Here is a 223,963-nt window from a genome sequence, read left to right as displayed (position 1 = left end):
GTGGTGCCTCTCCTGGGCGGGCTGTGCCTTTTTTCCCACCACGCTCTTCTTATGGGGTGCACTCTGTGCATGTGGGGCGCCTGAGTAGTGTGGGGCACCCTACCTGGGGGCGCCCCTGTGTGGCATGGCACTCCTTGTGTGTGGCAATACTGTGCATGCGCCAGCTTACCACACAGGTGAGGAGGCCCTGGGGATCAAACCCTGGACCCTCCATATGGTAGATGGATGCTCTATCAGTTGAGCCATGTCCGCTTTCCCCTAAATGCCTTTTTTAAAAAAAAAATTTACTTCTCTCCCCTCCCCCCCAGTTGTCTCTGTGTCTATTTGCTGCGTGTTCTTCTTTGTTCGCTTCTGTTGTTGTCAGCGGCACGGGAATCTGTTTCTTTTTTTGTTGTGTCATCTTGCTGCGTCAACTCTCCGTGTGTGTGGAGCCATTCCTGGGCAGGTTGCACTTCCTTTCACGCTGGGTGGCTCTCCTTACGGGGCGCACTCCTTGCGCGTGGGGCTCCCCTATGTGGGGGACACCCCTGTGTGGCACGGTACTCCTTGCACACAACAGCGCTGTGCATGGGCCAGCTCCACACGGGTCAAGGAGGCCCGGGGTTTGAACCGCGGACCTCCCATGTGGTAGACAGATGCCCTAACCACTGTGCCAAGTCTGCTTCCCCCTAAATGCCTTTTAAAGCCTTAAGTTATAAATACCATATTTCACTGTTTTCTTTGTCCTAGAAGTGGATTTTCCAAGTGCTCTTTTTCTCTGATCCCTCTTTTACAATGAAAGTAAGATCCCAACAGGAAAGTATCTTAAAAATGAATTACTGAAGGGATCCTCTGAGCTTAATTTTGTAGGAAAAATAGGACAAATGGGAGAGACATTCCTTATGGAGGGAATAAAATATACAAAGGGATCAAAGTGGGAAGCAAGGTAGTGTCTTGGGGGAAACCTGCAGTTGAAAGCAGCGTAGTCTAGTGGTTAAAGTACATTCTTTGGAGGAAGGTATAACTTTGGGTGTTGACTCTGCTGCTTACCAATTTGTGACTTTGGGCAAATCATTTAAATTCTTCAAGCTTCCGTCCTTACTAACTGCCAGTTATTACTGTTATAATGATTGTTCTCCTTGTTACTCTTAGAAGACAAAATGAGTAAAAGAGAGTGGTGAAAGACCAAACTGGCAAAGAAGGCAAGGACCAGTTCATGAAGGCCTTATATTTTGTCTTTGGGATAAAAAGATATAGGGCTTAAAAATACCACTCTGTGTTAGTATTTATGTGTATCAGAAGTGTGCACTCAATGTTTAGTATGCTTTATTTACAGTGAACTTTTCTCCAAAGATTTCCTTTTCAAAATGACCCCCTCCTTAATTTTTATACTCATTACTGTTCTACTGAATATTAAGTGTTCTTTGACAATTTTGGTACTCACGTGCTTTGGGGGACAAAAATAAAATGAATCTGTCATTATGTCAGAAACTTTGTTTAAAACTTGCAGATCAAATGTGTCTTATGAATTTTTTTTTCATTTAGAATTCAAATAATGATAGGATTGCCATTTTAATATCCATCACTGGAAATCTGCTTATTTTTAAGTAGCCTACTGCTCATTTGGAAAAATAAACTACTGAATTAAAAAAAAAAAAAGATCACTCTGGCAGCTGTAGGAGCAAAAGATCAGAGAGGAGGTAATATGAGACAGGGAGACCAGAACTTGGACTATGGCAATAGCAGTTGTGGGATTTCATATGATAGAGATTAAAATGGCTCTGATTTACTGGGATGGTTGAGGAGTTGAGCTAATTGAGTGGATAGTGTTACTACTAAGCAATATAGGGAATGTAGGAGGAAAAGACAGTTTGGATAAGTTGATGGGGAGATTTGTTCAGTTTGGGACAATGTCGAGTTTGATGTGGCTATGTGACATTTGGGAGAAGTTGGCTAGTAAGTATCAGATTTTATACTAAAATTTTATAGTACTTATTAGGTGTCATGTATTGTTCTCAGTGCTTTACACTGTTTTTAATTAACTTACTACTGTTCTCCTCATTTTATAGATTAGGAAATTGAGGCACAGGGGTCTTAAATAACTTACCCAATGTCATACAGTAGTAAGTGGTAGAGATGGAATATAAGTTTGGGGCTTGGAGCACAAATCCAGGAAAAGTGCTGACTATGTGCTAGGCATTTGGGTAGAACTCTGAACAAAACAGAACCAGGCTTTGTCTTGGTGGAGTTTCTAGCCTAGTGAGCCGGGGAAATTTTGGTGGGTAGTAAAGAATAATTAAGAGGGGGAGAATGAGAAGATAAGAGAGGCAAGGATGAAATCCTGAGGGATACCAACATTTAAGGGGTAAAGAGAAAAACAAGTCTCAGGAAGGTATAGTTAAATACAAGTAGGAAAGTCAGGAGAGGACAAAGTCATGGAACACATTGGAGGAGGGAGTTTTGTGTAGAGAATGTTAATTGTCTGAGAGTTTCAGTAAGATAAGGAGTAAAGGTTTTCAGTGGCATTAATAACAAAAAGATCTTTGATGGCCCCAGCAAGAGGAGGTCTTGGGCATGATGGGAGTGGAAGCAAATTGCAGCAAATTAAGTTGAAGTTTGAAAGACAGGACCAGAAAGACAGACTGGAGTAAGGGAGATGAGTTAGGTGTTCTATAGTCTAAGAGAAAATAATGTTGTGGACCAGAGTGACAGTAGTGGGAAGGGAAGGATTAAACACATGAAAAAGAAAACTTTCAGGAAGAATCAACATGACATGGTAAGTGGTTATGGGTAGACAATGAAAGAAGGGTTTCAAATGACTCCACTCTTGATCCTGGTTTACTGAAAGAATGGTGGTGTCTCTATTAGTGATAAGGAAGTTAAATAAATTGAATTTAGCATGATAGTGAAACATCCAATAGGCATTTTAGCAGAAATTGGGATTTTAAGATATAATTGTTGAAATATTTACCAGGATTGACTTTAAGTCTGTGCAATAAACATTTTCCTCTACAATTGCTTGTCTAATATACCATATATAGCCATAGGCCCACCAGCTGAATTTCTCATTAAAATTTGCAAATAATTTTTATTATACTAGCAGCATCAAAGTTGTATATTGTTGCTAAGGAAATGATACTCAGAATAATTACTGCTTCCAATGGCTCATAGGATGTTCATGGAAGGGTTATTGTATTAGTCAGCCAAAGGAGTGCTGATGCAAAATACCAGAAATTGGTTGGTTTTTATAAAGGGTATTTATTTGGGGTAGGAGCTTACAGATACCAGGCCATAAAGTGTAAGTTACTTCCCTCACCAAAGTCTATTTTCACGTGTTGGAGCAAGATGGCTGCTCACGTATGCGAGAGTTCAGGTTTCCTGGGTTCCTCTCTTCCAGGGTCTTGCTTCTCTCTGGGTTCAGTCCTCTCTTCCCAGGACTTGCTTCTTCCTGGGCTCAGTGTTCCTTTATTCCTGGGGCTTGCTTCTGTTTCCTCTGTGAGCTTACTTCCTGGGGCTCGAGCTTAAGGCTTCAGCATCAAACTCCAACATCAAAAAAAACCCTCCTCAACTCTCTCCTCTGTGGTGCCTTTCATCTGTGAGTCCCCTCCCACCAAGGGGTGGGGACTCAACGCCTTAATGACCTGGCCCAATCAAAGCCTTAATAATAATGCCCAAGTACAGACCAGATTACAAACATAATTCAATATCTATTTTTGGAATTCATAACCACATCAAACTGCTACAGTCATGATAATTTACTTACATATTTTTACTTAAGCACTTGTGTAGCAATTATTATCTGCCTTGGCATTGTTATAATGACTTTACAGGGAAGCAGATGTGGCTCAAGCAGTTGGGACATCTACCTACCACATGGGAAGTCCCAGGTTCAGTTCCCAGTGCCTCCTAAATAAGAAGAGCAAGACAGTGAGCTGATGCGATGGACCAGCATGCAAGCTGACACAATGAGTTGATGCAACGAGATGACACAACAAGCAGGGAGTGGATGTGACTCAAGCGATTAGGTGCCTCCCTTCCACATAGGAGGTCCTGGGTTCAGTTCCTGATGCCTCCTAAAAAGTAGAGGAGCAGACACAGAGCATACAACTAACAGACACAGCAAGTGCAAACCACAAGGGGGGGAGAAATAAAATAAATCTTAAAAAATTACTTCACAAATACTAATCATCAAAACAATACCATGATATATTTTATTATTTTCATTTTACAAAAAAAATCGAGGTTAGAAAGACGAAATAACTTGGTCAAAGTCACACAACTTGCAAGTGGTAGTGTTGGGCTTTGAATCCAGGCACTCTGTGATGGTAAAAATGTCATTTATTGACAGCATCACCAAATAGAATACTCAAAAGCATAGGTGATATGCGGTGCAAGTAACTGTTTCCTAAGATTGAATTTTTTTTTAAGGAGGTACTGGGAATTGACCCTGAGACCTCATACAAGGGAAGCAGATGCTCAACCACTGAATTACACCTGCTCCTGAGATTGGATCTTTTAAAAGAAAAAAAATCATTCATGAGATTCTGCCATCCAGGCATCTCATTATAAATGAATGGTATTAATGATGGCTTTGGAACTGCTTTTGAGCTTACTAATATTGGATCAAAACTGTAGTAATTCATTTCCCAAACTGAAATTTAAAGAAGCATATTCCTATTTTAAAGGGAGTAAAATTTATATAACATATAAGGTACGAAAGTACAGGAATTCCAATTTTAATATTATCAATAATATTAACAGTTATATCCTCTAACTCAGCCTACTCAAGGGGGAAGTTAAACAGGTGAACATTTAATTGAAAGCCATAAAAAGTTCTAGTTCATAAAACAGAGGTTTAAAGAAACAAAGCGAGTCACTGAGACACCAAATATGAGCTTCAGAGAGGTTGGTGTGAAGACGTGGGAAGTTTTGCATTAGGAAGGAGACAGCGAGAGTAAAAAAGAGGACATTTTCTGGAGATTTAAGACTCTAGTTCAAGCAGCATACTTTACACAAAGGCTAAGGCTTGGTCTGTGACACCAATTTGTAATGAATGAGTCCACAAAAATATGCCTAAGGCATGGTGTCTTTCCTTCCTGCTGCTTGAAGGTCTTTACAGTTAACGTTCTCATCACAGGTGTCTGTCGCCGCTATAATTACAGCCTGTCAGGAATTTGCTTTTGTTTACTTGGTAACTGTGGTGCACCATGAGTGACGGAAAAAGAAGAAACAAAAATCCCCATTCCTTGCGAAGTTAAGAAACGGAAAGTGGCCCCTCTTAACATCTTCACGCTCCCATTTTAGCCGAAAGGACCACACTCGGTAGCTTTAAGACCCAGCCGAGCAGAGTTACGGTGAAGGAGCGCTCCCGCCCGAGGGCGGGACCAGAGACAAAACCCCGCCTCCCAAACCCAATCCCAGCTCTCCGCCGGCGGACAGGAAGCGGCTGTGGCCCTCGCCGGCGGAGAACCGGCTCCAGTGCGCATGCGCGCGCCCCTGGGGCTCCTGGGGGAGGGGGAAGGGCGGGAGGAAGGGGTGCGGCCCCGCGTGCCTGTTGGGCGCTCGCGCGTCACGTGGCGAGGAAGGAGGCGGAGGTCCGGGACTCGGGGGAGGGGGTTAGAGAAGAGGGAAGGAACGAGCGGAGGAAAGCGGGGAAGGGAGGAAGGAAACGGGCGAGGGGGAGGGAGGTCCCTGTTTTGGAGGTACTGGGAGCGTTGCTGGCCCCAGAAGTGGAGCGAGAGGGAGGTGCTTCGCCGTTTCTTCTGCCGGGGGAGGTCCCGGCTTCCCGCGGAGGCTCCGGACCAAGCCCCTCAGCTTCTTCCTCCGGATCGATGTGCTGCTGTTAACCCGTGAGGAGGCGGTGGCAGCGGAAGATGGTGTTGCTGAGAGTGTTAATTCTGCTCCTCTCCTGGGCGGCGGGGCTGGGAGGTGAGGTCGGACCCCGTAAGCTTGGGGCGCCGTGACCACGGCGACCGCGCGGCGGGAGCGGCGGCCGGGCCGAATGGAACCCACACGCGCCGCGGGCGCGTCAGTCAGCCCGGCCGGCCGGCGGCGCCACTCGGGCGCGCCGCGCTCCCCGCTCCCCGCTCCCTATTGTCCCCCGCGCCCCGACCGCGTTCCCTTCCGTGGCGGGCCGAGGGGGCTATAAGCCTCCGGCGAGGCCTTCCCAGCCCCGACTGCTCCGGCGGCAGAGGAGGCAGGGGTCGACTCCCAGAGAAGGAAAGTCGGGACTTCTAGGTCGCCAGGCGAGAGCTGGGCAGCCCAGGCCGGTGGCGCGGTCTTTCCAGCCTGCTCCGCGGGCGCCGGGGTAGGCAGCCACCGCCAGGCTGACTGGCGGTCTTTGCCGCCCTCTTAGCAATCACCCTTCCGTTCCCAGCCCCCATCCCCTGCCCGGTGGCGGATTCCGGAGTCCGCTTCGCCACAGAGACCCTCGCGTAGAAGTTTCGATGTTTGTGCCTGGGTCTAAGTATTGTTCTTTACCGCGTTGCGATCTAGACGGACCCTGCTCTGCTTGTCTGAGAAGAGTGGCTTCGGTTCTCCGTAATGCCTTGCCTCTCTCTCTACCTGCGTGTTTCGAGAGAGATCGCGGGAAGGTGTGTTTGTGTTCAGTGAAAAGATTTGTGTCCAGGGGGAAGGATTTGGTGCGGAGAAAAGTAAGCCGTTTCTTTGATCTACTGGCAGAACTGAGTCTGTTAGAGTAGAGGGGCGGCCTCTGGGCGACCCAATTTGAAGAGTTTTCTTAAACTCTTTGGTGGAGTAGACAGTGTTGTTAGTGGATTGTCAAAACAGTGGCACACGCCCCACCACTTGCAAATTGGAGTTAAATTTTGCTTAAAGCATGCAACTTCTAGATGGCTCGGGATTTGAAGACTTCGATTTTTATTTTCAGTGTATCCTGGGACTAGCTGCATCATTTTGTTCGTGTGTAAGGTGCTTTATTTTAGGTAGCTTGACTTGCCCTCAAAGTGTATGTGAAAGCCTCAAAGTATGCTTAGAAGCCTTTGGAAAACTTTCAGAAATGCTTTGGACGAGTGTCTAAAACCAAATTTGATAATTTGGTACTGAATATTTGCGTATAGTATATTTTCTGTCCTTTTCTTTGTCATTTTGACTTACGACCGCAGGACCAAGCACACTTCTGTAGTCTACTTAGTTCCAGGATGATACTGTGTAGGTAAACTTCTGTTGTAGTTTGTATTGTTTATATGTTATTTATACATTTCTTATTCATTCATTTTAGATTTAGAGTTACAAGTGTTTAGTTTTAAAAAAAGAATCATGCACTAGACACCCTATAAAGGGCCTTTTCAAATCTAAACTTTGTATTTATGTTCTAAAAGTGGTTCCCAACAAACTACTTTTCTATATTTTCACTTTTTGTGATTATAGACAGGAGTCAGACACTACCTCTTTATGAGGTAATGAAAAGTAAGACAAACCCATGAGACACTTTAAACTACTAATTAGTAGCGGTATATAAAGTCTCCTTTGTTTTTTTAAGGATGAAATCAAAGAGGTACTAATAGAAATCTTTCATTTAAAAGTTAGAATCACGATTTTACCTTTGGGACACATGAAAGTATTTGTAATCTAAACTTTCATCATTTACTAATCTGAGATATTTATTGTCAAGTTTTAAGATTTTAATGCAATGATGATTTGTGAAATAGATTACATTCAAATTGAATGAATAATAGCATATGAGAATTGAATATGTTTGTGTAGGTTAGAAGTTGTAGTAGAAATACAGATTTAATTTTTAAAGTGTAAATTAGTTTCAGTTGCTTTCCCCTTTCCAGTTCAGTCACCATTCTGCAGTAACTTTCTTTTTACTCTTTATATGACTGGGGTGGGAAACTGGAAGGGAGGATCGAAGTGTTTGGAATCATAAAATTTAAATTTTCCTAATGCTGTCCTTTTCTTGCACGTGTCTTATGTTGTATTTATGGGAAGTACTGTAAGATTTTGAGTTTAGCAAGTGTTTGCATGTACTCATATATATATAAATGCTTGCTTTAATTATTTGTAATGACATTAGAAATTTGTTGAACTATTCTGATTAAGTGTAACCCAAAGATTTTTATGTTGTGAGTTTTACTTTTTATTTTTTTGGAGTTGCTTAAAGATACATGTTAACCTTTATTGAACCTCAGTTGTCCAATACTATAAGTTATGACTCCCTACGTAGACTTTTTTGGAAAAAAAAATCATGTTAACATATATAAAAAACGTTAAGTGTATGCTTCAGTGGTATGAATTACATCCACAATGTTGTGCTATAACATCATTACCATCCATTATGAATGTTAGTTTTTAACAGAGGTATAGGAGAGAGAGTTAATGTTATTTTTTTTTTTTTTAGAGAGGTGAGTTTGAAAAGTGAAAAGCTATTTTAGCTGTGGCAGTTAATTCAGTCCCATGATGTTTTGGTTTGATGAACTCATACATGTAATGAACTTCGGAGCATAACATGCTTTTTTATATTTAAAAATCTGGTGGAAATGCTTTGCTTGTACCATGTACACTATAGAACTAAGTTTTCCAATGATTTTTGACCAAAAGAATAAAGCTTAAACTTAAACTGGTTCTCTCACTTTTATCAGCCCAAAAAGGTCTAAGAAATTAATAAAAGACTTTTTGTCTTTAACAGCCTCTGACTTTTCATCCTTTTAACTTGCACTTGGCAGTCCAGTTAGCTCTATCATCTTAACACCCATTTCAAGCTATCTTGTACATAATATCTTCTCTGTAAATGTGTAGCACCTCTCTGAGTAGTGGTGGGTGAAGGGAATGGGTATGGCAGACCCGTTTTTTTCCTGTTGTCGTTGTTGTTGTTGATGTTTTTAGGGAAGAAAATGCTGAATTTTATTTTAGACATGTCGAATACAATTTAAACTATGATATATGCAAATGCTTGTATTTATCCAACAAGTTGGGCAGCAGTTTGTTTCGATTGTTAGTTACATATAATTCTTTATATCTTTTTCTTCCTTTGAACAATTTTTAAAATTTATTTTTTATATCAATGTTACAAATTACTCATTTAACACAACATAATAGCTACAATAACAATAAATCTACTTTAGTCAGTGGTTTCACTTTCCCCTTATTTTTGTTCATTCCTCAGTGTTGAGGAATTTAGAACCATGTACACTTTTACGGCTTCAGGCTGAGAAGGGACGATCCCTGTTTTTTTTTTTTTTTTTTTTAAAGACTTATTTTATTTATTCCCTCCTCCGTGTTTTTTGTTCTCGCTGTCTCCTTTCTGTGTCTGCTTATCTTTTTGTTTTTTTTTTTTAGGAGGCACCTGGAACTGAACCTGGGACCTCCCATGTAGGAGGGAGGTGCCTAGTCACTTGAGTCATGTCTTCTCCCTGCTTGTGCTCTTGTTGTGTTTTTCCTTGTTGCATCATCTTGTTGTGTCACCTTGCTGCACCACTTTGCTGTCTTGTTCGTTGTCTTTAGGAGGCACTGGGAACTGAACCCAGTACCTCCCACGTGGTAGGTGGGCACCCAACTTCTCCAGCCACATCTGCTTCCCAACCCCTGTTTTTTGATTTCTGTTTTTGTAACTTAAGACCATCAGGGATGTATATTATCCGATCTCTTTAAATTCTCCTAAAGACTTAGAATGATTGAATGGAGAGAGTAGGAAACATTTCTATGTGATGCCTATTGTATATCTGATATTGTTAGGAGTTTCACTGTCAGCTTTTCTGAGATGCACGATATATTGATGAAGAAATTGAGGCTTGAAGAAATAATTTGCCTACCATGATTTAACTGCTGAGTTGTGAAGTTGGCATTCAGACCCAAGTCAGTTTGACCTCAAAGCCTAAACTTTTTTCTCACTGACCCCTCATAATTTTCTTTTCTTTTTTTCCTGTTGTTTAGGAGGTACCAGGGATTGAACCCAAGACCTCATACATGGGAAGCAGAAACTCAACCATTGAGCTACATATGCTCCCCTCCTCATAATTAAAAAAAAAAAAGATTTATTTACTTTATTTTTCTTTTTTATTCCCTCCTCCCCCAGATGGTTCTTTTGTCTCTCTGCTGATTGTTTACTCGCCTTCTCCTGGAGGCACTGGGAATTGAACCCGGGACCTCCCACATGAGCGATAAGTACCCAGCAGCCTGAGCCATATCTGTTCCCTGTAGGCTGCGGTGTCTGCCAGCTTGTGGCATCTGCTTGTTGTGGTGGCAGGCCACGTCTAGCTTGTTGTAGCTGGAGGTGGCGTCTGCTCTTATTCTTTTAGGAGGCCCCAGGACCACAGGCTCCCATGTGGTAAGTGGGTGCCCAACTTGTTGAGCCACATTTGCTTCCCCTCATAATTTTTTGAACACGGTTTTTATGCAGTAGCTCAAAGGTCATTATCTGGTGGCCTCTGGATTGAACCAGGGTAGAAATGTGTTTTATTTGGTAGGCAGTATCTTTTAAGTTTCAGCTAGTGATCAACATTGAAAAATGGGAAATTTCTCAATAAAATTCATGAATTTCTGGATTTAATGGGATATATCAGATAATGGGAAGACTTTAGACATCCAGGACTATTGTGCTGTATTCCCATTGTGTGGAGCTAAATATTGGGGCCGTAGCTGCCCTCTTTAGACTGGACGTGTGTTTACCAGTCAAAGCTGTTTTATATGTATGTGGCCTATTTCATTTTTGTTACCTGCCTGGGCCTTATGGGTATGCTCACTTCTCTGCCTCAGCTTCTTTATCTTGCATAGATGGCTTCATCTTTTAAAAATGCTTTTTTGAACTAAATATAAAAGCCAAGACACTGAAACTAGTAGAAGAAAATGTAGGGGAACATCTTCAAGACCTTGTATTAATAGTAGGGGGTGGTTTCTTGGACTTAACACCCAAAGCACACGCAACAAAAGAAAAAATAGATAAATGGGACTTCTTCAAAATGAAATACTTTTGCTCCTCACAGGACTTTGTCAAAAGGGTGAAAAGGCAGCTGACTCAATGGGAGAATATATTTGCAAAATCACTTGTCTGGTAAAGGTTTAATATCCAGGATATATAAAGAGATGTTACAACTTGACGATGAAAAGACAAACAACCTGATTAAAAAATGGGCAAAGACCTGAATAGATATCTGTCTAAAGAAGAAATACAAATGGCAAAAAGCTCATGAAAAAATGCTTAACATCACTAATGATTAGGGAAATGCAAGTCAAAACCACATTGAGATATCATTTCACACCTATCAGATTGGTCACTATTAAAAAAGAGAACTACAAATGTGGAGAGAGAGGAACACTTAATCACTGTTGGTGGGAATGCAGAATGGTCCAGCCACTGAGGAAGGCTGTTTGGCAATTCCTAAAGAAGTTGAGTATAGACTTGCCACATGACCCTGCAATACCACTATTGGGTATAAACCCAGAAGAACCAAGAGCAGTGACACAAATAGACATCTGCACACCTATGTTCATAGCAGTATTATTAACGACAGCCAAAAGTTGGAAACAACCCAGGTGTCCATCAGTTGATGAATGGATAAACAAACTTATGTATTCACATGATGGAATATTATGCAGCTGTAAAAAGAAATGAAGTCATAAAGCTTATGACAACATGGATGAACCTGGAGGATGTTATGTTGAGTGAAGCAAGCCTGACACAGAAGGACAACTACTGTATGATTGCGTTACTATGAACCAAATATATTGTGTAACATATTGTATGATTCACATTTTTTATATGTATCCAGTATGTTTAATTGAGAAATTTGTTTTTATTTAAATGTATTTTCTTTTTCTTTTTTAATTGTTTGTATTTTGAATTAATAAATGTACAAAATAAAGTTAAAGGAAAAACATGCTTTTTTGACTTCAGCCTCTTATTCAAATTTTTAAATTTCTTTTTTACTTTATGGATAATCTTAAAATTTTCATTAATAAAAACTCTAGCATATATGATTCTTATTACCAGGATTAGGTTATTAGATAATTTAAAAATCCCTGGAGAGTAGATTTGGCTCAACGGATAGAGCGTCTTTTGGTTCAATGGATAAAGCATCCACCTACCACATGGGAGGTCCAGGGTTCAAACCCAGGGCCTCCTGACCTGTGTGATGAGCTGGCCCACACGCAGTGCTGATGTGTGCAAGGAGTGCCATGCCACCCAGGGGTGTCTCCCACATAGAGGAGCCCCACATGCAAGGAGTGCACCCTGTAAGGAGGGCTGCCCCGTGCGAAAAAAGTGCAGCCTGCCCAGGGGTGGCACTGCACACATGGAGAACTGATGCAGCAAGATGACGTAACAAAAAAGAGATGCAGTTTCCCAGTGCCGCTAACAAGAATACAAGTGGACACGGAAGAACACACAGCGAATGGACACAGACAGCAGACAACTGGTGGCGGAAAGGGAAGGGAAGAGAAATAAATAAAGTAAATCTTAAAAAAATTAAAATACAAGAGATGATGTGGAAGAAAACTGATAAACTTGAATGTTGAATGTGAAAAATTATTGAGGGCCCATTGTATTTTGAATGTGGTTTTATAAAACTTGGAGGACCTTAGTCTTTGAAATTGAAAATATCTAAAATTTTGAGTCTAGATAGAAGGTTGTAGGTTGGGATGGATGTCAGGATCTGGGATTTCATCCTACTTGCAAGGTATGTTCGTTGGGGACAGTTAAATCTTTGTACAGATCTTTAATCTATGGCTAGTCATTTGGGAAGCCCTGCTCCAGACAGTTGGGAGTTAGAAATTTGATGAACTTGGAGTGGAAGGGAGATGTAAGATTTAAAGATATACTAATTTTTAATTTTTTTAAAAGTCTCCTTAAAAGAATCCTGGTTTTCACTTCAGGAATGTGCTTGATATTCCTGTTTATATGTGAATTGTGAAAATCCTGTTTCAGAAACCGGTTGGGGAAAGCTCGCAATCTTTGTATTTCAGGCACCATATGTGAATATTTGATTTGTGTTGTAGAATTTTCTTTTTAATATCTCTGCTAGCAAAGGATACACACACATTCACACATATATACACACACACTTGAACTTTGAACTTTGCATTTAGCTTTTAATAGAATATAGATAGAATTCTATACTCTTAACGAAGTCAGTGGAAATTGATTTGCTAACTCTTTTCTTAAGAGTTGAATGGGATAATTTGTAAAAGTGCTGTAGATACTGTAATATATAAATATTAAAGTTCTTTGTTTCCAAGCCTATATTCATTTGGAATTTATTAGTTACAAAATTAAGATGGATAAAATATGTTTTTAGAAATTGAGAAATACTAGAACATCATTATTAAATATTAGAAAATAGAATTTTAAGAATCCATAATTTCTGCCCCATTACAATTACTATCACTTTTTAGTATGAATCATTCAGTTTTTAAAAATTCCTATTATTGCAAACTTATAGTATTTATGAAATCTTTTATCCTTTAAAAATTAACGTGTAGTTAAAAGGTATATGCAGAGCAGAGACTGAGGTATTTATTGGTAGGAAAAAAGGAAATATCATATAAAAGGAAACTTGTTATTCCTTATACTGTATTTTTTTCTGTCTTGCAGATATTGTTATTTTAAATTTCAAACTGCCTTATAGTTAATTTACTCATCTTTACTGGAATGGAAATGTCAGGAGGGTAGAAACTTCTTTTAGTCTGCACGTCTTAGGACCTAGCATAGTGCCAAGTTCACCTTAGGATGTGTAATAAACACCTAATACAGCTATTTTCATTCAACAGAAATACAGCTATTTTCATTCAACAGAAATTATGTTCTTGTGAAAGAAGAGTCTTCTTAATTCAGGCTGTCAGCTATATTATTAAAGTATCATTATATGAAGCTGAATGCCATAATGATTTTTGTTAAAGTTGGAATATTCCTATAATGAAATTAGTATAGTATATCACCAGGACCCCAAGTATAATAATAAAGGTTAAGTATGATAATCTGGCATAACAGAGAGGGCAATTTTATGTTGGGGGTTGCTGCCAGCTTGGGGATAAGTTCTCATTTACACTTATAAATTTATTAAGCAACCAGAACTTAATTTTGGTAGAAATGTTATGAAAAAATAGTTTTACTAGAAACTCATAAAATTCTGTTTTGTCCATATAGTAGTAGGAATCTCCTAGTAATTCTAGGGTTTCTGGGAACAGTAGACTATTTAGTAGAGGATGAACACTTTCTTTGGGTGCAGAGCAAACCCCAGAGCAGTAATTCTCAATCAAAGACAATTTTCTCCTATCAGGAGACATTTGGCAATGTCTAGAGACATTTTGATCATCATAACTGGAGGGGTGCTACTGGCATTTGATGCTGCTGCTTAAACATCCTACAATACATAGCACAGAACTCACAACAAAGAATTATCCAGTCCATAATGTCAAAGTATGGAGCTTGGGAAACCCTGCTGTAGAGAACATTTGAAGGTTTTATTTCCATTTTTTTATTAGAGAAGTTATAGGTTTACAGAAAAATTATACTTAAAATACAGAGTTATTGCCCTACACATTTTTGACACCTTGCATTAGTGTGGTACATTGACTGTAATTGATGATAAAACAGTTTTATAATTGTGTAAACTATAGTCCATGGTTTATTTTAGAGTTCACTGATTGCACAGTCCTATGGGTATAAATATTTAAAATTTTTATTGTATTAACATATATACAACCTAAAAAAAATTCACCTTTTAACCACATACAAATATGTAATTCAGTGCTGTGAATTACATTCAAAATGTTTTGCTGCCATCACCACCATCTTTTACCCAAACTTTCCAGTGATCCAAATAGAAAATCTGTACAATTTAAGCATCAACTCCCCATTCCCTACTCCCACCCTGCCCCTTGGTAATTTGTATTTTAGTTTCTGACTCTATGAATTTGCTTATTCTATTTATTTCATATCAGTGAGATCATACAATATTTATTCTTTTGTGTCTGGCTTATTTTGTTCAACATGATGCTTTCAAGGTTCATGAAAGTCACCATTAGAACTTTATTCCTTTTCATGGCTGAATAGTATTCCATAGTTTAAATATACTACATTTTGTTTATCCAGTCATCAGTTGATGGACACTTGGGTTCCTCTTACCTTTTGGCAGAATGATGTTGCTGTGAACATCTGTGCAAATATAGGTCAAGTCCTTGCTTTTGATTCTTTCGGGTATATCTCTAGAAGTGGGACACATGGTGTAGCAGTTTGATAGGGTTATGAATTCCAAAAATAGATATTAGGTTATGCTTGTAATCTGATCTGTATGTGGGCATGATTGAGTTATGATCAGGGCATTTTATCACAGATAAAAGGCATGGCAAACAACAGAGTTAAGGATTTCTTTTTTTTAAGATTTATTTATTTTTATTTATTTCTCTCCCTTCCCCCCCAGTTGTCTGCTCTCCGTGTCCATTCACTGTGTGTTCCTCTGTGACTGCTTCTATCCTTATCAGTGGCACTGGGAATCTGTGTTTCTTTTTGTTGCATCATCTTGTTGTGTCACCTCTCTGTGTGTGCGGCACCATTCTTGGGCAGGCTGCACCTTCCTTCGTGCTGGGTGGCTCTCCTTATGGGGCGCACTCCTTGTGTGTGGGACTCCCCTACGTGGGGGACACCCCTGTGTGGCACGGCACTCCTTGAGCGCATCAACACTGTGCATGGGCCAGCTCCACACAGGTCAAGGAGGTCTGGGGTTTGAACTGCGGACCTCCCATGTGGTAGGCAGACGCCCTATCTGTTGGGCCAAGTCTGCTTGCCTGAGTTGAGGATTTCTGATGTTGGTGTTTTGATGTTGGAGTTTGATGCTGAAGACTTAAGCTGGAGTCCCGGGAAGTAAGCTCACAGAGGAAAGAGAAGCCAGCCCTAGGAAGAAAGGAACCTTGAACTTGGAGAAAAGCAAGCCCCAGGAACGTAGGAACCCAGGAAGCCTGAACCCTTGCAGAGTTCGGCAGCCATCTTGCTCCAAATAGACTTTGGTGAGGGAAGTAACTTATGCTTTATGGCCTGGCATCTGTAAGCTCCTACCCCAAATAAATACCCTTTATAAAAACTAACCAATTTCTGGTATTTTGCATTAGCACCCTTTGGCTGACTAATACACCTGGATTGTTTCCAACTTTTGGCAATCGTGAATAATGCTGCTATGAACATCTGTGTGCAGGTGTCTGTTCAGGTCCCTGCTCTCAGTTCTTCTGGGTATATACCCAGTCGTGGTATTGCAGCGTTACATAGCACATCTATATTCAGCTTCTTTAGGAACTGCTAAATAGTCCTCCACAGTGGCTGCACCATTCTGAATTCCCATGAACAATGAGTAAGTGTTCCTGTCTCTCCACATCCTTTCCAACACTTGATAGGTGTGAAATTATATCTCAGTGTAGTTTTGATTTGCATTTCCCTAATCATTAGTGATGTTGAGCATTTCTTCATGTGTTTTTTTTTATTTTTTTGCCATTTGTATTTCTTCTTTGGACAAATTTCTATGCATGTCTTTTGCCCTTTTTTTTTAAATGGGGTTGGTTGTCTTTTTATTGTTGAGTTGTAATCATTATGGTTTAGATTTGCATTTCCCAGATGGCTAATGATGTTGAGCATCTTTTCAATTCAAATGACTTTATGGCCATTTGTATATCTTTGGTGAAATGTCTGTTCAAGCCTTTTTTTTTTTTTTTAAGATTTATTTATCCCCTTTCCCCCCCCTCCCCGTTGTCTGCTCTCTGTGTCCATTCACTGTGTGTTCATCTGTGTCTGCTTCCATTCTTGTCACGTGGCACTGGCAATCTGTGTCTCTTTGCGTCATCTTGCTGCATCAGCTCTCCATGTGTGTGGTGCCATTCCTGGGCAGGCTGCGGTTTTTTCGCACAGGGTAGCTCTCTTTGCGGGGTGCACTCCTTGCGCATGGGGCACCCCATATGGTATGTTACTCCTTGCGCATGGCAGCACTGCACGTGGGCCAGCTCATCACATCGTCCAGGAGACCCTGGGTTCTGAACCCTGGCCCTCCTACATGGTAGGCAAACGCCCTATCAGTTGAGCTACATCCGCTTCTCTATTCAAGTCTTTTGCCCGTATTTTAATTGGGCTGTCTTTTTCTTATTAAGTTGAAGGATTTCTTTGAATATTGAACCTTTATTGGAAAGGTGGCTTCCAAGTATTTTTTCCTTATTGTGTAGATTGTCATTTTACGTTCATGGTGAAGTCCTTGCACAAAAGTTTTTTATTTTGATGAGGTCTCAAGTATCTATTTTTTCTTTTTTTGGTCATGCTTTGGGTGTGAAGTCTCAGAAACCATTGCCTATCACAAGGTCCTGAAGATGCTTTTCTACATTTTCTTCTAGAAGTTTGATAGTTCTGGCTCATATAGCTAGGTTTTTGATCCATTTTGAGTTTCCACCATGCTGTTTGGTTACTGTGGCTTTGTAATAAGTTTTAAGATCAGGAAGCATGTGTTCTCCAACTTTTCCAAGATGGCTTGTCTATTTGGGGCCCCTTCCTCTTCCATTTATATTTGATGATTGACTTTTCCATTTCTGCAAAGAAAGTTTTTGGAATTTTGGTTGTGTTGACTCTGTAAATCAATTTTGGTAGAATTGCTATGTTAGTGATATTTAGACCTCAGGGAATGTCCTTTCATTTATATAGGCCATCGATTTCTTTTAGCAATGTTTTGTAGTTTTTTGCATACAAGTCCTTTAAATCCTTGTTTAAATTTATTGCTAGTTATTTGATTGTTTTAGTTATTGTAAATGGAATTTTTTTTCTTGATTTCTTCTTCTGATTGTTCATTGGTAGTATACAGAAACACTTGATTTTTGGGGTGTTGATCTTGTACCTTGGATTCATTTTTACTCTAGTAGTTTTGTTGTGGATTTTTCAAAATTTTCTGTATATAGGATCATGTTTTTTCCAAATAGGGCATGTTTTACTTCTTCCTTTTCTTTGGATGCCTTTTATTTTTCTTGCCTGATTCCTCTGGGTAGAACTTACGGTACAGCGGTACAGCACTGAATAACTGTGGTGATAGTGGGCATCCTTGTCTTTTTACTTATCTTAGAGGAAAGCTTTCAGTCTTTCACCATTAAGTAGGATATTGTGGCTCTTCATGGTGCCCTTTATCATGTTGCGGAAGTTTCCTTCTATTGTTAGTGTTCTAAATGTTTTTTTAAAAAAGATGGGATGCTTAGGGAAGTGGATTTGACTGAACTGATAGAGCGGCTGCCTACTACATGGGTGGTCCGGGGTTCAAACCAGGGCTTCCTGACCTGTGTGATGAGCTGGCCCACGTGCAGTGCTGATGCGTGCAAGGAGTGCTGTGCCATGCAGGGGTGTCCCCCTCGTAGGGAAGCCCCACACGTAAGGAGTGTGCCCCATAAGGAGAGCTGCCTAGTGTGAAAAAAGTGCAGCCTGGCCAGGAGTGGCGCTGCACACATGGAGAGCTGATGCAGCAAGATGACACAACAAAGAGAGCCACAGATTCCCATTGCCACTGACAAGAATATAAGCGGACACAGAAGAACACACAGTGACTGGACACAGAGAGCAGATAACTGGGGGGGGGGGTGGTGAGAAGGGGAGAGAAATAAAAAAAATGTATATTAAAAAAAAATAATGGATATTTAATTTTGTCAAATTCCTTTTCTGTATCAATTGACCTGGTCATTCCACCCCCCCCATTGGGTTAATGTAGTGTATTATAGTAATTGATTTTCTTATGTTGAACCACTTTTGCATAACTAGGATAAATTCCACTTCATCATGCTGTATAATTCTTTAAATGTGCTGTTACATTTGGATTGCTGGTATTTTGTTGAGGATTTTTGAATCTGTGTTCAGAATAGATATTGATCTATAATTTTTTTTTCTTTTTTTGTCGTGGCTTTATCTGGCTTTGGGATCAGGGTAGTTTTGATTACATAGTTAATTTTAGGAAGTGTTTCCTCTTCTTCAGTTTTTCCAGAAGAGTTTGCGCAGGATTTGTGTCAGTTCTTCTTGGAATGTTTGTTAAAACTCCTCTATGAAGCTATCTGGTCATGAGCTTTTCTTTGTTGACATTTTAGATTACCAATTCAGTCTCTTTACTAGTCATTGGTTTGTTGAGATGGTCTGTATTTCTTCTTGAGTCAGTGTAGGTAGTTTGTGTGCTCCTAGGAATTTGTATATTTCATCTAGGTTGTATAATTGGTTGGTCTACAGTCGTTTTTTGAAAGATTTTTATTTATTTATTTCTCCCCATCCCCTCTTTGTTTGCACTTCTATTTTTTTTTTTAGGAGGCACTGGGAACTGAACCTGGGGCCTCCCATGTGGGATAGTGTCACAGCTTCAGGCTGTGAGGGGACTTAGATATTAAGGGGCAGATGGAAGTAATTGTTTTGCTTGCAGTTATTGATATGCCTTGTTTTTTGGGATGGGACTTGTCTATCATCATTGTTTTGCCCAGGGCAAGCCAGAAGAACCTGGATAGTAGGAATTGGCCACAACTCTGCTGGGATTCAGGGCTCAGCATGCATTTGAGCAGTTTAAAGATTTAAGTCTCGGAGAGATATGTTTAATGAGTATATTTTAAATATAGATTCAAATAAAAGGAGTAGAAGAATCATGGGTAGGGAAATTATGAATGAGTATAACTATGTAATATTGGGGAAATAGATTATCATAAATCTTTTGATTTCTGATTTTAGTTGTGTTTTCATTCTTTATCAGTCTAGTTACAAGTTTGTCATTATTACCGACTTTTTCAAAGAATCAACTTTTGGTTTTCTTGTTTTCTCTTGATTTTTTTATTCTCTATCTCCACTCTAATATTTATTTCCTTTTTGCTTTACTTTGGTTTTAATTTTCTCTTCTTTTTTATAGATCCTCTTGTTTGAGGTTAGGTTTCTGATTCGAGATCTTTCTTCCTTTTTAATGTAAGTATTTTTGGTATAGATTTCCCTATCACCCCTGCCTTTCCTGTATCCCGTAAGTTTTGGTGTGTTGTATTTTCGTCTTCATTTGCCCCAGGATTTTTCCTGGGGAGCAGATGTACCTCAAGTGGTTGAGTGCCTGCTTCTCATGTATGAGTTCCTGGGTTTGATCTCTGGTACCTCCTAAAAACAAAACAGACAAATGAAAAAATATCTGTCCTTGGGGAGCAGATGTAGCTCAGTAGGTGAATGTTTATTTCCCATGTATGAGGTCCTGGGTTCAATCCCTGGTACCTTCTAAAAAAAAGATATTTTGTAATTTCCCTTGTGATTTCTTCTTTAACCCATTGGTTGTTTAAGAGTACGTTGTTTAATTTCCCCATATTTGTGAATTTCCCATGTTTCCCTCTCTCATTGGTTTCTAGCTTCATTCCATTGTGGTTGGAGAAGATAGAGTATTTCAGTATTTTTTAATATATTGAGACTTGTTTTGTGACATAAGATATGGTCTCTCCTGGCAAGTGATCCATATGCATTTGAGAAGAATGTTCTATTGCTATTTGGTGAAGTGTTCTAAAAATGTCTGTTAGGTGCACTTAGTTTGGGTTATTGTTCAAGGTTTCTGTTACCCTGTTGATCTTCTGTCTAGATGTTCTATCCGTTATTGAAAACGGCGATTAAAGTCTCATACTGTTAGTGTTGAACTGTCTATTTCTCCCTTCAAGTCTATCAATAATTGCTTCATATATTTTCAGGGCTCTGCTGTTGGGTGTATATATATTTATGATTGTTAAGCTCTAGTTTAATTGACCCCTTTATCAGCCAGCATTTAATGACCATCACTGTCTGTCCTAACAGGTTTTTTTTTTTTTTTCTTATTTGTCCTAACAGTTTTTGAGTTAAAGTCTTTTTTATCTGATATCAGTATAGATATCCCAGCTCTCTTTTGGTTTCTGCTTGCATGGTATATTTTTTCTACCCTTTCCCTTTCAACCTACTAATGTCTTTCAATTTAAGGGTCAGTCACTTATGAGCACTCTTATGGGTGGTGCTTTTTTAATCTATTCTGCCAATCTTTGCCTTTTGATTGGCAGTTTAATCCATTTACACTTAAAATTATAATGCTTCTGCCATTTTGCTCTTTAGTTTTTGTAAGACTTATACCTGCTTTTGACCCTCAATTCTTCCATTAATGCTTGCTTACTCCCATATTTATTTGATTTTTTTGTATTGTATCATTTTGAGTCCCTTCTCATTTCTTTCTAGATATATTTTTCGTATATTTTATTTGTGGTTACTGTATAGTTAAAACTTAACAGCCTAAATATATAACAAACATTTTTGATTTGATACTAATGAAACTTCTGTAGCATATACATACACTGTTCCTATAGCCCTCTGTCCTGCCATCTTTTATTTTTGTGCTTGTTACAGATTATATGTTTGTATATTGTATGTACACAATCTTTGATTTATCATTTCTTTTTTTTTTTAAGGTTTTATTTTTTATTTTATTCCTCTCCTCTCCCCCCCTACTTGTCTGTTCTCTGTGTCCATTCGCTGTGTGTTCTTCTGTGTCCACTTGCATTCTTGTCAGTGGCACTGGGAATCTGTTGTCTCTTTTTTGTTGCATCATCTTCCTGTATCAGCTCTGTGTGTATGTGACACCACTCCTGGACAAGCATCACTTTTTTGGCACGGGATGGCTCTCCTTGTGGGGCACACTCCTTGTCCATGGGGCTCCACTACACGGGGGACACCCCTGTGTGGCTTGGCCCTCCTTGCACGCATCAGCACTGTGCATGGGCCAGCTCACCACATGGACCAGGAGGCCTTGGGTTTGAACCCTGGACCTCCCATGTGGTAGGCGGATGCTCTATCAGTTGAGCCAAATCCGCTTTCCTATCATTCCTTTTTATGCATTTGCATTTTAGCATCCATAAAAAGTAAGAGGAGTTACATACCAAAAAATACAATATAATATTACTGTCATTTATAATGAACCAATTGGTTACCTTTATTGGAGGTCTTTATTTCTTTATGCTGATTTGATCCACTGTCTAGTGTCCTTTCCTTTCATTCTGAAGAACTCCCTTGAGCAAAGTTTGTAGGGCAGGTCTAGTGGTGGTGAACTTTCTCATCTTTTGTTTATCTGAGAATGTCTTAATCTCATTCTCATGTTTGAAATACAGTCTTGCTGGGTATAAAATTATTGGTTGATGTTCTAATTTGCTAGACTGCTGAAAGTAGGTACCATAAAATGTGTTGGATCTTAGCAGTGGGAGTTTATTAGCTTACAGTTTGAGGCTTTGAGAATGTCCAAATCAAGGCATCTTTAGCATGATGCTATTTTCCTGAAGACCAGCTGCTGGCGATCTTTACTCCTCTGCCATGTGGCAGTGTTTGCTGGTCTCTCCCTTCTCTTTCAGGTTTCTTTGTTTTCAGCTTCTTGCTTCTGTGGCTAGCTCTCTCTTTGTCTGAATTTCATTTTCTTATAAATAACCCCAGTAAGAGGAGTAAGACATTCTGGGACCTGCCTTAACTGAAGTAAGTTCATCAAAAGGTTCAGCTTATAGTAGGTTCACACCGATAGGAATGGATGAGCTTTAAAAACATGATTTTGTGGTGTACATACAGTTCCGACCACCACAGTTGAAAATTGTTTTCTCTTAACTCAGTGCTTCCTTGCCTTCATGGTTCCTGATGAAAATTCATAACATATTCTCTTGTAACTTTCATATCTCTTTGTTTCTTTGCAGTTGACATATGCCATATGTCTTGGCGTATTTATCGTGTTTGGTGTTTGATAGGTTTCTTGGATGTGCATATTCATGTCTTTTGCCAAGTTTGGGGAGTTTTCTGTCATTTTTTATTTGAATATTCTTTCAATTGCTTTCTTTCCTTCTCCCTCTGGGACTTCTATCATGCATGTATTGGTACACTTGATGGTGTCCCACAGTTCTCTTAAGGCTATTTTTGCTTTTTCTAATTCTTTTTTATTTCTGGTCCTTAGCCTTACTCATTTCATTTGTTTTGTCTTAGAGTTCTCTGATTCTTTTGTCTGCCAGTTCCAGTATGCTGTTGAAATTCTCCTGGGAATTTTTCATTTCAGTTATTGTGTTGTTTAATTCTAGTATTTCTATTTGGTTACTTTTTAAAATTTCCATACTGAGATTCTCATATTTTTCATTGATTGCTTTCCTGGTATCTTTTAGTCCTTTTTCTGATTTTTCCTTCATTTCCTTAAGCATGTTTAAAATTGTTTTTTAAATAGCCTTTTCACAATATGTCCGTAGTCTGGTAATCTTCATTTTTGTTTTCTAGATTTTAATCTTCCTTCAGATGGGCCATCATTTCCTGTTCCTTTGTTTTGTAATCTTTTGTTGCACATTGTACTTTTAATGTTTTAATGTATTAACTCTGGATTTGAGTTCTTGAGTTGTTTTTTGTGTTAGTATGGAGCCAGAGATATTACAGAGATTTCTTTAGTGTCAGGAGTTAACAAAACTTAACAAAACAGGGCAAAAACACCTTTCACAGTTTTTGCAAATTGGCTTTGTATTGGCTGGTGTTCTCCTTTAGTCTTCAGTTCTTCTGTCAAGGTCAGCCCTTACAATGTGCAGGGTCTCCCTTTGCCTTTTCTGGGCCTCTGTCTTGTCCTGGACTAGGGCTTGCTAGTCTCCTCAGTATTTCCCCTGTTTATAGGAATTTGAATACTCCTTCTCCTTCCCAGGAAACAGACCTTCCTCTCCCAGGTGCTCCACTGGAGGACTTATGAAGTAGGTAAGCCTTTGTCGGCTCAATTGTTCCTTTTGCTGTTTCAAGCTGCTTTTTGCCTGAGGAGCAAATTCTCTCTCTGTCTCTCTCTCTCTCTCCCCCTCCCTTCCTCTCCCCTTCCCTCCCCACCTCTGTGTGTGTTTGTGTTTGAGAGAGTGCGGGTGCATGTGAGGGAGCTGGAGAGGAATGTCCCAGCTGAATGAAGCCAGGGACCTGCAAAGGGAGTGCTGGCTGGTTCCACACTGCCTTGGAGAGGTGGTGAAGGTGTCAGTAAGGGTTCCGGGAATTTCACCTATGTCTCTTTGAAATTGTGTTTTTATGATTTGGTACTTGCCCAGTAAATGCAGCCCTTTGTTTTCCATAGTTTTGACGAAGGGTATTTAAGGCTCCTCTGCTGCTTTTGCATGGGGCGGGTTGGAACAAATGTTTCCCCCTAGAGCTAGGCGCCCTAGAAATAGCTAATCCAAAGCGCAGTGACAGGCCATTGGACTGCATGCTCCCAGATCTTAGGGAGTATGTTTTTATATCCTACCTTAGAAACAGCAAGCTGCAGCAGGGACCAGGATTGACTTTCTCACTCTTCCTTGCCTCAGTGGCAGGAGATAGGTAATGGTAACTATTGTCTGGAAATTGTAGTTCACTTATATTCACTGGATTTGCCAGCCACTTGCACTCTTCCATAGATGCTGTACATTGTACTCCTAGATTCCAGAGTTTGAAAATAGTTGATTCATACAGTTCTTGCCGGTTTAATAGTTTTTCTGGTGTAGGGACTGGTTCCTAAAACTTCCTGCTCAACCGTTTTCCCATGATCACCAAATATGAGTCCATTTACCTATTTTTTTGTTATCATTGCTTGCTATCTTAATTGGTTACCCAGGTTCCTCCTGCTAGTGTTCTGCATAAGCTTTCCATATTGCTGTCCTGCTCAAGCCTTTCCTGCCCACAAGTGCAGTTCTGAAAAAGTTTTACTCTATCATTTATCTTTCAGCCTTCTTTATTCCTCTCTTCAACTTCTTATTTGTTGTTGGGAGAAAAACAATCGACTCTTGTAATTTACAATAGTGATTGAATGAAGGCTAGCTCATGAGGATTATTTGAAAACCAAATAAAACCAGATGATTGTTAACCCAGAAGAGCCATGGATTAGTAGAATTTTAGCCTCTGTGGGGAAAGATGTTCTAAGGGACTGGACCATCAATTTGTTCTGCAAATATGACTTTAGGATTTGTTCTATTTAGGTTCAACTTTTCACAACTTTTCTTTTCTTCAAAAATTTAACTCCATAGGTCTTCAAAAACTTTCAAGTCTTTTCATAACTTCACCCCTTCCCCACTCCTCCTTTTCATTAACATCACTAACATCACCCATGTTAGAGTTGTTTTATTTGCATATCCACATTTCCTGGAAGGAGGGTAGAGGCAGATGGTTTTAGGTGTGATTAGGGAGAGGGGTGAGGTAACCAAAGTGGATGAAATTCAGGGTATGGGAGAAGATATATAGTAGTAGTATATGGCTAGTAGTGCCTAGAGTCATGTTTTATGTGTTTGTTTTAGGTAGGTTGAAAATCCGATTCTCTTACATGATGTACTGTCTGTGCTTGTGTCTGTACTTAAGTGAAAGTGTGTAAAAAGCATTTCAGATTAGCACTGAAGTCTACATTATGGGTATATTTCCATTTTTGGATTTCTAAATTATATTGTATAAGTTAGTGCTAGTAATTTGATACATTCAGTAGATTTTAATCATTGTTTTGTGCCCTATGTGATTGATTTAGTTTATAATTAAAAAAGCTACTTTCACTTCTGAGTTAGCTAGCTTTATTATTTTACTCCTTAGAGACTAGCTTATTTCAAAAAGTGGGTGTGTTGAAATATGCTTTTAATTTTGGACACTCCCTCTTATCTTCAACTTTCATTTGGAGCTGTTAGGTCTAGATATTTGCTTCTAGAAGGTGTTTTGTCTGTTTTATAGTGAAGAACTAAGTACTGTGACTTAAATTTGAGGTCACATTATAGAAATAGCTTTTCCTAGAGTGGAACAAGTGTACTTAGGTATATTGCCGAAATATAAGACGTGATAGTTTCTGGAAGCATACTGTTATACAGGAGAACAGTTTGATTAGTGAAATTTAGTACTAATTTTAAAATTACACAAGTGAAAGTTGGTTGAAAACAACTTGATTACAAGTAATTTTTCTGAGGAATGGAAATGTGCCAGCCCTAGCTTATTCTAACACATCCTCTCATTTATTGTAATTGAGTTTTTCTGTAAATAGGAAGATCTGTAATGTCAAAACTCTGCTTTAAGACTGTAGAATCAAATTTTTTTTGCTATAGATAGAAAAAAAATTGTTGTATTATTAATTGATATCCTGCACAAAGCACAAAGGTCATTATATTGATCACTACCAGTAAGATAGTCTCTGTTTTTTTTTCCCCCTGATGTTACTGAAATTTTCATTTTTGTGTTTTTGCCCTTTTCTTAATATTTGATTTAGATTGGAACAGAATATTATAGATTTTTGATTCTAGGATTAGGAAGGAAGCTTTTGCTTAGTTTAGCTCCTGGGAAGTAAGATGCTTCCTACCTATGGGATATGGGAAATAAACTTAATGGCTAACATTTAGGGAATACTACTATATGCCATGTACTGTTCTTAGTGCATTTTGTATATTGATTCAATCTTCACAATATCTTGATGAGATAGGTTCTGTTATTCTCATTTTATAAATGAGGAAACAGGTTCAGAGAGGGAAACTTACACAAGGTCAGAAAAGTCATGTAGTTATTGATGAGTGAAGGTCGGATTTGGATGGTGTGAGTCTGGCTCCAGAATCCATGCTCTTAAACACTATATACTACTACTGCCCTTAAGAAATATACCTTATGTGTTAAAATGTATTTTACAGTGTAGTCGTTCATTATTCTTAGATCTTACCTTTGTACAAAGATTGCTCCTTTACTATCAGAGCGTATTTTAGACTCCCATTTTTTTGTTTTGTTTTTTTGACATAAGAAAATGCTTACAATTTTAGGGGATAAAAAAGCAAATTATACTATGCCTTTTCAATTTTGTCCTAGATAAATTTATATATGCACTGATTTTAAAAAAGCATTAGGACAGATATGCATCTTTGGATAGTGAGATATGGCTTATAAATTTCTACAATAATCACTTTTGAAAACTGGAAAAAAATTTTTTAAGGTAAATTTCCTTTAGCAAATACTAATATCTTGGTGACTTTGAAAAAAGGTATAAGAAATAAAAATAATGTCTTTGGGAAGTGAATGTGGCTCAACCACTTGGATGCCATGCGAGGTCCCGATTTTGGGTCCCAGTGCCTCCTAAAAGAAGACAGCAGATGCAGCTACAGACCTAGATGCCGCCTCCCGGTACAAAAAACTAGACTCCGCCCCACCACAGTGAGATGGACTCCGCTCCTGCCTGCAACAAGCAGAGGCCACAGACCAGCAGACATAGCAGCCCATGGAGAGCGGATGCGTCTCAGTTCTTGGGGCACTCGCCTCTTGTGGGAGGTCCCAGGTTTGGTTGCCAGTGTCTCTTGGAGAAGGCAAGCAAACAATGAGCAGGCAGACAAGTGAATCACCTAGAGGAAAGGGAGGATAAATAAATATGAAAGTAAAATAAAAAATAAATCTTTAAGAAAAAAAGTGTTTTCAAGTTGTAAAAAGGGAGAGACCTCCTAAGTGCTCCAGTGGCAAGGAGCTAGTTGGAAGCTGGTTGGTAGAAACAAGCTATGTTTTTTTTCCTACTTTATAGAACTTTCTAGTCATATTTTTATCACTCTTCTATGTAGACAATTTAAAAAAAAATTTTGTTTAAATTTTTTTCTTTTTTTGGCTCCCTCGTCTGTTTGGTCATTGTCCCTCATTGTTTATGCTCTTTTTTTGTTGTTGCTTGTTGTGTGCTCTTTGTTTTTGCTCCTTGTCTGTTTTTTCTTTAGGAGGCACCGGGATCAGAATCTGGGACCTCCCATGTGGGAGGCGGGCCCTCAATTGCTTGAGCTACATCTGCTTCTGACAATTTTTTTATTACTTTATTTTTTCTCAGTTTTTAGTATTTTTCCATAGTTTTAATATGGAAAATTAAAGTTACATTTTTTTCTGTCATAGATTCATCCATTTATCTACCAATATTAAATATAGGAATTTGCTTGCTATATTGTTTTTTTTTCTTTTTATCTTGAAAATTTTTATATTTCCTTGAAGTTGTAAATGTGGTACCATTAACATTCTTAAACTTGTTACCTAGATTTTTTATTTTTATTTTTAGGAGATACCAGGAATTGAACTCAGGACCTTGTGTGTGGGAAGCAGGTACTCAACCACTTGAGCTAATCCACTCTCCTACCTAGATTTATTAATGGCTACTTTTTGCCATGTTTGTGTTATCTTTCTTTTTTTAAAGATTTATTTATTCCACCCTTCCCCCTCCTCCTGCCCTGCTGTGTTTTTTTTTTTTTTTGCTGTCTGTGTTGTCTTCTCTTCTCATTTTTCTCCTCCAGGATTCACCAGGATTTGATCCTGGAGACCTCTGATGGAGAGAGAGGTTCCCTGTCAATTGTGCCACCTCAGTTCCTGGTTTCTGCTGTACTTCACTTTGACTCTCCCCTTGTCTCTTTTGATGTGTCATCATCTTACTGTGTGACTCACTTGTGTGGGGCACTGGCTTATCATGTGGGCACTTGCGTAGGCACTGGCTCACCATGCAGGCACTCGTACTGGCACTGGCTTGCCATGCGGGCACGCCTTATCTTCTTTTTCACCAGGAGGCCCCAGGGATTGAACCCAGGTCCTACCATATGGTAGGTGGAAACTCTGTCACTTGAGTCACATCCGCTTCCCTGTTATCTCTCTTTTGATGTACATATACATACTTTATCTTTTAATATATATGTATTTATGTGTATGTAGTATGTAAAATACACTTTTTTTCCTGAACCATTTAAAATTAAGTGTACCTCTAAATACTTGAGTATCCCTCTTTTAAGAATAAGGACATTCTCCTACATAACCAAGAGGATTTTCCTTTTAAGTGTGGTATGTTCAGATTTCCCACAGGGTTTGTAAAATACTAGCAGCATGTGATTTTGGCATATGCTTTGTGAAGGCCGGATTTCAGGCAACTACAACTAAGGACTAGAAAATAAAATGTTCTTGATATGTTTTTCTGTGTAAGAGATGCTGTACCTCAGGTTAAATAATTTTAGGTAAAATAAAATAACAGACTGCTTTTTCCCATCCATAGTACTCCTGGGCCTGCAGGTCTGCCGAGCTGTGGATGTTCTTCCCTGTTCTGCAGGATGGGGTTTGCTAAAGTTGTCAAGAATAAGGTCTATTTCAAGAGATATCTAGTGAAATTTAGAAGATGATGAGAGAGTAAAACTGATTTCTATGCTTGGTAATCTGGGATAAAAATAAGTACAACATATCCAAATATAGGATGATAGTTCATGTAACCAACAGAGATATCATTTGTCAAATTGCTTATGCCCGCATAGAAGGGGATATGATAGTCTGCTCAGCTTATGCTCACTAACTCCCAAAGTATGGTGTGAAGATTGGCCTGACAAATTATGCTGCAGCTTATTATACTGGCCTGCTGCTGGCCTGCATGCTTCTCAACAGGTTTGGCATGGACAAGATCTATGAAGGACAAGTAACGAAGAAGTAATGAGGTGAATACAATGTGGAAAGTATTGATGGTTAACCTGGTGCCTTCACCTGCTCTTTGTTTGCAGACTTGCCAGAACTACCACTGGAAATAAAGTCTTTGCAGCTTTGAAGGGAGCTGTGGATGGAGGCTTATCTGTCTCTCACAGTACCAAACGATTCCCTGGTTTTCATTCAGGAAGCAAGGAATTCAATGCAGAAGTACATTGGAAGTACATCATGGGTCAGAGCACTGCAGATTATATGCATTACCTGGTAGAGGAAGATGCTCATAAGAAACAGTTCTTTCAATACATAAAGAACAGCATAACGGCAGACATGGAGGAGATGCAAGAAAGCCTGTGCTGTTATATGAGAGAATCCAGTCAATGAGAAAACCCTAAGAAAGAAGTTAAAAAGAAGAAGTAGAACTGTCCCAAAATGTCTCTTGCCCAAAAGAAAGATCAGTAGCTCAGAAGATGACAAGTTTCAGCAGAGCTCAGGAGCAGGCTGCTGAGAGCTAAACCAAACTGGAATTTCCTGTGAAGATTTTTCATAAAAAAACAATAACTTTATCAACTTGGTATTTCTGTGTTAAGCTTTTATTGTTATGAAAGTAGGAAATACTGTGAAAAGATTTTTCTGCATGTTTACTTGAACAAAGTTCACATCTACTTCTTGGGCCTCTTTTCTCCCTGACAGGAATTATGTACAGTGCTTCCTAAAAAATTTGGCAAGCAACGGACAACCATCACTAGTAAATAATCCTTCCATTCATTTATTTTAACCAGATGATTAATGGGAAGAAAAAATGTACCTTCAAGTATACAATCTTAAAAGTGGAAAAAAGGAGAACAGATTAGAAAGAATTACACTTACAAGGTGGAGCCATTTTATGCCTCCATTTGACCTCTTTACTTGTTTGTTTTTGTTATTAGTTGGCACTGGGAACTGAACCTGGGACCTCCCACATGGGAAGTAGGTGTTCAACCACTTGAGCCACAGATGCTCCCCCATTATGGCCTCTTATGATAAAAATTTTAATAAGGATCGGCCTTGCTCATGAAGATTTTAATGTAGGAAGAAATTAATAATGGTTCAAATGGAAAAATTTTTTGAACATGGTGAACTTTAGTTATCTAGAAACTTTCCTTAGTAGAAGCTGTCATTTTCCATTCATGTCAGATTAATAACATTTTACTCTATGAGATTAAATGTGTTTTATTTCTATCATTGTTGGATAAGAGAACTGTTTCTCCATTGTTAAGTTCTTTAAATGCAAACACTTTTAGTGAGTATTCTATTCTGTATTAGAAAGTGTGGCAGTTTGAGATTATGAATTCCAAAAAGAGATACTGGTTATGTTTGTAAACTGGTCTGTTTCTGGGCATGATACCCTTTGATTGATTTAAATCCAAATTCTTTACGTTTACCTAATTAAATCAAGATTAGGGCTTTGATTTCATCAGGTCATTAGGATGTGCAGGGTTGAGTCCCTGCCCCCTTGGGGGGCTGTATAAATGAATGCTCAGTCATGAACACAGAAGTAGAAACACAGAGAAGAATCATAGAGGAAGAGAGACAGCTCCATAGACACAGTAGAGGCCTCCAGAAAAGAGATGAGCTGGATAGTTTGCAGCTGAAGAGAAGAGAACAGCTGAGAAGTCCTGAGAGACTAGACTTATTCCAGCCTACAGCTGAGATTTGAAGAAGCTGGGACCATAGAGCCTTAAGAGGAGGAAGAAAAGCTGAATCCTCTCAGACATTGCCCTCTATCTTGCTTCAATACGTGGCACATGACTTTGGGTGAGAAAGTACCTATTATGGTATCTTGAGTTGGACTTTTTAGGGCCTTGTGACTGTAAACTTCTACCCTCAATAAATATCCTTTATAAAAACCAACAGATTTCTGGTACTTTGCATCAGCACCCCTTTTGGCTGATAAAGAAGGGATAAAAGCACCGCTTTTGACTAATGCAGAAGGGATAAAAGGAGTTATGGACTGTAGTCCTTTGACTCCTTCCTGCTGCCTTCCCTGTTGTTTATTTTATTTACTCTGTGTGGCTAATAAATAAAATAGTGATAAAAGATGTGTAGGCCTGTATTCAGGGACTATGGAATTACACTAGTGTTTTTATTTTTATTTTTAACAAACTACATCTATTTAAATTTTTACTTTTTGTTATTAGTAGATCTTATTACACTAGTGGTTTTTCTGTTTGTTTTTTTTTTTTTTGACTCTGACTTGTAGGGTGTTTCCTTCCACACAAACTTATTTGATATATATGAAAGATTTAAATTACAGAAAATAAATAGTTCTAGTATGGGTTGCAAATCACATGTTAATTTAAATGTCAACAAACCTTTGGAAGGCGTAGTTTCCATTCCTGTATGCCTACTTATTAGTTGCTTTAAATAACCCCTAATATGATGATGATCCCCACATTTATATCTCTAGCCCAGATCTCTTTCTTGAATTCCAGACTCTTGGTATTCCAAAAGCCTGTCTCCAGTTAGATAGATAGATAATGAACATCTCAGACTTAACATGTCCAAAACCAAACCTGTGATTTCCCTGACCCCTATCCTACTTCTCTGGTAGTCTTTTCCATCTCAGTAAATGGGAACTCCATTTCTGTTTGTCATTTGTTCAGGCCCCAAAAAAGTTGGATTGGCTTTAACAATGGGGATTTACCTGTTTATAAGCTTATAGTTTGGAGGGCAAGAAAAATGTCCAAATCAAGGCATCATCAAGGCAATGCTTTTTTCTTGAAGACCTGCCGCCCTTAATCCTTTACTCCTTTGTCATTCTCTTCCATGTTCCATTGCTTTCAGCTTCTTGTTTCCATGGCTTTCTCTCTTTCTATTCATCCTGTTTATAAAGTACTCCAGTAAGATGATTAAGCCCCACCCTGGGCCATTACTTAGTAACCTTAACCTCGCAAAAACTTACCATAGGTTTATACCCACAGCAGTGGATTAGCGTTAAGAACATGATTTTGCACGGTACATATAGTTCCAGACAACCACAGGTGACTTACCTTTATAATGAAGGTAATAGAAGTCTGGTCACAAAGTCATTGAAAGTTAAATCACTCCCTTAACACTGCCTGCTATTAGCTGTGTGACCTTGGGCTTTTTGCATACTCTTCAAATCTCAGTTTTCTCTAAAATGGGCTAATAATTCTTACTTTATAGGTCTGTTGACTAGATTAAATGAAATAATGTGAAACATTATAGAGCCTGGCAGAATTGCTGTGTTCACTAAATTTTAGTTATTACATCCAGCTCATAAAAGTTGTTTGTTTAAAGGAGGAGTTAGATCAGTATATTTTTCTGGACATGGTAACTGCTCAGGGTACATTAAAAAAAATTGGAATAAATTATTTAAATATAGACATGTACCTTTGGATTTTTAACTTTTCTATTATAGATATGAATTGTGCATTTTTTTTAAAAGAAATGCCTTTTAGTCTGATTTTCATGTGAATTTGAAAATACTGAATTTCTAAAATAGGAAAGGATGAAGCAGACTTAGCATGAAGGTATGAATATATTACATAATGAAAAACTAAAGAAATCCTCATTAGAGTCATTTACAAAATAAGAATTCCTTCTCACGCTGATATTCAAGATGATTTGGTAGTCCTAGTTAGTGTACTAAGTTAAAAAAATAAAATTATGACTAATTGAATAAAAGATTTAAATATGAGAAGCAGAACCAACAGAGTGCAAGGAATAAAGAATACTATTTTAAGAATTTTGCGTGCAAAATCGAGGGGTTTGTGAATCCCCTAGAAGCCTGTAGATCTTAGGAACTCCTGCCGTAGATGGGAAAAAAGTGGATTATAACCAGTCAACATCAATGAAACTTAAGTACTTAAGTGACTTCACACACACTTAGATTGTATTTAGTAATGTTTTCTAGTGCTCTGCCTATTTATCTGCTTTTGGAGAGTAAAAGCCACTATAGGGAGAGTGCGTGTAGCTCAAGTGGTTGAGCATTTGTCTCCCATGTTTGCGGTCTTGGGTTTGAGTTCCACTACCTCCTAAAAACAAATAAAATGATTAAACCAATTCTCCTTGAGAAGAGGATGTTGTTCATTGAATGAGTACGTGCTTCTCATGTACAAGGTTCTGGGTTCAATCTCTTGTACCTCCTAAAAAAAAGGCCACTATAGACAATACTCGAATAAATACTATGGACAATACTTGAATGAATGAGCATGCCTGTGTTGCAAAAACAGGTGGTAAACTAGAATTGACTTTTTTTTTTAAAAGATTTATTTATTTATTTAATCCCCCCCCCTCCCCTGGTTGTCTCTTCTTGGTGTCCATTTGCTGCGTCTTGTTTCTTTGTCCGCTTCTGTTGTCGTCAGCGGCACGGGAAGTGTGGGCGGCGCCATTCCTGGGCAGGCTGCACTTTCTTTTCACGCTGGGCGGCTTTCCTCACGGGCGCACTCCTTGCGCGTGGGGCTCCCCCACGCGGGGGACACCCTTGCGTGGGGCGGCACTCCTTGCGCGCATCAGCACTGCGCATGGCCAGCTCCACACGGGTCAAGGAGGTCCGGGGTTTGAACCGCGGACCTCCCATGTGGTAGATGGACGCCCTAACCACTGGGCCAAAGTCCGTTTCCCTAGAATTGACTGTTGATTGTAGTTTACTGACCACTGTTCTATATTATTTGGAAACTTTCTAATCTGTATATTACCTGAGGCATCAGTTAAAGTAATTCTTATTTAAATGGAAGCACTTGTACCTTGCCTAATTAACATACCATTAAATGCTTAGAATAAAAGCATGTAAAAACAAATGATATATAATAGCTGCTAGTAGAACTTAGGGAATTTCTGGATGCAGAAAAGTTGCAGTGCTTCTCAAACTTGAATGTACATATTGACTACTCTGGGGATCAGATAGAACTGGGATAGAGCCTAAGTCACTTGGGGGCTTACTAGATCTGGGGTAGAGCCTGAGATTCCGTAATTCTCAAAATTTCTCAGGAAGTACCCATGCGGCTAGCCCTGAACTGCATTTTGAATAGCATGGTTCTATGTGCAGAAAAATGTTAAATGCTGTACACAGAAAAATATTGGGTAAGGTCTGAAATGTCCACAGATACAAATTTCCAGGGTCAGTGCTAATAGTTAATGTATGAACTTGTTATTTGAGTAGTAGGTATCCAGATTTTAAATTTCTTTGCTCTACTACAAGGGACATATAATCTTTTAGCTTAAATATTGAATCAGACCTTTGATACTGGTAAGAAGTTCTTAAAAATGGGTAAGTTACCCCTTTCTCAATTGATATTTTTCCTTGTTTGATTTCCTGCTGTGTTCTTTTTCTATATGACCACTGGTTTTCTTTCTTCTTCTTCTTCTTTTTTTAATCTGCATGTTTTATTATTCAGTGCAAATCATATGTTTTTTTTCCCACATTTCACAATTAAGTGTATGGGAAACGTAATTTTTTTTTTGAATCATGCAGTATGCTACACAATATATTTGGTTCATGGTAATGCAATCATATAGTATTTGTCCTTTGGTGCCTGGCTCGCTTCACTCAACATAATGTCCTCTGGGTTCATCCATGTTGTCATATGCTTTATGACTTCATTTCTTCTTAACAACTGCATAATATTCCATTGTGAATACACCACAGTTTGTTTATCCATTCATTGGTTGATGGACATCTGGGTCGTTTCCACCTTTTGGCAATCGTGAATAATGCCGCTGTGAACATTGGTATGCAGATATCTATTTGTGTCACTGCTCTTACTTCTAGGTATATACCCAGTAGTGGTATTAGCCAGGTCATTTGACAAATCTATATTCATCTTCTTTAGGAACTGCCAAATAGTCCTACACAGTGACTGTACCATTCTGCATTCCCACCAACAGTAAATAAGGGTTCCTATCTCTCCACATCCTCTCCAACACTTGTAGGTGTCTTTTTTTTAATAGTGGCCATTCCAATAGGTATGAAATTATATCTCAATGTAGTTCAGATTTGCATTTCCCTAATCATTAGCGATGTTAAGCATTTTTTCATGTGTTTTTTGCCATTTGTATTTCTTCTTTGGAAAAATGCCTATTCAAGTCTTTTGCCCATTTTTAATCAGATCATTTGTCTTTTTTATTGTTCAGTTGTCACATCTCTTTATTTATCTTGGATGTTAAACCCCTTTATAGATGTGTGATTTCCAAATATTTTCTCCCATTGAGTCGGCTGCTTTTTCACCCTTTTGGTAAAGTCCTGTAAGGTGCAAAAGTGTTTAATATTTAGGGGGTCCCATTTATCTATTTTTTTCTTTTGTTGTGCATGCTTTGGGTAAAGGTCCAAGAAACTACCACCTACCACGAGGTCTTAAAGATATTTCCCTAGATTTTCTTCTGGTAGTTTTATGGTCCTGGTTTTTATATTTAGGTTTTTGATCTGTTTTGAGTTGATTCTTATATAGGGAGTGAGATAGGGGTCATCTTTCATTCTTTGGTATGGATATCCAGTTTTCCCAGCATCATCTGTTCAAGAGACTGTCTAGTCCCATTGGCATGGACTTGATAGATTTGTCAAAAACCAGTTGGCGGTATAGGTGAGGGTTTATTTCTGAACTCTCAGTTCTAGTCCACTGATAATTGTGTCTTTCTTTATGCCAGTACCATGCTGTTTTGACCACTGTAGCTTTGTAATATGTTTCAAGGTCAGGCAGTGAATTTCCTCCCATGTTGCTCTTCTTGTTTAGAATGCTTTTGGCTATTCGGGTGCACTTTCCTTTCCAAATGAATTCAGTAATTGCCTTTTCTATTTCTGTAAAGTAGGTTCTTAGACTTTTGATTGGTATTGCATTCAATCTGTAAATCAGTTTGCATGGGATTAACATCTTCATGATATTTAGTCTTCCAATCCATGAATACAGAATGTCTTCCCATTTGTTTAGGTCTTCATTGATTTATTTTGGCATTGTTTTGTGGTTTTCTGCATAGTGGTCCTGTACTGCTTTGGTTAAATTGATTCCTGAGTATTTGAGTCTTTTTGTTGCTATTTTAAATGGAATTTTTTTCCCTGATTTTTCTTCAGATTGTACAGAAACATTACTGATTTTTGTGTGTTGATCTTTTATCTTTCCACTTTGCTGAACTCATTTATGAACTCAAGTACAGAGGGCTTTCAGCCTTTCCCCATTGAGTATAATGTTGGCTGTGGGTTTCTCATATATGCCTTTTAGTTGCTTTTTACAGTTTTGTGGGTTTTTTTTTCCCCCTGCATGTTTGCCCTCTTGTTTCATTAAAAATTAGGGCAGAGAAATTATGTAATGAGCTCAAATTCTTTTTTTTAAAGATTTATTTTTTATTTCTTTCTTTCTCCTTCTAGACTTGCCCCCATTTGTCTGCTCTCTGTGTCCGTTTGCTGTGTGTTCTTCTGTGTCCGCTTGTGTTCTTGTCAGTGGCACTGAGAATCTTTGTCTCTTTTTGTTGTGTAATCTTGCTGCATCAGCTCTCCATATGTGTGGCCCTGCTCCTGGGCAGACTGCACTTTTTTTCACACGGGGCAGCTCTTCTTATGGGATGCATTCCTTTTGCATGGGGCTCTCCTATGCAGGGGCCACTCGTGCATGGCACGGCACTCCTTGTGCACATTAGCACTGCACGTGGGCCAACTCACCACACGGGTTAGGAGGCCTTGGGTTTGAACCCTGGACCTCCTATGTGGTAGGCGGATGCTCGATCTGTTGAGCCAAATCCACTTCCCTCAGTTCTTTATTGAGAGCATATCATAAATACATTTAGGCATAATTAACACAGGAATATTCTTAGGTTTTATGTTGAAAATGATAATGAAGTAGTCTTAGTAGCTATGTGTCCTTCCAGAGCATTTTTAACTTTCCCAGTTAAACCCTGTGAATAATTTTCTATCTGAATTATAAATCTAGTGGAATTCTTTTTTTAAAAGATTTATTTATTTCTCTCCCCTCCCCCCACCCCAGCTGTCTGTTCTCTATGTCTATTTCCTGCATGTTCTTTTGTTCGCTTCTGTTGTCAGCGACACAGGAATCTGTGTCTCTTTTTGTTGAGTCATCTTGTTGCATCACCTCTCCGTGGGTGCGGCGCCATTCCTGGGCAGGTTGCACTTTCTTTCGCGCTGGGCGGCTCTCCTTACGGGGCGCACTCTGTGCGCGTGGGACTCCCCTACAGCGGGGGACACCCCTGTGTGGCACGGCACTCCTTGCGCGCATCAGCACTGCACATGGGCCAGCTGCACACGGGTCAAGGAGGCCCAGGGTTTGAACTGTAGACCTCCCATGTGGTAGACGGATGCCCTAACCACTGGGCCGAAGTCTGCTTCCCTGAATTCTATCTTCAGTTAAAATACAACTCAGGTCTTTTCCAAGTTAAAGTGGACAATATGTTGCTTTATAAAATTCCTTTGTGTGTGGGGTAGATAAAAGCTGACTTTGTTCAGTAACTCTCCTAGTAGTGTTCTCACCATGTAAGTAGTTGAGCTTTTGTCATAAGTGCTTCACCAAAACAGCAGAAGTTACTGTTTTATGTTATTAGAATGGCAAAATACTTTATATGCCCTGTGATTTAAAAACTTGATTTTCTTTGGTATTGAAAAGAAGCAGAAACAGCAGCTTTGTAAAGCCAACTTTGTTCTCCCTATAAGAAACTCAGTCTCCCTATAAGAAATCCAATTTAATAATCCAATTGAATTCCTACATTTGACAATCAAAATGAAATTACTCAGAAGTTCTTATACTGCAATTTCCTCATTCTTGATTTCTTGATATTTTCTCCATGTGCAGTTATTTGTTTTTTAAGCCCAAGTATAAACTTTAAAATATTTTGAAATCTTCATCTATCTTTCCTTCCATCCATCTATTTTTTAAACATTTGAGAGTAGGTTGTATAGATTGCTCTTTGAACACTTCCTTAGGGAAATAGATGTGGCTCAAGCAATTGGGCTCCTGCCTACTACCTGGCAGGCTCCTGGTTTGGTTCCTGGTGCCTCCTAAAGAAGACAGTGAGCTGGCACGACAGGCAGGCGCAGCAAGCTGACGCAACAGGAGACACAAGAATAAAAACATAATGAGGGATACAACAAAGCAGGAAACGAAGGTGGCTCAAGCAATTAGGTGTCTCCTTCCCACATCGGAGGTACTGGGTTTGGTTCCCAGTGCCTCCTAAAGAAACAAGGAAGATGAACAGACATAGCAAATGCAAAACAAGGAGGGGTTGGGGGGAAAATAAATAAAAATAAATCTTTTTAAAAAATTCCTTAATATTTCCTAGGAACAAGGATATTTAATTATATATCCAACTTAAGTACAGTTATCAAGTTCAAGAAATTTAACATAGTTACAAAGCTGACACTCAATATTCCAGGATTTTTATGTGTCCCAATGTCCTTTTGGTCATTTTTATCCTCTGTTATTATATGGAGTTTAGAATCATTACATTTAATTGTCATTATCTCTTTACTCTCTCTTTTTAAAAAGTGTGGAACATATATATACAATGTGAAATTTCCCATCTCAGCTAATCCCACACATACATTTCAGTGGGATTAATCACACTTATAATTTTGTGCTATCCTTAATGTTTTTTTTCCAAAGATTTATTTATTTACTTTTTTTCTTTATCCCCCCCTTCCCCCAGTTGGTTCTTTCATCTTTCTGCTCATTGTTTGCTTGCTGTCTCCAGGAGGCACTGGGGACTGAACCCGGGACTTCCCACAAGAGAGGTGATTGCCTAGTGGCCTGAGCCACATCTGCTCCCTGTGGACTGCAGTATCTGTTAGCTTGTGGCATCTGCTTGTTGTGGCAGGGGCATTGTCTGCTTGTGTTCTTCTAGGAGGCACTGGGACCTCCCCTGTGGTAGGCAGGTGCCCAGGTGGCTGAGCCATATCTGCTTCCGTTAGGCACATCCACTTCCCCTGAATGGTTTTTAAGACACTGGTCATCAGACAGTGAAGGATAGTGATTCCTGACAAGGGAATCCAGTTTATTACCTTGAGAGAGTTTCTTGGCTGGGGGATCTGAGATAGAACCCAGGTGTTGGACAGTGAACTTCTTGAATTGAGGAGGTGAAGCTGAGAAGCAAGGGAGATGGTAGGGTGGCTAAAGTTTGTAGAATAGAGTATCAGAGTAGAGAGGACATAAAAGAGAATCCCTGAGCTCAGCAAGAATTTCTTGAGCATTCATCAGCGTATAGATGTGATAAAATTACCTGAGGCCAGGAAAATAATCATCCTAAAAGATTAGTGATAACACTGCCAGGTATTAGGGCTGGATATAGTGCCTACTCTCACCAAACTTCCTGACAAAACTCTCAATTAATGGATCATTGGGTAGAGTATTCAGATAGCTCTTGCCTTAGTATTATGGAATAGTTTGCCATAAATTGAGCACAGATTATACAAGCATGACTGAAAATGTTCAAACTCTTTAAAAGTACCTTCACTGCATCCCAGAATAAAGCTCAAGTATATTTATAGGAATATCTAACAAGGTAAAATTTACAATTTTTGGTATCTGTTCAATCAAAGATTACAAGGTGTGCAGTGAAGCTCTAAAACATGACCATGCTGAGAAGCATAATCAATCAATTGGAACCAACCCAGAACTGACACAGATACTAGAATTAGCCAACAAGAACATTTAAAAAGCCTTTTTTTTTTTGCTTTTTTAAGGAGGTACTAGGGATTGAACCTGGGACCTCTTATATGGGAAATAGATGCTCAACCACTTGAGCTACATCTGCTCCCCTAAAAGTGTTATTCATACTTTATTTCATGGGTGCAGAGGTGGCTCAAGTGATTGCACACCTTCCTCCCACATGGGAGGCCCTCAGTTTGGTTTTTGGTGCCTCCTAAAAAAGAAATGATCAGAGAGTGAGTGTAAACAACAAGGGGGGCAGAAATAAAAATAAATCTTAAAAAAAATAGTGTATTTCATATCTTCAAAAGTTAAGACAGAAGATATAAAACAGACCTAAATCTAACCCTTAGAGATTATGGCTACATTGTCTTAAATGAAAAATATAATAAATGGCTTTAAGGACAGATCAGACATTGCAGAAGATTAGTGAATTTGAAGATATGGCAATAGAAACTTATCCAATGTGCAACACAGGGAGAAAGGAATTGTAAAAAAGATGAAAAGACCACCAGTGGGTGGTGGAATAATTTCATTTGGCTTAATTATACTTGTAATTGGAGTTCTTGACAGAATGATCAGAAAAATAATTGAAGACATAATGATTGGGAAAAAAAGCCTCACAGATATGAAACCCAAACTTGAGAAATATGTGGACTATACAAGGAAAACTGCAAATCATTACTGAAAGAAATTACATAAATGGAAAGCTGGTCTGAGCTCATGATTTGGAAGACTTAATACTGTTAAGATTCAATGCTATTCAAAACTTATGAAAATGTTACAGTAGTCAAAATAGTGTGCTACTGGCACAGGAACAGACAAATCAATGGAATAGAAGATAGAAGTGAGAATGCAGAAATGAATCCACACATTTATGACCAGTTGATTTTTGACAAGGGTGCTAAGTCCACTGAAAGGGATAAGAATAATCTCTTCCACAGATATTGCTAGGAAAACTGGATATCCATATGCAAAAGAATGAAAGCACACTCCTGTCTCACATCACATAAAAAACTTAACTCAAAACAGATCAACAGCTAAATATGAGCTAATACTATTAACCTCGTACAAATAGGCAAATATCTTGAGAAGATTGTTTTAGACATTGGATTCTTAGAATATGTGCAAAGTCCAAGCAACAAAAGAAAAGATATATTGAACTTCATCTAAATTAAAAACTTTTTTGCATGAAATGACATTATCAACAGAATGGGAGAAAACATTAGGAAACCATGTATTTGATAAGGGTTTAATGTCCAAATATGTAAAGTACTACAACTCAACAGCAAGAAGTCATGGCCCAGGGAAGCAGATGTGGCTCAAGTGATTGGGCTTCCACCTACCTACCATATGGGAGGACCTGGGTTCAATCCTTGGGGCCTACTGGTAAAAAAAAAAATATGCCCATGTGGCAAACCAGTGCCTGTGTGAATGTCTGCTTGATGAGCTGAGTGTCTGTGTGGTGAGCCAAGTGCCCATGCAAGTGAGTCACAATGAAGGGGAGAGTCAAGGCGAGGCGCAACAGAAACCAGGAACTGAGGTGGCGGAAGTGACAGGGAATTTCTTTCCACTTCAGAGGTTCCCAGGATTGAATCCCAGTGAATCCTAGAGGAGAAAAATGAGAAGAGAAGACAAAAAGAGAAGTAGATACAGAAGATCACATAGGGAATAGACACAAACAGCAAAAAACAGTGGGGGTGAGGGGAGCAGAAGGGTAGAAAAAAGACATGACCCAATTAAAATATGAACAAAGGACTTGAATAGATGTTCTCCAAAGAAGATATGCCAGTGACCATTGAGCACTTAAAAAGATGCTCAATATCATTAGCCATTAGGGAAATGCAGGTTAAAACCAAGAGATACCACCTCATACCTACTAGAATGGCTCTTGTTTAAAAAGGTGGAAAATAACAAGTACTGACAAGGGTGCAGAGAAGGAAGCACTCTTGTACATTGTTGGTAGGAATGTAAAATGGTGCACTTGTTGTGGAAAACAGTTTTCTGTTTACTCAAAATGAGATCCAGCAATGCTACTTTTAGATATATACCCAGAAGAATTAAAAGCAGGGACTGGACAGATATTTGTATACCAGTATTCATGACAGCATTATTCAAAATAGCCAAAAGGGGGAAGCGGATGTGGCTTAAGCAGTTGAGCTGCCTACCAGCTGGGAGGTCCTGGGTTTGGTTCCCAGTGCCTCTGTGGAGAAGATAAGCAAGACAGTGAACTGACTGACAGGTTGATGCAGTGAGCTGATGCAACAAGATGATGCAACAAGAAGATACAAAGAGGAAACACGACGAGAGATAACAAAGCAGGGAGTGGCAATGGCTCAAGCAGTTGAACTCCTGTCTACCACATTGGAGGTCGTGTGTTCAATTCCCTGTGTCTCCTAAAGAGAAGACAAGCAGACACAGAGAGCATGCAGTGAATGGACACAGAAAGCAGAGAATGGGTGCAAATCGTGTGTGTGTGTGTGTGTGTGTGTGTGTGTGTGTGTAAATAAATAAATCTTTAAAAAAAAAATTACCAAATGGTGGGAGCAACCCAGAGGTCCATCAACCAGTGAGTGGATAAACAAAATGTGTGTGTGTGTATATACATAGGTACACACAATAGAATATTCTTTATCTGTTAAAAGGAATGAAGGTGTGATACATGCCCCAAATGGACTAACCTTGAAGACATTATGTTGAAATAAAATGGAAAGTATGTTAAACTGAACCAAAATGCAAACACCATGTGATAATTTGTAGGATGCTTCTAAAGCAGTACTTAGGGGAAAATTTAGAGCTCTGAAACACCCATATTAGAAAAGAAGATATCTTAAATTGAGGACTTGACTTTATGAAACTAGAAGAACTTACAGAAACCAGAGTAATCATTATAAAAGAAATATTAAAGATCAAAGTGAAAATCAGTGAAATAGCAGAAACAATGAAGAAAAATTTTAAAAAGTTCATTGAGAATATTAATAAAATTGATAAATCCTCTAGTCAGCCTGAACAGGAATAAAAGAAATATCAGAAATGAGAGTGATGACACTACTACGGATTCTACAGATATAAAAACAATGAGGTATTAGAAACAATTTTATATAAATTAAACGACATGGATGAAATGGACAAATTCCTTGAAAGACACAAACTGCCAAAATTTACTCAAGAAGAAATAAATAACCTGAATAGCTCTTCATATATTTATGAATTTGAAATTGTTAAAAAGTCTTTTCAGAAAGAAAATTATGCCAGAGAGGCATCATTGGTGAATCTCACAAATATTTAAGGAGGAAATAATATTAATTGTGCATAAAATCTTCCAAATAATTGAAAGAGATAATATTTCCCAGCTTATTTTTTTGAGGCCAGCATTACCCTGATACCAAAACCTGACAGAGATGGTAAAAGCAAAGAAAACTGCAGACCGATAGCTCTCATAAAGATAGACTGTTAGAATTGTTTAGAGTAAATATTTTAAACAAAAGGTTAGCAATTGAAATCCAACAATATATGAATGATATTATACCATGACTAAGTGGGGTTTATTCTAGGAACACAGGGTTGGTTTAACTTTCGAAAATCAGTCAATTTAATTTGTACTATTAATGAATTATAAAGAAAGACCAAAAACCTTGATAATGAATGCAGAAAGGGTAGTTGACACAAATTATTGTCTGTTCTTGATAGTTCTCATCAGCCACAAATCAATAGAATTTCCTCTACGTGGTAAAATCATGTAAGATAAATCCCGAGCTAATATCCAAACTTTTATGTATATTCTCATTATAAAAAGTTAAAAATATGTATATGAAAATAAAATAGTGGTTTAGATAAGTGTGTCATTTGTTCTCATAACTATGGAATCATCACAGAATCATGTTAGAACTGGGGCCTTCAAGAACATACTAATTCAAACTGTTTATTTTTTGTAGGTCAGTATGGAAATCCTTTAAATAAATACATTAGACATTATGAAGGATTGTCTTATGATGTGGATTCATTACACCAAAAACACCAGCGTGCCAAAAGGGCAGTCTCACATGAGGACCAGTTTTTACGTCTAGATTTCCATGCCCATGGAAGGTGAGTAAATTTATTGCTGCCGTGTTTCAAGTTCTCATATATTCAAATCTAATTAAAAGAAGACATTTATACCCTTAATTATCCTTCTAATGGAAAGGTCAGCATTTGGAAATGCATCTTTTACTGGAATTTGATATATACATTACAAAATATCTTCATTTAAAATAGCTTGTACTTTTTATATTGTTGAATTGTAAATTGAAATGTTTTAAAATTTAAACATTAGGTCCCCATTTGTTATATTATTAGAGGATATATATTTTCTTAACTTTTTATTTTGAAATTGCAAAAATTTTAGGCAATTCAGGGAACTCCGATATACCCTCTACCCAGATACCAGATTTTCCAATTTTCAACGTTTTGCCACTGTTGTTATATCCTTCTATATCTGTCTTTTACCTACCTGCCTATCTACCTACACATTGCAGATTATATTGCATGCATCATGCTCCTTTAAAACTTACTACTTAGACATGTATGTTTCCTAAGAACCAAGGATATTCACTTATGTAACTGCAATAAATACAGGTATCAAATTCAAGAAATTTAGCATTCATAAAAAGCATACAGTTATATTCCAGTTTTTTTTAGTTGTTCCAATAATGTCCTTTTGGGCATTTTTCTCCTCTGTTATTAGATCCCATCCAAATTCATGTATTATTACATTTATTTAAAAATTTTTTTTAATGATTTATTTTATTTATTTATACTTCCCCACTTGTTTGCACTCACAGTCTGTTCTCTGTGTCCATTCACTGTGTCTGCTCATCTTCCCTATAAGAGGCACCAGGAACTGAACCTGGGATGTCCCATATGGGAGAGAACACCTCAATTGCTTGAGCTACCTCCATTTCCTCCTTTGTTGTGTCTTTTACTATGTTTTCTCTTTGTGTCTCCTTGTTGCACCATCTTGTTGTGTCAGTTTACTGCACCAGTCTGTTGCACAGCTTGCTGTCTTGCTCGTCTTCTCCAGGAGGCACCGGGAACTGAACCCGGGACCTCCTATGTAGTAGGTGAGAGCTCAATTGCCTGAGCCACATCCGCTTCCCATGTATTACATTTATTTTATTTATTTATTTTTATTAAAGATTTATTTTTTATTTATTTCTCCCTCCTCCCTCCCGCCATTCCCCCCATTGTCTGTTCTCTGTGTCCATTCACTGTGTGTTTGTCTGTGTCTGCTTATATTCTCATTAGGTGGCTCCAGGAACTGATCCTGGGATCTTCTGGAGTGGGAGAGAGGTGATTACTCCCTGGTGCCACCTCATTTCCCCTGTTCTGCTATGTCTTCTTATTTTCTCTCCCCTGTGTCTCTTGTTGCATCATCTTGCTGTGCCAGCTCTCAGTGTTGGCTGGCACATCTGTCCAGGGTGGCTTTTTTCCACATGAGGTAGCATTCCCACACAGGGTGGCTCTCCTGCGTGGGGCTACATTCTCGCATGGGCTGGCACTCTGCATGGGCCAGCTTGTCTTCACCCGGTGGCCCTGGGCAACGACCCCTGGACCTCCTATATGGTAGACAGGAGCCCAATTTGTTGAGCCACATCCATTTCCCCCCATGCATTACATTTATTTATTTTTAAAAAAAGATTTATTTATTTATTTATTTCTCTCCCCTCCCCACCCCTGGTTGTCTGTTCTCTGTGTCTACTTGCGGCGTCTTCTTTGTCTGCTTCTGTTGTTGTCAGCAGGACCGGAATCTGTGTTTCTGTTTGTTGCGTCACCTTGTGTGTCAGCTCTCCATGTGTGCGGCGCCATTCCTGGGCAGGCTGCACTTTCTTTCACGCTGGGCAGCTCTCCTTACGGGGCGCGCTCCTTGTGTATGGGGCTCCCCTACGTGGGGGACACCCCTGCATGGCACAGCAGTCCTTGCGCACGTCAGCACTGCACATGGGCCAGCTCCACACAGGTCAAGGAGGCCCGGGGTTTGAACAGCGGACCTCCCATGTGGTAGACAGATGGACGCCCTAACCACTGGGCCAAGTCCTCTGCCTGTATTACATTTATTTTTTTTTTAAAGATTTATTTATTTATTTATTTAATTCCCCTCCCCTCCCCCGGTTGTCTGTTTTCTGTGTCTTTTTGCTGCGTCTTGTTTCTTTGTCCGCTTCTGTTGTCGTCAGCGCCATTCCTCAGCAGGCTGCTCCCTCCTTCGCGCTGGGCGGCTCTCCCTATGGGTGCACTCCTTGCGCGTGGGGCTCCCCTACGCGGGGGACACCCCTGTGTGGCAGGGCACTCCTTGTGCGCATCAGCACTGCACATGGGCCAGCTCCACACGGGTCAAGGAGGCCCGGGGCTTGAACCGCGGACCTCCCATGTGGTAGACCGACGCCCTAACCACTGGGCCAAAGTCGGTTTCCCTGTATTACATTTAAATGTCATTGCCTCTTTATGGTCTCTCTCTCTTAATTGTGGTGACATAATATACAACATAAAATGTCCCATATCAACCACTTCTCAGCATACTATTCAGTGGATTAATCATATTCACAGTGTTATTCTACCATTAACTTTATCCTTTAACAAATCTTTTCTGTCACTCTAAAGAAAAATCTTGTACTCATTTTGCATTAACTTCCTATTGCCTCTCCTTGCTGCCCCTCTAACTCGTACTCTACTTCTCTCTCTATGCCTAGTCTACTTAATTTCATTTGAATAAAATCACACATTATCTGCCTTTTTGTGTCTGACTTATTTCACTCACCATGATGTCTTCAGGGTTCATCCTTGTAGCATATGTCAGAAGTTCATTCCTTTTTATGACTGAATAATATTCCACTGTATGTACATACCACATTTTATTTATAGAGAGTCTATCTTTGAAGAATTATGTTTATGGTTTCCCACTACTTTTTAATGTTTTACTGTCAATAGATTTGTTTTCTTGTGTCAGTAGTTGTAGTAATTAAGTTGAATGTCATTGAATAAATCATTCAGTTTCTCATTAATTTTGTCTGCTTTAAAATGACAACTGATAGATATTTTATGTGATTTACTGCTTAATCTTCAGACACAATTTTAAGGGATAAAGGGGGGAGCCAAAGGACAGTGGTAAAAATCATATTTATTGTGTGCCTATTGTGTTCTTCCTAGGAGCATAGGTGTTTTATATGCGTTTTCTTATTTTATTGTAGCACCTAAACTATGTAAATATCTTTTTATATTTGAGGAAACTAAAATTGAGGGAATTTAAATAACTCCTTTAAAGGTAGACATAACAAATAGGACCAAGACCTTGCTGACTCAAAAATCTATCTTCTTTCTGTCTGTTAGGGGTGCTTGGATACAAAATCTTCATAATCTTAGTCAGGCCTTCTGTCGGACCAGCTGTAATAAGTAAACCTGTTCATCTTGTACTTTTTCTACTGATGTAACCCTGATTGAGACCTATATAATATTTCTCCTCCTAATAGGTTTTTCACCTTCTACTTTGTTCGTCATTGAAGTTATCCTTGTACTATTACAAGGTGACTCTTCCCAAGAGGCTTCCTTTTTTTACTAATTTATGGCTCAAAAGTGTTCAATTAGTGACTGATAGATTTCCTAATTTGGCTTTTGAGATTCTCTGTAAATTGATCCTATTCTATTATTTTAAACATATTTCATTTCACTTCCTAACATGAAGTATGTTTTTGAAGTGTAATCTGATTGTTTGCTGATGATACCAAATACATTTTGTTCTGTTATTTTAAATCCAAATAATCTTTTTAAAAAAATCCTAATGATCTTTTAATAGTTTAAGTCCTACCTCTTTGCAGAGAAAGTTTAATTCCTTTTTCTGAACTTTTACATTGCTTATCTTTGCCATTGGCATTTGATTTGTTCTTACTTAAATTTTCTTATTTACTTATTTAATGGTGTTTTTTGTTCCTCACAGGCAGGCACCCTGGCTGGCTACCATTGTCCATTGTATTGCACATATAGTATAGATGTTTAAGAAACATTTTAATGGATGAGAAATTTGGCAATCAGAAAATGCTCTGAACCTTAAGTATTTTGCACATGGAAATATACTAATTATATTAATTGTATTTTCCTTATTGCAGAAATAATGATCATTGTAGTTAAAAAGTACTGTTAACTTATAAATTCTTTTAATTTAATCTGGAGGAGGGAAAAGATTCATTAAAAGTTTGTTCTTGTAGATAAAAGTTTTTGCGATAGCAGTTCATAAAAATTTAATACTCTTAGTTTCAGGTGTTTTTGAATTATCCATTCTTTGTTAATACCATGAAATAATATGCAGTCATTAACCTTGCTATGTTTTTAGTGATTTTCTCAAAATAAATTTAATACTATATTCCAAATGATATGATTTGACAGTAAAAAGGAGATTCTAGCTGCCTTTGGTTTGGATACCATATTCCTGTTGAAGTATTAGAATTTTTGATTCATTTTTTAACAGATCATTTTTATTGATACATATTGATAAAGCATACAATCAGTGGTATTTGATATAATCACATAATTGTGCATTTATCGCTTCAGATATTATTAGAGCATTTTCATCATCAATAATAATGAAAAACAAACAAGGAAATTCCTCACCTCTGAACCTCTCTCTCTTTCCCCTGCTGTACATAGCTGCTATTTCTGGCTATTATTGCACAATTATTTATTTATTTACTAAGTTTTATTGCGATACATTTTTATTTTTATTAGATCTCTCATGCAATTCATATTTAGCTTGTGGTATAAACAAATCTCTAACTCTGGTATGTGCAAGATAGCTGTTATGCAATTGTTTAACAAATATTTACTAAGATTTTCAGTTAAAAGTTACCTTTTGGTCACAGAAACATAAATCAAATATAAATCTAATCTAATAGGAACAATAAGGTATGCATGTTATTTTATTTTTTAATAGGTTTTTTAAAATTTCATTTTTTTCCTTTCCCTTCCCCTCCCCCGCCCTGCTGTTTTTGCTGTCTGTGTCCATTCACTGTGTGATCTTCTGTATCTCTTTTTCTTTTTTGTCTTTTCATGTTTCTCCTTTAGGATTCACTGGGATTTGATCCTGGGGACCTCTGATGTGGAGAGAGGTTCCCTGTCAAATTGTGCCACCTCAGTTTCTGGTCTTTGCGGTGCTTCACCTTGACCTCTCTCCTTGTTTCTCTTTTGTTGCATCATCATCTCTCTGTGTGACTCACTTGCATGGGCACTGGCTCCCCGTGTGGGCACTTGGCTTGCTGCGTGGGCATGGCTTGCCACATGGGTACTGGCTCATCATGTGTGTATGGGCTCACCACGCTGGCACTCAGCACGCCGTGCAGGCATTCGCATGGGCACTCAGCTCGCCATATGGGCACTAATGTGGGCACTTGACTCACCATGCGGGTACTTGTGCAGGTACTTGGCTTGCCACATAAGCACTCGGCTCGTTGCACAGGCACTTGCGTGGGCACTTGGCTTGCCACACGGGCACTGGCTCACTGCGAGAAACATTTTCTTTTCTTTCTAATCAGGAGGGCTCAGAGATTGAACCCGGGTCCTCCCATATGGTAGGCAGGGATCTTATCATTTGAGCCACATCTGCTTCCATACATAATTTTTTTTTTTTTTTTAAAGATTTATTTATTTATTTAATTTCTCCCCCTCCCCTGGTTGTCTGTTCTCGGTGTCTATTTGCTGCGTCTTGTTTCTTTGTCCGCTTCTGTTGTCGTCAGCGGCATGGGAAGTGTGGGCGGCGCCATTCCTGGACAGGCTGCTCTTTCTTTTCACGCTGGGCGGCTTTCCTCACGGGCGCACTCCTTGCGCGTGGGGCTCCCGCACGCGGGGGACACCCTTGCGTGGCAAGGCACTCCTTTGCGCGCATCAGCACTGCGCATGGCCAGCTCCACACGGGTCAAGGAGGCCCGGGGTTTGAACCGCGGACCTCCCATATGGTAGACGGACGCCCTAACCACTGGGCCAAAGTCCGTTTCCCAACATCATGTAGTATTAACATACATTTGTTCAGTTTCAAAGAAACATAGATATGACCTTGAAGTAATCAAATTTATTTTACATCCTTTTAAGATGGAAAAGAGGGAATAACTTTTTAAGATGGAAAAGAGAGAATGGAAGTAAGAGGGTAAAAGTGTTTTTCTGACTGTTTTAAATTATTTGGGTAGATCTCCTAAAAGTTGATCTAAAATAGCTTGTATCTTAGAGTTTATTTAGTTATATAGCTTTTGATGTCAGAGTTTCTGGAGTTGAACTATATAATGAATGTCAAAAATTAGAAACATACCTAGTAGAAAAGCCAATTCAGCATTTTATTCAATTGTAAGTTATATTTCATAATAAAATGTTGCAAGTGTAGTTGGGTCTGTCGTGAGATAAACATCATAACTCAGATTTAATCCTGTGATAGCTGGCCTTTTTTGTTGTTTTGTTTTTTCAGTGTTTCTGCAGTATAAGTTGTTGTGCTATTTCTTGAAACTCTGTATCCATTTAGCAATAACTCGCCAGTCCCTGGTAACCTCTAATCTACTTTGTCTCTTATGAATCTGCCCTTTCTAGATATTTCATGTAATTGGAATCACGCAATATTTGTCTTTTTGAGTCTGGCTAACGTCACTAGCAAAACATTTTCAAGATTCATCCAAACTGTAGCATGTATCAGAACTTAATTCTAATTTTTAAGGCTGAATATTATTCATTGTATGTATATACTACATTATTATCCATTCATCTGTTGATGGATACATGGGTTGATTCAACCCTTTAGCTATTGTGAACAATGCTGCTATGAACACTGTTGTACAAATGCTTGTTTGAATCTGTTTTCAGTTCTTTTGGATATATACCTAGAAGTAGCATTGCTGGATCATTTAGTAATTCTAGGTTTAACTGTCTGGAACCGGGAAACTTTTTTCCACAACACCTGCACCATTTTATGTTCCCACCAGCAATGTATGAAGATTCCAATTTCTTTACATCCTTACCAACCCTTTTTTTTTTTTTTTTTTAAAGTTGTTTTTAATAGCCATCCTAGTGAGTGTGAAGCCATCATTGTGGTTTTGGTTTACATTTCCCTAATAGTGATTTGGAGTATCTTTTAATGTGCTTATTGGTCATTTGTATATCTTCTTTACATAAATGTCTATTTAACTCTTTTGCCCAATTTTAATTGGGTATTTTGTCTTTTTGCTGTTTAGTTGCAGGATTTCTTTGTATGTTCTGGGTATTAAGTCCTTATCAGGATATATGACTTACTGTAGCCCGTTTAGTTTTAATATGCTAGAATTTACTAATTCTACTTTTATGTTTTAGTTTATTTCAAGCATTTCATTGTTTTATATGTTATTTAAATAAACATCTAATTATTCTAGGTACTTTAGACAATAGGAATAGAGTTACTTCTTTTTTTTAAAGATTTATTTTATTTTATTTCTTCCCACTGCCTTGTTGTTTTCTACTTGCTGTCTGTTTGTCTTCCGTGTTGCTTTAGGAGGCACTGAGTGCCAAACCCAGGACCTCTGATGTGGGAGGTCGATGCCCAATCACTTGAGCCACCTCCTCTCCCTGCTTTGTTGTATCTCTCATTCTGTTCTTCCTCCCCAAATCTCTTGTTGCATCAGCCTGCTGTCTTCTTCAGGAGGCACTGGGAACCTCTACTCTCTATTTTTTGTTTTGTATCTTACTATGTTTTTTTTCTCTTGTGTCTCTTGTTGTGTCAGCTTGCTGCACCTTCCCGTTGCGCCAGCTTGCTGTCTTGTTTAGGAGGCACCGGGATTGGAACCAGCAACCTCCCATGTGGTAGTGGGAGCCCTGTTGCCTGAGCCACATCCGTTTCCCAGGAATATAGTTTCTGAATAAGACAGAAAGGTCTTTGTTGTGGAGTTTATGGACTTGTGGGAACAACAGGTATTGGACTAGGAACAACAGCTGTGGTAAATGTTGAGAAAGTGATGTTCAGATGATTGCAATGGAAGTACAGGGAAATGACATTGCTTCTGTGGGGCAGAGCGGGGACTTTTCAGAAGTCCTGAAGGATGACTAGAGGCGGAGCTGGGTTGGCAAAGAAGGGGAGGGGAAGAAGTGTGTTCTAGACAGAGGAAACAGCATGTACAAATAAAATTGAGACAGAAATGTCATGTTCATGGAATTGGATGAATTCCAATATGACCGGTGCTTAAAATGTAAGGGAGGGTGGTTTCATATGTGGTTGGAGAGATAAGCATGAGCAGATTCTTGAGAGTTTATGTAAAGTCATGGTGACACTTTTTCACTTAGCAGTGGGAAGTAACTAATTTTATGAGGTTTAAAAGGTACAGACTAGCTGCAAGTGAATAATAGTTTGGAAGTAAGCCTAGATGCAGTAGGGCTATTTAGCAGGCTCTTGCTCTAGTCCTTATTAGAGATGGAGACTTCAGTGTTCATCCAAGGTGGTGGGGGTGATAAAGGGAAGTGAACAGGTTTGTGAGCTATTTTGAAGATAGAGGCGATTGTACTTGGTTGCTAGATGGTGGAAGATAGTGAGGATGTGTCCAGGATAACTTTTTCTGACTTGAGCAACTTAGTGGCTACTGGAGCCATTTACTGAGAGAGGGAAAACTGGAGCAGCTACAAATTCAAGGAGACATTTTGGGTTTAGTTTTAAATATGTTATGTGAAGTTCATGAAGAGGGTCTAGGAGAGGGCCTGCCAAATGCCAACACGTTTAGGATTAGGTGGAGGAGAAGGGTACAAAGAATGAATAGTGATTTTCTTTATTCTCCCATCTCCAATCTGCTTTTTAACCCCTATAGAAAATTTTAAATTTCTGTTACTGTGGTCTTCAGCTCTGGTTCCTTTTCATAATTTCCATCTCTCTATTGATATTTTCTTTGTGTTCGTCTTTTGTTTTCCTGATTTCTTCTGGTTCTTTGTCCAGGTTTTCCTTTAGCTCTTTGAGCTTATTTAGGAGCATTTTTAAAAAGTATTTGTGTGGCATGTCCCAGGTATCGTTCTACTCAGTGATGGTTGTTAATACTTTAATTAATCTTTTTGCCGGGGCCATCCATTCCTGATTCTCTGTATGTTTTATAATCTTTTGTTGAAACCTAGACATTTGATGTTTAATGTGTTAACACTGGAATTTAGCCTCTAAGGCAGAGGTTCTTAACCTTTTTTCATTCCACGTACCCCTTTTCCAGTCAGGTGAGAACCATGGACCCCTTCTTAGAATGTACTGGCAGATAGTTTTATGACATGCAACGTTGGAGGTCAGAGAAAATAAATAAGTTGATTTCTTTTCATCTCAAGCCTACAGACATCCTGAAATCTTTCCACAGACCCTTTGGTGATTCATGGATCCCTGGTTAAGAACCCCTGCTCTAAGGCATCTGTTCCTTAAGCTTAGATCTAGGTAGTGTTGTGACAGAGCTTTCCTTGAATACCAGGAGCTAACAACAACAAAAAGGTGGAGGAAAAGAAAACACCTTGCCCACTCTTTCCAGATTGGTCTGTGGGATTGTTCACCTTTAGAGTTTTTGCATACAATGACTAGAGAATACTTCAGGCAGAAGCTTAGGTGCTTCCCTGATTGATCCATTCCCCACATTCATCTTGTCTTGGGCACACACATGCAACCTCAGGAATTCACCTGTTTACACAGAGACTAATGCCGTTTCTTCCATAGGAAACAATTTTGTCATGGTCCAGAGCACTGCACTGTATGTGATACAGCCAGCAGTCCTGTGCCCCAAGCAGCCTCGATTGACTAGAATCCTACAGCATTTTGTAGGAGAGCTCTATGAGCTGCCTTCCCCGTGCAGGGCAAGTTTACAGGATAGCAAGCCTCAGATAAGTGTCTGGTCAGTCCCTCTTGATACTGCCGGACATACATGCTCATAATATGTACCTGGGGGTTACTCTGTTCCCTTCAGAGCTGGGACTAGATACCACCTTGGGAGTGCAAGCTGGTTCTGTACTGAGCTGCTGGTAAGAGGATATTGGATGGGCCAGCCCAGGGCATCAGGAGATCCTACTGCTTTTAAATGGCCTTTTTCTTGATTTACTTCAGTCTTTTGTTTTTTGAAGTTTTGAGAAAGATGTTTTACCAGTTCTTGCTTGTAGTTCATAGCTTCTTTGGGGCACAGGGTGCTGAAACTGTTCATTTCTGCAATCTTTTAGTAGGACTGCATTTTTTTTTTAAAGATTTATTTTTATATATTTCTCTCCCCTTCCCCTTTCCTCCGCCCCATTTGTCTGTTCTCTGTGTCCATTCGCTGTGTGTTCTTCTGTGTCCACTTCTACTCTTGTCAGCGGCACCGGGAATCTGTGTCTTTTTCTGTTGCGTCATCTTGTTGTGTCAGCTCTCCATGTGTGCAGCGCCACTCCTGGGCAGGCTGAACTTCCTTTCACGCTGTGCGGCTCTCCTTACGGGGTGCACTCCTTGCTCGCGGGACTCCCCTACACGGGGGACACTCCTGCATGGCAGGGCACTCCTTGCGCGCATCAGCACTGCGCGTGGGCCAGCTCCACACGGGTCAAGGAGACCCTGGATTTGAACCGTGGACCTCCCATGTGGTAGGCGGACACTCTATCCGTTGAGCCAAGTATAGGTCTGCATTTTAACTTAACTAATTATACCTATAAGGTCGTATTCCCTAATAAGGTCACATTCTCAGGTTCGGATGCTCATGAATTTTGGAGCACTCTATTCAGTTCAGTACACCACCTTAAGTGTGAGTATTGATGGACTGTTACGGTTGACCTAGTCACAATTAGATAAAATGACAGAGTAAAGTAACTTTTCTGTCCTGCTGAGAGTATCCTTGAGAATTTTTTCCATGCCTAAGCTTATTGTCGACTTAGATTTCCTGGATCTATTTCTACGGATTCAATGGTTCTTGATTATGCCCCTTTTTTCATCTGTGTGAATCCTTTTTAATGCAGGTGCTTGTCAGAGAACTTCCTCTGAGTCCATGCTGATATATTTAGAAGATTGCTTTTTTAATTGGTGTTATTTAAAATTGCATAGTTAAGATTCCATTTTTTTAAACTCCCCTTTTCTGTGAGAACCTTGTTTCCTCTTGAAGTCCCCAAATGTTTTTTTTTTTTTAACCTATCCTTTCTATGAGCACTTTAAAATCTGCTTTATTAAAAACTTTGCTATTCTATGCTGGGTTTTTTCTCTTCTTGCTATACAAACTGCAAAGTGGATAGGATCAGATTACTTTGTCCCTAGGTTCTTGTCACTTCACCATCAACCAGATAGATATCTAGTTTATCAGAAGTTCCCATCATTGTGTTCTTTTTCTTCCATAAGTTAATGAGCAAGACGAATTGGAAGGCTCTCCACCTGTGGTTTAGCAGAACAGCAGTACCTGTTTTTCATCAGAAAGTACATCTTAAGTGGGAGAGAGACGGAGGATAAAAATTAAGTGGTCACTTATTCATGGGGAAGGAGACCTGAGCAACCTGTGTGGCCTCAGTTGCATGGGAGGAGCCTAGCAATGGAGCTTGGAGGAGAGGTTTGGATCTTCAGAGCTCCTTGGATGTGGCAAATAATAGGGGCAGGAGTGTGGATAATAATGCAGTAATGTGGAGCATAGGGAAGAGATGATAGGTTTCATTTCTGTAAAGGAGAGATCTGAGATGATGAGCATGTGTGGCAGATGACAGACCTTCCCTTCCCTACCAAGAGAAAAGAAAAGAAAAGAAAAGAAAAAGGGAATATTGTAGTTTATAGGGAAATATCAGAGAGATGTTTTAGAGAGCTTTTACCATTTATAGAATTACCTGCTTGTTGCCCAGACAGGTTGTCATAAATTTAACAAATGGTTTTTTGAGTTCCTTTTGTGTTCTGTATTCTGCTCTTTTACTGGTCTTCTCATCCTGCTTTTTCATGACACTGTAGCATCAATTCTTCCTTTTTCTCCAACACACAACACCTGCCTTTGCACTTGTAGTTTCTTCTCCCTGAAGCCCTTCTTCACCCCACTCTAAATACATGGCTCTTGTTTCTCCACTACCTGCAAGTCTGTGCTGAAATGCCTTCCCTACCACCCTTTGTAAAATTGTGGTATCCTTCTTCCCTTCTGCCATTCTTATGCTTGTATCCTGCCTTGTTTTTTTTCGTAGCATTTATCACTACAAGACTGACTTCCTCCTTCATTTCCTTCCCTTCTTCCTCCCTTCCTCTCTCTACACTAACCACGTGTAAACTAAAATGTATTTTGTGGATCACATTGTTCACTCCTGTATCCCTCAGCCTAAAACTGTACTTGACCTAGTAAATAATAAGTATTTGTGGAAGGAAGGAATACTGTGTAATCAAGGTCGTGGTTCTGATCATTCTCTTTGGATGTTCACTGCCAGTCTGCCAGTTTTACTTCTTTGATGTCCTTTTAGAGTCCCTTTTATTGATACATTCTTTTAGATATATTATTGATTATGCTTTGTAATTCAGATCTTTTTTGTCTTTCACCAGGGATATGTGCTGTGTTACACCATCTTGGAGCCACCTTATATATGCCTATGTATATCCTATAACAGGGAACTGGTGGAAATGTCATTGGTTGGCTAATTAAAGACCTTGGTTCAGATTCAAGTTCCCATTTAATTTGTATGATTTTAGTTGTCTTCCTTCTCTGATTTGTGAAATTCATAATTTTAGGTCATCTTTATCATTTTATACATTTGATTTACATTAGGTATTTGAATAATTAACATATCCCTCTACTCTTAAATCCTGTTATTGTTTTAGTTGTTTTCGTTGTTTAAGTACAGTAGTTTGCTTACCAGTTGTTTAGTTACATAGTTGCATGAAGTCAGAAAATATTTACAGAAACCTTTTTCTTCTTTCTACTGGGTAAGTTTTCTCACTTATGTATTCTGTAACTGTGCGGTTATGGCAGTTTTCCCACCTTCTCTCCTTTATGTGGGAAAGACTCACAGTGATGATCTCTATCTTCTTACATACCATAAAGTTACTTATTTTAGCTCATGTTTTATTTTCACTTTTATTTTTTTGGGAACTCTTTTAAGTCCTTATGTATGTATTTTTGTTTATTTGAGGTAATTTATGTACTTTGGGGCCATCAGTCAAGCTTGAACTGAGTTTTTCAAACTATAGAGCTCTAGAGTTTCTGTGAAGGGTGTCTCAGGTATTGCTCAGTGGGGTCCATATGGGCCGAATCTACCCTTTCTCCTTCTACCAACCTGTTTTATTTTATCTTTTTTTTTTTTTTAATAATGGGTTTCTATACAATAATTTGAAAAAAAGGGATTTTCTTTTTCAAAAAGTATACTGGTAGAAATACAGAAGATACTAGATTTGACTCATAGTAATATTTTATGTTAATATTGGCAACTTAAAAATCATTTGGATGAAGACTGTCAAGTATCTTTATTAAGAAGAAGGTGACCATTAAGAGTAATTGGATAATTTCAAGCTAAGTGCAGTTTTATTAGGAGAAATTGCTAATGCAGTTTGTGGAGCCTACCATTGGCCTGTTCCATTTAGACATGATTGACCTCTGTTCATGAACAGTTCTGGTCTCTGAACTCCTGGGTTACACTTACAGTATTCTGAAGTAGGTTTTTGCCTCAGGGTTCTTCTCTGTGTTGCCAAGGTAATTCATTGTTCAAATGATGTGCCCTTTATCTGTTGCTGTTTTCTACTGAGAGTCAGAGCCACACTATCTTTAGCCAAATAGCAATAATATGGGAAAAGGTAACTTCTTTCTACCCTGTTATCTTACTGTGCAACCTTTAGAAATGTACCTCATTTTATATATAGATGTAGAGGGTACAGGTACTTCCAGAAACTCATGGAATCATGTATTAGCATAATTTATTTTGTTCTGCTCTAAGGGTGGTTCTTATACCCCTATTATTTGTCTGGTTTAGATATGGAGTGCTTTGCTAAAACCAGAGAAAGGAAAACCAGCTTTATTACCACATGGTGCAAATGCGTCTTTAAAACTGAGACTTGGGAATTGGTAGCCTTGGCTACATTGTATCTTTGGTAAATTTTTCTTATTGCTACCATTTGATAACTGATTTTTGCCTTTCTATAACTTCCTTCCATTCTTTACAACTTCTGCAATATCACTAAGTAATGAAAAAAAAAAGAATTATAATACAGTTATTATAATCAAGATGAGAAACAGGGCGGTGGACTTGGCCCAGTGGTTAGGGCGTCCGCCTACCACATGGGAGGTCCGCGGTTCAAACCCTGGGCCTCCTTGACCCGTGTGGAGCCGGCCCACGCGCAGTGCTGATGCGTGCAAGGAGTGCCGTGCCACGCAGGGGTGTCCCCCGCGTAGGGGAACCCCACGTGCAAGGAGTGCACCCTGTAAGGAGAGCCGCCCAGCATGATACAAAAGTGCAGCCTGCCCAGGAATGGTGCCGCACACACGGAGAACTGACACAACAAGATGACGCAACGAAAAGAAACACAGATTCCCGTGCCGCTGACAACAATAGAAGCGGACAAAGAAGATGCAGCAAATAGACACAGAGAACAGACAACTGGGGTGGGGGGAGGGGAGATAAATAAATAAATCTTAAAAAAAAAGAAAGATGAGAAACAAAATACTCTTGATCCATAGAGTCAATAGAGTGGTTTAATATGAGGGTAGGAAAACATTCCAGTGCAAATAATGTTCTTTATATGGACATATACTTTCATTCTTGGAGCAGAATCACTGGATCATAGGATTTTTATGTGTAACATTTTAAGGAACTGCTAAACAGTTTTCCAAAGTGGTTATAAGATTTTGCACTCCCACCAGTAATGTGTGAGAGCACCATTTGTTCCACATCCTACTAACATTTGGAGGTGTTAGTCTAGAGGGGTATGTGGTGGTATCTTATTGTGGTTCTAATTTGCATTTTCCTGTTGATTAATGATGTTCAGCTGCTTTCCATGTGTGTATTTCTTTTGTGAAGGTTTGTTCAAATTGTTGGGCTTTTCCTTTTCTTTGGAAATGATTTTCTTCTTATTCTGGATATAAATCCTTTGTCAGATACATGCATTACCAATGTTTTCTCCCAGACTGTGGCTTGCCTTTCTGTTTTCTCCTCTTACCTAAAAGAATAGAAGTTTATAAATTTTATGAAGCCCATTTTATTCTTTTTTTTCTTTTATGTCTTATGTTTTTTTGTTTCAAATATCTGACTACCCCGTGGCTATGATGATTCTTTTTCTAGATGTTTATAGCTATAGCTTTTATATGTAGTCTGTGATCCACTTCAGTCTAGTTTTAGAGTATGATAAGGGGTAAGGATCAAGGATAATTTTTTTTCAGATGGATATCATTTTGTTCTAGCACCATTTGTTGAAAAGATTATCCATTCCCCATTAATTATCATAGTGGTTTTAGTTTTAATTTTCATAGGAAAATCTTGGTCAGTATATTTCCAAAATTGTCCAGTACTCTGTGATACGGTCTACATTTTTCATGCTTTAAAGTTATTTAAAATTTAATTTCAGTTTTTTCCCCCTCTTCCCATCCACTTTGCAGACATTTCAACCTACGAATGAAGAGGGACATTTCTCTTTTCAGTGATGAATTTAAATTAGAAACATCAAATAAAGTATTTGATTATGATACCTCTCATATTTACACTGGACATATTTATGGTAAGTTGAAATTATAAGAACCCGTTAATGAAGTTTTTTCCATATAAGGAAATATTTTAGAAAAAGTGGTATATCCTGAGGAAGTTGAATGTGTGGTGAAGGATAATGGTCTTTGGAGAGTGAGGTAATCCTTGGACCTATCGTTACATGTATGTTTAGTATTGAATTATGCAGTGTCTGGCTTTTGAAAGGTATAAATTTTTTACTTTCTCCTGGAGATACTTCCAAATTGTTAGATCTTTCAAAAACCTTTAATGACTTCTAAGATTTTCTCATCTTCCTGGTCTATAAGAAAGAAATGAACATTAATTTTGCTGCATTTTATAAGAAAAGAGGAAAAATTTAAAAGGAAAGTGTAATGATCATCTGAGCAACCAAAAATAATGATGACAAACTCATTCATCACCTCCAGGTTCTTCCTCTCAGAAACAATTTGCTTTTTTTTTAAAATTTCTTTTTCTTTTTTTTAAGTAGGGTTTAATTAACTTAAGTTTTTGGAGAAAATGAAGAAAACTGGTTATTTTTTAACCCCTCTCCCCAAATTATTTGCTTTTGTTCACAGTTCTAACAATTTTCTCTTTACTACACCAGAATAAAAAGTTATGGCAGAGAAGGGGATGCACCCTTAGCCCGATAGAAAGTTGTATTTGACAGCTTAATAGTGTGAGAGGAATAGAAGGCACAGAAAGGATGAAAAATCAAAATTGTCTGCGAGTATTACAGAGGAGCAAAGTATCAGTTACAACACTGAATGTTAATAAATACTGAAGACTATTGAAAAAGTTGACAGCTATTTGAAATTTCATTTCTAGTATTAGATTTCTAATTAAAATCACTATGAGAAAAAGAAGTACTTAAAGAAATACTTCTTTTTGATTATGCCAGATAAATGAGGCAGTTCTGTATTTAAATTTTCTTATGTGTGGAATAAATTTAATTAATGAATAAAAGGTTTTTGGACTTTCATAATTCTGTAACCAAAGAAAAGTGTTTTTCTGTTAGTCTAGGTGTTTGATGTCAAACTATAGTTTATTATTTTCTTGATCATTTATCTTGCTGGGCAAATAACTTAATAGTCTCTGCCCTTTTTTGCTAGGTGATGGCCAAGAAAAGTACAAGACAATAAATGAGTTTGCAGATAAAAATGATGTCATTTAAAATATCAGTTTCTGGGGCTCTTAGCTTCAGTCCTTGATAAATTCAAAGTCATCTCACTAATGCTATTCTACAACTTATTATAGAAACAGTGGAAACCCTGATTTTTAAAAAATTTTTAAAAATTAGACAGTTTTAGCAGGTAAGTCAAAAACTTTTAAGTATCCTCCCTTTAACTCCCACTCTCCATATCATTTGATGATTGGTGTTCAAAAGTATCCTTTTTCCCTGGTATTTTCTTTCATTAGAGAAGTATAATTGATGGGACAGATTTACAAATCTTTGGTCAATATCTCATAAAGGACTGTTAGTATACTTTTGTTCAGTAGCTTCTTATATATTTGACACTTTCCTATTAAAAAATGTATTTACAAAACCTAAAGTTGGCAAGGAAGCCAAAAAACTCATATATAATTTTTATCAGGTGACAGAGGAGCTTTTTTCTTATGTTAATTAAAGCAAAATTTTCAAAAGATACTTTTAATAGATTTATTCCAAAAATGTTTATTTTAGCAGTGGGTCTGTTTGCTTCTTTCTTAGTTTAAGTTAACAATTGTTTACTATTTATCAAATGCCTACTGTGCATATATTCTAGGCACCATGCTACTTGCTAAGAACATGATTGTTAAGAAGACATTCTTTTTTTATTGTTGTTGTTAGTAATTATGCATGTCTTAACAAAATACTAATTGCTATTCACATTTTAAATTGATATTAGTTTATGTGAAATAAAATTTCATTTGCAAATTTATATTCAGGATTAAACATATTTTTAATAATGGCTTTTTAAAGGAGAATGAATTTGATGTTTATGTGCAAATCAACTTTTCAAGTGTTTGTTGCTTTCATTAATAGGTGAAGAAGGAAGTTTTAGCCATGGGTCTGTTATTGATGGAAGATTTGAAGGATTCATTCAGACTCATGGTGGCACATTTTATGTTGAGCCAGCTGAGAGATATATTAAAGACCGAACTCTGCCATTTCATTCTGTCATTTATCATGAAGATGATATCAGTGAGTACTTAAAATTTTATCAAGTAGTTTTTAGCAAAAAGGCACATAAATACTTAAAACTATGTGGAGACAAATGAAGCCTGATCTCTTTTCTTTCCTAAGCTATTAATCAGACTAGAAAATAGTTTCACAAGCAAAGTCTCAATTTAATGAATTAATAGATCCATGTAATGAGGCTATTTCTTCATCAATCCATGCTAGGCTTGCTTTGTTGATATGATACCACAAATTTTATATGAACCACAATTCAACCAAATCTGGTTGAACCTAGAAACCCTGTATCGCGTATATCAACCAGTTTGTTTGATACTAATGTCTTTGTGTGTGTGGCCTACTGAAGGTGGAACAGAATTATTTATCTTCTTACCTAAACTACAGTGTGGATATTTGTTTGTTTATTTAGTCTTAAAGGAACATTTTAGGTATTTAAAATAATATCTGGATTTTTTAAAAAAAATTTGGAATAATAACCTGACCTCAGCTTGGTAAAACTCCCTGTTTATTATTATGGATTTTGTCCTGTACCATCTTTATGTGATGGTAATTTGTTGAGAGAGTTCCTTTTCTGTGTTTTAAGAATAGAAAATGTTTTTAGACCTCGCCTTTTAATTCTGCTATCATCTATATATTCATAATCATCAGTCACTAGAATGTATCATTGAAATATGCAGAAATACATTCCTCTTGGATATTTGTATTTTAATTTTTGAATATATTTAAATGAGCCTCTCAATTATTGCCTGTTTTCCTAAATTGACAGCTTTCTCCTGGCTTCGTTTTCCTTTTTTTCCCTCCTCATCTCTCAAGTTAGAGAACTTGGGAGTTTTCAGAACAATCATACGTAAAATACAGGAGTCCCATATACTACCCTATTACTAACACTTTGCATTTTGTGTGGAACAGTTGTTATAATGGATAAAAGCACATTTTTATAATTGTATTATTAACTATATTTCATGGTTTAACTTAGGGTTCACTGTGTAGTGTAGTTTCATGGATTTAAAAAAAATTTTTATTCTGTTACCAAAAATAAAATCTAACATTTCCTCTTTCATCACATTCAGATTAAAATTAGTGCTGCTAATTATTTTCACAGTGTTGTGCTATCATCACCATCATACATTACCAAAATGTTGCCATCATTCCAAATAGGAACCCTGTACATTTTTAAGGCTTAACTTCCCATTCCCTAAAAAAAAAAAACCAAAAAAAACCACAAAAAAACAAACAAAAACACCCTTCCCGTTCCCTATCCATACCCAATCCCCTGGTAAACTATATTCTAGATACTGATGCTGTGAGATTATTATAATTATTTCAAAACATTGAGATCCTACAATATATGTCCTTTTATGCCTGGCTTATTTCACTCATGTTTTCAAGGTTCATCCATGTTGTCACACATATCAGAATTTCATTCCTTTTTATAGATGAATAATATTCCATTTTATGTATATGCCACATTTTAATTATCCATTCATAGGTTGATGGACATTTGGGTTCCCGCCATCTTTTTGCAATTGTGAATAATGCTGCCGTGAACATCTGTGTGCAAATATGTTTGAGTCCCTGCTTTCAGTTCTTTTGGGTATATACCTCGTAGTGGGATTGCCAGGTCATATGGTAGTCTGTACTTAGCTTTCTGAGGTACCACCAAACTGTCTTCCACAGTGACTGTTCCATTTTTTATTGCCACCAGCAATGAATGAATATTCCTATTTCTCTGCCTCCTCTCTCACGTTTATTTTCCATTTTTTTGATAGCAGCCATTCTAGTGGGTATGACATGGTATCTCATTGTGGTTTTGATTTGCATTTCCTTTGTGGGCTAATGATGTTGAGCATCTTTTCATGTGCTTTCTGGCCATTGGAGAGATGTCTGTTCAAGTCTTCTGCCCATTTTTTAAGTAGGTTGTTTGCCATTTTATTGTTAAATTGAAGGATTTCTTTATATATTCTAGATATTAACCCTTTTTTGGGTATGTGATTCCAAATATTTTCTCCTATTGTGTAAGTTGTTGTTTTACTTTCATGATAAAAATTTGAGAGTTCCCTTTTATCTACTTTTTCTTTTGTTGCTTTCACTTTGAGTATAAAGTCTAAGAACCCATTGCCTAACTCAAGGTCCTGAAGATGCTTCCCTACCTTTTCTTTAAGGAGTTTGATAGTCCTAGCACTTATACTATGGTCTTTGATCCATTTGAGTTGATTTTTATATACAGCATGACAGGGTCCTTTTTTCTTTTTTCTTTTTTTTTCTCCTCAAACAGAGATCCAGTTTTCTCAGCACCATTTATTGAAGAGACTATTCTTTCCTAATTCAGTGGTCTTTGCCGCTTGTCAAAAATTAGTTGGCCATAAATATAAGAGTTGGTTTCTGAGCTCTTGATTCTATTGCATTGGTCTGTATGTCAATCCTTGTGCCAGTACATACTGTTTTGATTACTATGACTTCATAATACATTTTAAGATCATGCAGTGGGAGTTCCCCAACTTCATTATTCTTTTCAGAATAGCTTTAGTTATTCAGGGCACCTTACCCCTCCATATAAATTTGATGATTGGCTTTTTCCATTTCTGTAAAAAAAGTTGTTGGAATTTTGATTGGTATAGCATTGAATCTGTAAGTTGCTTTTGGTATTATTGACATCTTAGCAGTTTTTAGGCTTCTTCTCCCTGAACTTGGAATGTCCTTCCATTTATTTTAGGTCTTTAATTTCTTTTAGCAGCGTTTTGTAGTTTTCAGTATATCTTTAGTTAGATTTATTCTTAGATATTTGATTCTTTTAGTTGCTGTTGTGAAGGAATTTTTTTCTTGATTTCTTTTGTCATTGCTTGTGTACATAAACAGTACTGATTTTTGGGTGTTGATCTTGAACCCCACCACTTTGCTGAATTCATTTATTCATTCTAGGGCTTTGTTGTAGATTTTTCAGGATTTTCTGTACAGAGGATTATATCATCTGCAAATATAGAAAGCTTTATTTCTTCCTTTCCAATTTCGATACCTTATTTCTTTTTCTTGCCTGATTCCTCTGGGTAGAACTTAGAGTACTGTGTTGAAAAACAGTGGTACTCATTGGGTATCCTTTGTCTTGTTCCTGATCATAAAGGGAAAGCTTTCAGTCTTTCTTCATTAAGTAGGATGTTAGTGGGCTTTTTATATATGACCTTTATCATGTTGAGGAAGTTTCTTTCTATTCCTAGTGTTCTAAGTGTTTTTATTGAGAAGGAGTGCTGAATTTTGTCAAATGCCTTTCTTTTCTGCATCAGTTAAGATGATGTGGGGGTTTTTCCCCCTTCATTCTGTTAAGGGTGGTAATTACATTAATTGATTTTCTTACGTTGCAGATAAATACCTGCAGTTCATAAAAAAATGTCCCAACTATACTTATGTCAGCTGGGGCTTGGAAATCTGCTAATGCATATCCAGTTGTGGCAAACTAAGGCAGTACCTGGGCAATTGGAAAGGTTGGAGTGCTTTGATTATTTGATGTTTTAGGTGACAATTTTAAGGGCTTATAACTTCAGACCTCCCACAGTGTATATTGGTTAGTCTTTCCACTATGTGTTTATTGGTTAGTCTATTGTATATTGGTTAGTCTCTCCACTATATGTTTTAACTGACATATGCTTACTAAGCATTGATCATAAGTACAGAATTTATTTAAGTACACTGAAACTATTTGAAAGAAATATGAAAGTTCAGAGGTATGGTTGATTCAATCTTTGCCTATTTTCTGAGCTTATCTTTGAGAAAAAATAAAATTTCTCCAAACAACTCAGAGATACAAGAGCAGAAAAGTTGTGGAGGCCATGAGAAATGGTAGCTATTTTAAAAATAATATCATTAGAAATATAAGTTACTAAATGAGACTGATTTTTAAAAGTGACAGTTACTTAATTCTTTTTGGTAGTATTTGGAGAAAATATCCCCAGCATTTTCACATTATGAAGTCAGAAACTTTATTTCATTTATATAGTAATACTCAAGTTAAAAAATTTCAATTTGAGACTTTTTCTGATTGGTTACCATGTATATATATGTATACATAGCTGTAGATGTACATATATTTGATATTTTAAAATAAATATCTGAAATGATCATTTATTACAGCTATAAAACCTTTCATTTTATATAAAATATTTCTAATTGCAATGATGAATATTTCAGAAATATAAGATTATTTTAGCAATAACAAAGTTCTTATGTTGTAAAGTGGCTTTAGAATGTCTAGAAAAACAAAATTATATTTCATACTTTTGTTCTCTAACTTCTGAGAAATATTACTTCATGATTCTGTTGTTCAGTATTAGAAATGTTTTTACAAAGAGATTGAATAAGACATTTCATTCAGTATTTGAATCTGGCTATTGCATTCATGATACTATTTTAAATATAGTTGTGTAATATACTATCAAGTCAAATATTTGAGGATTTGCAAAAATGTTAGTTTCTTTGTAGAAATTTGTTAGTAAGAAGAGTGAGGGAAGCGGATTTGGCTCAACTGTTAGAGCATCCGCCTATCACATAGGAGGTCCAGGGTTCAAACCCAGGGCCTCCTGGTCCTTGTGAGCTGGCCCATGCACAGTGCTGATTCACGCAAGGAGTGCTGTGCCATGCAGGCGTGTCCCCTGCATAGGGGAGCCCCATGTGCAAGGAGTGCGTCCCACAAGGAGAGTCACCCACACAGAAAAAAGTGCAGCCTACCCAGGAGTGGTGCCGCACACACAGAGAGCTGACGCAGCAAGATGATGCAACAAAAAGAGACACAGTGCTGCTGACAGGAATGCAAATGGACACAAAAGAACACACAGCAAATGGACACAGAGAGCATACAGCGAGGGGGGAGAAATAAAAAATAAATCTTTAAAAAAAAAAAAGAATGAGTATGAAAGCTTTGAAATAAGACTTCACGATCAGGTGGCGGACTTGGCCCAGTGGTTAGGGCGTCCATCTACCACACGGGAGGTCCACGGTTCAAATCCCGGGCCACCTTGACCCATGTGGAGCTGGCCCATGCACAGTGCTGATGCGCGCAAGGAGTGCCATGCCACGCAGTGGTGTCCCCTGCGTAGGGGGGCCCCACGCACAAGGAGTGTGCCCCATAAGGAGAGCCGCCCAGTGTGAAAGAAAGTGCAGCCTGCCTAAGAATGGCGCCGCCCATGTGGAGAGCTGACACAACAAGATGACGCAACAAAAAGAAACACAGATTCCCGTGCCACAGACAACAGAAGTGGACAAAGAAGAAGATGCAGCAAACAGACAGAACAGACAACTGGGGTGGGGGGGAAGGGGAGAGAAATAAATAAATAAATCTTAAAAAAAAAAATTTGGTCAATAGTCCTTCAGATCTTATTTACATACCATTTTAAATTTCACTTTACAATATATCTTAGATCTGTTTCTTTGTCAGTAAATATAGCTCTACCTTATTCTTTAAATGGCTTTATAATATTCTATTGTTTCATTTATGAATTATGATAATTTTCCAACCCACTAATTAATGGGCATTTAAGTTTCCCCTTTTCTTTTACTGCTAAACATTGCGCAGTTAACCTTATTGTGTGTATTTTCCCCCTCAACATTTGTATGATTATTTGAGATTAATTCCTTGAAGTGTTTAGTCAGATATTTAAATTTGGATATAGATAGATAGATAGATAGCCAGGTGACTCTCTAAGAACGTTATAAAAATTTGTACACTTACACCTAGAGATTTAGTATTGATTCAGTAATATCTTTTTTTAACACTATTTTGTGCATTTAATAAAAAATATAAACAATTAAAAACTAAAAAGAAAACACAGTTGAATAAAAACGAAGTTTTCAATTAAATGTATTGGATACCTATAAATTTTTTCCCCTCCCTTTCCCCTCTCCCCCTCCTGCTGTTTTTACTGTCTTTGTCCATTCGCTGTGTGATCTTCTGTCTATATTTCTCTTTTTGTATTCTCTTCTCGTCTTTCTCCTCTAGGATTTAACTGAGATTCAATCCTGGGGACCTCTGAGGTAGAGAGAGGTTCCCTGTCAATTGTGCCACCTCAGTTCCTAGTCTCTGCTATGCTTCACCTTGACTTTCCCTTTCGTCTCTCTTTTGTTGTGTCATCACCTTGCTGTGTGACTCGCTTGCGCGGGCACTTGGCTTGCCACACAGGTATTCCTGTGGGCACTTGGCTTGCCATGTGAGCACTTGCTTGAGCACTTGGCTCACCATGCAGGCACTGGCTCACTACGCAGGCACTTGGCTTGCCACATATGCAGTCACATGGGCACTTGATTTGCCACGTGGGCACTCACATGGGCACTCAGCTCACCACATGGGCATGTGGCTTGCTGTGTGGGCACTCCACATGGGCACTTGGCTCGCCACACAGGCACTCAGCTCACCACATGGGCACTCAGCTCGCCACGTGGGCATTGGCTTGCCATACAGGCACGCTTTCTCTTCTTTTTCACCAGGAGGCCCCAGGGACCAAACTTGGATCCTCCCATATGGTAGGCGGAGGCCTTATCACTTGAGCCACATCTGCTACCCTATAAATTTTTTTTTGAATCATATAATATGTTACGCAGTATATTTGGTTCATAGTAATGCATTCTACACTATTTGTCCTTTTGTGTCTGGCTGGCTTTGTTCAATGTAATGTCCTCTAGGTTCATCCCTGTTGTCATATGCTTTATGACTTCATTACTTCTTACAGCTGCATAATGTTCAATCATTTGAATAGACCACAGTTTGTTTATCCATTCATCTGTTGATGGACACCTGGGTTGTTTCCAACTTTTGGCAATCGTGAATATCACTATGGACATCAGTGTGCAGATATCTGTTCATTTCACTGCTCTCAGTTCTTCTGAGTATATACCCAGTAGTGGTATTGCAGGGTTATGTGACAACTCTATATTCAGTTCTTTAGAAACTGCCAAACAGTCCTCCACAGTGGCTGCACTGTTGTGCATTCCCACCAACAGTGAGTAAGTGTTCCCATCTCTCCACATCCTCTCCAACATTTGTAGTTCTCTGTCTTTTTAATAGTGGCCATTCTGATAGGTGTGAAATGATATCTCATTGTAGTTTTGATTTACATTTCCCTAATCATTAGTGATGTTGAGCATTTCTTCATGTGTTTTTTTGTCATTTGCATTTCTTCTTAGACAAATGACTATTCAAGTCTCTAGCCCTTTTTTAAAAATTTCTCACCCCTTCCCCCCTCCCCCAGTTGTCTGCTCTCTGTGTCTATTCGCTGTGTGTTCTTCTGTGACCGCTTCTATCCTTATCAGCGGCACCAGGAATCTGTTTCTTTTTGTTGGGTCATCTTGTTGTGTCAGCTCTCCGTGTGTATGGTGCCATTCTTGGGCAGGCTGCACTTTCTTTTGTGCTGGGTGGCATTCCTTAAGGGGCTCACTCCTTGCGCATGGGGCTCCCCTATGCGGGGGACTCCCCAGTGTGGCAAGGCACTCCTTGCGCACAACTGCACTGTGCATGGGCCAGCTCCACATGAGTCAAGGAGGCCCAGGGTTTGAACTGTGGACCTCCCATGTGGTAGGCGGACGTCCTATCCATTGGGCCAAATCCACTTCCCTCCAGCCCATTTTTTAATTTGGTCATTTGTCTTTTTATTGTTGAGTTGTTATAACATCTCTTTATATATCCTGGATATTAAATCCTTAATGGATATTTGATTCCTCAATATTTTCTCCCATTGAGTTGACTCCCTTTTTACCCTTTTGACAAAGTCTTGAGGGGTGCGAATGTGTTTAATTTTGAGGAGGTCTCATTTATCTATTTTTCCTTTTGTTGCATGCGCTTTCAGTGTAAGGTCCAAGAAACCATCACTTACTACAAGGTCTTAAAGATGTTTCCCTACATTTTCTTCTAGTAGTTTTATGGTCCTGGCTTTTATATTTAGGTCTTTGATCCATTTTGAGTTGATTCTTGTATAGGGAGTGAGATAGGAGTCCTCTTTCATTCTTTCGATTATAGATATCCAGTTGTCCAGCACCAAATGTCCAGCATCCAAATGTTCAGCACCATTTGTTGAAGAGACTCTTTTGTCCTGTTAACGTTAACTTGGTGGATTTGTCAAAAACTAGTAGACTGTATAGTTGAGGGTTTATTTCTGGGTTCTCAGTTCTATTCCACTGATCAGTGTGTCTATCTTTATGCTAGTAATAAGCTGAAACAGATCTAAGATATCTAGTAAAGTGACCATTTTAGCTTTGTAATATGTTTCAAGGTCAGGCAGTAGAAATTCTTCCTACGTCTTTCTTCTTTTTTAGAATCCTTTTGGCTGTTTGGATGCATTTTCCTTTCCAAATTAATTTGGTAATTGCCTTTTCTAATTCTGTAAAGTAAACTGTTGGGATTTTGATTGGTATTATTACATTGAATCTATAAATAAGTTTGGATAAGATTGACATCTTCACTGTATTTATTCTTGCAATGCATGAACACAGAATGTCTTTCTATTATTTTACATCTTTTAAAATTTCTTTTAGCATTGTTTTGTAGTTTTCTGAATATAGGTCCTTAACTTCTTTGGAATTAATTCCTAGGTATTTCATTCTTTTTGTTGCTATTGAAAATGAAATTTTTCCCCTGATTTCCTCAGATTATTCAGTACTAGTATACAAAAACATTACTGATTTTTGCATGTTGATCTTGTATCCTGCCACTTTCCTGAACTCATTTTTTAGCTCAAGTAGCTTTGTCTTGGATACTTCAGGATTTTCTAAGTGCATGATCATGTCATCTGCAAACAGTGGGAGTTTTACTTGCTCTTTTCCTGTTTGGGTGTCTTTTATTTCATTTTATTTTCTTGTCTAATTGCTCTAGCTAGAACTTGTAATACAATATCGAATAACAGTAGTGACAGTGGGCATCCTTGTCTTGTTCCCATTCTTAGAGGGAATTTTTAAACCTTTCCTCATTGAATATGATGTTGGTTCTGGGTTTTTCATATGTGCCTTTTATCATATTGAGGAATTTTCCTTCTATTCTTATCTTTTGAAGAGTTTTTATAAAAAAAAAAGATACTGGATTTTATTGAATGCCTTTTCTGCATCAATTGAGATAATCATGTGTTTTTTTTCCTTCAATTTGTTAATGTGGTCTATTATGTTGATTGATTTTCTTTTGTTGAACCAGCCTCGCAGAACAGGAATAAATCCCACTTTGTCGTGATGTATAAGTTTTTTGATATGCTGTTGGATTCAGTTTGCAAATATTTGTTGAGAACTTTTGCACCTGTATTCATTAGATTGGTCTGTAATTTTCTTTTCTTGTAGTATCTTTACCTGGCTTTGGTATTAGGGTGATGTTTGCTTCGTAAAATGTGTTGGTAATTTTCCCTCCTTTTCAGTATTTTAGAAGAGTTTAAAAAGGATTGGTGTTAATTCTTTCTGAAATGCTTGGTAGAATTCACCTTTGAAGCCATCTTGTCCTGGACATTTCTTTGTTGGGAGGTTTTTGATTAGGGATTCAATCTCTTTCATTGTCATTGGTTTGATAAGTTCTTGTATTTCTTGTTGCATCAGTGTAGGTTGGTTGTGATTTTCTAGGAATTTATCCATTTCATCTAGGTTGTCTAGTTTGTTGACATACAGTTTCTCATAATATCCTTTTATGATTTTTTTACTTCTTTGGGGTCAGTTGTAACTTCCCCCCTTTCATTTCTGATTGTATTTATACACATCTTCTCTCTTTTTTTTTGTTAGTCTCGAGGGGTTGGTCAATTTTACTGATCTTCCTGAAGAACCAACTTTTAGTTTTGTTGATTTTCTCTATTTTTTTTTTCTCAATTTCATTTATTTCTGCTACAGTCTTTATTATTTCTTTCCTTCTACTTGCTTTGGGATTGGCTTACTGTTCTTTTTCTAGTAGTAATATCTTATTATACAGTCTATAGACATATTTCCCCAATTTCTCCAATAAGATGATCCATGTTTATATATTTTTTTAAAGATTTAGTTTATTTATTTCCTCCTACCCCCTTGTTGTTTGCATTTCCTGTGTTCCTGTGTCTGTCTGTTGTTTGCCTATCATCTTTTTTTTTAAGAGGCACCATGAACCATACCTGGGAACATCCTGTGTGGGAGGGAGGCTCCTAATTGCTTAAGTCCCTGCCACTCCCTGATTTGTTGTGTCTCTCATTATGTTTTCTTGCTTGTGGCTCTTGTTGCATCATCTTGTTGCATTTGCTTGCTGTCTTGCTTGTCTTCTTTAGGAGGCACTGGGAACCAAACCTGGGACCTCCCATGTGGTAGGCGGGAGCTCAATCGCTGGAACCACATCTGCTTGCCGATATTTTTTTTAATAAGGATTCAATCACGGTTTACACATTGCATTTGGTTGTCAAGTCTCTAGCTGGCATTATTTTTCTAACAGCTTTATTGTGGAAAAATTGCCATAATTTAATATGTTTGATAACTTTTGACATCTATATACATGTTTGAAACCATCACCACATTCAAGATACTGAACATAGCTATCACCCCTAAAAAGTTCCTTCTGCTTCATTGTATTCTTTCATTCCCCCCTTCATTAGGCAACCACTAATCTGCAGATTATTTTGAATTTCCTAGAATTTTATATAAATGCAATTATGCATTATATATTCTTTTAAATATATCTGGCTTCATTGACTCAGCATAATTATTTTGAGATTTATGCATGTTGTTGTGTGTATTTATAGTTCTTTCTTTTGCATCGAGTAATAGTCCATTGTATGATGACCCACAGTCTGTTTATGTACTTGCCTTGTTGGCTATTTGGGTTGTTTACAGTTTTGGGGTAATACAAACGAAGATATGAAGTTTTGGATGTTAACTCAATTCTTGATTGGTTAAAGAAAAGCTAAACTTTGAAAAGAGGCAATAAATAGTAAGGACTTTTAAGGTCTTGATTTGCTGTGTGTGCTGTAGAGAGGAGGCACTTTGGCAATTTTAGAGGAGTCTTGTGGAAGCAAGAAAGAAGAAGGAATGTTTATCTAGGCTAGTTGTATGTAGTCTTTCTCCTCCCCAAACTCTTGCTCATCCTTTAAGGTACAATTCAGGTATAATCTCCTAGAAGCCTTTCTTGACCCTTCAGTTTCTGGGTGCCTAATCTTTATTGCTGTTCATATATTGGTGAGCCTGCTGTATTTTTTTTTTTTTTTTTAATTTTCAGTATGCTAAATTTACATAACAAAATTAACCATTTAAAAATGAGTAACACAGTAGCATTTAGTTTTGTGCTCTTTGTGTTTAAATCCAGTAGTTTACAAAGCATTGGTTAATATGGTTGATCTTAGAGAAGGGAAACCAGCTAATAAACTCAACCAGTATTTACTAAACTAAATGATTTCAGAGAAAGCTTAACAAATTAATGCATGTGACACTTTTTTACATGTCTCACTCCCTAGCTAGACCATAAGCTCTTTGGATCCACTCTGTCAATTATTCTTGTATCCCTGGTGCTTGGGAAATGATAGTTTTTCCTTCCACTATTTGTTTGGTAAATGAATTAATGCAATTAAGAATAACTTTTAAAGAAATTAGGAAATTTATGAGACTATAGGCCCTAATTTTGAACCTGTCCTGTTTATAATCAGTCTGTAAGGTAATTAGGGATTTGGAACATGCTTCCCTATAGAAGCAACTTAAAATGGTAGTTCCTAGTTATTGCAGGTGGAATGAAGACTATAAGGACGTCATTGGAGCAGTTTACAAGTCTTTGGTTAATGGTTGACCTTTTGAAAGAGGCATGTAAACCAGCTGCTGGCTGAAAAATTAAACTTAGCAAATATTTATTATTTGTTAATATACAGAAAGGATTGCTTAAAAGAATTTTTTTTTCAGGGCAAGTCTCAGTAATATAGAGTCAGTAATGTGATAAATGCTGTAACAGAAATGTCATCATTGCACTGAGGGTGGTGCACATTTAGGGAGCTTTAGGGAAATTTGGGAAGACTTCCCAAGGGAGGTAACATTTAAACCTTGAATTTGAAGGGTAGACTGCTAGAGAAAAGAATCTGTGATGGTGGGAGAAAGTGTAGCTATTCCTTTGGCTGCAACAATATTAGTTTCAGTTGCTATAACTTGGGAACTTGTTCTTTATTATTGTTTACTTCCAGATTGAATATGTAAAAAATAATGGCCACTTTAAATCAATGTGTTATAATTTTTCATGTTAAATTCTAATTTTATTCTCGTTACTGAGTTTCATAGTGGAATAAAATCACAGTAATTGAGAAAAGCCAAAGAGTTGATTGTTGATAGCTGATGGTAAATATTATGAAACACCAGACAACTAAGAATTTGTCATTTCTGGAGAGCTGTGATTAATGATTGGCTGATTTATTAATTAATATTATTTGAATGTCTAATCTGAGCAAGGCATTTTTAGATACTGTGAAGTCAGTGATAAAAATTGGTAAAGTTTCCATCCTTGTGTATTTTATACTCTATCAATTCTGTCTATAATAGATCAGCATAACAAAGAAACATTTCTCTGTTGGTCTGACTCCCATGGTGCCCTTGGTTCCCAACAGTAACCCTTCCTGAAAACCAGGGTTTGGGAGGGACATGCCTGGCCCAGCTTTGCTGTATTGTCTATTCCCTGGGAGGTCAGTGTTGTGAGTGCTTGTGGAAAGGGAGCCATCTCAGTCCCCTCCCCTTCCCAGCGACAATCACACTATACCTCTTTTCTGTGTTGCCCCCATCTCAAACAGAAACTGCACATGGAGAATGAGAGATACTAGGGAAAAAGGTATTCCTATCCACTGGAATTAGAAGGGAGGAGGGACATTTGGGCTCTCCACTAACTATTCTTCCCTCCTTCCACACTCTTAATCTCTTCTTCCAAAAAGTATTTGAGCCTGCTCTTCCTTCTACTTACCTTTCAGTGAACCCTTATTGATTTTGGTAACCTTGGGGAAATAATGGCAATTTTTATGTGCAAGGATCCCTTCCCAAATATTAACAAAGCAACTTTTTTATGCATTATCTGTCTGTGGGCTTACTCTATTTTAAATTCATTTAAAATGGTCAAAGTTGGATTTTTTTCTTTTCTTAATTTAGTGATTTATAGAATGTTATTGGAGGGATTACACCCAGATTTTGACTCTTAGAGAGCCCTTCTTGGATCTTGCAGTCAGGTTACAAATCTGCCAGCCACATAGGGAAAGGGATGCCCTGTTGAGAATAGTGAGGATACAAGGTCTGTCTAGTTACTATGCAGTGAGAAATGTGTTTGGTTTTTTTTTGTATATATGTGTTCTGTCAGACAGAGAATCTGAACTGTAAATAGTCACTCTCTCAGGAGTGGATGATTGAGAGTTAACTAGAGCTATTTCCTGCTTGAAGCTGGTGTCACAATATATGTATTATTTATATTTGTACCTCCTACAGTAGAGCAAAATAAAAGCAAGAGGTTGGCATGCAAAGGAAGTGGAAGAAAGGCAGTAGATCTAAAGCTGATCTTTGTTTTAAATAGAATGAATATTCTACACCCATGACTCATTCTTTGTGAAAGAATATGTTGTTTGGCCTTTCAGGGAACTACAGCACATCCTATGATTTAGCATCTCAATGAGGGCTATTCATTATTTGAACAAAAGCTTTTTCTAGAAATGGGATTATATTGTCAGTAATTTTAGAGGGAAAATGTCATTGTCCGTTTTTACAGTTAATGTGGTGGCCATGGAAAATGGGCTCTTTTAGAAGTTTGAAAATAGACAGGAAAAATTTTGTGCCGATTCCTTTTTATCTGTCAGGGGAGGTTTGTGTTGACAGAAGTTGAATCATACATAAATACTGTTTGATTGCTTTGGAAACTTTTTTTTTTTTTTTTTTTGATATTTATTTGTAGCAATGCTTCAATATTTATTCATCAATTGTAACAAATATATCACACAATTGTAAAATGTTGGGGAAGATGTGGGATGGGAAGTACGTGGGATACGTGGAAATTCCTTATACTCTCCATATAACTTTTATATAATCTACAATCTCTTTAAAAATAAAGCTTATTTAAAAATAAAGAAAAATTTAAATAAACTGTAGACAATGAATTTAAAATTTAGTTTTGATTTGATTTTAGATTTTTTTGTCTTAAGAATTATAGCTTTGTACTCTTTTTTAATTTTTAAAAGATACTTTGATTATGTAAATGTTACAAAGACTATAAAGGGGATTCACATATGCCCCACTCCCCACACATCCCACATTTTCCCATCTTAACAACATCTTTCATTAATGTTGTACATTTTTTTCCCTTTTTAAAAAATTTTTAATAAATTAATAGATCACAAGGAATGTTACATTAAAAAACATAAAAAAAACAAAAAACATAAGAGGTTCCCATATAATCCACTCCCCGCTCCCCACCACATCATTTTTGTAAATTGTATTTTTTTGAAGATATATACATCACACAAAAAAAGTTACACTAAAAAATATAAGAGGTTCCTTTTACCCCCCACCCCCCCACCCCACTCCTCCCACTCCAACAACCTCCCTCATCATTGCAGCACCCTCATCACACTCAGTGAACACATTTTGGGGCACTGCTGCACTATACAGATAATAGTTTACCCTGTAGTTTGCACTTTCCCCCAGTACATTCGGTGGGTTATGGCAGGATGAAAACTTTTTTTTAACCCTAAACATCAAGCTTTCAAAAGAAATTTTTATCTTTAATTCTTTAATTTATGCTGTATAAACTCAATTTACAAAGAAGTAAAATACCCTGCACAGTCTAGTTCCTGAAGTTTCTAATGTTTTAAGTAAGCTACAGTGTACTAAGTAAAATTAGTTTTATTATTTTTTCATTCCCTAGACATATATAACTAATAGAGAGTTTTAATGTTTCGATAATTTTTAAAGGTCATGGAGCAATTGCTAATTTTCCCATGGATTGTTAAAATTGCTTTGCATGGTTTCAGCTTGCATGATTGTTTTTACAGGCTCACATTACTTTGCAAAGTGAGGGCTGCCTGTAGTCACCTAGATGAAATGGATTGAGAATGGTCTCTAGAAATATGATATAATTGCCAGGCAGCATTCAGGAACTGCATGAGGTTAGAGATTATGACTTTTAAGTGAAAATAGCATAAATTTTTTCTACCCCTGTACAGCTGAAGTAGTGTTGATAGGGAGTTGAATTTAAACAATGTTTGGTTGAGAGCTAAGTGGAGAGGGAGATAAAGGGAGTCGAAGACAAATGCAATAGAGTAATAATAATAGTAATAATTGACTGTGGAATTTAAGCTGGGTAAGGAGGGGAAAGAGTATGAAGGATGATGAATAGTGAACAAGGTGGTGGCATTAGTGGATTGAAGAGTCTTAGTGGGATTGAAGGATTTTTGAAATTTAGAGGGAATGTACTGAAAAGATAAGTAGTGGAAAGAAAATTGGATCCTGGAAGTTGAGATTCTGAAGGAGTTTCAGTTATCAGAGATGACAGGTTGAAAAGTATATGATCATGGAAATGAGAAGCTGAGGTGATACACTTAGATGTCCTTTTCTGTGATGATCTTGTATTTGGAAGTATTATCAGTATGAATGTGGAAATCAGGAAGAATTATGACAAGGTGGTACCAGAAAGGGTAACAGTAAGTCAGGAGCTAAAATTGTAAGGGGATAGAGAGAAGTAGTGACTTGGGGGTAATCAGTGGTCTTATAGTCCTGTAAGAGCTGGGCCACACATTGAGAATAGTTCCTGATGGTCCCAAGGCAGAGTAGGTTAGCTGTGAGTTTTGAGTGAAAAGAGGGCCAGAGGAGTATGTTCATAAGAGCTGAAAGACTTCTGGGTCTCCCCTGGACTCCTGATGGAGGTCTCCTGCTGCAGAATTCTCTTGACCCCTGCTGGATGATGGACTATAGGGGGTGATTTTATGGAACATAGGTACTCTCTTGATTCCAGTCAGCTGCAGCCTGTGGGGAGGGCAGGGCAGGGCAATCTTACTACTAACTCTAGGCCATCTTTTCACCCTGGCGAAGTGGTAGCTTGCTGTGTAGTGGTTCTATTTTAGTTTCTGTTGCCTTCCTCTCAATTCCTGCAGATAGTATTCAGGCAATGTGGTAGTACTCTGAGCACAGGCACTTTTTTTTACATATGACTTTGTGTGGTGGAGTTGTGGAAGGAAATTCAGTCCAATATCAGCTATATATACAATGTCACAAAATATATATGTGTATATATGTATGTGTGTATATTTGTATATGCATATTTATGCATGTAAATATATCAACTATATTGTATCAAATATATCAAGTAGATGAGATACCATTAGACAGTGCTTGTTTGGTCAAACTTAATGTTTAAAGGCTTAGCATTAGTGCAAATGCATCAGTGACAACAGCATCAATGTATTTAGTATTATTATTACTGGAAAGTATATGTTATTGGGATACTATATATGTTACATATAAATCAGATATGTATTAGTCTTCTTTGGCATCCCTTATTACATTAAAGAAAATGTGTTGTGATTGTTTATAATAGGGATAGTTTTGTTCTGTTTCTAAATTTTGTAAGATCCTCAGGTAAATGCCATGTACATGAAATTGTTCAGGTGTTTGTAAGCTGTAAAATTCTCTCTCCAAAAATACTTTGTAGAAGCTCTTTTGTGCCTGTATAGGAGCAGATTAAAAATATATTTCATAATATGCTTTGAATGAAGGTAAATCCTAATTTCTTCAATGGTCAGATTACTTTGCATGTTATTTCTCAAATTAAAATAAAATGGGACACAGCTGACATCTTTAATCTACTAGTTGATCTAAATCATATATGGAAGCAAAACATGGCATTTCTATGTATTCATTTTGTGGTGCACTTTAACTAGACTGCTGATGAGCCTCTTAGTTTATTCCTTTCTAAAACTGAACAAAATCTTGTGTTGTGTAAATTCCCTTTTGAAAGCAATTTGTAAAATGATAATGTTGCTTATTTCTCTAAGCATGCAAAATACTGAATCTGGTTTTGTGGAAGTCTACAAACTTATATCTTTAACAGATGGAATTATTACTGTGATGTGAATATATCCATCTTCAGTTTATCTATATGACTGATGATTTTTGACAAGTTTTATAGGAAACTAGTTATAAATTAAAACATTCAGAAAATAAAATAGTAAGTACTAACATTGTTAAAGACTTTCTATACGCTAGGCCAAGTTTATTTTGGTATATCATCTGATAGGAACAATTTGCCAAATGCCAAATTGGAGATCAGATGTAAATAAGTTCTGTTCTCCTTGACAGAGGTTCTTACCATATATTAAGGTAACACTAACTGCAGTACCAAACAGTCCTCAAATTTCAGTGTCAAAATATACTAAAAAGCTCCTGACTTCATATGTAACAAGTCCAGGGTGGGTATTCTTCATCAAGCAGCATTTCTTCAAGCAGTGATTCAGGATTCCAGCCTCCTTTATGTTGTGCTTATAGTATTCTGCTATTCCCAGGCTGTCTCCTGTCACCACTCAAAAGAGAAAAAGAGCATGAAGGGTCTGGGTTAGTGTACTTCCCTTCTGCTTACATTCCTTTGGCTAAAACTTTGTCACACCTAACTTGGAAGGGGAGCTGAAAAATTTAGTCTAAGTTTGTGCCCAGAAAAATGATAAGCCTCTTTGGTCGATGACTGACCAAGTAAAGTTGTTTGTTTTTTCAAATATAATTTTTGAACATTAATTTTTTTTTTTTTTTTTTTTACTAGTTAAATGATTGATAGGCTGGTATGAGAGGCTGTTGGAATGGTTGTATATTTTGGTAATCAGATTATTTCCCTTCTCACACACAAACTTTTTTGATTTTTTTTAAAGGTTTGATGGTGGGGGAGATGTGAAGGATAGGAAAAACAGGTATAGTGGACATTTTTGGAAAGTCATCTGCAGATTGTAATGATTTAATCATAGAGGTTTTCTTGAAAGTCTAAGTTAAACATTTCTTTATTTGTAGATGGTGGTTATCTGTGTCTGTGCTTATGTTCATATAAGAGCAATTTGAATTTGGGGGTTATTAAGTTTTAAGAAAATTTGTAATAAATTTGAACTGTAGTTAAAAATAGCTCTTGTGGAGGGGGAAATCGAAATTTTGTAAAATGCCCATTTGTTTCATAGAACTTAAATTAGCCTAAGGTAAATGTTAAAATATATTCATATTAACTATTGAGTCTATGCTAACAAATCAAAATTAAGGCACCACAAATTGTTTGTCTCATAAAAGGAAAATAAGACCATAACATACTAATTAAAATATGTTAGTTGATTATCACAGTGGAACAGAAATTAGAATAACCTTTTCAAATATATAAATTGGTCTCATCCTTTTTTTTTTCCAGTTTGAGGAATTGTCAGTTTACATAACTATCATGTATATAATATAGGATTCATGTATACTTCCCTACCACTAACATCTTGCATTGGTGGGGAATATTTGTTACTATTGATGATAGTGCTTTTAAAAATAATGGTACAATTTTTTGTTATAATAGTAGTTAACCTTTGTTAAATTGGTGAAAGAGTATTAAAATAGTCCTATCGTCCATTATTTATATTAGGTATATTTTTCCCCATATAATACTCTATCATTACCAATTTGTATTACCATTATACATTAGCTATAGTTCACGAAGAATATTCTTATACTTGTACTATTAACTATAGTCCATCGTTGTATAGTCCTATGTTTTATCTTTTATTTTTTTATTTTTATTTTTTTTTTATCTTTTAATTTAATTTAAATATTTTTCTTTTTTGGTTCCCTCATCTGTTTGCTCATTATTTGCTCAATGTCTGCTCATTGTTTTTGCTTGTTGCTGCTCGTTGTTTTTGCTCGGTGTCTGATTTTTCTTTAGGAGGCACTGGGACCCAAAACAAAAACCTCCCGTGTGAGGCAGGTGCTCAACTGCTCGAGCCACATCTACACCCATCTTTTAATTTTTATTCTAGTAATATATACATCCTAAAGTTTATTCTGTTAACAATATTCACCTATATAGTTCAGTGCTATTGACTACACTTAGAATAATGTGCTACAATCACTATCATTCATTTTCAAACCTTTATCATCAGCCTAAATAGAAATTCTGTACAAGTTAAGCATCAGATCCCCATTCTCTAATTCCAGTCTACCTCCTGATAACCTATATTCTCGATTCTAATTCTAAGAGTTTGTTTATTATAATTAGATCATAACAGTGAAATCATACAATATTTGCCCTTATGTGTCTTGCTTATTTCACTCAACATAAAGTCCTCAAGGTTCATGTATTGTCAGATGCATCAGGTCTTCATTCCTTTTTATAGCTGAATAATAATACATTGATATATATATACCACATTTTGTTTATCCATTCATTGGTTTTTGGACACTTGGGTTGTTTCTGTCTTTTGGCAATAGTAAATAAAGCTGCTGTGAACATCAGTGTATAAACATCTGTTTGAGTCCCTGCTTTCAGTTCTTTTGGGTATGTACCTAGTAGTGGGATGGCCGGATCATATGGTAACTCTATTCTTAGCTTCCTGAGGAATGCCAAACTATCTGCCATTGTGTCTGCACCATTTTACGTTCCCACCAGCAGTGAATGAATGGTCTTATTACTCCATATCCTCTGCAACACTTGTAGTTTTGTGTTTTTTTCATAGTGGCCATTCTAGTAGGTGTGAAATGATATCCTTTAAAAATTTTTATTTTCATTTTTTAAAAACAAATCAATTTTATTTATTTTAATTTCTCTCATTTCCCTATTTGTCTGCTTTCTGTGTCCATTCTGTGTGTTCTTCTGTGACCACTTCTATCCTTATCAGTGGCACCGGGAATCTGTGTTTCTTTTTGTTGCTTCATCTTGTTGTATCAGCTCTCCGTGTGTGCGGTGCCATTCTTGGGCAGGTTGCACTTTCTTTCGCGCTGGGCAGCTCTCCTTACGGGGAGCACTCCTTGCGCGTAGGGCTCTCCTAAGCGGGGGACACCCCTGTGTGGCACGGCACTCCTTGAGCGCATCAGCACTGTGCATAGGCCAGCTCCACAGGGGTCAAGGAGGCCCGGGATTTGAACCGCGGACCTCTCATGTGGTAGGCCCTATCCATTGGGCCAAGTCCGCTTCCCCATTTTTATTCATACATATTAATAAAGCATATGATTCATCCGAAATGTACAGTCAGTGGTATTTGGTATAATCACATTGTTCATTCATCACTTCAATCATTATTAGAGCATTTTTATTATCTCAATAATAATAATAATAAAAAACAAATATGAAAAGTCTTCACCTTTCAATCTCTCCATGCTTTGCTGCCATACATAGCTGCTATTTCTGGCTATTGCACATTTATTTATTTATTTTTAAGCAGTTTTATTGAGATATATCCACATGCAATATGATCTATCCAAAGTGTATAATCATGGCTTTTAGTGTAATCACAATGTTGTGCATTCATTGCCACAAAAGTTTTTTTGAGCAATTTCATTACTTCCAAAAGGAAAACTCCACACCCCTTAGCAGTCACCTTTCAATCCCTCTATCCTTCCCCAGCCTTATATAACCACTAATCTAATTTCGTCTTTATAAATTGATTTATACTTGCATTTTATATAAATGGAAACATGCAATGTGTAGTACTTTGTGTGTGGTTTCTTTTACCTAGCATAATATTTTTGTCTGATATTAATATCTTATAGTATTAACATATATTAGTTTAGTTTAGTTTAAAACAAAATCCTATATATTGAATTTTATTCCTATTCATATTTCATATACAGTATGACTATGCTATACATTCCCAAGTTACATTTTTTAGCATTCCTTTTAGTAATATACATGACCTTATACTTTCCCTTTAAACTACTGTCATACCCAATAATAGGACTGCTAGTTATAAACATTATGTTGTGCTTTAACCTTTTCTTTTTCCAAAGATTAAAAAACTTCCTTCTTACCAATTCTGTACAAGTTAATCCTCAGCTTTCTATTCTCTAACCTCATTCTATTTTCAGAGACCCATACTCTAGTTATTAACTTGAGATTACACAATATAGTTAGTTCATAATAGTACAATCATACATTATTGGTCCATTTGTGTCTGGCTTGCTTCATTCAATATAATGTCCTCTAGGTTCATCGATGTTGTCATATGCTTTACAACTTCATTTTTTCTTACAGCTGCATAATATTCCATTGTGTCTATACACAACAGTTTGTTTATCCTTTCTTCAGTTGATGGATACCTGGGTTGTTTACATGTTTTGGTAATCGTGAATAATGATGCTGTGAACATCTGTGGCAGATGTCTGTTCATGTCACTGCTCTCAGTTCTTCTGAGTATATACCCTGTAGTGGTATTGCAGGGTTGTGTGGCAAGTCTATATTAAGCTTCTTTAGGAACTGCCAGTCCTCCAAAGTGGCTCTGCCATTCTTCATTCGCACCAAACAGTGAATAATTGTTCCTGTCTCTCCTCATCCTCTCCAACGGTTGAAGTTCTTTGTCTTTTTAATAGTGACCATTCTAATAGGTGTGAAATGATATCTCATTGTAGCATTGATTTGCATTTCCTGAATCGTTGGTGATGTTGAACACTTTTTCATGTTTTTTTTTGTTTTTTTTCTGTTTGTATTTCTTTTTTGGAGAAATGCCTATTGAAGTCTTTTGCCCATTTTTTAATCAGGTCATTTGTCTTTTTTATTGTATTGTACCATCTCTTTATATATCCTGGATATTAGACCTTTATCAGATGTGATTTCCAAATACTTTCTCCTTTTTGACAAAGTCCTTGAGGTACAAAAGTGTTTAATTTTGAGGAGGTCCTATTTATCTATTTTTTCTTCTGTTGTGTGTGCTTTGGGTGTAAGGTCTAAGAAACCACCACCTATTACAAGGTCTTTTAAGATGTTTCCCTACATTAGCTTCTAGTAGTTTCATGATCCTGGCTTTTATATTTAGGTCTTTGATCCATTTTGAGTTGATTCTTGTATAGGATATGAGATAGGGGTCCTTTTTCATTCTTTTGGTTATGGATATCCAGTTCTCCCAGCACCTTGTTGAAGAGACTGTTTTTTCCCTTTAACATGGCTTTGGTAGGTTTGTTGAAACCAGTTGGCGGTAGAGGTGAGAGTTTATGTATGGAATCTCATTTCTGTTCCACTGGTAATTGTGTCTATCTTTATGCCAGTACCATGGTATTGATGTATCTTTGTAATATGTTTCAAGGTCAGTCAGGGAAATTCCTCCTATACTGCCCTTTTTTTTAGGATGCTTTTGGCTATTTGTGTGCACTTTCCTACAAAATGAATATGGTCATTGCCTTTTCTATTTTTGTAAAGTAGGCTGTTGGAATTTTGATTGGTACTGCATTGAATCTATAAATCAGTTTGGGTAGGATTAACATCTTCACAATATTTAGTCTTCCATTCTGTGAACATAGAATTTCTTTCCATTCATTTAGGTCTTCATTGATTTATTTTAGCATTGTTTTGTAGTTTTCTGCACACAAGTCCTGTACTTTTTGGTTAAATCGATTCCTTGGTATATGAGACTTTTTGTTGATATTGTAAATGGGATTTTACCCCTGAGCTCATTGATCCCTTGGTATATGAGGCTTTTTGTCCCTATTGTAAATGGGATTTTTTTTCCTAAGTTCATCCTCAGAGTTCAATACTAGTGTACAGAAACATTACTGATTTTTGCGTATTGATCTTGTATCCTGCCACTTTGTTGAACTCATTTATTAGCACATGTAGCTTTGTAATAGACATTTCAGAATATTCTAAATATAGGATCATGTCATAGGCAAATATTGAGAATTTTACTTACTCTTTTCCTATTTGTATGCCTATGATTTTATCTTTTGCTTTAGGTAGAACCTCTATGACAGTGTCGAATAATAGTGGTGAGAGTGGACATCCTTGTGTTGTTCCCCATCTTAGAGGGAAAGCTTTCCACCTTTCCCCATTGAATACAGTGTTGGCTATGGGTTTTCAACTATGCCCTTTATCATATTGAGGAACTTTCTTTATATTCCTATCTTTTAAAGTGTTTTTTATCAATAAACAATGCTGCATTTTGTTGGAACGCCTCTTCTGCATTAATTGAGATGATCTTGTGGATATTTTTTTTTCCTTCAACTTGTTAATGTGGTGTATATCACATTGATTGATTTTCTTATGTTGAACCACCCTTGCATACCAGGAATAAATCCCACCTGGTGGTGATGTATATGTCTTTTGATGGGCTGTTGGATTCTATTTGCAAGTATTTTGTTGAGAATTTTCACATCTATGTTCATTAGAGAGATTGGTGTGTAATTTTCTTCTTTGGCTAATCTTTTCTGGCTTTTGTATTAGGGTGATCTTGGCTTTATGAAATGTATTTGATACTTTCCTCTCCTCTTCAGTTTTTATACTGTCAAATTTCTTCTGTTGAATCACATGTCTCTTTTTTTTTTAATAAATTTTATTGGTACATAGTAATAAAGCTTACAATTTATCCAAAGTGTACAATCAGTGGTATTTGGTATAATCGCATATTTGTGCATTCATCATTTCAATCATTATTAGAGCATTTTCATTATTTCAGTAATAATGATAACAATAAATGAAAAATGGACAAGCAAACCAGTGTTTTCTTAATAGCCTGCATCTCCTTATCCTTATTTTCCTTCCTCTCCTTAAACTGATTTAGGAGAGTTGTTTGAACATCTTTCATTAGTTGTTCCAAATTTTGTGTCTTCTCTGAAGCTTTAATTTGTTGACTTGACTAGGCTATATCTCGTTTCTTAATATGGCCTTTAATTTTTTGCTCATGTCTAAGCATCTGATTATCTCGATGAATTTACTCTGAAGATTTGTTTCTCTCTTGCCTAGGGTTTTATTGTTGATTGGCTTTGTGTTAAGGCTCTTCTTTGATACTTGGTTCAGTTTATTTTAGACCTTTAGAATAGTCCATGTTTAATTGTTCATATATTTTCAGCTCTTCATCTCATTCTTGTCCTGAATTTATATGTGGTACAATTTTTAAGGTTGCATTTTTTTGGTGGAATTGTTTCACCTCCAGGAGAAAACTTCCTTTCCTCTAGTCCTTTTCTAGGAATATTGATCTTTTCTGCTTTTTTTTTTTAAGATTTATTTTATTTATTTATTCCGCCCCCATTGTTTGTGCTTGCTGTCTGCTTTCTGTGTCCATTCACTGTGTGCTGTGTCTACTTGTCTTCTGTAGGTGTATCTGCTCTCTGTGTCCATTTGCTGTGTGCTGTGTCTGCTTGGTTTCTCTTTAGAAGGTACCAAGAACCAAACCTGGGACTTCCCATGTAGGAGAGAGGCACTCAACTGCTTGAGCCACCTCCACTCCCTGCTTTGCTGTATCTCTTATTGTGTTTTGTGTCTCCTTGTTACGTCATCTTGTTTTGTTAGCTTGTAGCACCAGCTCATAGTCATGCTGGTGTTCTCCAGGAGGCACCAGGAACTGAATCCAGGACCTCCCATGTGGTAGGTGGGAGCTCAGTCTCTTGAGCCACATCAGCTTCACTCTACTTGTTTTTCTTTTGCTTGCATAAGTGTTTTTTTTGTTGTTGTTGTTTTGTTTTGTTCTGGCACTCATTTCTTTGTCTCTAGCTGCTTTTGCCTGGAGGGCAAATTCTGTGAGGCGGGTCAACTTGGAGAGGAATTTCCCAAGTCAGATTTCCCAGCCAAAAAAGGACCAGGCATCCACAAAGGGAGATGGTGCATACAGCTCCAGAGTGCCCTGGGGAGAGGATCAGAAACAACACCAAAAGCCTCTTTGATGGTTTCCTAGCATATGTCAACCTTCAACAGCATGTTCCAGCCACCCTGAGGAGGCTGTGTCTTTAAATCTCCACCACCCCTGCCCCTGTCCAGAGCAGGGTTGAAACAGTGTCTGCAACCACCTTTGTCTGGGGCAGGTTGAAATACTAGCTCAGCACCAGGACTCAACGATTAAAACTATCTAATCAAAGGCTGTGATCAGTGCTTGGCCATATCCACTCCTGTTCTTGGGGGAGAACATTTTTATGTTCCTTTTTTTTCAGTAGCAGCTAGCCAGGGACTGGACCCCAAGGCAGTCTTGTAAGAGTGTGGTATGGATGCTGGCAACTTCCTCGCAGAGAGAGCTACTGACTGTGTTTTACTATAGTTCATCAGTTCTTCTTCTTGCCCTTCCCTGGATGCTGTACAGTGTTCCTTTGATATCTGGGGCACCAGAATAGTTATTTCAGTTAGTTCCTATTTGTTTAATAGCTAGTTTAGTAGAAGGAGTGAGTCCTGGAGCTCCCTACTCTGCCATCTTCTGCGGAAATCCACCCCCATCCATTTTCTGTGGTAAAATATTTTGTGTATCCGTATTCTTAGAGCATTTTTAATTTATCTGGTGCATCAGTGCCAGTGTCAACAGCAGGATTCACTGTACACATTGTCTTCTTTAAGAAATAAAGAAAGGGAGTTGAGGTGGCTCAAAATTTGAGTAATCACCTCTCTCCCATTCCAGAAGGTTCCAGGATCGGTTCCCGGAGCCGTCTAATGAGAATAGAAGCAGACACAGAAGGACACACAGCAAATGGACACAGAGAGCAGGGACGGGGGGGATGGGGGAAGAAGGGGTAGGAGAAATTTTTAAAAAGCTATGTAAATAAATAAACAATTTTTAAATGATCTGTTTCAAGGGAAAACTATTCCAAAGAATCATACAACATTTGCCAGTTATTTTCTTGGACACTGAGTATTCCCAGTATTAAGGTGAAATAGTACAAAATGATGGATGTATTAATGCCCAATATAAAGTTATAAACTTTTCTTTAAACCAAGCCATAAAAAAAAAGTTCGATGGATTTAAAGTCTGTTAATTGAATAAAGGACCTCTGTCTGGTGAATTCACAAACTTGTCTATGAGCATGCCTTTTCTTGGGGTTTTGTGTTACTCTTTTAGAAATATTAATCTTTTGTTTTATATACAGCAAACTTTTATGAACATCTCTTTTCTGGGCACTATGTTAGGTATTGAAAAATAAATGAGATAAATTTGTTAGCAAAGAACTGAGACAAAATCCATGAGATGGTGGAATCAGTTGTGCAAATAAGCACACCCCTAAGTTCTTCTAATACTAGGCAAGGCTCAGGTACAATTGTGGAATATGAGCTTTTCTAACAGTAATATAATCACTTGGTATAGTCAATAAGTCAGTGTGTATCCTGTGTTGTTTACTACCTGTTTGAGTCATTTATAATGAAGAATGCAAGAAATTGTGATATAGTGACCCAAATTTGAAACAAAGCCTTTTCTCTAATTTCTTTCAAGTTTATGAATCAGTTTAATTAAAGAGAATTCATAGATTGCAAGGCAAGTTATCTTTTTTTTAAATGAAAATAAGCTTTATTACATCCAGTAATAAATACAAAGATGCAAACAGTTTCAGTCATTTTTTTTTTTCAGGCATTTTCATCAGCTTACAGGAAACACAAAACTGAAGTCTACACAGTCTCAGTATGAAAATTTTCGGGGGTCCTTGTTCTGTATGAGAGATCGCTCTTCTGTATTTATAACTTGTGCACTTTTTATTTGACTTCAAAGCACGAATAGTCATGGAAATTCTTAAGCAAAAAGTTATATTAAGCAGAGTCTACATTGTATTGCCAAACTGGGACTGGCTACTAAGAAAAGCATGCTGTCAGTATTTGCTAAAAAGAGAATCCTTAGAGTTGTATTAGCTTTTGAAAAGAAAATTTAGGTAACATAAATGTATTCAAGAGAGAAGATTAAAGTGAGATACTGGTATCTTGGAGGCAAACTATAGTTTGATGTAAGATAGGTAACTTTTCCATGTATTATTTTTTAATCAATGCTTAAAAATACCCGGGTACTTCCTAACTACTTAAAACACAAATCCTAATCAACTGCAAAATCTCTGCTCAATCTTAGTTGGTGGGTTCAGAGCCTAATGAACCATGAAAACAAACTGTTAACGTTTTGAAAACAAGAGTTACATCTGAACAGGGAGATGATCTGTAACTTCTCATCTTGTAAAAAGATAGAAAACTTTCAAAGCTAACAAGGCGATTAGGATCTGGCATTCCGTTCTCTTTTGGCCAAGCACTCCTGAACCAGTCTCTAGCGTGAATGATGCCTCGTTTCAGTCTCTCCATGGCGCTCTTGTTCCCTGCGTAGGTGGGTCTGATCTCTTTCCCCAGCGCTTCGATGATGGCCCTCAGCTCAGCCTGTTTGCTTTGGGGCATCCGGCTGTTCCCAGTTCCCTGGGTGTAGCCAAGAGATGGCGGCCGTAGTCACTCAGCAGCTGGAGGTACTGTGAGGATGTCGCCATGCTGGTCGAAGGAGAGTGGATACTTCCAGCCCGTTGAGGGAGGCGGCGGGCATGTGCGTGTTCAAGGTCGGTCTGTAAGACATCCCCACGGGCCGTGGGGCGCGGGGCGCACGGGGCCGGGCCTGCGGTGGCGGCGGCAGCGAGGCGGCGAGGGGGCGCGGCGCCCACGGCCCTGCGCCAGTCCGTGCGCCCGCCGGGCTCCCGCGCACTTTTGGTTGTCTGCTGCTCGGGTCGCGCGGGCAAATAGGCCGTCTCTCCGCCGCCTGCCGCAACGTTTCACCCATACACGGGGCGCGCGGTAGCAGGGGCGGCCGCCAGCGGGGCCGGCAGTGCCGGAAGGGAGAAGGCAAGTTATCCTTACAGTTATCTTTGAATCAGAATTTTCTCAATTTAGTACAATCCAAGCAAAAATTAAAAAAAAAAAAAAACTAAATCAAAACAGGATAAGGCAAAAGAATTATTTTGTAAAAAACATTACTCAGTAACTAGTTTCATATGAAATTGTAGCCAAAACAAGTTTACAGTATTATTTCTATAATCTTTTTTAATGTACATTTTTAATTTAGAGAAGTTGTTGGTTTATAGAAAACTCATGCAGAATACAGTTATCATATTTCCCCTTTAACACCTTTCATTAGTGAGTTACCTTTGTTAAAAATGATGAAAGACTATTATTATAAGGGTACTGTTAACTATAGTCAGCAGTTTCAATTCTCTTAAAGTTCACTAATTCTTCTGCCAACTCCATATGTTGTTGAACCCCCTCTAATTTCAGTTACTATAATTTTCAGCTCTCATATTGGTTTTTTTTTTTTTTTTTTAAGATACTGGGGGCTACGGATTGAACCTGGGACTTAATATATGGGAAGCTGGCTCTCAACCATTGAGCTACATTGGCTCCCCTGAGGTTTTTTTTTTTTTTTTTAATTTTGCTTTTTGTTTTTGTTTTTAGGAGGCTCTGGAACCGAACCTGGGACCTCCCATATGGGAAGCAGGCACTCAACTGCTTGAGCCACATTCTCTCCCAATAATTTCTATATTTTTATTGAAATTCTCATTTTGTTCATATATCATTTCCCTGATTCCCTTTAGTTTTTTTTTTGTGCTTTCCTTTTGTTCTTTGAACATATTAAAGTATGTCTATGTCTATTATATTCATTGTCTGATGTTCCACATTGATGGCTAGTGTCAAGTTATTTTGTTCCTTTAAATTGGCCATCGTTTTCTTATTCTTTGCATGCCTTGTGATTTTTTGTTGTTGTTGAAATCTGGACATTTCAATAGTTAATGTGTGACTTTGTAAATCAGATTCTTTCACTTCCCCAGGATTTGTTCTTTTTTCCCACCATTTCCTTTTGAAGGCTAGAATGGGCTATTTGTGTAGTGACGTTTCCAAAGTATTAATGCAAAACTATCCCTTGATGTATGTAGGTAGTGAAGTCTCTGTTCCTTAAGCTTATATTCAGCTAGTGTTATGTTAGAGATTTCCTTGAATGCCAGGAACCAGGAAAAAAAACCACCACCACCGAAGAAAATATCTTTTACAGTTGTTGCATATTAGCTGTATTTTGGTGCTTTCCTTCATTACTTAACCAGCCTTATAGTGAATGGAAAGAATAGCTAGATACGAAAGAATAAGTTTCTCTCAAATCTTTATTGTGCATGGGAGTATAGCCTTCCCTATTCCTAAGTATATGCTCTTTCCTCCCATTCCTGAGCACTGTAGTATGTCTTAGCCAGTAATCTTTTGCCCCAGGCAGCTGTGGCTTGATTATTTTCTTAAGGTGTTTTATTGACTCTGCAAGCTCTGGACTGATATGATGAGAGTTATGGAACAGTTCCTCAGGCTACTGCCCAACAGATTGGCACAAACATACATGTGTTCTTGATTCCTGATTCTAGGCTCATTTACTCTGATATTTAGGACCACTGCTTTTTACATTTTGAGGAACAGTGCTAAGTCTTAAGTCGTGTTTTTTACTGGCTCTCATTTTTCTGCCCTATGTCCAATCTTGTGGTTATTAAGGTTATTTCTCTTTCTTTTCAAGTTCTTACTTTTATCCATATGAAAGAACATATGATGAGCAAAGAGCATATTTTTTCATGCTAATTAGCAAACAGGCCACCAACTCAATTTCATTTATCCTGACCATAACCACTTATTTATAGCTTTCATTGAAACATTACCCTCTACAAGATCACCACCAGTGTAAATATATATGTCTTTTGAAGTTGTTCCTTTGCCAAATAAAAGACTTTCTTTCCAAAAAGTGAGGCATTCAGGACAAAGAGCAAGATGGTGGCAGAGTATGGAGCTGTTAGAGTCAGCTCCTGCTATAGGGCAGTTAGTAAACATTCAGAGCTATCTGGAGCTAGCTAAAGCACCTGTTTGGGGGCTCCTGGAGACCAGGAGAGCACCCTGCCACATTCTTGAAAGAATGGAAGGAGGGGACTGCCCATCTGCAGAGAAGATTTCTAAGTAGAGCGGAGAGTGCTCCTCACCATGGAGGCTGGTGCCCATCCTCTACTGGAGGCACAAGCCGTCTGAGGAGCTGTTCCACAACTGGAATTGAAAGCTCCACTTCCCAAAAATGGGGGAAAAAGTTGGGCACCAAGTTCAGCTCCTGATGAGTAAATACAGTGGGCTAAAGTATAATCCTGAGAACAGCTGAAGTTTGAGCCTGTCCAAATCAGAAAGAGGCCAGTAGCCACCATCTTAACTCCACGCCTGGTACAAGGGGAAGCAGGGCGGATTGAAAATCACAGTGCTGGTAGGGACTGGCTTCTTTCCATCCAGATCAGACTGCAGGTCTAGCCTAAGCCCCCGCCCCACCTCTGGGAGGGAGGAAGCTAGGGGTCCTGTCCTGTTCCAGCCTCTCCAGGAAATTACCAGCTAAGCCGTGGAGGCTAGTGATTGTCCTGCTTTGGCAGTACAAGTTGCCCCAGGAGCTAATCTGTGGCTGCAGTCAGAAGCTCCATTTCCCAAAAACGGGATGAGGACACGGTTGGCCACTGATATTGGCTACTGATTAATTGACTCGGCTGGCTAAGGTATAACTCTACCAGCTAGGGTGTGAATCTGTCCAAGTTGGAAAGAGGCCTGTAGCTGCCATTTTGACTCCTCCCCAGCCTGAGGGGAAGCCAGGATTGAAAATCACAGTGATGGTAGGAACCGTTTTTTTTTTCACCCAGATTGGCCTGCAGCCCTAGCCTAGGCTTCAGCCCCACCTGTGGCAGGAAGGAGGCTGGCGGGCCCTTCACCAGCCTATCTAGGTAACTGTAGATACCTTGGCTGGCACAGACTGAATAATCAGAAGTCTGCCGGGACAACTGCGGTCATCTTTGACCCGCACTTCATAGATTACTGCCCACACCTGTAGCTCCATCCCTGTCCCAGGCAAGGGAGAAAGGGGTGTGAAGCCTCATTAGCCTCTCTGGGCAACTACAGTCTAGGCCTGTACAATTTAGATGATTCCACATAGCTGTGACTCAGCCTACCCCTGGCAAAGGAGAAAGTTGGGAGAAGCTTCATCGGTCCATGGGCAATGAGGGTACTTGAGCCTCCAGAGCTTATAGCACCAACTACATCCTTGGCTCCTATAGTGCAGCAAGAGAGAAAGGCAGGAAGCCCTAAGCTAAAGAGAAAAACTGCACCCAGAATAAATATTCTAGTAAGCCGGATGCTAAGACAGCAACAAAAAATCACAATCCACACTAAGAAACAGGAAGCTATGGCCCAGTTAAAGAAACAAGATAAGCCTCCAGATAACATAAAGGAGTTGAAACTAATCATGGATGTTCAAACAAATCTCCTTAATAAATTCAGTGAGATGGCTAAAGAGATTCAGGATATTAGGAAGACACTGGATGAGCACAAAGAAGAATTTGAAAGCATACATAGAAAAATAGCAGATCTTATGAGAATGAAAGGCACAATAAATGAAATTTTTAAAACATTGGAATCATATAATAGCACATTTGATGAGGCAGAAGAAAGGATTGGTGAGCTTGAAGAAAAGGCCGCTGAAAGTGAACATACGAAAAAACAGGTGAAGAAAAGAATGGAAAAAATTGAACAAAGTCTCAGGGAACTTAAAGACAGCAAAAGATGTGCAAACATATATGTCATATATGTCATGGGTGTCCCAGAAGGAGAAGAGAAGGGAAAGGGGGCAGAAGGAATATTTGAAGAAATAATGATAGAAAATTTCCCAACCCTATTGAAGGACATAGATATCCATGTCCAAGAAGCACAACATATTCCCATCCAAAAAAATCCGAATAGATCAACTCGGAGACACATACTACTCAGAATGTCGAAAGCAATGCATAACATATAAGGGATACCTAATAAGATCAAGTGCTGATTTCTCATCAGAAACCATGGAGGCAAGAAGACAGTGGTATGATATATTTAAGATACTACAAGAGAAAAACTTCTAGCCAAGAATCTTATATCCAGCAAGACTGTCTTTCAAAAATGAGAGCGAGATTAGAATATTCACAGATAAACAGAAACTGAGAGAATTTCTAACCCAGAGGCCAGATTTTCAGGAAGTGCTAAAGTGTTTGCTAGAGCCTGAAAAGAAAAGACAGGAGAGAAAGGCCTGGAAGAGAGTCTAGAAATGAAGGCTTTATCAATTAAAGTAACCAAAGTGTCAAAACATTGGGAAAAACAAAATATGACAGATAAAACTCAAATAGGAATAAACTTAACCAACGATGTAAAGCACTTGTATTCAGAAAACTGCAACTCAATGTTAAATCAGAAAAGGCCTAAATAACTGGAAGAATACTCCATGCTCATGGATTTGAATACTAAATGTCATAAGACGTCAATTCTATTCAAAAAAAAATTTGAATTAATGCAATCCTGATAAATGTTCCACCAGCATTTTTTTTAAAAATTGAAAACACGATTATCAAATTTATTTGAAAGGGTAAGGAGTCCTTAAAAAGGAAAAACGAACTCTCATCTCCAGACTTTAAATTATATTACCTAGCTGTAGTGGTAAAAACAGTATGGCGCTGGCATAAAGACAGACACATAGACTAGTGGAACCAAATTTATGGTTCAGAAACAGAACCTCACATGTATGGTCAGTGATTTTTTTTTTTTTTTTTTTAAGATTTATTTTTATTTATTTAATTCCCCTCCCCTCCCCTGGTTGTCTGTTTTCTGTGTCTTTTTGCTGCGTCTTGTTTCTTTGTCCGCTTCTGTTGTCGTCAGTGGCACGGGAAGTGTGGGCGGCGCCATTCCTCGGCAGGCTGCTCCCTCCTTCGCGCTGGGCGGCTCTCCTTATGGGTGCACTCCTTGTGCGTGGGGCTCCCCTACGTGGGGGACACCCCTTGTGTGGCACGGCACTCCTTGCGCGAATCAGCACTGCGCGTGGGCCAGCTCCACACGGGTCTAGGAGGCCCGGGGCTTGAACCGCGGGCCTCCCATGTGGTAGACGGACGCCCTAACCACTGGGCCAAAGTCCGTTTCCCTGGTCAGTGATTTTTGACTAGCCTGTCAAACCCAAACAGCTCAGGCAGAACAGCCCATTCAACAAATGGTGCTGAAAGAACTGGATATCCATAGCCAAAAGAAGGAAAGAGGACCCCAACTCACTCCTTATCCAGAAATGAACTCAAAATGGATCAAAAACCTAAGTATAAAAGCAAGAACCATAAAGTTTGTAGAAGAAATTGTAGGAAAATATCTTTAAGCCCTGGTGGTAGAAGTGGATTCTTAAAGGAGATAAGAGGAGGACCAAGATGGACTACTGATGTTTAATGTACGTAGAAGTTTTAATTAGATTTAATGTAAAAGTGTGGAAATGTGTAGAGTGCTGGTAACAAATAGTGAGTAAATGCTGGTTTACAAATGGGGATGTGGCTGAAAATGGTAGTCTAGGGGTGTAAATGACAATTGACAGAATGCTAGAGAATAATCTTGGAACTGAACAGTACCATAAACCAAGAAGTGGATGAGAACTGTACTTGACGGTACATATGCAAGAGTGTCCTTTGTGAGCTAGAGCAAATGTACATCACTACTGCAGGGTGGTAGGAATGTGCAGAAGCATGGGAAAAATACCACTGGAGTGACCTATGGACTGTGGTTAGCAGTAATAATGTAATATGGTTGCATCTGTGCCAAAGATGTCCTGTGTTGATAATGGGGCAGTATGGACAGTGTGTGCCAAATGTACATTATGGAGGTGGTAACAATCAGAGGATATTACCTTATCTGTAACAAATGTTCCACCACAGTGTGGTGTGTTGATGGATGGATGTTGTTTGGGAATTCTGCACATGTGCATGGCTATTTTATAAGTTTACAACTTCTGTCATAAAAAATATATTTTAAAAAAATAATAGGGTGGGTTGGGGGAAAAATACACCCCATGTAAGAGAAGGACTATAAGTTAGTAGTAAGATTTTTTTTTAAAAGATTTATTTATTTATTTCTCTTCTCCCCCCCAACTGTCTGCTCTCTTTGTCCATTTGCTGTGCGTTCCTCTGTGACCGCTTCTATCCTTATCAGCAGCCCCGGGAATCTGTGTTTCCTTTTGTTGCGTCAATCTCTGTGTGTGTGGTGCCATTCTTGGGCAGGCTGCACTTTATTTCGCACTGGACGGCTCTCTTTACGGGGCGCACTCCTTGCGCATGGGGCTCCCCTACATGGGGTACACCACTGCGTGGCACGGCACTCCTTGTGCGCATCAGCACTACACATGGGCCAGTTCCACACGGGTCAAGGAGGTCCGGGAACTCCACGGACCTCCCGTGTGGTAGGTGGATACCCTATCCACTGGGCCAAGTCTGCTTCCCAAGTTGTAAGATTTTGACAATATTCTTTCATGATCTGTAACAAATGTCTCCCAGCAATGGACAGGTGTTGGTGGAGGGTTGATGTATGGGACCCTTGTATAATGTGATGTATGTTTTCTTTGTAAGTCCATGGCTTTTACTCTACATTTATTGTTTATATGTTCATATATAAATGATATGAGGAATAATTATAGGGTGGGTTGGGGGAAAATACTTGGGTTAGTAGTAATATTTTGACCATGCTCTTTAATCATTAGTTTAAATGTTTAACAACAATGCAAGGTATTGGTGGCAGAGTGAGTTATGAGAGTCCTGTATGATGCTATGTATGTTTGTTTTTTAAGTTCACAGCTATTACTGTACACTTATTGTTTTTTTTTTTTAAAGATTTATTTATTTATCCCCCCCCCCCGGTTGTCTGTTCTCTGTGTCTGTTTGCTCCTGCTTCTTTGTCCACTTCTGTTGTTGTGAGCGGCACAGGAATCTGTGTTTCTTTTTGTTGCTTCATCTTGTTGTGTCAGCTCTGTGTGTGCAGCGCCATTCCTGGGCAGGCTGAACTTTCTTTCGTGCTGGGCGGCTCTCCTTATGGGGTGCAATCCTTGCGCGTGGGGCTCTCCCACACGGGGACACCCTTGTGTGGCTGGGCACTCCTTGCGCACATCAGCACTGCGCATGGGCCAGCTGCACACGCGTCAAGGAGGCCCAGGGTTTGAACCGCGGACCTCCCATGTGGTAGACGGATGCCCTAACCACTGAGCCAAGTCTTCCGCCCCACTTAGTGTTTATGTATGTTTATTTGTGAGTGATATACTTCAGGAAATGAAAAAAAAAAGTGAGGCATTCAAAGAAACCAAAATGTAAACAAAATGAGGTCATCCATGGTGACCATGCCATTCCCATCTTACAAATGTTAACAGTTTTCCTTATTTGTTTCCAAAATTATTTAAGAAATAAAATGTTATATATAGAGTAAAATAGAAACCATCTTCAAACACTTTGTTCCCTACAAATGCCTAGCACAGGATTAAATGTTGGTAGGTCAGGCATCGTCATGATTGGCCTTGTTTCTGTTCCTTACCTCCTGCCACTCTCTTTTTTGTAACCTGAAATTTCAGCAATAATGACCTACTTCTTTTTTTCTGAAACACCGTATGTTTTCAAAGAAATTGTTGAAATGCCTTTGCTCAGTTTGTCTGAGATGTTTATGTGTATATTCTTCAAGATTAAACCTTCATTTGTCAAATTGCTTCCCTTTCCAGTGGCAAATTTAGACCTTTTTTTCCCTTAGATTTCAGTAAACTTTTTATATTATATATTTCTGATATGGCAGCGATCCTAGGATATTGTCTCTCTGAATATTATTAACTGTAAGCACCTCTTGTCGACTTGTAGTTTGTATCCTGAGCTCTGTGCCTGGCCTTCAGCAGGCATTCAGTAAATATTTGGATGAATGGATGAATAGTGTAAAGAAGGATAGAAGGATGAAGGAGGGGTAAATGAGACATGGGTCACAGATTGCATTTGACCAGATTTGAATTGACATGTATCTTAGTTGTCATAATCATGCCACTTCCCCATTATTCTCAATATCTGCCCTGAGTAATAAGGTAGCCACCAGCCACATGTAGCTATTGAAATTTAAATTACTTAAAGTGAAATAAAATTAAAATTAATTTCTTCTGTAGCATGTCACCTGTCACTTGGTTACTAGACACATGTGGCTGTGACTAATGTCTATAGTATTGATCAGTGCAGATATGGAACATTTCCTTCATTAGGCAGCACTGCAGAAAATGATATAATACCCTTTTTGAATAATTGGTGGCTGATATATGTCTATTCCCTTCACTTTTTTTCAAAAACATCGTTGTGATACATATACTAAATTTACTAGAAAGTGAGAATTTTAAAAACTTGGCATATTACTCTATCAAACTTTCCAGTCTGTGTGATAGATTCTTATTAAATATTTGTTGGATGATATCGTATTTGCCTTTTACCAAAGCCAACCTTTGGTAAATGGCAAATACATATTTCTCAGATTTTCTTCTTGCTTAGCATGTTTTCAGTTACTTTATTTTTCCACTTCAGAATCATTTGAACTTGTTTTTATTCCATAGATATTACAGACTTTTATTCCTAATTTTATTTTGAAAAATGTCAATCCTACAAAAAAGTTGAGAGAATTGTCCAGTGAACACTTAAATATCCTTTCCCTAGATTTGCTAAAATTTTGAACATTTTCGCCTCTCCCACCCCCACATGCTCTTTTTGGGAATCATTTGAAAGCAGTTTGCAGACACCATGAAACTTTTACTGCTAAATACTTAAGCACACATCTTTTAAGACTGTGTACATTTCCCTCCATATTTATAACATCATTTTACCCCTAAAATTGAACATTAATTCAATAATACCCTTTCATAGAGTTTATAATCAAAGTTTTCCAGCTGTCCTAAAAATACCTATAGCTGCCCAAGCCAAGGTAGAAAGTTGATGCATTGCTTTATGTTGTTATGTCTCTTTTAGTGTCTTAATTTCTACTAGATTCCTTACCTCTAGTTCTCTACTGTTTCTGTCTTTTTTCCCCCAAGAATCCAGGCCAGTGAGTTATAAAATATCTGACATTCTGGGTACGTCTGCTTGTTTATGCAGGATTATATTCGGTTTAAACTTTTTTTTTTCCTGCAAACATAACTGCATAGGAGAATCTGGATGTTTCTTATATCAAAACAGGGGCATATATCAGGTTGTCCTAGTTTTGGTGATGCTAAGTTTGATCACTTGTTAAATGAAGTGGTAATCAATAGATCTTTCTTTAGTGTAAAGGTGGCTTTTTTCTTTTTAATAAGTCATTTGTGGGGTAATACTTTCAGAGACTGTGAATATCTTGTTTGCTCACAACTTCCACCCAAATGATTTTTTTTTGTCTTATTATCTGACCCAATGATTTTTAACATCCATTAATGTTCCTTGCCTAAATCAATTTGTACATATGGGCTTGCTAAATGATACTTTTAAATTGTCATTTCTCTTATATTTATTAATTGGTATTTATAGCTGTTGCTATTTTGGACTTCTGATAAAAACTAATTGAAAGTTTAAATCAGAGCTATTATATTAATTTAGGTAGATTGTTCATAATTCCTGCCTGCTACCTGCCAGTTTAGTGTTAGAGTATTTAACTAGGATTTCCAAGGAAATAAGTCACTGTTAACCACTTCAGGTTCTAGATATTCTTAAGAAACTACATGCCATGTTTATAAGTATAATTCTACATATCACATTTATAATCTACTTGGACATTTTTTCATGCTTTCCCTCTCATGTCTTGGAACTTTCTTTTGCCAGTTTCCTTGATTATGATTACTAGATTGAATTATAAAATGTTTATGAAATAAGAAGGTTCTTAGCAAGGGAGAAGTTTATAGAATTTTAAAAGAGTGGAATAAACTTTTAAATGACCAAAGTAAATCGAACAGTTATCTGGAAATTGAACCAATTTAGTTAAGGATAAATGAATTACTATTAAAATATGGAGGAAAAACAAATGATGATATAATAGTTACTGATTTGTAAAGCATTGAGTTGAATTATACATTAAATAAATTTGATCTTAGTCTGCATTTACCATGTTATGGAGCTTATTTCTAGATCACTTTTTCTTATTGCTAGTTAGTATTAATTGAAGGAATTCAAGCCAAATATAAAATTATATTAGCCTAGCCATAGTTCAGATTCAGGGGCCTTTTTATATTTGCAACATAGGAAATTTTATGTGTCTGTAGTGAAAGTTATAAATTAAAAAATGAAGTAAATTGCAGTATTAAGGTTATGTATACAAAGTGGGAAAGGTAAACACAAAATAAAAATGATTGTTCTTTTTGAGAATTCAGAAATCATCCATATGGTAACAACTTAGAGACCAATGATTCTTTATTGAAGGAAAACTTGTGACTCTTCCCGGTCTAAAATTAGAATGTCTAGCATAATGCCTGTCCCATGGTATTAAATAAATATAACTTTCATTTATTATGACAGTTAATTATTTCTCATTTATAAGTTATTTGGTAGTAAACATTGTGATAGAATGACATTTCTTCCTTGTGTTTTAGACTATCCCCATAAATATGGTCCACAGGGGGGTTGTGCAGACCACTCAGTATTTGAAAAAATGAGGAAGTACCAAATGACTGGTGTAGAGGATATAACACAGGTAAGATTTTTAAGACTGGTTTTCATTTAAGAAACAGAAATGTGCTTGGGCAAGTGTTCCTGCATTTAAAATGTATGTTCTAGAAAAACTGTAATATTATTATTATTATTTTGAAGTACTGGGGCTGGAGATTGAACCCTGGACCTCATGTGTGGGAAGCTGGCGCTCAACCACTGAGCCATATTGGCTCTCCCAAAGGTGGCTCTTGTGCCTATTTGCCTTTTGTTTGTTTCTTTGTTTTTAGGAGGCACACCGGACACTGAACCTGGGACCTCCCACGTGGGAAGCAGGTGCTCAATCTTTTGAGTCACATCTGCTACTGAAATATTATTTTTTAGTGCTCAAAGAAGCCAGATAACTTGCTTATAATAAGTTGTGTTGTGATTTTAACACAAATTTATGTGACTCAGAAAAATTACATGTCCAAAATACATTCTGCCTTACATATTTTATCATAAAAGAAAAAAAATTCCATCTGAATTTACATTTTATATAACTCTATTTGTGTTAGTACAAAAATTAGGGTGACCAAATTGCCCTGGTTTTCTTGAGGGTTCCCCACTTTTAGCACTGGAAAGCCTCATGCACTGGGCAAGCTGGGCTGGTGGTGACACTAATAAAAATCACAGTGCTTTTGGGAGCATATATAGCTCAAGTGGTTGAGCGCCTGTTTCCCATGTATGAAGTCCCAGGTTTGATCCCTAGTACCTCCTAAAAACAAAACAGATGAAAAAACCAACTCTCATTGGGGTGTAGATGTAGCTCAGTAGTTGAGCACCTGCTTCCCATGTACAAGGTCCTGGGTTCTCAATCCCTGGTACCTCCAGAAAAAAATTAAAGTCAGTGCTTTTTTTTTTTTTTTTTTTTAAATTCATTTTTAAAAAATATTACATTAAAAAAATATGAGGTCCCATTCAACCCCACCCCCCCCACCCCACCACTTCCCCCAAAGCAACACTCTCTTCCATCATCATGACACATCCATTGCATTTGCTAAGTATATCTCTGGGCCTTGCTGCACCTCATGGTCAGTGGTCCACATCATAGCCCATACTCTCCCACGTTCCATCCAGTGTGCCCTGGGAGGATCTACAATGTCCGGTAATTGTCCCTGAAGCACCACCCAGGACAACTCCAAGTCCCGAAAACGCCTCCGCATCTCATCTCTTCCTCCCATTCCCTGCACCCAGCAGCCACCATGGCCACTTTTCCCACACCAATGCCACATTTTCTCTGTGGACCTTGGATTGGTTGTGTCCATTGTACATCTATGTCAAGAGGAGGCTTAGATTCCACATGGATACTGGATGCAATCCTCTTGCTTTCAGTTGTAGGCACTCTAGGCTCCATGGTGTGGTGGTTGACATTCTTCAACTCCATGTTAGCTGACTATGGTAAGTCCAATAAATCAGAGTGTAGGAGTTGAAGTCTGTTGAGGTTCAGGGCCTGGCTATCATAGTGTCAGTCCAGAGATTCAAATCCCCTAGATATATCTTAAACCCCAGCACCAACTACAATTCCAGTAAAGTAGCATGAAAGTCTTGTGAAAAGAGATCCCATCTGTGTCCAGCTCCATCACGCAGAAACACCAGCTCCAAAGAAGGGCCAACGACATGGCGGTGAATCCCATCTGCCATGACCATAGAACCTGTGGGTCTCTTTAGCCCTCAAAAGAACCAGTACCTGGGGTTGTATCTACTTCATCTGTCTCTGAGACTCTGCTCAGGTGTGCATAAGGGCAATCCTTCTCACAACCTCCAGACTCTTTTTTAGAAACTCATAGCCATATAAACTCATTTCTCCTTTCCATTTCCCCCTTACATTAGGTCAAACAGCATTTTAAACTCCTGTTATTATATGTAGACAGGGATATTCTGCTGGTCCGCGTTGAACCTTTAATTCAAGGTCATTTTCTAGTTGCATCATCAGCTGTTACTTGGTAGTGATCCCTCGGTGCCAGGGAGGCTCATCCCCGGGTGTCATGTCTCACGCTGGGGGGAATGCATTGCATTTACATGCTGAGTTTGGCTTCGAGACTGGCCACGTTTGAGTAACATGAAGGCTGTTAGGAGGAAACTCCTAGGCACAGTGCTGCTCTAGGCCTTGTTCTTATATCAGGCATATAGGCTCACAAGCATAGTCATTAGTATCAGGGGCTCACTGTTAGACCCTCATTCCTTCCTGGTCCTTACCGTTGCACCTGGGGGACTGCCACTGCTCCCCTAGGGACCACGAAGAGCACCGCCGGCCAGGAACCCAGTAGCCCCCCAGCTGTTGTTTTTAATTGTTGCCACTGTGAGTATATCTAAACATTACCACGCACCCTGGACATATGCCCTGTATAACTCCCTGTCAACCATATATCACCTGTCAATAACAAAAGTCAGTGCTTTTGATTAATTAATTGTAATTTATTTCACCTTTTGATTCCTGTTCTTTTATTCGTTTTTTGGCCCTCTTCTTTAGTCATGGTGATAGGGTTAGAGTTATTCACAACACTATTTCCAAATGGAAAAAAAAACACATTTTTTCTTTTATGACAAAATACTTGTCATATTTTTGGACATCCTTTCTAAAACTAGTCAGGTGTGGAGTAATGTTTTTTGCAGATTTATAATCTATTTTTTGATCTGTAAAATGGCATAAACCTATTTCAGGTGGATCTTTCAAGTATTAAGTGAGGTTTATTTTTTTTATTTTTATATTTTTTAAGATTTTACTATTTTTAAAATTTATTTCTCTCCCTTCCCCCCCAGTTGTCTGCTCTCTATGTCCATTTGCTATGTGTTCTTCTGTGTCCGCTTGTATTCTTGTCAGCGGCACCAGGAATCTGTGTCTCTTTTTGTTGCATCATCTTGCTGCGTCAGCTTTCCGTGTGTGTAGCGCCACTCCTGGGCAGGCTGCACTTTTGTCACGCGGGGCAGCTCTCTTTATGGGGTGCACTCCTTGCGTGTGGGGCTCCCTTACGCAGGGAACACCCCTGCGTGGCACAGCACTCCTTTTGCTCATCAGCACTGCGCATGGACCAGCTCACCACATGGGTCAGGAGGCCCTGCATTTGAACCCTGGACCTCCCACGTGGTAGGCAGACACTCAATTTGTTGAGCCAAATCTGCTTCCCAGATTTATTCTTACAGAATTGAACAAATATTTATTGATCTTCTGTCCTATGTTAGAGACTATGGTAGATTCTGTAAATACTGTGGTGATTAAGATGAAGGCTTGTCCTCACCATTATGTATTTGTCATAGCAATCCTGGCAAATTAAGGCAGAAATCTTAAAGGAGATTTTTTAAATACTTGGAGGGCTATATCATGGTAGTGGAAAATGACACTTAATACCATAAAAATGCTAGTTCTCACCATATTTTCAGATTCAGTGTAATTCCAGTCCAGATCACAACAGGGTTATGTATGATACTCAATGGGTTTAAAATGTTATGTGATAAAGTAAGCAGCAGGGCCCATCTAAAGGTGGCAAGCAAGAAAAAGGCAGTTACCCTTTAAAATATTAAGACTTATTATAGCAGTTGAAAGTGTGGTTTTAGCAGAGGATGAACGAATTGATCAGAGGAATAAAATTGAGTTCCTAAGAGCAGACTCATACATGTATTAAACTTTGATATGTAATAGTGGTAGGATCTCAAATCAGTGAGGAAAAGGAGCAACCATTGAATAAATGGATTCAGAAAAATATATTTAGCCAGTTGGGAAAAGATGAAATTAGATCTCCATTTCATACCATATTTAAAATAATATGAAACCTTCCTATGGATTTAAGTATTAAATGGCTACAACAAAAACTTTGAAATCTTATAGAAAAATTAAGTGGGGATTTCCCTTTCCAGCTGTTATGGAGTAATTGGTATATAAAACATTGGACAACAGACAATGTAGGACTGATCCCTAAGAGAGAGGCAATAAATGTTACTTTCTGTGACTTCCCTGACTTTTTGACTGGAGGCACAATTTTGGCTACTATGATTGGGTATGAAGATGAACACGGCAATTTTGCTGAGTTGAAGAGAAATAGGTCAATGTTCAGAAATGCTGAGGTGTGTCTGGACTACATGGATAGCATATCTAAGAGAGGGAACTACACTAAGAAAGAGTTCCAGAGGTCCGTTGGTTCATCCCTGAATGCATGTCTAGGGGAAGATTTTATAAGCGAACTACCAGAGAAAGAAAAACTGCTGGTGAAACTGTGAACTGAACAACTGTGCTCTGAGTAAGGGTTAATCTATCCCTGGGGTAATGGTTATTCCAGACCTGCCCTAACTAAGTTGACAAATCTTAAAAGGATCACTGTGATTCTCAAGTAAATTAGCTGTCAAAATGAAGCTCAGTAATACTTCTTAAAGGAAGATACAAAACTCACATACCGAAGAATGTAACTTCAATAGTGTCTAGTATTTTTTTAATTACAAAATGACAAACTTAAAAATATGATTCATAATCATGAAAAAAACCACCCAATGGAAATAGAACAAGAAATTACTTTACTTTAAAGTACTTTAAAACAGCTGTTATTAATATCTTCTAAGAATTAAAGAAAAATATGTACACAAAGATGAGAGAATAGAAATTAAAGAACCAAATGGAATTTCTAGAGTTGAAAAATACATTATCTGAATTGAAAAATTCTCTGAAAGAGTTTCAGAGCAAATGAGTTACTGTATATAGGACAATTGAAGAAAGGACAGTTAAGCAGTGAATAAGGGTTTTTTTAATATATAGAAAAGCAAAATATGTGGCAGGAGCACAAAGAACACAAGGAGGAAGAATGAAAGTATTTTGTTATTCCTTACATTTTACATTAAGTTGTATAATTTAAGTAGGTTGACTGCCATATTTAAAAGATATATAGTAAACCCAGAGTAGGAGTCAGCAAACTGTGGCTCATGGACCAGCAGCCTGTTTTTATGAAAAAGTTAAATTGAAACATAGTAATTCCCATTCACTTACACAGTACCTACAGCCAATTTCATGCTACAGTGGGAGAGACAGAGACCATGTGGTCTGTAAGTCTAAATATTTGCCATCATGTCCTTTAATAGAAAGTTTGCAGGAAATGTCTCCTGCCCTATAGCAAGCACTGAAAAAAAAAAAAATAAAAGAGGTATGTGTGTATATATAGAGAGAGAAAGTTATGTAAGAGGTGTATATATATATATATATAGAGAGAGAGAGAGATAGTTAACAATCAGTGAAGGAAATTAAATATAATTTAAAATGACGAGGTAATCCAAAAGAAGACAGGAAAAGAACAACAATAAAAAAAGAAATGAACAGATGGGGCAAATAGAAAATAAATATCAACACAGTTTAAAACTGTCCATATCAATTATTACATTAAATATAAATAGACTAAACATTGATAAAAAGTTGAGACAGAGTGGTTAAAAAGCAAGACTGATTCTGTCTAAAGGACATGAAATTTAAATGTAAGGATACATATTTAATTTAAAAGTATAAAGAGAGCAAAACATATCATACAAGCACCAACCAAAAGAATGTTGGCTTGATCATATTAATATCAAACAGTGTATATTTCAGTTCACAGAGTACTGCTACTATATTAAGGGACATTTCGTAATGACGATAATGTCATTTCATCAAAGATAAGTAACAATCCTAAATGTTTATGAAATTAATAATAGAGTTATGAGATACATGAAGCAAAAACTTGACAATGGAAAAGAGAAATGGAAAAATTCATAAATTATAGCTGAAGGTTATACTCATATTTGAGTAAATGATAGAACAAGTAGACAGAAGCTTTGTTAAGACAATTAAACAATGCTATTAATCAGTCTGCCCTAATTGACATTTATAGGCACTCCACTTAATGGCAGAATACACGTGCTTTTCAAGTACACGTGGAACATTTGTGAACATATGCTAGGCATTAAACAAGTCTCAGTGCGTTTAGAAGACTTGAAATTATGCAGAATAAGTTCTTTGATCTCAAAGGAACTAAATTAGAAATCAGTAACAAAATAATCTGTAAAATCCCCAAATATTTGGAAATTAAATAATTCAATTAGAAACCGTTTTGAACTGATTGATAAAAAAATACAACAATAAAATTTGTGGGATTTGGCTAAAGCAGTGCTTAGAGAGAAATTTACAACTTTAAATGATCGTATTAGAAAAGAAGAAAGCTCTAACAATTAGTCATATAAGGTAAGTAAGAATAAATTAAACACTTAATAGAAGGCATAAAGCAACAGGTCAGAGCAACTATCAGTGAAATAGAAAACAAGTGGTAGAGAAAGTCAGTTGAAAAGATTAATATAATTGATAAGCATCTAGCTAGTTTGATTAAGAAATAGAAAACAGGAATGAAAGGTGATGTCACTACAAACATGAATTGTTTCTGCCAATGTTTGAATACCTCTAGTGAAAATTCAGCAATACACATTCAATAGGCAAATTCCTTTAAAGACACATATTAAGAAAACAACAATAGGTAAAAATAAAGTGTGTGTATATGAGTGAATGAAATTAAATTGATACTAAAAAATATTCCATCAAGGAAACTTCCAAGCCCAGATATATAACATCGCTGTTGAATTCAATCAAGATTTAAGAAGGAAATAATACCAATCTTAGACATGGTCGGTCCTTAAGGAAATAAAGGGGAGAAGGAAATAGTTCTGAGCACATTTTATGAGGCTAACATTGCCTTGATACCAAACAAGACAGAGATATTACAAAGGAACTAAACTGCAAGCCAAGATCCCTCATGAATATGGATGCAGAATTTCTTAAACAAAATGTTAGTAAATCAAATGCAGCCATATATTAAAAAAAGATAATACTTCATGGTCAAATGGAGTTTATATCAGAAATGCCAGACAGGTTAACATTAGAAAATTAATCAGTGTAATCTACCATGTTAATAAAAGAGGAAACCCAAATGATCATCTCAGTAGACTAGCTAGCAAAGAAGCATTTGTCGAGTTTCAACATCCAACATTTGACAAAGAAATGGAAGGAAATTCCTCAGACTAATAAGGGCTTCTGTGAAAACTATACAGTTAACATATTTATAATGAGCAACTGAATCCCTTTCTGTGAGACCAGCGACAAAGCAAGGATTCCATTCTCACTTTGATTTGGCATTGCATGAAGTCCTAGACAGAATAAGACAAGGAAAAGAAAGGGCATATAGATTGAAAAGGAAATAGTGAAAGTGGTTTTATTTATAGGTAACCAGGGTATCCATGGAAATGTAAGAAAAATTTACGGGAGTAATCCTTAGTAATAAGTAAACTTACTAAGGGCATTCAGGATACATAGTATACAAAAAAAAAAAAAACATTTGAATTCTGTATACTAGTAACATCTCAAAAATAAAAATAGCATTAAAGTATAAAATACTTGGAATAAATTACTTGAAATACCTGCAAGACATGTGCATGGAAAACTACAAAGTATTTTGCCAAGAAAAATTAAAGACGATTCAAGTAAGTGGGAGAGATTTACTTTGTTCATAGTTGGAAGACTCAGTGTTGTTAACATGTCCATTTTTCCCAGTTTGTTCTGTATAGTCAATGCATTATCAATCAACAATCCTAGTGGGAATTTATGTAGTAATTCACAAACTGATTTTATAAGTTGTACTGAAAATGTAAGGATATAGATTAGCTAAAACAATTTTCAAAAGGAGTAAAATGTTGGAGGATTTATGCTACCTAAATCCTATGCTATTTGTGTTACTTACTCTAAAGCTATATTATTCAAGACATTGTCATCTTGACCTAAGAATAGATTTTATAGGCCAGTGGGATAGAATAGAGAGTCCATATAGCCATTAGACTTTCACAAAAGTCCTATGGCAATTTAATGGTGAAAGGTTAGTCTTCTTAAAAAAAAAAGTGTACAGGAACATTTGGATATTCATAAGAAAAATATTGAAACTTAACGTGCACTTCAGATCTTAAACAAAAATTAACCCAAAATGGATTAAAAACCTCCATGTTAAAACTAAAATTTCTAGAAGAAAACATGATAGACATTTTTTTAAAACCTAGACCCAAAAATGCTTACCCTACAAAAAGTTTTTATAATCTGAACATCTTTAAATTAAAATCTTTTCCTCAAAAGACACAATTAAGATGAAAAAAATAAGCTATAGACCAAGGAAAAGGTCCACAATACATGTGTTGACAAAAAGCTTCTTTCCAGAATCTATAAAGAGCCCTTGTAACTCAACAAAAGACAAAAAGCACAACCCCAATTTAAAAAGGGGCGAAGTATTTGAAAAGACATTTCACAAAAGAAGATATTAAAGTTTATTTTAGATTTTGTGGGTGGGGGAAGGGAGGAACACTCCTTGAATAAGAAATAAAAGCTTTGTCTGTAAAAAGACTGCTGTATTTGACTACATGAAAACTAAGAGTTTTTGTCATTAAAAAGATACCTGAAAGTGAAGACAAGTTAGAAACTAAGATATTCATAATACATAAAATTGACAAATAATTGTTTATATGAAATAGAGAAGTGCTCCTTTTCCTGCTTAGAACAACTAATAAAAACCAACCAGGACACAAAAGATATCTGTATCTCTCTACATAAATAGATGTAGGTGTGTGTGTATGTGTGTATATGTGTGCATATGTACACATGTGCATCTGTTTGAAGGCACTGGAATTACATCAAGGCTGTGAAGAATTGTGGAGCCAAGAGCTTAGAAAAAGAGGACAACTAGGAAGGTGAGCTTGGCATTTGGGGCTACCCTTTCTCCAGATGTGTCTCAGTTCCTGAGGAGGTTGCTGAGAGACTGTAAAGCCAAGGAGACCTCTCCAGACTCATGACCTAAAGATAATACATTGTTGAGGGTCTTTCAAGAGAGCTTTAGGTTGGGACCTCAAAGGGTTATGACCTCATAGGAGTAGGAGTGAATCAGAAAGTATCCTACCTATCTTCATTATATCATATCTCATTTTATATCATTCTCATTCCTTGGTTGGAATGGATCACAAAAGTGGTCCAGAATTGCAAATGTATCTAACCTAAGTGCTTGCTGGAATCAAAAGTAAACCTCTTTAGAAGATATTATACCCTAAAGCCTCACATTATATCTATAGTCTTCCATGTATTTTGTGTGGCACTCAGTTCAAAATCAGTATTGTATGTAAAATGAGACACAGTAGAACAGGAGAATCAAAAGGCAGAGGAAATAGAGCCTAGCAGGACCCAGATAATGAAGTGATCAGATGCAAACTTAACCTGACTGCCCTTAATAAGTTCAAGTACATAAAATACAAAATTTAGAATTTCATCAGAGAAATGAAAATAAACAGATATGACAGAGACATCAAACAAGAAATTCATTAAGTCTCATGAACTCCAATCAGGATAAATACTATACAAAGAAAACAACATCCAAGTACATTATTAGAAAAGTCTAAAAACCAAAGATATAACCTTAAAAGCAGCTAGAGTAAAAGGCTTCCACCTTCAGAGAAGCAACTGTAAAAATAACAGCTTATTTCTCATTGGAAACAGTTGATACCAGAAGATAGTGGAATATACTGAAACAAGATAACTGCCATCCTAGAATTCTGTACTCAGTGAAGAAAGGTTAAAAAAAAAACAAAAACAAAAAACCAAATCAGAAGAGCACACTGAAAGGTTTTTTTCAGGTGAAAATATGGTGACCTCAAATATTAGCATTGTAGATGAATGAAGAAGAACAAAATGGATAACTTTAGTGAATATTGGCTGTATAATGGTTAATAAGAACTGGAGGGGTTGTATATATTGGTATGTGTGTATTTGTATATAGAGGGAGGAGACAATTATGTATATATGGCACATAAATCAGGAGTGAGGAAAATGTAATTACAGGTTTCTGCAATTCTTGAATTTTCTGTGAACAGGTAAAGGTTTTAATTTGTATTTGTCTTTGAGAAGTCAAAGATTTATATTATCTCTAATTTAACTTCTAAAAATAGTAAAAGAATATACAACTAAAAAGCTAATAGAGGGGAATGAAAGAATAATAAAATCAGTAAATCCAAAAGAAGGAAAGAAAATATGTAGAACAGGCAGGACAAATAGAAGATAAACAGTAGAACTGTAGATTTAAACCCAAATACATTAGTAATTATGTTAAACACAAGTGAATTACATGCATCAATTAAAAGAGAGCATTAGACTGATTTTTAAAAAAACATTTATTTTAGCATAGCTACCTACAAAATATAAACACATAGAAAGATTGAGAGTTTAAGGGTACCAAATAACATTTGCTGACTCTAATGAAAATTATATGTATTAATATTGAATAAAGACTTTAATGCAGGGAAGCAGATGTGGCTCAAGTGATTGGGCTTCTGTCTCCCATATGGGAGGACCTGGGTTCAATCCCTAGGGCCTCCTTGTAAAGGAGTGTCGCACCAAGATGATGATGTAACAAAAGAGAGATCCAGGGCAAAGTCAAGGCAAGACGTGACAGAAACCAGAACTGAGGTGGTACAAGCGACAGGGAACCTCTCTCCCAAGTCAGAGGTCCCCAGGATTGAATCCCGGTGAAGCCTAGAGGAGAAAATGAGAAGAGGAGACAGACAAAGAAGATCACATAGCGAATGGACACAGACAGCAAAATCACCGGGGGTGGGGGTAGGGGTGGTAGAAGACTTTAATGCCTAAAACATTACTAAATAGATATATTTCATAGTGATAAAGATTCAGTTCCCCTATGATGTTATAATATTATTAACTTTTCCATGTCCATAATACCAGAGCTTTAAAATATATAAAGTAAAAATTGACGGGACCTAAAGGAGAAATAGATTACATAGTGGATAATATCTCTCAGTAACTGAGAGAACAGTCAGACAGAAACCAAAACCCAAAATAAAAGATCCAAACTACTTTATTGACAAATTTGTCAACTTCTATGTTAATTTCACTGCTTGGGGGGGTCTCCTTTGTATTTAAGATTAGGAACTCCTTAATTTAAAACTTTACTTTATTAAAAGTCTTTTCTCGTTAAGCCATTCCATCTATTTTTGTTTTTTCTTTCCCAGAGTAGAAAATCTTGCATGTATTACTTCAGCAGTAGCTAAGATTAATGTATTACTCTTTTTGGTATGGAATAACATGATTGTGAAAATGAACTTGCATGGCATAAATATGTGCACTTGAAATGCTTCTCAAATATTTGGATCATTTACTAACTCTACACACTGGGACTTGGATATCATCTAAATGAAAAATCCTTAGCAAACGATTACTAAAATACAGCTAGGATACTACATTCAACCCCAAGTGTACTACTATTTAGAACTGCAGTAAGTTTTTATAATAGTATTGATACTCATCATAATCCACAATTTAAACTTCATGGTCACATGGAGTTGCCAAGAGAAAAGGAAGGAGGGTATACAATATGAGTCCAAAATTAAGAATCGGGTTCATGGTTCAATGAGTGGTTGTAATGACTGAATTGACCTAATTGCTGAGACTGAAGGAAGGTTAGGAGTTAACTATATCAGGAGGAGAGGTAGCATCAGCATGTGCAAAGACTATGGCAGGAGACAGACTGGTGTGTTGGAGGATTGGAAAGACTTGTTACAGCTATAGTACAAAGAGCTAGAGTTTGGGTATTATGGTAGGATCTCTTTGTTGTAGAAATAAGGAATGAGAAATTTGGACAGGTGAGTTGAGGTTATGCATTGCTGATTTGGTGGAGCATATAAAGGATTTAGAGTAATAGGAAGTTATTGAAATATATTAAGCTGTGTGACATTTTCACATTTGCAATTTGAAGAAGATTGCAATATTGCAATATTGAAGGCCCATAGTGAATATAGATTAAATTAAATCATTGCATTATTCTAGGTAAAGAGCAATGGTAGCTTATGCTAATGTGATGGAGCAAAAAAGAAAACAAACAAAAAAGCAAAAATAAAAAATAAAGCAATGAAGCCAGAGAGAATGGGCAGCTTCTCTAGGGGTTTAGGAAATAAATTTGACAGGCCAGGATGATTGATTGTGTTTTAGAGGTGGGGCAAAGAAAATATAAAATATTGTAAACTACTGTAAGAACTGCTTTAGGTTTAAATGAATATGTATTTAAAGGTGTGTTTTGAAAATGCTTAAAAATGAAGGAATTCTTAAAAAATAATAAATCATCTACATGGTAGAATATTATGAGACTGAAAGTGGTATTTATATGAAAAAATTTTAATGGTACAGAAATTCCTATTATGTTTTAGAATAAGGCAGAATGTGAAATTTTTCTAATGTATATTCCTGACTACATAAAATTAAAATAAGGAAGCATCTTAATTATTATAAATACTCTTTTTGACATATAGAAACCTCAAGAAGACTATGCTGCTAATGGTCCAGAGCTCCTAAGGAAAAAACGTACAACTTCAGCTGAAAAAAATACTTGTCAACTTTATATTCAGACTGATCATCTGTTCTTTAAATATTATGGAACACGGGAAGCTGTGATTGCGCAGGTATTTATAATTTTGGTACTATTTTAGCTGTTCTTGTGCTCTTATATTGTTTAATTATACTTGTATTTTTTCCTAAAAATTGAAGTTAATAATACGTCTTTTTGGAGAAAAAGTTTATTTTCAGTTGTAATATCATAAAACATGTAAGAAAAATTCACAGATAACTGAAACCAGTTAGGATATTTAAATGTCACAAAAGATAGATGTAAGAAATTTGTTTCAGGAAGGAGATGGTGACACTGGAACTTAGGTTTGAAAAAAGGGTTGAATTTTCATTGGTGGCCATAAGAAGGAAAGGCTTTCAAAACAGAGGAATCCTTCCAAACAGAAGTATTTAATTTCTATTCTGTATTCCCACTGTACTTAGTATTTTCTAAGTTATACTATTATTTGGATTTGTGTCTTTTCAACCCTTATTACAGTATAAAATTTTTGAGGGTACCTTTCAAATTGTCCTTCATGTCAGAGACACCCAGTTAGTCATTTTTGACTCGAAAGATTTGAGTCTGAGAGAATGGAAGGAGGTACCAATAGTGTAAATGAACAATCAGAGGAATTGGTTTCGGTGGTGGTGATGAGCTTATTTTTAGGTGTGTTTAAAAGCCAGATAGTCATTCCCTTAAGATATTGAAAATGTAGGGGTTATCTTTGAGCTATTTGCTTGACTCTTAGGAGTACAAAAGAGACAGTTAAAACGAAGGGAGAGAATAAATTCTAAAGGGAAGAAACTGAAAGAGATATCTGAATATACTGAATAGGATGAGGAAGTGAAGTTAGTGAGGAAAAATGTAATTAAAGGAGATTAAATAGGATTAGCCAAGGAAGAAGCAGATTTTAAGACAAAATGCATAACTAGTAGTGTCATATTGCAGAAATAGTAAAGAGAATGATTATCGATGTCTTTTAAACAAGCTTTTGGGTAAGTTATGAGAGTAAAAATATTGCATATCCTTAGGAATGGGTTGGTGTAGAGGAGGTGAGGTTTCAAAAAATTTGCAAAATAGGAAAAAAATATGGCTTAGAAATGACACAGAATATTTGGGGAAGGGGGTTTAGGGAATACTTCAGAAAGTTGGTGGGAAGAGGTAGAAGATCCAGTAGAGAAGCAGTATAAGGTATGAGAAAGAAAAATTCATGTGAAACAATATACTGGAAGATACAGTAAGGGATGAGGAAGACAGAAATGGATAAAGGTAGAGAAATTTGAAGCTAAGTAAAGGGGGAAGTCAAGATGGACTCTCAGTAAAGTATGAAGTATAGTCATCTGTGGAGAAATGTTTGGAACTGAAACTGTTGGGAATAAAGTAGAAACAGTGAGACATGAATTAGGAATTGCTAGGTGTATCTTGAGGTTAGACAACATAAATTCGTAATAGACTCTATCAGCATTGTTAGGACTTTCTTTAACAATGTTTAGCAGCCTGGACTGCTTTTGAAATTATTATTTTTTTAGTTCTTCTTCTTGACTGTGTCTTATAATTATGTAATTTCTTTGAAAATAGTTTTGAAATATATATACATGTTTTTGCATTAAATGGTAACGAGTGCTTTTTGTAAATGAAGATGAGAACATTGTGTAAAGAGCGGTTTAGAAGTCAAGGTGAGACTACTATGGCTTTGTACTTGAACTCCCTGTAATCAATCAATATTTATTTAGCACTTACCTTATTCAGAGGTAAATGAGACACAGTCCTCCCCTCAACAAGCTCACAGTTTAGTTGATAGTCAGCTAGGTAAATAATCTGCCTGTAACCTATCACTGTGTTTATCTGCTAAAATTAACAACATCTGAAAGTATGTTATTTATATTTGTGTTAACACTCCCACCTCAGTACTACTTCCCAGAAGAGGCTCTGTAAGCTTATAGGGAACTTGTATATCTTGTTCATGACTGTATTCCCAGCACCTAGAACAGTGCCCAGTGTATACAGAATGTGTACTAGGGCAGCAGTAGAAGGACTGAAGTCAGGGTATGACTGAGTGTCCTGAGATTATCAAGGAAGTTTTTATGAAGATGTTTGAGATGAGTCTGAAGGATGGATAGAGAAAGATACTCTAGGCATAAGGAAGTATCATGTGAAAAGGAATAGAGGTCTGGTATTGTAGAGCTGATTGAAGAAACAAAGTCTTAGTGATGGAAGCAGGAGTGCAGTTTTGCATTTGGCCAGAAAAAAGGCTGGTTAAGGGTCAGAATCTCCCCTCATATGCACAGCTCACTAATCTTTCTTATCCCAGTATATGATAAAGACATCTAAAATTTTGAATGTGGTAGAACATGGATAATTAATTCTTGATTTGGAAGATGAAAATTCACAATCTTCTTCACATTTCAACATCGCCTCTCAAATGTTGTTCTTTTTTTAAATCAATAGATATCCAGTCATGTTAAAGCGATTGATACAATTTACCAGACTACCGACTTCTCCGGAATCCGTAACATCAGTTTCATGGTGAAACGAATAAGAGTAAGGATCTTTAATAGTTAAAAACATTAAAAAAGAAAAAATAAGGACCATGTTTGCAAAAGAAAAATGTTTATGTTTATATCATCTTTATGCATTCAATAATTAAATTGTATCTATTGTGATACAGTTTTTTTACTTTTGCTTACTTATATCTTTTTATAGCTAGATATACTCATGCATATATGTCTACACACAGGGGTACCTGGATTTATGATTTAAGAATTAAATCTATAGGGCCCTAATCTGGAATCTGTACTACACAAGAGCTAAGATGATGTTTTCTATCTAATTAACATAAGAAAGCATCAACCTCTTAATAAATAGGGATACAGTACTTTTTTACTCCACTGATATTATTCCCCAGTTTTCTTAAGATTTTCTTTGTGTAATATTTCTCAGAGTGTACTCCATTTTGAGCTACCGGAAAGGAGGATGATAGATGTAGTGGTTAAATACAATGAGAAGTTAGAAAAACACTTAATACTCTACCCTCTTCTTGAAAATTCACAGTGCACACTAACATAGCTTCAGTTTTGAGAAGTCCTTCATAAAGAAACCCATAGTTTTCTAAACTTATTTGATCTTATAATTTTTTTTGGAAAATCAATAAACTGAAATTTACTGAGGTAATTGGGCTAATTCTTTAAAATAAAATTCTAAATATAAGTTTTTTCAATGTTTATAGCTTTTAAGAATCTGAATTTATAAATCACATATACAACCTGAATTTTAAAGAATCATCTATTTTCAAAAGTATTTGTCACAGGGTTTCTTCCTATTTATGCTCTCCTATTTTTCTAAAATATGTTTTATTAGGGAAAAATGTATATACTAGAAAACTTTAGCGCATATTTAATAACATAGCTATAGATGGTCCTTTTAGTAGTATGATTAAATCTTAAATTGGATTGTCTTAGGATGAAATATGGTTTTGTAGATGTGTGGTGTAAGAACTGTTCATAATCAGTTGCTTTCATGTATTTCGAGATTAATAGAAACTCTTAAATGAGCAGGTAAAAGTGATAAGTGGTATAAGTATTGCTTTTTTTATTTTAATTTTTTTTAAAGATACTTAGATTATATAAATGTTACGTAAAATTATAGGGGACTCACACATGCCTGTTCCCCATATCTCCCACACTTTCCTGCATTAACAACATCCCTCATATACTTCCCCACATTAATAGCATCCCTCATTAGTGTGGTACATTCATTGCAATTGATGAACACATTTTGGAGCATTGCCTCTAAGCATGGATTACAGTTTACATTGTAGTTTACACTCTCTCTTCCCAGTTCTGTAGGTTTTGTCAAGATATATAATGACCTGAGTCTATCATTGCAACGTCATTTAGGATAATTACCAAATCCCAAAAATGCCTCCGTGCTAAACCTGTTTTTCCATCTTCCTGCCCTCAGAACTCCAGTGACCATTGCCCCCACATCAATGATATAATTTCTTCCATTGCTAGAATCACGAGTCTATAGTAGAATACCAGTAAGTCTACTTTAGTCCATCATATTGCTTTTTAGTAGGCAGAACAAAATAGTTAAAAGTAGAGAAAACCTAAACAAATATTAGTGAAATACATTGTTGTTGTTTTTTTTAAGTAGAATGACTTGCATTGTGAAGAAATGCTTATATATTAATGGATAATTTGGCACTTGGTTGTTTTTAGGCCTTTAACTGAAAACTTTAGTTTAATCCTCATTTGTTGAAGATTGTTGATGACCCATTAGATCATTTAAAATTTTTATTATATCAGCAAATGTATAAATAACCATTCCATTTTTAATATAGGTAACCAGAATTTAGATGCAGTTTTCAAATTTATAACCAATGTTATAGAAGTATCAGGGAATTCCATTTTTGTATTTTGTCAGAGAAAGCCATCTGTAGCATGTTTCTAAGCATGCACTACATTTAATATACACAGTGTTTGCTTTTGGATTATTTGTGTTAAATGACCTTAACTGATTGCTAATGGTTAATTGTTAATGGTTAAACCAGATGTACTGAGCGCTATCCTTAGGCAGTTGCCCTGGCCCTCATTGGTACTTTTACCATCCTATTTCTCAGCCCCTTGGTTTTACTGGAGGGTATGGATTCTAAAAAGACCTGTATATCTCATTATGTATTCTGTGCCAGCTATTATATCATCCCCTTACCATCACCATTTTCAATAGACTGAGGTTTGCCTTCTAGTAAAAACATTTACTTTCATACATATCCCATTTTATTCTCTATTAGCTGTCTTGTGTGCAATTCTTTGGCTTACCTGTGGAAAGCACAATTGTTCTAGCACTTCAAAGGACAGCCAGGGGTGTCTAAAACGAGATAGGTGCTACTAAATGAAGGCTTTTGTTTAGTAGACGTTTGGTATCAGTGGAGATTATTCTTCAGATTGTGAAGGAAGACTCTACACCCAGAAGTATAGCAGCAAAGTATCAAAGAAACATTCTGGAGGAACTCAGCTTGAGATAGTAAGAGAAGTGAGTTGACAGTAGGAAGAAAATAATTTCCCTACATAGAGGGAAACTACATACAGTCAGTTGGGCTTGACTCATATGACTGGATAAGGCAATGAGAACCAAGAAAGTGATTTGTCTCCTGAACTGACAGTCTTGACAGTCAATGTGTAGTAAAAGTTATGAACCTATAAAACAAACATGCATAACATCATACAGGGCTTATATACATCACCTCACCACAAATAATTTGAATTATTATGAAACATCTATGAAAGGTCATTGTCAAAGTATTACTATTAACTATAGTTCATTTCTTACATTTGGTGTGTTTTTCCCCCAACCCACCCTATTTTTTTTGTTCATAAACCATATAATTTATTGAAAGTGTATAATTAGTGGCATTTGGTATAATCACCGAGCTGTGCATTCATCACTTCAAATTTGAGCATTTTCATTACTCCAAAAATTTCTAAGTTTTATATCCTTATACTTGTCACCATATGTAAGAAGTTAGCACTGGAGACTTGCTTGGATGATTAAATATGAAAAAGTGTGCTTTCTTTATTAGAGCTTTTTTTATAAGTTTTGAAAACAGAACTTGTTCTTTCTTCCCAAGTAGTCAGTGTTCAGGAATCTGGAGAATACTTGCTCAGAAATTGAACCCCCACCTTGCCTTTGCCCTCTATCCCACTCTCCCTCTCTTTCTCTCTCTCTTATTACCCCCTTTCTTTTCTCTTCTAGCATCAGCTCAGTGATGGGGGCAGTGGGAATAACTCAAGAAGCTTTAATTCTGACCTAATTTCTCCTGGGCCCCAAACATATTGTCTAGAAGGAGGTGAGCAGAGACCTTACACTAATGCTCTGCTAATATAAATTGTTTTTTTTTTTTTTTAATTATTGTTTTGGATTTTAGATCAATACAACTGCTGATGAGAAGGACTCTACAAATCCTTTCCGTTTCCCAAATATTGGAGTGGAGAAGTTTTTGGAATTGAATTCTGAACAGAATCATGATGACTACTGTTTGGCCTATGTCTTCACAGACCGAGATTTTGATGATGGTGTTCTTGGTCTGGCTTGGGTTGGAGCACCATCAGGTAGTTTATGTAACTAATGTCTCTACTTAATACTTGAAACAAAAAGCAATTTTCAGGGCACACTGAATTTTTAAAAATATAGGAGAAATGGATACTTGTACAATATCTTATTTTACTCAGCTTGTGTTAGCCAAGGTGTATAAGTATCGTGTAAATGACAAAATAGATGAAGCAGCCTTTTATTTTTAAAATCAGTGCTAACAGAGAGATGTCCTGACAACTTGGTACTTTCAGTAGCTGAAATAAATAATTTTTTGGGAGAAAAGGTGATACTCATTTCTGAAACCAAAAGTAAAACTTGCATTTTTCAAAAAGGTTAATAAACGTTATTAAATATTTATTCTAATAAGGGGTCTTAGAGTCAAAAGAGGGAAATGATAGTTTTGCTTTCTGTTTTGTCACGGAATATAGAACAGAGAAACTTTGGTCAGGAGCAGCATGTAGAAAGGAAAAAAAAAATTCTTTCAGTTTCTAACCTTTATTTTACCAAAAGGAAAGTGTTGCTGAAAAGAGATGAAGGCAGGAGGCTTCAGTTGCTACAGTTCCACTGGCCTCACTACCTGAGCCACACTGCTGAGGTCTCTACCTTAGCTATGAAAGCTACGTCATTGAGAAAATCTCCTTCCCATTCAGTTTGGGGTAGTGTGGATTTGTGATTTATAGTATAATATGTTCAGTAGCCTAGTTTAGAAAAATGCAAACTTGTTTATTGAAAGAAGAGTGGAAAGGATTCCAGGCTCCGAATATAAAAATTTTGCTGTATAGATTTTTTTAAATCTTTTTTTTAATGTATTTTTTAATTGAAATATATCATTCATACATGAACATGCATAAACAATAAGTGTATAGTAAAGATTGTGAACTTACAAAATAAACATGCATAACATCATATAGGGGTCTTATACACCACCCCTCCACCAACACCTTGCATTGTTGTGAAACATTTGTTACAAACTATGCAAGAGCATCATGAAAATATTACTACCAACTATAGTCCCTGTCTCATGTTTGGTGTATTTTCCCCCCAACCCACCCTATTTTTTAAAAATATGTTTTTATTACACAGGTCATGAACTTGCAAAACAATCATATATACGTGTAGATTTCCCGTACAGCACCCCTTCACCAATTCTCTACACTGTGGTGGAACATTTGCTACAGATTATGAGATAATATCAGACTATTACCACCAGCCATGGTCCATAGCATACATTTGGCACACTTTTTCCATACACCTCCATTATCAACACATTACATCTTTGGTGTTGATGCAAGAATATTGCAGTATCCACAATCTGTAGATAACACCAATTGTAGTTTCCCATGCTTCTCCACATTCTTACCACCCTGCAATAGTGATGTATATCTGCTCTAGCTCACAGAAGGACACTCTTACATTTATACTCTTAATCACGATCCTCATCCATCTCTGGGTTCACTGTGTTTTTCAGTCCCTAGATTATTCTTTAGCTTTCAGTCCTATTTATAAACCAGTTGCTGCTCATTCTAATGTGTTACCATCAACTCTATCCATTTCCACACTTTTACAGTCAAGTTAATTAAAACTTCTACATACATTAAGCATCAGTAGTTCTTCTCAACCCTCCTCTTATATCCTAAAAACCTATACTTTAGGTTTTAACTCCATGTGTTTATTCTTTGTATTTAGTTCTTATTAATGAGACCATGCAATATTTGTCCTTTTGTGTCTGGCTTACTTTGTTTAGTATAATGTCTTCAAGACTCATCCATGTTATCACAAGTGTCCCAATTTCATTTCTTCTTACTGAAGCATAGTATTCCATCGTATGCATATACCACATTTTCTTTATCCATTCATTAGTTGATGGACACTCGGGTTGTTTCCATCTTGAAGCAGTTGTGAATGCTGCTTTGAACATCAGTGTGCAGATGTCAGTCCATGTCATAGTTTTTAGTTCTTCTGGATATATTCCTAGTAAAGGAGTTGCTGGATCATATGGCAGTTCTATATTTAGCCTCCTGAGGAACTGCCAGACTGTATTCTATAGAGGCTGCACCATTTTACACTCCCACCAACAGTGAAGGAGTTTTCCTCTTTCTCCACATCCTCTCCAGCACTTATTGTTGTCTGTTTTTTAAATAATGGCTATTCTTTGTGGTGTTACATGATATCTCATTGTTGTTTTAATTTGTATTTCCCTAATAGCTAGTGATATGGAACATTTCTGCATGTGCTTTTTGGCCATTTGTATTTCCTCTTTGGAGAAATGTCCATTTAAATCTTTTGCCCATTTTTAAATTGGATCGCTTGCTCTTTCATTATTGAGTTGTATGGTCTTTTTATACAGATTGGAAACCAAACCCTTATTGGATAAGTGGTTTCCAAATATTTTCTTCCATCGAGTGGGCTGTCTTTTCACCTTCTTATTGAAGTCCTTTGAGTCACAGAAGTGTTTAAGTTTGAGGAGGTCCCGTTTATCCATGTTTTCTTCCATTGCTTGTGCTTTTGGTGTAAGGTTTAAGAATCCACCACCTACCACCAGGTCTTGTAGATGTTTCCCTACATTTTCTTCTAGGAACTTTATAGTACTTCCTTTTATATTTAGGTCTTTGATCCATTTTGAGTTAATTTTTGTATAAGGTGTGTGATAGGGCTCTTCTTTCTTTCTTTTGGCTATGGATATCCAGTTCTCCCAGCACCATTTGTTGAAAAAACTAAAAAATCACTTGGCCATAGATGTGAGGGTGTTTCTGAACCATCAGTTTGGTCTATGTGTCTATCTTTATGCCAATGCCATACTGTTTTTACCACTGTAGCTAGGTAATATGATTTAAAGTCTGGAAGTGAGACTCCTCCAACTTCACTTTTCCTTTTTAAGATGTTCCTGGCTGTTTGGGGCTTCTTACCCTTCCAGATAAATTTGATAATTTTGTTTCCATTTGTTTAAAAAATGCTGGTGGAATTTTTATTGGGATTTCATTGAATCTGTATATCAATTTGGGTAGAATTGACATCTTAATTGTACTTAGTCTTCTAATCCATGAGCATGGAATATTCTTCCAATTATTTAGGTCTTTTTTATTTCTTTTAGCAATACATTATAATTTTCTGAATATAAGTGCTTTACATCCTTGGTTAAGTTTATTCCTAAATATTCAGTTCTTTTAGTTGCTATTGTAAATGGAATATTTTTCCTGACTTCCTCCTCAGATTGTGCATTAGTAGTAGTATGTAGAAACACCATTGATTTTTGCGTATTGATATTGTATCCTGACACTCTACTGAAATCATTTATTAGCCTTAGCAGCTTTGTTGTAGATTTTTTGGGACTTTCAAGATATACAGTCATATCACCTGCGAATAGTGAAAGTTTTAATTCTTCCTTTTTGATTTGGATGCTTTTTATTTCTTTTTCTTGCCCAATTGCTCTGGCTAGAACCTCTAGCACTATATTGAACAACAGTGGTGACAGTGGGCATCCTTGTCTTGTCCCTGATCTCAACAAGAAAGTTTTCAGTCATTCACCATTGAGTACAGTGTTAGCTGTGGGTTTTTCATGTATGGCTTTTTACCATGTTCAGAATGTTTCCTTCAATTCCTATTTTTTGTAGTATTTTTATCAAGGAAGGATGCTCTATTTTGTGAAATGCCTTTTTTGCATCAATTGGTAAGATCATGTGATTTTTCTTCTTTGATTTATTAATGTGGTGTATTATGTTGATTGATTTTCCTGTGTTGAACCAGCCTTGCATTCCTGGTATAAAACCCACTTCATCATGATGAATTTACTGTGTTTTTGGATTCGATTAGGAAGTATTTTATTGAGGATTTTTGCATCTGTATTCATTAGAGAAATGGATCTGTAATTTTTTTTTTTCATAATATCTTTATCTGGCTTTAGTATTAAGGTGATATTGGCTTCATAAAATGAGTTTGATAGCATTCCTTCTTGTTCAGTTTTTTGGAAGTGCTTGAGTAAGATTGGTATTAAATCTTCTTTGAATGCTTGGTTGAACTCACCTGTGAAACCATTTGGTCCTGGGCTTTTTATTTTGGGGAGCTGTTTGATGACTGTTTCAATCTCTTTACTTGTGATTGGTTTGTTGAGGTCTTTGCTTTCTTCTAGGGTCAGTGTCAGTTGTACATTCCTAGGAATTTTTCCGTTTCATCTGCATTGTCTAGTTTTTTTGCATAAAGTTGTTGTAATATTCTCTTATGATCTCTCATTTCTGTGAGGTCAGTAGTAATGTTCCCCTTTTAGTTCTTTTTCCATTTATATGCATCTTTTGTCCTTTTTTCTTTGTCAGGCTGAAGGTTTATTGATTTTGTTAATCTTCTCGAAGAAACAACTTCTGGTTTTGTTAATGCTGTTGTTTTTTTGTTCTCAATTTCATTTATTTCTGCTCTGATCTGTTATATCATTCCTTCTACTTGCTTTGGGAGTAGTTTGCTGTTCTTTTTCTAGTTCTTCCAGTTGTGTAGTTAGGTCATTGATTTTAGCTATTTCTTTTTTAATGTAAGCATTGAGGGTTATAAGTTTCCTTTTCAATACTGCCTTCAATGCATCCCATAGGTTCTGATATCTTGTATTCTTGTTGTCATTTGTCTCAAGATATCTGTTGATTTCTCTTGAAATTTCTTCTTTGACCCACTGATTATTTAAGAATGTGTTGTTTAATCTACATATATATGTGGATTTTCCCTTTTTCTGCCACTTGTTGATTTCCAGCTTTATTTCATTATGATCAGAGGAAGTGCTTTGTATAATTTCGATTTTGTTGAATTTATTGAGATCTGCTTTGTGACCCAGCATATGATCTATCCGGGAGAAAGATCCATGAGCGCCTGAAAAGATTGTATATCCTGCTGTTTTGGGGTGTAGTGTTCTATATATGTCTATTAGGCTTAGTCATTTACCATGTTATTCAAGCTCTCTGTTTCTTTCTTGATCCTCTGCCCAGATGTTCTATCCAGTGCTTAGAGTGGTGTATTGAAGTCTCCAACTATTATTGTAGAGACGTCTATTTCTCCCTTCAGTTTTGCCTGTGTTTGCCTCACGTATCTTGCGGCATCTTGGTTATGAGCATATATTTTTTACGATTGTTATTTCTTCTTGGTGAATCATCCCTTTTATTAATGTATAATATACTTCCTCGTTTCTACTAAGAGTTTTGCTTTTTTTTTTTTAATTTATTTTTTATTTCTCTCCTCTTCCCCCCCAGTTGTCTGCTTTCTGTGTCAGTCGCAGTGTGTTCTTCTGTGTCTTCTTGTTTTCTTGTCAGCGGCACTGGGAATCTGTGTCTCTTTTTGTTGTGTCATCTTGTTGTGTCAGCTCTCCATGTATGCTCCCCACTCCTGGGCAGGCTGCACTTTTTTGCGCAGGGCAGCTCTCCTTACAGGGTGCACTCCTTGCGCGTGGGGCTTCCCCACGCGGGGGATACCCTTGTATGGCACGGCACTCCTTGTGCGCATCAGCACCGCACGTGGGCCAGCTTCACCACACGGGTCAGGAGGCCCTGGGTTTGAACCTTGGACCTCCCATGTGATAGGCAGATTCTCTATCCATTGAGCCAAATCCACTTCCCAAGAGTTTTGCTTTTAAACTCCGTATCATCTGCTTTAATAAGCATAGCTACCCCAGCTTTTTTTGGTCACAGCATGCGTGGAATATCTTTTTCTAGCCTTTCACTTTCAATCTATTGGTATCCTTGGGTGTAAGGTGGGTCTCTTGCAGACAGCATATAGTTGGCTTATATTTTCTTACCCATTCCACCAGTCTGTGTCTTTTTAAAAATTTCTTATATAGTCTGTGTCTTTTGATTGGGGAGTTTAATCCATTAACATTCAACGTTATTACTGTAAAGGCAGTTCTTATTTCATCCATTTCGATCTTTATATTTTATCCATCATTTTATTTTTGACACTTTTAATTAACTGATACAGTCATCATTTCTAGACTGTCTCCTGGGGCCCCCAAACAGGTGCTTTTGGTAGCTCTGGGTGACCACCAACTACCCCGTATCACGAGCTTACTCCAGGAGCTCCTTACTCTGCTGCCATCTTGACTTCCCCCCACCATATAGATTTTGATCTATCAAATTCAAAGCTGTATACTATAATTTCTCCTCCTTTTTTTTTTTTTAAAGATTTGTTTTTTATTTATTTCTCAGCCCTTCCACCCCCTCCCCCCCCCCCCCCCCCCCGCCCAGGTTGTTTGTTCTCTCTATCCATTTGCTGTGTGGTCTTCTGTGCCCACTTGTATTCTTGTCAGCGGCACCCGGAATCTGTGTCTTGTTTTGTTGCGTCATCTTGCCGCGTCAGCTCTCCATGTGTGCGGTACCACTCCTGGGCAGGCTGCACTTTTTTCGCGTTGGGCAGCTCTCCTTACGGGGCGCACTCCTTGTGTGTGGGGCTCCCCTATGCGGGGGACACCCCTGCGTGGCACAGCACTCCTTGCGCGCATGGGCCAGCTCATCACATGGGTCAGCAGGCCCTGGGTTTGAACTTTGGACCTCCCATGTGGTAGGCGGATACCCTAGCCGGATACCCTAGCTGTTGGGCAAAATCCGCTTCCCAGTTTCTCTTCTTCTGATACTTCCTGTCTATCTTTTTAAAAAATTAACTGCTACTTTACCTAGGTTAAGATTAATTTTTAGGGAAACCGACTTTGGCCCAGTGGTTAGGGCGTCGGTCTACCACATGGGAGGTCCGCGGTTCAAGCCCCGGGCCTCCTTGACCCGTGTGAAGCTGGCCCATGCGCAGTGCTGATGCGCGCAAGGAGTGCCGTGCCACACAGGGGTGTCCCCCGCGTAGGGGAGCCCCACGCGCAAGGAGTGCACCCATAGGGAGAGCCGCCCAGCGCGAAGGAGGGAGCAGCCTGCCGAGGAATGGTGCCGCCCACACTTCCCGTGCCACTGACGACAACAGAAGCAGACAAAGAAACAAGATGCAGCAAAAAGACACAGAAAACAGACAACCGGGGGAGGGGAGGGGAATTAAATAAATAAATAAATAAACCCTCCTTTAAAAAAAAAAACAGCAAATTAAAAAAAAAAGATTAATTTTTAAATTTCCATTCTTATTATTTTATTATTTAATTTCTTCTACATATTTTTAAATTCTAAGTAATACTCTATTTTATCATTTATATTTTCTTGCTCTTTTTTTTTTAAAGCCAGCAATGACTATCTTTTTACAATTTCTAAAAATTATTTTGTTTTTCTTTCAGTATTTTGACGTGAACCAAATTTTATCATGGCATTAAGATGCAAATTTATGTCATGGACTGCATATCATAGTGCAGTATTTGGATATTTGGACATTATTATAATCTTTGTAGTTTTTTGTATTATTTGCATTGTCAGTAGATTGTGCAGCTCACTTTTTCCTATGATATTTTTACATCTTATACCTTCTTTACTCTGAGATGTATTTTTCCTTCCTTGAATAGTTGCATGAATTTATAAAAAAATTTGTGATTCTTCCTCCCTATTAAGTTCTATAAAACCTAGGACTTCATTTGATTATTTTTTGTATATTATGCATTAATATAGTGGTTCTTAAAGTGTGCTCTACAATCTTGCAGCAACAACAGTATCACCTGGGAACTTGTTAAAAATGTGAGTTCGTGGGTCCCCTCCAAGTCTACTGATTTGGAAATTCTAGGGGTGGGTCCAACAATCCTTGTTTGAATACTCCCTCCAGGTCATTCTGATGTGCAGCAAAGTTTGGGAAGTACCAAATTAATATTTTTGCCTCTGAAGGCACTTGCTCACAAACTGTACCTTGCCAAGTGATTGAATAATCTCAAATTTAAAAATGTTCTGTCATTTAGCATTTTAAACTATTGATTATTCATTAAGAATGTAATGTTCCTGGAGGGTTTTTCTTTTTCTTTTTTTTAAAGATTTATTCATTTATTCATTCATTCATTTATTTATTTCTCTCCCCTTCACCCTTTGCCCCAGTTGTCTGTTCTCTGTGTCGATTTGCTGCGTGTTCTTCTTTGTCTGCTTCTGTTGTTGTCAGCAGCATGGGAATCTGTGTTTCTTTTTGTTGCATCATCTTATTGTGTCAGCTCTCCGTGTGTGTGGCACCATTCCTGGGCAGGCTGCACTTTCTTTCGTGCTGGGCGGCTCTCCTTATGGGGCGCACTCCTTGCGTGTGGGGCCTCCCCTATGCAGGGGACACCCCTACATGGCAGGGCACTCCTTGTGCGCATCAGCACTGCGCATGGGCCAGCTCCACACGGGTCAAGGAGGCCCAGGGTTTGAACTGCTGACCTCCCATGTGGTAGACGGACACCCTAACCACTGGGCCGAGTCCGCTTCCCCAGAGTTTTTCTTAATTCTCAGGTGGGTGTATGTATAAAGCCATTTTTAAAATTTTAAATTTGTAATATATTTTATTATTTTTAAAAGTTTTAGGTTTACCAAAAAATTGAGCAGATAGTAAAGAGAGTTTCCTGTATTTCACCCCATCCTCAGCACACACAGTTTCCCATATTATTAACATTTCAAATTAATATACCTTTGTTACAATTAATGAACTATTATTGATACATTATTAATTAAAGTCCATATTCATATTCACACTTCCTTAGTTTTTACCTCATGCCCTTTTTCTGTTCGAGGATACCATCCAGGGCCACGTTATATTTAGTTGTTATGCCCCTCTAGTCTCTCTTTTACTTTTACAGTTTCTTAGACTTTCCTTATTTTTGATGACTTTGGCAGTTTTGAAGAGTATTGGTCAGGTACATTGTAGGATGTTCCTCTGTTGGTTTCTTATGATTAGATATGCTTATAGGTTTTGGGAGCACTTAGTTTTTATATCTATTTGTTTATATTATTTGGACAACCATATGTGATGCTGCTCTTCTAAAAGTAATGGTGAAAATGGTGGGACAAGTTACCTGTATTTTTTCTAAGTGGGTTCTGCATAATGAAGAAGCAAAGATGGTGTTCATATCTTTACAGCACCCAAAACTGTAAAATATGACTTCTCTCATCAACCTTTGTTCCCTATTTTTTTCTTCTCCCCGTTTCCTTCTGTATTATAACCTCTCTGCCTTCCTTCAGGCATCTGATGCCATCTTTCTTTACTCTATGTTAAACCCCCATGTCCAGCTCTTAGAAGACTTTTTCTGGAAGCCACCAGGGAAGGGCCGGGCAGGCACTGAGGAGTATAGGTCAGAGTGGGAGAAAGAAAGGATATTTGATCCTTTGGCCCAACTTTTTCTAGTATAGGGTACCCACCTTAACGTAACTAGCACCTTTCTTTTCACTAGCCTTTGTCCTCAAATTAACTAAACATAGTTTTACTTGACTTTCATTTTATCTTTTAGATTGATATATTCAGTCCCCTTGATTTCTTTCAGTATTCTTCTTAGGAGGTAGATATTATCATTTCCATTCTATAGACGAGGAAACTTGGGTTCAGAGAGTTTGTGACCTACCCAGTATTACATAGCTAGAGCCAGAACAGAATCTGGATCTTTTAACTACAAATTCAGTGCATGGGTAGTTGTTTTACTAGATCTTAATATACTGTAACATCCCAGGCTTCTTTTTATAAGACATTTCTAAGTTGGAATGTTTCTGCTTTCCTACTTCTTAGTTTTATGTTGTTGGAATCCATTTTCTCCATAGTTAAAAAGAGAGAGGAATTATAAAATAGTTACTTCTCTATAATTTGTAGGCATCATTTTGGGCAATTGTCATGCCATAACGGAAAAAGTATTAGACTGGGAACTAGGAGACTGGATTCTTGTCTGTTGTGTCTCTGTAAAGCCAGGTAAATATCAGTTTTCTTGTATGCAAAGTGATGTGTTAAAATAGGCTTCTACGGTCCCTGCCAGTAATAACATTGTCTTGTTCGTTATAGTAATTAAAAGTTAGGTAGGTATATGGACATCTTATTTTTCTGAATAAATCTTACTAGCTAACTCCTTCCCTGTTCTTATCTCTGTACAACACACATAGACATATACATATACACACACTGTATACACTTTTCTGTATTAAAGCTCCTGAGAAATAAGTTTTATTTTACACTGTAATTTCTTTTTAAAGATGGTTTTTCCCCATTCACCTCCCCCTCCCCTCCCCCTCCCTCCCCTTTCCCCTGCCCTGCTGTTTGCTGTCTGTACCCATTCACTGTGTGATCTTCTGCATCTATTTCTCTTTTTGTCTTCTCTTCTTGTTTTTCTCCTCTAGGATTCACCAGGATTTGATCCTGGAGACCTCCAATGTGGAGAGAGGTTCCCTGTCAGTTGCGCCACCTCAGTTCCTGGTTTCTGTTGCATCTCAGCTTTACTTTCCCTTTTGTCTCTCTTTTTGTTGTATTGTCATCTTGCTGTGTGACTTACTTGTGTGGGCACTGGCTTGCTGCATGGCCATACTTTTTTTTTTTTACCAGGAGGTCCCAGGGATCGAACCCGGGTCCTCCCATATGGTAGGTAGGTGGAAGCCCAATCACTTGAGCCACATCTGCTTCCCTGTAATTTCTTTTATCTTTGCCTACCCCTTTAGGCTTCATGTTTTTGCCTATAGGTTTTAATAATACTTGCCCTTATTGTAGTTTTAAATAGCCCTTCACAACTGATTTATTTAGTCATCCTGTATCTGTTACTGTTTCTTAATCTTGTAAAGATTTTTACTTGGCCTAATTTTTTTTTCATCCTAATTTGATGCATTACTTGGCTTAATTTAACTTAACTCTGCAGATATTTAACTACTGAAATATATGGCAGTAGAAAGGATTTCCTTGTGACTCTTAAATCTCACAGAATAGTTACTCTGATTATTAGCTGTAATCCTCTTCACTGATTCACTTGAGTTGAAAAAGCAATGAGGATTGCAATAGTTGGATAGTAAGTTTCTTGTCTTTGAGTCTTTGTTACACTGTTACTATTTGTTCTTACTTACAGCCGTTATATATCTGGTGATGCCTTGGGTTTCCTTAATGAGGAAAATGGCACCTCCCAACCCCATAATACGTGGAAACAGCTAACGAACTAGACTGACTTGGAGGTTCCCTTTTAAAATTATACAGGGTCTAGAAGTGTGCCCCAAAAAGGAGTCTAGTCTGCAAAACAAAGACCATCTTAAATATGAAACCAGAATGGTTACCTTCAAGTTTTCTTTACATAAGCATAGTTATTTGTTTAGCAGGTAACGTGTGATTATTTGATTCAGAGACTGAAACATTGGTCCTTTAACAAATTTTTTGAATTAGATAATGCCTTAATTCTTCTTCATTTGCTGAACCCCTCTAACATACTTTTTGAGAGGAACCATTTCTCTGGTTTATTAAAGTACATTCTGCTCATATATTATCCATTTTAGTGTTATAAGTTAACTTAATGGACATAGTCTCAGTTCAGCCAGGTCACTGAATAAGGTTAGCTGTATAACTCATCTCCATAGGTTAATCCTGAACCATTATTCCTTGGATCACTTGTGAAGAACATTTTTAGGGACAATTTCATTTCGTAGACATAGAGTCTTCTGTTTTCTCTTAGTTTAGAAATTTTTGTTTTGATATTACATATTACCATTTGTGGTCCTCCAGAGCTCAACACAAGATTCTTAGGATAACTCTTAGCCTATTGAGTTTTTAACCAATTGTTTAAAAGTCGAATTTCAAGACTAGGAGAATTACGTATTAGAATATTGCAGCAGGACAATCACAGTTGACATTTTGTGTGGGGCTGGATTGTCCCTTGCAGGATGTTTAACATCTCTGGTTCCTCCCTGTTATGTGTGAGTACTGCTCCCTGACATGAAAACCAAAGGAATGCACCCACATGTTTCCTAATGACCTCTCTGGGAGTAGTGCTTACTGTCTGTTTCAGAATTACTGCTCAGATTAATATTGTATGGTCAGCATGCTACTATTAATATTTAAGCCTGCTTACATCAAAACTCTTTATGGAATCTGTCACAGTATTATATTACCTTTTTATCCTCCTAAGACTTTTTTGGAGTGGGGTATGCATAATACTTAAATTTAGGTCTGTATTCTATGACTTTCACTCTCAGATTATACTGTATGTAGAAAATGCTTACCTGTTTATTGGTTTGTGGGTCATCCATCCATCCAGCAGTAGTTGCTTTTGACTTGAAAACATTTCACCTGTCTCATTGTTATTCAAAATTTGTATTTTTCAATGTTAAGTATATACAGTTGTTTTAGTTTCCTAGGCTGCTCCAAGCAGATACCATAAAATGGGCTACTTAAACAATGGGAATTTATGTATTTGCAGTTTGAGGCCAAGGAAATGTCCAAATCAAGGCATCATCAAAGCAATGCTTTCTTCCTGAAGACCAACTGCAATTAGTCTTTGGCTTATTTGCCACATGGCAAGACATATGGCTGTGTCTGCCGGTCTCTCCTTTCTCTTCTTTTTATTGATTTCAGTATTTTGCTTCAATTTTCTCTCTCTCTCTGTCTCTCGGTTTCTTTCTCTTTCTCTCTCTCTCTGTATTCACTCCATTTATAAAGGACTCCATTAATAAGAATAAGTCCCATCCGGAATAAGGTGGGTCAAACCTTAACTGAAGTAGCCTCATTGGTTTACACCCACAGGAATAGATTAAATTTAGAATCATGTTTTTTTCTTTTCCTGGAGTACATATAGATTCAAACTACCACAATAGTAAAAATAAAATCTTAAATTTATAATGTAAAGCAATTACTGAACTTGAGTTAAGGTTTAGCATATATGGTGTGTCACCTCTAATTGAGTTTCTGGTCTATCAAAACTAGTTGCAGTATTTTGCAAAAATTAAAGCATTATAAAATTAGGTACAATATTTTTTTGTATAACTGAGTTATTTTAATATAGGTTGTTAGTCTGTAACAAATGTTAAACCCTCATGTAAGCAATAGTTATTAAATCAAAAGCAATTGTTGAAGAAGTTATGCAAGGAATAAATTACAGAGAATAAATTTCAGAATAGTACACTCAAATTTATGTATAACCTTGCCCTCCTTAAATTATACAGACCTTAAAAATACAGAAAACTGTATATTATGTTTTTAAATGTGCCTGTCTACTTTTTTTTTTTTTAAACTGATAAAGATTTACAGTGTGGAGTCATTCAAGTTTTTTTTTTTTTAAAGATTTATTTATTTTATTTATTCCCCTCCCCCCCCAGCTGTCTGTTCTCTGTGTCTGTTTGCTGCGTCTTGTTTCTTTGTCCTCTTCTGTTGTCATCAGCGGCACAGGAAGTGTGGGAGGTGCCATTCCTGGGCAGGCTGCACTTTCCTTTGTGCTGGGCGGCTCTCCTTACGGGTGCACTCCTTGCGCATGGGGCTCCCCTATGCGGGGGACACCCCTGTGTGGCGCTGCACTCCTTGCGCGCATCAGCACTGCGCATGGGCCAGCTCCACACAGGTCAAGGAGGCCTGGGGTTTGAACTGCAGACCTCCCATGTGGTAGACGGACACCCTAACCACTGGGCCAAGTCCATTTCGCTCATTCAAGTTTTGATAGTACAGCCTTGAACCAATTTGCATATGACAAATATTCACTAAGTAATAATTTACTATTTAAAGCTATAATATGTAGAACGTAATTTTTTAAAAAGGCTTATTTGATTTTTTTCTCTCCCCCCCCGCCCCCATCATCTGCTGTGTCCATTCACTGTGTGTTCTTCTGTGTCCACTTGCATTCTTGTCATGTGGCAACAAGAAACTGTTGCTTTTTTTGTTGCGTCATCCTGCTGTGTCAGCTGTGTGTGCAGCACCATTCCTGGGTGGGCTGTAGTTTTTTCGTGTGGGGTGGCTCTCCTTGCAGGGCAAACTCCTTGCACGTGGGGTACCTCTATGTGGGGGACATCCCTGCGTGGCATGGCACTCCTTGCGCCTGGCAGCACTGTGCATGGGCCAGCTCACCACACGGGTACCGAACCCTGGACCTCCTACGTCGTAGGTGGATGCTCTATCAATTGAGCCGCAACTGCTTCCCTAGAATATAATTATTACATACTGAGTACCCATTCACATCTTTTCTAGTTTCTAGAAATAGTAATGTTGTAGTCCTTAGGACTCATGTCCAAAAGTAGAACCAATTTAAAATATGTATTAAAAATACATAAATCATTGTCTGTTTCCTTACTTTTCCCTCTTCTATAAAGAAAACATCATGACCATCATCAGGATTTTCCACCCTTTGCTGGGTAAAATCTGCATGTGGCTCAGTCTTTCAACTCACTTTTTTTCTAAAGCTTGCTATCATTTCACCTTTCTAAATCACATTGTACCAATGATTCAAATTTATGTTTTGTTGACATGTATTTTCTAAAACTCAGTAGGAACAGGGCAGTAATTATAAGTGCCATGCCATTGTTGCAGATCTGCTTTGAACTGCCTTCTTTCTGTTAAATGCTTTGTCAGGGCAAAGTTTCTTAATTGTTCAGTAGCTTGGCTATAACTTTAGTATATAAAGCTAATTTTAAATAATTTGATTAGTTATAATAATACCTAATCCATTTGATCAGATTTTAGTGAAAATCAAGTAGAAAAACTTTTAAATGTGAATTTAGTAAGCTCTGAAGAACTTCTCACTAAAACTTTTCAATAATAAAGGTAATTAAAAGAAACTATGATCTTAGTGTGATGTTTGTAAAAGACAGATTGACCAGCTGGTTTCTGCTCTTCCTGTTGTTCCTTTTCTAATTTCTTTTATTAACTCCCTTTATATGTGAAAGCATTGTCATTTTGGTATCAAGCTCTAAAATTCCCATTATTGAACAGAGGAACTTAACTCGGGAATGATTAATATGTAGAATATGAGTAGAAATACGTTGTTTTTTTCGTATCTTAAAATGTGAAAGTGTTCATGAGATGAGTTGGAAAAATCATAATTTTTAAATTTAATTTGAAAAAAATTTCAAACTTACCAAAAAGTTGCAAGGCTAGTACAGTGAACTCCTAATAGAATAATTAACATTTTGCCACATTTACTCTCTCCCTGTCCTGTCCTTTCCTGCTTGTCTCCTTCCTTCTCCCCCATACACATGCAAACACACACTCACTTTTTTTTTTTCACCAACTTGGACAAAATTCTTTTCCTTTTAAAAATATATTGTACATCGTCTCTGAAGACAGCAAATCATATACTTATGTGCACCACTGTTATTATTTGTAGAAGTGACTTTCTCAGCTAGGTGAGAATATTTTTTTCAACTTTCATTTAAAGCAAACCACAGTTTTCTTTTTAAAAGCTGAAGATGTGTAGATTTGACTCAGTGTGAATATTGATATATTCAAATTTAAAGCAAATTTAAATATTTTGCTAGATTTATGGAAACAAGTATTTGGGGACATTTTGATTATGAGGAAAAATATTTTATAAGGGCTTTGTCCTCAATCCTGGAAGTTTCTTTATGGGTGCCATTAAAAGTTTTTTAAGATGACTTCCTAATCTTGGACCAAAGAAAATTTTGATTATTTGATACATTTGAGTACCAACAGTATTTTAGCCTAAAAAATATATAAAATGTTTTAATTTAATATACCATGTATTAGAAAGCTATTTTGAGGGGAAATAGGTGCTAACTTAGCCATCTTTTGTTTTGAATTAGGAAGCTCTGGAGGAATATGTGAAAAAAGTAAGCTCTATTCAGATGGTAAGAAGAAGTCCTTAAACACTGGAATTATTACTGTTCAGAACTATGGGTCTCATGTACCTCCCAAAGTCTCTCATATTACTTTTGCTCATGAAGTTGGACACAACTTTGGATCTCCAGTAAGTCTTGCTTAATTTTTAGATTAAAAAAAAAATGTATTAGCTTACATGTTATGCTTAGAGTGGTTTTTTTTCTCTCTCATAGTTGGGATTAAAATAAGAAAAGTGAGCATCAGAATTCCATCAGAATTCTGTGAAGACAAGGAATTTTAGCTGTTTTATATACTTCTGTATCTCTTGGCCCTAGAACAGTACCTGGTGTGTAATTCACTCAATATTTGTTGAATGAGAATCACTTTTCATTTTTTAAAGTACATTTTGAGTTTTTAGTAAATTGTGGTTTTTTGTTTTGTGTTAAAGCATTCTTGAGGTTTATTTGATTTGTTTTTTTCCTCCTGTGGACTGTGATTTATATTTTTAAATGTGTTGTGAAAATTTTCTAACATAAACAGAAGTAGAGCAACTATTACAAGAAACTCATATATTCATTGTCCAGATCAGGAGTCAGCAACTTTTTCTGTAAAGGGCCTCCTGGTAAACATTTTAGGCTTTGAGAGTAGTAGCATTAGGGCTCTGTTGCATATTTTTCTTTATTGTTTTTACCATCCTTTAAGCATGTAAAAAACATTCTTAGCCTAGACCATATATAGAAGGCTGTGGGCCGCAGTTTGCTGATCTTGATCCAGATTCAGCAATTACCAAGATTTTGCCACATCTATTTCATGTATTCCTTTATTTTTCTTTTCTGAGATTTTAAAGCAAATTTATCCAACTTAACACATTTCAGTATATATTTCTAAAATATAAATATTTTAAAAATAACCACAATATGGTTATTACACCTAACAACAATGCAATTCTTTGGTCTATTATACTGATTTAGTATAAAAATCAGTCCATTATACTGATTTTTAAATGACTTCTGATGCACAGAAATACAAAATACTAAAAGGTATTCTGTGTCTTTGATTTGGATAGGGCTTATTAAAATACTGAAATTGGGAAATTTTTATTTGAAAACTGTAAATTCGTTTTTCTTGTACCTTATTGCTTGTAAAAATGGAAATTTTTATGATTTTAGGAAAAAAGTTTTATACCTGTAGCTAAAGATCCTTTAACGCAGTACTCTAATTTTGCACAAAGTTGTAAAACATAAATGATGTCTCACTAAGTTCCAAGGCTTTTCTAAGTCCCACCCAGAAATAGGGAATTTTCGGGCTTCATAAAATGATCATGATTGTCATAGTTGTGGCTGAAGTTGGTAATCTTATTTTTTTAAAAAATAAAAATCAGAGCATAGGATTTGACAGATGTGAGTCCTTTTATGGGACTCCTGGATAAAGTACTTAAAACATGTTTAATTATTCTACCTCTTTACTGCTTTTGTGATTTTCCTTTCTTGAAAGAGTACTTGAAATGCTGGAGATAAGCAGAGAACTTTTGTCCATGGTTAATTTACATTTCAAAGGACAAGTTAAATGTCCTCTCTTTAGTACCCTTCTAGCAACTCAAATGTCCTCCAGGCCAGGGACATTTTTAACATGCATGCAAATCACCTGAGGATCTTAAAATACAAATTCTATTTGGGTAGGTCTTTGATGATGCCTGACTTTCTACATTTCTAACACAGTCCCAGGTAATGCCAATACTCCTGGTCTTCGGACCACACTTGAAGTAGGGAATCTAGTCCATTATCTTTTTCACATCCCTTCTAATCTATTCCCTACATAGCTGCCAATATAAAATATTGTTTTGTTATTTGTTGTTTATTGTTTAATGGATAAATTGGCTCATATTATTTGCCTACCTTGCTATCTTCTATCAGACCAAATTACTTTTAATGACTCTGCCATGCTCGATCACACTCCATTCTTTTATGCATGCTGTTAACTCTACCATGCAGGTAACATAGTATGTGCTTAGTAAATATCCATTGAGTAATTAATAGTAAGATCAGTCAGAACCATAAACTCTGTTGACATACCTCTCCTGCTATACATCTGTATATATGTCAATGTTAGTTTCTCCATGAGAAATGGTTCACACTTTCCCTTATGTTTATCCTATCCCAAATATTTATTGTGCACCCATTGTAAACCACTTCATAAACTTTGTTTTGGGACGTTATAAATGAGAAAAATTCTTGTCACTACTGATTAATTTTTTGTGTAAGTGTAGTTTTAATTATTCCACTTCTGTTTACAACCTTGCTTCCAGGAATGCTGATATTGCTGATCATTTCCTTATCTTAGCATTTGGGGTTTTCCATAATTTGGGTCAAACTGTATTTCCAGTTTTAATTCTCTTACCTGTCAAATCAGGTAATCCATAGTACTTTAAAACTTTTCTTCTGCCAGAAAATAAATTCCTTCCTATCTGTGCCTTTGTGTATTGAAATCTTGATCCATGTTGTTACATAATGTAAATTAATATGTCCCGCCTGTGATATTACTATAATGAAAATATGTATTGAGACTCCTAAAATGTACAAACTTTTGGCCTAGTAACTCTACCTCTGGGAATCCAACTAAAAGAAATAAATGGAGACTCTGTCAAAGATAAAAATACAAAAAGATATCCATTGCAGTTTTATTTATAATAGCAAAAATTTTTAAACAGCCTAAATGATCACACAACATTCTATGACATTTTCCTATTTGTGATCATTTACAAATTAAGTTTTCAGAGTTCAGCCTGTACTCTTTAGCAGAAAGAAACTATATATACAACTCTACACATAGTATACTCCACTTTTTGTATTAAAATATGGTATGGCTGGATAAAAGTCAAGTAGGAAATAGACTAAAATGTTATTAGTAATTATTAATAACACTGGTGGATTATGACTGAATTTTTCTTGTCCATTTTTTAGTATTTTATAAATTTTCTGTATTTATAGTCAGAAAAGAGTTTGGTTTTCTTGCCACACTAAAATTATAGTTTCATTGTGAAAGCTTTCTCTTGATTTCACCTTTTATAGCACTTTTCAGGATACAGTCAAGACAGTCTTTATTTTCTATTTTGTGTTTTGCTTATTTGTGTGCTTGTTTTATTCCCTTAACTGAGGATGGCAAATAGTTGACATGCCTGTTTATAGCCTGTTCCCCCTTCAGTGGTCATTAATAATGCTCAAACAATATCCTTCTGGGCTAGTAAACTACTAATTGATTAGTGATGTCCAATAATAGATTTATGGGGCAGAGAGTTGGACCTAGGCAGGCATGGCAAAATTTGCCATTTGTTTTAACTTAGACTTAGACTGAAATTCACTTGAGAGGTAGAGACAATGTCTTATCTCATCTTTATATTTTTACCTTATGCTTTAGTGCCTCTTTAATATACATTGGACACTCATTAATATTTTATTGAATTGACTGGTAGTAAGATAGTCTGTGGTATGAAATATGAATACTAACACAGTATTGGGTTTTTTGTTCCTCTTTCTAAAATTCTAATGCTGAGAATAATTCTAGTACCATGCATTATCAGGAATGGAATTTAATTCTGCAGAATGAAAATAAAAATTAAGATTATTTGGGAGAGGGAGTGGATATGGCTCAGGTGGTTGTGCACCTGCTTCCCACATGGGAGGTCCCAGGTTCGTTTCCCAGTGTCTCCTACAAACAAACAAAAAACAATAAATAAGAAGCAAACAAATGAAGAGATCAACTCAGTGGGGCAGATGTAGCTCAGTGGTTGAGCGCCAGCTTCCCACCTACAAGTTCCTGGGTTCAATCCCCGGCCCAAGTACCTCAAAAAAACAAAACAAAACAAAGATTATTTGGGAGAATTGTACAGAATTGTTAAATGCTGAATCTAAGTCTAAAAGAAAGCAACAGTTATAATGAAGAATAAAGAGCATAGTAGAGGTCATATTTTTAGTAATAGCCTTGGATTGGGGAGTAGAAAATGAAAGTAATTTAGATGGAATCTGGGAAGAAGCAGAATGCTCTTTGTCATTAATTTTCTTTCTTTAGAAACTCATTTAAAATACAAGTAGGGTTGTTGGGTCTTCAAAGCAACAATTTAATTAAGTAGAGTATTTTTCTAGTACCCAATGTTTTCCATCCCTTCTAACATTCTAATTTGTGATTTCAGAAACATCTGTAAATTTCCGTTCGGTTTTTTGGAGGTGCTGGGGATTGAACCTAGGACCTTGTCCATGGGAAGCAGGCGCTCAGCCTCTTGAGCTACATCTGCTCCCATTTGTTAGTATTCCCATGAGGGAGGAGGCTATTGGGGTCTGACAGTGTTGTTTCTTTCTTTTTCTTTTTTTTTTAAATTTTATTTCTCTCCCCTTCCCCCCCACCCCAGTTGTCTGTTCTCTGTGTCTATCTGCTGCGTGTTGTTCTTTTTTTTAAAGATTTACTTTATTTTTATTTATTTCTCTCCCCTCCCCTTCACCCCTCCCCCCCACCCCAGTTGTCTGTTCTCTGTGTCTGTTTGCTGCGTCGTCTTCTTTGTCTGCTTCTGTTGTTGTCAACGGCACGGGAATCTGTGTTACTTTTTGTTGCGTCATCTTGTTGTGTTAGCTCTCTGTGTGTGCGGCGCCATTCCTGGGCAGGCTGCACTTTCTGTTGCCCTGGGCGGCTCTCCTTATGGGGTGCACTCCTTGCGCGTGGGGCTCCCCTACGTGGGGGACACCCCTGTGTGGCATGGCACTCCTTGCACGCATCAGCACTGCACATGGGCTAGCTCCACACGGGTCAAGGAGGCCCGGGGTTTGAATCACGGACCTCCCATGTGGTAGACGGATGTCCTATCCACTGGGCCAAGTCCACTTCCCAGTGTTGTTTCTTGATCTGAATTCTGGTCATGTAAGTGTGTGTTCACTTTGAAAAAATTCATGGTACTTTTCTGTATGTATCTGATTAATTCAATAAAAGTGTTCTAAATTAGAAAAATTTCCATGTACATACTTGGACACAAAACTCTGTTTTATTCTGCAAAGCAGTGTTTTGATTTTACCTCTTACCTTTTCTTAATTTTTATTTTTAAATAGATTATTGTGTTTCTATCCCTAGTCAGCAATTTTACTTATCTATGTACTAGTCAATAAGTCAGCGCTCTTAGATGCCTGTCATATACTTCACATCATGACAATCTTTTTTCTTCCTATCTTTCTCTTACTCCCCATCTCTGAATTATCCATATGTGTAATTTAGTGTATATTTTAAAAACAATTTAGTAGTTTTGGGTAACTTGCATTTCCTGTTTCCTAATTTTTTATAGTTGGTAAGTTTATTTTAAATAGACTTTTAAGATAAAAAGTCCCTACTTTACAAAGCTGTAAATTGTGGCTAGACTGCCATTGATTTTTCTCCACTTATAAGACAGTGGCCCCTAACAGAGCAAATGATTTTCCTACTCACAATCTAAAACTGTGAGATCCTTCCTTAAGGAAAAGAGAGTCCATAAGCTTCCATTGTTCTGATAAGGAAGTTCCATATAATCAAATTACTTGGAAACATTATTTTATATCCTATTTACTCAACTCTGTATTTTGTTTGACAGCATGATTCTGGAACAGAGTGCACACCAGGAGAATCTAAGAATTTAGGACAAAAAGAAAATGGCAATTACATCATGTATGCAAGAGCAACATCTGGGGACAAACTCAACAACAATAAATTCTCACTTTGTAGTATTAGAAATATAAGCCAAGTTCTTGAGAAGAAGAGAAACAACTGTTTTGTTGGTATGTATATTTTCCCAACATTTTATTATGAACATTTTTTAAACATATAGAAAATGCGAAAGAATTATACAGCCAGCACTCATGTATCCACTACCTGGACTTTACAATTATTAACACTTGCCGTATTTCCTTTATCACATATTTATCAGTCTATTCATCCCTCAATCCATATTTTTATATATTAGTTGCAGACATCAGTGCACTTCACCCCAAACACTTCCTTCTACATAACATTAGAGTTCAGTATTGTTTGTAACTTTTTTTAATCTTAAATGTATATTATCCAATGAGCTTTGCCTAATGCATCACCTGTGTAATCCAAATATTTTTTGAGATTTCGAACGTTTCAAACACCCCTTCCTAATCAATCTCTGTCCCCATTATACACCCCCAGTGGAAACCTGTTAATCTGATTTGTTTTACCGTAGATTAGTTTTGCCTGTTTTAAAACTTTGTGTAAATGGAATCATACAGTGTGTGCCCTTTCGTGGAAGGTTTCTTTCACTCAGCATCATAATTTGAGATTCATCCCATCTGTATTATGTTTTTATTGTTGACTAATATTGCATTGTTTGAATATATCACAGTTTGCTTGTCCATTCTCCTATTGACAAACATCTAGGCTTTTCAAAAAGAATTTGGACTTATATGAATAAATCTGCTATGAAGTTTTTTTTAAAATTAATTTTATTGATACATATTAATAAAGCATACAATTCATCCAAAGTGTGCACTTAGTGGTATTTGGTATAATCACATAGTTGTGATTTCAGTTTTTAGTTTTTTCTTTTTCTTTATTTTTACTTTTTAGCTTTGTGTGTTTTTTCCCTTTTTTTTCTTTTCCTTTTTTTTTTTTTTTTAATACCAGGAGGTCCCAGGGATTGAACCCAGGTCCTCCATATGGTAAATGGGAGCTCAGTTGCTTGAGCCACAGCTGCTTCCCCATAGTTGTGCATTCAACACTTCAATCATTGTTAGAGCATTTTCATTATTTCAATAATAATAAACAAAAAAACAGACAAGCAAGTAAATTCCTCACCTGTCAATCTTTCTATGTTTCCACTGCCATAGATTTCTGACTATTGTACATCTATGTATTTATTTTTAAACAGTTTTATTGAGATATATTCACATATCTTATGATCTATCCAAAGTGTATAATCAGTGACTTTTAGTATAATCACAATGCTGTGCATTAATTGCCACAAAAGGTTTTAGAACAATTTCATTACTTCAAAAAGAAAAACCCCACACTCCTTAGCAGTCACCTCTCAATCCCTCTATCCTTCCTCAGGCTTACATAACATTTACTTTTGTCTTTATAAATTGATTTTTATTTATATTTTGCATAAATGGAATTGTACAATATATACTACTTTGTGTTTAGTTTCACTTAGTATAATGTTTTTTTTAGGTCTGAAATTAACATCTTATAGTACTAACATTAGTTTCAAAGAAAAACTGGCAATTTTACCCATATTCATATTTCACATGTGGTATTATTATGCTATATGTTCTCATGTTACATTTTTTAGCATTCCTTTTAGTAATCTATATTTAAAGACTTTCTCTTTAAACCACTGTCATACCCATATAATAGTACTGCTAGTTACAGACATTATATTGTGCTTTCACCTTTTATATTCATTTTCAAAGATTAACACACATTGTTTTTACCACCTCTGCACAAGTTAACCCTCAACTTTCCATTCTCTGACTTCATTCTATTTTCTGGTGACCCATATTCAAGTTATTAACTCCATGAGGTTAAACAATATATTTAGTTCGTAGTTATGCAATTATACAATATTTGTCTTTTTGTGTCTGGCTTGTTTCACTCAACATAATGTCCTCCAGGTTCATCCATGTTGTCATATGCTTTACGACTTCATTTTCTTTTATAGCTGCATAGTGTTCCATCATGTGTATACATCACAGTTTGTTTAGACATTCATTGGTTGATGGACACCTGGCTTGTTTACATCTTTTGGCAATTGTGAATAATGCTGCTATGAACATTGGTGTGAAGATGTCTATTTGTGTAACTCCTTTTAGTTCTTCTGGTTATTTACCCATTAATGGTTTTGTGGGGTCACATGGCAAATCTATATTCTGCTTCTTTAGGAAATGCCAGACAGTTCTCCACAGTGACTATACCATTCTACATTTCCAACAACAGTGAATAAGTGTTCCATTTTTCCACATCCTCTCTAACACTTGTAATTCTCTGTCTTTTTTTATAGTGGTCATTCTATTAGGTGTGAAATGATATCTCATTGTAGCATTAATTTGATTTTCTCTATTTGCTAGTGTTGTACATTTTCTCTTTTTTTTTTTTTGCCATTTGTATTTCTTTTTTGGACAAATGCCTATTCTAGTCTTTGCCCATTTTTCAGTCAGGTCATTTGTCTTTTTTTGTTGAGTTGTACCATCTCTTTATATACCCTGGATATTAAACCCTTCTCAGACATGTGATTTCCAAATATTTTCTCCCTTTTGACAAAGTCCTATGAGGTGCAAAAGTGTTAAATCTCGAGGAGGTCCTGTTTATCTATTTTTTCTTCTGTTGCGCATGCTTTGGGTGTTAGGTCCAAGAAACCACCACCTACCGCAAGGTTTTTAAGATGTTTCCCTATAGTTTCTTCTAGTTGTTTATGGTCCTGGCTTTTATATTTAGGTCTTTGATCCATTTTGAGTTGTGTCCTTTTTCATTCTTTTGGTTATGGATATCCAGTTCTCCTAGCACCATTTGTTGAAGATACTGTTTTGTCCCATTAACATGGACTTGGTAGGTTTGTTGAAAATCAGTTGTAGAGGTGAGGGTTTATTTCTGGATTCTCAGTTCCATTCCACTGATCAATGTGTCTGTCTTTATGCCAATACTGTGCTGTTTTGTCACTATAGCTTTATAATATGTTTCAAGGTCAGGTAGTGAAATTCCTCCCATGTTGCTCTTCTTTTTTAGAATGCTTTTGGCTATTTAGATGCACTTTCTCTTCCAAATGAATTTGGTAATTGTCTTTTCTATTTCTGTAAAGTAGGCTGTTGGAATTTTGATTGGTATTGCATTGAATCTGTAAATCAGTTTGGGTAGTATTGACATCTTCACAATATTTAGTGAACACAGAGTCTTCTTCCATTTGTTGAGGTCTTCATTGATTTATTTTAGCATTGTTTTGTAATTTTCTGTATACAAGTCCTATACTTCTTTGGTTAAATTGATTCCTAGGTTGTTGACTCCTTCTGCTGGTATTGAAAATGGGACTTCTCCCCTGACTTCCTCCTCAGATTGTTCAATACTAGTGTAGAGAAACATTACTGAGTGTGTTGATCTTGTATCCTGTCACTTTGCTGAACTCATTTATTAGTGTAAGTTACTTTGTCATAAACATTTCAGAATTTTCTAAATATAGGATCCTGTAATCTGTGAATCATGTGATAGTTTTACTTCCTCTTTTCCTATTTGGATGCCATTTATTTGTTTATTTCTTTCCTTGTCGAGTTGCTTTAGCTAGAACTTCTAGCTCAGTGTTGAATGACAGTGGCGACAGTAGGCATCCTTGTCTTGTTCCTATCTTAGAGGGAAAGCTTTCCCTTTTATCGTATTGAGGAATTTTCCTTCTATTTCTGTCTTTTTAAAAAAATATATATTTCATGATTACATGTTTAGGAGTAGCTTTTTTTTTTTTTTTAAAGATTTATTTATTTATTTATGTCTCTCCCCTTCCCCCCCACGCCCACCCCAGTTGTCTGTTCTCTGTGTCTATTTGCTGCGTCTTCTTTGTCCGCTTCTGTTGTTGTCAGCAGCACGGGAATCTGTGTTTCTTTTTGTTGTTGTTGTTGTTGTTGCGTCATCTTGTGTCAGCTCTCCGTGTGTGCAGTGCCATTCCTGGGCAGGCTGCACTTTCTTTCGTGCTTGGCAGCTCTCCTTACGGGGCGCACTTCTTGCGCATGGGGTTCCCCTACACGGGGGTCACCCCTGCATGGCACAGCACTCCTTGTGCACATCAGCACTGCGCATGGGCCAGCTGCACACAGGTCAAGGAGGCCAGGGGTTTGAACCACGGACTTCCCATGTAGTAGATGGACGCCCTAACCACTGGGCCAAGTCTGCCGCCTCTATTTCTGTCTTTTGAAGTGTTTTATCAAAAGAGGATCCTCGATTTTGTCAAATGCCTTTTCCCTAACAGTTGGGATGATCATGTGGTTTGTTCCTTCAATTTGTTAATGTGGTATATTATGTTGATTGATTTTCTTATGTTGAACCAGGAATATTCCTTGCGTACCAGGAATAAATCCCACTTGGTTGTGATGTATGTGTCTTTTGATATGCTGTTTGATTCAATTTGCAAGTATTTTAATGAGAATTTTTGCATCTATGTTCGTTAGACAGATTAGTCTGTTATTTTCTTGTAGTGACTTTATCTGGGTTTGGGATTAGGGTGATGTTGGTTTCATAAAACGTGTTGGATAATTTTCTCTCCTCTTCAATTTTTTGAAAGAGTTTAAACAGGATTGGTGTTAATTCTTTTTGAAATACTTGGTAGAGTTTACCTGTGAAGTTGTCTGGTCCTTTTTTTAGAGGGTTTTTGATGAGGGATTCAATCTCTTTCAATATGATTGGTTTTTTAAGTTGTAGTTCTTGTAGCATCAATTTGGGTTGTTTGTGTATTTCGAGGAATTTGTCCGTTTCATTGTCCAGTTTGTTGGCAAACAGTTTCTCATAGTTTTCTCTTATGATCTTTTTTATTTCTGTAGGGTCAGTGTTAACTTCCCCACTTTCATTTCTTATTTTATTTATTTTGTGTCTTCTCTCTTTTTTGCTTTGTTAGTCCAGCTACAGGTTTGTCAATTTTATTGATCTTCTCAAAGAACCAGCTTTTGGTTTTGTTGATTTTCTCTGTTCATCTTTTATTCTCAATTTCATTTATTTCTACTCTAATATTTATTGTTTCTTTCCTTTTGTTTGCTTTCGGTTTGGTTTGCTGTTCTTTTTCTATTTTTCCATTTGTGCAGTTGGATCTTTATTTTTAGCTCACTCTTCTTTTTAATATAGGTGTGTTTAGGCCTATAAATTTTCCTCTCAATACTGCCTTTGCTGTATCCCATAAGTTTTTTTTTTTAAGATTTATTTTTATTTATTGCCCCCTCCCCGTTGTCTGCTCTCTGTGTCTATTCACTGTGTTCTTCTGTGACTGCTTCTATCCTTATCAGCAGCACTGGGAATCTGTGTTTCTTCTTTCTTTTTTTTTTTTAAAGATTTATTTATTTCTCTCCCCTCACCCCCCCCCCCACCCCGGTTGTCTGCTCTCTGTGTCTGTTTGCTGCATCTTCTTTGTCCGCTTCTGTTGTCATCAGTGGCACGGGAATCTGTGTTTCTTTTCCCTGTGTCTTCTTGTGTCAGCGGCGCCATTCTTGGGCAGGCTGCACTTTCTTTCGCACTGGGCGGCTTTCCTTATGGGGCGCACTCCTTGCGCGTGGGGCTCCCCTACGCGGGGGACACCCCTGCATGGCACAGCACTCCTTGTGCGCATCACCACTGCGCATGGGCCAGCTGCACATGGGTCAAGGAGGCCCAGGGTTTGAACCGTGGACCTCCCATGTGGTAGACGGACGCCCTAACCACTGGGCCAAGTCCGCCACCCCTGTGTTTCTTCTTGTTGCATCATCTTGTTGTGTCAGCTTTCCGTGTGTGCGGCGCCATTCTTGGGCAGGCTGTACTTTCTTTTGCGCTGGGCAGCTCTCCTTATGGGGTGCACTCCTTGCGTGTGGGGCTCCCCTACGCGGGGGACACCCTGCATGGCACGGCACTCCCTGCGTGCATCAGCACTGTGCATGGGCCAGCTCCACATGAGTCAAGGAGGCCCAGGGTTTGAGCTGTGGACCTCCCATGTACTAGGCGGACGCCCTATCCATTGGGCCAAGTCCACTTTCCTATCCTGTAATTTTTGATAAGTTGTTTTCTCGCTCTCATTTGTCTCAACATTTATTGATTTCATTTGCTATTTCTTCTTTGACCCACTCATTATTTAGCCTCCACATATTTGTGAATTTAAATCTTTCCTAGTATTGATTTCCAGTTTCATTCCATTATGATCTGAGAAGATGCTTTGTATACTTTCAGTCTCTTTATATTTATTTAGCTGCACTGTGACCTAATATGTGGTCTATCTTGGAGAAAGATCCATGGGCACTTAAGAAGAATGTATAACCTGCTGAGTTTGGGTACGGCATTATGTATATATTTGTTGGGTCTAGGTCATTTATCATATTGTTCAAGTTTTCTGTTTCCTTGTTCGTCTTCTGTCTAGTTGTTCTATCTGGTGATTTGAGTGGTGTGTTGAAGTCTCTCCAACTATTATTGTAAAGATCTCTCTTTCTACCTTCAGTTTTGCTAGAGTTTGCCTCATGTATTTTGGGGCACCTTGGTTAGGCGCATAGACATTTATGACTATTAATTCTTCCTGGTCGATTCTCCCTTTTATTAATATATAATGGCCTTCTGTATCTTTTATAGCTTTTTTGTATTTGAAATCTGTTTTGTCTGATATTAGTATAGCTAACCCTGCTCTTTTTTTGGTTAATATTTGCATGGAGTATCTCTTTTCAGCCTTTCATTTTCATCCAGTTAGTATCCCTGGGTCTAAGATGAGTCTCTTTTAGGTAGCATAGGGATGGCTCATATTTTTTTAACCATTCTTTCAGCCTGTATCTTTTGATTGGGGAGTTTTGTCCATTTACCTTCAGTGATCTCAATGTAAATGCAATATTTACTTCCACCATTTTGTTCTTTGGTTTTCTTATGTCATATCTTATTTTCATATGTTTTTTTACTCTTGGTTATCCTTTCTGCTATTCTTGTCTTCTGTACTATCCTCCAAGCCTCTCTTTCACACTTTTTTTTGTTTCAGACTGTAAAGCTCCCTGTAATATTTCCTGCAAAGGTTGATGTTTTTTTACGAACTCTCTTAGTTTCTGTTCATTTGTGAATATTTTAAACTCACTTTACTATTTGAAGGACAGTTTGGCTGAATAAAGAATTCTCAGCTGGCAATTTTTCTCTTTTAAGTATCCTAATGGTATCATATGACTGTCTTCTCACCGCCATGGTTTCTGATGAGAAATCTGTACTAAGTCTTACTGGGCATCACTTGTATGTGATGGTTTGCTTCTCCCATGCTGCTCTCAGAATTTTCTCTTTATCTTTTGATGTTCGACATTCTCAGTACAATGTGTCTTGGAGTAGATCTACTTTTTATTTATTCTGATTGAGGTATGCTGTGCTTCTTGGACATGTAAATTCATTTCTTTCATAAAAGTTGGAAAAGTTTTTGGCCGTTATTTCCTCAGATACTCTTCTGCCCCTTTTCCCTTCTCTTCTCCTTCTGAAACTCCCATGGCACATATGTTTTTGCGCTTAGTGTTATTCAGCTGTGTGAGTCCCTGCTCAATTTTCACATTCTTTTCTGTGTAATTTTCTCTCTCTCATATCAGCTGTTCTGTCTTTTGTATCACTTATTCTTCTGTCATTTTGAGTGTGCTGTTATATACCTCTCATATGTTTTCTTTTCACTTAAAAAAATTTAAGTATATCACTCACACATAAACATACATAAACAATAAGTGTATAGGAATAGTTGTGAACTTAAAAAACAAACATACATAGCATCATACAGGACTCTCATAACTCACCCTGCCACCAATACCTTGCATTGTTGTTAAACATTTAAACTAATGATTAAAGAGCATTGTCAGAATATTACTACTAACCAAAGTATTTTCCCCTAACCTACCCTATTTTTATTCCTTATATCATTTTTATATGAACACATAAACAATAAGTGTATAGTAAAAGCTGTGGACTTACAAAGCAAACATACATCACATTATACAGGGGTCCCATACATCAACCCTCCACCAATACCTCTGCATAGTTGTGAGACATTTGTTACAGATTATGAAAGAACATTGTCAAAAGTTACTACTAATTATATTTCTTCTGTTACATGGGGTGTATTTTTCCCCCAAGCCACCCTATTATTTTTTTTAAATATATTTTTTATGACAGAAGTTGTAAACCTTTAAAACAGTCATACACATGTGCAGAATTCCCAAACAGCATCCATCCATCAACACACTACACTGTGGTGGAACATTTGTTACAGATAAGGTAATATCATCTGATTGTTACCACCTCCATAATGTACATTTGGCACACACTGTCCATACTGCCCCATTATCAACACAGTACATCTTTGGCATAGATGCAAGCATATTACATTATTACTGTTGACCACAGTCCATAGTTCACTCTAGTTGTATTTTTCCCATGCTTCTGCACATTCCCACCACCCTGCAGTAGTGATGTACATTTGCTCTAGCTCACAAAGGACACTCTTGCATCTGTACCATCAAATACAGTTCTCATCCACCTCTTGGTTTACGGTGCTGTTCAGTTCCTAGATTATTCTCTAGCATTGTTAATTGGCATTTACATCCCTAGACTACCATTTTCAGCCACATCCCCATTTATAAACTAGCGTTTACTCACTGTTTGTTACCAGCACTCTATACATTTCCACACTTTTACATTAAAGCTAATTAAAACTTCTATGTACATTAAACATCAGTAGTCCATCTCAGTCCTCCTCTTATCTCCTTTAAGAATCCACTTACTACCACCAGGGCTTAAAGGTATTTTCCTACAATTTCTTATAGAAGCTTTATGGTTCTTGCTTTCATAATTAGGTTTTTGATCCATTTTGAGTTCATTTCTGGATAAGGAGTGAGTTGGGGTCCTCTTTCCTTCTTTTGGCTATGGATATCCAGTTCTTTCAGTATCATTTGTTGAATGGACTATTCTGCCTGAGCTATTTGGGTTTGACAGGCTAGTCAAAAATCACTTGACCATACATGTGAGGGCCTGTTTCCTATGAACCATAGATTTGTTTCCATTGGTCTATGTGTCTGTCTTCATGCCAGCACCATACTGTTTTTACCACTACGGCTAGGTAATATAATTTAAAGTCTGGAGATGAGAGTTTGCTTTTCCTTTTTAAGATGTTTCTGGCTATCCAGGACTCCTTACCCTTTCAAATAAATTTGATAATCGTGTTTTCAATTAAAAAAAAATGCTGGTGGAACTTTTATTGGGATTGCATTGAATCTATAAATCAATTTGAGTAGAATTGATGTCATAAGATATTTAGTCTTCCAATCCATGAGCATGTATTTTTTATTTCTCTTGTCAAATACTTAGGACTGTAATTTCTGGGTTATAGGGTAGGTATATATATATAGTTTTATAAGAAACTGGTAGACCTTTTCTCCTCAATAGTATATGAGATATCTGGCTGCTCCACATCCTTGTCAACTTTTGGTTTTGTAATGCCTTTAAATTTTATCCATTCTCATTGGTGTGGCTTCTACATATTTTAAAGCCATCTTTAGCAAAAGTGTGATAGCTAATATTTTGTATTTTAATTGTGAGATACAATTTAGAAGATAACTGATTCTTTCTCCCATATTAATGTCCTTAAAATAAGTTAACTACCTAAACAATCTCAAAGTAAGTGAAAGGAACAAAGTGGAAGCACAGATGATGGTCTGGGTTTTTTAATCCTGTTTATTATGGCTTGTGCTTATATTTGCTTAGTTAATACCATTACTTATAGTTTAGTTTTAAAGACATTCTTTAGTCATTAAGAGAAAAGTACATTTCTTATTCTCCTTAGCATGAGAAGTTCTTTCTTTGGTTATTTCTACATTAATTATGTTTTGGGGACAAGGTATATATATTGTATTTTTCTTATTTTTAAAAATTTGTTTTTAAATTTATATATATGGTAAATGTTTAAAAGTGAGGTTTTTCTCAGGTCAAGATGTGATAAACATTGACTATTATAGTTAATTTATATATCAACATTGAGGACTTCTGAGATAATCAGTAGGAGCATTAACATTTGAAACCTGACTCTTTAGTCACTCTCTTCACATAAAATTGGTAGATCAAAGTCGATGAAATCATCCCACTGCAATTAACATTGCTTTTGTTTGTTATAGATATAATGCCTGTAATTTAAAATCATCATAATCTTAGAAGAAATTTCAGAATCTCTACCAATTTGATACAGGATATCTGTTTGACTCTTAAAATTTATTTCTTACCATGAATATTTGTCTTCTCAGAAAAGAATGTTGTTTTATAAGTATGTTTGAGACTTCATAAAGAAGTTTAGTTTAGTTAAAGAGTAAGATAATATATTTTATTTGCCTCTGAGCCAAAAGTTAACATTTTTATGTCCTGGTTACTGAAGTATACTTGTGGAGATTTAAGATAAAACTAAGCTAGAAGATAAGCAAAAAATGGGGAGAAATTTCTGAAACATTAAAAAAATACAAGGTAAAGATATTCTTTGTTTGCAACAAAATAACTCAGTTATTATTTAGGTACTATTTCTAGAATCTTTTATCAGCCCTAGAACACATGCCTTTCAACTTTATGTTGTTTGGTGAACTGTAGGCATATTTACTTTAACTGATCAAGAGGAACTTTTGATAAGCAAAACTATTAAGATGCAAGTATCTTAAAAGTATTTTAGCTTCCTGACTGTTAGCGTTATTAAAATTAATTTATTGATAATATTAATGGATGCTTCCTTTTTTATATCTATTTTGGTAATTAATTCAATATTTATTGCCTGACTCTATGGGCCATGCACTGTTTTAAGCATTGGGAATTATATCAGTGACAGAATAAACAAAAATCTCTGACTTTATATGGAGTTAATATTCTGGTAGTGGTGGACAGGTAATAAATACATGAAGAATGTAGTAGGTTAGATAGTAATAAAGTAAAACAAAGTAGGAAACATGGTGTTTGGGAGAGGGATCCACATATTGTTGCAGTTTTAAATAAGGTGTGTTCAGAGCAGAGTTTACTAACAAATGGCAGAAGGACTGATGGACCATGTTTTCTGGATATCTGGGAATATCCAGCTTTATAGACAGAAAAGGCAGCTACGGCAAAAGTTCTGAAATGGTAGTATGCTATGTATGCTTGAGGAATATTAAGCAGGCCAGTATGGCTGGAATGGAGTGACTTGGTGAGGTTAGAGAGTAGTAGGGCATAAGGTCAGAGATGTAAAGTGGCTGAGGCTGGGGATGATGATAGGTGTTTTTGCTGTTTTGATAACATTGGCTTTTTTACACTAAATGAAACCTATTGGAGGGCTTTGAGCAGAGGAGTGATGTGACTTGACTTACATTTTAACATTATCCCTTGGCAGCTGTTTTTGGAATAGACTTATGAGGAAGCCAAAGGCAGAGCAGAAAGATTATTTTAAAGACTTTTTCTATAATCCAGGTGAGAAATGTATAGCAAGGAAAGGAATGGGAAGTGCTCAAGTTACTAATGTATCTTAAAGGCATTCAGGATCTGGCAAAGTATAAGATATGGAGGGAAGCGGACTTGGCCCAATCGACAGGGTGTCCGCCTCCCGGGCCTCCTTGACCCTTGTGGAGCTGGCCCATGCTCAGTGCTGATGCGCACAAGGAGTTCCCTGCCACGCAGGGGTGTCCCCCGCATAGGGGAGCCCCATGCCAAGGAGTGCACCCCATAAGGAGAGCTGCCCAGCGCGAAAGAAAGTGCAGCCTGCCCAGGAATGGCGCCACACAGACGCAGAACTGACACAGCAAGATGACGCAACAGAAAGAAACACAGATTCCTAATGCCGTTAAGGATAGAAGCAGTCGCAGAAGACCATACAGCGAATGGACACAGAACAGACAACGAGGGAGGTTGGAGGGGGAAAGGGAGAGAAATAAATAAAAAATAAATCTTTAAAAAAGATATGGAGTAAGATAGAGAAGTCAAAGATGACTGCATAGTTTTTAGCTTGAGCAGTTAGAGGAATAGTGTTGCCATTTCCTTAAATAGAGAAGCCTTAAGGCGTTTGGACATGTTAAATTTGAGATGCCTGTTGGACATCCAGTTGGTAGTGATGAGTAAGGAGTTTAGTTACAGAATCCTGGCTTTTAGGGAAGAGGTCTATGTTGAAAAGATGTATTGGGGACCAGTAGAGTTTGTATTTATAACCATGAGACTAGATGACCTCACTGAAAGAATGATTGTAGATTAAAAAAAAAAAAAAATTCAAGGACTGAGCCCTAGAGTACTTAAATTTTTTTAATTGAAATATATTTTTCATTCACGTACATAAACAATAAATGTATAGTAAAATTTGTGAAATTACAAAACAAACATGTATGTCATCATACAAGGCTCCCATACACCTCTCCCCCCACCACCTTGTGTTATGAAACATTTGTTAGAAATTATGAAAGAGCATCATCAAAATGTTACTACTAACTATAGCCCAGATCTTGTATTTGGTATAATTCCTTGCCCCCAATTATTAACACCCTAATATTAGTATAATATAAATGCTATTATTTAGGGAAAAACATTCTCATATATTCTATTAACCACAGTCAATCATCCACCCCTGGATTCCCTGTGTTGTATAGTCCCATGCTTGGTACAGTTCAAAGTGTACACTAAGTGGCTCTCATTTTCAATCACAAAGTTGTGCTGTCATCAGCTCAGACAATTTTAGAATGTTTTCATTACTCCAAAAGGAAAAATCCCATACTTCCATATACCCCCTATTATTGTCCCTTAACATTGAAAAAATATCTGCTTGCCATTGCTGCAAAATATTACATTATTACTGTTAATTGCCATATGTAAGTTTCATTAGTTATAATTTTCTCATTTATCACCATATTCTTAGCACTTTGTAAAATAAGAACATTTTTTTTTTAAAGACTTATTATTTATTTATTTCTCTCCCCTTTCTTACCCCCCCCCCCCAGTTGTCTGCTCTCTGTGTCCATTCACTGTGTGTTCTTCTGTATCTGCTTATATTCGTGTCAGTGGCACCTGGAATCTGTGTCTCATTTTGCTGCATCAGCTCTCTGTGTGTGGTGCCATTCCTGGGCAGGCTGCAATTTGTTCGCACTGGGTGACTCTCCTTACGGGGCGCACTCCTTGCATGTGGGGCTCCCCTACACAGGGGACACCCCCGCATGGCATGGCACTCCATGTGTGCATCAGCACTGTGCGTGGGCCAGCTCATCACACAAGTCAGAGGCCCTGGTTTGAACCTTGGACCTTCCATGTAGTAGGTGGATGCCCTATCTGTTGGGCCAAATCCGCTTCCCAAAAAAGAACATTCTTATAATTTATACTATTAATCACAATCTTTATCTACCTCTGAAATCACTGTTATACATACCATAGATTATTCTCCAGTTTCCTTTCTATTGATGTTTACTTCCACATACTACCCATTTCAGCCCCAATCACATTTATCAATTGGCAGTGTTAGTTATACTCATTATAATGTCTTTCTTCAAATGCTATTCATTTCCACACTTTTATAATTAACCTTCTTGAAAATGCTACATACATTAAGCATCAGCTCCCATTCTCAACCCACCTTCTATTTCTAGTAACTAATAATCGAGAGTTGACCTCTTTGAGTTTACTCATTGTATTTAGTTCATGTTAATGAGACCATACAATATTTGTCCTTTTGTGTCTGTCTTATTTCACTCAACGTAATATCCTCTAGGTGCATTCATGTTGTCATATGCATTTGAATTTATTTCTTCTTAAGCTGAATAGTGTTCCATTGTGTGTATATATTACATGTTGTTTTAACCATTCATCAGTTGATGGACATGGGTTGATTCTGTATTTTAGCAATTGTGAGTAATGCTGCTGTGAACATAGCTGTGCACATGTCAGTTTGTGTCCAGTTCTTCTGAATATATCCCTAGAAACGGGATTGCTGGATCATATGGCAGTTCTATGTAAAGCATTTTGAGGTACTGCCAAACCATCTTCCACAGAGGTTGCACCATTCTGCATTCCCATCAACAGTGAAGGAGTGTTCCTATTTCCCCATATCCTTTCTAGCACTTGTAATTTCCTGATTTTTTATAATGGCCATTCTCTAAGGTGTGAAATGATATCTCATTGTAGTTTTGATCTGCATTTCCCTAATAGCTAGTGATGTTGAACATTTTTTCATGTGCTTTTTATCTATTTGTATTTCTTCTTTGGAGAAATGTCTATTCAAGTGTTTTGCCAATTTTTCCTTTTTTTAGGATTTTAATTTATTTATCCTTCCCCCTTGTCGCTTCCTTGCTGTATACTCTCTGTGTCCATTCGCTGTGCGTTCTTCTGTTTCTGCTTGTCTCCCTTTGTTGCGTCATCTTGCTCCACCACCTCTCCACGGGCACAGGCCATCAGCTCTCCACCAGCACAGGCCAGCTTCCCTTCACAAGGAGGCCCTGGGAAGTGAACCCAGGGCCTCCCACATGATAGACGGGGAGCCCAATCAGTTGAGCCACATCCTCTTCCCTTGCCCATTTTTTAATTGGGTTGCTTGTCTTTTTATTGTTGCACTGTGTGATCTCTTTATATAACATGGCTATCAAACCCTTATCAGAAATGTGGTTTCCAAATACTTTCTCCCATTGAGTAGGCTGCCTTTTTACTTTCTTGAAAAAGTCTTTCGAAGAACAAAGGTGTTTAATTTTGAGGAGGTCCCATTTATCTGTTCTTTCTTTTGTTGCTCCTGCTTTGGCTGTAAGGTGTAAGAAACTACTGCCTACCACAAAATCTTGAAGATGTTTTCCTACATTTTCTTCTAGGAGTTGTAGCTTTTATATTTAGGCCATTGATCTATTTTGTGTTAATTTTTGTATAAGGTGAGACAGGGATCCTCTTTCTTTGTTTTGGATATGAATATCCAGTTCTCCCAGCACCATTTGTTGAATAGACTGTTCTGACCCAACTGGGTGGACTTGACAGCCTTGTCAAAAACCACCTAACCTTAGAAGTGAGAGTCTATGGAACCTCAGTTTGGTTCCATTGGTCAATCTATCTGTCTTTATACCAGTACTATGCAGTTTTTTTTGTCTGTTTTTGTTTTAAACTTTGTAGCTAAGTAATATGCTTTTAAGTCTGTACATGAGAGTCCTCCCGCTTTGTTCTTTTTTTGAAGACATTTTTGGCTATTTGGGTCCTCTCATTCTTCCAAATAATTTGATAATTGCTTTTCCATTTCTGCAAAAAAAAAAACCCCACAAAAAACGATGTTGAGATTTTTATTGGGATTGCATTGAGTCTGTAAATCAGTTTGGGTAGAATTGACATCTTTTTTTTTTTTTTTAATTATAGGCGTTGTGAACTTACAAAACAATCATACATATGTGTAGAATTCCCATACAACACCCCTTCACCAACACACCACACTATGATGGAACATTTGTTACAGATTATGAGGTAATATCATCAGACTATTAACACCAAATATGGTCCATAGCATCCATCTGGCACACTTTTTCCATACACTTCCATTATCAACACAGTACAACTTTGACGTTTATACAAGAATACAATAGTATTACTGTTAACAACAGTCTGTAGGTCACACCAGTTGTAGTTTTCCCATGCTTCTCCACATTCCCACTACCCTGTAATAGTGATGTATATCTGCTCTAGCTCACAGAAGGACACTCTTGTATTTGTACCTTCAACCACAACTCTCATCCACCTCTGGGTTCACTGTGTTATGCAATCCCTAGATTTTCTTAAGCTTTCTTTCAATTGACATTTACTTCCCCAGATTAGCCTTCTAAGCCATGATCCCATTTATAAATCATTTGCTCCCCACTATAATGTGTTACCATCAACTCTACCCATTTCCACATTTTTATCGTCAAGTTAATTAAAACATCTCCATACAATAAGCATCAGTAGTTCTTCCCAACCCTCCTCTTATCTCCTAATAACTTTTCTTGTCTTTATTTGTTTTTTTAATATTACATTCAAAAAATATGAGGTCCCCATATATCTCCCACCCCTCTCACCCTACTCCTCCCCCCATAGCAACAATCTCCTCTATCATCATGATAGAATTGACATCTTAATGATACCCAGTCTTCCAGTCCATGAACATGGAATGGCCTTCCATTTATTTAAGTCTTATTTGGTTTCTTTTAGCAATGTTTTGTAATTTTCTGAATACAGGTCCTTTATGTCTTTGGTTAAATTTATTCCTAATTATTTTTTCCCTCCCTATTATAAATGGGATATTTTTTTTTTTCTGATTTCCTCCTCTGATTGCTCATCAACATGTACAGAAACACTGCTGATTTTTGCCTATTAATCTTGTGTCCCACCACTTTGCTGAACTCATCTATTACTTCTAGTAGCTTTGTTGTGGATTTTTCAGGAATTTTCTAGATATAGGCTCATATCATCAGTGCATAGTGAAAGTTTTGCTTCTTCCTTTCATATTTAGATGGCTTTTATTTCTTTATCTACCCTAATGCCTAGAGCTCTTTTTTTTAAAAAGAGCATTCTTTTTAAAATTTAATTTAATTTTTAAAAAGATTTATTTTTATTTCTCCCTTCTTTGTTGTTTGTGCTTTCTGCTCTCTGTTCGTCACCTTTTTTTCTTTAGGAAGCAGTAAACACTGAACCCAGGACCTTGCATGTGAGAGGGAGGCACCCAATCACTTGAGCCACCTCTGCTCCCTGCTTATTGTGTCTCTCATTGTGTTTCCTTGCTGTGTCTCTTTGTTGTGTCAGCTTAACCGTTCCAGCCCATCATGTCAGCTTGCTGTCTTATCTTCTTTAGGAGGCTCCGGGAACCAAGCCCGGAACCTACCTCCCATGTAGTAGGCACGTGCCCAGCTGCTTAAGCTGTATCTCCTTCCCCTGGAGCTCTTTTAACCTGAGATGAGAAGGACCCAGGAGGGAGAAAGTTAGTCTGTGAGGTAGGAGGAAAACCAAGGAAGTGTTCAATGGAAGTCAAGTGAAGAAAGTGTTTTAAGGAGGGAGAGTGTACAGCTGTTTCAAATGCCAGTTGGTCAAGTAAGATGAAACTTGAAAATTGTAATTAACAATATGGGAGTCACTGAATTTTTAAAAATTATTTGTTCACCTAGCTTCAACTTTACAAGATCAGATCTCACAAATAACAATATAAACCTGAGAAGGAGGACTTTGGCCTCCTACTAAGTTGTACGTCTCTTATGGCATTTAACTTATTCTCCCTTGTATTTGAGTTTTTTGTTGTTGTTGTTTGTTTTTTATGTGCCTGTCTTCTCCCACAAATTATAAATTACTTGAGGGCAAACTCCAAGGCCTTCCCACATTTATACATAAAGAGTACTCAAAGATGAATTGAATATGTGATAGCATAGGAGAAAGAATTGAGGGAGATTTCCAGATCAATATGGCCTTTTTAAAAAATTGAAATCTTTACCGAAATAATTGGAGATTTACTTGCAGCTGTAAGAAATAGTAGAGAAATTCTTTGTATCCTTCTGTCTTTCACCCAGTTTTCCCCAATTGTAATATCTTGTAAAACTGTAGTACAGTATCACAACCAGGATATCGACAGTGATTCAATCACAGAGCTTATTCAGATTTCCCCAGTTTTTATTGTTTTCATTTCTGTGTGTATATGTTTAGTTCTTTACAATTTTATCACATGTGTAAGTTCATGTATCCACCACCCTTTTATAACCAAATGTACTTCTCTTCTGCCTCCCTCCCCTCAATAATCTATTCTCCATTTGTAAAATTTCGTCATGTCAAAAATGTTATATATAAATAGAATCAGTATATAATCTTTTGGGGACTGTCTTTTTAAATTCAGTATAACTCCCTGGAGATTCATTTAAACTGTTGCCTTTATCAATGGTTAACTTTATTTTTTATTGCTGAGTAATAGTTGATGGTATATATGTACCACAGTTTGTTAAACCATTCATCTGTTGAAGGACATCTGGTCTAATTCCAATTTTTGGCTATTGTGAAAAGAGCTGCTGTGAACATCTATGTGCAGGTTTTTATAGGAACCTAAGTTTTTATTTCTCTGGGATAAATGCCCAAGAATGCAAATGTTGGATCATATGCTAATTGCTTGCTTATTGTATAAGAAACTGCCAAACTGTTTGTCAACTGTTTGTCATTACCATCTTCAATGTATGTGATCCAGTTTCTCTGCATCCTTGCCACCATTTTGTGTTTTCAACTTTTTTTTTTTTCAGTCCTTCTAATGAGTGTGTTGTGATCTCTTATTGTGGATTTAATTTGTTTTTCCCTGATGACTAATGATGTTGAACATCTTTTCATGTGCTTATTGGCGGCCTTCTGTATATCTTCTTTGGTGAAATGCCTGTTCATGTTTTTTGTCCATTTTCTAATTGAATTGTTTGGATTTTTTCCTGTGGAGTTTTGAGAATTCTTTATATAGTCTTGATATAGTCTTTTGTTGTATTTTAGCTTGCAGATATTTTCTTCCGGCCTATAGCTTGTTCTTTCTTCTTCACAAAGCCCTTCGCTGAGCAAAAGTTTTAACTTTTCATGAGATTTAATTTATCAATTTTTCTTTTTATTGATTAACTTTTTCTTTTGAAGCCTTTTTCTTTTAAAAGAGAGATTGAAATTAGACTGAGTTTATTATTATTGTTGTTCTCATCAGTGGCGAATTTTCTAAAGCTTTTTAACCTAGAAATGATAATATTCTTTATTTATAAATCTAGTTTTTACAATAAACTTTTTGATTGAAGTTGACTTTTTAAAATGAGCATATTGCATTGTATTATTATGGAAAGAAAATTTGTTTCTTAAATTATGAAATATGTACCTACTATAATTTTTTCATTTTATTTTATTTTATTTTATTTTATTTTATTTTATTTTATTTTTTTTAAAGATTTATTTGTTTATTTAATTTCCCCCCCTCCCCTGGTTGTCTGTTCTTGGTGTCTATTTGCTGCGTCTTGTTTCTTTGTCCGCTTCTGTTGTCGTCAGCGGCACGGGAAGTGTGGGCGGCGCCATTCCTGGGCAGGCTGCTCTTTCTTTTCACGCTGGGCGGCTTTCCTCATGGGCGCACTCCTTGCGCGTGGGGCTCCCCACGCAGGGGACACCCTTGCGTAGCACGGCACTCCTTGCGCGCATCAGCACTGCGCATGGCCAGCTCCACATGGGTCAAGGAGGCCCGGGGTTTGAACCGTGGACCTCCCATATGGTAGACGGACACCCTAACCACTGGGCCAAAGTCCGTTTCCCAATTTTTTCATTTTAATAGCACTTTTTCTTAGCTTATTTGAAGTAATAATGCTATATCAGAAATTAATATGTTGCAGATATTGCATGAAAGGTTTTCTGACTTTATAGTCTTTCCTAATTTCCCAAATTACATGTCACATAAATTACACAATGATTGTTTTTATATATTAAAAATCATTATTTAGTGAGTTTTATGTATGTGTACACACCTGCTTCTAGTTTTAGAGAACAAAAGACATGATATAAAATATAAAGGGGGGATGAGGCTTCAATGACCTTTAAGATTACCTTTAGGGAAGCAATTGTGGCTCAGGTGATAGGGCCTCTGCCTACCATATGGGAGGACCTGGTTTTGATCCCTGGGGCCTCCTGATGAAAAAAGAAGAGAAAGCATACCTGTGTGGTGAGCCAGGGCCCACATGGCGAGCCGAGAGCCCACATGGTGAACCAAGTGCCCACACAGTGAGTCGAGTGCCTGTATGGTGAGTCAAGTGCCTGTGCAAGTGAGTCATGCAGCAAGATGATGATGCAACAAAAGAAAGACAAAGGGGAAAATTAAGGTGAAGTGCAGCAGAGACTAGGAACTGAGGTAGCACAATTGACAGGGAACCTCTCTCCACATCAGAGGCCCCCAGGGTTGAATCCCAGAGAATCCTAGAGGAGAAAGATGAGAAGAGAAGACAAAAAAGAGAAATAGATACAGAAGATGACAAAGCGAATGGACACAGACAGCAAAAACAGCACGGGGAAAGGGGAGGGGAAGGGGGAAAAAAAGGTTGTCTTTAATATTTGATGTGATTAAGGATAAGTATGAACTTCCTAAATATAAAGCCAGTATTTCTAGAATATTTTCAAATTCAGATGTCCCACATTTATGATTCTTATTCTTGAGATGTGTTCCCTTCTGCTCTTTCAATTCTCAATTTAAAGCCTATACCATGGCTTATTTTTCACAACTTCTTCCACCTTGATTTTGTGTAGTAGAAGGAAAAGAGCACCAGCTTTTCAATCTAGGAGACACCCTGGGTTTAGACAGTGTTTTGCCCATATTGCAAGTCACAAACTCTCTGGAAGTTAGTTTTCTTTTCTATTAAACAAAGGCATTTTATTTTTATAGTTCCCTGCAGATGTGATTTTATAAGCTTTAAAAAAGTAGCATTCCAAAAAAAAAGAATAACAAAAAAAAAAAAAAAAGAAAGAAAAAAAAAAGTAGCATTCCTGTTTGAATTTTAAATTCCCTTGACAAAAATTAATCAATTTTAGAAGAGAGTCAAAAAAATATTCTTAAATTTTTCACTATGTTTAGACCAGACAGTCCTAACTTTCATCAACTAAGATTGTACCCAATACTGTTATGCTTGTGGGAATACAAAAGATATAAATAATACATGATTCTTCCTTTAAGAGCTTGGTCTTACTGATGAACAAAACTAATTTTTTTAAAAAATTACTTTTTGACTAGGATACAATCAGCCAGATAGAATGTGGGAAATTCCACAAGACAAAGTCTTAAATAAAAAAAGTGAAAATAAAGACAGGGAGGTAATCAGTTACATGTTAAAAGAACTTGAGACATTTCAACCAAAAGCAACCATGGGGGATGTGATTGGGGATAATATTGTCTGGAACTTAATTCAAACAAATCAACTCTGAAGAGATAGTTTTCGAGCTCTAGAGAGTTTTTAAATTCTAAATCAAATTTATGTGCACATACACGGCCTACCTTGTTTTTGTTTATTTTCCTCAGAATCCGGCCAACCTATTTGTGGAAATGGAATGGTAGAACAAGGTGAGGAATGTGATTGTGGCTATAGTGACCAATGTAAAGATGAGTGCTGCTATGATGCAAACCAACCAGAGGGGAAAAAATGCAAGCTGAAACCTGGAAAATCCTGCAGGTACCTTGCTAATTCCAATGATGTTAAAGTTTTTTTAAAGTTACCTGAACGCAGTTATGACAGAAATTTAAAACTGAGATTGAGTGATGCATGTAGTTTTGAAATTTTGTCTTTGTTTGTTGTTTGGTTTCTGGAATAAGATTGGTCAGGTACACTTATTGGCAGACTGAATTACTTGTAATTTATGTGGTGGGTGTTTTTAAAAAAGGGCATACAAAGGTGGTCAATAAAAGATATATTATTTAGTTCCTAACTTTAAAAATGTGACATCTTCCATAATTTTAGAATCTTAACTCTAAATATTGAAGTCATATGGACGATACGTTCTTTTAAAACTTGGTGTTCTATAATTTCTCATTTACCAAATTACTTTGGTAGTTATAGGCATAAACAATAAAATAATGTGTGTGTAATACTTTTTAAATGGCTAGTCCATGTATCCTCTCTGATTTTTATCATAAAACTGTAAGAAATGCTGAAAAATTAGTCTGATAAATTGACCAATGTATGATATAACAACATAATGATAAAATAGTAACTTGCCTAATATTAAATCCATTTTTCATTATAATCTTTCACTAAAGGCAAAGAGATTAAGAATGCTGGATATATTATGCTTGATTTTAAAAACAAGACCCTTAAATCACTTTTCTAGCTCCTGTTAGAATGTTTAAATTTAGTAGTGTCTCATCTTATTATTTGAAGTTTTGTAACATACCATTTAAAAGATGAGATTTATTATTTAAAATTAGGACCTTAGCTAAGCACATAAGAAACATTGTCAAGATTTACTTTGTTTAATCACTTAATGTGTCTTCTAGTCCAAGTCAAGGTCCCTGCTGTACAGCACAGTGTGTGTTTAAGTCAAAGTCTGAGAAGTGTCGGGATGATTCAGACTGTGCGAGAGAAGGAATATGTAATGGTGTCACAGCTCTCTGCCCAGCATCTGACCCTAAACCAAATTTTACAGACTGTAATAGGCATACACAAGTATGCATTAATGGGGTGAGTATTTTGTTTTATATGTTTTTTATTTAATTTTATTAACCTGATTTTTCAGAATAATTTTTGACTGTTAAAACTGCATAGGTAATATAATTAATCCTGGTTCCTGTTTCAATAATTTCACTCTTCTGTTTCCCACAAAGCCATGAATGCATTATGTGACATAAATACCCAGTGTCATTTGATTAGTTACTGACATACGTTTTATCTTTCCAACTACATGTATTTCATATTCTCTAGGGAAACATAGTTGTGCAACTAGGCATGTGGCTTTTTCTATATTGCTTTTAAATTTTGGTGACTTTATATTTCAGTAGTCTAAATTAAAGAAATCTTCTGGTCATTCTCTGAATGTGAAGCCTTTAGAGCTTTGCTTAGCTAAATTTCATTTTCCTCAATATGAAGAAAACTTCATTTTTCTCACCCTTGGGTTATGGGGAGAGTTGAACACATGACATCCAACACTGGATAGATTGACAGAAGTTTTTAAGTCACGTGTATTTATAGCCAGGGAGAGGTAGACACTGTACCCCATGTAGGGCCACACAGGGGCTGTCTCAGGAAAATTAAAAATCCAGGAGCTATGGGAAGCAGGCTTTACAGTATCATAAAGGTGAGGTGAGCCCTGGTTCCCATGGTTCCCATATATAAGCCATGTATGATTGTTTTATTTCAGTAATTCCACAGGCTGGCAAGGAACTGATGCCTTTTACTCAGGGATAAGCAGGAACTGTGACTGGTCCCATGATAAGGAGGGTTATTTGGCTAGGGGACTTTATCTTGTTGTAGGAGCAGATCTGGAGGGGAACTTGCAGTTAGGCCCTTTTAAAACTGCTCCCAGGGGAAGTTGATTTGGCCCAACGGATTGGGCATCTGCCTACCACATGGGAGGGACAAGGTTCAAACCCAGGGCCTCCCGACCCGTGTGATGAGCTGGCCCATGTGTAGCGCTGATGCATGCAAGGAGTGCCGTGCCACGCAGGTGTACGTACCCCTACGTAGGGGAGCCCCACGCACAAGGAGTGCGCCCCATAAGAAGAGCCGCCCAGTGCAAAAGAAATTCCAGTCTACCCAGGAGTGGCGCCGCGCACACACAACTGATGTAGCTAGATGATGCAACAAAAATGAGACACAGATTTTGGGTGCCGCTGACAAGAATACAAGCGGACACAGAAGAACACACAGTGAATGGACACAGAGGGCAGACAACTGGGGGGAGGGAGGGGAGAGAAATAAATAAAAAATAATAAAAAAATAAATAAAAAATAAAACTGCTCCCAGATTTTCTCGGCTGTCAAGGCAGCACATAGTATTAACTTTAGGCCTTATCTCCACAATAATAACAGATATTCATCTAATCTCTTTTTCTGCTTTTATTTTGTTAATGTTTTTGTTTTTAAGTTGCCATTTCTTTCAAAGATTTACTATCTTATGTGCACTTACTCATTTTCAGATCTGTTTATTTGATCCATTTCTGATACTAAATGCCTTAATTTTCTAAAAGCTTCTGGGCACAATATACCAGAAATGGGTTGGCTTTTATAATGGGAATTTATTAGGTTAAAAGCTTACAATTCTGAGGCTGGGAAAATGTGAAAATCAAGGCATCATCAGAGATGCTGTCTCACCAAAGGTTGGCTGCTCGCGTCCTGGACTCCTGCCACATGGCAAGACACAATGGTGGTTCTGCCAGTCTGGGTCTCTGCCTCCTCTTCCACACTTAGATCTTCCCAAGCTCAGCTATGGGTAATCAGGCATATGACACATCTTTCCTCAATCCTTCTGGCCTCTCTCTTCCAGCCTTTTGGGGATTCTGTCTCTACCGCTTTTTCTCTGTATCTCTGCTTTTTAGTCCTCCATTTATAAAGGATTCTAGCAAGAAGACCAAGACCCACTCTTGGTCATTCCTCACTGAAGCAGGCCAGTCAAAGGCCCCTGACTAAATCCAGTCCAATCAAAGGGTCCCACACACCCACAGGAATGAATTAGTTCCAAGAACATGATCTTTTCTGGGATCCACAGAAAACTTCAAACTGTCACACAAATCTATGCTTTGTTGAAAAGACTTTCATTCAAGTAAAACTTACATTTCTACTTAATTATTTTGGCATTGGAAGCTTAAACCTGCCTGTTTGACATGATGAACAGTAAGATTGACTATACAGAGGTTAGGTAATTTGTCTTTTATCTTTTTTCCAGCAATGCGCAGGTTCTATTTGTGAGAAATATGGCTTGGAGGAATGTACCTGTGCCAGTTCTGATGGCAAAGATGATAAGGAATTATGCCATGTCTGCTGTATGAAGAAAAGTAAGGCATTTAAAATATAAGCATCTAAAGTCAGCTTCAAAAACCATTATTTCCCCCCTAAATATTAAGTGTTAAACTTTTACATACAGTTTGGGCAGGCAGTTTTCAGCTAAATATGTCCTCTTGAGAAATTTTCAAATGTAGCTTGGCATTGTGTGTCTAGCGTTATGTTCCCTGCAAGTGGTTCTCAATGACAATCAGCTAACTTTATGGCAATAATTTATATAAACATTAGAAAGTTTTAAAGCCAAGGTAGACACTAAGTCAAGAATTACTGCTTATTTATTTCATAATATTTAAGGTGAGTTAACTAGTTTTGTTATCCATCCTAACTAATCAACGTGTATGTGACAACGATATAAGGCAGCATTTTCCTTCCCTCTTTCTCTCCCAACTGACCCATTAGTGAATCTGATCTTCCAGCTTATATCTGATTCTTCTTTTCCAGTGGAGCCATCAACTTGTGCCAGTACAGGGTCTGTGCAGTGGAGCAAGCAATTCAGTGGTCGAACCATTACCCTGCAACCTGGATCCCCTTGCAATGATTTTAGAGGCTACTGTGATGTTTTCATGCGGTGCAGATTAGTAGATGCTGATGGTCCTCTAGCTAGGCTTAAAAAAGCAATTTTTAGTCCAGAGCTCTATGAAAACATTGCTGAATGGATTGTGGTAAGTATAGTTTTTATTGATACTGAAATCTTAAGGTAAAGTGGTTTGATCATAGCTTTACTTAGCCACAGGTCACCAATGTTAGGGAAAAAATCACTTCTTTCCCATTTCTACTGGAATCACTTTATCCAATTATTTTAAAAGTTAAAATACCCTAAGATATTATTTTCTTTGAAAGTGATCAGACTCCCCATATGTGTATTGTTCATTAACTAGTTAGTTAGATGACTGGAGTCATATAGTTTACTCTGCCCCCTAGTTCATCTCCTAGGTGGGTTATTTTCTCCTTAGGTCCAGATGATTAGGGCATTTTCATGGGACTTTTTCCTTGAGTTGTTTTGAAAAGCCCTGTCTGCATTTTATGCTGCTGCTTTTGTCTCAGTATGATAGCTAGTCAGCTGTAGATTCTACTTTGCTGAACAAGAGAGGTGAAAGAGAAGTTTGTGATTTTCTAAAGCTTTTTTCTGATCTTTCAAAATTATTTCTTAGGAAATTCTGAATAGGATTAGATCAGATATAGAACCTTTGCAGATCTGTTAATGATTGTGGATGTTAACCCAACATAAATCCAAAGAACTGTATTATTTTCAAGCCCACATTTCTTCAGTGTTGAATTATCTGACATTTTCTTAAAGAATTGCTGGGAATGGCTATTTCAAGTCACTTAAATATTCATGCTTTGTAAGTGATTACATTGGAATATCAGTAGGAAACTTGCACATGATGTATTTGAGAATGAACTATAACTGAGCTGAATGTACTTTGCTTTGGAAATTGACTTAGAACTCACTGTTCCCCCTGCCTGGTTCCCAAGTTATTTCTTACCTTTTTTTTTTTTTTTTTTGTTCAGGACTGAGGATGCCTTAAAAGCACAAAAGATACTGTCTATGTGGTTGTTAGCTCTTTTTGGTATTCTTTTAATAACATTTTACAAGAAAATTTTTGAACTGTCCCCAAAGTTAAAATGATATCTGTTATTCATAGAAAGAGTAATACTTTCTTAGTTAGAATATGTGATTGTTAGATATGTAATGACTATGAAGGTGGGAGAATCATTGAATTTGGACCTGGGTTTTAAACCAAATAATTGGGCAGTTGACTATCTTAGATCTCCTTAAACATATGTTAATCATTTTTGTACTCCTGTGCTTGGTGCACACTAGATGTTCAATTAATGTCTTTTAAGTAAAAGATCCTTTCTGGCACCATGTTATATTAATAATAGGTGCATAGGCTAGGAATCACAGTAGAATTCGAATTTTCCTCTGGTATTTGTCAACTCCTAGACTTTTCTTGGTTCTCTATTTCTCTGCTTTCAATTCAGATCCAGTTCTCCCCCCTCCCCCATTATCTCTAAGAATGAATTGCAATGTGTTGTACTTGTGTACTATAGAAGACACAAAGTATGCAGAAAAATCTGCTAATGGGATCTCAAAAGTATGTTATACTGAATATATGTTGTACCAGGCCACACTTGTAGATTTTTTAGCTGATATTTTCTAGATATTAAATCATATCATCTGAAAATATTTTTTTACTTTTCTTCATTGTTTCTAATTTTGACTCAGTTGAATTATTTAGCACTTTAAATGCTCATTTATTCCTATTTTTAAAATAGTTACTATAAATGATTTTTTAAAAAGTCTGTTAATGTGGTAAATTATATGAGGCAATTTCCTCTTGAATTATTCTTTTGTTCTTCTAATAAACCCTATTTATGGTATACTATGTTTAAAAAATTTTACTAAATTCTGTGTGCTTGCTTTTTACAAAGGCTTTTTTAACAACAAAAAAACAAAATAAAAAACCTATGTTCATATTTTAGATAGGATTTAGTGAAATGATTTTACAGTGAATTAGCAATATCCCAGTCTTGTGCTTTGGAACTGATTTATTGTGTACTTTTTTTCTTCTTTATTTTAAGTTTCCATGGATTTCTTATGTGAGTGTAATACATACAGCACATGCCTTCATTTCATATCATTTGTTGACATTCACATGGCAGTGTTTGGTATTGTATGATCCATAATCCCCAAAGAATGTTATTAGGCTGTTGCTGCAACTGTGGGCATTAACCAGGCCAAGTATTAAAATAACAGTGTCAGTTCTGATAAATTGTCTCATTTGTGTTGTGTACACAGTTCATTAATATAGCATAGTTTATTTTGCCTTGCATCATGTTAGGAAAGCTCTCGATACTCTGGTGTTAAGAAGCTATGAAAGGGATGAGGGTCTAGTTTCACTGACTTTCCTTTCCAATGATACCTTTTGAGTTTTTGTCTCCTTTTTGTAGTACACACTGGCAACTTTTCTCATGCTGGGTAGAGTAGGAAGAACCTTAGCAGCTCAGTACTTCAGGGATGGATTGTTGACTGCTACTGATGGCATAGAAATGATAGGATAAAGACTTTTCTTTTTCTCTGTGGAAAAATTGTTTTTGCAAACATGGTATGATTTTTCAAAAATATATTTTAACTGTATTTGCTGATTGCCAGCTATGTTTCTGCCAGTAGATAATGATAAATATCCTTTGGATTTATCAGGGAGTCTTAAAGTTTGAGATGATTCACCAGTAAATTTATTGAGGTCCTGGTTCTTCGTGTCCTTTTCTTTGAATTGGAACTGAAGGCAAGCGTAATTCTTTTTCAGTTTCTTCCCTATTTGATATGTTCATATTTTCTGTATCTTTTGTGTTAGGCTGAACACTGATTTTTTTCACCTATCATTGTATTTCTCCCTTCTTTTTAAAAAAATTGCCTGTTATTTTGTACTTCTCTCCTTTTTGTTTGTTCAGATTCATCAGAAGTTTTTCTTTCTTATTGTTTTTATAAGAATTAACTATTTCTCATTTAAAATTTTTCTGCTGTCATATTTTGCTCTAATTTTATGAACCTAAGTATTTGGTATCTGGTATTCTTTATAAATGAGAAATTTAAAGCAGCATTTCCTACCTGCTTCACAGAGATCTGGTTCCATATCATGTTCTATGAATTTGGTTGTCAACTGCATCTGAAAAACATTGCATGCTGTATTCCCCTTTTAGAGTTTTTCAAGAATATTGTGAGAAATTCTGCCATAAATAAAACTTTAATTTTACAAACCTGCCAGCCCCTGGAATCCTAACTCATTTGAGAGAATCTTGATTTAAGAGCATGAATTCTTAATCCTGGTTGTACATGAGAATTATCCTAGAATTTAGACCAGTTAAATCAGAATCTCTTGAGATAGCTCTTATACATTTGGGTTTTTTAAAGAGCACCAGCTAATTCTGAGGAGCCAGGATTGAAACAATTCCTTTAGAGCAGGGGTTAGCAAACTGTGGCCTGTGGGCTAAGTCCAGCCCTCTGCCTATTTTGCACAGCTCACAAGCTAAGCATGGCTTTTACATTTTATTTTATTTTATTTTTTTGGCTTTTACATTTTAAATGGTTGAAAAAATCAGAAAAAAAATTTTGTGCCATGTAAATATTATATAAAATTCAAATTTCAATGTCCATAAGTAACATTTTATTATAGCCATGTCCATTTATTTTACATATTGTCTATGGCTGCTTTTGCTACACACACAGACTGGCCTAAAAGCCTAAAATATTTAGGTATCTGGCCTTTTATTGTAAATATTTGTGAAGCCCTGATCTAAAGTGTAGTCCTCTGACCAGCATCAGAATCACCCAGGAATCTGATAGAAATGTTCGTTCTCAGACCCACCAAATCAGTAGTGTTAATGAGCATAGTAAAATGTGGGAACCATTGTTTTAATTTAAGTTCCTGCAATGTAGTGACTCCCTTTATAAAAACCTTGTTAAAAAATTTTTTTTTCTTTAACTTTGTGATCCTGCAGTCTTGAAAGTAATAAGATGCTGTAACTATCTGGACCTCTTCATTGCCTAGTAAATTAGTCCACATATATTTCACTTGTATAATTTTAACAACAAAGATGAAGTAATGTCACAGGACTTAACATTTGGCAAGAGCTCAGTATACGTTTGCTAAATGAATGAAGTAGATTTCTTAAAAGAAATCCATATGGAAAAGAATAAAAATTGTGCATATTCTCAATTTTGAAACTGTGATGTTTTCAGGGTCCCCCAGTCAGATTATCCAGACTGAGCTTAAAGTAACTAAAAGATCAGTAGCCATTTTCTTTCTTTTTAGCAAGTTGGTGTAAGGGTTGACTCATGGGGTGTTGAAGAGTAAGGGAGAACTTAGTCCTGGTCGAGATCATAGGATTTTCTGAAAGATAGAGAGAAAGCTTTCTGCCCCTACAGAAATGGCATAACCTTTATCACCACAAGGAACTGTGGGCCCCACATGGTTTGTGATTAACAGAAAATTTCAAATACATTTATTGTCAGTCAAAGAGACACTCTTCTCTTTGACCCTTAAGTTTTACTTAACACACTTGTATGTATTATAAGTAGACTTTGGCATTCAATTTGTACTCATTATATGCTTGTTTAATTAATAACAGTTCTTCTTTTCATACTTAAAGGATGGACAAATTATGATCTTTTCTTTTAAGATGGAACACATATTTTCCATTTGCTAGTATTGTTGGTATTCTTTACCCAGATATTATAGTAAGTATAAAAGAGAAAACATATGACTTAACATTTAACTCACTCCCTAACTCCCTTTTTTTCCTTTAACTTTTTATGTTGAGATAATTTCAAAGTCACAAGACAGTTGTAAAAGTAATACAAAACCCACACAGAGAACAACATACCTCCACTCAATGCCTAGATCTACCAACTTTTAATATTTTGCTACATTTCCCATATCATTTCTTCCTTCCATCCATTCATCCATTCATCCGTTCATCCATCCATCCATCCATTGTGTAAACATATGAGCATAGATTCATGCTTCTTGAACATGTAATACTTCCATATATATTTCCTAAGAAAGAGGATATTAACTTATGTAACCACCATAATTTAAGAGCAGTTATCAAGTTGAAGAAATTTAACACTGATAAAAAGCAAACAATATCTGTATTCCAGTTTTTCCATATGTCCTAGTAGTATCCTTTCTGGCATTTTCTCCTACATTGTTAGATCCAGTCCAGGATCATGTATTGCATTTAATTATCATTGTCTCTTAGTCTCTCTCTCTTTTCAATTGTAGAAACATATATGCCACATAAAATTTCCCATTTCAGCTATTCCCAAGCATATAATTCTATGGAATTAATCACATTCACAGTGTTGTGCTACTCTCTACCCCATCCATTTCCAGAACTTTATTAATCACCAAAAACAGAAACCCTGCACCTATTATACTTTAGCTCCCCATTCCCCCTTACCCTCACCCCTGGACACCTGCACTCTACTTTCTGTCTCTATGAAGTTGCCTATTTAATTATTTCATATACGTGGACTTAAACAATATCTGTTCCTTTGTTCCCGATCTGTTTCACTCAACATGGTATCTTCAGTGTTCATCCATGTTGTAGCATGTGTCAGAACTTCATTCCTCTTTATGGTTGAATTATATTCCATATATACACATTTACTGTTTATCCATATTCATTTGTTGATGGTCATTTGTTTTTTTCCCATCTTTCAGCTATTGTGAATAATACTCCTGTGAACACTTGATATACAATAATCTGTTCAAGTTTCTTCTTTTAATTACTTTAGGTATTTACCTAGAAGTGGGATTCCTGGGTCATACAGTAATTCCGTGTTTAAATTTTTGAGGAACTACCAAACTGTTTTCCGTAGTGGCTGCACTATTCCCACCAACAATGTACTGTATTCTCTGCCTTCTTAGTAATAGTAATCCATGTTAGTGTGAGGTGATTTTGATTTGCATTTCCCTAATTACAGTAATGTTAAGCATTTTTCATGTGCTCATTGGCTATTTGTATATCTTCTTTGGAGAAATGTCTATTCAAGTAATTCCCCCTCCCCGCCCCCTTTAAAAATTAGATTTTGTTTTTTTGTTGAGTAATATGAGTCTTTATATATTCTGGGTAATAAGTCTTTATCATATATATGGTTTCCAAATACTTTCTACCATCCTATTGGTTGCCTCTTCACTCTCTTAATAATATCCTCTGCAGAAAAATTTTTAATTTTGATGAAGTCCAATTTATCTGTTTTTCTTTTGTTGCTTGTACTTTTGGTGTAAAATTTAAGACTCTATTGCCTAATAAAAGTTCTTGAAGATATTTCCCTATTTTCTCTTATAAGAGTTTGATAGTCTAACTCTCATATTTAGGTGGTTGATCCATTTTGAGTTAATTTTTGTATATGGTATGAGGATAAGGTATTTTTATTCTTTGGCATACAAATATTAAATTTCCCAGCAGCATTTTTTTTTTTTTTTTAAGATTTATTTCTTTCCCCTTTCCCCCCACCCCCGTTGTCTGTTTTGTGTCCATTCGCAGTGTGCTCTTCTGTGTTCAACTGCATTCTTGTCAGTGGCACCAGGAATCTGTGTCTCTTTTTGTTGCGTCATCTTGCTGCATCAGCTCTTCTATCTTGCAGCACCACTCCTGGGCAGACTGCGCTTTTTTTTGCATGGGGCGGCTCTCCTTGTGGGGCGCACTCCTTATGCATGGGGCTCCCCTACGCGGGGGACACCCCTGCATGGCACGGCACTCCTTGCACACATCAGCACTGTGCGTGGGCCAGCTCACCACACTGGTCAGGAGGCCCTGGGTTTGAACCCTGGACCTCCTGTATGGTAGGCACATGCTCTATCAGTTGAGCTAAATCTGCTTCCCATGCAGCATTTGTTGAAGAGACTATTCTTTCCTCATCGAGTAGAGTGAGCACCCTTGCTAAAAATCATTTTGGCCATTGATGTATGCATGTTTATTTCTGTGTTCTCAGTTCTATTCCGTTGTTCTATATGTCTGTCCTTGTACCAGTATTGCACTATTTTGATTATGGTAGTTTTGTGATAAGTTTTGAAACCGGGAACTTTGAATCCTCCAGCTTTGTCTTTTTCAACATGACTTTGGCTATTTGGGGTCCTGTGTCCTTCCATATGAATATGTTGATTAGCTTTTCCATTTCTGTAAAGAAAGCTCTTGGCATTTTGATTGGGATTGCATTAAATCTGTATATTGCTTTGGGTAGTATTGACCTCTTAATGATGATCTTCCAATCCATGAGCACAGAATATCTATTATAGACTTCTTTAATTTCTTTCAGTAATAATTTGTTTTCCACATTCAAGTCTGTTTATTCCTCAATATTTTCTTGATAACATTTTCGGATTGTTCACTGCTGGTATATAAAAGTACCACTGATTTTTAGGTATTGATCTTGTCACCCACTACTTTTGTTAAATTATCCCTTAGATCTAGTAGCTTTCCTATAGGTTCTTCAGGATTTTCTCTATATAAGATAATGTTATCTATGAATAGGGAGTTTTACTTCTTCCTTTCCAATTTGAATGCCTTTTATTTCTATTTCTTGCCTAATTGCTTTGGCTAGCACTGCTAGTATAATGTTGAAGAGCAGTGGTGATTGCACACATCCTTTTCTTATTCCTGATCTTAGGGGGAAGACTTTCAATCTTTCATCTTTGCATAGGATGTTAGCTGTGGGTTTTTATCAATTGAGGTTGTTCCCTTCTACTTTTATTTTTTTATTTTTTATTTTCAAGAAAGAGTGGTGGATTTTGTCAAATGCCCTTTCTGCATCAAGAGAATCATGTCCCCCCCACCCCCACCCTTCTTTCATTCCATCAATGTGTTTTCTTAAGTTGATTGATTTTATGTTGAACTATCACTTGGAATCCTGGGGTAAATTCCACTTGGTTTTGGTGTATAATCCTTTTAATGTGAAGTTGGATTCAGTTTGCTAGGTATTTTGTTGAGGATTTTTGCATATTCATAAGGTATAGCGTTCTGTAATTTTCCTTTTCTTGTGCTTTCTTTATCTGACTTTGGTAATAGGGTGATGCTGGCCTCATAGAATCCTCTTCAATACTTACATTGTGGTAAGCTGATGTGAGGGTTCATGGTTCAAAGTTGTAAATATTTCGTGTGATGTTTTATTAGTATGAAGTATCTTAAAACAAAATTTGAAGATTTGGAATCGTAAAATAGACTTGGAATTTATTGAGAGTGGAAACAGTTTTTCTATAAATAAGATTTTACCTGTAATTTTTTGAATGTTTCTTTGTTGATTTGCTTTTTATGTTTTAAGATAAAAGTGAAGTTTGTGGTTTCTTCTTAGACTGGGTTAACTTTGCATGCTGCTTATTAAATATGACTGTTAACCTTACATAAATAGATGATATATATCATATAGAAAATGAAAACTAAAATATATCATATAAAAATACTTTCATAACAGTTGTTTGGGTCTCAAATTCCAAATGAAATGGAAGAGGAACAGGAAAAGGGAGCTCAAAAGGCAGAGTTTCATCTAGAAAAAGGAAATACATAGAGACAAAAAGTAGATTAGAAATTATCAGGGGTTGGGAGATGGGGAATACAGATTGCTGAATCTGCATGGATATAGACTTTCTGTTTAGGGTGATGAAAAAGTTTTGGTAATGGGTGGTATGATGGTAGCACAAATTGTAAATGTAATTAATGCCATTGAATTGTGCACTTAAAAATGAATAAAATGGCTAATGTACCACAATGAAAATATAAAGTAAGAAATGAAGAATTTCAGCCTTAAATTTGATAGAGGGATTTAAGTTAAGGAGTTTTTAAAATCCATCTACAGGTAGACTTTAAAGCAGGTTTTATATCTTCTAAGCCATTGCAGAGTATAAAAGCAAACAAAGCATAGTCTATATAGTAAGAGGCAAAAAAACAAAACAAAACAAAATGTCTAAACCAGAAATATTTAACAAAATGCAATATAATATTGCGTGGAATCTATATGCAGGATGATGCCAGTTTTATATACGTGTTTTTGTGTATGATATTGTTATATATAGAAAAGTGTTGAAAGGAAAATAAGATTGAACAGTCTCCTAAGAGGTGGAATTATGGTGGTTTCTATTTTCTCCTTTAAGCTTTTTTTCATATTTAAAAAATTAATACATGTGCATGTATATGATAAGTATACAACTCCCATCTGATAGATGTTTTTTAAAAAATAAAATGTAATATATTCTATTCTAAAGTATTTTCTAGTTTTTCACTGGAAAATTCAATTATTTCTAGGCATATTGGTGGGCAGTATTACTTATGGGAATTGCCCTGATCATGTTAATGGCTGGATTTATTAAGATATGCAGTGTTCATACTCCAAGTAGTAATCCAAAGTTACCTCCTCCTAAACCACTTCCAGGTAAGAAAATTTGAACAAGGATATATAACTCAGGTAGAACTGAATTATAAATGTGTCTTTAGTAACTATTTTCTGTACTTTCTCTATGGGAATGGGATTATTGGATGAATGATTTAGTTGAAATCCAAGTATGCTACTTATCTGTCCAATCTAGCTGCCAAATGAATGATAACATATCCTGAGTGTCTAAAAGTATTTTGACCTAGAAATTTTGATTTTTACTCTGTACTTCTTTGTTTCTTGTTCTTGTTTCATGTTTTAATACTGTCTCTTGTTTTTATTACAGTTGTTAAGCTAGTTTTAATTTATTGGTCTTTCTATTCTAATAGCTGTGTTTCTGTTATTGTTAACATTCGTGCTCTTCAAATATTTTCTAGAAATGAGCTCCCTAGGACGAATATGATTATGGGAACATACAGAGGACAGAGTCCATGATATTAGTTTAGATTAACCTGTCCAATACTTGTATCTGTTGAGCACTTAAAATATATCTAGTCTCAACTGAGATGTGTTATAAAATATTTCATTAATCTTTATATTGACTATGTGTTAAAATATTTTGATTATATTGGGTTAAATAAAATATATCATTAAATTAATTTTACCTGTTTTTATTTTTCTTATTGTGGATACTAGAAAATTAAAAATTATATCTGTGGTTCATATTATATTTTTGTTTGACAGCAGTGGTTTGAACCTTTCTTACTGAAATGACAGCTTAGTTTTTAAAAATTAAAAAGCATATAGTAAATCTATTTTGCTTTTATTTGTAACTCATAGGCACTTTAAAGAGGAGGAGACCTCCACAGCCCATTCAGCAACCCCAGCGTCAGAGGCCCCGGGAGAGTTATCAAATGGGACACATGAGACGTTAACTGCAGCTTTGCCTTGGTTCTTCCTAGTGCCTACAATGGGAAAACTTCACTCCAAAGAGAAACCTATTAAGTCATCATCCCCAAACTAAACCCTCACAAATAACAGTCGAAGAAAAAATGGCAAGAGATCATGTCCTCAGACCAGGTGGAATTACTTAAAATTTGAAGCCTGAAAATTCCAATTTGGGGCGGGGGTGGAAAAGGAACCCAGTTTTCTTATAGACAGATATTTTTAACCTAATGGCACAAAGTCTTAGAATATTATTCTGTGCCCTGTGTTCCCTGTTCTTCATTGCTGCATTTTCTTCACTTGCAGGCAAACTTGGCTCTCGATAAACTTTTCTCACAAATTGAAATATATATATATATATTTTTGTTTTGTTTTGTTTTATTCAACTGCCAGTCAAGGCTAGGAGGCTCAACCACCTCAACATTGGAGACATCCCTTGCCAATGTACATACCTTGTTATATGCAGACATGTATTTCTTACGTACACTGTACTTCTGTGTGCAATTATAAACAGAAATTGCAATATGGATGTTTCTTTGTATTATAAAATTTTTCCGCTTTTAATGAAAAATTACTGTTTAATTGACATACTCAGGATAACAGAGAATGGTGGTATTCAGTGGTCCAGGATTCTGTAAGGCTTTACATAGGTAGCTTTGAAATGAGAATCAATTTACCCTTTTCTTATGATGGAGTTGGTTCTGATATTCATTTTATCTTTTTCTAATGGCTGCTAAGAGCACATGAGTCACTACGCTGAAGAACGCATTTAAAGAAGTGTGCAAACTGGACATATGCAGCGTACTACTTCAGAATTAGTTCTTTATGTAAATGTCTGACTTCTTACTTATTTTAAACTTTCTAATTCAATTCCATTTTTGAATTGATAGGTGAAATTTTGTTCATGTTTTGGCAGAAATTATGTCATTGAAATGATTTTTTATTTGTAGCCTACTTATTTGTATTTTCCATATGTTTAAGGTATGCTAATTATGTTTTTGTCTGTTATGGAGAAGAAAAGCTGTGTCTTTATTATATCTAAATATTTGAAGTTACTTCAGCAAATCATCACTGATCATTGGTAACCACTAAATAAGAATAATTTTGCTCAACTAGTAGTTCAAATTGTGGATAGGCCTTCTGACATTTTTTTCCCTTAAAATATTTTAACAAAAATGAAGGTAAAACAGCACAATGTCCTATTTCAAATTTATTTTTTAAACAGATGTAAATAATTGGCATTGTAAAGAAAGAAAGCAAAAGCACTTAAGGTATTAACAGGCTTATTCCTATGCAGGAAATGGAAAGGGGGCATTACAAAAAAAAATTTTAAGCTTGTGACATATTTATTGCTTCTGTTTTCCAGCTACATTACTTAAATTAGAAGTAAACAGCTATTGTTTTTCTTGGCTTTACATAGGAGGCAAATTTAGGGAAGGTTGAAAAGATTTCTGTGTTTTGGCTTTTTTTTTTCCTTTTTTTTCTTAAGAGTATAAGGTTTACACAATCATTCTCATAATGTGACGCAAGCCAGCAAGGCCAAAAATGCTAGAGAAAATAATGGGATCTCTTCCTTGTAAACTTGTACAGTATGTGATGACTTTTTTCAAAATACAGCTTTTTGTACATGATTTAGAGACAAATTTTGTACATGAAACCCCAGATAGACTATAAATAATTCTAAACAAACAAGTAGGTAGATATGTATGTAATTGCTTTTAAATCATTTAAATGCCTTTGTTTTTGGACCGTGCAAAGGTTGGAAGTGGGTTTGCATTTCTAAAATGGTGACTTTTATTCTGCAAGAGTTCTTAATAACTTCTTGAGTATGGTAGACTTTGGAACATGTAAAATTTTTGCTTGTAATGTTATCCTGTGGTAGGGTTTTGGCAGGTACATACTGCCCTATTTTATTTTGAGTCTAAGTTAAATGTTTTCTGAAATGAGATATGTGCACTGAACTCTTTCCACTGCAAATCAAGATGTGGTAAAACAAAAGGATCAAGACAAATGAGATCTAATACTACTGTCAGTTTAATGTCCACTGTGTTTTATACAGTATCTTTTTGTTCACTTTGGAAATTTTTACTAAAAATTGCAAAAAATAAAGTATTGTGCAAAGATGTAAGGTTTTTTGAAACTTGAAATGCATTAATAAATAGACTTGATGAAATTAACTTGAAGGTTCCATACTCTTTGAATTCTGAAAACTGTCAAAAGAACCTCCCCACAAGGATTATTAAATTAAAATATTGTTAAGCAGAAAGGATGTATATTCCCACAGAAGTGTATTTATTCCTAGATTTGAAGTTCATGTAGAAAATTTACAGTGAGATATCTTTGTAAACACAAATGAATATTTTAAGTAACTCAGCTAATTTCAAGTGTTTTATATTAGAAAAAGTGTTCTTCAGAGAGCTGAGTCTTTTTGGAAATTTGTGGTCTTATATATATTTTACAAAGTTTTGAATGCTAAATACCTCATTTATTTTAAAAGTCTAACTTAATGATAAGCATATTTTAAATTATGGAGCCAACATTTTCCTGCCTTGTCACATTCATAGGACATAATGAAAAAAAGGACATTTCAGTGTTATCTAGAAAAAAAATTGGACAGAAGAAATCAGAATATGTAAATGGTGCCCTACACAGAATAATTTACCTTCAATTTTTAAAAAAACTGAGCCAAGTATAAATAAATAATATTTGTTAAATGAGTTAAGTATGCAGTGCTTTTTAAACTTATTTTGTTAATGTAGGAGCAACAAATTCATATTATGTTCAATTTTGTTTATTCATGAAACCATCAATACTGATTATTTGATAGTTGCAAATTCACTTTACTTTCAATTGAATGCTTAAAATTTGTTGTCTAGAACATTGCTCCTCCCCAGTTTTCTGTATTCAGGAAACAACTCACAAACAAAATAGCAATAAAATAAAATGAGGTGGGAAGCAGATGTGGCTCAACTGATAGAGCGTCTGCCTACCATATGGGAGATCCAGGGTTCAAACCCAGGGCCTCCTGGCCCATGTGGTGCTGGCCCATGTGTGGCGCTGCTGCATGTAAGGAGTGCTGTGCATGCAGGGGTGTCCCTCGCTTAGGAGAGTCCCACATGCAAGGAGTGCGCCTTGTATTGAGCCACCCAGCACAAGAAAAGCGCAGCCTACCCAGGGAGTGGCACTGCACACATGGAAAGCTGACATAGCAAGATGACACAACCAAAAAGAGACACAGATTCCCGGTGCCGAGAATACAAGTGGACACAGAAGAACACACAACACGGGAGGGAAGGGGAGAGAAAGAAATAAAAAATCTTAAAAAAATAAAAAATAAAAATAAAATGATGATGGAAAGGACATATCTTTTTCACAGGAAAAAGGCCATATCTGATCAGTTTAGTTTTCTGAGGTGTCATCAGCACTTTGTGCTTTTCATGTTCACTTTATGTCTGGTTAATGAAACCTGAAGATTTATCCCAAATCGAGCAAACTCCTCTACTCTTGAGTCTTTGTCTCTGTCCCTTTAGTCTGTATATTTTAAGACCTAATTATTTTTATATATCTAAAAATGGGATTGATGTCCTTGCCAGCTGTAAAATTTTGAGTGTTTGTGTTTGAGAAGGCTTTTAACTTCTCTTTATGTATTTCTAAACCATGGTATAAGAAGAGTCAGTGTAGTGAATGAATTACTTCAAAGCAATAACTGGATAGGCCACCTTCAGTAGTTTAAGAGGAAATATTCATTATTTGGGTTTAAAGGGTCAGGGACTCCCAAAACTGGAGCAAGTTAGATGTTGTTTTAAAGCAATACTAGGGAAACATTTTTAAGAAGTCTTGAAATTATAGTTTCTTCAAAAGTATTATTCTGAAAATAAAACAGATGACCAGTATGCCCCACATAGCTCAGCTTCAGTTTCTGAAATTTTGATTTTATGTTCTTGTTTAAAAACTCCCATTCAAGTCACTTTTCCATTTATTACAACTGTTATTGTTTCTGTATCTAACCCTTTATATTATTAGCATGCAAATGAGCCCTTGTGTTCTATATTGTGTTGTTATACTGATATACATATATCTCAGACCACTATTTTCCGTAGAAATTCATGTATTTCATAATGCTAAGCTTTTCACAGTGTTTCTCCTATAAAAAGCGAGGGGGAAGGCAGAGGATTGTTTTGGAATATGAAGCTCCAGGAACTGGTCCCTCCACCAAAACAACTATTGAACTGGTATGAACTGTATGAATCAACTCTTTTGGGATTCTGGAGTCTAGTAGAATACTTGCAACATCCAGGGAATAGCTGGATGAAGAGCCTGGTAACTATAAGTGAATTTCACCTTCTGTGTAGCAGCAGCCATGCCTCAACTATGTGGCAGGCAGCAGTGAGGACTGTAGCCTGGGTACCTAATATAATTTATTGGTTGTTGGTGCCAGGGTGGGCAATAAGGACCTAGTCCTCAAAAAAAAAAACGGGGGGGGGGGGGGGGATTGTCCGATTGCTGGTCATTGCTTTGATCATCTACTTTAGATCACTGGGGTTGACACTGAGGGTGGCCATTGTTCAAACCCCTTAGGCAGAAGTGGTAGAGGGGTCTTAAAGAGACGGTGCCTCTTTTTTTTCTTTTTTCTTTCTATTCCCTGTTTGGGAGCAATAATTGGAAAAGTCATAAACAGATGGCTCCAGTTCTCAGAAAGAAAAGGAAAAACAAAAAAAAACAGCAGTCCCAGAGGAGTGGGAGAATTAGATTTCCAGGTACAAACAAAAATGACAAGCATACAACGAACAGATACAGAGAGCAAGAGCAAGCGCAAACAATGAGGGGGGTAGGTGGAGAAATAATAAAATCTTTTAAAAAGTATACTGAAATTGTCAAAATCCAAAGACAAAGATTTTTTAAAAGCAGTGAGAAGAAACTAGTCACAAGGGGCCTCAATACGGTTAACAGCCAATTTCTCATCAGAAAGCCTCAAGGCCAGAAAACAGTGGGATGACATGTTTAAAGTCCGGGAAGAAAAATACTCAATTTAAGAATTCTCAATCTGGCAAAATTATCCTTTAAAAATGAAGAAAAGACCTGGTAGCCATGCAGGAAGGATAGGTCCCATGGCATGGCTGAGCCCGAGGCCCACAGTCCTTTGGTAGTGGCTTGGTCACCAGTGTGTGAGCACATAGTCCACTGCCTGCACTGTCCACTCTAGGAGGGGGGATGCACCCGTCCAGGCTCCCCTGTCACTGCCTCACTGCAGCTCAAGCTCTGCAACCTATCTGCAAGCCTCTCCAGAAAGTTGTGAGGAGTGGTTGCAGATGATGATTTATTGGTGCTTTAGGCTCTGATTTTCCAAGATGGTGCAGGTCCCAGCAAACCCACCCCCCAGGGGTCAGGTGCACACTTGGAGCTCGCAGCCATGGCCCCATGGCCCTGCCAGACAGCCAGTGGACCTGCTTTCCCACGAGGAAGTCACTGTGGTGTCGCAGGGGGCTAGAATCAGCTTGGCATCCCTGGAGTCCGTGGCTGAAGTGCCCTGTGCGAGCGAGTGACTATGGCCTACCACAGCGTCCTCGTGGAGTCCATCAGCTGCCACACCTGGAAAAACACTGTACACAGATTGCCATCTGCCCTAACAACCATGAGGTGTACATCTACAAGAAGAGTGGGGCCAAGTGAGTCAAGAGGCATGAGATCAAGGAGCATAATGGGCAGATGGCAGGCATCGACTGGACCCCAAAGAGCAACCGCATTGCAACCTGCAGCACAGACCTCAGTGCCATAGGTGTGGATGCTGAAGAGCCACATATGGAAGCCCACACTGTCATCTTCTGGATCAACCAGGCTTCCTGCTGTGTGTGTAGGACCCCCATGAGAACAAGTTCATGGTAGCGGCTCCCGCATCATTTCCATCTGCTGCTTCAAGCAGCAAAATGACTGGTGGGAGTGCAAGCACCTTGAGGGGTCTAATCACTCCACCTTCCTCAGCCTGGACTGGCACCCCAACAATGTGCTCCTGGCCACTGGCTCCTGCAACATCAAGTGTCGAATCTCCTCACCCTACGTCAAGAGAGTGGAGGATTGGCCGGCACCCACACCGATGGGGCTCCAAGATGCCCTTTGGGGAACTGATCAAGTCCAACAGTAGTTGCAGCTAGGACCATGGTTTCTGCTTCTCTGCTGGAGGGAGCTGTGTGGACTGGGTCAGCCATGACAGCACCATGTGCCTGCCCGGGGCTGACGACAAGGTGGCTGCCACCACCCTGGCAGCAGAAACACTGCTGCTGCGGACCCTCACCATCACAGAAAACAGCCTCACAGCATCAGACCACAACTGCTTCCCTATGTCGTTCACCTGTGACAGTGCCACGGGGACAGTGAACTTCAGCAGCTGGACATGCCCAAGTAGAGCTTGGAGGTTGGCCTGGAAGCAGAGGCCAACCTTGACTCCCTGCACAAGAACAGTGGCAAAAATCTTGGTTCTCAGTGTTGGGGGTAAGGAAGGCCAAGTGCTCACAGTTTTGCACCATGGGCATGGATGGCAGCATGGACATCTAGGCTTGGAATCAGCCCTGAAGGACCTCAAAGTCAAGTGACTTGTGAGGGATATGTTAGCTTCATCCCAGCTGCTGAGGGAATGGGGCAACGAGGGGGTCAGGAGGCTAAGGGTTGCTTTGGTCCATGTGCTTGGGCTGTCCCCACAAATCCCCCAGAGGCTGCTCCCTGGGGAGTGAGGGTGGGAGCAAAGAGCTGATCTTACCTACTGAAGGAACACATGCTTTTTTCTCAGAGAAATGTTTTTGTTTATTGTTTAAAAAAAAAAAAAGCCCCCAAGCACTCTGCTGGTCATGAGCTGCTTCAGTGTATGGAGATAATAAAAATGCAGTCTTTGGGGGGGAAATGAAGGAGAAATTACGGCATTTACAGATAATCATAAGCTGAAGGAGTTCATTACCAGAAGATATTCCTTACAAGAATGACTAAAAGGAGTCCTTCAGGCTGAGATGAAAGAACATGAGACAGTAACTCAAAGCCATAAGAAGAAATAAGAGTATTGATAAATATAACTACATAGGTAAATATAAAAGTCCTGTATTACTGTGCTTTGGGCTTGTAACTGCCTTTTCCTCCCTATATGACTTAAAAGGCAAGTGTGGGAAAGCAGATGTGGCTCAACTGATAGAGCGTCTGCCTACCATATAGGATGTCCAGGGTTTGAACCCAGGGCCTCCTGGCTGTGTGGTGAGCTGGGCCATGCACAGCGCTGCTGAGCGCAAGGAGTGCCCTGCCATGCAGGGGTGTCCCCCATGTAGGGGAGCCTCATGTGCAAGGAGTGTGCCCCATAAGGAGAGCCCGCCTGGCACAAAAAAAGTGCAGCCCCCCAGGAGTGGTGCCGCACACATGGAGAGCTGACGTAGCAAGATGATGCAACAAAAAAAAGAGATACAGAGTCCCAGAGCTGCTGAGAATGCAAGCGGACACAGAAGAACACACAGTGAATGGACATGAGAGCAGACAACAGCAGGGGTGGGGGTGGGGGAATAAATAAAAATCTTTTTTAAAAAAAGGCAAGTGTGTAAGACAAGAGTTAAAACCTATGTTAATGGGCATACAATTTATAAAGGTGTAATCTGAGATAACAATATTAAGAGGGAGGGACTGTAATATATAGGAGTAAAATATATTACTGAAACTATGTTGGTACTCTTTGAACTAGCTTGTTATTAGTTTAAGATGTTAAGGGATGGGAAGCGGACTTGGCCCAGTGGATAGGGTGTCCGTCTACCACATGGGAGATCCGCAGTTCAAACCCTGGGCCTCCTTGACCCGTGTGGAACTGGCCCATGTGCAGTGCTGATGTGTGCAATGAGTGCCGTGCCACACAGGGGTGTCCCCTGCATAGGGGAGCCCCATGCGCAAGTAGTGCGCCCCATAAGGAGAGCCGCCCAGTGTGAAAGAAAGTGCAGCCTGCCCAGGAATGGCACTGCACACATGGAGAGTTGATGCAGCAAGATGATGCAACAAAAAGAAACACAGATTCCCATGCCACTGACAACAACAGAAGTGGATGAAGAGAAGAACACGCAGCAAATGGACACAGAGCAGACAACTGTGGTGGGGGGTGGGGGAAGGGAAGGGAAAAAAGATGTTAAGGGAAATCAAAATGGTACAGTACCAAAAAAAAAAACAATTTAAAAAATGGCAGTAATGAAGTAATTGAGGGGGAAGAAAAACAAGACTCACAGAAAATAAATAGCTAAATGGCAGAAGCAAATCCTTTCTGTAACAGTTTGAAGCTGTACTGCCCAGAGAAGTATGCTCTTAAAAATAATCTATTCCTGTGGGTGTAACCTATTGTAAATAGTGCCTTTTGAGTGGGTTACTTTAGTGAAGGCATGACATAGGGTAGGTCTTAATCCTTTACCGGAATCCTTTATAAATGGGATGAATATGGAGAGACAGAAAGCCACAGAACCAAGAAGCTGAAAGCAACAAAACCTGGAAGAGAAGGGAAAGACCAGCAGATGCTGCCATATGCCTTGCCATGTGACAGAGGAATCCAAGATCATGTGAAGCTGGTCTTTGGGAAGAAAGCATCACCTGACAATACCTTGATTTAGACATTTTTCTCAGCCTTGAATCTGTAAGCTTGTAAGGAAATACACCTCCACTGTTAAAAGCCAACTCATTTCTGGTATATTGCTTTTGGCAATCTAGCAGATTAAAACACTTCCTTATCATTGAAACCTTTAAATATAAATGGATTAAACTCTCCTACTAAAAGGCATATATTAGCAGATTGTATGAAAAAAATATGATCCATTTATATGCTGTATACAAGAGACATTTAAAAAAAATTTTCTTTCTCTCCACCCCTTTGTTTTTGCATTTGCTGTGTCTGTTTGTTGTGTGCTGATCTTTTTTTAGGAGGCACAAGGAACCGAACTTGGAACCTCCATGTGGGAGGGAGGTGCCTAATCGCCCGAGCCACTTCTGCTCCCTGCTTTGTTGTGTCTCCCATTATATTTCCCTCAGTGTGTCTCTTGTTGCACCATCTTGTTGAGTCAGCTTGCTGTGCCAGCCTGCAGTGTCAGTTCTCTGTTTTGCTCATCCTCTCTAGGAGGTACCAGGAACTGAACCCAAAACTTCCATGTGGTAGGTGGGAGCGCAATCCCTTGAGCCACATCTGCTTCCCAAGAGACTGATTTTAGAATCAAAGACTTCCCAAGAGACTGATTTTAGATATAAAGATATGAAGATTGAAAGTAAAAGTGGAAAGAGATGGTCCATGCAAATAACAAAAGAGAGCTGGAGTGGCTGTATTATTGCCAGACAGATAGACTTAATGTTAAAAAAAAATGGTTACAAAAAATAAAAGGATATTCTATATTGATAAAGGTTCAATCCATCAAGAAGATGTAATAATTATATATGCAACTAATAACAGAGTCCCAAAATATATGAAGCAAAAAATTGCTAAATTGAAGGGAGAAAGAGTTCTACAATAATACTTGGAGACTTCAGTACTTTCAGATATTGATGGAACATTTAAACAGAAGATCAATAAAGAAGTAGAAATTTGAGCAAGAATATAAATCAATTAGACCTAACAGACATATATATAATCCAACAACAGCAGAATAGACATGCATCTCAACTGAACAGGGAGCTTTCTCTGGGAAATAACTTTATGTTAGGCCATAAACCAAATCTTAATAAATTAAAAAATATTGAAATCAACCACAATCCTTGTCTACCAACAAAAACACTGATAATCTAGTCCGTAGATTATTCTCTAGCCTTCTTTCAATGAACGTTAATTAGATGAGGATTGTGGTTAATATAAATACAAGAATGGTCAACACATTAAAAATTAGAAAATTAGTAACAAGAAGAAAAATGGAAAATTCACAAATATATGGAAATGAACACACTATTAAACAACCAGTGGGTCAAAGAAGAAATCACAAGAAAAATTAGAAAATCTTTAGATAGACAAAAATGAAAACACAACATACCAAAACTTACGGGATGCATGGAAGGCAGTGAGCAGAGGGAAATTTAGAGGTAAATGCCAACAGTTTTCATCAACAAAACCAAAAGTTTCTTTGAAAAAAGCAATAAGATTGACAAATCGTTAGCCAGACTGACAGAGAAAAAGGGAAAGGACACAAATAACTAAAATCAGGAATGACATTGGGGACATTCCTAGCTACCTTATAGAAATAAAATGATGGGAATGGCAAAAGAAAAGAGCATAATCCAATAGGAAAAAGGAGAATTGAAGAGAAGATAAGAACAAAATTTTGGAATTTGAAAAGCAGATGAAGGGGAAAGTCTAGTCCTAAACAAGCAGTGGTAATGCTAAGAAGCAGTCCAGTTTGGACTTGACATATTTTGTGCTATACCTCAATACTTCTTCCTGTGCATATAGCTAATAGCATAATATGCACAGTTTTATAAGTTACATTTTAAATTTAAAGATACACTCATTGTAGCTACATAATTTTGATAACTTTTTTCTATGGACATATTGTATATTTTAAAATTTAACCCATTCCCTATAGTTTGGACATTTAGATTGTTTCCAGATTTTCCATATTTTAAACAATCCTACAAGGAAAATACTACACCTAATAATAAAATAAATTCCTAGTAGAATTGTTGAGTTAAAGGCTTTTTATTTTTATCTTTTTTCAAAGATTTATTTTTATTTATTTCTCTCCCCTTCCCTCCCCCCACCCAAGTTGTCTGTTCTCTGTGTCCATTTGCTGCGTGTTCTTCTCTTTGTCCGCTTCTGTTGTCAGCTGCACGGGAATCTGTGTTTCTTTTCGTTGCATCATCTTGCTGCGTCAGCTCTCCGTGTGTGTGGCGCCATTCCTGGGCAGGCTGCACTTTCTTTTGCACTGGGTGGCTCTCCTTATGGGGCGCACTCCTTGCGCGTGGGGCTCCCCTACGCGGGGGACATCCCTGCGTGGCATGGCACTCCTTGCGCACATCAGCACTGTGTGTGGGGAGTTAAAGGCTACTTAAAGGTCAATGATGCAAAATAAAAAATGAAATTGTCTTCCGATAGATATGCGAGTTATACTCCCAACATTATTTGCATTTAAGAATATATAGCTTTTTTAGATTTGAGAGTTCTGTGTTTAAAAATATAGACACATGAGTTTATTGGAAACAATAGTAGAAGATTTGTGCTTAATTGATTTTATTATCTTGGACATAATTCAATTTAAAGCTATATACAGTTCCCTGATTGTGTTCTGTAAATACCATTTTCTTCAAAGGAACCATATTCCTTGGATAAATGGCTAAATTCCAGGTCAGGAGTAAAAAAATGTACGAGAGCCTAGAAAGCATCCTATCATACTAGAAGGCAAGGAAGCTATTAAAGATTACTGGGTGTCCTATCAAAAAGATTTAGGAGGCATCTTGATGAGATTTCACTGGCCAAAGATAGATAACTTAAACATCAGTAAGGATTACATCTGAGTTTGAAACTCATTATATTAGGTTTAATTTTAAAATAAAAATTTTAAGGAATAGAATACTTAAGATTTTTATTTTGAAGAAAATTTTTACATAATAACTTGATGTCATGTATGAATTAAAATTCACCATAAATAACTAAGAGTAGCAAAGCTACAATGAATAAATATTCTATCATTAAGCTGTGTAATTGAGGGCAGAATTGCAAAACTCTTAACCTCTTGTGCCTCAGTTTCCCCCTCTGGGAAGGAAAACTATTGCATGGGGTTAATTTTATAATAATGATAGTTTTAAAAATTATAGTTACCTTTCGAATATGCTTTTAAAGAAGTATTTTGGCAAATAAATGAAAAGGAAATGATAGAATATCACCATTTTACCCCGCTAATCAATTAATGGATCTAAAAATGATCACCAGGGACAGCTAGCCTCAGAAAAGATAGTGATCAGGCACTATATGTCCCCTAATGGAAATATACATACCATCAATGAAATAGTCTTGCTAAAAATCAAAACTGATCCTGATCAAGACTCTAGATCTAACCACTATGTTACGTTGGGTTTAATTTGCTCTTCTTTTTCTGGTTTTCTAAGGTGGAGTCATAGGTTTCTTAAACTTTACACCCAAAGTACAAGGGGTGATAGAAAAAATAGGTAAATAGGACCTAAAAAATAAGAGTAGCAAAAAATTTTGTGCCACAAAGGACTTGATCATGAAAGTAAAACAGCAAACTGCACAATGGTAGAAAATATTTGGAAAATATATATCTGATAAAGGTTTACAATCCAGAATATATAAAGAAATTCTTCAATTTAACACACACACAAAAAAACAGTTAAAAAATGTGCAAAAGACTTGAATATACTTAACTCCAAAGAAGATACACAAATGGCCCAGAAATCACACGAAAAGATGTTCAACATCATTAGCTATCAAGGGAAATGCAAATTAAAATCACAATGAGATACCATTTTGCATCCATTAGAATGGCTGCTGGGGAGCAAATGTGGCTCAAGCAGTTGAGCGCCCTCCTCCCACATGAGAGGTCCTGGATTCAGTTACTGGTACATCCCAAAGAAGACAAACAGACAATGAGCAGACATCAAGCAAAAACAATGAGCAGACACCAAGCAAAAGAGCAGACAAGTAGCAAAACAACAAGCAAAACAATGAGCAGACAATGAGCAAAAACAAACAAGAAGGGAGTGGATGTGGCTTGAGCAGTTGAGCACCTGCCTCCCACATGGGAGGTCTTGGGTTTGGTTCCTGGTGCCTCCTTAAAAAAAAAAAAAAAAAAGGACAAAAAGCAGACAGTGAGCAAAAAACAATGAGCAAAAAATCCCGACAATGAACAAACAGACTAGGGAGCCATCTGGGGGGGGGGGGGGGGGGCAGTGGGAGAGCCAGCAGCCAAAAAAAAAAAAGACTGCTATTAAAAATATGGAAAATAACAAATATTGGAGAAGATGCAGAGAAATAAGAACCCTCAGTCAATGCTGGTAGCAATGTAAAATGGTGCAGCAACTGTGGAAGACAGTCTGATGGTTCCTCAGAAAGCTAAGTATAGAACTACCATATGACCCGGCAATCTCCGTACTAGGTATATACCCAAAAGAAATGAAAGCAGGAACTTGAACAGATATTTTCACACAGATATTTATAGCAGCATTATTCACATTTGTTAAAAGATGGAATCAACTCAGGTGTCCATTAACCAATGAATAGATAAAATGTAGTATATACAATGAAATATTACTCAACAGTAAAAAGGAATGAAGTCCCTGCAATAACATGGATGAACCTGGAAGACATCATGGTGAGTGAAATAAGCCAGACATAAAAGAAGATTGGAAAGAAATCAAGAACGAGAGAAGTCTGTAGCTAACTTGGAATACTTGAAGAATGTCTTGCTACAATTCATTTTCCTTAAACCAGGTAGTGAAAGAGAGAGGCTCCTTCCTGTTATAGATCCAATGTTGCAGCTGAGCCCTGAAGAAAAGGGAAAACTTGCTACAATTGCTCAAGGTGAAGAAGAAGATGCTTCAGGTTCCTCAGGATGGGCATCCTATCTACATAGTTGGTCTGGACTTTGATAGACTTGAAAAAAATTATTCAAGTATATCGTTGTCATCCTACTGTCAGAAAATACGTATATATGTTCACATCTACATACATTTGTACATATATATGCCATGTATATTTAAAAATTACAGCTTATAGTAAAAGTACAACAGTTTGAAGATGAAAAAAAGGACAAATATTGTAGGATCTACTGATTTGAAGTAATTAGAATAAGCAAACTCATAGAGTCAGAATATGGAATATGGCTTAACAGCAGATGGGGTGGGGATAGGAAATGGGAAGTTAAAGCTTAAATATACAGGGTTGCTATTTGGAATGATGGTAATATTTTGGTAATGGATGGTGATGATGGTAGCACGACATTGTGAGCATGATTAATAGCACTGACGTATCTATCTGAATGTGATTAAAAGGGGAAATGTTCTGTTGTATATATGGTAAAAGAATAAATTAAAAAACAATCCATGCAACTACATTATACAAACTATGAACCATAAGTTAAAACATGGACTATAGTTAATAGTACAATTCTAAAATTGAGCTATCACCAATTGTAACAAACGTTCCACATCAATGCAAGTTATTAATAATAAGGTGGAATATGGGAATCCTCTATTTTATCCATAATCGTTCGGTAAACCCACAACTTCTCTAATGAAGAAAAAAAATTCCAACAGCCTTCTTTGCAGAAATAGAACCCATAATTAAATTAATATGAGAGTAAGGGGTCCCAAACAAGCAAAAACATCTTGAAAAAGAAGGAGGAAAGTGGACTTGGCCCAGTGGTTAGGGTGTCTGTCTACCATATGGGAGGTCTGTGGTTCAAACCCCGGGCCTCCTTGACCCGTGTGGAGCTGGCCCATGCGCAGTGCTGATGCGCGCAAGGAGTGCCGCGCCACGCAGGGGTGTCCCCCGCGTAGGGGAGCCCCATGCACAAGGAGTGCGCCCCATAAGGAGAGCCACCCAGTGCGAAAAAAAGTGCAGCCTGCCCAGGAATGGCGCCGCCCACACTTCCCGTACTGCTGACGACAACAGAAGCGGACAAAGAAACAAGACGCAGCAAATAGACACAGAGAACAGACAATGGGAGGGGGGGTGATTAAATAAATAAATCAATCTTTAAAAAAAAAAATATCCTATATGTATAATGATTTTTATAATGATTTTAGTGAAACTAAACTTGAACCAGTGAAGCTAACATAATTAATTATATTCTGCTCAGGTTACAATGGATGATTAATTGATTTGATCTGCTAGATTGAATGCTTGAAATTCTCAGTCACTAGGTAATCTTAGCAAGCTGGCTATTAGGTTCCTCTTTGCTCACTGGTTTTGGTGTGGCTTGTTGGCTATATAAGAAAAATATGTATGCTCTGTTAAACATCTCAGGGAGAGTTTATCAGGGTATCCACATTTAATCTGTGTGCTCCATAGATGGCTCAGTACAGTCAACTAGATTGGTCTACCTTTTTTGTTAAAATAATGATCACTGGAAGGGAAAATGTATCTTAAAATGGATATCCTAGAATTGTTCTCAGTGTAAAGAAATTATAGTAATTTGATAGCATAGGTTATCTTATATAAAAACTGCTTCTATTGTATGAATTTTAGAAATCATTTTGGAAAAGTGAAGGCCATTTGGTAAAACTGAACAAATTAAGCATTTTTTCTCATTCTAAATGTATATCTTATTAATCCACCCCCCTCCCCTTGGGCATGTGAGTTAGTCATATTTCTAAACACAAAAGACCAGTTGTTGTTTTTTTAAATAAGTTGTCAATGTGTTATAATTAATTTTTCATTACTTTTGTGATTGTGGTTAATTTTCATTTTTCAAACGTATTAGCATTTCTAATTAAGTGAATTGGCTTGTTAACCATTTTTTCACTTGAAGACTTATCAGAGAATGTTTGGAATTCTTCAGCTCCTGTGAAGGGGTACATGCATATTGGTATATACGTACCCCTTACTTCATTCATATGACATTTAGTTCTGAAGCACTTGGTTGTGCCGGGGTCTCGACTAGATGATAGAAATACAGGAGTGCAATGGCCCTGCCCTTGTGAAGCTTATGGTCTGGGAGACGAGATAATCATGTGAATAAATATCAAATTCCAACCATAAGTGCTATGAGGAGGTTTTTGGTGTCCCATGAACTGATAATTCAAGGATGGGACTGAGGGATGAGGTGTGATATAGGAAGGAAAGAAAATGTTTTCCTGAGAAACTTGCTTGAGCCAAAATCTGAAGGTTGTTGGGAAGTTAGAGTTTTTAATAATGTTGAATGATTATATATTGAACACTAATAGATAATAATTTTGCCTTCATTTTACTATATATAAACCTAGTCATTCAGATTCCTTTGTTTATTTTTAAAAAAAGCTTTTTCATTTTTGCTTAGAATAGTATCATTGGCTGAAGAATTGTAGTTTGACAGATGTCATACTTGGTTACTGTTCTTGGGGAGCTTTGTTCAACAGTTTGGGAGTTGTGAAAGGTGGCTGGCTTCTCAGAGCCTCTGAACCTCTGTATTAGTTGCCAAAGGACTGCCGAGACAAAGTACCAGAAAATGTGTTGGCTTTTATGAAGGAGATTTACTTGGGGTAAAAGCTTACTGTTCACAGGCTGTGAAAAGTCCAACTCAAGGCACCATAAGAAATGCTTTCTCATCAAAAGCAGCTGCCACGTGTTGAAGCAAGATGGCAGGCCATCCCTATCTGGTCTCTCCTCCCCCTCTGTGCCTCTACTCTCAGGCGCAGCTGCTCCACATTCTTCCCTATTTCAGCTGGAAGCTGGCATAGGGCTTGTCTCTTAGGGCTTCCTATATCACTCTTGGCTAGTCCACTCTCTTCCCAAATTCAGCTGTAAGCTACCAGGCAAATGGCTGCTCTCTCCCCGAGCCTTCTCCTTTCTGACACATGGCAGGATCACAAATGACAGAGCGCTTTCTTCCTGTGTTTGTCTGTGCGTCTGTTTCTATCATTGCCCTGGAAGCTCAAAGGAGATGTAAGGGGGCAGGGATTCAACCTGAGTCACACCCACTCATATAGTTGAATCAAAAGACCAAAGCAGTCTTATCAAATAATCTAATCAAAGACAGCTGAATTTAATGCAATCAAAGGGTATCACCCCCAGAGGGAGTAAGTTTCGGATCAGGACATCTAATCGCCTATCAGGCTGTTAGGTGTCCCTCTAATCTACCTCTCCCTGCCATTCTATATATTCTTTCATAGCCCATACCATCACATTGCAGTGTAATCCTGCCTCATTTAAGTGAAGCGTCTTGAAAGATTTATCTGTACTCATTGGCTACTTCAGCTTGCTTTCACTTATCAACCTACTACAATTGTCCTCACAGCTCCCCAGGGACTGCAGTCCATGCTGTCAGGGAGCTCACAGTCAAGTGGAAAGAAATCAGTCAACAATTAAAAGACAGAGAGATTCACATAGTAAACTATACAGAAACAAGGTGTCCTGGAAGCTCAAAGGAGATGCATAAAATAACTTAGTAGGTGGAGGGAACAGGCCAATATGACTTCCCAGAGGAGGTATGCTTGAACTGAGTTTCGGAGCTGTGGTAAAAATTTGCTCTAATCCAAACTTACAGTCACAAGCTTTTAGAAGTTATGTAATTGAAGTGCAGTTCCTTAACAGTTTTGTGTTTTCATTCATTCATGCTTCTGGTTATGCTTTCCTTTTGGCCTGGATTGCACCTTCTCTCTTTGTTATTCTACAAGGCTGCACTTTTTAAATCTCCATTTCCTTAAGCTTGGCTCATAGGTATTCATAAATATTTGCATTTTAACAAAGGGTGTATCCTTTGTAATAGTCAATGAAACTATTTTCACAAGACAGGCACAAAAGTTAGTCTCATTACAACGTGTTATGACACCTGTAATTCTAACTTTTAAAAAATATCTCTGATTCTAATTCACCTGGCAGCACAACCTCTCCTCACACCCTGAGAGAAACTCTTTCAAAATCTAATATGTACTTATATTTATAGAATATTAAATATACTTACCATGTTTTACACAAACGGAAAAAGTACAGCTTAGCTTTGGGGCATGGTAAGTAACACATTATAACTCCCCGCAGGAGAAGAAATGGATTAAAAAAATCTTGAATTAGAAATTAAATGGGGAGGTCCTAATCTTGTTGTGTTTATGGAAGAGCACTTTCTTTAGCTAAATCATCTATAGTGTTTTTTTATTTGCCTATTTCTAATGAAAGATGGCAGTTAGAGCTTTTGAAGCTGGTGTTTTTCAGCAGCAAACCTCCAAGTCAACATTTCTTAAAGTTTTTTCCACAGAATTCTAATTTCACAGGTTTTTAACAAATATTCAGAAAAAAAAAAAAGTTGAGGGCAGGATGGATGGATTCCAGGGTCAAATAAGCCTGAAAACGCAAAGTCAAACAAACAGGTTTTTTACTTATTTTGGTTTTTATTTATTGATTTTTTTTTTAAAATGAGGCACTCTTTAGATCCTTTAGTATACTAACACTTAGTGTGATCTCTGAAAGGGTTTTATAGGTTGTAGTGCTCCCAAACGCAGTTAACTCTTCAGCTGTGTTTCCCTCTAAAGCTCCTGGGTTTCTGCAGAACACACTAGGTAATGCTGATTAGATGGCTAGAACCTTTGTAGAGTCGTAGATCAGGGACAGTTCTCCCTACCTAACAAATTCTCACTGGACAGAGGATGATTTACAGAAATTTCTGAGAACAGGACTTTAGCCTACTCCTTCACTCTTTTTAATTTTATTATTTTTTTACTCATTCACTCTTACAAGTAGCTCTGCTTCCTGTCATGCTCATTAAAAGAATTTCTTAGGACAGTAGTCTCCAAATTTTTGGTCCTGCACCCCATAGTTAAAAAATTTTGAGTATGCACTCTTATATGAGAATATTTATAAACCATATTTTTGTATTATTGCACTTTTATATGTATATTCTAAAATATGTGAAAATGTTAAAAGATGAGGTAAAAATTAATGGAAGTTATAATATTTCTTCCCATACCCTGGTGGATCATTTTGCACATGCCCTAGCGTTTTTACAACCCACTTTGTAAATGCCTAGCTTAAGGGACAGAATCTACTTGTCTTCCAAACCAAGTAGCTCTGACCCTTCCCCCAATCCTGGGTGGGTATGCTTTTCAGTGGAACACTCTGCAACTATTAAAGAATGCAGGCCAGATATGAAATACAGCAGGTAATGGTGACTTCTGGGAAGATGGAGGATTAGAGAGGCAGAGGGATCACTTCTCTCCCTCCCCTAAATAGCTAGAAGACAGGTGGTTACTGTCTGGAGGGCTATTCTGGAACTTAGGACAGAAAGGGAAGGCTAGACACTACCCAGAAGAGAGAGCTGCCAAGGAAAGGCAACTCAGCTGGCTGGAAAAATTCCCTGATGGGTGCAGCTATTGGCACCCATTTCCTCACCTTCTGACCACACAGAAGCCAGTCCTCTATCCTAGGCAGGTGGCTGTGGACTGAAGGGGCTTCAGGAGTCCTCTTCCCCAAGAGAGGGGAGAGGAAGGGACATGGCCTACAGGAAATTCTGATTTTGGCTCATGCATTGGAGGAGGCCCACACTGCCAGGTCAGGTGGGAACACCTCACTGTTTGCCCTGACAGCCAACTGGGAGTTAAAGGTAATTCGTCTTCTCAAATAATCTCCCTACTGCCTTGGGCTGGTTGCTGAGGACTCAGAGGGAGAGAGGATGCAGCCTGCCTAGAGAGGAGAACAACTTCTGAGAAAGTTTGTTTGCAAGGCTTGGCCCATACTGAGGACATTGATTCTAAACTGTCCCTCCCCCCAGTTAGATTACAGTGAATGCACTCTCCCCTCACATCCAGTGTATGAGCTGAGAGGTCTGCCAAAGAACACCATCTGCTGGCAGACCTGAAAAGTCCACAAAAAAGGGAAAAATAATAAATAAATAAAAGATGCAATCAGGTGCCTTTACTGCCCCCATCTCCAAGACCTGTGGAAACTGGCCTGCATCCTATTACTGGGTCCTTAGCCCTGGTTTCAGCAGTTAAACAGGAGCAACCCTAAATATCTAGAACAAGTTGAACCCAAAATCAAAGAACAGTGGTATCACATAGCTACTTAACTGTAAATCCATAGGCAACTGAACATCAGAATAAACTCAGCATATAATCAGATGCCTAGACAGTAGCAAAAAATTACAATCTACACTAAGAAAAACAAAGATATGACTCAGGCAAAGGAACAAATCAAAGCTCCAGATGAGACACAGGACTTGAAACAGTCAATGAGGTTCATACAAATCTCCTAAATAAATCATGGAGTTGAAGGACAACATGGTGAAAGAAATAAGACATTAAGAAGACACTGGATGAACACAAAGAAAAATCTGAAAACTTGGATAGAAAAATAACAGAGCTTATGGGAACGAAAGACACAAAAGAGGCTAAAAATACAATAGAGGCATATAACAGCAGATTTGAAATCCTGGGAGAAAGAATCAGTGATGTAGAAGATGGAACAGCTAAAACTGAAAAGAGGGAAGAACAGAGATGGAGGAAAAAGTGGAAAAAATTGAGCAGGGGCTCACAAAATTGAATGATAGCACAAAGTTGACTGACAAATGTATTATGGGATTCCAGAAGGAGACGAGAAGAGAAAAGGGGCAAAAAGAATATTTGAGGAAATAATGGCTGAAAGTTTCCCAACACTCATGAAAGATGTGGAAGCACAGCATACTCCAACTAGAATGAATCCATATAGATCTACCCCAAGACACATAATATTCAGAATGCCAAATGTCAAAAATGAAGAGAAAATTCTGGAAAGCAGCAAGGGAGAAGTGAAACATTACATAGAAGGGACTCCAGTAAGATTTGTGTGGCTTTCTCCTCAGAAACCATGGAGGCAAGAATGCAGTAGTGTGATATAATTAAGGCACTGAAAGAGAAAAACGGACAGCCAATAATTCTTTATCTAGCAAAACTGTCCTTCAAGTATGATTGTGAACTTAAATATTCGCAGACAAACAGAAACTAAGAAAGTTTGTAAACAAGTTCTGCAGGGAACAAAACAAGTTCTGCAGCCAGAAAAGAAAAGACAAGAGAGAGAAACTTGAAAGAATGTAGAAGTGATGCCTATCATAAAGGGTAAACAAATGGATAAAAAAGACAGAAAACGTAAGATATGACATATGAAAGCCAAAGGATAAAATGGTTGAAGTAAGTGATACCTGGACAGTAATAATATTGAATATCAGTGGATTAAATTCCCCAATCAAAAGACATAGGCTGCCAGAATGGATAAGAAAACATGAGCCATCCATATACTGTCTGCAGGAGACTCACCTTATACCCAAGGATACAAATAGACTGAAAGTGAAGGTTGGAAAAAGACATTTCACACAAACAGTAACCAAAATAGAACAGCGGTACTATACTGGTATCAGACGAAACAGACTTTTAAAAATATATATATTTTTATTTTTATTTTTTAAAAGAAACTTAGTTTACATAAATGTTACACACAAAATATAAGGGACTCCCATATACCCTGCTTGCTAGCCTTCCCACGTTTTCCCACATCAACAACATCCTTAATTAATTGGCACATTTGCCACAATTGATGAACACATTTTGGAGCATTGCTACTAAGCATGTATTATAGTTTACATTGTAGTTTATACTCTCGTACATTTTTGTAAATTATTACAAGATATATAATGGCCTGTATCTGTCATTGCAATGTCATTCAGAACAATTCCCAAGTCCTGAAAATGCCCCCAATTACAGTTGTTTTCCCTCTTCCTCCCTTCAGAACCTCCAGTGACAACTGCTTCCACATCCATGATAAAAGTTCTTCCATTGCTAGGATCACAAGTCTACAGTGTTTTATTTTACTTTATTTTATTTCATTTTTATTTTATCCCCACCCCCCCCCCTTGCAGCTTGCTTGGTGTCTGCTCTCTGTGTCCATTCACTGTGCATTCTTCTCTGTGTATTTATTTGTATTTATTCCCACCTCCCCCCCTTGTGGCTTGCTTGTTGTCTGCTCTCTGTGCCCATTTGCTGTGTGCTCTTCTGTTTTTTCACTTGTCTCCCTTTGTGTTGCATCACCTTGCTGAGCCGGCTCTTCATGGCGCTTGCAGGCCGGTGGCACTACACGGGACTTTCGGGCTGGGCGACACTCTGCGGCGCTTGTGGGCTAGCAGCTTCATGGCGTGCAGGCAAGCCTGCCTTCACAAGAAGGCTCTGGGATGCGAACCCAGGGCCTCCCATATCGTAGACGGGAGCCCAACTGACTGAGCCACAGTCACTTCCCTCTACAGTGTTTTTTATCAGGAAAGGGTGCTCTATTTGTTGAATGCTCTTTCTGTATCGATAGAGATGATATGTGATTTTTTCCTTTAAATCTGTATATATGGTGTATTACATTGATTTTCTTATGTTGAACCAATTAATAGGAAATTGAAATATAGCAATGGGTTTAAAGTTTAGAAATAGAATACATACTAATTTAGAAATTCTAAAATAAAGTAAAATTGGTCTATTAAAAAAATGAAAAATATTATAAAGCTTTGTTTTTAATATTTTGCCTTTTATCACTGTGTAATAGGTATTACCCTGTGTGTACAGCGGCAAGGCACTTTCTTCCATTTCTTCCTCAGTGTCTACATCCTTTTTTTTTCCCTTTAATTTTTAGTTTTGTCTTCAAAAAAAGTTTTGTAGCACAGTCATTCACATATACAATATAGGGGACTCTTTTATTCCCAGTATCTTCTTAATATCCTTAATCTCATCCTTCATTTCATTAAGTTGATTCATGATATTTGTTTGAACATCTCTGATTAGTTGTTCCATGTTCTGCATCTCCTCCTGTTTTTTAGTTTGTTCATTGGACTGGTCCATGTCTTCCTGTTTCTTAGTATGGATTTTAAGTTTTTGTTGGAGTCTAGATATCTGTTTATCTTGATGGGTTTATTCCACGGATTAGCTTCTCTTTCTACTCTAGGGCTTTATTTTATTGTTGTTTTCATGTGTGTGGTAAGGTTTCACTTTATTCTATTTCCTTCCTGTTGTCTATGTTCCCTTGGGAAAAAATTAGGACCAGAGAAAAGGAAAGAGATAAGAAGAGAAAAAGAATAATAGGGATAATGATAGTATAGAGTAGATGAGGAACCATACAAGACCTAGGAAAATGAATAACTAACACAAATAAGAAGTGCAGAGGAGTAAGAATAAAAAAGTGGAGTAGAAACTGAACTGAGAAACAGAATAGAGAGAAATATGTAGACTGAATTAAAAGGCTGGAATAATGAGAAGAGGAGAAAGAAAAAAGAAAAGAGAAAAAGAAAAAAACAGTAAAAAAAAAAAAAGGAAAGAAAACAGAGAAGGAGAGAGAATGAAAACTAGAAAAATTGAAGACCAAACAAAAAGAGGTGAAATGAAAGAACAGCAGAAAACAGAAGATAGAAAAAAGGAGAGAAAAGAAATAGCATAGATAGAAAAAAATTGGAAAGAAAAGGGAAACAAAGAAAGAGCAAACACAACAAACAAGAAAGAAGACAGCAGCAGCTAACTGAAAAAGGAGGAAAAAAAAAAAAAAGAACAAAAACAAACAAACAAACAAAAAAACAAGGAAAAACAACCTTCCCTCTTAGGCCCCTAAGGAGCTTCTCAGGCTGCTGGTGTTCATCAATCAGTCTTCCCTCTGCAGGTTTTGAACTGGGTTTTAGTGTGTAAAATAAGGAAAGTGAAAAAGGAAACTTTTTTTTTTTTAAATGAAGAGATCCAAGATAAGCTAATACAAAGAGAATGTCTTTATGTTCCCTGTCCAAGTATCAGCTGGATGCCTGATTACCTGGTGGATCACTCCTCTAAGATGAGCAGGGAATCAAACTAGGGACCTCATACAAGAAAGGTGGGAATTCCTCCACTGAGCTAAATTTTTCCTTAGATTAGTTAGCCTTTCAGAAAGCTATCTGCCCCCTTTCCCTCCAGCAGGTTAGATGCCTAACAGTTTGCCAGAGTCCTGCTAATTAGGTGCCTGTTTGACCCTGCCTCTTCCCTAATCTAATTCCTCTCTCTCTTTTTTTTAAAAAGATTTATTTATTTATTTAATTTCCCCCCTTCCCCGGTTGTCTGTTCTCTGTGTCTATTTGCTGCGTCTTGTTTCTTTGTCCGCTTCTGTTGTCGTCAGCGGCACGGGAAGTGTGGGCGGCGCCATTCCTAGGCAGGCTGCACTTTCTCTCGCGCTGGGCGGCTCTCCTTACGGGCGCACTCCTTGTGCGTGGGGCTCCCCTACGCGGGGGACACCCCTGCTTGGAAGGGCACTCCTTGCGCGCATCCGCACTGCGCATGGGCCAGCTCCACACGGGTCAAGGAGGCCCGGGGTTTGAACCGCGGACCTCCCATATGGTAGACGGACGCCCTAACCACTGGGCCAAGTCCGTTTCCCTAATTCCTCTCTTTACTCAGGTGTGAGAGCCTGCCTGAGGAGATCTGCCTCCCCTCTCCCGGTCAGGTTGGGGTCCCTTCTGAGATTCAAAGGGAGCTCAGCTGGCCAAACTCACTGCAAAGAAGCCACTCTGCCCCCTCCCAGACCCCCCTTCTTCCCAGGGAATGCCCCCTCACACTGATTGGAGCAGCAGAGCAGCAAGCCAGTGGCTCCACCTAGGCTGTTTGCCCCGAGGGCAGGGTATATGTGCCGCTTCCAGTCACAGCTGAGCAATTTACGGTTTTCCTTGACTTCTTTCTCTTTCCAGAACCTTCCTAGGTGACTTACAGCACCTTCCTGTTCTATGTATATCCAAAACAGCTCCTTCAGATAAGCCTCTGTCCTCTCTCTGCTCTTGCTGTGAGACAGTCAGACTCTGCCTGCTGCCTCAGTGCCATTTTCCCGGAATTCCCCCAAAACAGACTTTAAATGCAAGAAAGCAAGGAATGATCCAGAAGGCTATTATATATTAATAAAAGGGACAACCCACCAGGAAGGAGTAACAGTTATAAATATCTATACGGCTAACCTGGGTGCCCCAAAATACAGGAAGAAAACTCTGGCAAAACTGTAAGGAGAAATAGACATCTCTACAATAATAGTTGGAGACTTCAATACACCACTCACATCAACAGACAGAAAAACTGGACAGAAGATCAACAAAGAAACAGAGAATGTGAACCATATGATAAATGAACTGGAACTGACAGACATATACAGGACATTACACCCCAAATCAGCAGGTTATACATTCTCAGTGCTTATGGATCTTTCTCCAGGATAGACCACATGTTGGGCCACAATACAGCTCTCAATAAATTTAAGAAGATTGAAATTATACAAAACACTTTCTCTGATCATAATGGAATGAAGCTAGAAATCTGTAGTAGGTGAGAAAGGGGAAAATTAGCAAATATACGCAGCATAAACAACACCCTCCTAAACATTCAGTGGGTCAAAGAAGAAATTGCAAGAGAAATTAGTAGATTTAGATGAATGAAAATGAGAACATAACTTATCAAAACTTATGGGATACAATGAAGGCAGTGCTGAGATGGAAATTTAAAATCCTAAATGCAGGGTAACAGACTTTGGCCCAGTGGTTAGGGCATCCGTCTACCATATGGGAGGTCCGCGGTTCAAGCCCCAGGCCTCCTTGACCTGTGTGGAGCTGGCCATGCGCAGTGCTGATGTGCGCAAGGAGTGCCGTGCCACGCAAGGGTGTCCCCCGCGTAGGGGAGCCCCACGCACAAGGAGTGCACCCATAAGGAGAGCCACCCAGCGCAAAAAAAAGTGCAGCCTGCCCAGGAATGGCGCCGCCCACACTTCCCGTGCCACTGACGACAACAGAAGCGGACAAAGAAACAAGACGCAGCAAATAGACACCAAGAACAGACAACCGAACGGGGGGGGGGGGGGGGGGGGGGTGGAATTAAATAAATAAATAAGTCTTTAAAAAAAAAAAATCCTAAATGCCTATACTAAAAAAGAAGAAACAGCTAAAATCAAAGACATAAATGAACAACTGGAGAAACTAGAAAAAGAACAGCAGGAAGTGGCTATGGCTCAAGCAACTGAGCTCCCATTTACCATATGGAGGACCTGGATTTGATCCCCGGAACCTCCTGGTAAAAAAAAGAAAAAAGGCATCCCAGACCTGTGCAGAGAGACACAGGCCCCTGTGTGGCAAAGAGATGTACCAAAAAAAGATGATGATGGAAACAGGGGGGAATAAAAAAGAACAGCAAACCAATCCTAAAGCAAATAGAAAGAAGGAAATAACAAAGATCAGAGCAGAAATAAATGAAATTGAGAACAACAACAACAAAAACAATAGAAAATATCAACCAAAAGCTGGCTCTTTAGGAAGATCAATGAAATTGACAAACCCTTAGCTATACCAACAGAAAAAGAAGTGAGAAGATGGAAATAAATAAAATCAGGAATGAGTGGGGGGATGTTACAACTGACCCCACAGAAATAAAAAGGATCATAAGAGAATATTATGAGAAACTGTATGCCAACATATTACACTACCTCGATGACATGGACAAATTCCTAGAAATGCACAAACAACCTACACTGACTCTACAAGAAATACAAGAATTCAACAAATCAATCACAAGTAAAGAGATTGAATCAGTCATCAAAAATCTTCCAAGAAGAAAAGTTCAGGACCGATGGCTTCACAGGTGAATTCTACCAAACATTTTGAGAAGAATTAATACCAATCCTTTCACCAAAACCAAAATGGAGGGAAAGTTACCCAACACATTCTATGCAGCCAACATCACCTAATACCAAATCCAGATTAACATACTATAAGAAAATAAAATCACAGACCAATCTCTCTAATGAACATAGATGCAAAAATTCTCAACAAAATACTTGCAAATCAAATCCAAAAACATATTAAAAGAATTACACACTTCAACCAAGTGGGTTTTATTCCTGGTATACAAGGGTGGTTGAACATGAGAAAATCAAAGTAATATATCACATTAAGAAGATGAAGGAAATAACCAACATTATCATCTCGATTGATACAGAAAAGGCATTTGACAAAATTCAGCATCCTTTCTTCATAAAATTACTTTGAAAGATAGGTATAGAAGGAAAATTCCTCAACATAATAAAAGGCATATATGAAAATCCTACAGCCAACTCAGTGTGGAGAGGTTGAAAGCTTTCCTTCTAAGATCAGGAACAAAACAAGAATGCCCATTGTCACTACTGTTATTCAACATTGAAGGTCTAACTGGGGCAATTAGACAAGAAAAAAAAAAAGGCATGCAAATAGGAAAAGAGGAAGTAAAACTCACTTTTTACAGGAAGCATGATCCTATATTTAGAAAATCCCAAAATATTTCATCAAAGCTATTAGAGCTAATAAATAAGTTCAGCAAAATGGCAGGGTATAAGATCAACATGCAAAAATTACCAGTGTTTCTATACACTAGTAAGGAGAACGCTGAGAATGAAATCAAGAAAAAAATTCCATTTTCATTTGCAACAAAAAGACTCAAATATCTAAGAATTAATTTAACCAAGAATGGAAAGGATTTGTATTCAGAAAACTACAATACACTGCTGAATACAGGACAGGGAAGCTCAAGGATCTCTGACAGCCAGCACCAGACTGTTACAAACGTTAGGAGAAAGCATAGCCTTACTGATATCTTAATTATGGATTTCTGCTAGCCTCAAAATCATGGCTTCTTGATAGAGGAGTTCATGACCAATTGGGTTGGAGTCAAGGACTCCATTGAAAGATGGGACACTCGCATTTCATTCTGTCTTCAGGAGGCTTTGCTGAATCAAAGTCATTTGAAATAAGTAGCAGATGTTTGCAAGCCAGAGTAAGCTATTCCTTCTCTGTGGCCCAGTCTAGAGATGAAAAGAGCACCACTGAGAAGATCTACAGATCCCCATCATGCTGAAGCACCACCTAGGTACCCCCGCCCGGGGAGACCTACTCCCTGCACTGGAAGATGGGGACTTCATCTGCTTCAAGTTCAAGGCCCGCCTCCCCTGTAAAGCCATGTTGGAGGAGGCCTACAGCAACTGCTGCAGGAGGCAGTCCGAGCACCAGCAGCCAGCTCAGCAGAAACGTCTCGCACGGGCTAGAATCATGTAGGAAGGTGGTAGTGGTGTCGCTGCCTCTCCTCCTCTGCCCTGTAAGAGAGGAGAGCAGAGGGGAGGCTGCCTGGAGCCCCAGGGCCAGCAGATGCACGTGGCTTTTACTGATGAAGGGGGTGTAGGGTAAAAAGTGCAAGAATGGAGATGAACTTCCAACTATTCTGTCAAAATCTGCTTGTTTACTCATCCTGTGAAATAATGAAATAAAAAGGCAATTAATAAAAAATAAAAAGCTTGAGGAAGTGGTAGCCCCACCCCTTCCAAGTCCTTGTAGAGGGGCCACGCTCTCCCTAAACCCTGGGGTTAAGGCTCCACCCTTCCAGGTCAAGCTTCCACCCTTCCAAGTGTGGGGATGGCAGCCAGGCTTTGGCAATCCCTGAGGTTCAAGCTTCATTCTCTTTAAGCATTGCGATGACTAACTAGAAATTATTTTCAGAAGGGCAATTTGTATTATATATTCTTTACTACCATAAGCATACACTTTCCCCTTGAAAACATCTACTTAATTTAAAAAGAACGTAATTTTAAAAATAGAGCATGATTCAGTTGAACAAGTGTTTGTTGAAGACATTCACTAAATACATATAATGTGTTGTAATACAAATATGAAGGACCTAATTTTTTCTCTTTAGTAAATCTTAGTGAGGGTCAGATATTTAAAAGAGATTATTTCAAGATAGCATATTGGGAAGTAGCATCTGAAGTGATGTTAAATCTAATGGACTCTGGAGTCAGACTAACTGAATTTGAATTCTCAGGTTGGCAACTGATGAGCTGTGTGGCCTTTGGCAAGTCAATTAACCTTTCTGTATTTCTATTTCATTATGCATAAAAGGATAATAATAATAGCTACTTCATGAGGTTGTTGTCTGAATGACATAATTAATGCATCTAACATACTTAGTCTGGAGCTGGAATTACATTGTTAACCAAATATAATTCATCATTGTGACTGGTGCAGCTATGATTGGTGAAGAGGATTAGGGATGACTTCCTGTAAAGCTCTTTTGCAGAGATGCTTCTTGGTATAGAAGGCTGAAAAAAAAATCTCTAAAGAAAGTAGAGAGTTGTAGTGAAATCCTGGAATAGAAAAGGGTCAGCAATTGGCAAAGACAAATGGAAGTGATGCAGTCATCTGGAAATGTCAGCAGTTTTATCTGTCTGAATTGTAAAGTGTAAGGTGGGGAGGATTAGAGCCATGAGCAGAAATTTGAGTAAGAAGCCATTTTCATGCCCCTCCAATGAGATTTGACTTGATTTTATAAGTGATGGATGCAAATTGAAAGTATTTAATAAAGGGAGTAAGTTGGTCGGATTTGATTTTGCATAGGTCTCTCTGGGGAAAATAGGTAGCATGTAAAGATGGGAAGAAGAAAACAAGAGGTTATTGAAAATAGCACTGGTTAATGTAGATGAAACTGTTCTCTAGTCATAAATTTGCAGGACCATTCTTTTTTTCATTAAAAAATTTTGTTAGGGTTTGTTGTTCAAATGTGAACATGCATGGAAATGGGTGTGTGGTGAAAGTTGTGAACATGTAGGGAAGATACGTGTATATCATGCCGACTCCTGTGAGCGGCCCTGCGGCCATACCTTGGGTTGTTGTGAGACATCTGTTGCAAGCTGGGGGAGGGCATCATCAAAGTGTTTTTGCCTGATGTGGCTCATGTCTTACATTGGGTGTATTTCCCTCAACCCACCTGTTAACCCCCTGTATTATGTATTTGTTATAGTCCATGAGAGAACCTTCTCATATTTGTTCTGTTAACCGTAGTACATCATCCACCACAGGATTCATTGTGTTATACAGTCCCATGCTTTGTACAATCCATTCAAAGTGTACAACAAGTGGCTCTTATTTTCATCACAGAGTTGTGCTGTCATCACCTCAATTTTAGAATGTTTTAATTTCTCCAAAAGGAAAAATCCCACACCCCCCTTTACCTCCCTATTGTTTTCCCTTAGAATTGATATAATATCTTCTTTGCTATTGCTGCAAAAATATTACAATATTACTATTAACATTCTTTTTTATATAATACTGCTTATTTTTCCTACTTATTTTCTTTTTTAACCATCAATTGAGAAGAAATAATACTAACTACAGGGGAACTAATTTTCATGAGAATAGCATAAATGAGAGAAGAAATTTGACATCACTGGTTGATAATGATTCCTACAAAAAAAGTTAACCACATAGTATATAACCATTATGACAATTGCTATATGTTTTTGTAGGAGGCTTGCAAACATCTTATGTGATGGTGACACATACTAATAACAGAATTTTCCCTTTTTCTCCTTTTAATAAGAAGAGTAGCAGTAATAGTGACAATATTCACACTGGTTGCAATATTATAAATCTTTGGTAAGAATTTTTTTAGTTGAAATATTGAAATTAAATAGATTACAGGTTCAAAGCAAAAACAAAAACAAAACAACTTTGCTAAAAGAAATCAAAGAAGATCTAAATAAATGGAAGGGCATTCCATGCTCATGGATTGGGAGACTAAATATTGTGAAGATGTTAATTCTATCCAAACTGATCTATAGATTCAAAGCAACACCAATCAAAATTCCAACAGCCTATGTTACAGAAATAGAATAGTCAATCACCAAATTTATTTGGAAGGGAAAGTGCACATGAATAGCCAAAAACACCCTAAAAAAAGAAGAGTGAAATCTGACGACTCGTACTTCCTGACCTTGAGGTGTATTATGAATCTGCAGTGGTCAAACAGCATGGTAGGCATTAAGATAGACACATTGATCAATGGAATTGAACTGAGAGTCAGAATAGACCTGTGGTCTATGGTCAACTGATTTTTTTTTTAAGCCTACCAAGTCTACTTTTCTGGGACAAAACAGTCTCCTCAAAAAACGGTGCAGAGAAAACTGAATATGCATAACCAAAAGAATGAAAGAGGACCTCTGTCTCACTGCCTATCCAAGGATCAACTGTAAATGGATCAAAGATCAAAACAGAAAAGCCAGAACCATAAAACTCCTAGAAGATAATTTAGGGAACATCTACAAGGCCTTATAGTAGGTGGGGGTCTCTTAAACCTTACACCCAAAGCATTAGCAACAAAAGAAAAAATAGGTAAATGAGACCACCTCAAAATTAAATACTCCTGCACCTTCAAGGACTTTATGAAGACGGTAAAAAGACAGCCTAAAATGGGAGAAAATATTTGGAAATCACACCTCCAACAAGGGTCTAAGAGCCATGATATACAAAGAGATCCTACAACTCAACAATAAAAAGACAAATGGCCAGATTAAAAAATAGGCAAAGACCTGAAAATACATTTTTCTCAAGAAGAAATACAAATGGTAAAAAAAAACACATGAAAAAATGTTCAACATTCCTGGCTATTAAGGAAATGTAAATCAAAGCTACACTGAGATATCATTTCACACCTACTAGAATGGCCACCATTAAAAAATCAGAAAACCAGAAGTGTTGGAGAGGATGTGGAGAGGTAGGAATGCTTATTCACTGTTGGTGGGAATGTAGAACGGAAGAGCCACTGTGGAAGCCTGTTTGGGGGTTCCTAAGGAAGTTAGATATTGATCTGCCATGTAAACTGGCGATACCACTAGTAGGTATACACCCAGAAGTTCTGAGAACAGTGACACAAACAGACATCTGCACACCGATGTTCATAGTGATATTATTCACAATTGCCAAAAGATGGAAACAACCTAGGTGTCCATCAACTGATTAATTGATGTAACAAACTGTGGTATATACTCATGATGGAATATCATTCAGCTGTAAGAAGAAACGAAGTTGTGAAGCATATGACAATATGGAGGACATTATGCTGAGTGAAGCAAGCCAGGCAAAAAAGAACAAATGTGCTATTATGAATTAAATATAATGAGCAAACTCATGGAGATAATAGCTAGAATATAAGTCACCAGAGAATAGAATGTAGTTCAAGAACGGAAAGCTGAGGTTTAATCTGTGCGGAATTGGTAAAAAGTTGTTTGTAAGTATTTGGAAATAAATATAAATGGTGAAACCATGTCATAGGATTTGTAATTAGTAGTGCTAACATATGGGTATGATAATGGTTTTTTCTTTTTTTTTTGAGTAATGAAAATGCTCTAATATTGATTAAAGTGATGAATGCACAGCTCTGTGATGATACCAAAAGCCATTGATTGTACACTTTAGATAAATTGTATGGTTTATGAAAAGTAATAGGGTAGGTTTGAAGGATAAATATACCTAATGTAAGATATAAACTATAGTTAGTAGTAATATTTTGATGATTCTCTCTCATAATTTGTTACAAATGTTTCACAACAATGCAAGGTATTGGTGTTGGGGTGATGTATGGGACCCCTGTAGGATGTTATGAATGCTTGTGTTGTAAATTCATAACTTTTACTACATACTTATTGTTTATGTATGTTCATATATGAATGGTATACTTCAATAAATTTTTTAAATAAAAGAAAATGGTAGATGACTGTATTAGTCAGCCAAAGGGGTGCTGATGCAAAATACCAGAAATTGGTTGGTTTTTATAAAGGGTATTTATTTGGGGTAGGAGCTTACAGACACCAGGCCATAAAGCATAAGTTACTTCCCTCCCCAAAGTCTATTTGGAGCAAGATGGCTGCCGACTTCTGTGAGGGTTCAGGCTTCCTGGGTTCCTACATTCCTGGGGCTTGCTTTTCTCTGGGTTCAAGGTTCCTTTTTCCTGGGGCTGGCTTTTCTTCCCTCTGTGAGCTTACTTCCCGGGGTTCCAGCTTAAGTTTTCAGCATCGAACTCCCAACATCAAAACTCCAACATCAGAAACCCTCAACTCCGTTCTTTGCCATGCCTTTTATGATTAATGCCCTAATCATAACTCAATCATGCCCAGGTACAGATCAGATTATGAACATAATCCAATATTTCTTTTTGGAATTCATCAATAATGTCAAACTGCTACAATGACAAAAACAACAACAACAACAGAAGAATGCAGGACATATCGAATTATTGACTTCTAAAGAAGACTGTGATTTAGTAATTGGAGAAAGAAAGTAGTAATAGAGTATGTATGGTTTGATTTCTTGTTTGTTTGTAAAAATATATAATTTATTTGTAGAAAATATCTAGTTTGATACATTAAAACAACTATGTTATTTCTGTGCACTGTGATTGAGGGACTTGAGGAAGGAATTTTATTTTTTCTTCATAAGCTTTCATACTGCTTGAATTTTTTTATGAACATAGATTCTTTTCATAATCATTTAAAAAAGTCACTAAATATATTGTTATGTCAATGACATTAGCATGCACTGCAACTGTTGATTATTGAAACTGAGTGATGGGCACATTGGGTTTTATTATACTATGCTTATATATCTATTTGAATATTTCCATGGTAAAGAAGGAAAAATAAATAAAATATAAATGCCACGTAATTAGCAGTAATTATCTTTTTCTCTCTCTCTCTTTATTTTATTTTAAATGTTACAGTCAAAAAATATAAGAGGTCCCCACATACTCCCTACTCCCCTCATCCCACACCTCCCAAATCAACAACCTCTTTCATCATCATGGGACATTCATTGCATTTGGTTAATACATTTTGGAGCACTGCTGCACCACATGATAATGGTTTACACTGTAGTTTACACTTCCCCAGTTCACCCAGTGGGCCGTGGCAGGACATACATTGTCCAGTGTCTGTCCCTGCAGTACCACCCAGGACAACTCCAAGTCCTGAAAATGCCCTCATATCTCTTCTTCCCTCTCCCTAGCCTCAGCAGCTACTGTGGCCACTTTCTCCCCATCAATGCTATAATTTCTTCAATTACTAATCACAATAGTTCCATAGTAGAATATCAGTAAGTGCGCTCTAATACATACTCTATTCCTCCGTCCTGTGGACCCTGGATTGGTGATGTCCACTCCACCTCTATATTGAGAGGGGGCTTAGATTCCACATGGATGATGGATGCAATTCTCCTGCTTGCAGTTATAGGCACTCTTGGCTCCCTGGTGTGGTGGTTGACCTTTTTCACCTCCCTGTTAGTTGGCCAGGGTAAGTCCAACAAACCAGAGTGTAGGAGTTGCAAGTCTGCTGAGGCTCAGTGCTCGGCTGTCACATGGACAGTCCAGAGATTCAGGTCTCCTGAGTATACATCAACCCCAGCACCAACCACAGGTCCAGTAAAAGTGACGGAAGAGGCATGTATAGAAAGATCAGTAATTATCTTGGGGCAGAGACAAGGGAAAGAGATAGAACTTCAGGTACCTTCTACTTTACCCCCAAATATTGTTTTGGAAAACAAATACACACACATAAAACCCTGCAGAGCTGCCATGCAGAGAGTTTCATGTATAGTTAGGAATATAAAATACTTGTTTGACTACTCAGATACTTGTTAGTTTCTCAGAGGGTATATAAGGTGAATGTGCAAGCCAAGAGTGTGTAATGTGTAGAGCTCAGCTGTTCCATATTACGATCTTGAGGAATGTTTTATAGTATAAGAGGATTCTTGGGCTGGTTATATAATAAAACAAAGATGAAACTCCAAGTCATAGCCAAATGCCTCTGCACACAGTCCCAGGGCATTAGTGACAGCACAGCTAGTGATATGCCGTGAGTGGTTTGCACTGTTCCGTTACTAGGCTCCATAACATGAAAAGACAGTGTCTTAAAGTAGAGTCCTTACCTATAACTCTTGCATAGGGTCTGAGAGGAATTAATATATACAGGAGATTTTCTGTTGCTTAGTGCTAAGCTAGGCTGCATTCACATCCATATAGAATTTATAAGGAGGGAGATGATTGTTCATTAACTGTATGAGCTTGTAAAAGTTGGTGAAGCTCTGGGTACCTCACCTGTGAAACAAGGCCTGTAATACCAGCCAGCTCAGGAATTATGATGGAATGAAATACAAATGTGTATAAAGCACCTTTGAAATGGTGAACTTCAAATGCCAACTCTTTGTTATTTTCATGTGATGAACTACTTATTGAACCAGGAACATTCAGCTTGTGAGCAAGTATTTCCTGATTCTATGTATCTTCTACTCCTCAGACAGTGTTTGGCTGGAGATGATTAGTCTATGAGACCTCATTGCCCTGGGCAAGTTTAAGAATGTGCTCGTAACTCACTTGTAGCCAGTACAATATGAAGGGATGTGTACTGGGTGATCTCTCCCTTCCTTTCTCTGGATGTTGTCAGGTCTAAGTGTGATGCTCGGAGTTGCAGCAGCCAATTTTGCTATCAGCCTGAAGATGACACAAACACCTAAGATGTCAGAGTAGAGAGAAGAAAAAAACTGTATCTTAGTGATAACCAATGAATTGCGTTGTTGAATGGTCCATCCCTGAAGCCCGCCCTACCTTAGAACTTCTGCTGTGTAAGATTAAACAAAAAAATCCTCGTTGAGCCAGTTTTAGTTAGCTTGCAAAAATCATCATAACTGAAAGAATCTGTACAAGAAAATATTTGGTATAGGGATAGTAACATTTATTCATATATATTTCAGTCATTTTTTTAGAGTTTTTTCTTTTTTTCTTAGAGATGTTGTGGACACAGAACAGCCATGCATAAGCCTACAGGGTTCCCATGCACCACCCTCACCTCCAAACATTCGATTGGTGTGGAACAGTTGACATTTGTTACAATTGATGATAGCACTTATTTTAATAACTACTATTTTTTCATCAGTAGTTATTTTTGTTACAATTGATGAAAGATTATTAAAAGTATACTATTAACTATCATCCATAGTTAGCATTAGGTGTATTTTTCCCCATATACCACCTTATTATTATTACTTTTTAAAGATTTATTTATTTATTTCTCTCCCCGCCCACCCTGGTTGTCTGTTCTATGTCTATTTGCTGCATCTTCTTTGTCCACTTCTGTTGTTGTCAGCTGCACGGGAATCTGTGTTTCTTTTGTTGCGTCATCTTGTTGCGTCAGCTCTCCGTGTGTGCGGCACCATTCCTGGGCAGGCTGCACTTCCTTTCGCGCTGGGCAGCTCTCCTTACGGGGCACACTCCTTGCGTGTGGGGCTCCCCTGTGTGGGGGACACCCCTGCGTGGCAGGGCACTCCTTGCGCGCATCAGCACTGCGCATGGGCCAGCTCCACACGGATCAAGGAGGCCCGGGGTTTGAACCGCGGACCTCCCATGTGGTAGACAGATACCCTAACCACTGGGCCACGTCCGCTGCCCCACCTTATTTTTAACACCTTGTATTAATGTCATACATTGGTTATAATTCATGGAAGAACAATCATGTATGTGTACTATTAATTACAGTCCATCATTTACAATATGGATCACTGTGTCATACAGTTTTTTTTTAGTTAATTTTTTATTTTTAAGGAAGCTTTAGTTTACATAAATGTTACATAAAAACTATAGGGGAGGAAATGGATGTAGATCAAATGGTTGAGTGCCTGTTTCCCATGTATGAGGCCCCAGTTTCGAGCCCTGGCACCTCCTAAAAACAAACATACAAATGGAAAAACCAACTCTCATTGGGGAGCAGATGTAGCTTAGTGGTTGAGTGTCTGCTTCCCATGTATGAGGTCCTGGGTTCAATTCCTGGTACCTCCTAAAAAAAACCCACAACACACACATATATATGTATTTGTATATTTTTACATACAGGATTCCCATATACCACACCCCCACACTTTCCCCTGTTAACAATATCTTTCATTAGTTTGGTAATGTGTTACAATTGATGAACACATATTGAAGCATTGCTACTAACCATGGACTATAGTTTACATTATAGTGTACACTTTGCACTGCACAATATTAAAGGTTCTGACAAAATGTATAATGGCCTGTATCTATCTTTGCAATGTCTGCAGGACAATTGCAATATCCCTAAAGTACCCCATGTTACATCTATTTTTTCCTCTCCCTTCAGAACCTCTGGTGGCCAATGCCTTTATATCAATGATGCAAGTTCTTCCATTGCTGGAATAATCATAAGTCTATTAAGCCCATAGTTGTGTTTTCCCCTTATGTTATGAAGAAACATAAGCGGGGACTTTGGGATGGTGATAGCCACTCTGTTTCTGATTGAGAGGGGGCTTAGATCTCCTGGGGAAGATGGATGGAACTATCTTGCTTGCAATTGTAGATACTCTCTGTTTTGGGGGATGGGTGTTAGTTGTCTTTTTGTCCTTTTGTTAGTTGTCCTGGGTGAATCCAATGAACTAGAAAGTAGGTGTTGCAACTCTTGTTGAAGATTCAGGGTTCAACTAGCATATGAACAGACTGAAGATTTAAGTCTCTGGGACATATATTTAAGAAGTATAATGCTAATTATAGGTTCAAATGAAAGGGGCAGAAGAGTCATTTGTAGGGAAATTAAAAATGAGTCCAACTCTGTTACACTGGGGAGCATATATTCCAAAATAAGGCTCACTGACAAGGTGCCAAATTCTTGAAATTGTTTGTCATGCCTATAGTGCCTGATGTTTCTAGAGCCCTCAGGAGCCCTGCTGGTTGAGGCACTTTACTGTGGCAGTCAATGAAATCCTGTTGAGATGTTCATAAGCATAACCTCTGGAATGACCTCAGGCTCACTTTGAAATCTCTTAGCCATAAAAACTCATTTATATTTAATATTTCCCCCTTTTTGGTCCAGGTCTTTTTCCAAATTCATTGCTAGTTGGTGCTTGGTAATAATCCCTTGGTGCCAGGGAGGCTCATCCCTAGGAGTCATGTCCCATGTGAGGGGGTGGGGGGTGAGGTAGTGCATATATATACTGAGTTTGGCTTAGAGAAAGGCCACATTCGAGCAACAATGAGGCTTTCAGGAGGTAACTCTTAGGCAATATGTAATACTAGACAGTTTCAATTTCTTGAGAAAATGTTCATTAATTACAACCATCAATATCAAGTCATTTTTATTGAGTAATTTTATTTCAGTCACTTTTATTGAGCACTTTGGATTACAAAAATAAACAACTCAAGAAATTCTGAGATATAAGGAACAGAGGGTTCTGGAAAGATAGTGGCTTGAACACATTCTTTCTCTCTTCTATTTGCAATTTAACCCATCTGCCTCTCCTGAGAAAAGCAGCTACTGGAGCATTCAGGAGGTGGGCACTGCACCAGGTCTATCTGGTTGCTGAAGAATTGAATAGGTGGGTTGAGTTGCCTCCACTTCTGAGTCTGGGATAGATTTTGAGACAAGGAAGGTAGCAGAGAGTGTTCCTACTAGTGCCTCTCCAGAGGACTGGCAACCCATCTGCTGCCAAGCTTGGGTCTGGTGAGCCTGAGACTACTATTTCTTCTACACTTTGAGAAGGCTCCCACTTATGAAAATCCAGTGCCTGGAACAGAGTCCCAGTGAGCAATCAAAGGAAAATATTCCTAATGGGGTTCAGCAGTCAGGGAGAATTACAAGTGGAAACCTCAATATAGAAATAGTTGCTGGCAGAAACAAAGAATAAGAAAATGAAAGAAAGAAGGAAAGAAAGAAAGAAAGGAAAGAAAAAACAAAGAAAAAAGAAAAGAAAAAGAGTGGGAGAAAACAAGGAGATTTAAGTGTAGCACACACAAGGTATTTTTTCTGGAACTAAAAAGATGATTATGAACTAAAAGTTACAAGAGGAATGAAAGGCAAAGTAGTCACTGTTGATGTGATGTCTTGAATTAGTATCTTGGAAGAAAAGAAAGATCCATCTCAAAGCACAGAGCAAAATTACAAAGATACAGAAATCAGGAGATAGATACAAATTCAGAAGTAGGGATGGGGGATGCAACAGAAGAGGCAACAAAGGACATAAGAAAAGTTTCTGAATTGATGAGAGACCTGCATTTCACAGAGTTCCAAGCAGGATTGATGATTAAAAAGACACACTTCTAGGCATATTATATCTCTGAACTTTAAGAATTTAGAAAAATCTTGTAGGTTTCCACACAGAGCAAATTACTCCTAAAGGAAAAAAATCACCCTGGCATTGGCCTGTTTAGCTACAACACTGGAAGCTTTAGTATGAAGAGTGCAGACCTCTGCATGGAAATTGACCTGAAGCTTGGCCCTTCTGTTCTTTCATTTCACTCAGTTTTGCAGAATCACCCAAGAATATGCTGGGTTGTTGCCAGTTGCTTTTATTTGGTGAGCATACAAGCTCAGAGGTAAAGGATGTAAACATAGGAGAGTGGTAAAGGGGATCATCATCTGAATCAGGGTGTATTACCAGCACCTGAATACTCAAAAGCCAGAGAAGTGCTCCTTCTTTTTTTTTAAAGATTTATTTATTTATTTAATTCCCCCCCTTCCCCCGGTTGTCTGTTCTCTGTGTCTATTTGCTGCGTCTTGTTTCTTTGTCCGCTTCTGTTGTCGTCAGCGGCATGGGAAGTGTGGTCGGCGCCATTCTTGGGCAGGCTGTACTCTCTTTCACGCTGGGTGGCTGTCCTTACCGGTGCACTCCTTGCGCGTGGGGCTCCCCTACGCAAGGAGTGCCTGCGTGGCACGGCACTCCTTGCGCGCATCAGCACTGCGCATGGGCCAGCTCCACACGGGTCAAGGAGGCCCGGGGTTTGAACTGCGGACCTCCCATGTATTAGATGGATGCCCTAACCCCTGGGCCAAGTCTGTTTCCCAAGAAGTGCTTCTTCTGACTGTGAATGTTGCAGGTTCCTCTGTGCAATCTTTTATGTTTTTTTTTGTTGTTTGTTTGTTTTTAAAGATTTATTTTATTTATTTAATTCCCCCCCTCCCCCGGTTGTCTGTTCTCTGTGTCTATTTGCTGCGTCTTGTTTCTTTGTCCGCTTCTGTTGTCATCAGCGGCACGGGAAGTGTGTACAGCACCATTCCTGGGCAGGCTGCACTCTCTTTCGCACTGGGCAGCTCTCCTTACGGGTGCACTCCTTGCGCGTTGTGTGGCAGGGCACTCCTTGCACGCATCAGCACTGCACATGGGCCAGCTCCACATGGGTCAAGGAGGCCCGGGTTTTGAACCACAGACCTCCCATGTGGTAGGCAGACCCCCTAACCACTGGGCCAAGTCCGTTTCCCTGTTTTTTTTTTTAAGAGGTCTATTTTTTTCTGAGTTGAGCACATCACCACCTGCCTTGATAACTCTTCTAAAAGCAGCCTGGAACGAAAAATAAGTGAATCTCAGCCAATCTGGGCATTGGGGGTGAGTGGCAAGAAGGGAAGTAAGTGTTCCAAAGATCACATCTGGGGAAGGGACTGTGGAACTGAAGGGAGAAACGAAAGCGTTCTAAAGAAGGGTAAGGAGTGAGATCAGTGGAGGAATGGAGTATTTTGCTGGGAGCAATATTTGTCTGTTTTTTGTATAACGGTAAAGAAATATATATTTGATTATGAGCAATAGGAAAGGGAAAGTAGTCAGAAATTGAATGGAAACCTACAAGAAAATTCTTATACCAATAAGATGGAAAGAGGGAATAATAGCAATCTGATCAAACTGCAAAAAATAAAGAAAAGGAAGAAACAAGCAAAGTAAGGGAATAAATAAATAAGGTAGTTGGAGTATTTCAATCATTACACTAAATGTGAATGGATTAGATGTTTTTTACTAAAAGTCAGAGTTCTCAGATTGAATTAAAACAAACAAAAAACAAAAAACCCTAGCTGTACTCTGGAAGAAATATATTCAAAACAAATTAAAATGCAACCTAAAGAATAAGCAAAAGTTGAAAATAAAAGTATGGACAAAGATACCAAGCAAATATAATTAAAAAAGAAATAGGAATAGCAAAATAAATTATCAAAAAAGGAGGAATTTAAGGTTAAAGTCACCATAAGAGATATTATGTAATGGTATAAGGCACAGTTTAAGAAGCAAAGTAACATTATTAAACCTATGTGTACTAAACAATATAAATGTAAAGAAAATGATAAAAATACATTGTAGCAGGATATTTCAAAACATTTTTCAGAATCAGATCTAATACACAGAAAGTAAGGATATAGAAGAATTGAATATACTAATGAACATACTCAATTTAATAGATATGTAGATAATCCTGAGTCTCCCAAGTAAAAAAGTATAGATTTAAAAATATATCCAATAAAACATTATAAAGATGATTACTTGATAGGTCACAAATAAAGCCTTAGTAAGTTTTAAAAATGAGATATTTTTGTACCCACATTTTCTCATTAGAATCCAATAAAATTAGAAATAAATAATTCAAAAGTGATCAGAATAATCTATTTATAAATTAAGGAATATTTCCTGGATAACCCTTGAAGCAAAGAGGAATATAGAGGTAAAACTGCAAATCAGTGAGAAGGGACATTATTCTTATCAAAATCTGTACTGAGAGGAAAATTTATATCTTTACCTGCCATTATCATTAAAGAAGAATGACTAAAACTAAAAGTACTTGTTGCATTTCTATGGAATTGTAGAAAGAACAAAATAAGATGAAAGAAAATATGAAAAAATTAATATAAACAGAGCTGAGACTATGGAGAGGCAAGTGAGGTGCCTAAGACACAAAATTCAAGGAGATTAGGTTATGCTAGAGCTGACCTTCACTTGTAGTGTACTGAAAGTGAGTACCTCTTTACTGTGTCCTAGGCACCTCATTCTTAAGGAGATAGTCAATCTCAGAGTCATATGGCATTTACATGTCATTGCCTCCTTGAGTTTTGTGACCTAGGGTCACAAATGGGTAGCACAAAGGAATTCTTTTGTGGTGATAGAACCACAAAAACCATATCTTTATTATGGTTATACAAATCTGTGTAAGTGATAAAATATAGAACTACATATACCCACACAAACGAGTACATGAAAAAAATGGTGAAATTTGAGGGTGTCAATATAATTTTCTGATTTTGACTATGTTCTACAACTATGTAAGATGCTACCATTGGGGGAAGCTGGGTGAAGGATACGGGGGACCTCTCTGTACTATTTTTGCAACTTCATGCTGTCTATATTTATTTCAAAATTAAAAGTTAAAAAAATATCTGGGGGAGAGAACTTTTGATTCTATGAAAGATGTCATTTTACTTCATCTAAATTATCAATAAATGTCATGAGCTCTTTTTTTCCTTCCTTTTTCTTTTTTAAAATATTTTTCATGTGCTCTTTAATATAATTACTGGCCACTACTTAGACGGAAAGTATTTGTATATTTTCTTGGCAATTTTTTTCTATTTTTAAGTTCAAAATGAGACTTTCAGCCTTTGACTTTTAGCCTTAAAATTAGGCAAAGTGACTGAATATTTTGGTCATTAAGTCTTGGGAAATAGGAAGAACTTTGCATGGAAAAAAACAATAAGGATGCCTCTCCCCCTTTTTAAAAAATATGATTTATTTATTTCTCCCCTCTCCCTCCATTGTCTGCTCTCTGTGTCCATTCATTGTGTGTTCTTCTGTGTCTGCTTATATCCTTGTTAGGTGACTCCGGGAACTGATCCTGGGACCTTCCTGAGTGGGAAAGAGGTGATCATTCTCTTGCACCATCTCAGCTCCCTGGTCTACTGCATCTCTTATTATTTCTTCTATGTCTCTTTTTGTTGCATCGTCTTGCTGCACCAGCTCTCTGTACGGGCCAGCACTCCTGCATGGGGCAGCACTCCTTGCGCAGGTCAACTTGCCACATGGGCCAGCTTGCCTTCACCAGAAGGCCCTGAGCATTGAACCCTGGACCTCCTATATGGTAGGTGGGAGCCCAATTGCTTGAGCCACATCCAAGGAAGCCCTTTATGAATTCATACAGAATGATCTAGATGATATATATGTGGAAAAAAGCAAGAAACAGAAATTTCTATAGTATACTACCATTTGTAGAAAAAAGTGGGGAACAATATATAAACATATTTGCTTGTATATATATAACATATCTTTGGAAGAAAAAGGAAAAATTAGGTAGCTGGGAGATGGTGGTGACATAAGGACATCACTGTGGCCATTTGTTTCTTTTACATTTTAAACCACTTATGTGCATTATCTGTTTTTTAAAATTTAAATAAAAAATTTAGAAAACTATGTAGCAGCATAAAGTTATCTAAATTAAGTGAAAATGGAATATTATTTTGTAACATGTTTATTAAAATTGCAACTATAAAATCATATAATAACATGGAAGAAAATAAGAAAAAAAAACTGAGATGGGAATGTGGGCATTAGTTTTTCTCTGTCAACAGGGAAAAAAAAATATCCATATATACACTTTTTTTTTTTTTAAGGTATGGGAGCTGGGGATTAAACCTGGGGCCTCACATGTGGAAAGCTGGCACTCAACCCCTAAGCTACACCAGCTCCCCCAAGTTGGTTTTTTTGTTTGTTTTCTTGTTTGTTTTGTTTTGTTTGAGGTACCGGGGACTTCATACATGGGAAGCATGCTCTCAACCACTTGAGCTACATCTGCTCCCCGCCAAAATATATTTTTTTCGTTAGAAAACTAAAAGATTAGCAGAAAACAATGTTATTTTGATTTTCAAAAATATTAATCTAATGTTTCAAGAAAAAATAAAATTAACTCATTTTTAAAGTGTTTCACTCTTTGAAAGGAAAAAAAAATGTGTCCTATATTTTCAACTTAATTTCATTTTAACTTATTTCATAAAAATCCAAGTAATTTGTACATGCTAATATGATACTTTCATTTTGCCAATTTTATTGCAGCCTAGGAGAAAGTAGAGTCAGAATAGGACTTAACAGAAAGAAATTACTGTAATTCATTAACTATTTACTTTTAAAACTCTTTTTTTAAAACTGCATTAGACCTCCTCCTAAATCAATGGGCCTATTTTATCCAAAATGATATATATTGTTTAAAAAAAAAGCAATTGACTATTTGTACACCTTATTCCATTTAGAATTTCACCGGATAAGGCAGAAAACAAAGACGTGGGCTGTTTAGTGAGCATTAGCCTTGAAACCCTTGATCCCACCCAGGACTTAAAAGCACTTAGAATAACTCCGTACGTCCTCTCTTAAGGAGAGCACTCAGATATACTCTTAAGAAGAGTATCTTTAAGAAATGGGAGGAATATTACCACTCTCTAATCTAGGTTCTCTACTGTTTCACATTACAGTCTATTGGTTTCCCCTTTTTTCCTTTTGTGGATCACATGTAAATTTAAAGGTGGGGAGAGAACTGCCTCACACTCCTGGGCCTGATCTAATTTTCCGTGGTAAATGTGTGTATTTGCTTCAGTTACCTCAGGAATTATTAGAATTTCAGAGTTTGGTTTGGAATATTTCCTGTGCTTAAATGTTCTGCCTTCTTTTAGTCATTATTGTAATCACATACTACTTTATACCTCTCTTGCTTGAAGAGATTTTACAAACATAACTTTAATAAATAATATATGCAATAATAAATAAAATCTGAAATCAAGAATATTACCTGCCAAGGCATAAGGACCAGATGGCGTCATGGCTTATTTTTTTCCTAATTAAAGTAAAAGATGATTACAATATTATCTAAATTATTCAAGACTATAGATAAAAAATGTAGAATACTGAAACATGGTAATGTTAGCATCAAAAAAAGCTGCGGATCAATTTCACTTATGAAAATAAACACAAAATTCTACATAAAATTTCAGCAAGTAAAATTCAGCAATATATGAAAAAATATGTTTTAACAAAGGGTGATTTACTCCAAGAATGCCAGTGTGAATCAGTATCAGACATTCTATCAGCATGATTCATTTTATGAACAAATTAAAGGAGAAAAACGTATAATACTAAAGTATTTCCTGAATTTCAACAGCCATTTCTAATAAAAAATACGAAGTAAAATAGGAATAGAAGAAAAGAACTTAAAGTTTACTTGCCTAAACTAAAATAAAATGTATTCTAAATACCATAATACTAGAACTTTTAATTAACACCAGGAATGAGACAATGATGTCCATTATCAGTATTCTTTTTTTTTTAAAAGATTTATTTATTTTTCTTCCCTTCCCCCCACCCCCAGTTGTCTGTTCTCTGTGTCTATTTACTGCGTCTTCTTTGTCTGCTTCTGTTGTTGTCAGCCACACGAGAATATGTGTTTCTTTTTTTGTTGCGTCGTCTTATTGTGTCAGCTCTCAGTGTGGGCAGCACCATTCTTAGGCGGGCTGCACTTTCTTTCACGCTGGGCGGCTCTCCTTATGGGGTGCACTCCTTGCGCGTGGGGCTCCCCTACAGGGGCGACACCCCTGTGTGGCACGGCACTCCTTGCGCGCATCAGCACTGCACATGGGCCAGCTCCACACAGGTCAAGGAGGCCCGGGGTTTGAACCGCGGACCTCCCATGTGGTAGACGGACGCCCTAACCACTGGGCCAGGTCCGCCGCTCCTCAGCATCCTTAATCAACATTGTCTTCGAGTTTCTGGCAAACCCTTGAAGATGAAAGAAATGAAATAATCAGTATATATTGTCTTTTTTGGTGTTGAAGTGATAGTACATCATAAAAGTCTAGTATAAAAATAACAAACATGCAAATAGAATTAGTGAGAAAATTTGATAAAGAAGACAGATAGAGAAGAGTTCTAGATTTACACCCCAAGTTGTTAACATGAATCAGGGTGGAGGGTGCTGGTCCAAGCAAAAAGAGTAGGAAAAAGACTGTACTAACTCTTCAAACAGGTGTGATAGAAATATCATCTCCTGACTTGTAGAGGTACTCATATTCTGTGTTCAAGGATGTATTGGTAATAAGCTCCATTTGGAATAAAATATTCCATTTACAATAGTTACAGAAACTAAAACAAAAAACAAAAAAACTCAGGAATAAATGAAATTTAAAAATACTATAAAATTTTATTGAAGGACATAGAACAAGGTCTGAATAAATGTAAAACATACAATGTTCCTGGATGAGAAGAACTTATATAATAAAAAGGTCATTTCTCCTCATGCTGATTTCTTTATTTCTGTGATTCCCGATTAGAATCCCAACAGGGATCCTAGGGGAATGGGGTAAAATTACCTTAAAGTCCATATGAAAGACTCAATCTTGAGAATATATATTTTTTGTAAATGGAAAGGAAGACTACTGAAGAAGACTTGCTTTATGAGAATATTCTGTAGAGTTTCTATGAGTGAAAAAAAATCTTTGAAATCAACTGAATATGATTAGCAGGGGAAAGCAAAATGATCAATGGAATAACAACAAAAAAACCTTAGTTCCCAGTATGTATGGTAATTTAAAATTTATGATGAAAGATCTCAATTCAGTATGGAAGAGTTAATTTATTGAATAAAAAATGTTGGCTCAACTGTTGATTTTCATAGAAGAAAACAAACAATCTCACATCATATACAAACAAATTTCAGAAGGACTAAAGCCTTTAAGGAACAAAAACAAATAAAAACTTCTTAGAAGAAAATCTTTAATTTGTACCTGGATTGAAATTGAAAGAGACTGTAAGCAAGTCAAGAAAACCATAAATCATAAAAGAAATGTTAGACTTATTTGACCTCAAAAAATTTAAAGAATATTGTACAGCAAAGAATACTAAAAAATCAATAGCGGAATAGACTTGGAAAAAATATTTGAAAATCAGCTGAAAGGGAAGAAAATGGGAAAGAACAATTCACAGGAAAACAAATCCGATAAACGTGAAAAGATTCTCAAACTCAAAATAGGTAGGGAAAAATAAAACACATTGAAATCATCACTTACACCTGTCAGACTGGCAAAAACTAACATGAGACGTAAATATTTCTGCCTGGGAAGGAGGTAGGGAGAGGGACTAGGTTCTCATACATTGCTGGTGGAACTGCAGACTGTTGCAGTGTTTTAGGAAAGCAATACAGTAACAGTCTATTAAAATAAAAACTATATGCTTTAACTTAGCATTCCTACTTCTAGAAATATTTCCCATGTGGGTGGGTATACGGAAGGATATATGTATAAGGCTGCTAAATTCAGTATTTTTTAGAGGGACAAAAACCTGGTAGCAAAGTGAAGACACATCGGTATAAAAATAATTGAACAAATTTAGGTAATTCTACAATTTGGAATATTGTACAGCAGTTAAAAATGAGAGCTATACTAGTTGAACTAGAGAGTTTGCAGGAGAAAATGTTGAATTAGAAGATCAGATTGCTTAGAAGCATATATAACATAATTACATTTTTGTATAACAGTGACAATTTCCCCTGCTACGAGACTGTATATATGTTAGTCCACAAGAACATAGCAAATTTCCAGAGTTGCACTCCAAGTTGTTAGCATGGGTCAGGGTGGGGGTGCTGGCCCAAGTAAAAAGAGTAGAAAAATGACTGCACTCACCCTCCAGTAGGCATGATGTAATTCTAGGTATATAAAAATATTCTGTTTATATGCATAAAGAAATTAGAAAAAAAGATCCATATCTCCTGGCTTGTAGGGATACTCTTGATATGTCACTAAAAAAATTAAAGTCTGGAGCGGGTGTAGCTCAGTGATTGAGCTACACGTATGAGGTCCTGGGTTCAATCCCAGGTACCTTCTAAAAAAAAAAAAATCAAGTTGCAAAGCATCTACAGACTATGATTCTACTTTGGTGAAAACAAGCAAGCAAACAAAAAGAGACTGTGTGTGTGTACAAATGTAGGCAGATGTTTGAAGGATAGCCTTTACCAAACTCTTAATGTTCTCTACCCCAGCTCTCTGCTAGATAAGAGTAGGAGGTGGACTCAGGGAGATGATTAGCTTTCTTTTTAACACTTTTGTATTGTCTCATTTGTTGCTTTTATGCTTTTGTAAAATATGCTTAATATGAGAACATTTTTAAAACCACACAAAAACCAAAAATACATTACGACTCCTGCCCTCAAGGAACTCACAGTCTCATAAAGACTGTCCTCAGGTATCTGAGGCATTTTCTTTTTTTTTTTTTTTAAAGATTTATTTTTATTTATTTAATTCCCTTCCCCTCCCCTCCCCCGGTTGTCTGTTTTCTGTGTCTGTTTGCTGCGTCTTGTTTCTTTGTCCGCTTCTATTGTCGTCAGCGGCACGGGAAGTGTGGGCGGCGCCACTCCTGGGCAGGCTGCTCCCTCCTTCGCGCTGGGCGGCTCTCCTTATGGGTGCACTCCTTGCGCGTGGGGCTCCCCTACGCGGGGGACACCCCTGTGTAGCAGGGCACTCCTTGTGCGCATCAGCACTGCGCATGGCCAGCTCCACACGGGTCAAGGAGGCCTGGGGCTTGAACCGCGGACCTCCCATGTGGTAGACGGACGCCCTAACCACTGGGCCAAAGTCCGTTTCCCCTGAGGTATTTAATTTGTCGCTTTGTCCTCCAGAGAAGAAACCGAGGAGGGCAAGTGACGGCAAGGCCAGCTTGCTCCCAGCGAGCTGGGAGTGAGGACTCCCCTCACTGGAGGTGCTGAGCCACAGGTGTGAGGTTTGCTTGAGGGAAAGGTGTTGTGCTAGATCAGGGTTTCCCCAAATTTTTGAAGGAATCACCCAGGGTACTTATTACAAACAAAAATCTCTCGGATCTGTCTTCAGAATTAGAACCTCCCCGTGGGGGCTACGTGGGAGGCTGTACTCTCATTAGTGCCCAGGCGACTCACATCAGCGAGAGGACCGAACCCCGGCCTGTGCTCATGCTGCTCACAGGGTGTTCTGAGGAGCTGCAGCGACTGCTTCGCCAGGGTCTTGTTAGAAATGCAGGATCCCGGCCGCCCCCGAAGCCCTGATGCGTCTAACCAGCTCTGGAGATTCCTGAGCACCGCCGAGTTTGCGAAGCGCTGTTCTAGCTCACCCTCGCGGTCACTCTCAACCCTGTCATCCTTCCTTATTTGGCAGGAAGATAGCCCTGCGCCCCTGGAAAATCCTTTCTGTGGCAAACCTGTTGGAGAGGTAAATGTTTAGTCGAGGAACGCCAAGGATTTTTGATGAATTCACTGAGGCAGACGCTGAGCCAGACGCCGAGAAGAGGATGTCCTTGATGTAGGGCGAGAAGCCACCCCAACACCCAATTGGCTTTGTTTTTATTTTTTAAGATTTATTTTTATTTATTTCTCTCCCCTTCACCCCCCAGTTGTCTGCTCTCTGGGTCCATTTGCTGCGTGTTCTTGTTTTTGTCCACTTCCATTGTCAGTGGCACGGATTTCTGTGT

At 37.4% G+C, this 223,963-nt stretch overlaps 1 protein-coding gene and 2 pseudogenes across 2 annotated transcripts; all 3 read left to right on the top strand.

Annotated features, from left to right (window-relative positions):
• Window positions 1–5,543: 5,543 nt before the first annotated feature.
• On the top strand, window positions 5,544–177,409 carry ADAM10 (ADAM metallopeptidase domain 10). 2 transcript variants are annotated; one of them, XM_004452879.3, is made up of 16 exons: window positions 5,544–5,907; window positions 43,911–44,061; window positions 59,505–59,623; window positions 61,634–61,792; window positions 100,036–100,136; window positions 112,472–112,621; window positions 114,994–115,086; window positions 118,472–118,655; window positions 134,232–134,395; window positions 139,850–140,033; window positions 160,943–161,093; window positions 161,915–162,098; window positions 164,298–164,406; window positions 164,855–165,075; window positions 174,221–174,347; window positions 175,128–177,409. In XM_004452879.3, exons 1-16 carry the CDS (start codon window positions 5,853–5,855, stop codon window positions 175,220–175,222), a joined length of 2,247 nt encoding a protein of 748 aa, XP_004452936.1. In that variant the 5' UTR covers window positions 5,544–5,852; the 3' UTR covers window positions 175,223–177,409. The 2 variants fall into 2 exon arrangements, with proteins under 2 accessions (XP_004452936.1, XP_071070320.1); XM_071214219.1 differs by lacking the exon at window positions 5,544–5,907 and adding an exon at window positions 5,931–6,286.
• Window positions 28,899–29,901, top strand: LOC101417519 (large ribosomal subunit protein uL18 pseudogene; annotated as a pseudogene).
• Window positions 177,410–179,724: 2,315 nt separating the features above from the next.
• On the top strand, window positions 179,725–182,799 carry LOC101418391 (actin-related protein 2/3 complex subunit 1B pseudogene; annotated as a pseudogene).
• Window positions 182,800–223,963: the final 41,164 nt, after the last annotated feature.

The sequence above is a fragment of the Dasypus novemcinctus genome, chromosome 3 (assembly GCF_030445035.2).
Source record: "Dasypus novemcinctus isolate mDasNov1 chromosome 3, mDasNov1.1.hap2, whole genome shotgun sequence".
NCBI lineage: Eukaryota > Metazoa > Chordata > Mammalia > Cingulata > Dasypodidae > Dasypus > Dasypus novemcinctus.
This window is presented reverse-complemented; position numbering and strand designations above follow the sequence as displayed.

Excerpts from the sequence above, each read along its gene's own strand:
- ADAM10 (XM_004452879.3), top strand. The coding sequence starts at position 5,853 with ATGGTGTTGCTGAGAGTGTTAATTCTGCTCCTCTCCTGGGCGGCGGGG. Across the intron at positions 112,622-114,993 it reads GGGAAGCTGTGATTGCGCAG|ATATCCAGTCATGTTAAAGC; the intron begins GTATTTATAATT and ends TTAAATCAATAG. Across the intron at positions 165,076-174,220 it reads ACATTGCTGAATGGATTGTG|GCATATTGGTGGGCAGTATT; the intron begins GTAAGTATAGTT and ends AATTATTTCTAG.